Source organism: Zalophus californianus, chromosome 5 (genome assembly GCF_009762305.2).
Source record: "Zalophus californianus isolate mZalCal1 chromosome 5, mZalCal1.pri.v2, whole genome shotgun sequence".
In the NCBI taxonomy this organism is placed as follows: Eukaryota; Metazoa; Chordata; class Mammalia; order Carnivora; family Otariidae; genus Zalophus; species Zalophus californianus.
Genome location: NC_045599.1, coordinates 31,420,913 through 31,705,367, shown reverse-complemented (window position 1 = coordinate 31,705,367; position 284,455 = coordinate 31,420,913). Strand labels below are relative to the sequence as shown.

The 284,455-nt window shown below is 44.3% G+C and overlaps 12 protein-coding genes, 2 long non-coding RNA genes, 1 other non-coding gene and 1 pseudogene across 28 annotated transcripts in view; 8 read left to right on the top strand and 8 right to left on the bottom strand.

Moving 5' to 3' along the window:
- The window catches only part of CTNNA1 (catenin alpha 1), a 315,689-nt gene extending 300,071 nt beyond the window's left edge, over nt 1–15,618 (bottom strand). Inside the window, exon 1 of the mRNA XM_027606834.1 lies at nt 15,599–15,618. The gene's annotated coding sequence lies outside the window, so the exon portion shown is untranslated. The remainder of the gene's footprint in view (nt 1–15,598) is intronic.
- Nucleotides 12,944–13,388, top strand: LOC113929731 (40S ribosomal protein S26-like). The gene has a single exon (XM_027606841.1). It carries the CDS (start codon nt 12,958–12,960, stop codon nt 13,303–13,305), a length of 348 nt encoding a protein of 115 aa, XP_027462642.1. The 5' UTR covers nt 12,944–12,957; the 3' UTR covers nt 13,306–13,388.
- A 421-nt stretch (nt 15,619–16,039) lies between the features above and the next one.
- Nucleotides 16,040–32,854, top strand: HSPA9 (heat shock protein family A (Hsp70) member 9). The gene is made up of 17 exons (XM_027606837.2): nt 16,040–16,226; nt 17,529–17,587; nt 17,818–17,905; nt 19,316–19,497; nt 20,673–20,797; nt 21,366–21,439; nt 21,522–21,628; nt 22,288–22,450; nt 22,936–23,028; nt 25,774–25,983; nt 27,684–27,911; nt 28,784–28,888; nt 29,500–29,617; nt 30,055–30,149; nt 30,469–30,561; nt 31,043–31,183; nt 31,487–32,854. Exons 1-17 carry the CDS (start codon nt 16,146–16,148, stop codon nt 31,562–31,564), a joined length of 2,040 nt encoding a protein of 679 aa, XP_027462638.1. The 5' UTR covers nt 16,040–16,145; the 3' UTR covers nt 31,565–32,854.
- LOC113930066 lies at nt 26,371–26,445 on the top strand. The gene has a single exon (XR_003522437.1). It is a non-coding gene; the product is annotated as a small nucleolar RNA SNORD63 (small nucleolar RNA).
- On the bottom strand, nt 32,137–44,178 carry LOC113929734. 3 transcript variants are annotated; one of them, XR_003522306.2, is made up of 4 exons: nt 43,910–44,178; nt 38,176–38,301; nt 37,686–37,810; nt 32,137–34,297 (listed from the first exon to the last, which is right to left on the bottom strand). It is a non-coding gene; the product is annotated as an uncharacterized LOC113929734 (long non-coding RNA). The 3 variants fall into 3 exon arrangements; XR_003522304.2 differs by having other exon boundaries at nt 37,729–37,810; XR_003522305.2 differs by having other exon boundaries at nt 37,729–37,810; nt 38,176–38,298.
- Nucleotides 38,398–41,245, top strand: LOC113929730 (annotated as a pseudogene).
- A 216-nt stretch (nt 44,179–44,394) lies between the features above and the next one.
- ETF1 (eukaryotic translation termination factor 1) lies at nt 44,395–73,428 on the top strand. Its single transcript, XM_027606839.1, has 11 exons — nt 44,395–44,530; nt 44,691–44,794; nt 62,609–62,784; nt 63,309–63,448; nt 66,208–66,346; nt 67,152–67,342; nt 68,388–68,517; nt 69,075–69,230; nt 69,601–69,665; nt 70,477–70,624; nt 71,115–73,428. The coding sequence occupies exons 2-11, from the start codon at nt 44,709–44,711 to the stop codon at nt 71,195–71,197; spliced, it is 1,314 nt and encodes a 437-aa protein (XP_027462640.1). The 5' UTR covers nt 44,395–44,530; nt 44,691–44,708; the 3' UTR covers nt 71,198–73,428.
- Nucleotides 51,108–84,709, bottom strand: LOC113929736. The gene is made up of 3 exons (XR_003522307.1): nt 84,564–84,709; nt 83,494–83,714; nt 51,108–51,909 (listed from the first exon to the last, which is right to left on the bottom strand). It is a non-coding gene; the product is annotated as an uncharacterized LOC113929736 (long non-coding RNA).
- A 16,415-nt stretch (nt 84,710–101,124) lies between these two features.
- On the bottom strand, nt 101,125–104,970 carry EGR1 (early growth response 1). The gene is made up of 2 exons (XM_027606558.1): nt 104,393–104,970; nt 101,125–103,687 (listed from the first exon to the last, which is right to left on the bottom strand). The coding sequence occupies exons 1-2, from the start codon at nt 104,691–104,693 to the stop codon at nt 102,360–102,362; spliced, it is 1,629 nt and encodes a 542-aa protein (XP_027462359.1). The 5' UTR covers nt 104,694–104,970; the 3' UTR covers nt 101,125–102,359.
- On the top strand, nt 104,703–105,257 carry LOC113929575. The gene has a single exon (XM_027606559.2). It carries the CDS (start codon nt 104,792–104,794, stop codon nt 105,119–105,121), a length of 330 nt encoding a protein of 109 aa, XP_027462360.1. The 5' UTR covers nt 104,703–104,791; the 3' UTR covers nt 105,122–105,257.
- A 13,687-nt stretch (nt 105,258–118,944) lies between these two features.
- On the bottom strand, nt 118,945–125,115 carry REEP2 (receptor accessory protein 2). Of its 5 annotated transcripts, none has more exons than XM_027605636.2 (8): nt 124,913–125,115; nt 122,966–123,117; nt 122,608–122,684; nt 121,333–121,453; nt 120,983–121,096; nt 120,497–120,644; nt 120,250–120,383; nt 118,945–120,163 (listed from the first exon to the last, which is right to left on the bottom strand). In XM_027605636.2, exons 3-8 carry the CDS (start codon nt 122,673–122,675, stop codon nt 120,095–120,097), a joined length of 654 nt encoding a protein of 217 aa, XP_027461437.1. In that variant the 5' UTR covers nt 122,676–122,684; nt 122,966–123,117; nt 124,913–125,115; the 3' UTR covers nt 118,945–120,094. The 5 variants fall into 5 exon arrangements, with proteins under 5 accessions (XP_027461437.1, XP_027461432.1, XP_027461433.1 ...); XM_027605631.2 differs by having other exon boundaries at nt 122,966–123,038; XM_027605632.2 differs by having other exon boundaries at nt 120,250–120,380; nt 122,966–123,038.
- Nucleotides 125,116–126,899: 1,784 nt separating this feature from the next.
- On the bottom strand, nt 126,900–192,829 carry KDM3B (lysine demethylase 3B). Of its 2 annotated transcripts, XM_027605207.2 has the most exons (24): nt 192,517–192,829; nt 178,167–178,334; nt 172,854–172,967; nt 170,740–170,845; nt 168,930–169,054; nt 167,171–167,245; nt 164,202–164,801; nt 158,171–159,407; nt 157,052–157,253; nt 153,150–153,364; nt 152,318–152,470; nt 143,813–143,920; nt 142,046–142,173; nt 140,647–140,923; nt 139,666–139,922; nt 137,037–137,303; nt 136,050–136,221; nt 135,561–135,651; nt 135,292–135,422; nt 133,282–133,401; nt 132,121–132,260; nt 131,447–131,623; nt 130,189–130,323; nt 126,900–128,328 (listed from the first exon to the last, which is right to left on the bottom strand). In XM_027605207.2, exons 1-24 carry the CDS (start codon nt 192,709–192,711, stop codon nt 128,248–128,250), a joined length of 5,274 nt encoding a protein of 1,757 aa, XP_027461008.1. In that variant the 5' UTR covers nt 192,712–192,829; the 3' UTR covers nt 126,900–128,247. The 2 variants fall into 2 exon arrangements, with proteins under 2 accessions (XP_027461008.1, XP_027461009.1); XM_027605208.2 differs by lacking the exon at nt 164,202–164,801.
- A 2,998-nt stretch (nt 192,830–195,827) lies between these two features.
- FAM53C (family with sequence similarity 53 member C) lies at nt 195,828–206,282 on the bottom strand. 2 transcript variants are annotated; one of them, XM_027606085.2, is made up of 5 exons: nt 206,145–206,282; nt 202,562–202,791; nt 202,111–202,168; nt 200,160–200,944; nt 195,828–198,876 (listed from the first exon to the last, which is right to left on the bottom strand). In XM_027606085.2, the coding sequence occupies exons 2-5, from the start codon at nt 202,637–202,639 to the stop codon at nt 198,619–198,621; spliced, it is 1,179 nt and encodes a 392-aa protein (XP_027461886.1). In that variant the 5' UTR covers nt 202,640–202,791; nt 206,145–206,282; the 3' UTR covers nt 195,828–198,618. The 2 variants fall into 2 exon arrangements, with proteins under 2 accessions (XP_027461886.1, XP_027461885.1); XM_027606084.2 differs by lacking the exon at nt 206,145–206,282 and adding an exon at nt 205,690–205,820.
- Nucleotides 205,914–241,377, top strand: CDC25C (cell division cycle 25C). 6 transcript variants are annotated; one of them, XM_027606082.2, is made up of 17 exons: nt 206,581–206,603; nt 207,336–207,413; nt 209,605–209,718; nt 211,737–211,942; nt 212,863–212,960; nt 213,624–213,669; nt 215,248–215,281; nt 215,397–215,486; nt 216,847–216,945; nt 219,913–220,068; nt 235,326–235,478; nt 236,387–236,488; nt 237,691–237,753; nt 239,244–239,342; nt 239,881–240,014; nt 240,387–240,498; nt 240,694–241,377. In XM_027606082.2, the coding sequence occupies exons 4-17, from the start codon at nt 211,749–211,751 to the stop codon at nt 240,841–240,843; spliced, it is 1,530 nt and encodes a 509-aa protein (XP_027461883.1). In that variant the 5' UTR covers nt 206,581–206,603; nt 207,336–207,413; nt 209,605–209,718; nt 211,737–211,748; the 3' UTR covers nt 240,844–241,377. The 6 variants fall into 6 exon arrangements, with proteins under 6 accessions (XP_027461884.1, XP_027461881.1, XP_027461882.1 ...); XM_027606080.2 differs by lacking the exons at nt 206,581–206,603; nt 207,336–207,413 and adding an exon at nt 206,255–206,466; XM_027606077.2 differs by lacking the exons at nt 206,581–206,603; nt 209,605–209,718 and adding an exon at nt 206,398–206,466.
- Nucleotides 206,982–210,702, bottom strand: LOC113929306 (oocyte-specific histone RNA stem-loop-binding protein 2-like). The gene is given in 6 exon segments (XM_027606086.1): nt 206,982–207,113; nt 208,132–208,246; nt 208,385–208,537; nt 209,153–209,257; nt 209,369–209,464; nt 210,427–210,702. Coding segments are annotated over 6 exon segments (645 nt in total). The 5' UTR covers nt 210,471–210,702.
- A 6,595-nt stretch (nt 241,378–247,972) lies between the features above and the next one.
- GFRA3 (GDNF family receptor alpha 3) lies at nt 247,973–265,563 on the top strand. The gene is made up of 8 exons (XM_027606292.1): nt 247,973–248,162; nt 254,137–254,421; nt 259,115–259,207; nt 260,635–260,947; nt 263,826–263,929; nt 264,085–264,219; nt 264,602–264,690; nt 264,885–265,563. Exons 1-8 carry the CDS (start codon nt 248,078–248,080, stop codon nt 264,972–264,974), a joined length of 1,194 nt encoding a protein of 397 aa, XP_027462093.1. The 5' UTR covers nt 247,973–248,077; the 3' UTR covers nt 264,975–265,563.
- Nucleotides 265,564–284,455: the final 18,892 nt, after the last annotated feature.

The window sequence follows — 284,455 nt, the reverse complement described above, 5'->3', positions numbered from 1 at the left end:
TATTCTGTAGGTGACAGCAGAGGCATCTGTGTGCCATCCTATCCAGCTTAGACTTTGAAGCTTCCAAGCAGAGTCATTAACATTCTCTTCAGTCACAGATAGTTGTCTTCAGCCCTTGTTAGTCTCATTTTCTTCCCTTCTGACTTTCTCATCAAGAGCATCAGCTTCCTTGTTCCTAGAACCTTTTCCTCCCTTCAAAGAACTCTGGGCTCCAGGGAGGCCTGTGGCTGAGAAACTTGCCAGACACCTCTGGATTCCCAATGAAGAACAGACTGCCACCTACTCCACGGCTAAGAACCCAAGTACCTCCGACTGCCCTCACTTCAGGATTGCATAAAGAACGAGCTAGGAAGCTGCTTTCCCTCCGGGCAGTCTGCAGCGATTAGGCCTTGGGTTATGGAGGCTATCCTGTTTAGTTCCCCAATCCATTCCTACTTCTGGATTTGGATTACTTAAATAGAGGAAGTCATCAGGGAGCATCCCAGGCCTTGCCCTGGAGAGCAGGAATCCATCCACTGCCCATCTCCCATTTTGGAGCCCCTTTCCGTTCATATGGGAGGACTCTCCATTTCACAGAAGGAGTCCCAGAGGGCAGAAAAGAGTTCTCAACGAGAGCGTGCCATTCATGCCTCCATTATTTATTAAGAGCTGCCATACATACAGCTGTATGGTGGGTTCTTAGAAAATAGGAAAAACTAATCTCAGGGAAGCTCAGATTCTACTACTGGCTCCAAAGTAAATTCCTTTAGCAATCTGCAGATTCTAGTAAGATGGACACCAGTGCTTGAGGTTCAGACAGAAGAGTTTGGCAGACGGTAATTCAGTTTCATTGTTTAAACTCTCCTTTGAAGGTTGCCCTTTCCTACCAAGAACCACTGGTTGTATTCCTGGGTCCTCCCCAAGGTGTTCCAGGATGAGAGGACTGTGCCATATTCCCCTACTGCCAGGGACTTCATTCTGACATCTCTACATCTTCCCTTCTCTTATGCCCTACAGTTGTCTCAGGCACACAAGCACTCACTCCTTACAACTGCTTCTGCAGTAATTCCAGAGAGGCACATGAAAGCAACTTTCCCAGGATCATATATTACCAAACTCCTCTGCAGACAAACAGTTATGGCAATGGGGTGCCATTATTTGTGTTCATTTCCCTGTCCCTCCTGGCCACAGAGCTGGGTCCAGCCTCACTGGGCATACCAGCCCAGGGGGGCGCAGAGGCGCACAGAAAAGGACCGCAACTCCATCTGCTGGCTTGACAGCAGCTCTGGATTGCAGCCTTTGAATTCCCTGCAAGGCAGGCTCTGGCTCTGAACCAGGAGACCAAGATGTCTTTTCATCATGATGGAGTAAAGATATTCAGCCATTTTGTCAAAAGTGATGACATCTATCCTTCCAAACTTAAACCCACAGACAGAGACACAAATGCAGCTGGAAAACACAGAGCCAAGGATTACTGATCTAACAGGAGCTGGCTCTGCTTGGAGCAAGCATTGCTTTGGGGCTGTAACAGGGACCTGCATATAACAAGGAGACAGCTCCAAACCAAGGCAGGGGTGGGAGGGGTTAGGATGGAGTTTAGAAAAACACTGATGAAATTGGGCATTTTCTTTTCTTCTTTCCATCAAGCCCTTCATCTCTACTTGCCTTGTGTATGAAAAATGCTGCTTCTGCAGATTATTTGACTATCCCCCATGGCCTGTGGTCCATCCAGAATCATCTCTGTCCTCACAATTTCTAATTTATCTATCCTTACTGTGAGGCAGGGGAAAGATGGGGGTCCATTTTATAGATGAGGGGCAACTAAACTTCCTCAATAGAAGAGAGAAAGAGAAAATGATATTACCTACCATTACTCAGAAATTAATTACTTGGTTCTTGAAATGCCTACACGGTGTTATGTATTTGGAAGTTTCAACAGAGACTTGTAGTATCCACATCATAGGAAAGTGAGGCGCCAGCAAAATGTTCACAGAAAACAGTTGAAAAAGTTATGAAACTCTAAAACCTTCACCCCCATCTTGAGTAAAAAAGAAGTTGTTGGATATCAAGATAAAGTCTTTGAAAAGGATTTATTTGGTGTGAAGTCTTGGTGTGCTGTGGGTACCCCCTCCAAAGAAAGAGGGTACTTGCATTTCACCACAAGCTGAATGAGAAGGGCTTTAAGGGGACCCCTCAGAAAACGTGATAGGTGCCTTCTACAGTTAAAAGGGCAGAATGGACTAATTTTTGACTCCAGCCCAAGAAATACAGGGACCACTGTATATGCTAGCAGCTGCTCGGCAGTGTTGGGATCTACCCAAAGTCTCAGGGCTTGTGTGAGCAAAGAACCTATTTCTCATGGAGAAACCGAAAATGGACTGTTGAATTATTAGGCTCTAGAGGAAGAAAGCAGCTGACAGGGGAGAATGCACTTGCCCAGGTCAAGTGTGGGTGCATGTGTATGGAGGGGAGTTCAGATCTTTGAAGAACCGACAAGAGTGCCCCAGAAAAAAAGCCAGATTTAAACATCGGCTCCTCCCAGCTTTAAAAAAAAGTCCACTTCCACAACATTAGCTAAGTACAATATTTTCTGCCACCTCTTACTTCCTTGCTCTAGTCCTGGTGGGTCAGACATTTCAGGAAAGAAACAAGGACTACACCCCCTCTCTTCACTTGCTGCAAGCCCCAGATTGGGAAGGACAAATAGATTAATCTTCAAGAAATATGGAAACACAGATAATACCTGAGCTGAACATGTTAAGTACCTAACTGAGATATGTTTTACTACATAAAGTCACTGTAGGGCTTCCTGATTAACCTGCAAGAAAAGCATTTGTCCGGGAGCAGAGTTTGGACCATCACTATTGAGCAGATTTTAAAGTAACAGTGGGAGCCAAAAACAAAGTTTCTTTTATGATTACACCTCATGAGTCCTGCTTGTCATTGTTCCAGTCACAATTGTAAAAGTTGTTTTTCAACCTCTATTTTTAAAAGTAATGAAAACACCACCAAGGGGGTCATAACAAGAGGAGCTCTTGTCAGGACTAATAGTTCTTGGCTTAACAGCACTCTAATGTCCTTGTGGAAAATGAGACCTATGGATTCAAGTTCTGCTCACTTCTCCATTTCTTCTTAATTTCCCAAAGCATTCCCTATTCCCTTCTGCCACCCTGCAGTATGTACCACAGTTCTGAGGGAAGCTACTTTCCTTTGTTTTGTTTTTAACAAGGTCTTGAACTCACAGCCCTGAGATCAAGAGTCACATGCTCTCCTGAGTGAGCCAGCCAGGCAACCCCTGAGGGAAACTACTTTTAACAGTGTCCTAAAATTTCCTGTGCTGTCCCGCAGTCCTGCCCCACACCCTGTCCATCCTCAGGGATAACACAGGGGGTCAGAAGTCATCTGGACCGTTTCACAGTCTCTTCCATGGTAACATTTATCTTCTCAATTTTCCCCCAGAGTCCCAGGTGGATGAGATACATACACCCACATACAAAGAAAATTATATATACATGGATTCTCTGCCCTCCGGGAAAGTACAACTTAAAACAGCTAACATTAAACAGACAAGCATAAATATGTAAATAACAGAAACGAGTACATGAATGAACAGCAGGGGAGATACGTGATTGAGATGGGAAGCAGAACTGGCTGGTCAATGAGTGTTTACTGAACAGTTACTAGATGTCAGGCACTGGGCTAGCTTCTGGTAATAAAATTTTGAACAAAAAAGACACATTGCTTGTGCACACACGGAGCTTTCAAAATGCTGGAGAAAATAAACACTAGACAAGTCCTTATTAAAATGTAGGTTGATGATAATAATACACAGGACAGGTCTGGGCATTAGGAACCTCATCTAGTGGGGGTTTGAGAAACTTGCCTACACCAGTAACATTTCAAGTGGACTCTAAAAACTAAGTAGGGTTAGAGAGATGGCTGGTGGGGAGAAGAAAAACCTAGTGAGAAGAAAGGGCAAATGGGAAGGCAGAAGCAATACATCCAAGGAACTGAAAGAAGGCCCGTGTGGCTAGAGTGACTATCTATGAAGCAGGAAAGAGGCCAAGGTGAGGAGATTGAAGAGATGAGCAGGAACCTGGAGATTTTAGATGTTGATTCAGAACAAAACAAGTGAGAATTATAGAATCAAAGATTTGGAGGATTGGAGGAAATTTAAAGATTATCTAGTCCAACCAACCAGATGATGCTAGAATCCTGTCTGCCCATTCCCTACCCCTGGATCAATATGAATGAATGGAGGCCAGAAAGGGCTTGGCATGGGGTTGCCAGAGACTGATATAAGGGAGCGAGTGAAATACCCATGGAGCCCCAAGGGTTAAGGCAGGAGGCTTCTTGGCTCCATTTCTCTGTCCCCAAACAATGAAGTGGAGCTGCCAGGTCCATCAGCCTTCCTATTTGTGTGAAGACACCCTCACAGCATCAGCCAAAGTGAACCGGATGGCAACCATTCATGTTTATTAACCACAGCTTGGTGGGTGGAGAATTACTTTGTGCAGGTGTCAGGGAGGTTGGTTTGTTCAAGAGAGTCTGGCTAGTTTGCATTCACGACAGAGAAACCTATTGTGGAGGGCCAGGCAAGGCAGCCTGGAGAGAAGCCAAAGGACAGCAAAGCCAGAGTGTCCACCACCCGGAGGAGCTCTGGCGCATTCACTCTAATACTGGAATTTGTTCATCACTGTTAGGGTGAATGATTCTTCTTGTGCCAGACGCAGGACATGGAGGCTACTCCTAGGTGGTACAAAGCAATGAAACCTTCATGCTTCTATGGCAGGAGTGAAACTTGGCCTCCCTTTTCCCTTCATTTTCTTGCTTCTCACTATATGGCAGGGCTAAGTGTGCTCAGGAAGGGTCCCGTGCCTTGCCATCATCATCACTAATCAGCATTTAGTAAGCTCTCCACACTATGAAGAGCCCCGTGGTGGCTCAGGATATAGGAAAGTGGAGGTTTCTGTACTTGAGAGGCTCATAAATCTAGATGAGGAAGGTAAAAACATGCCCCAGAAGATAAACCATAACCTCAGGTACCAAATGGATAGACAGAAAAAAAAAAACCTAGGCATTACGGAAAAATAGATCACTGCAGAATCACTGTGGAACTCCATCACAAGCTTACCCCCAAGCCCTCTGAAGGAGCTGACACTAGGGGCGCCTGGGTGGCTCAGTCGTTAAGTGTCTGCCTTCGGCTCAGGTCACGATCCCAGGGTCCTGGGATCAAGTCCCGCATCGGGCTCCCTGCTCCGCGGGAAGCCTGCTTCTCCCTCTCCCACGACCCCTGCTTGTGTTCCCTCTCTCACTGTGTCTCTGTCAAATAAATGAATAAAATCTTTAAAAAAAAAAAAAAAAGGAGCTGACACTCGATCTGGGTGTCACATCAAAGTCAGGTGTGGTGAGAAGGTGGGAAAGCATGTGTGGTGTGTTGAGAGAGGGATGGGAGGCATGGTGTTAGAAGGACAGGGTTAGGTCAGGGACTTCTGACAAAGGAGTAATGGGAAGTCAGATTGGAAAGGTGAAGAAAATCATGAAAAGCCCTAATGGTAGAATAAAGAGCTTGAAGCTTTGATTTTATTCTGCAGATAGTGGGAAGCCACTGAGAGTTTTTGGGCAAGAGCTTTAGAATAACTCTTGTGATTGGAATATGCAAAATAATCTGAATGGAGAAAAGGAAAAAGAAGGCAAGGAACTCAGTTTCAGATCAGCATATGGCAGGACTTGATAACTTTTAGTTTTTCTTCTCTCCATTTTTTTTTCCCTAAAAGAACTGGATTACAGACATTTCCCTTAACCTCTCATTGAAATTTAAAGAAAAAGAGATAAAAGTTTGGTTGCAGCGATAGGGGCTTGGGATTTATAAGACCATTAAGATTACTGTATATCAGTAAGATAGAAGCAAGAGCTTCAAGAGACTGGCCGGAGAGCAGCCTGATGCAGGGAAGTGCTCCGGACAGAATAGAAAGAGATTCCCCTGGGTTGCAGATGAAGATGGGTTTGTAGGACCTGCAACAAGAGGACCTAAGCCTTCCTCCCTGGAAGCACCTGAGAAGGGAACATGACCCCAGAAGACTGGCCACAGGACGCAACTAGGAGACGGGACCCGAGGCTGCAGGATTCAGAGCCTCACAAGAATCCTGTGAGTCAAGCATGAAGAACAGACACTCAGTCCCTGGACCTGAAGGGACACTCCAAATGACAGAACAGTGGGTATCTAGCGATAACCAGCAACTCAAAGCCCTCTCTAATCTCATGGCAAAATATAAGATCCTGGAACCACAATTCAAATGTGAAGATGAGAAATAGGTGATATTAAATTTCCCACCAGTCAGATGGGATTGGAGCATATAATTGGAGTGTATCCTTATTTAAGATTATAAATAAATGTGATACTTCCCCCGCACATGAATTTGTAAGCTGAGAGTCATACCTGCTCTAAGCATTGCAGTTCAAATGTGAAGGGATGACACCTAGAATAGAATGATTGCAATGAAAAGACAAAGACATAAAAGTCCTAGAGATAATTATGCAAGAATAAAGAACAGGACTTGATCTGCCTAGAATCTACAGAAAATCCCAGGGCACATTGAGAATGCAGGAAGTTTCTCCTTGCCTCTGTCACTCTCTACCCTTAGGCATTCCTATAGGGGACTCAAGTAAATGCTTTATGAGTTAGTCTTAGCATCCATAAATTATGATGAATGCAACTTAAAAAAGCTTTGTGCTCTCCCAAGGCTGTATGTTAGCGCTCTGGTAATAAAAAAAAATAAGAGATTTAATCACTGAGTTTCTACTTTGTGTCAGATATGGTGGGCGCCAGCAACACCTAGATTAATATAACTGTTCTTGTCTTTGAGATGCTCACAATCTAGCGTAAGAGATGGACATGCTGCCCGTTGTGCATGTCATAGCAGAACTGGATAAATGTTCTAGAAGGCTTAAGTGACAAGCTCTGCTTCAGGAAGCCAGAGAAGGCTTTACAGAGAGGTGAGATTTAAGTGGGTTTTACAGGATGAGTAGGAGCTCAACATTTTGATAAGGAAAAGAAGAGCACTCCAGGTAGTAGAAAGGTATATACAAGGTGTGGAGGCATAAAGAAATAGAGAGCTTGCAGTGGGGGCCAGTGAGAAGGGGATGAAAAGGAACTCGGAAGAATGAGCCCCCCAGTATTTTCACAAGATTAATCCAATTACAAAGATCACATACGTGATTTTGCAAATTCGTTGGTAGGTTAGAACCCATTTCTAAGCCTCAGAATTGAGACTCACAGGGTAAGTGGGATTATCACATCAAAAGAAGAAAATTCAATTGCATTAAGCGAAAATGATGTTCTGCCTGGAACTGGACCCTACCATCTTACACCAACGGCAGATGACCCATATGATGGACAGGAGGGGTACTATTAACATTCATTCCCAAAAGACTTGTGAGATACACAAGAGAGTCATATCATCTGGTTTACAGTCCTGGGCTGGATACGACATAAAGGGATATGGACACTTAACTACCTGTAGAGAACCTAATAACCTAAGACCAAACTTCATTTTTCTCTTTGAAGATACCTTTTTTTTTTAAGTTTCCATTTATTTATTTGACAGAGAGAAAGAGAAAGAGCACAACCAGGGGAAGCAGCAGAGGGAGAGGGAGAAGCAGACTCCCCCCTGAGCAAGGAGTTTGACACAGGGCTCGATCCCAGGACCCTGGGATCATGACCTGAGCTGAAGGGAGACGCTTAACTGGCTGAGCCACCCAAGTGCCCCTCTCTCTTTAGGCCCTACTCCTTCCCCATCTTTGGCCCTGAAGACAAAGCCAGTGTGAAAGAGGGCTATGCTTGCCTACCATCCACGGTAACTTCACGTGAAACACGGCACAAGAAGAAAACACCCCACAGAACTTGAGAGAGTTTGTTCCTAATAATGTGTCTGAAGATTTATTGAAACATTTGAATCTCATTTTCAGCACATTAAAGATCTGGATTGCAAACCAACAGGTAATGTTTTTGCAATGTTTTTCTGATAGAATTCAGGAATCAGGGAAGAAAAGATATTATTATTGACAGATTTTTTGAGAGTGAAGGGAGGATCTTAGAAAACTGACTTCAACTAAAAAAAGAAAGGTAGTCTGGTTTTACCCTTCCAATAAAAAGTGCATTTGATTTTGAAAAACAGTCATCGAGCTTCACATTTTTGTGTTTAACAACCACCTTGAAATTGGTCTCCCTCAGAGGACAGCATGATTCTGGGCTACCTTAGCATGAATGATTTATGACATTCATGAACTTGGCAACTACATCAGTTTTTCTAAACCTGGCACCCAACACCACCTGAATGTTAACTGAAGATTTATGATTTATAAAACTTACCTCATTATGCAGAGGTACATGAATTGTCTTATGTGTGCAGTCTATAACTCCCAAGACAGATAAGGAGGCAGCTACGTCACAGAATTTATGGCTCCTTCCTACTAAAGCTGAAGTTTTGAAGAGAAACTAAAAAAAAATAACCAGCCCTTTGGAGAAAAATAGCTTTAGCTAACCATCACACCCCCAAATGATGAACTGGCCATAGCTCACCACTATATCTTACAGGAACAAAGAGGCTAACGGTGAAAGTCACTTTAATCACAGCACTGAACTGTCTACATTTTGAACACTGCAGTAACAGACAGAACCTAAATGACTCTTTGGAAATATCAAGCAGTCTGTCAGCCTAATTTTTCCCCAGTTTGGTGTCTGAGCTCTCTTGCTGAGATTTGGTGAGAAGTCTCAATAGCCCAGCCAGACATACAGCCATGGACTTCAGAGAAGAGAATTCAACACCTTGGTGTGCCCAGTGGCTATCTGCCTGCACTCTCAAAGTGAAGAAAAGCAAATGTTGGTGCAGGTTCTGAAATGCAGCTTGTTTTCAGAGATATTTTAGGAGTGTAGCAAATCTCCCCCCACACCCTGCAAAAAAGGTGGGAGCACAAAGGATTCAGTGGAATAAACTTATGAATCTCAAGAAAGAATAAGATTATATAGATACCCATTAAAAATGACAAGTATATGGGACCAGGTTGACAAGCAGGTATCTTTAGACAAGATAAGCATAAAGAGCAGAAAATACAAAAATGGTAAGCATACATGCTGACAGGAAAAAGGCAAAGTGAAGGGGAAAATGGTGTTTCCAGCTTGAGGATTTTCTATAGTATAAAGTGAGTGAAAAACAATGAAATTCTAAACAAAGATCCCCATCAGCAGGAAATAGAGACATATACATGGCTGCTAACTGCCCTGAATGCAAGAAGTACCCCCTCCCTCTCTCCTCTGCAGAGATCTCTCGACAGTGTTCCACCCTTCCTGGCCTCTGAGAGTAGAGAACACCAGCACTCAAATATCTGAGGCAACAGAAGCAAGCTGAAAATGTGAAGAGTCTCCAAAAAGGGGTAAGAAAATTACTTGGAAAAAAGGAATGTGGGGAACCCACTTCCAACTTTAATAGTTTTTTTTTTAAGATTTTATTTATTTATTTGACAGAGAGAGACACAGCGAGAAAGGGAACACAAGCAGGGGGAGTGGGAGAGGGAGAAGCAGGCTTCCCGCGGAGCAGGGAGCCCAATGCAGGGCTCGATTGCAGGACCCTGAGATCATGACCTGAGCCAAAGGCAGATGCTTAACGACTGAGCCACCCAGGCACCCCCAACTTTAATAGTTATTAAGCCACTTCATTTTTGAAATGTGTCTGGGATTTGTCCACTTCTAACTTTGGATTTGTCCAGGTCTAATACCACCGTATGTCTGTTTGTCCTAATACAGTTGTTCTAACTCATGGAAATGATGCTCTTCACACAAAATGGTAAGAGACCAGTATCAAAGAACCACAAATGTATCAATTAGAGTAAAGCCTCTTTGGCCACTGGGAGTGTATCCAAGAGCAGAGGAGATGAACAACTACATTTGAGTTCAGAGACTTAGTTAACACTCTTCATTAAGCTACCTGTAGATACTTGACCACTCAGAAACAGGTGCCATTCTCCAAGAGCTTGAGGCACTGGTGTTCTGTTGGCTGCCTGTAATCCTGAAAGCCACCTCCCAAGCTCAAGCCAGGGAGTCATGCTATAAATGGAACAAGAGGGAAGTGGGCAAGCACCATACACACAAACACACAGCCCAGGGCAGAGCCAACTTCCTTCCAGGAAGCCACACAAAGATGCAGAGAGCGCATGCACACAGCAGGAGCATCCACAGCCTCTGAGAGTTAGCTTTGCACTTTGCCAGGCTCAGAAACAGTTCATTACTCTATGATGGAAGACAGGTATTCATGTGACCCATAGCAGCTACCATGTTCACAAATTCCCCTTTCCCCTAAAGAAAGGGTCACAGGGCTCCTCCCAGGTAAACCAGCTTGTTTCACATCATGTCACACACACATCCACCACCCCCACCCCACCTCAACTGCTGATTAAATAAAAGAAGGAATTGGCACCTAAATCAAAGGTCTGTGAAAAGACCCAGTGACCCTTGAGACAATTGGGCACTTTTCTGTGCCTTTGCACAACAAAGGTACTCTCTATGAATGGTGTAGTTCAAGCCACGTGGAAAGGTAGCCGGGGTGGTGCAAGCAGCCCCAGGAATTCACTGGGGTACAGGAAGAAAAAATTCACATGTATTTATATTTTTTTTCTTTTCCACTTTTATTTTCTATTTGACATATGTTTAACATAATAGTATTATAGATGTGTATGTTTACAAAGACATAAATATATACATAATGGAGGTGTGTGCTCAAATATATTTTTTAAAGATTTTATTTCTTTATCTGACAGAGAGAGCATAAGCAGGGGGAGCAGCAGGGAGAGGAAGAGGGAGAAGCAGGCTCCCCACTGAGCAGAACCCTGGGATCATGACCTGAGCCGAAGAGCAGACGCTTAGTTGACTGAGCCACCCAGGCGCCCCTCAAATATTTTTCTAATAGGAATGTGTGATACAAAAGTTTGGAGACCAGAAGACACCATGGTGCCTGGGGTGTGGTCCTTAAACCCTACCCTACCACCATCAGAATCTCCTGTGGAACCTAAACACGCAGATTCCAGGAGCCACCTCAGAACTACAGGACCTGAATTCAGGAGTGGAATGCTTAGAGCTTCCCAGTCTGATGCCTTCTGAAGTTTGGGAACTAGCACAATGGAAAAAGCAGGCATAAAGAAGCTGAGCTACGGAAAGGGCAGAATCAGTGCAGATGGGAACATCAGAAGCCCGTTTCTGAAATGAAGACCAATAAATGTCTGCTATAGGTTAGGTCCTGCTGGGGCCTGACCAAGGGAAAACAGACACCCTCCTTGTTCTTCCAGAAGTCTGGCTCTATGGATATTGATTCCTATACTCCCTCCAACTAGCCTTCAGTGAAACCTTCATCACCTAAGGAAACCTGAGCACCTCGTCTCCTGATGGCTGGGGAGCAGGGGTAGGGAACCAACAGCCCCTCACATAGAGAGCCTGTAATCCAGGCAAAAGGAAAAAATAGTGGACATAATTTCACTAATTATGTACTTCAAGGAACTGCAGATGAGATATGAGAATATATGAGCCAGAGTTGTCTGCGAGCATTTGAAAAAGGGCCTGTACTGATTGAACATTTAATTTGAAATCATAGGGGTGATTGGGGGGAGAGGGGCAGAGAGATAGAATCTTAAGCAGGTTCCATGCCCAGCACAGAGTCAGATCTCACAACCATGAGATCATGATCTGAGCTGAAACCAAAAGCTGGATGTTTAACCGACTGAGCCACCCAGGAGCCCCTCATGTGGATGATTTCTAAAAAGCATACCAAGTAAAAAGGGAGGCTATAGAGCCGAAGCTAACATTGTCCCTGTGACTTCAGGCAACTCACTTATTATTTCTGTTCTTTGTCTATTAAATGAAAGGTTAGACTTTAAATGCTATCTTAAGGTCCTTTCTGTATTTCTAGAACCCATGTTCAGATTCAACTTCTAGCTCAGGGTTCCTTCCACTATACCATGATAATTAAGAATAAATTAAAATTCTGGCCCTTTAAACTAGAAAATTCAGAAAAGGCTCCTATTTCCTTAAAAATTAACTATTAAATTGATCTTCATGAAGAGCAAATTTCTGCTTCTGTTGGCTCTCCCCCCCACCCCCACCCCAGATAGGGACTTCATACATTGGTCCTTCATCTATCCAAAAGCCAACTGTTTTCCAAAGCTGAATGAAAATCCAGAGTGAGGTTGACTGATTTTTACCCTGTGCAATGAGACTTCAGTATCAATGGAATGTAAATGTCCTATCTAATGAAAGTACATCTAATTTTGATTTACTGCTGCCTAACTTTTCTTTCAGGGTCATCCTCTATTTCTCTCTTCTCTTTTTGGAAGGAGGGCAGGTTGGTAGGTTACCCAGGCATTCGAAATAAAACAAAACCTACGAATTGTCACCACCCGTGGGGACAGAGACATTACCTGACATAATACTTTCTACACTTCACTGGGGCAGGATCTGTTGAATCAAACTTGAGTGGAGTGACAACATGTAATATACTCCAATATAGTGTAGCTAATGTCAACATGGAAAAGTGGGAACTCGTGCCTGAAATGTGCAGGTACAATGAAAAATTCCAAGGAGAACAAAAGTGAACAAAAGTGACAAGGAGAACAAAAGTGACAAAAGTGACAAGGAGAACAAAAGTGACAAAAGTATGCCACATTTTTATTTCATGAAGATGGAAGGTGTCACAGCAGGATATTCATCTTTGGGAAAAGTGAATAAAACATCATCTGAGTCACCAGTTTAAAGACACTTTGCTTTAAAATATAAACTTGATTCTATGAGTTCTAGTACAGATTGAACTTTATCGTTCAGTCAATAAACTGCAAACTAAACATAAAAATTTCTTTAAGTATTCCTCTTTTATTCCACTGGCTAAAATAACTGCTGTTAATAATGAATTAGGCCATCTCTCGGGTCTCGCTACCAAGATGACCAAGAAAAGAAGGAATAATGGTCGTGCCAAAAAGGGCCGCGGCCACGTGCAGCCTATTCGCTGCACCAACTGCGCCCGTTGTGTGCCCAAGGATAAGGCCATTAAGAAGTTCGTTATACGGAACATAGTAGAGGCTGCCGCCATCAGGGACATTTCCGAAGCAAGCGTCTTCGACGCCTATGTGCTTCCCAAGCTGTATGTGAAACTACATTATTGTGTGAGTTGTGCCATTCACAGCAAGGTAGTCAGGAATCGTTCTCGTGAAGCACGGAAGGACCGAACACCCCCACCCCGATTTAGACCTGCAGGTGCTGCCCCACGACCTCCACCAAAGCCCATGTAAGGAGCTAAGTCCTTAAGGACTGAAGAAAAGCTGTTCTCCAGAAAAAAAATAAATGGCGATTACACTTCAAAAAAAAAAAAAAATAATGAATTAGGCCAGTATTATAAAACTCAACTTCTCTATATACGTGGAGGTAAAAGATGAGACCCATTTTGGCAGCTGGGCCTACTGATTCACAGCAAAGCTCCGAATTCTGGCTTTACTATTCAATTGTTATGTGGGCCATATAACACATCAACCACTCTAAACCTCAGTCTCCCCATCTGTAAAATGGGAATATTGACAGTATTTTACTTGAAACCACTGTGGGAAGGGTGCATTACACAATGTATATAAAGCATTTAGGATAGTATGCAGCATTTAAGTAAACATTTAACAAGCATTAGTGATTACTATCTAATAACAATTCCTATTAATTGCTGGGAGTTAAATATTTAAAAATTGAAACTAGTCACAGACCTGTACCCCTGAAATAAATAATACATCATGTGTTAATTGAATTTAAATTTAAAAATACAAAAATAAATAAAAATTGAAACTAGTTTCCAGTCTTCAAATATGCTAACATACCAATTAGAATATAATTTAAGATATAGTATGCACAGATATTGGATAGCTGCCTATTCTGTCTGGTAAACATTTACCCACATGTAAATTATGTACCGGCTCCTTTTCCTTTCCAGTGTGATCCTGAGATGACAACAGAGAAATGAAATACGGTACTGTGCCGTATAGTGAAGAATCATACCACCTGGCTGTGGATCTAACTGTCCATTCTTATTCATTTGCACCCTATTTCTTTTTAGACTCAGGCTCATTTCTTCAAGCCTTCAGGCTGTAGGCCACGTTAATTTGCAAAGCAGCCAGAAACCTGTCCTTCACACTGGCAAATACAATACAGCCCCATTCTCAGGTTCCAGCTTTGAATTATCTGGAGCTCACCACATCCCCCTTGTGGTCATGGCGAGTATTTGCCAGGCTCTTGGGGAAAACAACCCGGAACCTCTATCATCCACAGAATAATGGTCTCAGACACCCTGTAACTAACACCATTTGATTCCAGGATTCTTTCGACTAATATTTTGTGGATTTCAGGTATATACAACAAGAAAAAAAAAATTCTCAAGAGAACCAGTTGAGAAAAGAAGGAATTGAGGAGACTATATGTACGCCAATTATTCCACTCGAACTTCTCCCTCCCGGTCATATACAACACAAGGATGTTAAAATTATCCATTTCTATTTTGCTTCAATGTTTAATACTATTTGTCGTTCCTCTCTATGTTCTTTTCCATCAGTATATTCTTTTAAAATATAAATCTCTACAAATAGGGGTCATTAGCCTATAACTTTGATGGCTTCATGAAAGCCTACCTCTGAGGGAATTAAACAAGAGAAACGAAAGAGTATTAAGCAGACTAGTAAGAATAACATAAGAAATAAGACTTACTTAGGTAAGAGTGTGCGGTGACCTATTTTTTAGACTGTTTTACCTACAACCAATGTTATGTTTAACATTCCTGTTTTTTTTCTTACTCCCACTTTCATCCCCCTCACAATGTAAACTCTTTAGTTACCTTCTTTCCCTCCCAAACTTCCCCCGACATTTCCTTCAGAATTCCTCACACAGTCGTGATCACCAAGGAGGGGAGCATCTCTTTCAGAATAGCACTTTAAGGACAAGTTGCTTCACCTTCAAAATCAAGCACAATCTCACTGTCATCTCATCAGTGAATTCACGCCTTGCTTTCGCTATACTCCCAACACTTAAAATCGTGTCTGACACATGGTAGGCACTCCAGGACATATTTGTTTCATCAGCAAATTCTCTTTGAAAAACCGAAAGTGGTCACACAGCCTCCGCCTCTGGAAAGCGACACAAGGTTTGAGATGGGCCGGAGGAGCTTCAGTGAGGCCCAAGCACAGCGGCGGCGGGGGTGGCTAAAAGCCTCAACTCAAGTATCTCTTTCTCTTGAGGGTCTGCACGATAATTAGCCTAACTCAACCCAACAAAGGCTGCTTTAGTAGTTAGAATCCAAAGATCCCTGTGGTAAACAGCATGAATTCGTCTAAGGTCTGCACATCCAGGTGCAGTTCAAATTACCACAACAGGCAACCAAACGACGAACAACAGACAAAGCAGAGCAACAAACATTCTGAGCCAGGAATTTTCATTGAACGAACGCCCAGAGTAAGATGGCGCCCTTCTCCAGAAATTGGAGTGAGGAAAACGTCAACGCGTATGGTGCACGCGCCGGGGCGCGCCCCGGGATACAACGCAGGCCAAACTCACGTGAGCTGGGGCATCCAATGAGTGCTGTAGTTAGATTCCACCCCCGGTTTCCGCCGCTCCCTGCGCACATGCGCCTTAGGCGCGCAACAGGATGTCAGCTGCGCAGGCGCAGCAGGCCCCTCCTCTCACGCACCTGACGCAAGAACACTGTAATCGGTTCGTGATTTATCTGTGTGACCTTGAGTCTTTCCTGCCTCCGAGGACCGGGGCTGTCCTAAGTGATGCCTTTATACCTCTCTTAGCCCCCTCTCCACTCACTGAGCCCAGTCTTGTTGCAGCCGGAACGAAAGGACACGCTTTTTCTGGCCATCATGCTGCGATGCCTATTAGCTATATGTCCTAACTCCGGGAGTGGCTGTCAGGTAGTCTCTGGTCAGGCAGCGCGGGCGGCGCCTCAGCGGAAGAGTGGTCCTCCAGGCCGCAGCAACTAACCCCCGCCCCCCATCCCACGTGGTTGGAGGTTTCCAGAAGCGCTCCTGCCGCCGCGCTGCGCAGCTCCTGGCCGCCGAGCGCGTTTGTCGCTTCGTAGTTCCACTCTCTAACCGCCATGATAAGTGCCAGCCGAGCCGCGGCAGCTCGTCTTGTCGGCGCCGCAACCTCCCGGGGCCCCACAACCGCCCGCCACAAGGTAAGGAACGGCTGGGCCTTCTCCGAGGGGCTCACGGCCTTGACCTCATGCGGCAGGCCTCGCCCTTCAGATACAGATTTCGCCGGCACAGATCAGTATGGGAAGAGGATAACCAGCCTTCGTTAATCAGAGCTGCCGTTGCAAGGCCTAACTCAGGGTTTTGCTTCCATGTCTCGGACTCTGCTGAGTCACACCTCTTAAGAGCGTATAGTTTTATTCTAGGAAGTAGCGGATAGTGGTCCTGACAGTCTGTTCAGTGGCTGATGGCACGGTTTTGGCCTTGGGGGCGAGGAACGCAGTTTTAGTTGGGAGGGAACCGCTGTTGCAGGTTTCACTTAAATCTACAAGTCGAGGGGCGACTGTTCTCTAAAATAGTGTGTGTGCGAAGACCCCGTTATTATGGTGAAAAGAGAGAAAGAAAGTATCTTAGTAAAGTGAAAGCCAAGACATTTGGCTGTAGTTCTCCAGGAATCCTTGGCGTAAGATTGTCCTTTCTTGTTATTTCAGAAAAAATAAGATTAGAAAATGGCCGTGGAGTAGTTGCTCATTATCGTGTAAGACCGAACATATCTTTGGAGAACAGGATTTGGTGTCCCTTTGCACTCAACATGGGGTTAAAAAGAAGGCTTGGAAGTGTCCTGAGATTAGGTATAATCCTGGTTTGAGGCCACTCCCGAAATTTTTTTTCTAAACTGACAGCCCAAGATCGCCATTCCTGGTCCCCTTAAGGTGTTAGCTTGACTAGGTTGGGAATTGTCTCTGAACGATTTAGATTTGCAGCTGCGAGCACAGCCTAGTAAGATTTAGATACTGTACACTGCTGCTGAGTATGAAATTGAGAAGTGTCTAAGTAGTATTTTGTAAGGCAGTGATTCTCAACTGGGAACAGTTTTGCCTCCTGAGGGGATATCTAGTAATGTCTGGAGATAATTTGTTAGAATTTCGGGGGCCTACTGGCTTCTGGCACTGGAGGCCGACGATGCTGTTAAACATCCTACAATGCTCAGAACAGCCTCCCACAACAAAGATTTGGTTCAAAAATAAGTAGCGCTAAGGTTGAGAAACTCTGTTATAACGTAATCGAAGACAATTTTATATTTTTTTTCCATCTTGTTTCGAAAATTTGTACTCAATTAAATTTGTCTTCTATTTAAGTACCACAATACGTCTCATATATAAGATTTCATCTTTTCACTATACGGTTACCAGAATGAAAGTTCAGACTTTGTGTTCTTCAGAGGAATGCTGGGAACGAGCTCAAGTTTTCATGTTTGTTGATGCATTTTTATTTTTTTATTTTAGGATGGGTGGAATGGCCTTAGTCATGAGGCTTTTAGAATTGTTTCAAGACGGGACTATGCGTAAGTGTAACTTCGTTTCCTTTGAGAGAGAATAAATATTAAACCCTAGAGTAGTGGTCTCTAAACTTGTGATTAAGTCTTCCCTGAAGGAAAAAGTGACACATCTCTTTTAATTTATAGGTTATTTAATGCACAACTGTTTACGCATAAGTATTATGTATTCCTGCAACTGTTCTGGAAACCACTATTAAGGTAACGTTAACTATAGCATTATTTTAAATGTCTTTCAGCTCAGAAGCAATCAAGGGAGCAGTTGTTGGTATTGATTTGGGTACTACCAACTCCTGTGTAGCAGTTATGGAAGGTAAACAAGCAAAGGTGAGCATGTTTGGAAGCTCTGGATCATATAGTAGTAGTTAGTACCCAACCTGGAATTCTGTGCCCTTTGGCTTAGATAAGGGACTTTTTTTTTTTTTTTTTTTTTTTTTAGATTTTATTTGTCAGAGTGGGGGAGAGAGCACAAGCAGGGGGTGCAGCAGAGGGAGAAGCAGGCTCCCGCTGAGCAAGGAGCCTGATGCGGGACTCAATCCCAGGACCTTGGGATCATGACCTGAGCAGAAGGCAGACACCTAACCAACTGAGCCACCCAGGCATCCCGATAAGGGACATTTTTAAAGCTGTTTTTAAGTTCTTAAGATTCTTTTGAGGTGAAGTTTTACACTTAATTGCAAGGTGCTATAAATTGAATGGATTTGACTTCCCAGGATTTAAGTGTGTCCTACCATAAGAGGTAGCACTGTTAAGTTACCATTAGGACCAGTTGGGATGACTTGCTCTGTGGATTATTTCTATCATCCAAATCATACATTTCTGTAAGTCTGTTGAACCATGGAGGTGCAGGTAGAGTTTTAGAAGCAAGTGAAGCTCCACATAACATGTGAGCTACATTTTAGGAACTCCTGCTATGATACAGGCTGTTCCTCCTGAGGGACCTCCTTGGTTTGCTCATAAAACCTTTATTCCCACTGGGTTCTTCTCAAGACGCAGAGCACTTGGGATTCCTGAATTGTTATTTTGGCAATTTTTTTTTTAAATGCTGAAACTTGTAGGCAGCAGAAGTAGATTTTTTTTTAAATTTTTTTTAAGGTTTTATTTATTTGACAGTTTAAGCAGGGGGAGAAGCTGATTCCCCACTGAGCAGGGAGCCAGACATGGGGCTCTGTTCCAGGACCCTGAAATCATGACCTGACTGGAAGGCGGCCAGCTGCTTAACCGACTGAGCCACCCAGGCACCCCTAGAAGTAGATTTAATTTCCCATTCCGGTGGAAAGAGTACCTTGTTCCAGTATCTTAGTATGAAAGATCTGATTTATATTTATTTTTCCATTTTTTTGTTTTGTTTTTAGTTATAACTTGTTTCAAAGTAAAGGACTAAAAATACTTTAGGGGTGCCTGGGTGACTCAGCTGGTTAAGTGTCCAACTCTTGATTTCAGCTCAGGTCATGGTGTCAGGGTTGTGAAATTGAGCCCCACATTGGTTCTGCCGTCAGCTGAGTGTGTGTGTATCCCTCTCTCGAATAAATAAAACCTTTTTAAAAAAGTAATAAAAATACTTGAAACGTGTACCTCAAATAGTAGTTACTATGTCAGCATTCACAGAGCAGAAAAGCATGCCCATTAGTACTGTTGTTGAGCATTTGTTTTGTGATTTGGCGGCTGTATTGTGTCTTAAAATGACTGGTGGTGGTGACTGGAACCTCATTCTCTGTCTTACTTTGGGAGTTTTAGGTTCTAGAGAATGCTGAAGGTGCCAGAACCACCCCTTCAGTTGTGGCCTTTACAGCAGATGGTGAGCGACTTGTTGGCATGCCAGCCAAGCGACAGGCTGTCACCAACCCAAACAACACATTCTATGCCACCAAGCGTCTCATTGGCCGGCGATATGATGACCCTGAAGTACAGAAAGATATGTGAGTAATAGGAAAAGCAAAGTTACTTCCAGAGGCCATGCAAAAGAATCTTTTCAGCAAGATTTTTAGAGCATCTTACCTTAGTAATTTTATACGTTGTCCACGGGGGCATGTCCTGTCCCTACCAAAAGGGTATTTCCTTCAAAAAAAATTCTTCTGCCTTCACATAATCGGTCTTTGCTATGTACTGACATGACGGGGAGATTTAGCTGGTCTTTTATGGACCATGTAAATTGGTGTTAAACTTATAAGGTAGATAGTGGCATAGGCCCCATCATGGTGCTCATCAGCTAGATTTTCAAAGTTTGTCCGTGTTAAAACATTATCAGTACTTCATTCCTCTTTATGGCCAGATAATATTCATTGTATGGATATACTGTTGACCCTTAAACAACATGGGATTGTGGTGCCGAGCCTTCATTCATTTGAACATCTGTGTATAAATTGACTACCCGGAAAGTTAGCTACTAATAGCCTACTGTTGACCAGAAACCTTACTGATGACACACACAATTAACACCCATTTTGTATGTACAAAGTATGTTAAAGTAAAAAGAGTTAAGTCATAAGGAAGAGGAAATACCTTTGTAGCATTTTATTTACCCAAAAATATCTGTGTATAAATGAGCCAGTGCATTTAGAACCCATGTTTTAGGGTCAAGCGTATACTACATTTTGTTTATTCATTTGTCAGTTAATGGGCATCTGGGGGCTATTAGGAGGACTGCCATAGGGTGCCTGGCTAGCTCAGTCAAAACAACATACGACTCTTGATCTTTCAGGGTCTTGGGTTCATACTCCGTGTTGGGTGTAAAGATTACTAAAAATAAACTTGAAAGAATAGTGCCATAAACATTTGTGTACAGGCTTATAAGGATCTATGTTTTCATTTCTCTCTGGTAGATAACCTAGTAATGGACTTGCTGGGTCATTGGTAACTTGCTCACCATTGCCAAAGCAGGGGCATAAATCTTTTGTTCAGGAAGTAAAGAATGTTCAGGTTTCACCAGGATGTTTTTACATGTTAATGATTGCTTTCTAAAGCTTTTCATTAAATGGATTCCTGAAGTTTTCATTTGTTGGCCATGGATCTCTTGGGATGGAGGATGGAAATTCGTGGTGTATGGTAGGTTGCACGGGCACATTTTTTCAAACATAATCTTTGTGTCTTTCAGTAAAAACGTGCCCTTCAAAATTGTCCGTGCCTCTAATGGAGATGCCTGGGTTGAAGCGCATGGAAAACTCTATTCTCCAAGTCAGATTGGAGCATTCGTGTTGATGAAGATGAAAGAGACTGCAGGTGAGAAGGTTTTAGTTCCTATCTGGGAAAGTTTGAAGAACTGGATGGTTTCTCACTCACATACCCCGGTGTCCCTTGGATGAGTCTGTGATGAGTCTTCTATAGAAAACCTAGAAATAGCAAAACTGTTACTCCTCACACATTCCCTACATAATGATTTATCTTCATACTTTTCTTAATGGTGGTTTATCTTTTCCAATACAGAGGGGTGGTATTCTATATTGAAGCCAAAAAACTACATACTAATCTTTGGGCTCTGTTAAGTAAAACTTAAAACTTCCCATTTGGAGAAACTAGTGGCTCTTTTAAGTTTAAGAATAGGTCATTATAGCTGGTGAATCTTCACTATAATGTTAAAAGTGAGATCTTGGGTTTTCAACCACTATCTTTAATTGGAGTGTTTTCTACAAGGTCTCTCTGTGGGTTAGGTCACATGCAAAGAAACTGATGAGTGTTGTCTGTGGCTCTAAGAGGATGACACATGTTTTTAGCCTACGTGAGTAATTCTATTAATTATTTCATCTGACAGAGTGGCATGATTATTGTTCATTCTTTAATTCTTTTCCAGAAAATTACTTGGGGCATACAGCAAAAAATGCTGTGATCACTGTTCCAGCTTATTTCAATGACTCTCAGAGACAGGTGAGTTCAGTTGGTGTTCTCATTAAGGAAATTAATGGTACTTGGGGCACAGGGTGGAAAATGCTTTTTTCTTTTCCTTTAGGCCACTAAGGATGCTGGCCAGATATCTGGACTAAATGTGCTTCGGGTAATCAATGAACCCACAGCTGCTGCTCTGGCCTATGGTCTAGACAAATCAGAAGACAAAATGTAAGTTTGTGCAGTAAACTCCACCCAGATTTGTGAGACTCAGTTCATGGAACCATGAAAGTACTGGGCTGTGGCCTTTTTTTTTTTTTTTAACCTTGGTATGCATATTGGCAAGTATTTATTCAAAAGAGTGGTTGGCATCTGGCTGGTCCAGTCAGTAGACCATGCAACTCTTGGTCTCAGGATTGTGAGTTCAAGCCCAAGTTGGTCGTGGAGAGTGCTTAAAAAAAAAAGTGATTGAGTCCTGTCAATTTTGCTTTTAAAAAAGTATTTCCAGGGGCGCCTGGGTGGCTCGGTTGAGCGACTGCCTTCGGCTCAGGTCATGATACTGGAGTCCCTGGATCGAGTCCCGCGTCGGGCTCCCTGCTCAGCGGGGAGTCTGCTTCTCCCTCTGACCCTCCCCCCTCTCGTGTGCTCCCTCTCTCTCTCAAATAAATAAAATCTTTAAAAAAAATAAAAATAAAAAAAATAAAAAAGTATTTCCACTCTGTATTTACAAGTAAGTACTAGGGCTACGTATTAACACACTTGCCACTTAGGCAGTTACCCAATTTCATTATTTATACTTCAGGGGAATCATCAAGTTTATGTTGGTTTGGTTATTAAAATTTATACCCTTGTGGCAGGTGTTATTCTTTAATGTTTTCTTTTCTTTCTAGCATTGCTGTATATGATTTAGGTGGTGGAACTTTTGACATTTCTATCCTGGAGATTCAGAAAGGTGTATTTGAGGTGAAGTCAACCAATGGAGATACGTTCTTAGGTGGTGAGGACTTTGACCAGGCCTTGCTACGACACATTGTGAAGGAGTTCAAGAGAGAGGTTGGTTACCAGGGTAGTTCGTATGTAGACATGGGGGTGTTGAGAATTTCTTTGTTCAGATGGCTGTTTGCTTTATGATTTTTTTGTCCTTAATAGAACATTGACTAGAACACTGAAATAATTGCATTTCAGTTCCACGGGTGGAGTGAAGAATTCTGATTATCGTAGCTTCAGCTTGGGAATAAACAGATTAAAAAGGATATGATACTCTGTATAATATTGGCAAAGGAATTCTGGGAACTCCTGTTTTGAGCCAGAACCCAATAATTGGAAAGAACTGATAGGGTTCAGCTCTCTGACTCCAGGCACAGATAGCCTTTACAGAATAAGGTTTCTTTTCCTTATAGATTTTTAAGGGCAGTAAATGATTCATGCTTGTTTATAAAGGTGTGGATCTGTTTTTTGTTGGTTCAGCGTCATCACTGTATCTTGAAATAGTAATCATCACCTCGCTAATGTGAGTATTGTGTGTTTTCATTTTGTAGACGGGGGTTGATTTAACCAAAGACAACATGGCACTTCAGAGAGTTCGGGAAGCTGCTGAGAAGGCTAAGTGTGAACTCTCCTCATCTGTGCAGGTAGGATGTGGACAAATCCCAACACCCTTGATGTTTTCAGCCTTAGTTTCTTTGAATAGCGTGCTCTAATTGGTGTGATATCCATCTAATCTTTTTATACTTTGCTGGTTGGGGTAAAAGCCTTTCCATGAACAAAGGAGCATTACTTTTTAAAGGATGAGCTGTAATTTGTTAACCACCCAAGTAAGAGGTTCTACATACCAGATCCAAAAAAATAAGATCTGAAAGACACTGAATACATTTTTTTGCCTTAAGTTAAAGGTACTGATTTTAAGATCTAGACTAGTTAGTAGCGTACAAAATTAGAATCACTAACCTAGAAATAATCTCTAAGAACTGCCTCTGTCTTCACCTCAGACAGCCCTTCAGGTGAGTCTCATATTGTCTCATTTAATTATTTGGATCAGCAATCCAGAAAGTGAGCATGAAACCTGCCTGAAGGCTGGGGTATATACACTTGTGTACATTTCTGTTAGCATCAGAGTTGCTTGGCACCTGTTGAAGTGCTCAGCCTGTGGTGTTCCAGTCCTTCTCGAGAGGTGAAGCTTCACTTTGCCTTAACCACAAAGAATAGAACTATATAAAGCGTGTTAGGTCTGGATCAGAGAGGCAACAAGATGGAAGGCAGGAGATACGTTTCTGGGGTCTCAGGTGGCAGCAGGAAAGCCAGAGCCTGTGACTACTTTAGTTGTTAATTTGATTGTACACACTGGGTCATCCAGTGTGGGAATACCTGGATTTTAAAGTTTTTAAAGTAGCTATGAGGAGTGACAAAGTTATATAGTCATCCATGATGATGGTGTTGCTTTGTCCCTACTGTCATACAGAGTGGCAGAACTTTGCAACATATGATGGTTAGGATTAGAGTTGGAATACGTGACACTGCTTTGGAGGGCGAGGTTGGTTGTTTTTAGCGTGGTTCTTATTGATAGGCATTTGGATTGCTTTCTAGCGTTTTGCTGGTAAAGCAAGGTGTGTTGAGCATTCTTGCACATTAATGTTTGTGCATGTACAATTATAAATCTGTAGAATAAATTCCTTGAAACATCACCTTCATGGGGTTTACAGTGTGGTTTAGAGTTTTTTGTTTAAGATTTATTTTAGAGAGCACGTGGGGGAGGGGCAGAGGGAGAGAGAGAATCCCACCCAAGCAGATTACCCGCTGAGTGCGAAGCCCAGTGCAGGGCTCCATTCCACAATGGAGATCATGAGCCAAAATCGAGTCGGATGCTCAACCAACTGAGCCACCCAGGCACCCCGGAAAGATAGATATTAATTAGGACATCATATTAATAACTGTCAAGCCAGAAGTAACGTAAGAGGTCAAGAGTGGTCCTGTAGACAGAATGCTGGGATTCAAGTCCTTCTTCATCACTTGATAGCCATGTGGCCTTAATTATTTAAAGTTTCTGTTCTTTTTTCTAAAATGAGGATAATAGTGCTTTCTCCCTTAGAGTTGTGAAGATTCCTAAATTGATACATGGTTAGGACAGGTCTTAAATAGTACTCTAAAATTATTGGGGTGCGTGGGTGGCTCGGTTGTCTGCCTTTGCCTTAGGTCATGATAACCAGGGTCCTGGGATCGAGCCCCGCATCTGGCTCCCTGCTCAGTGGGGAGTCTGCTTCTCCCTTTCCCCCTGCTTGTGTGTGCAAGTAAAATCTTTAAAAAAAAACAAAGTTGCTAATGTGGTAAAAGAGCAAAGTTAGATTTATAATTGTAAGAGAAACCTGATAGAGGTGTTTGACCTAACAAGGACAGCTTCTGAAAGAGGAGTTGATCAGAGAAAGATAAAGGGCCAAGTAAATACAAGGCTCTGGGGTGAAGACTTGAGAAAGGGCTGGTGTGTTTGAGGGCAGACATGCAGGGAAAGTGGAATATGAGAGTAGAAGCTTTAAATATTTGGGATTTGGGTCTGCCCTGAAAAGCGTGAGTATAAACCAGTGAAAACTTTGAGTAATGTCTACACCCAACATGGGGCTCAAACTCATGACCCTGAGATCAAGAGACACATGCTGCCTCCTGAGCCAGCCAGGCACCCTGGTTAAAACTTAATTTAGGTGCAGTAATATGGTCAGATGGGGCTTATGAAAAGTGCTCTGTCAGAAGTGGAATAGAGATTTGTTATGGGTTAGGAGGGGTCCTGTGGCAGAGGCAGCTTCAGTGGAAGTGGGAGAACCTTGGGAAGCTATTGTGGACTTGGACTAGAGTGTGAGGTGCTGTGTTGAATTTGAGAGAGAAGGGACAAAACTTGGTCACAAACTGGTTTCAGAGGGTTGAGAATCCTAGAGTTGTCCAAATTGTCATTAACTGCATATAGCATAGAGAATTACATTAATACAGTGTCCATGTGAGGATTTTTATTTTATTTATTTGACAGAGAAAATGAGAGAGCACAAGCAGGGGGAGCAGCAGAGGGAGAGGGAGAAGCAGGCTCTCCGCTGAGCAGGGAGCCTGATGCGGGGCTGTATCCTAGAACCCTGGGATCATGACCTGAGCCAAAGGCAGACACTTAACTGAGCCACCTAGGCGTCTCTACATTTTTCATTGTTAATAAAAAAACAGATTCTAAATTTTTTGCCTCTGGAAAGAGAACAGCTTGAATGGTCTTTGGTGGCTGTTCATTTAAAGTGGGTCTCATTCTTCCTGTAACTTTGGAAGTTTTCCTAATGGTGGGAGTATGGTCTTATTTTAATTGAAATAATGAAGAAATTTCACCACTGTTGCTCTCCCTGCTTCCTTTGCAGACCGACATTAATTTGCCATATCTTACGATGGATGCTTCTGGACCCAAGCATTTGAATATGAAGCTGACCCGGGCTCAGTTTGAAGGGATTGTCACTGATCTAATCAGGAGAACCATCGCCCCATGCCAAAAAGCTATGCAAGATGCAGAGGTCAGCAAGAGTGACATCGGAGAAGTGATTCTTGTTGGTGGCATGACTAGGATGCCCAAGGTATGGACCCATCGAATGCTTGGCATGGGAAAGTAGAGAGGGCAAGCACGTAATGTTTTCTTGGACAAATGGTTTGTGTAGGGACATGAATATGTGGCGTTCCTGCCACAGTGACCTGAAAGGGGGATGAGTTTGTGCCCTCACTAGAGTTCTTTTTTAGCCTCTTTTTTAAATTAAGAGGTATCAGGAAAAGGACTGGGAAGGGCAGAATGTCTTTGGGATGGTAGCATGAAGGATCCTGTACTTCATTTTGGGGAGTATTTGTAGGAATGAAACCGTTTGAGATCAGAGATGGCTTAAAACCTTGGTATTGTCTAGCTCTAGAGGCAATTTTGGACAGGAATATGGTGTTCAGGGTTTCTAACTGCATCTCTTCAACAAAGATTTGTGCAGTGATGCATTTTATTTATCAACACATCATTCTGATAAGACAGGTGTGTGGAAAACTAATGACTGAGCACAGAACCTGTTGAAGATGCAATTCTTATTGTATAGTTTGAATAGAATTTTCTTCGGCTTTTTTTTTTTAAAGATTTTATTTATTTGAGAGAGAGAGAATGAGAGAGAGAAAGCACGAGAGGGTCAGAGGGAGAAGCAGACTCCCTGCTGAGCAGGGAGCCTGATGCGGGACTCAATCCCGGGACTCCAGGATCATGACCTGAGCCGAAGGCAATTGCTGAACCAACTGAGCCACCCAGGCGCCCTTTCTTTGGCTTTAATAGTAATTTTTCCTTTGGGGTTTCTGGGCTTACGAGAATATGCACAGAATAAATGTGGAGAAAAAAGCAGCTTTGGACAAGGAAGAGATCTTTGGGCTAACAAATTATCTCAGATGCTATTTAAGTAGCACTTTTTTGTAGCATTATTAGTAAAATAAGCAGGAAGAACATGCCTCACATTAGCACCAGTGTCGAATTATTGAATTAACCACTGCTGCTTTTAAGTTGGTTGTTAGTCGATCTGGAGGAGTTGGACTATATCTAAATCCTGGTGTCTTACATCCTCTGTTTATTTTGGGGGGGGGGGCGGGGGTGGTGGTGGTGGTTTTTTAAGTAGACTCCTCAGTGTGGAGCCCAACACGGGGCTTGAACTCATGATCCTGAGCTCAAGACCTGTGCTGAGATCAAGAGTTAGGCGCTTAACCAGCTGAGCCACCCGAACACCCCATGCACCCTCTACTGCTTTTTTTTTAATAATTTTTTGTTTGTTTGTTTATTTGAGAGTGAGAATGTGAGCTGGGGGAGAAACAGAGGGAGAGGGACAAAAGCAGACACTGCACCAAGTGTAGAGCCCAATGCAGCCGATCCCAGAACCCTAAGGTCGTGACCTGAGCCGAAGCCAAGAGTCTGAGGAAATCAGGAGTTTGGCACTCAACCATCTGTGCCATCCAAGCACCTCTTTATCCTCTGTTTCCAATTTAATGTGTTGTATGGGTAACCCAGTAACAAAACTTAGATTCTTCTCATATTTTAGAGAGCTATGAATGATAGTCAAGTAAAGTGAGTATTACCCACTTGACACATTTAGGTCATTAAGGAAAACTCAGATATGAAATAGTAACTTGAGTGAATATTCCTGGATCTGAAGCAGCTTGTCCTGAGATTTGCTATGATTTGGGAACACACTCTTCCCTTCTTGGGTAGTTGCCCTTAGTAGATAGTGACAGGTTCTTTTTTTTTTTTTTTTTTTTGACGGTTCAGGTTCAGCAGACTGTACAGGATCTCTTTGGCCGAGCCCCAAGCAAAGCTGTAAATCCTGATGAGGCTGTGGCCATCGGAGCTGCCATTCAGGGAGGTGTGTTAGCTGGTGATGTCACAGATGTGCTGCTCCTGGATGTCACTCCCCTGTCTCTCGGTATTGAGACTCTGGGAGGTGTTTTTACCAAACTTATCAACAGAAACACCACTATTCCAACCAAGAAAAGCCAGGTAAGAATCACCTACTTCTCCGTTGTCACAGAGATACGAGATCTGTGAGGGGACATGATCGCACCCCTTTTTGTGAGCTTTTCCTAGAAAACTTCACTTTTTGTCTTGGGAGTCTATACTAGTTGAATGTGTGTGCTAAGAATCTTGTGTTTTGTTCTCTCTCGTTATTGTTCCTGAAAAAGTTCTCTTTACCTGTCACCCAGCAGTGATGATTGGAGGTAGGGTATCAGTAGTCTCTTTCACGGGATTAAAGTAACTTCGCAAAAGAACCCTCATCATTTGGGACTAAATTCCCTGTACTCTTCTGAAAGACAGTAAAAAGAACCTGGCCCAGATTAGGAGAGTGTACTTGTTTTGTGGGTGAATGATGGGGTTCCTTAGATACCAAGCAGGGCTACTTGGACAGTGGCTCGCTCAGTCTTAGATTAAGAATTATTCCCTGCCTTTCCCAATTTTGATGTTTTTCTGAACAGCTGTTAATACCAAATGGATATTGCTATTTGTTCAGTGATGTATTGCCAACACATCATCTGAAGAGAACTATGGTGACTTCCCGTGACATGTCTCTGACCTGTTGCTTCAGATGAACGTGTTTCAAGATCTCATTTTTTTAGCCCCTTCTTTTGACACTGTATTTGCTAATGCTGCATCTTTGTGTAGTGCATTTGCTTAGCTGAAACAATAGCTATTGTATACCCTTTGACTGCTAATCCTACTCTTGTCCCCTGCAAGGACATAAGCCTTTGTTCTGAACACCATGTGCATTGGCATTCTGAAGTGTTGAGATGGGAATTTCTTTCTTTGACTTGCACTTTGTATAAAGGGAAGTAGCCTAATCAGACTGCCAACCCAGGGAATGTCTTTCTCCCTAGGTGTTTTCTACAGCTGCTGATGGTCAGACTCAAGTGGAGATTAAAGTGTGTCAGGGTGAGAGAGAGATGGCTGGAGACAACAAACTTCTTGGACAGTTTACTTTGGTAGGTATCAGGAATTCTGGGTATTGTACTTGTCATTCCTTTTAATATGCAGTTAGACTATATTGTAATACTTAATGATATTACCAAAAACTGCTAAAACACAGGGACCGAGTCTGTTACCTAGTTCAGTGTACAAATTCTGCAGCTGGATACTCATGGCTTCAATTTTTACCTGAAAGTCTTGTTCCTGGTGCCTTAGGAATTGTATTTAATACAAGAGCCAGGAAAATATAACAATGTTAATTAAGAAAAATTCCCGATTACTATTTAAGACCTTTTTGATACTGGCTTCTCTTCAGCATCGTTTATTGGTTCTTGGTGAGACGAACAGTGACAGAGACTTTTCCTCTCATTCACTGGGTCCTCAGGTACATAAAGCCATTATGGTTCCTTGCTGTAGTGAACCTTTACTGGCATGAGCCCTTTTTATTTCAGGTAGCAATGAAATTACTACCCTTACTATAAATTTGTGGTTTGTGTTTTTATACATTTTAGTTGTTTTTTGTTTCTCCCAGGAAAAAGTTACTTGTTCACCCAGAAGACTATAGAGGTTTGGAAATAGAACACTGGACCTCTTATGAGAGGAGCTTAACTCTGTGTATTTATTTTAGATTGGAATTCCCCCAGCCCCTCGTGGAGTCCCTCAGATTGAAGTTACATTTGACATTGATGCCAATGGGATTGTACATGTTTCAGCCAAAGATAAGGGGACAGGACGTGAGCAGCAGAGTAAGTGCTCTTATTTATCAGACTGTAAGAGTGAGGCGAGGGACCTCATTGAAGATCCTCTGTTTGAGAAGTAGACCTAGGTTGTGCAGAGCTTTACCCCCAGCCTTAGTGGAGGATGAGTTCTCTTTGTCCCTTTCCTCCTTGGTTGGCAGATTCACATTAACAGGTGTGGTGTTTATTACCCCAAATGGGCAAGCACTGGGCTTCTGGATCATTGAAGTTTTGGTAGACAGGCAGGTCAGTTGGTCTGTGTATTTCAGACCCTTGGTTTCCTTCTTTTTACGATAGGACAACAGGGTATTCTTCTGTATATTACGTGCCAAAATTAGTTACTCTGAACAGGTGTATTTTTTTTCTTAATACCGTAGAATAAGAAGCAGGTAATTTTATAACAATAACAAGTAACAGTAACAAGATGCTTTTTTTTCTCACTGTAGTTGTGATCCAGTCTTCTGGTGGGTTAAGCAAAGATGATATTGAAAATATGGTTAAAAATGCAGAAAAGTATGCTGAAGAAGACCGGCGAAAGAAGGTAACTACTTTCTGCCTCTTGCATCTGGGAGGTGAAAGTGGGAGTTTGGACATGGATCATTGACATATGAATCCGTCCTTTGCTCATAACTTTTGTGTGGAATGCCTTTCTTATTTTCAGTCTTTCCATATCAGAATTCTTAAATGCTGCAATTCAGCTGAAATCCCTTATAGACATGCTAGACTATTTCAGACCACAGTAATTTCTGTTTTAACTCTGAAACTATATGCATCACTTAGCATGTTGTCTAGCTCGATGGGGACATTCAGCCAACTGGTTGATTGGGAAGTTTTCGTACTAAATTTCTAATTTCTTTTAGGAACGAGTTGAAGCTGTTAATATGGCTGAAGGAATCATTCATGACACAGAAACAAAAATGGAAGAATTTAAGGACCAATTGCCTGCTGATGAAGTGAGTGCTCTTTTAAAATAGTTAATGAAGGTCAGGCATTGTCACCAATGTGAAGTGGCTTTTTTTTTCTTTTTAAGATTTTATTTATTTGAGAGCACAAGCAGCGGGGAAGAACAGAGGGAGAGGGAGAAGCTCCCCGCTAAGCAGGGAGCCCAGTGCGTAGCTGAATCACAGACGCTGGGACCATAACCTGAGCCAAAGGCAGATGCTTAACCGACTGGGCCAGCAGTGCCACTTAAGTGCCCCTTAAGTTTTTCTTTGTGGGTCTTGATATCAGTATTTTTTGTTTCTAAATGCTTTTTATTTCCATTTTTCACACAAACTTTCATTTGGGGCCATTTTATAAATAAGGAAATAGAGATAAAATTCTAAAGATGAGTTTTGTCAGTGATAGGAATTTTGTTTCTTAATGTTTGAGTATTACTGCTACACAAAATGAGAGATAAGAAACCCAGAAAAAGAGTTTGGTTTTGTTTTTAAGTGCAACAAGCTAAAAGAAGAGATTTCCAAAATGAGGGAACTTCTGGCTCGAAAAGACAGTGAAACAGGAGAAAACATAAGGCAGGCAGCATCTTCCCTTCAACAAGCATCACTGAAGCTCTTCGAAATGGCATACAAAAAGGTACAAGGGCTGAAGGGCATGTTGCTCAATGAATTTGCCCCTAACTTGATCTTAATAGAACTGTTGATTACTGCGTCACTGGTGGCACTCTACATGGCCATTTATAGAACTGGTGGTATCGGAGTTGGAAATACTCTTTGTGCGTTGGGAGGGAGGGTGATAGCAGTCAAAGGGAGGTATGCACAGAAACCACGAATAGTGTACAAGGAGGGAGGGAGAGTGGAATAGGCTGGATATGCCTCCTCAGTAGTTTATCAAACTGTCGTCAGCCTTATGTCTTACTTTCAAATATTTTCTTAACAGATGGCATCTGAGCGAGAAGGCTCTGGAAGTTCTGGCACTGGGGAACAAAAGGAAGATCAAAAGGAGGAAAAACAGTAATAACAATAAACTTTGGAATCGAAATATGATGCTTGGGAGTGAAGGGACTTCCTGAGCAGAAATGGGCAAACTTCAGTCTTTTACTGTGTTTTTGCAGTATTCTATATATAATTTCCTTAATATGTAAATTTAGGGACAATTAGCTAATGGTCATTTAATGAGAATTTCAACCATACAAAGTTCATAGTACTCTGTCAGTCATTTTTCAGCTGCATGTAAAGGGCCGGGGCGGGGGGAGAAGATTTCTTGATCATTATTAAAACAATGTTTTGTGCTTTAGTAGCCATATTTTTAAGAGGTGAAACCATCTCTAAACATAATAATGAAGGTAGTCAGCCATAGACCTGGAATGAGATCATATGGGGATGGGATCCTATTCTAGTTAATTGAGAACTACTATACCAGCCTGTATGTATAAGGGATTCTTCAACTGAGGCCTTGCTGTGCCATGTTGGGAGATAGGGCAGGAGTAGCTAGATCAATGGAAAAATAGCTGTTAGGTACAACTTTAAAGTAAGGTAATAGGGCTCCCTAACTTTTCTAAGGCATATTTTTCTAGCTATCTTCTGTCCTGTGTCAGGGCACTTGTGTCCTTGGTTTTTTTTTTTTTTTTTTTTTGAGCCATTCTGGGTTTTTTTCTTTTTTAAATAAATACGAAGAGTATCTTGATCTCTAGTTTTGAGGAGTGAGGCTCTGAGATTTAGCTTCAGGAATAGGATATGAATCATACTTCCATTCCCTGACCTAAAGTCGTTCAGGTGGAATACATGATTTTCTAACACTGGCTCAAATACAAATTCAGGATTTGGAAGGGCTGGTATGATGAAGCAGCATTATTACCAAGGACAGTCCATCAGGAATTGATTCTACATTTCTCCTGTTCAATCCTGAGTGAGTTGCCTTGTCCTGTATCCTCTGATGTAGTTCTAATTAAATGCTGAAACCCTCAGAAGCAGAAGGGTGAATATTTTTCCTATATTAAGTGTGAAGAATTGTTTCCCAGAAGTTTTCCAACAGACTCCCCTCCCCCGCCCCTTTTCGTGGATTACTGTCATATACCATGCCCAAAGGAATCTGTCAGGAACATGGGCTCAGACCCCCATCAATGTAATGCCTCCTTTTATTTTGTGAGATCTAGAAACTAAATTGATGTATAATTAAGTCAATATAGTGTTCTAATGTGAAGGAGATTGTTTACACAATAATTACATTCCTGGGAAATTAAGTGTTCCTTAACACCCATGTAAACACTTCTAGAGATTCATATGAAAAATAAATTCTAGGCTCAAGTTTTCCGCTACATGAATACTTGGGAACCTTGTGGGATGTGCAGTAATTCTTGTGAAAGATTTTGTGGCATGTTGGAAGATACTTAGCATCTCTGGTCAGCCCTTGCCCACTGAATGCCTCGAGAGTCTCCTAATCATTGTGATAAGCCCCTCTAGCACTTCTAAAGCACCCCAGTTAAGAACTAGTAGCTTTTTATCAAAGTTGGCATCAGGTTAAAGAGCTGCTTGGAAAGGTACTGAGAGATACTGTCTCAGGCTCTACCCCATGTGTAGTGAACACAGCAGCACTTCAGGTACCTACCAGTAAAAATGATAAATGGTACAAAGAACCTTGAAAAAGTTCTTTATTCTTCACATACAGTCTTCCTTTTGTGGACAACTGCTTGATAGGGCCCAAAAGGAACTTGTGGTTTCCCTTCCTAAGTAGTCTTTCCAGTTAAGAGTAAATAGGCTTAACAGTTGCCTAAACAAAAAAAGTCAACAAATCTTAGCCACTGTCAAAGTACATCCAGAACCACCTTCTCCACTCCTACCACCAAGTATAATTTACTCATTGGGTTTTTCCAAGTAGGTTTCCCCACTTAAAATCACACCCTTGCCATTCTGGTGATGTAGTCCGCAATCAAAAATCATATGTGGCATTTCAGGGTATCTGGGTGGCTTGGTTAAGAATCCTGACTCTTGGTTTTAGGCTCAGGTCATGCTTTCAGGGTTGTGGGATCAAGGCCCAAGTCTGGCAGGCTCTGCACTAAGTGGGGAGTCTGAGATCTCTCCCTCTGCCCACTCACCCCCTACTCTTGGGCACGCACACCCCCTCTCAAATCTTTAAAAAAAAAAGTTGCATTTGTGTCCTTTTAGGTAATAGTTGTTTTTTTAAATCTTGTCTAGAAAGCAAGCACAAGCAGAAGCAGCAGGCAGAGGGAGAAAGAGGCTCCCTGCTGAGCAAGGAGCCTGATGTGGGACTCAATCCCAAGACACTGGGATCATGACCTGAGTGAGTGACTCAGGCATAGAACACTGACTTTTCTTGAAGAGTACAGGCCATTTCATTTACAGAATGGCCCTTTGGATTCATCTGATGATTTCCTTGAGTTCAGAGTCAGGTACATATTACTGGTAGAAATAAAACATAGGTGTTCTATCAATGTATCAATTACCAGGGAGAATAAGATGCTCTGCTCCATACTTCATTTTGAAGATACTTTTCATAAGTACTCTATTATGGTGGCTTAATTTTAAGTGTAACGTTTACATTAGAGATTTTATAGCAAGAAGAAACTGTAAAGTAAAAGCAAATTCTTATAGAAAGTACATGAGATTAGAAGTTAAGAGACAAACCTGACCTTGAAAATGCACTGCTTCAAGCAAAGGCCCTTCACTGTTTTCAGATACCACAGTGATTCCATTCTCCAGTCCTAAGGCTGCTGAGAGCTATGTCTCCTTCCTGTAGTATTGGAACAATGAGATGGGTAAAAGCTTTAGATGGAGAAACTATGGGTGACCTAGATTACTCAGTCTGTACAGCATGGAAGTAATTCAGCAATTACAGAACCATTGAAACAGCCATTTCTGTAGGTTAAAAAGGTCACCAATTTGATACAGTTAGACCTAATACAATGCACCATCATCAAACCCATTTCTGCTGCAGCAGGTCACGAAGTAGAAATTTGGGGGGAGGGGCAGAGGGAGAGAATCTTAAGCAGGCTCCACATGCAGCACAGAGCCCAACGCTGGGCTCGATCTCACAAACTTCAGATCATGACCTGAGCCAAAATCAGTTACACTTTTAACATACTGGGCCACCCAGGTGCCCCAGAGTAAGCAGAAATCTTGACCCTAAAGAGAACACCAGCGGAATCGGCCTTTAACCATGAGCTTCAAGTCTGCAATCAGGAAACAGGAAAGTAATGTGTTATACCTAGGTGTGCCGGGCTGGCTCAGTGGTAAAACATGCAACTCAATCTGGGGGTCATGAGTTTGTGCCCCACACTGGGTGTAGGGCCTGCTTAAAAGTGAAAAAAAAAAGTTTGACCTAAATTACAGGCACTTAAACAGGTTCTTGTAGCCCCTGACCTAACAGGTGGAGATTTGGAGTAACAGGAACAGCGAGTCCACGTTGAGTGACTTCAGGGGGTCCATAAAACACTAACTATATATAATGTATTGGGAAAACTGGACAGGCACATGCAAAAGAATGAAACTGTGCCACTATCTTACACCATACGCAAAAATCAACACCAAATGGATTAAAAACTTGTATGTAACACCTGAAACTGTAAAATTCCCAAAAGAAAATAAGGCCATCAGCTCCTTGACTTCTGTCTTGGTGATGATCTTTGGATTTGACACCAAAAACAAAGTCAACAAAAGGAAAAAAAAAAGTGGAACTACATTAAACTGAAAAGCTTATGCACAGCAAAGGAAATACAATGAAAAGGCAACCTATTGAATGATATAAAATATAGTATCTCTGAAAAGGGTTTAATATTCAAAATATATTAATTCAAAAAAACCCCACCAAAATATAATTCATACAACTAAATAGCAAAAAACCCAATCCAATCCAAAACTGGGCAGAGGATCTGAATAGACATATTTCCAATGACAAAGAGATGGCCAACAGGTACACAAAAAGGTGTTCAATATCACTCATCAGGGAAATGCAAATCAAAAACAATGGGCTATTAATCTCATACCTGTCAAAATGGCTAATATCAAAAGAACAAGAGGGATGCCTGGGTGGTTCAGTCAGTTAAGCAACTGACTCTTGATTTCCACTCAGGTTATGATCTCAGGGTTGTGAGATGGAGCCCTGTTATCAGGCTCCACAACAGGCGAGAAGCCTTCTTGATTCTCTCTCCCTCCCTGTGCCCCTCCCCCCAGCCCCCATGCAGCGTATGCACTCTTAAAAAAAAAAAGGTACGTGCATCCCCATATTCACTGCAGCATTATTTACAATAGCCAAGATACGGAAACAACCTAGGTGTCCATTGATGGATGAACAGATAAAAAAGATACGTGATACATAAGCATGTACAGACACACATATATAAAATAGAATACTCGAGGAGCACTTGGGTGGCTCAGTAGGTTCAAGCGTCTGCCCTTGGCTCAGGTTGTGTTCCCAGAGTCCTGGGATTGAGTCCCTCCTGCTTCTCTCTCCCTCTGCCTGCCACTCTGCCTGCTTGTTCTACCAAATAAATACAATCTTTTTCTTAAAGATTGTATTTATTTGACATAGAGACAGCGAGAGCAGGAACACAAGCAGGGGGAGTGGGAGAGGGAGAAGCAGGCTACCCGCGGAGCAGGGAGCCCGACGCAGGGCTCGATCCCAGGACCCTGGGATCATGACCTGAGCCGAAGGCAGACGCTTAACCACTGAGCCACGCAGGTGCCGCAATAAATAAATACTCAAAGGTCATAGAAAAGAATGAAATCTTGCCATTTGTGGTAACATGGATAGACCCTGAAGGCATTATGCTAAGTGAAATAAGTCAGAGAAAGGCAAATACTGTATGATCTCACTTATATATGAAATCTTTAAAAAAACAACAGGGGCGCCTGAGTGGCTCAGCTGGTTAAATGTCTGCCTTCAGCTCAGGTCATGATCCCAGGGTCCTGGGATCAAGTCCCACATCCTTCTCCCTGTCTGCCGCTCCCCCTGCTTGTGCTCTCTGACAAAATCTTTTAAAAAACAATAAAACCCCCCCCAAAAATCCCAAGCTCATACATTCAGAGGACAAAGTGCTGGTTGCCAGAGGCAGGGTAGGAAATGGGATGGGGAGGATGAAATAGGTGATGGAGGTCAAAAGTTATAAGCTTCCAATTATAAAATCACCACTAGGGATGAAATGTACAGCATGGTGACTATAATTAATAATTATTGCAAATTTGAGGGGCGCCTGGGTGGCTCAGTAGTTAAGCGTCTGCCTTTGGCTCAGGTCATGATCCCAGGGTCCTGGGATCCAGCCCCGCATCGGGCTCCCTGCTCAGCGGGAAGCCTGCTTCTCCCTCTCCCACTCCCCCTGCTTGTGCTCCCTCTCTGGCTGTGTCTCTGTCAAATAAATAAAATCTTTAAAAAAAATTATTGCATATTTGAAAGTTGCTAAGAGTAAATCTTAAAGTTCTCACCACAAGAAAAAAAACTGGAAACTACATACATTGACAGATGTTAACTAGACTTACTATGGTGATCATTTCACAATATATACTCAATCATTATGTTATACATCTGAAAATAAAATAATGTTATGTCAATTATACCTCAATAAAGAAAAGTCTATTAGGATGTTACAAGTACTTATACAAGAAAAAAAAGACCCCAGTAGTTTTTGTTAATTTCCTTTCTTACTCATATAAAAAGGTGTTCCAGATTCATCTTGTTCGTATCTGCCTCAGCCCTATAAACAGCTACTTCTCTTTTTATATGGTTATGTATTTAACATTCCTTTGTTTTCCCCTTAAAAACTGCAAATTTGGGGCACCTGGGTGGCTCAGTCGTTAAGCATCTGCCTTGGGCTCTCAGGTCATGATCCCAGAGTCCTGGGATCAAGCCCTGTGTCGGGCTCCCTGCTCATCAGGAAACCTGCTTCTCCCTCTCCCACTCCCCCTACTTGTGTTCCCTCTCTGTCAAATAAATAAAATCTTAAAAAAAAAAAAAGACTAAATTTAAGAACTGCACTATATCTAAAGTGTTTCAGCACATATCCCGGTATTAGAAAACTAATCTCCAATAAGTATTTATGAAATTGGACTAAAAGATTATCATCTGTCTATTCTACAACTGTCTATTGAGTCAAAAAAAGGCACCACTGGGAACATTAAGCACTTACTTATCTTCTCCCCAAATGATCCAAGGGCATGGCTCAATCTCACCTTGCTAATTATTCTTTCATGTTACGGGAAGATGTACATCAGCTGGTGAGTGCTCCTTGTAACGGATTCTAAAAAAAAGATTCTAGAACAGAAAGAATGAGTGTTCTCTATGTGCATTTTTTTTATAGTTGGAAATCATTATAGGGTCAAGTATGTAATGGTCAATATTTGCTTAATTTAACAAGATTACAAATTCCTGTACAGATGTTTGGTCATTTAGAGAAGAAACTGCTATAATTCCTTAGCTGTAGTCCCCCCTCCCATTAAAGGGTTATATTATACTCCCTGTGTCCACAGGGGAGTAAATGGTACTTTACTCTGACCATTTCAAGTCACTTTCACACACTGTACTCCAGTTAAGCAGCGCTGTCATGTCAATTTACACAACTCTTTGAGTTTTACACTACACCACTATAGCTTAGGCCTTCTTCATTGGCTTTTACTTACTGTTAAGATTTCTTCATGTATTTAAGAATGAAATCTACGGAACTTCATTCTTCAAATTCATTATGCTTAAGTACATCCAGGAACTTGAGGGCAGATCAGACACATTCCTTTATTGATCTTCACCTACTTCATGAAATGATTGGCACTTCAGTTTTTTTTTTAAACATTTATTTATTTGAGGGGAGAGTGAGCACGCACGCAAATGGCAGAGGGAGGAGCAAAGGGAGACTCCGTGCTAAGCGTGGAGCCCAATGTGGGGCTCAATCTCACAACCCTGAGATCATGACCTGAGCTGAAATCAAGAGTCAGATGCTTAACCCCGACTGAGCCACCCAGATGCCCCACTGCACAGAGAGTCTAACCCAGAGATTATTTGTAACCATTTTTAGGCACCTTGGTTTTTTTTTTTTTAAATGAAATCTTATGTGGAACTCTTACGGATCAGAGACAGGAAAAACATATAACTATTAAGATACCTAGAAAAAATAATTTATTATACTAATATAGTGTATATAAATATATTTTTTTAAGTCTGGCAAGGATTTATTAGGAAGTTTATTAGGGTAAATAAAAAGCCATGAACACAGAACTGAGATCTCCAAATTCTAGTATTGCGTTTACAACACCAGTTAGAAGTTAATATACATTAAGGATATCCCAAAGGGAATCATACCTAAGTCCCAATCTTACCTGACCAGGATACCCACACACACAGAAATGATGCCTGTACTCTCCCCAGACTGCTTACCTAGACAGTAGCAAAAAAGGCCTTCTTAAGCTATTAAACATCATGGGGCACCTGGGTGGCTCAGTCGCTGGGCATCTGCCTTCAGCTTGGGTCATGATCCCAGGGTCCTGGGATCGAGCCCCACATCGGGCTCCCTGCTCAGTGGAAAGCCTGCTTCTCCCTCTCCCACTCTCCCCTGCTCGTATTCCCTCTCTCGCTGTCTCTGTCAAAACATAAAATCTTAAAAAAAAAAGCTATTAAACATCATCAGGAGATTCCTGCTTTTCTATCTATAACCATGGGACCCTAGTATATAATAGACAACTCCAAGCTGGGCAAATTGACAAGAATGTTGAATGCTAACAGGGAGAAGGAACAAACAAGAACAAGTATATCTGGTTGGAGACCCTTATGATAGCTAATACAAACATAATGCTGAGGCTTCAAAAAGTTTACTGCAGCCCAGGAATAGTTTCCATTTAAAAAAAAATCACAATCTTGCTCTTGCCGCGTGCTGTTGTTGGGAGGACCCTCCCTGCTTCAGATTTACCAACAGCATGAATCAAGAAAAGTTAGCCAAACTTCAGGTCCAGATAGGGGGCAAGGGCACAGCTTGCAGAAAGAAAGTGGTAGTACACAGAACAGCTAGAGCTGATGACAAAAAACTTCAGATTTCTCTAAAAAAACTGGCTGTGAATAATATAGCTGGTATTGAAGACGTGAACATGATTAAAGATGATGGGACAGTTTTCATTTCAACAATCCCAAAGTCCAAGCTTCCCTTTCTGCTAACACCTTTGCAACTACTGGTCATGCAGAAGCCAAACCAATCACAGAAATGCTTCCTGGATATTAAGTCAGCTTGGTGCTGACAGCTTAACAAGTCTTAGGAAGTTAGCTGAACCGTTCCCCCGGCAAGTGTTGGATAGCAAAGCACCAAAACCAGAAGACATTGATGAAGAGGATGATGATGATGTTCCATATCTCCTAGAAAATTTTGATGAGGTATCAAAGAATGAAGCTAACTAAAATTTTTTCCTGGAGTTTGGAAGCTGGCATGGACTAGATTTAACAAATCAGCTATGTAGTTCCAAAGCTTTACAGACATGGAGAACATCAACTGTTACTAGTTCAGTAATATAAATACTCTGTTTATTAATAATGCTGTTTGTTCAGCATTTTTCGGTCATTTGATTTTGCATTTTGCACTTCCTCCCAGGATCTATTCTTTTGGTCAAAATACAAAGTATTAGTGCAGTTTGAGGGCGTTTTGGTGTTTGATTCTCAGTTTTTTGTTTTGTTTTTTTGTTGGGGTATTTTTGGTGTGTGTATGTGTATGTATGCGTGTGGGTATGTGTGTATACAGTGGAGAGCAAACTGGAAAACAGTTCTATTGATCCTCCTTCTACCCCCAGTAGAAAATAAAACAAATCTTTATATTAAAAAAAACAAAACAAAAAAACAATTCACATAAAAACCCTGCCACAAGCAACAAGATACTTGTAATTGATCTCATGGCCACAGTGACAGTAAAAGCAGGCATTATCCAATGACTATTAGATGCTGACCAGCCCAAGGCCCAATTTCTAGGCCTAAACCACAATTGTTCCTTGGCACCCACACAACCCTCCCCACATAAATACCCAATCTCTTAAACTCCAGCTGTGAAAAGTTCCAAATTTCTAACATTAACACACAAGCCACTGAAACAGGGTAAAGATCCCAGAGACCATTTTACTGGCTCCCTTTCCACCAGGAAAAAAAATCCCTAGGAATTGTAATTTGGATCTGCTCCACCTTTAGGCTCTCAACTTCAATTTTCTGCTACAAGTAGTGTAGCAGGTCAACAGATGGGTACCGAAAACAGTGGAAGATGACAGAACAAATTAGAAGAAACTAAAAAGAGAATTAGCATTCACTATTGACATGGGTGCTGTAAATAGTACCAGGCACTTTACACAATTTATTTAATCTGACAATAGTCCCACAAAATAGGCAGTATCCCGATTTTATGATAAAAACACAAATTCTGCAAGATTTAAGTGCCTTTGCCCAACGTTAAGGAGCAAAGTCACGGTTCAACCCTAAGGCTGCCTAGCTCCAGAGATCTTTCCTTTAACAACCCCACTGACTTCCCAAAGAGTCAAAGGGTACAGCCCTTAAGAAATCTTTCCACAACCATTCCTCCCCTGCTTTCTTCACCTTGGCTACTCTTAAAACTGGCCCACACATCAGCAACCAATAATTTCATTCTCTACCTAACAGCACTGTGTTCTGAAGTTGCTATTGGTATTTTCAACACCAAAACAATCCTCCTTCCCTCCCCCACCTCCAACCATTAGTTATCTATACCCCAATATTTAACTTTATTTTTTTTTTGAAGATTTTATTTATTTGACAGAAACACGGCGAGAGAGGGAACACAAGCAGGGGGAGTGGGAGAGGAAGAAGTAGGCTTCTCGCTGAGCAGGGAGCCCGATGCAGGGCTCACAGGGCTCGATCCCAGGACCCTGGAATCATGACCTGAGCCGAAGGCAGACGCTTAAGACTGAGCCACCTAGGCGCCCCCAATATTTAACTTTATTACCTAACATTAGACCTGAAGAAGTAGTTCTGAGGTCAAGTACAAATCCTTCATTTTTCAGAAAAGGACAACCTGTGCCAAGAGACATTATATATTCTACCCTCATCATATGTCATTTTGAAAAAAATCTGTTACCACTTTTATGTCACAGGAGGTTCTTCCTGGAAACTGTCATGGTTGCATTTATAAAGCCTCCTCCTTGCTGAAAGAAATAGCATCTCCCTGTTCTACTCCTTTCAAATCTCTTCTGCTAGAAATCAATGCCAGGATTTGCCTGTAAGACACTGGTTTTCAATTCTAAGAGATGGTGAATTTACAGCAACTAGGCAAGTAAGCTTTGGGAGCTACAGTGTAACTATCTGGGATTAGAATGTTCTAAGAAACAAGTTATATATCTCAGTAATTACCAAGTTTGAATGATTCAAATGCTGACAAACAGCAACTCTGAGATGTCACCATCTTACTTCAGGATGAATCACATATAAAAGCAAGCCTGTGAGGTGGTCCAGAAAGCTTATAAAGCCATGAAACATGGACCTGAAGCAATGCTATAAACATAAAAATGAAGAGATGTAGATCAAGCCAACCAAGTGAAGTAGGAATTGGGGCAAGAGAAATGAAGTAGGGAAAAGCCTGGGACATGGTACACAACCAGTCAGTAACAGTGTTTATGATTATTTACTTTAAGAAGGTCCATTGCTATGCACAGTGAATGGCACAAAGAAGTACAGTAAGTACTGTGTAATGAATGAACATATCCCATGAATTACAAAATGGTAACTAAAGAAGAGATTCCACCCTGGGAATTCATTTGCTGGGGGAGAGACTTACCCTGTAGGAATTGTGTCCTTACTTTATGGCAACAGAGGTAATGGGGTTGCTGCATGATAAAATGCACTGGACATTGAACATGGAGTCTGGAAGCCATAAACTAGTTGTGTGACTCTAAGCAAGTCCCTTTAACCTTTCTTTGCCTCAGTTTCCCTATCTATGAAATGGGGATAATACCCCCATCTCAAAGGTGTGGACAAAGTTGAGATAACATGCAAAAAGGAATCAAAGCGCATGTAAATGCAACTGCCTGACACCACCACTTCCAGGTCTCAAACTTAATAGGCCCAAGAGGAAATTTCCAATCATCCATCAAAACCCGCTCCTCATTTTCCCATCTCGGTAAATGTAACCATTTTCATACTCTGGGAACATTCTTGCTTTCTCCACATCCAATCCATCATCCAGTCCCATTCATTCTAACACCCTGTATATCACTGACTTCTATCTGCACTATCATCACCCTAGTCTAAGCTATAATTATCTCACATGAATGACTGAAGCAGCCAAAATGATCTCTCAGCTTCCACTTTTGCTCTCTCCAATCCAAACAGAACCATCGCCTTAAAAACGTAACTATACAGGGGCGCCTGGGTGGCTCAGTCATTAAGCGTCTGCCTTCGGCTCAGGTCATGGTCCCAGGGTCCTGGGGCCGAGCCCCGCATTGGACTCCCTGCTCGGCGGGGAGCCTGCTTCTCCCTCTCCCACTCCCCCTGCTTGTGTTCCCTCTCTCGCTGTGTCCCTGTCAAATAAATAAATAAAATCTTAAAAAAAAAACGTAACTATACATTCATGTCATTTCCCTACCTCTATAAACCCTTTAAGCTGTCCATTGTTCTCAAGAGAAAGAAGCCAAACCTCCTAAACCTGACTTTCAAGGCCCTAAATGATCTGTCCTCTGACTCCTCCTCAAGCTACTTTAGCCATTCCTGACCTTGTTCCAGCATACTGGCTTTTTAAGCACACACTTTTTCTTTTTTTTAATGTGTTATGCTCTCTTCTGACAAAACCCCTACTCATTCTTTGGGTCTCATTCCAAAATTAGGCCCTTTTATTACACTCTCACAGCATTCCAGGGTACCTACGTATTTATGCAATTATTATACAAAAAGTATACAATCACAAATGGTTATAAACCCAACGAAACTGAGAGCTCCACTAAAGTAGGCACTGTTATACCCAGTTCACCTCAGCATCCTCGGGAAAACCGAATCTAGCACAGTTCGGGCCCAAATTTTTGAACAAATCCAACTGAGGTGCAGAGAGACAGAGTCAACTAAAAATTCTAACTCAAAAAGATAAAGTTCCAACTTACATAGCTGCCCATTTGCTTCAACACTCTCCCCACTTCCACTCTCAAAAGCTCACACTAAACCGTTCGTGGGCTCAAATACCTCAAGGTTCCCAATCTCCCGCAGCCCCTGCTTTCCCCTCCCGTCCCCACAAAATTCCACGTCCAAAATGAACCCATGTGAGCACTGAGGCGAGACGTAACGCGCCTCTTTTGCCCTTGCGGGTGGCGGAGTCCCGGACCACCAGAAGAAAATTTCGGGCTGGGAGCCTGAACACTAGTCCGCGCGACAGTGACGCACGTCGGCCGGAGCACTTTGTCCGGTATGAAGCCACGAAACTTGAGGCGTTTCTTTAAGACTCCTCAGGCGCAATTCAATTGGGTGTCCCGGCCCGATCATCTAGCCGCGCGTCGTAGATTTTCCGACGCCCATTCCATTCACCAAAGAGGGACGGAAAAGAGACGACCCCCGCGCCTCGCCCTTTAAAAAAACACCCCCATCTGAGGCTGGCGGGTTGCTGAATAAATCCTCGCGAGAGCCACCGGCTTCCGCCCGCTTCCTCCACTCCGCTAGCCGGACCGGAACGAAGGCGGTACTTCCCCGCCCCGGGCCCTACCTCACAAGGCAGCGCGGCCCCAGCTGCGGCCAATCAGCGAGCTCATTGTAGGCCGCGGCGCGGACAGCCAATGGCAAGTCGCGGCGCGCGCAGAGCTTCCTGTCTTCCGCACCGGCCCCCTCCCTTCCGCCCGCCGACTTCCACTCAGCCTCTGGCGGAGGAAGTGATGTCACAGGCCCCATGTGAGCGGATTGCAACACATGCAGCTGCCTGGAGAGAGGGAGCCGGTGTCCTACGTCAGAGCCGCCGCCGCGGAGCCGCCGCCGGGGAGGAGCAGCCGCTGCCGCCCAGTACTGGGCCCTTAGGTAAGCCGAGGGAGGAAAAGGCCAGCGACCGCCGCGGCGGGCCGCGCGGGGCGGGAAGAAGAGGGCCTCTTGGGGGTGGCAAGGAAGGGGGCCGCTCTGCCCCAGCGGCGGCGCTAACTCTGTGGTCTTGGTGTCTCCGGGCCCCGCCGGGCCGCTCTAGGGAGGAGGAGGCGAGAAGATGGCGGACGACCCCAGTGCTGCCGACAGGAACGTGGAGATCTGGAAGATCAAGAAGCTCATCAAGAGCTTGGAGGCGGCCCGCGGGTGAGCGCCGCGTCCGGCCCCCCCGTGCCCTCTTGGTTCCCGGACCCCTCAGGATGGCCGCCCCCGCGCCGCATGGCCGGATGAGGAGAACCAGGCAATAGTCAACTCCCGCCTTCTGGATCTCTGGGTAGTTGCCCCCGACTCAGGGGCAAGGGTCTGCGCGGTTGGCCGGAGAAGGGGTCCTTCCCCTGCTTCGGGGTAAGGGGCCCCGCTCCCGGGGCTCGGACCACTTGACCCCCTCGTGGAAGGCCATTGCTACTTTTGAATCTCTCCAGGCCCTTGAATCCAGCACCTCCCTCTTCGAGCTCCAGGTGCTGCCACCCTGCTCGGGTGCTGTTGGGGGAAAGGGCTCGGCCTTCGTTTCCGAACGCCCTTCCCTGATTTCCTCTCTTTGATGTTTCTCAGCCAGGTCTCATTAAAATGGCCTCCCCCTCCCGGTCTTCTGAGACCCGGGTCGGTGAAGTTTGGATGGGACACGAAGGAGAGGTGGTCAGGGACAACCTCTTTCTGACTTTCCGTGATATCTCTGGGTCTTCCACCTCTTCCAAGATGACTTCCCCCAAGTCCTCCAATTACCCCGGAGCTTCCTGGTGTTAGCTGTTGAAGTATCCACCTATGAAATGAAAATGCCAACGTGTGCGGGTGGGGTGGAGAGGAGATTTTGGTGGACGAATCCGCATCTGTATATACAGGAGAAACCGGGTTATGGGGCCGTTGATGTGAACTGTTAACTACGGGGTCCTTTTCGGCCTCTCTCTGGAACTTTCAGGGATGAGGTGCCTGATGTACTAATGCTTGTTGAAATTTAGAACTTAATTAGGTGGGCTTTGCGTCTCCTTTTGTAAATTTTATGGGTGTGCACTATGGGAAGGTTAGATTGAAACTGGCTGTATATGCTTTTTTATTTTTAAGTTAAAAAAAGAATTAGTCATTTGGAGAAGGTGTGTCAGAGGTATTCCCATTTTCTTAGTTTATTTATTTTGTTCCTTTCCCAGTTATAGGAACTTTTTGCTTACAGGAAGTGACCCCCCCTCCTCCCCCAAAAATGCGTTTGGAACATTACATATTTGTATGTCTGAGCATTCTTAGAATAGCAGAGTGCCTTGCTCCAGGCCATGTTGAAAGTTTGTTTTCAACACAGGAATTGGACATTCTGATTTCCAGCACAGGTTTGTCCTTCATTGGTTGATTTGCAGTGATAGAATTAATCAAGCTTTTAATTGTTACTGTATGAAATAAGATGTGCTTAGTTAACATGGAAGGCCTAGAGTTAGTAGATTGGTTTTGCCGTTGTGTTTTGTTCTTATTAAATTAGTGACAGTTCTGCTTGAAATGAAGCTTCTGAAAGTTTGTCTCTCAGTTCAGTGACTTGGGCTTTTGCTAACTCTTTCCCTAGTACAAACTGAAGGTGGCAGCTTATTTTTTATTTCTTAAGTTTGTTTCTTTTAATAAAATATTCAGACCTATTTAATAATCTTACAGAAATTTGAACACAGATGGGTTTTTGCCACATGGTAGATTGAATAATTATTCTCCCAAGTGTGAGCATATTATACAGGAGGGGTAGTACAGGTCATGACCCATTAGTATGATGCACTACCAGGAATTAGATTTGTTTCACTAGGAAATTCTGTTGTGTTACTTTTGGTTGAGTATGGCTTTTATGGATTGTTGTGGCAGTGTTTAAAGTTGGATGTGATCTGTAGATTTGTTCTCTTAACACTTTAGTTTGGGGGCAGTTTCACACATTAGAATCTGCATACATTATATACTCTGAAAAAGTCTAAAATGTGAATTTACAACTATAATTTGCCTATTGTCTAAGCGTAGTAACGTTAAAAATAACTGTAGTAACAGCATTCCCTTCTAGTGCTTGATGAAGGAAGCTTATTCTCAGATTTGTTCCTAGCCATGTTACCTAGCTACTTGAAACTTTTAAGCTCCCCTTTCAAGCTTTTAGAGGCCTTATCCCTTTGATTAGCAAAGTTCAGTAAAGTTTAAAGCACACTAAAAATGAGGTCCTTACACACAACTTTTCTTCTAAGTGATGGGGTTAGTTCCGATGTTTTAGACAAGGATTAAGCTATCTAAAATAGCTGAGAGTAGTCTTCATTTAAACAAATAATAATGGTTGATAATCATGTCCTGCTTTGCTTTTATTCAGGATTTGGTTGCATCTTGATCCCATGAAAACTTTAAATCTTTGCCATCTCTGGGTATCAGTAAGGAGCCAAACTGTATTCAGTTTGGTTCAGAAGTTTCCCAGTTCATACCAATTTCTTTTAGGGAAGAGGAAGATTGCATGTTCATGGCTGACTTGTATTAAAGTCAGACTCAGATTATCATAGTGTATGGTGAGAAATATTTTCTTTGCTTAATGCTAAGATATTTTAAGGAGAAATGTAATGATCTTTAAAGACAAACTGGATGACAAAATGAATCTAAGCGTGCTGGTGTTTGGGGGTGTAGCCTTTGGGTTTAAGGAGAAAACTGATGTGTTCAAGCATGGTTATTAGCACTAAGTGAAACTTAGTAGTGGATTAATAGAATTGTTTTTGAAATAAAGGTGATTTTTTTGCTTTGTTTTTGGTTTGTTTGGGGGTTTTTTGGTTTGTTCGGTTTGTCTTTTGCCCTCCTAGCAGTGTAGAGTTCTGGGCATGAAAATCAGATTGGTTTGTTTTTAACAATAACTATAAGGTATGCTGGGATAAGAGTAATTTTGAAATTGAGAGTCAGTTTATGATTATCTCTTGATGATATCACCCAAATGTAGCTTAAAAAGGGAACCACTGCAAAATGGGCTCAGTAATTAAGTACATCTGAACAGAGTAAAGTTTCTAAGCACAGTAATTATTGGGTGCTTAGTATATTATAGACACTGTGTTAAGCAATACACTATTTGATTTAATTCTCACAAGAAGTATTGCCACCTTTTGATAGCTAAGGCACATGAGACTGAGAGGTTAAATAACTTGGTGTCTGACGTGTAGCACAGCCTAGGACTTGAACCGGTGTGTTACACAGTGCAATGAATATACTTTATGTTTTCCAAAAATACAAGGCTGGAATGACTCAAATTGTAGTCTAAGCGACAACAGACTTATTTTATTTTAAAAATTTTACTTATTTATTTAGAGAGAGAGAGAAGCAAACTCACCACTGAGCATGGAGCCCAACATGAGGCTCGGCTAAGTCTCAAAACCCTGAGATCATGACCTAAACTGAAACCAAGAATCAGATGCTCGACCAACTGAGCCACCCAGGTGCCCCTATAACAGACTGTCTTAATGTTGTCATGTCTGTGGAAGAGCATTTATAAGAGCCAAAATGGCTAAAATAGGGAACTTGGTGGAGTCTTTTTGTAGCCCACATCACAATTTTCTGAGCTGAAAGAAGTGTTACACATATAACTTAAATTTAAGTTTGTGGAACATACCTATTTAGTTTCATATAAATCTGGTTGAATGTTAGTTTCTTTGTGTGTTAATAAAATAACCTGCCACTTCTTTTGGTATACATAAGTCCCATTTAAAGTTAGTGGAAGTTCTTCCTGGCTTATAATTGTTCTGGTACATTCTCCACCATTGGCTTAACGAGGACAAATGTGTACATAAACCAGAACTGGAACTAGAGCCATGTGAATGGGACTGTGGTTGTGGGTATTTTGGATAAGGAACTAAAGCAGGTGAATATATTTTACAAGAAAGATGAGTGGGAAATTTTGGTTGTTTTTTTCCTACTAATGTTTTCTGAACCAGCAAGAAGTAGCCCCAGATAGAAGGCTGGAAGATTTATAGTTTTCAAGTAATAAAATCATTGCCAGAGCCTTTTCTAGCCAAGGACAGTGGTAAATGTGACAGACAAGGTTAATTTGGGCTAAGTTGCATCTGTGGGTGTTAGAATATTTTTTTGATTTATCTTGATCAGGGAACCTTTATATTTCAAAAATAATGAAGGCTTAGTCAGATAACCCATCTTTGAAGATCTGCACAGTTTGTAAGCTTTATTGGGGTTTTCTGTGGTGGTCTTTGGGCATTTTTAAATCTTACTGTTTAGTTAAAAAGAACTTGTAGATAATTGATTTTGAATGAAATAGAAGTAACCTAGCTATACATGACTGCTTTTCCTCCCCTGAAATATATAGCTTCTTTTCTCTTCTACTCTAAGTAGTTCTGATACCAGATTGGGGGGAGGGGACTCCCCACACCAGCAGTTCTCTAATTCTTAGCGGACAACAGCTGGGTGTCCTACAATTTAATTCTGGCACTACATAAAGTTAGCATCTGATCCCATAAAGTGCTCAGTCCCACAAGATTGCTCCCATTTGTGGTAAGTCTGGGCCTCCCCTATTTCTGACCTACAGGCTTAAAATTGGGGACTTAATAATTTGCTAGAATGGCCCACAGAACTTTGGGAAACACTTCACTTACATTGACTGTCTTTTTTATAAAGGATACAAATGAAGAGTATAGGGTGAGATCCAGAAGCATCTGAGTACAGGAGCTTCTGTTCCTGTGGAACTGGGGCATATTTCCTGGGTTTACCAACCCAGAAGTTCATTAAATCTTGTTCAAGACTTTATAGAAATTAATCTGCAGACTGTCCCTCCTTCCACACCACAAACCTTTCCCAGAGGTCTGTGGGTGGAGCTGCAAGTTCCAACTCTCAGTTACCTGGGCTTTTTGGTGACCCCAGTGACCCTACCCTAAGTCACTTTATTATCAAAAACTCACAGAGATTCCTTATGAATAACAAAACCCTTCCATCACCCAGAAAATTCTAGGACTTTAGAAGCTTTATCAAAAGCCATGGACAAAGACCAAATACATTTCTTATACCACATAACCATTTTTTTTAAATCTCCGCAAGATTCCTCACATCATGCTGGATTAAAAGTAATTTTGTGAGGGGCATCTGGATAGCTCAGTTGGTTAAGTGTCCGGCTCTTGATCTCAGGGTCATGAGTTGAAGCCCCGTGTAGGGCTCCACGCCCTAGTGTAGAGCCTACTTTAAAAAGAAAAAAAAAAAGTAATTTTGTGAGATTGTTGAATAAGCTCTTTTTAACCTTCTAGACAAATAATATGGACAGTCTATTAATACGACTTGAATCGATTAAAGTATATTAAATGTGTTTGAATACCTTCCCCAAGTAGAAATTGTTGGTTAATAGAACATTCACTTAAATGATACATGGAATGTTCTCAAAGCCAGGAGTTTTAGGTACTTTAATTTTTACTTAAGTTCTCCATAACCTTAAAGGGCTGCTTATAACTGAAGTGATACCAGAATATTCAGGCTTTTAAAGAGAGTTGGTTTTTGTTGTTGTTGTTGTTGTTTTCATTCTCTTCTTCGCAAAACCCCCCACCCCCAAGAAAAGTCAAGAATTAGAATGTTTTTAATTTCTTGAGAAGAGATGAATGTAGACCATAGTACAACTGCAGACAGAGGTCTTGGTGGCCTGTCACTAAGAGGTCATGATACAGATGCCAACAACAGGTCTGAGCCATGAGACGAGAAAGATGGGGGGGAGAAGGGGAGATAATATATTTTGAAAGGGTGTGGTAGTGTCCTTGAGGCAACTCCCAAGTGTCATAGGTTGCCTTCCTCAACCAGAACTAGTTCTGACAGCTGTTGTATTTAGGAATAGTGTTCTATGCACTGTGAACCTAATGAACAATTACTGTCTTTGAATTTCAACTCTTGACAGACTTCTCATTATAAAAGTAGATATACTTATCCTTCCAGGAAAGGAAGGCTTACTGTGGACACACTCATAGGTAAGCACAAGTACCTAATTAGAATAACATTTAAGGCCAGGGGCGCCTGGGTGGCTCAGTCAGTTAAGCGGCTGCCTTTGGCTCAGGTCATGATCCCAGGGACCTGAGATTGAGTCCCACATCAGGATCCCTGCTCGGCAGGGAGTCTGCTTCCCCCCGCCCCCCCCACTTCCCCTGCTTGTGTTCGTGCTCTCACTATCTCTGTCTCTGTCAAATAAGTAAAAATCTTTAAAAAAAAAAAATTTAAGTCCAAATGCCGTGTGGGTTATAGGTCTGTCCGACCTGCCCTCCCCCCCCCCCCCCCCACAGACCAGTTTGACCCTTTAAGCAGAGGGCCCTTTTTCTTAGAGCTGGGGTTAGGGGTGTGCCTATTGTGGCCCCTTGTGCTGGATGTTCTGTTGTGAGAAACCTTAAAATAAGTTTGGCATCAGGGTTGAATGGTCTTAGATCCTCTTTGAAGATTCGGAGGGAAAAATTTGCATCTTTTCCCTAGACCCACAGCTGGAACTGTCCCAACTGAGAACACGAAGAGCAGAAATTTCTTCAGAGTCCAGTGAATTCTCTAGGGATCTCAGAATAGAACCTTCTCATAGGATACATTCTATAGGTATCTCTTAATTCTTCAGCAGCCTCTTACCTTAATGAGGGGGAGAAGGGATTAGAGGGGTTCAAGTTTCTTCTTTCCAACAGGTTGGAAATTAGGTTTCTTGTGGGCACTTTCCTCAAAGAGCATGAAGGCTCCCTTTGGTTAACAGCTTTATCTTAAGCCACCGGATGGACACACTAAACGCTTGCCTGCTGTCTGTTAAGATGGAAACTTCCCTTTTTTCTTATTTTTGTCGATTTCTGAACAGAAACCTTTTCTTCCTTTGACTCTAAGTGAAGGAAAATTAAGTAATTTTATTTTTTGCTTTTTTCTCACCTCCCCCAAACATAATTGAGTTTAAGAGCCATAATTTCATTATCATTTTCATAGATATAAAGATGAAAACAGATCTGATTCTTACACATTATACATTGATCACATTTTCTGTGTTTTAATCCATCCCTTTCTCTTTCATCTACTTAATTTGTATGTAATGGGTGCCTTATAAGTATTCATGTGTTTGTTCTTTTTTTTTTCACCCTCCAAGTCGTTCTATATCTTTAACAGCAATTTTCAGACGTGAAGTTTTCATCCAGTGTATGCTTTGTCTTTTGTCACCATCCTTCCTATCCATTTCAGAGGACTTGACATTTTCGGATGCCTGACAACTGCCTCTTGTCATGCAGTTAACTTGGGGATATTGGGCCTGTGCTCTTCTGTTTTCACATTTTCATTTGATCCTCTAAGGTCTCCTTTAAAGAAAAATGGTCCTAGTCAAAACAAAAGATTGTCTTTTCCCTACCATATTTGGGGTCTTCAAGTTAGATTTTCCCCCAAACTCACATCTAGGTATATGAAAAACGAAGCCCACAAATGCATTTTTACTACTAACCAGTCAACTTACAAGCTTCATCAAACATCTGCTGTAAGTTGGACACTGGACATTTGGAAGAAATGTGTAATACAATGAAAGCATGGTCTGACACACAACCATGGATTGATGATATGAACCATTTCCAGAACCATGTTAGTAAATACAGAATAACACAGTACATGTTGAAGCAGGACATGGTATAAGCAGATGATTAGGGTCTTGAATGAGGTGTTGGACATTTTCAAAAACCGAAAGAGAGATTGTGTAACTGCTTGGGCAGATTTCCTAGGGGGTATTGTTGTAGAATGGTACCTAGGGCAGTAGTATTATTTGGCTGATACAGTATCTTTGATACAGTGGTGGAGTGGAGCTGTAACTGATCTTCAGCTTTGAAATTGTAATTGAAATTCATTCTTGATTGAAAGCCAGTTAGCCTAAAATTAGATCCAAGAGCTTTGTGTTGGTTGATGGTTGGTGAGCTGTCAGGGTATTGAAATAGCGCAGAGCATTTGTGCATGTGTGCCTTGTTCGTGAAGTTGGCATGAGAGAGCTGAAGACAGTCCTAACAGTTTGCCTTTCAACCTAAATAAACTTTAGTTTGCAAGTAATGAAAATGTGCTGATCCCCAAACAGGAATTCCTTAATACCTCTGGATATTTTTAGCTTTTTACTAAAAAAGAGTGTTTTTCCTTTCTTGGCTACCCCCATTCTCTGGCATCTTCTGGCCTTGATGACTCCACTTAAGCAAGGAGGAGCCTCAGGAAAGACAGTGTTAGAGGTTCATGACTGAGGTGTGCTTTAATGAAGTAATAAAACTAGTTTTCTGAAGGTGAGTTGAATAGCATACATTTTGACTCCTCACGACAGCTCTGTGAGGAAACTACTACAGCCATTTCATGGTTGAAGAAATTGAAATACAGAAAGGTTAGGTAGCTTGCATGATACCACAACCTAGTAAGGGGCGGTGCTAGATTTTCTGTTCCCACTTTTCTGGTTTCAGAGCCTGTGATCCTATTATACAACACTGCCTTGTTCTTTGATTAGTATTTCTTCTGCTAAGTAGAAATATCTCCCATTCCCTTTTGAAAGGAGGACACTTGTCCAAGGAGGTTTGCATTTTACTAGGGGGAGCAGGTGTGCTGGACGCAGGAGCAAAGATAAAACAGGCATGCTTTTTTTTTTTTTTTTTTTTTTTGCAAATCTACCCAAGGAAGAACTTGGGTACCAAACATCTTTACTCTTAATGAGCATCACTGGTGAGGGAAATAACTTGCTTTTAAATCCTTCCCCAGAAGCTCATTCTGTGTATTACAACAGTAACAGGAAGGCAGTGGCTTTTGTTTTATTTGAAAAGTACTTGCATTGTGGTAAAGAAACATTAGATGAACTGTCTCATTTATAGGGTCCCATGTAGAACACTGGTCCCTAAAGCTGGTTGTGATTGATATCTCTTGATGTAAGAATACTAGAGAAAGTTTACAGCTTCTGCTGCTCCCTGGTGGGACATTCCACTAGGTTAACTTTGTGAAGTTGTTATAATTTTTAAATTTTTTTAATTTTTTATTTATTATTTTTTTACAGCAGAGAGAGAGAGAGAATCTTAGGCAGGCTCCACACCCACTGTGGAGCCTGATGCAGGGCTTGATCTCACATCCCTGAGATCATGATTTGAGCTGAAAACAAGAGTCGGGCGCTTAACCAATTGAGCCACCCAGGCACCCCTGTGATTTTTCTTTTTAAGACAAAGTAAATGCCTGTGATTGTAGAAAAAGTAATACACTAGATATATACATTTTTGTTTTGGATGACTAATCCTAGTGCTGTTGAGGATAAAATACTGAAATGAACCTTTGTAAACTTCCGGCTGGAAGTTTTTGCTGGAACAGGTGAGTTACTCTGTTCTCTATGATAGAGGCTGCCTTAATGTCTCAGTATGTTCAGATACTGGGACTTTGGCCCATCTGGTAATGGCATCTGACCCTAAGGTCAATTGCATAAACCAATTTCAAGTAACTCTGTCTAGTCTTTTGAACAGTAACAGAATCCTCCCTCCTAGTTTCCTGTTCTGCAAGGTCTTTATAAAAAGCAGCCCCCTCCACCTCCAACCAGCATCAGAGATGATGGGGGGCAGGGCATCAAGTTGAGGTTAAACAAAATTAAGGGTAGCAAAAGAGGACACTTTGGGAGTATTGGTTTTGTTATATTAAAGACTATGGTTTGGGGGTTTTAGCAAAGGTAAAACTGGGTAGTCAGTCATTTCTAGGCAAGTGTTAGTTCCTCTGCAAAACTAGCAGATTTTTCATTGGTATTTTATATGGTAGTTTAGAATAAACCTCTGGTGTTGACATAGAAGAGACTATATAGAGAAGATCTTATTTCTGATGTTAGGAATTAACCGTTTGTTTATTCATCAAATTCATGTGCTAAAATGATTTGTGCCCTTGAGCTTATATAGACATAATATAAGCAGCGTGTTAGTTCAGTTTTCGATACTTGGTGGAAGAGAAAATGGGGTCAGATCTTTGAGGTGACTGATAACCAGACAGAAGTAGTGACTGACTCTGGGTTATATCAAAATAATGTGAACCCATGCCACACCTGTAGAATGAAGCTGTTTAAGCTTTTATATAATAAAATTTTTTTAAGATTTTATTTATTTATTTGAGAGGGAGAAAGATAGCATGAGAGGGGAGAGGGTCAGAGGGAGAAGCAGACTCCCTGCTGAGCAGGGAGCCTGAGTTGGGACTTGATCCCAGGACTCAAGGATCATGACCTGAGCCAAAGGCAGTTGCTTAACCAACTGAGCCACCGAGGCGCCCCTATAATAAAAGTTTTTAAAAAGTTTCAGAGGGGAATGGATTTCTGGATTTCTCCCTTATAATAAATTACAAAACCATTTCTAGTGTTCTCACCATATTATTTTGAACTGCATTTTGGGTTTGGTTCATTTGTTCTATTGGAAGATTTGGTAAGACCTTTAATCCAAGAAAGGTAGTTACCACCTACCACAGAGTCACCTTTTATCTCTGGACTTAACTCAGATTCTAACAGACTTATCACCATCTAAAGTACTTCCCTATCCCTTCTAGCTGTGCTGTGATAATTCTTTCTGACTATGCTATTAAAGAGCAGAGGGGTAGGGTACAAGGAGCTAGAGTTCCATCTTGTTACCTCTTAGTGACCCCTTAATATTTGATATCCATGCTAGGCACTTGACATATATTACAGAATCTTCATGACCTTGTGAAGAAAGTAGGAACTGAGGCCCAAAGAGATTCATTTATGTAAGTTGCTGTAGGTTATGCAAATAAGACATGACATGAACCCAAATCTGTTGTATAAATCTGTGCTCCTGGGGTGCCTGGATGGCGCAGTCAGAATGGCATGTGACTTGATGTCAGGATCATGGGTTCGAGCCCCACGTTGGGCATAGAGATTACTTAAAAATAAAAAAAAAAAAATCTTATTTAGGGGAGTGCCTGAGTGGCTCAGTCGTTAAACGTCTACCTTCGGTTCAGGTCATGATCCCAGGGTCCTGGGATCAAGTCCCACATCAGGCTCCCTGCTTGGCGGGAAGCCTGCTTCTCCCTCTCCCACTCCTCCTGCTTGTGTTCCCTCTCTCTGTCTCTCTGTCAAAATAAATAAAATCTTAAAAAAACTTATTTTAAAAAAATAATCTGTGCTCCTAACAAACCTCTTACACTGTTCCCATATTAAACCCATATCAAAAAGATTGCTACAGTCTCAAACTTTATTTTTTTTAAAGATTTTATTTATTTGAGAGAGAGAATGAGAGAGAGCACATGAGAGGAGGGAGGGTCAGAGGGAGAAACAGACTCCCGCTGAGCAGGGAGCCCGATGCGGGACTCGATCCCGGAACTCCAGGATCACGACCCAAGCCGAAGGCAGTCGCCCAACCAACTGAGCCACCCAGGCGCCCTTGTCTCAAACTTTAAACTTAGTTTTGCATGTTTGGTAAAAGAAAAATAGAAACACTGTGGTGAATAAAAAATACGGACAGAGGTGCCTGGGTGGCTCAGTCATTTAAGCATCTGACTTCTGCTCAGGTCTGATCTCTGGGCTCTGGGCTCAGCAGCGAGTCTACTTCTCCCTCTTCTCTCCCTCTGCTCCTCCCCCTGCTCATGTGCATGCGCTCTCACTTTTTCCCTCTCCCTCCCTCTCTCTCATATAAATAAAACCTTTAAAAAATATACATGGACAAAGGCAGTAGAAATTGGAGAGGAACTCATTGATTTACAGCTGGTGATCCATATAATCTGGCTAGCTTAGCAATTCCCAGAAATGATTGGGAGATTTAAATTGAGATTCTTGAGCTTGAAAAGGGGATGGTGGGAATCCTTGGCCACCCATATCCTTGGCACAAGCCCAGTTATCAAACATTGGGATGAAAGCTCCTTGAGGAGCATACCCTCTAAATCCCAACAAAGAGTATATAGTAGGCAGTCTACTTCCTGGTCCTAAACTGAAAGTAATTCTGCTAAGTAGGGGTGATGAGATGGGTGACAGGCATTTGGTGCGAAGTGGGTGCCTGGAAAAGTTGGACAATTCATTGTGGTTACATTGCTGCTAGGGTAAATGACAGCAGCTTATCTACAGCAGGTGGGCTCAGTTTGTCTTCTCTAGGTGGGGATGAGGTCATGGAATCTCAGGCTTCAGCTGGCCAAGAGATCATGCTTAGAGTCGCAGAAAGCAAGCCGGACCCAGTGACTCTCAGCCCTAATTACACATCAGAATTGATATAATTGTATTTGTATCAGTCTTTCTGAAAATCTTATAATCACCACTACACTTACTGTCCCTATTCAAGAGCCATTGAATCAGAATAGAGGAAGGGTAGATTTTTTTGTATATGAGCATTTATTTTTTTGTTTCACTCTTTTAGAAAGTTCTCTCAAGGATTCAGGGTTCTCATGCAAATAGTGGTTGTCAGTGGACAACCTTGTGTGAACCACTTTTTTTTTTTCAGCTATCTTTCTAAAGTGTTCCTGAGTATTATCGATGATCCTTGATAAAATCTTTACAAGTCAAAGAGTGCCTAGATTTTCTTTGCCTATCATTCGGCAGAAGGCACATTTCCTTCCAAAGGCTGCAACTATGTGAGACCTAAAGTTAGACACACTGCATAGTCCAGGCTTTGCTCTGATTACCTTGCATTTTCTACCTTACAGGCATTTCAGTCCTGGCACTTCAGGTGACCTTATACATGTTTCCCTGTCCATAATGCTCAGGGTTCATGAAACCTGAGATGAATAACTGGTGGCACTATCATAACCTCCCTTTTTAGGGAGAGAAACTTTTCTTCAAAGTTTGTTTGAAACTGAAGGAAGGAAAAGCTGTCAGCTCTTTATTTAAATTCTCTTCCTTCCTGAGTTTTGTCTAGTTTTATTTGTCCGCATTTAATCTGTTTACAGTTACTTCTTTCTGTCTCCCAGCTATTTTGTTGCTCAAAAGTTAGTCCTCTGGAAGCATTGATGAACCCTTGGTTTGATAAGGGAAAGTACCTCAAATATGGTGAGAACAAGAAGGAATCCAGGAGCAGAAGCCCTGGGAAGCCTTAATGTGCCACATTGATGTATGCTTTGTCTTGCTTTGCCCAGTTTTTACAACCTGCATGTCAATCATTGCTGTACCTCATAATTCACTGACTCTTGAATGAGAGCCTTTTGATTTTGGAAAAGATACAGTGACAAAGCAGAACAGTAGATGAAAAATCTTAAAATTTAAAAAGGATGTAGTTTGCATACGTGTCCAGCAACTCCTGGTGAAAGCTTTACTTCACTTCCTGGTGGGTTGTTTGGGTTACTTTAAAATGAAATATTCAGCTTCCTTGATTTTATTTTGGTGTTTACACAAACTGGTCTAACCTTGATTCGCTTGCCTTGGGGGTAAATGAGCGTTTATTTTGTTTGGAAACTTTTCTGGAAAAACTTTAATCTGCTTCTGTTAAACTCATCGTACCAAAAAAAAAAAATCAGGTATTATAAAGTAGCCTCTAAATTTCTAAGGTAGAGGCCCTCCATCCACTTAATAACGGTGAATTTAATTAATTAATTTTTTTTTTAATAACGGTGAATTTAAAAACTTAAGATGTTTCCACCACCAACATCCCACGTGGAATAGAAAGAGCCATTAAGGGAAACTAGTGAAAGGTACTTTTTTGAGTATTAATCAAAATTCAAAAGGAGTAAGAGGCCAAAACTAACTTTCAAGTAGTGTTTCAGATTTAGCAACTTATCTACCGTTTTTTGTTGTTGTTTTTGTTTTTGGCAAGCCTACATTTCTGAATTACTTAAGTAGAAACGTATGGCAAGATTTTCTTCTCAGGTGTCTTCAGTACTTTGCATTCTCTAGAATGTTACATGGATCTAAGTGTAAGGTTGGTTGTCCAGCTTTGGTGCTATACAGCAAAGTTGCTTAATGAATGCTTATCTGCTTAACCTATCTGCAGTGGAAAGTAAGTAGCTGCTTATTATCTTAAGGTCAGTGCTTTGTCCTCTGCATGATTATCTTGCTTTAAGGATTTCCTTCAGGCATTTTGGGTTCACTGAATTTGTCCCAACATCCTTAGCCTCAAAACTTTCCATCCTTTGGGGTTTGGTGCCTGTTTGCTTCCTGAGCTAAGTGCGCTTCAAACCCTGCTATCCTTGGAGCCCCTTCTCATTCCATTCCCTACTGATTGCCTCTTTGCTAGTTCCATCTCCTAGGAAACTACTCTGTAAATCAGAGCACGTCCACTTTTAAAAACTGAGTCCTTTTGAGAAATAACTCCTTTGGTCCCTAAAGATTCCAAGAACCCGTAGGGTAGAGAAATATATTCTGTGTTCTCTTGAGAATTGTTAATCTGAAAACAAGCACAAGCTAGTAAAGTCGGTATTAAAATATATCTGTCTTCTATTCTTTTGTATTTTCATATCGTGCATGTGCATAAATTGACAGCCCCTGTGTAGAGACAGGTAGGTAGCAGTTAAAATAGAGACCATGTTTGAAGTTAAATTTACTTGCCTAATGTTTCCAGCCCCTCCCAGACCAAACTCCTCCTCCTTGAAGTTTGACATAACTCCAGAAAAAATTATCAGAAAGGTTCTTTGGAAATTCCTTTTTAGAAGCCTAGCAAGATAAATTATTGGAAGAATAGCAGTTTGTTACAGCTGGTTGCTTGAAAATAGGATCCAACGAACTCACTGACTGTAAAGAGCGTTTTTCTTTTTTTGTAATAGAAGATACCAGTTTGTTTCATTTGGGAATTCTTTTTCCATCTAGTTCAGAAACTGGAACATGGTCACAGGTAGTATAGTATGTAGAATTTTTTCTTGATACCTTGTCCTGATTTAGAAAAGTTCCTTTTTGTAGTGATACTGTGAACATTAAAATGAAAAACATTTTAGAGAGTGATACCCCTGACTTAATGTGTGTTTGTGTGTGCACGAGCAAGGGACTGTTTTGAAGGAGCTTTGTTTTGTGGTCATTTTGATTGTTTGTGATGCCAAGTGAAGCTGCTCTTCATAAGTCGGCTTGATTCTCTGGTTTGGCTAGAATACTTGCTCCCCTACCCCAGGGGTGGCAGCAGAGCCCATAGCGTACTTTACCATGTGCTGTCATTGATCAGCCTGTATTGAGGAGAGTATCCCCGAAGTTGTGAACTGGCCTTCTGGGTTTTGAATAGAAACCCAACAGAAACAGTGCCAATTTCAGAGATACAAAATAAGCTGACAACCTGAGAATAACTATTTTGATAGTTGGAAGGGCTAGATAGGCAGCTTGTCTGCTTATAGGTAAAACCTGTCTGACAAGAGAACCTGTAGGATTTACCACTAGGAGAAAACTTTGAATGGGCAGGATCTTGTGTAAATGAGGTCCCTTTTTACCACTGATACTGAGGAAAAAAAATCTGTGAAATTAATTTTACTGTATAAAATATTAGTTATATGTATAATATAAATTGGCTCAACTTATACTGAAGCTGTTAGATTTGGGGCTGTTAATTTCGTATATATGTGTGTTTATAGATTTGATTCTGTTCATATTGCCACTCATTCTGCTTATAAAACTGATAGTCTTTTTAGCATAAAATTAACTTATTGTTAATTTAGTAAACACAAATTAACATTTCTCAGAAAAACCGTTGGCTTTTCTAGTAAGCTGTCAGGTTAAAAGACGAGATTTTTATTTTATTTTATTATTTTTTTTTAAGATGAGATTTTAAAAGGAGTATCCTGTTCTGAGTCTTTACCATAGATTTTATTTAATAACAGCTTTATTGATACACAGTTTTATATACTGTAAAATTATTCCCTTTTTATTTATTTTTTAAGATTTTATTTATTAGAGAGAGCATGAGAGGGGGGAGGGTCAGAGGGAGAAGCAGACTCCCCGCCGAGCAGGGAGCCCAATGTGGGGCTTGATCCCCAGACTCCAGGATCATGGATCATGACCTGAGCCAAATGAAGGCAGAGGCTTAACAACTGAGCCACCCAGGAGCCCTTATTTATCTATTTTTCATAGCTCTTTGCCCAACATGGAGCCCAAACTCACAGCTCTGAGATCAAGAGTCACATGCTCCACCAACTGGGCCAGCCAGACACCCCTAATTACAGCCCCCCTCATTTGGGGGCAGGTTGGGGTTTTGCTGCTGTTGTTGTTTAGAAGAATTTATTTAAGTAATCTCTACACCCAGTGTGGGGCTTGAACCTACAACCTCAGTATTAAGAGGTACATGCTCTTCTGACTGAGCCAGCCAGGCACCCTCTTAATTACCCCCTTTTTTAAAGAACACAGTTTACTGGTTTTTCAAGGGTTCTGCAACAATCACCACTATCTAATTTTAGAACATTTTTATCAACCCAGAAAGACCTCCCCCCCCTTCGCTCCCCCATGCCCGTTGCTAGTCATTCCCCATTCCACCTTGGCAGTCCTGTTCTGCACATTTCGTATAAATGAAACCGTAAAATATGTGGGTTTTTGTGACTGCATCTACTTGGTATAATGTAAAATGTCCACACTCCATTCCTTTTTATTGCTAAATAATATTCCATTATATGATTATACTACATTTTGTTACCTGTTTATTAGTTGGACATAGGGGGTTTTTTTGACTGCTGTTACTAATGCCTCAGTGAACACGAGTTTTTGTGTGTACATATGCACAAGTATCTGTTTGGTTCCCAGCTTTCAGTCTTTGGAGGGTAGACCCAGAAGTGGAATTGCTAGATCACATGGTGATTCTGTTTTATTATGTGAACAATTGCCATGCTGTTGTCCATAATGGCTGTATGATTTAACATTACTACCAGCAAGGCATTGGGTTCTCATATCTCCACATCTTTGCCAACACGTAACTTTGTTTTTTGATAGTAACTATTTTAATGGGTGTGAAGTGGTTTTGTGTTTTGATTTGCATTATTCTAATGATTAGTGATGAGTTGATATGTTTTGATAATGTAGTTTTGTGTGTGCTTCAAGTAGAACTAGAAATACTGAAATGAGATACTGTTAATAAGTATCTTTAGATAATGTAGCTAAAAAAGATGATGTTGGCATCAGTATCAAGGTTAGATAGAGGTTGGTGGCTGCTCAAAAGGGTCTTCCCATATGGCAAGGCCTTGGTAGTAGTGCCCTCCATAGTTCAGAATTTGGTCCTCGTTTTTAGTTCTCGGAGCTGGAATTTGTTTGAGCACCCAGAATTGACCAGGTCCTCAGTGTATGCTGTGTGTGTATATATCTTCTCAGTATTAAAGGTGATCAATATGTAAAGTACATTTAGAGATACACCTAGAGTGTGTGATTTCCTAATTGGGATATTTGTGTGAATTCTACACACCTTTCCCATTATCAGATTACTTAGGGTGCTAAATTGATGATTATAAATTTTCATGGTGAGCCTGGAATTTAAAGGGGGAAGGGACTGACAGGATGATAATCAGTTGTTCTTTCACGTAGACTTTGTAAAGACTTGTGCATCATCCTGTGACGACTTCTTCCACTGAAAGAACCACCAGATTCCAGGCCTCTCCCGTGGCCTCTGTCAAATTTCAGCCTGTCGTCACCCGCCTTACGAAAGCTTCTCAGTTTGCCCTTGAAGAATGAGATGTTTCCTGAGCATCCCTTAAAGTGCTGTCTTTTTTTTTACATAACTAAGATTCATTCAAATAATTGAGTACTGGAGCACCTGGGTGGCTCAGTTGGTTAAGTGTCTGACTTCGGCTCAGGTCATGATCTCAGGGTCCTGGGATGGAGTCCGTCATCAGGTTCCCCACTCCGTGGGGCATCTGCTTATCTTTCTCCCCCTACAGTGTGCTCTCTCTCTCAAATAAATAAATAAAACCCTTAATTTGAGTACAAATACTTGAGTACCTACCATATTTTGAACACGCTTCCCTACCCGGCATACTTTGATTACACTGGTGTAGTTCCTACCTTCCTGGTCACCTAGGGAGTGATCAGTTTCTGTTTTAGGGGAATTTCATTAGCTCCCTTTACTAATGGTAAGCATGAATTTAAACTCTTCACTCTTCACTTACGTGGTACTTGAACCTCTAATGTTATTCTTTCTTCCACAGCAATGGCACAAGCATGATATCATTGATCATTCCTCCCAAAGACCAGATTTCACGAGTGGCAAAAATGTTAGCAGATGAATTTGGAACTGCATCTAACATTAAGTCACGAGTAAACCGCCTTTCAGTCCTGGGAGCCATTACATCTGTACAACAAAGACTCAAACTTTATAACAAAGGTAATCTAGAGCTTGAACATTGTCCTCCTCTACTTTGTCTTGGTTATATTTTTCATTTTGATCCTGCCATGATGCTTTTGGTTACTAATGGTTTTTTTCAAACATCTATCAGCAATGTCCCTTTGGCCTTGGAATTTAACCCTTTTTTTTTTTAAGTTACTTTTCTTTAAAGTAGTGGTTACTTAAAAAACCTAAATCCTCCCATTTAAAACATCTCAAGAATTTTCAAAATTAGGGAGAGAATTCTGCAGGAGAGATTTACAAATATTTCTGCTTTATTTAAATTAATATCTAAAGGAGCCAGGGACATGGGGCACCTGGCTGGTTCAGTCGGTAGAGCATGTGATTCTTAATCTCCAGGTTGTAAGTTCGAGCCCCATGCTGGATATAGAGATTACTGAAAAGTAAAATCTTGAAAAATAATTCAAAATAAAGGAGCAGGGACAGTAGACTGTTGGAATATTTTCTATTAATTGAGGAAAATTAACTGTGGATTTAAGTAGAGAAATTGTGTTTTTTTGCAGTACCTCCAAATGGCCTGGTTGTTTACTGTGGTACAATTGTAACAGAGGAAGGAAAAGAAAAGAAAGTCAATATTGACTTTGAACCTTTCAAACCAATTAATACGTCATTGTATTTGTGTGACAACAAATTCCATACAGAGGTAAGAAGTTCAAGCGCAGAATATTGTCATCATTCCAGAAAGAAACCGCATACCCATTAGCAGTTATTTCCAATCCTCGCCTCATTCCCATCCCCCAAGATCTCTCTGCTCTAGGCTATGACTGATCTTTACTGTCTTTCTAGATTCGCTTAGGTTGATCATCTCATACAGTGGGTGGCTCTTTGCAACTGTTTTCTTTAACTTAGCATCAGTACTTCATCCCTTTTTATTACCAAATGATACTTGGCTGCATTTTATTTTTCTCTTCATCAGTTGATGGCATTTGTAATGTTTCCACTGTTTGGCTGTTAGGAATAATGCTGCTCTGAACACACATGTATGAGTTTTTGGGTGACCATATGTTTTCTTGGGGAGAGGCAGGTATATGCTTAGGAATGGAATTTCTAGGTAATGTGGTAACTATTTAACCTTTTGAAGAATTGCCAGACTGTTTTCTAAGTCATTGTACCACAAGGCTGGCTGTTTTCAAAAAATAAAAGACTTTACATTTATCATGACACAATGACATAATCATTCAGCATGTTTGAGGAAAGTGCTAAACTGAGGGGCGCCTGGGTGGCTCAGTCGTTAGGTGTCTGCCTTCGGCTCAGGTCATGATCCCAGGGGTCCTGGGATTGGGCCCCGCATTGGGCTCCCTGCTCAGCAGGAAGCCTGCTTCTCCCTCTCCCACTCCCCCTGCTTGTGTTCCCTCTCTCACTCGATCTCTGTCAAATAAATAAATAAAATCTTTAAAAAAAAAAAAAAAGTGCTAAACTGAGTTTGGAGAACTGGTTAGAGGTGAAGACATAATTGCCTAACCAGATCTCCATATCTCCCTATATACCCGTGATACTTGGCTGTATTTCTAGCACCCTTAGTAGCTCACAGATTTTAAAATCTTGAGGACTGTAAGAGGTTTTTTTTCCCCCATGAAACTTTTGAGTGACAGAGCTGCCATAAGATAAAATTTAAGGGTGGAAAGGAAGCCTCATTAGAGTGACCTAAATCAGTCAACAGTAGAACAATCAGGAATTCACAGCTGGCTTCTAGTTCAGTCTTTTGCTTTTCATCGACCTAGGGAAAAACCTCTACAGTGGAATTAGAACTGACATTTGTCGACACAGTTTACACAATGGATGATTTCTGCTAACTTGACAGGAAGTCCAATTCCAGTTGGATCTTGGTTTGTTGCATAGATGCTTGAGACTGTTCTCTTTGGCTATCTTGCCAGCCTCCTCTGGCAAAAGCTTCATTGGGAAGGTCTTACCCAGTCCCACTTACCTGTATCTAGTTTCATGAAAGCAGATTTTGAGTCTTGTTAATTTAAATAGTACCTGGTACTCGTGTTATCTAGCTTTAACTTATTAAGCTAGCTTCATTCATATTTCTAAACCTTAACTCTTCCAAAGTACTATTTAATCTTGCTAGCTTTGTTTATTTTGGCTTTTAATTGATATGTTGATAACTAGATATGAATGTGAGATATTGCACCACACAATTTATGTCCTGTTTAATAGGATAATTACCCATTCTTATGAGGGGTAAGTATTCCCGGATGAGAAGAATTGCTGAAAACCTAAAATCAATCAAGCTACTTAACAGATTGTGATGTAATGTGCGTAACATTCATGTCTTAATGCTAATTATCAGACATGGTATGGTTAAAGATTGATTCTTAATGATTAATCTGCTTTCTGGTCAATTTTTAAAGGAAATTTTCTTCCTTAGTTAAAATGGAATGGGTAGGGATGCCTGGGTTGGCTCAGCCATTAAGTGTCTGCCTTCGGCTCAGGTCATGATCTCAGGGTCCTGGGATCGAGCCCCGCATCGGGCTCCCTGATTGGCGGGAAGCCTGCTTCTCCCTCTCCCACTCCGCCTGCTTGTGTTCCCTCTCTCGCTGTCTCTCTCTCTGTTAAATAAATAAATAAAATCTTTTAAAAATAATAATAAAATGGAATGGGTATTTCTTAGCTCCAAAAAGGCCTAGCAATTAGTCATTTACCAGGTGCACAGACTCCCATCATGAAAACTCACCCATCTATGTGGGTTCCCAGGACTGTTTAAATATTTGCTCTTTCAGGAGGCAAAACTGTTGGGATATAATTATATGCTAACCCAGGAGGGGTTTCCTCCACAAAAACCTAAATCATTTAGCTATAATAATACCTTTAAAATAAGATTGAGTTTTATATCCTGGTATCATTAAGGAGGCTCAAGACATAGTTAAATGAAACATTTCAAAACTAGATCTTTTTAAAGACTTTTTTTCTGGGTTTTTTACTCATGTATTCTACTCTAGAGTTGATTTACAAGATACTCTTTGCTATAATGAATACTGCCTGTTGAAGCTGGGGTTGTACAGAAAGCTTTTGGAGGTTAGGTTTTTTGGGGTTTTTTTTCCTTTGAGGTTAGACTTTTAATTTGAATATTATGTTCCATGGATTGTCATCACTAAATCAAATCAAGGACTAGAATGGATCTGAACCCTGTATCTCTGGTGGCTTTGTGTTCATGTGTCAGGTTTATTGAAAGGCTTCACATCAGTATTGTTGGTTTTTTCCTGCATCTGGTTCAAAATTGTACATATGGGTTACATGTTTATAGCTGAAGTCTAAATTATTCCATAAAATGGCTTTTCTCTCTAAGTATTCATACCATCTTGGGTGGGGTGAAAGCGCTTGTATATGTCCTTTTGGATTTTGTCTTGACCCTGGAAAGGCTTTGGGATTTATTGTGTGGTACTTATGTTTGCTTTCCAGGCTCTTACAGCACTACTTTCAGATGACAGCAAGTTTGGCTTCATTGTAATAGATGGTAGTGGTGCACTTTTTGGCACACTCCAAGGAAACACAAGAGAAGTCCTGCACAAATTCACTGTGGATCTCCCAAAGAAACATGGTAACACAGGAAGAGAATATGAGCCCATTTTCTTTTGTGTCTAGCAATAAGAAAATAAATAGTGCAGTTGACCTTTGAATAGCATGGACGTTAGGGGCACCGACTCAGCTGCACATAACTTTTATTGAAAATCTGCATATAACTTTTGACTCCCCAAAAACTTACCTACTAATAACCTGTTGCTGGGAAGCCATTAACATAAACAGTCGATTAACACATTAGTATGTTATATTGTATTTTGTACTGTATTCTTAAAATAAGTTAGAGAAAATGTTATTAAAATCATATGGAGGAGAAAATACATTTATAGAACTATACTGCATTTATCAAAAAAATTCATATATAAATGGACCTACACAATTCAAACCTTTATTATTTAAGGGTCCACTGCAGGGGTGCCCGACTGGCTCATTTGGTGGAGTATGCAACGCTTCATCTCTGGGTTGTGAGTTCAGGCCCCACTTTGGGAGTAGAGATTACTTTAAAAAAATAAAACTTTTTTTTTTCTTCCTTCTTCCTTTAAGAGGGGGGTCAACTGTATAATGGAGGGGAATAAATCCAGAGGATGGGAGAAACATCATAAAATGACTCATGACTCCTTGGTGCCTGTGGCTCTTCTTTTGATAAAATAATTAGTAGTTACTCTCTAAAAATGCATGTCAGTTTACGCCAAACAGTTAAGGAAATAGTAATTTTTCTCTTTGTCTTTTTGTTGGGTAATGGCATGATTATTTAGTTTTTAATTAGCAAGTTATTTTGTACTTTTTAATGATTGCCCTTTCTCCTCCCACTTTTTGTGTCAAAGGTAGAGGAGGTCAGTCAGCCTTGCGTTTTGCTCGTTTAAGAATGGAAAAGCGACATAACTATGTTCGGAAAGTAGCTGAGACTGCTGTACAGCTGTTTATTTCTGGAGACAAAGTGAATGTGGCTGGTCTTGTTTTAGCTGGATCAGCTGACTTTAAAACTGAACTAAGTCAATCTGATATGTTTGATCAGGTAAGTGTGAAGTCGGTGCTCTGTTAAGTTGCTAGGTGGGAATAAGTGGGTGCACAGTACTGGGATGTACACATCTTTTCTGGTTTTCAAGTGATATATTTCCTGTTTAAAAACCTAACTTTAAAAAACAAAAAACAACCTAGCTCTGAACTGGCAGAATTCAGGGTGTTTAAGAAGCATTCCTCAGGGGTGCCTGGGTGGCTGAATTGGTTAAGTGTCTGCCTTCAACTCAGTTCATGATCCCGAAGTTCTTAAAAAAAAAAAAAAAGAAAGAAAGAAACATTCCCCCATACTTTTCTGGGTCTTTTTTCTTTTTCAAAACCAACCATTTTTATTTATTTTTTATTTATTTATTTGAGAGAGACCGAGAGAGAGCAGGAGAGGAACCAACTGAGGTGCCCCAACCATTTTTATACAGCATCGTTCTGGTCCTGTGGCAGCTCCTAGTTTAGTGGATTGCCATAATTGGCCTGCAAATGGAGTGTGATTTCAAAGAAACTAGGGGCTAAAAGTTTTTCTGGTCTTTTTCTGATTTATTCCTGGAGGTAAATAAAGCAGTGAAACTGTCAGCAATATGACAGAGCTGATTAGCCTGAAGCATTTAATCCAGAAAGATCTTTTGGTTTATGACATGGGCTCAGACATAAAACTATTCCCAAGGTGCTCTACTGGAGAGGGAGTAGCATTATGGTAGAAGTTTCAGCCAAAAAAGTGGAGTTGTACACTACAAACTTTTATGGCAGGGACTAACAGTCCCCCGTTTCCTTAACAAGAAACTCAGTCTTATTGATTAATGAGATGGCCTCGTACAGGTCTAATTGAATGTATGATATAATTGGCTGGGGAAGTTTACCCTTGACAGTGTCGCTCACTGAGATCTGCTCATGAATAAATTGGGTTCTTTCCCTGTATTCTTCCCCTTAGACTTCAGTGTTCATAATGCTGAGCTTTGCATACCATTAAGAAGTAGTGGTCTTGGTAAAGGTGTTTTGTTGAGGTTCTAATGATGCTTTTTTCTTTTTTTTTTAATGTGTGTGTACGTCAGAGGTTGCAATCAAAAGTTTTAAAATTAGTTGATATTTCCTATGGTGGTGAAAATGGATTCAACCAAGCTATTGAGTTATCTACTGAAGTTCTCTCCAACGTGAAATTCATTCAAGAGAAGAAATTAATAGGTATCAGTGAAATGCAGTTTGTTTACTTATTCTGTGAAAAGTTTTTGTGTATTTGTGTGTACATGATTATATGTATGTAATGATGCTGAAAAGGTAAAAGAGGAAGATTTAGCATTTGTATTAAAAACTTCCTCAGTGAAATCAGATTTAATCCTTTAGTCATGAGTTCTTTAGTCATGAGGTCTAATAAAGGTGCTTATATTTCTGTTTTTACCCTTTGGCAATAGGAACCAAACTTCAGTCTCATTTTGCATATTATCCTTTGTAATAGAGTGGTGAATAGAGAGCCCAAATTAAAGATTAAGCTGGCCATTATTTGCCTTTGTTTCTGATTTAATGGAGCACACATACATTTCCAAATGACTGTGTATTTGGCCCAGCCCTTAACCTCTTGAGGGAATTCTGGAGCCTCAACTAGAGTTGTATGGTTTTTCACTGATTTTGGGCACTGAACTCATTTTTGAGTTGATTTTTTTCTCTCGGATTTTGAGCAAGAAAGTCTGTATCTACAAAGGAAACTTTAATATATGTACTTACGGACCTGTTCCTAATCACAGGACGATACTTTGATGAAATCAGCCAGGACACGGGCAAGTACTGTTTTGGAGTTGAAGATACACTAAAGGCTTTAGAAATGGGAGCTGTAGAGATTCTAATAGTCTATGAAAATCTGGATATAATGAGATATGTTCTTCATTGCCAAGGCACAGAAGGTATGAGAATTAGAAAATAAAATAAGATTGCTTTTTGTTAGTGACTTCTGTGTTCTGGAAAGCTGAGGTGAAGATTTGGGGGAGGTGGCTTCAGTCTGCATAAATTGTTTTGCTTGAACTGATAAGTGTCTGCTTAAGACTGTTAAATTTCCTGAGGACCAGAACTCTATCTTGAATGTCTTTGGTGTTTACGTATGGTAGGACCAGCGTATCTGGTAGATACTCAGTGCATGAAAACTAATATGTTTATGAAAAGAAGGTTGATAGGAGGAGTTCAGAAGCCCTTTGATCTAACCTGACTTACCTCGTGAGACTTATATCTGTTAGTATATGAGAACCAGGTTAACACATTTTTTCCCCAATACTACAGAGGAGAAAATTCTCTATCTAACTCCAGAACAAGAGAAGGATAAATCTCATTTCACAGATAAAGAGGTATGTGGTTGTTTTCCTAGTTTGCTGATACATGCAAGGAAACATAAATCCATGTTTGAGCACAGGCAGCACAGAGTATCTGCCTCGGGAAACAAATGTCATACTGTTGGCACTTGGGGTGGTGGGGGGCAGCAGGAGGTGATCACCTCTTATCTGCTACATACCAGTCTGACTCCAAGGAAGGAGGCCATGCCATGGTTACGGTGGTTCATTATTTTTAGTAGTCAAGCATTCTCATTCTTGAAATAGTAGAGAAGATTTGACTGACCAGTGCCTCTTCTGCACTGTGAATCTGTGCTTTCTTCACTTACTTGATCAGCTCTTAACACTGACACACCTTCTGCAGGTTTAGTTTAAATGCATCACCACAGCTTAAAGTGTCCCCTGCCCAGCACAGATCCCTTAAGGATAGTAGCTTCCTCAAATTGGGAGTTGAAGGACTTTGTTTTTTTACAAGGCTACTCCTAAAGCAGTTCTGGTGTGTCTCTTCTGGGTTGTTAAATGAGTGCTGCCTGGAGACACTTCACAACAGCCCGACTTTAGAAACAACAACAGGACCAGAAGTTGAAAAACTTCTAAGTGTTTGTTGACATTTCATCACTGAACCAGAGCCTGAGGAGGAATGTTATTTGAAATAGAACTTCTGTGTTGTTAGAATTATGTCACTAGAAACCATAATTCATATAGAGAGTTGTACCCCCACTTAATGAAAGGAAGAATGAGAATGACAACGGATGGGGAGGATAGGGTCGCTAAGTCTTGATATATCCTGATCCCATTTTTTTCTGTATCTTCATGGCCACCCTTGTAGACAGGACAAGAACATGAGCTGATTGAGAGCATGCCCCTGCTGGAATGGTTTGCTAACAACTATAAAAAATTTGGAGCTACGTTGGAAATTGTCACAGATAAGTCACAAGAAGGATCCCAGTTTGTGAAAGGATTTGGTGGAATTGGAGGTGAGTAGCAAGTAAGGAAAATAAACTTAAGGCCAGGGTCTCAAGCCAAAGCTTTTCCTGGCTATCCCAAAGTCAAGTTACTTCAGGCAAAGGTGTGCATATCCTTCACCAAGAAAGGAGGTTGAGGCAACACATGGTTGCAGCTTCATTGGTTGGGACCGTTTTTAAAGATTTGTTTATTTGAGAGAGAGGAGAGCGTGTGCACATGGTGGGGAGGGGCAGAGGGAAATGGAAGGACAAACCCAGGCAGACCCTGTGCTGAGCGTAGAGCCTGACACAGGGCTCAATCCACCACCTGGAGATCACAACCTGACCCGAGCCGAAACCAAGAGTCAGATGCCCATCCGACTGTTCCACCCAGGCACCCCCTGGTTAGGACCATTTTCTATTACCATCTCTTTGTTTTCTGTAATTCTGCAAATTCCTTATTGAAGTGAACCTTCCCCATCCCATAAACACAGGTGATTTACTCTTTGATTTGCTTCCCCAGGTATCTTGCGGTACCGAGTAGATTTCCAGGGAATGGAATACCAAGGAGGAGATGATGAATTTTTTGACCTTGATGACTACTAGGTAGTCGACATGGGTCCGGCAAAACGTGCCTCACCCTCCAGCATCCAACCCAAGGAGCATACCCATGGTGGAATCCAAACAGATCCCTGCCTTACAATTGGAACATTTCCAGAACTTAATCCATGAGCATTGGATATTGAAAAGAAAACCGAAACAAAACCAGACCCAACCCTACACTTTGGTTTGTCATGGTGTCAGCGCAGCAGCCTACAACTAAGTTCCTAAAATGCCACTTTGGACTAATTTAAAAAAGAATCCCAGTTTTTACTTTTACTCGATGGTGAAATTGGTTGCTCTTGTATTTTATGAAAAAAAAATGATTTTTTTAACCTTCATACATAGAATCAAAAATACTTTAACTGCTGTAAACCTTCAAAAGTTAATAGAAATGAGATCATACTGGTTTGTTTCTTATTTTGATTGGAGAAAAATTAAATTGCTGCATTTCGCAGTGACCCATTTACATGGCATTCTCAGCTTAGACTGCATAAGAAGAAATACACGCGGTGAAATGTCGGAACCATTTCTCTCTCGGTCTCTGTTTAATGTTGAAAGGGTGAGCTAATAGGAGGCAATTTCAACTTCACTCCCTCACACTACTCCTCCCCCTCCAGCCTGTCAGTTTCAAGGATGCAAACTGCATTGCAAAGTCAAACTGACATACGAAGCATTTGGGCCAAGTGCACGGTTTCCTTCCATCTGTTTTGCAGGCGCATTTGTGCCCGGGGTTTGGGAACCCTTAGCATCACTTGCATTGACAGGGGTCCCCATAATCTTAGCCTACTAGAAACCAGTTTGGGATGGATATGATGGGGCTTCTGTGCTATTGCTGGGATTGGGAGAAATAAAACATGCAATTTAAGTGGACACAAAGAAACTTAAGTAATATTTTATTTTGCTTGGGTCTGTCCTTGGTAAAAGGGAGGTGGTCGTGTTTTCCTTGTGTTGGATGGCATGAGATTATGTGAATGTTTTGATTTTTTAAAAATGAACTGCAAGGTTTTTCACAGGAACGACTGACATGTATGACTGTGCATGTAATTATAAACCCCTGACCTCCTGGTGGGGTTGGAGCATCTGTTTCAAATATGGGACTTACAAGCACCTCTCATATGAGAAATTATGGGAGGAGGGTAGGGAGGGCAGGGGTGGGAAGGGATGGGACACAGCTTCTGGCACCAAGGACTTAACTATGGTGGATCCAAAAGTGGGCCTGAAAACCTGAAGCTTATGCTTCACAGCTGGGCTCTACGTGGGACTTGACCCCAGCTGACATGCAAGGTCATGGTGTGCCCGAGGTGGTGACAGTGAATAAAGTGTATAGGATGTGCCCAGTGGTAGCAATGAAAAAAAGTATACCAAATGGACTTTGAAGGACCAAAGGTTTTAAAAGTCAATTGGTATCATTCCCACACTGATAGGGTAGTGGGGTGCATTTGGTTTTCAAATTGGGTACTTTTAACACTTTAGTGCCTGACTGCTGTTCTTCACTGACTTGACTCAGTTACTCGTAGCTTTATTGGTCTGAACCAGCTCCTTGTTCCCAGGTTGCAGACCTGCCTATCGTTCCAATAATCCTGTTTCACTTGAATGAAGGGAGTATGTCTTAACTGTAAAGCTTCTGGTTCTCACACTGTACTCTAAGGTCCAACTGACTGTCTTTCAATGTATAACCTGATGTCTCAACCCCCAGTGAGAAGAGTCAATTCTTTGGTATTCAACAACGTGGGAGGCTTCACCGGAACAGGCTTTTGCTTTGGGCTCTGCTGTTTGTTTGCAGAACACCCAAGAGCGAGCAAACATGCTCTCTTCACAGCAGTACCTTAGGGTTTTGCCATTGTAAATGGGTCTAATGTGATATGACAAGACCAGAGCAATTGGATGTAAATTTACATTTTTGAATATGCTTGTTGTTTCACATGATACATTTAGGGTATGCAGCTCCTTTTGTAGTTTTTATTTTTACTATTTAAGTTTGGAAATGATGCCAAATTTTGTATTTCTTTAATCAATGTGTTCTCTTTGGTGATATATATTGCATTATATATTGATGTGTGTATCAATATATACTGATATGTATTACACTTACACATACAAACACGTAAATAAGAGGGGGTGAAAACCGTAGCCTTTGCATTCTCTATAGCCTCTACAGAGAGATCCTAAGCAGCGAAATCTTGGTGTTGTGATGTACAGAAATGGAGAAGAGTATTAAACCATATTTAAGAATACACTTTGTGTGCTTGAGATTCTTTAGGATTGTTCCCTGGCGAGGTCTGAACCACGGAAAGAGTATGAGTGAGCTCTCCAAGGCGTGTGTTAAGTTTAGTTAATTAGCTCATAACTTTTCAAGCCTTAGATTTTAGTTGTCTTTGTTACATTTGCCTATGGAAAGGTATATGCAAAAGATGCCTGAGGTCATGATTCCAAAGTCAACATCAGAAGGAGGTTCACGTTGCTGGGGCGAGACTAATTTGTAGCTTCCCAGATTCCACATGTGCACCAAAGGGAAACCTGCCCCTTCTTTAAAAAGCTGTTTCGAGTATGTTATCCCATGTAACTCAAGATTTCATGGAGGTAGATGGTGTGCCCATTTTACATGAAACAGGCCAGAGGAGATGAAGCAGCAGCTCTGCAGTGGTGAAGTCAGGTTTTACTCCGGCCTAATTCCACAGTTGATCCTTTTTCTACATCTGGTTACCTTTGGGTGGTCCAGATGGAAGAGCAGAAGCTAAGCCTCCTTTGTTCTCCCATACCTGGTATACTGGGTAGGAGAGTAATAACCTCATCCAAGAGCAAGCCTTCCAGGTTGGGTCAAGAGAAGAGAATTTCGTTTGCAAATTTTAATTTGCTTTTCCCAAAGATTGAAGTGCTTAGAGTTCCTATTTGGGTGTTTTCGGGAGCCTAGTTAAAAAACCAAGGTGTGATGCATGACTTCCTTTCTCCCTATTTAAGGAAATGTATCTCACAAAATTGACCAGTAATGCTGCCAGATTTAGATGATAGCCTGCCAGATAGATGATAACCCAGTCATCCTCTGGGAAGGGGCAGACTTGCCTGTGCATGGTGGAGGTATATAATTTTCCTCCTAATGGCATCCCTACGTGCTGTTTGAAGTCAAAAGTTGGAAGGCAGCACACTAGTGCTGGGTATGTGGGCTGTTGTGTTTGCCTGTCTGGGCCTGCAGCGCTTGCCATCTTTTGTTCTCTGGCTTCGGTTCTCATGCCGTGACGCTCCCAGACCGGCACACTGGATTGAGGGCTGAGTGCCAAGGTGGAATTTAAGCCTCATGCCAGCTTCTCCCTTGTTGCCAATTTGAGTGAGCGCCTGCTGGGACTCCCACCTGCCAAGTCCCACCCTGGTAGGACTCTGCCTCCAGGGACATAGGAAATGACCAGCCAAGGGGTTTAGAAGCATTGGATGCCAAAGTTGCTGAGGACATAGCTGAACAACAGGAACTAGAGGTACATGTGAAAACAATTCACCTCCAGGGTTCTTTTATAATCAACTCTAAACCCTGTCTGGGAATGCTGTTCCAGGTATAATCTAAAATTGCTTGGCAGGCTCATTGTGGGGCTTAGTTTAGAGCCCAGTTCAGAGGTGCCTGAGTGGCTGAGTCGGTTAAGCGTCTGCCTTCGGCTCAGGTCATGGTCCCAGAGTCCTGGGATCGAGCCCTGCATCGGGCTCCCTGCTCAATGGGAAACCTGCTTCTCCCTCTCCCACTCCCCCTGCTTGTGTTTCTGCTCTCACTATATCTCTGTCGAATAAAAAAAAAAAAAAAAAAAAAAAAAGCCAGATCAAAGAGTCACCTCTTAGGACAAACACCTTTGGTTCTGGCTCTGCATGAGTTGGCCTTCTGATTTCAGGTAAGTCCCTATTCCTCAGTTGCCCCCCCAGGGTAAGGAAGTCTGTGAATCTAAAGAATCTTTCCAGCCTTAATGCTATCAGGGTAGCATTATGGTGAACAAATCTGTCTTGTGACTGGGATAGAAATCTAGGCTGTCAGTGACACTTTGGCAAATTATTTTAATGTCTCTGAACAGCAATTTCCCTACCTGTAATAATGCCTACTCCATAAGGATTAAGGATTAAATGCAGTAAGCATGTGAAATGCGTAATACAGTGCCTGGCACTTTGCAAGGGTTCAGATGGGAGCTGCTCTGATGGTCCTGCACTACCAGCCTTGGTCCTCCAGAAGTAGCCAGGGTGAGTTTGCGCTGGCAACCACGAGGTGGTGCTAGAGTTAAGGATACTGGCTGTGGAATAAATTAGTTGCTTCTGGTGGGGAGATTTCTGACAAGCATTAAGAGGTGCCTGGGACAGCTTGCTTACCCTTAAAATTTCAAGAAATGGAGAGGGCAAACTACTAACGGATGTAGGGATGACTGAACATCAAGCAGAACCCAGGAGTCTCAATCTGGGCTTTGAGCTACCCATTTGTAATATAACTACAATCACCAACATGGGTTGAATAGTTACCAGACACAAGTGCTGTGTCACAAGCAACATCTCATTTAATCCTTAGAAAAACAGTGAGGTGGATACTGTTTTATATCTGCCCAAGTTCATAAGCTACTAAGTGACAAAATCTGGAACTCAAAGACAAGTCTATTTGGTTACAAAGCCAACTTAAATGCAGGTCATTCCTCGCTCAAGAAGGGAGAGAACAATTGCCTCAAGAAGGGAGAGAACAATTGCCGGTACTGCTAAGAAGATAGGTGGACTCACCTCACCAACCCTTGTGCTTTCAGGGACAACCAACAGCTCAGATTCATCTGGAAGGCACCCATCTAGCAATTCTATCCTTCCCCCAACACATACAAGTTTTGACTGGTCAACCAGCACAACCACAGTGGAGGATGGATAAAAGGAGCTTCCTTGGACTCTGTAGAAGATCCCTATAACTAATTCAACACCTTCAAAGAAGAATGTACACACAAAATGGAATTTCTGAGACTGGGGGATCTGCCCCTGCTCTTAATATATCATCAGCAGGACAATTAAAGGAACTGGGGGGCGCCTGGGTGGCTCAGTCATTAAGCGTCTGCCTTTGGCTCAGGTCATGATCCCAGGGTCCTGGGATCAAGCCCCGCATCGGGCTCTCTGCTCAGTGGGAAGCCTGCTTCTCCCTCTCCCACTCCCCCTGCTTGTGTTCCCTCTCTCGCTGTCTGTCAAATAAATAAATAAAATCTTTAAAAAATATATAGGAATTGGAATGTGGACTCTAGATAAAAGTACTGTATCAATGTTAAATCTCCTGAATTTGATTACTGTGGTTATGTAAGAGAATATCTTTTTTCTTAGAAAATATACATTGAAGTATCAAGGGTTTATAATAAGACCTATTCATTAAGGAAAATTATGAAATTTCAGAAATAGAGAAGTAAAACTGCATTATTTAACTATCTAACAGTTTAGAATCCTCATGAACATCCATTATAGAACAGTGTGATAATGAGTATTTAGGTTTGAACTGGTTCACAAGGTATTTAAAACAAAACTTTGGTTTAAATCTTCAGTCAAGTTTGGTTTTCACTCAGGATTTGGGTTTGACTCAGAGGTCATCATTTAGAAGTTAGCTCTGCCACAGTGTTTACAACTCAGGAGAAAAAATCCTTATCCAGTCAGCCAATGGGGCCGAGGGACTGTGCCTGGGAGTTGGGCCCAGATTGGAAAGAAGAGAGCAGAGGCAGGGCCAAGAGAAGAGCTGCTGTCACATGCCTCAGAGATAAAATCACTGTGGGGTTGGGGGGACCTGACTGGCTCAGTCAGTAGAGCATGCAACTCTTGATCTCTGGGTTGAGTTCAAGCCCCACGTTAGGTGTAATCTCTACAGATTACTCAAAAAAAAATTTTTTTTAAATCACTTTGGGGTTGGTCTGGTGCTGGGTGGATGAGATGAGGCCGTGTTAAGTACAGGGCTTCTTGGGGCGCCCTTGACCCCTAGCTTAGCAACCCCAGGGATGATGGGAAGGAGGCAGAGCACTACCTGGGAGCCTAGAGCCCATTCTCACTCTAGTCTTTTGTCTACAGTCACACCCTTATACAGCTCTTCTGTTGCCCCATACTTTCACTTCTTCAGGAATCAGAATTTTAGTATTTGAAGGGGACCTTGTTACTTCAATCCCCTATTAAAAAGAGAAGAAAGCTGAAGCCCAGAGACAACATAATGACCTGTCATGCTTGTGTGGCAAATTAGCAAAGCCAACATGAACACCTGATGTTACAGCTCCAAATTCTTTGCTCTTAACACATGGATCGTCTTGTTATTCCTCATCAAAACTCCATTCTCCCCCTTGTTAGGGATGAGAAAAGGGAGGATCAGAGAGTGAGTGGTTTGACGCAAAGACAGAGCTGGGAGGGGAAACGTGGCCAACTTCCAGGTGGGGTTATGAAAGCTGTTTTGAAGTCACTTCCCTGTGAGTCAGGGTTGGCTTGAGTGGGTAGATTAACTTGCTTCTCCAGCCCCCAGGGTTCCAAATTAGCCCAATCTAGGTTTCCCTGTCAGACTTCCAGCTCTTCCACTCTGCTGAGATATCCTGGGCTCAGCCCCTTCTGCTCAGTTCTCCATCCCCAAAGGAAACATAGAGGGCAAGCCCATTTCCCAGGGAAGCCTGGAGACCAGGAAAGGAGGGTGGAAACTTCAGAGAGAGGCTCTCAGAGGAATGTCAAGGATCTTCTAAGGTAAAGGCAAAGATTCAGGGATATTCTGCTACATGGAGGAAGGTAGATGGGAGATGGGAGCTGGGTTTAAGAAGGAGAAATAACCAGGGTGTGATGTGGGGACACATGCCCCATGTTACATGGCCGTCCAGAGCCATGTACATTCTCAGCCCAGGCTCCCCAAGGGGTGGGATGGACCAACCACCTCATGACACAACCCCCACTGAAAGGCCTTCAGAAGAGGACTCTATCGGTAATAGGGCAGGATGTCATCTAGTCACCTAGGGAAGAGGAGGTGAAATTCCTTTAAAGTTGCATTTCTGTGCTCAAGCAGAGGCCCTCCCTTTGCACCCCTGTCAAACTCTGATTCTGAAGATAGGTAGAACAGAAGGAAGGGGCTTTGCCCCTCCCTGGGCAGCTCAGCAGAAGCCCTCAGAAACCCAGTCTCCTCAGCTTTCTGTTCCCACAGTCCACTGCCACCCCTATTCCTTAAATTAGATTTGGGTTAACCCCGGTCTTATTCTTTAAGCATTTACAGACATTTCTTGTGTGCTGGGCCTGTGCAAGATGTTGGGATACAGTGGTGAACAACGCAGGTACTATCCCTGCCCTCCAGGAGCAGAGGCAGTTAGCAAGGAATGACAGAGTGACGAGTGTTAGAGGGGAAGCGATGGGCAGGGTGGCTCCTACTTCATCTGGGAGTGCCTGACCTGCCTGGTAAGCAAGGGGGGTAGCCTGGAGAGATGAGAAGTTTGGAGAGGCAGAGGGGTTGGTCCTGTCTTGATTCAAAGACCAGGATGCCACTTAGATTTCAGAACACTGATTTTATTCACCATGCTATCATTTTTATTGTTGTTTACTTACAGCTTTATTGAAGTATAATTTACAAACTATAAAGTTCACTCACTGTAAGTATAGTTTAGTGATTCTTTGGAATAAATTTGTAGTTGTGCAAACACAATCCAGCATCCACTGCCCCAAAAGGCTTTTGTGCCCTTCTGCAATCAACCCGGCTTCCACTCCCAGCCCTAGCCAACCACTGATCTGCTGTCTCCCTAGTTTGCCTTTCCTAGAAACTCTGTATTACTAGACTAGTACAACATGTAGTCTTTTACATGGTCACACTTTCTTTGATTTAGCTCCTTTCATTTTTAGTATATGTGCTGCTGAAGTTTTAAATGAACTTTTTAGATATGTCCGTATTGTTGCATGTTTGCTTCTTTTTATTGTTGAGGAGTCTGATACATTAAGAAATACATATTTGGTCTCTGTCCCCAGCTCCTGGCACACAGCTCCTAAAACCCTTGGAATCTCCACAGTGATAAGAGTGCATTTCATATGCTAATAAGATGACTGGTGTGGCTGGATGCCCCTACATAGCTTCAGAATGGCACCAGGTTGCCAGAAAGGCCTAATCAAGTCTTGGAACGTTCAGCCCCACTTGGAAGAGAGAAGGTCTGGAGGTTAAGTTAATCACCAATGGCCAATGATTTAATCAACAGTGTCTGCATAGTGGTGATTCCATTAAAACCCCTAATTATGGGGTTCAGAGAACTTCCAGGTTGGTGAACACACTGAAGCACTGGGAGGGCTCCCTGTAATTCCATATGAATTTGAGGATCAGCTTTTTCATTTCTGCAAAAAAGACCACTGGAATTTCAATACAGATTGCACTGAATCTATAGATTGTTTTGGGTAGTGTTGCCATATTAACGATATAAGTCGTCCAATCCACAAATATGTATGTCTTTCCGTTTATTTAGGTCTTTAGTTTCCTTCAACTGTGTACAAAACTTTCACTTCCTTGTTTAAGTTTATTCCTAGGTATTTTATTCTTTTGAGTGCTTCTATAAATAGAATTGTTTTCTTAATTTCCTTTTTGGATTGTTCATTGCTGCTGTCATTCTGGTTTTCATTTGCATTTCTCTGATGACTAATAATGTTGAGCATCTTTTCATGTGCTTATTAGCCATTCGTATAGCTCTTTTGAGAATGTAATCTTTCATTCTTTTTTTTTCTCTAGACCTGTTTATTCTAATGTTTCGTTATAACTGAAACAGTTGACACACAACGTTACATTAGCTTCCGATGTGCAACATAGTAATTCGACAACTCTATAATTATACTATGCTCACTACAAGCAAAGCTACCATCCTAATGTTTCATTCTTTTTTCTTTTTTGAGAGAAGGGGAAGGGGTGGAGAGAGAGAGGGAGGGAGGGAAAGAATATATATATTTTTTAAGATTTTATTTTTTATTTATTTATTTGACAGAGAGAGACACAGCGAGAGAGGGAACACAAGCAGGGGGAGTGGGAGAGGGAGAAGCAGGCTTCCCGCGGAGCAGGGAGCCCGATGTGGGGCTCGATCCCAGGACCCTGGGACTATGACCTGAGCCAAAGGCAGACGCTTAACGACTGAGCCACCCAGGGGCCCTGGGAGAGAAAGAATCTTAAGCAGGCTCCATACCCAGCAAGGAGCCTGACGCAGGGCTCCATCTCACGACCCTGAGATTATGACCTGAGCTGAAATCAAGAGCTGAATGCTTGGTATGTGCTATGGTGAGTGCTGTGTATTCTGTAAGACCGATGAATCACAGACCTGTACCCCTGAAACAAATAATACATTATATGTTAATTTAAAAAATTAATTTTAAAATTAAAAAAAAGAGTTGAATGCTTAACCGACTGAGCCACCCAAGCGGCCCTAATCTTTCATTCTTAATCTCCAACTCTGCATCTCCATGAGTGGAGACAGGGGGAGTCCCTTTGTCTCTCAGATACCCTTCTTCTTCATTTCTTCCCATTCGCTTTATTTTCAAAAAGTACCTAACAGGTAGGGAGGCAGCACAGGTCAGGGAGTTAAGACCACAGGGACTGGAACCAGATGACTGTGTCCCACTCTGCCACTCACTAACTACATGACCTTGGACATAATTTAACTCAACCCTAGTTAACTTCTCTTTCACCTCCTTCAAGTTTAACATAGGGTATTTTGTTAAATAAACTGTTTGTTCCATTTATTACATAAAATAAGTGCCTACCCCCAGCCAAGCATTGTCCTAGACCCTACATTAAAGTCAGGAGCAAAAGACACACAACTGCCATCCCAGTGGGCTTCCAGGCTAGTGGATCACTCCAAGGAATGTGAAATTCCTATTACAATTAACACTTGAAAGAGGGCCACATATGACAATCTGTTGCACAGAAGTCTGACCTGACCAGAGAGCCCAGAGAAAGCTTTTCTAAAAACAATCATTCTTGAACTGAGCACAAAGGTGTTAACTAGGCAAAGAAGAGGAGCATCCCAACACTTGGGAGGTGGAGGAGAGTACAGTTGAGGAGGTAGGTGAAGAGCAGTCTGGAAGAAGCTCAGAGAATGAAGGAGGAGTACAACAGAAGATGAAACTACAAGAGAGGCCAGCAAGCACAGAACAGGCTAAGCTTCAAGGCCTTGCTGAGAACTTGAAATTTTATTCTGAAGATTATGAAAAGCCACTCAGGTGTTTCAGGCAGGAGGATGACAATTCAGATTTTTGAAATCTGTTTCATATTTGAGAAGAGAGTGTGGGGCTGAGTCTTGAAGCACTGGAATACTTAACATCCAAGTAGAACACTGTTTATCAAGCCATGAAAAAGAGGGCTTCAAGAAGAGATGATCACATACAAGTCAAATGCGGCTGAAAATTACTGAAGTAAGATGAGGACTAAAAAAATCTACTGGGTTCAGAAATAAGAGGTTCCTGGTAACATCTAGGAGCCCCCAAACACCACCGCTCAGCCTCCAGAACCTGTCTGCCATTTCCAGAGCCCATGGCCGCTGCCTCAGGACCACTGCCTGACCCAGCCAGGACCCTCTGGCAGATCAGAGCAGGTCTTTCTCATTAAGTTTCTTAGGAGGATTCCCTGGCAGCTCTCCTGGCTGGCTGCACTAGCTGTGTCATGGGGTGAGGCCAGTTCAACCATGTCTGCCACCTCATCTAACCATCTCACCCATCTTACTGTTTGGGAGCCAGATGTACCTACTGGCTGCCAGCATAAGGGCAGCCTCTTGCCATGGCTAAGCACTACTCTGAAGTCAGACACCAATTCCTATCACAGCTCTACCACATATCAAGATCTTGGTAAAAGATACTTACATGGCTGGAGCTGTTTTCCAACCTGTAAAACACTGTGATTAAATGTGAGACTAAAGCATGTACCAAGTACTCCACAAACAGCATTGGCTATCATAGGTTCATATTCATTCAATAATTGTTTATGATGCCAGGCAATGGGGGCTGTCGTCATCAACAAGAGAGACACCATCCATGTCAACAAAGAGTGCCCAATCTAGTGAGGAACCCAGTCAAGTAAAACTTCGATGCTTTGATGAGAAAGGCACAGACAGGGCACTGGGAGGATTGGGTGGTGGGGACACTAAAAATCGCACCCAACCCAGTCTTGGTAAGGGAGGGTTTGGTTTTCCCTTTGGCAAGATCACCTGTTACAGCATGAAGAGGGGGCTGGTGCCACTGACAAGAGGTTTAGTTCTTGTGCTTAAAGATAATATAACTTGGTTGAGAAAGCAAGGGGAGGAAAACGAGAACAAAAATGCATAGAAATACCAGGCAACCATCATACTGCAAAAAGTTTCAGCTTATCAATTCCCAGGTTCCAAATATTCCCACCTTAAAGAGGGCCAAAAGCCAGGCCCTAGGGCCACGGTAGTAATCTACCTCTCTCAAAGCAGTGAGCAGCCCAGGATCCCTACTGATTCACAGGGCTTTCTGAGGCTGAAAGCCCTTTCACCCAGAATAGAACACAAGGCCTGCCCAGCAGAGGCCTGGGGTTCCTGCAAATTCTGTAGCTAGAGAGAAGGCTGTTGGAGCTCCCTGGCTTCTCTCAGGCCTTCCCCCTCTGCTAGGTTCAGCTATAAATAGCTTGCTGGTTTCCAGCAGGGGATCTCCCAGCCCTGCAAGAAGCAAGCTCCGCCTTCTCACCCTGTGCTGCCCTCAGCCTGGAGCAGAAGTGGGTGGTGGCTGGCAAGGGGAAGGAGAGGAGGGGAGGGCAGGAACCAGCACCACAGAGAAGCTGGCCTCTGGACTACATTACCCACAATCCTAGACAGTGGTTGGGAAGAGGAGGCTGCTGGGGGCCTGCAGCCTTAGATGGGAAAACAAGGCCAGAGGAATCTAAGGCCCTGGGTATGCAGCCCAGGCCCTGAAACCCAGTTTGTTGTTTTTTGTTTTTTGGGTTTTTTCCCCAAAATCTAAGCCCTAAACCCTCGTCCTGGACCTTAGAGATCCTCTCCTCTCCATGCATCCAGTTCACAGGCACTCAGCCTACCTGGAGTCAGGGAGACCAACAAAGCTCATTATCCTTTAACCTCATTCAGTGTGCGTGTGTGCGCGCGCGCATGCGCGAGCATGAGCAAGCATAAGCGTGTGTGTGTGTGTGTGTGTGAGTGAGCAAGCAAGCACGCACGCACGCATATACACATGTGAACAACCAAGAAACTGGAAGCCTGTGACGGATGAAGCCCAAAGGTTGCTTGGCGCTAGAAGTCCCTTCTGGGGCATATTCCCTGACTGAGTCTCAAGCTCTGAAATTTTCTTTCCCTGCCTCACCTGAGGCAGAACAATCAGGGGCTCACCGGTCGGTCCAGAAGAAAGCCTGTATGGTGATGACATGTTGCACTTCTGGAAGAGCTGGGGGGTGGGAGTTCAGGAGCTGCTGCTGGTTTGGTCTGCTGAGGTCTGGTCCCTCTCTCTGACCTTTGCTCATCACCAGGCAGACAGATCAGGGTAACGTGGCTGGGTCAGGTTTAAGTCCCTGGAGGTGTTGCAGGGAAGGCCTGTAAGGACTTGCCGGTTCCTGCAGTGGATAAACCAGAGTTGTCAGGCTGAACAACGGGGGCCATCCAGGGCGGTGGGGGCACTGCTCCAGACCTCAGCCCCACTGCAGGTGTACACCTGCCCCAGCTCTGGCTCCCCCCACACCATCCCTCCAACCTTCCCTGCAGAGTCAAACTATTTATGTAGAGTTCTGGGGCTCAAGAAACTCCACACCACAGGGAGCACAGCGTGTTGGGAGCCAGACCCACAGTCAGGGACCCTTGTCCATGGTGAAACGGCACTGGGGTCTAAAACGGAGTCCTTTCCCTTTCTCCTCACCCAGATACAACTCTCTCACTGCGCTAGGCACCAGGAATGCAAAGATAAGTGAGATCAAATAGCAGCCTCAATAAATAAATGGTGTACAATACTGTGTTATTACACATAACATGCCTCGGAGTTGGGGGTGGGAAGGATTTCCAGATGGCCAACATGTCTCAACCAAGTAAAGGATGCGTAGCAGTTCTACCAGAATGGTGTGGGAAGGGCATTCCAGGCAGAGCGACCGCTCGAGTAAAGGCAGGAAGACACGCAAGAAATAGCAAGGAGGGAGGAAAGGACAAATACCAAACAGCCTCTTGCAACCACAAGCGGAGCAGCAAGGGAGGAGCCGCAGGCCCTCACACCAGGGTGAAGAGTTTGAGCTTCAGGCCCTGGGCTGGGAGCCGCGGAGGGTTCTCCAGCAAGGTGTGCTGTGTTCACAAATGGGGGAGAACAGAGGAGCAAAAAAATGAAACCGGTGGGGCTGGTGGGAACCTCAGCCCTTCTGGGGACGGAGGAAGGCACGTTGCCTACATGCAGACTCCCAAGTCCGCCTGTCCGCGTTTACCTCAGCCAGGCCCGGCCGCGAGGAGGCCAGGCCGCGCGTTCCCAGCGCCGCCGGCCGCCCCCTCCTTGGCAGCGGGTCCCCTGGCCGCTGGCTCCCGCCCACAGCCGCCCGCGGGCCGTCTGCCAGACGCGCCGGGAAGGAAGCGCCTTGTATGGGCCTCAGACAGGGAGGAAGCGCCTTGTAGGGCCCAGGGAGGAAGCGCCAAACATGGCGAAGAGCGGCCAAGGGGCGGGCCGGGGGCGGGCCGTGCGCCCGGAATGGAGGCCGTTTCCGGCGCCGCGCCGCACCACCCCCACCGCGCGCCGGGCCGCCCGGCCCCTCCCTGGCGGTGGCCCGCGCCCCCCGCGCTCCCCTCCTCCTCCACCCCATCCTCGGGCGCGGGCCAGAGGAATGGGGGAGCCGCAGGGGACTCTCGGGGGCCGGCGCGGCGGGCGATCCAGCCCGGCTTAGACGCCTGGCCGAGCTGAGTTGGATTCCCAGTTCCGCCGTGCACTGGCTCTGTGACCTTGGGTAAAGCGGATTCGTCTCTGATCCTCAGTTTCCTCTACCAAAATGAGAGGATTCCCGTTAAGCACCTCCTCGAGCGAGCACGGCCCTCACTGGCAGTTCTGTCCCCCTAACAATTGAAGGGGTGGGGGAGGGGGGCCGGTTTTTCCAGTCACCTGCTGCCTATGTCCCTTAAGCCTCTCCCCAGCCAACTCCTGGGGACCTGGATGAAGGGCTGTATGGGAGGTGCCGGCATCGGAAGAGAGCTTTCCAGAAGAAAATAGGGCAACTTTAAGGTCTAGTTTTCCCTTGGTGTCTGTGAGGTTCACATAGGGTTCCAATCCCCGTTTCTCCCCTTACCAACTGGTTGATGCTGGCAAGGTACTTACCTTCCCTGAATCTTAATTTCCTCATGGGTAAAGTTGAGATAATCATTCCTGATTTGTGATAATCAAATGCAATGGAGTCTGTGTGTGTGTGTAAAGTGCCTGACATGGAGTAGATGCTTAATTGATGTCACTTTCTCTGTGCACTTTCCCAACAGGGAGGTGGGAGAAGAAAAGAGGAAGAGCCTGGGTACCTGGGTGGCTCAGTTGCTTAAGCGGCTGCCTTTGGCTCAGGTCATGATGCTGGAGTCTCAGGATCGAGTCCCGCATCGGGCTCCCTACTCAGCAAGGAGTCTGCTTCTCCCTCTGACCCTACCCCTTCTCATGCGTGCTCCCTCTCTCATTCTCAAATAAATAAATAAAATCTTTAAAAAAAAAAATAGGAAGGGCTTGAGTAGCTGGCCATTCTTCTGTCCCTCCTTTGGCATCTCTGGGGCCTTTTTTTTTTTTTTTTTAAGATTTTATTTATTTATTTGAGAGAGAGAGAATGAGAGATAGAGAACACAAGAGGGAAGAGGCACCCTCTCTGGGGCCTTTTTGCCAAGATTTGATACCTTTACCAGAGGGATGCGTGTGTGTGTGTATGTGTGTGTGTGTGTGGCCCTAATGCTCCATTTTCTCAGTTCAGCTACCATCCAGATGACCTGTCCTCCCCACTGCTGCTCTGCTCTACCTACCCCAGAACACAGGTGACCTGGACTGTCCGGCAGGGGCAAAAAGAACTTATAGGAAGTTGAAGTTCCCATCACAGCCAGAATCTGGTATCTAGGACACCATCCCCTCCTATGGCTACTGTCGGTACCACACCCACACATTTCAACGAGAGATGGGTATCAATCTCAGAAATATGTTTCCCAATCCTCCCTTATTGCCCCTGCCCTGCCCTCGTCAGTTCTGCCCTTCCTGCAGTCCCACTTAAATCTAACCTGAATCTTCCTGCCTCTCAGTCCAAGCCCCATCCTGCTGAGCTGCAGTTAGCAGCCCCTAAGAGGTTCCAGGCAAGTTCGTGGACACACACAATAGATGTGTGTCACCCACGGCCTTGTTTCCTTTCATCCTTGTTGGGCAAGGAGGCTGTCGTTGGCATGGTAACCTTTCCTATAAAAGTTGCAGCCCTCAAGGATGTTTTCAGTTCCAGCAGGGACATCGCTCCTTCCCTGCACTGTAGATCATTAGGTGACATGCAGCTGTGTCATTCTGGCTTCCCCCAGAATGGGGACATGGTGCTGGTGGCACAAAAGAAGGTCTGGTTCATGGAGGGCAGCAAAGGGCTTAAGGGAGATGCTGATTGGATCTCTGAGGAACAGGTTCCTTCTGCCCTACATGTTGATCCTCCACCACCCAGAGAAACCAGTTCTGAGGCCCAGAATATATAGGAGCCTCTCCAGATCTTGTGGTGAATGATAAACACATATCTTCACGAAAACCAGGCACCCAAAAAATGGCATGATGCCCAGTGCTTAATTCTGTAGAATAAGCTGATAAACCATAAAGCCTCCAGAATCCAGTGATTTCCTTTCTCCTCAGACCCTCTGTGGAACACATGAATATTTATTAACCATATCTTGTGTTGTAATTTCCCATACATTATTTCAACTGATTCTTCCCAAGTCCCTGTGAGACAGGTATTAGGACACTCACTTCACAAATGGGAAGATTAAAATTTGGGCAAAGATCTTATGCAACTTGACCAAAAATCACACGATCATGGAGTGGTAGCATCGGGACTTGAACCCAGAGTCTTCAGATTCCCAATCTCACACTCTTTATACTAGGTCATGTGTTCCTTTTATTTGCTACCTTGCTACTGAGAAAGAAATCCTCCCCCGCCCCCCTGCCCTGGGTCCCAAGCCACTGCCCTTCTAGGAGGTGCTCAGGAACAAAATGGGCATTGGCATCAGTCTCCATGGTCGTGGGGTCCTGTATGGCTCTGTGTGGCAATGCAGCAGCAGTGTCCTCAAACTTGAGGCTTCCCCCTACCAGATGCCTTGTCTCCGTCATGGAGTTTCCCCGGCAGAGGGCAAGCTAAGGGAAAGTGGTTCCCGGCTGCCAGCTTCCTCTAGGCAAAATTGCATTAGAGCCAGCCCCGGCTTCCCTCAGTCCCTCCAGAGTGAGCACATTCAGCTCCCCCGCAAAAAGGAGGGGGAGAGAGAGAGAAAAAAAGGAAACTTCCATTTGTTTCCCTGGCTGGGAAGCACTGGGCTTCAAGCTGTCACTCATCTTGTAGGTGGGGAAGATTAATACTGATCCTCTTGAGATTATAGAAGTCTCTAAAATGAACCCTTGGGCAAGAGCTTTGCCCGAGAGACATTAGTGGGAAAGCCCTGGATTTGACTGTGGTGGGAGGGGAGGAGAGGCAGGTCTCAGGCCGGAGAGAGACTCCTGGATCATTTTTCTTTCTGCATGTCTTCTGTCCAAAAAGATGAGAAGAGTCCTGGTAACTGGAACAGGGTGAGGAAAAAAGCAGTAGGAGAAGGGCACTATCAGGTAGTGACCTCAAGCAAAACAAAGGAAGTATTAATAGTATTAATGGTTAATATTTATGTATAAATATTGTGTCAACCAGGCTTCATTTATTATCTTATTGAATCGCTTCCCTCAGGTGGATCCTACTGTTATCCCTGTTTTAGAGATAAGGAAACTGAATTTGGTGGGCTCCTCCATAACAAGAGCTCCCAATTAATGGGGGTGGGCCAGGCACTCTGTAGACATTATCTCATATAATCCTCACCACCAACCAATGAGATGGAACCATTATGCCCGTTTTCTTTTTTTTTTTTAAGATTTTATTTATTTGAGAGAGCGAGAATGAGAGAGAGAGAGAGAGCACATGAGAGGGGGGAGGGTCAGAGGGAGAAGCAGACTCCCCGCTGAGCAGGGAGCCCGATGTGGGACTCGATCCCGGGACTCCAGGATCATGACCTGAGCCGAAGGCAGTCGCCCAACCAACTGAGCCACCCAGGCGCCCCCATTATGCCCATTTTCTACAGGTGAAAACTGAGGCTCACAAAGTAGGGTACTCGTCTCTGATCACTAAGTAATGGGAGTGGCAGAGTGAAGGATTAGAATTTGACTCTGTGGCTCCAGAGCACCTGGGCTTAACTACTTGGCCTTGCCTCCACCACGGCTTCTCCACGTCCTCAGGGGCTCCTGCTCACATAGGCTGAGACCACGAAAATCTGCCCACACCTACATTTCTGTAGTGCTCACCACACAGGTGAGAACCTGGCCAGGGGTGTTCCCTCGGTTTAGTTCAGACTTGCCACCAGACTATTTCTAGGGTCTCGATAGATGGGCCTGGGTCACATGGGCCCAGTGTCTTGGGGCTCTGGTCGTCTCCAATCCAGATTCCCAAGGCAAGAGGAAACCTTGAGGAGGCTTCTCTACCCGCCCCCCACCACATGCCTTGACATTTCCCTAAGAGACGCAAAAATATATAAACCCAACCACCCTCGGGAGGTCTCCTTAATGCCCAAGGGAGGTGCTTTTTGGAGAAGAGGCTAGAGAACCTAGCAATCAATCAGGGAGACCACAGAGTGGCAGCCTCCCCCGCTGGGCGGGCTCCCAGTGGCCTCTCCCAGAGACTCCTCTGCCTTGTTACACGAACAGACTCCACCGCTCCCACCCCTGCTGCAGGGCTGTGGGGGTGGGAAACACTTGGAACCCTGAGTCAGAGGAAAGGTTCCATTTCACTTTCCCCGGAATAGCAAGTCAAGGATGTAGCAGTCAGCCTATGTAGAGAGAAAGGAGAACTGGAAAGTGAAAGAGGGTACTGCTCCTTTCTTTCGTTCCCTACCATCTCTTTGATGTTTAAAAACATTTTATTTATGTATTTTCTATTCCATTCATGTATTTTTTTATGCATGTTCCTTGCAGAAAGTACATGTGATGATAATAAGATTTATTTGTGTGAATGTTCCTCCATTGTTTCTCTCATTTTACCTATCCATCAAAAGTTTCCCAGCTTAGAATCCAATCCCACTTTCCAGTTTAAAGAGTTTGGTCTTGGGGCGCCTGGGTGGCTCAGTCGTTAAGTGTCTGCCTTCAGCTCGGGTCGTGATCACAGGGTCCTGGGATCGAGTCCCATGTCGGGCTCCCTGCTCAGCGGGGAGCCTGCTTCTCCCTCTGCCCTTTCTGCTGCTCCTGTGCTCGCTCTCTCTCAAGTGAATAAACAAAACCAAAAAAAAAGAGTTTGGTCTTTGCCAGCCCTGTTCCTGGATCTTTTTTTTTTTAAAGATTTTATTTATTTATTTGAGAGAGAGAATGAGATAGAGAGAGAGCATGAGAAGGGAGAGGGTCAGAGGGAGAGGCAGACTCCCTGCCGAGCAGGGAGCCCAATGCGGGACTCGATCCCGGGACTCGATCCCGGGACTCGATCCCGGGGCTCCAGGACCATGACCTGAGCCGAAGGCAGTCGCTTAACCAACTGAGCCCCCCAGGTGCCCTCCTGGATCTTTTTTAATGTAGAATCAGAAATGCTGGGGAAGGGGTGCCTGGGTGGCTCAGTTGGTTAAGCGACTGCCTTCGGCTCAGGTCATGATCCTGGAGTCCTGGGTTCGAGTCCCACATCGGGCTCCCTGCTCTGCGGGAAGCCTGCTTCTCCCTCGGCTTGTGTTCCTCTCTTGCTGTCTCTCTCTCTCTGTCAAATAAATAAATAAAATCTAAAAAAAAAATTAAAAAAAAAAAAAAGAAATGCTGGGGAAGGAGGAGGGGGTGCAGCTGGTTAGAGAGAGAGAATGAGATGTAGAGCCCGAGAGGCTGGGAGAGGGAAAAATTGGAGCAGAGAGGCTAAATTGATCTATATAATAAAGAACAAGGAAGGGAAGGAGAAGGGAAAGAAATGGGCTGGAAAAGGAGAAGTAGGAGGAATTTTGTGAAGTATCACTATGGGGCATTAAATGGATCCCCTATAATTCCTCAAGTAGAAATTGGAATAAAATTTTTATTTTCTGGCTCCAGAATTATAATTCTCTATTTGTAACTCCACCTAGAGTCTTGACCATGTAGGGACCCAGAATTTATTAGGGTTCCATATAGGAAAGTACAAAATATCATTATTTGGGCGCCTGGGTGGCTCAGTTGGTTAAGCGACTGCCTTCGGCTCAGGTCATGATCCTGGAGTCCTGGGATCGAGTCCCGCGTCGGGCTCCCTGCTCGGCAGGGAGTCTGCTTCTCCCTCTGACCCTCTCTCCTCTCATGCTCTCTCTCTCACTCTCTCTCTCTCAAATAAATAAAATATTAAAAAAAACAAAATATCATTATTTGATAAAAGAAACAAAACAGGCAATTATTTATCCTGCCCTTTTTTTTAAACAAGTATGATTTTTTCTTTAATTAAGGAAACTCCACCCCTAACGTGGGGCTCAAACTCATATAACCCCAAGATCAAGAGCCACGTGCTCTACTGACTGAGCCAGCCAGGCACCCCTTAACAAATGTCATTTAGTCTAAATTCTTTATTGTTAGATTCTGGCTAATAAATGAAATGGAATGACAGAATTATAAAATCACCATTTTGTAACCTCTGTGAGATAATGGATTTGGATAAGGATCATCAATCATCAGGGATTCTATTAGGTGAAAGACTAAAGGAACTTCCTAATCCCATTAATACTTGAAAGCACCAATTAATTTTAACATCACAAAAAGAGACCACCCAAGAGAAGTGAAAACATGTCCACATAGAAATCTATACATATGTTCATAGCAGCAGCATTATTTGTAATAGCCAAAGTGGAACAATCCAAATGTGCATCAACTGATGAATGGGTAAACAAAAAGGTGGTATATCCATACAATGGAATATTATTCAGCCTCAAAACAGAATGAAGTCCTGAAGCATACTGGAACATGGATGAGCCTTACAAACATTATGCTAAGTGAATAGAGCCAGATAGAAAAGGCTACAATATTGTATGATTCCATTTATATGAAATGTCCAGAACAGGCAAATCTACAGAAAGAGAAAGTAGATTAGTGTTTACCAGGTTTGTGGGGCACGTGGGTGGCTCAGTCAGGAGAGCATGCACCTCTTGATCTCGGGGTCGTGAGTCCGAGGCCCACACTGGGTGTAGAGATTACTTAAAAAGATAAAATCTCGGGGCGCCTGGGTGGCTCAGTCGGTTAAGCGTCTGCCTTTGGCTGAGGTCATGATCCCAGAGTCCTGGGATTGAGTCCTGCACTGGGCTTCCTGCTCAGCATGGAGTCTGCTTCTCCCTCTCTCTCTTCCTCTCTCCCTAGCTCTCTCTCTTACAAATAAATAAAATCTTTAAAAATAAATAAATAAAACCTTAAAAGATATATATGAGGCTTTGATTACCCATTAAATTGGAGCATAGTTACAAGTTCTAACTGATTTGAAGGAAAATGGGCTGAATCGAATAGTTGGGCTTGAGATGACTCATACTTTATTAAAAGCCGAAATTAAAGAGCATGTGTGGAATCTCAAGTGACCAGCTCAAATTATTGTTATTATTATTGTTATTATTGCAATAACTAAATTGCAAGTGGAACAAGGGCACCAGTACCCTCCCAGCAAGGCAGGAAGTAGTATGGCCTTCGAAACACCCCAGAAACACTGTCATACTAAGTTGTTGTTCTTCCCCCTAAAAACACTTGAGTCCTTGTTGCCTCTAGGAAAAGTACAGGCTTCCAAATCTGGCCCCGACCTGCCTTTCCAGCCATGTTCCCTGCCCCTCCTCTCCTTGCTTCCTGGCCACACTACCATTAATTCATTGGTTTCTGAACACACTGACCTCCTTGCCTTTAAATCCTTGCCTGCAAATCTTTCTGTGAACTCCCAGTCTTTCTTCCACACCTTTTTCCTACATCTTCTCCTTGACAGAATTAGTCATTCCCGGGGCGCCTGGATGGCTCAGTTGGTTAAGCGACTGCCTTCTGCTCAGGTAATGATCCTGGAGTCCCGGAATCGAGTCCCGCATCGGGCTCCCAGCTCACCAGGGAGCTTGCTTCTCCCTCTGACCCTCTCCCCTCTCATGCTGTTTCTCGCTCGCTCTCTAATAAATAAATAGATAAAATCTTCTTAAAAAAAAGAATTAGTCATTCCCTGTTCCATACGCACCCCTAATATTTCACACTGTAAGGTACTTATTTATGTCCAAATCTTTCTCACACCCAATTCTGTGCTGCCCCTGTGACTCTATCTAGTTTATCTCTGCATGCTCAAGGTCTAACAATAAAGCAGGTATTTTAACAAAATGTTTTTTAGAGAGTGCCTGGGTGGCTCAGTTGGTTAAACAACTGCCTTTTGCTCAGGAGATGATCCCAGAGTCCCAGGATCGAGTCCCACGTCAGGCTCCCCTGAGTCGGCTTCTCCCTCGGACCCTCTCCCCTCTCGTGCTCTCTCTCTCAAATAAATAAAATCTTCTTAAAAAATGCTTTTTGGATAAGAGACTGGGGCTGAAGGAACAGCATAGACTTTGGATGGCCCAGTGCTGAGTGTGGCCCCAAGAAAGTTACCCACACTTGTGCTCTTCCTTTTATGTGCCCAATAAGTGGGGACCCCACAAAGCAAGCAGTCAATCCAAGAATTACCAACAAGACCCCCTGGTTAATATCAACTCAGCAATAAGCAGAAGAAAGAAATTTAAGAGAAAGGCTTGGAGCCTAGTGGCATGTTTGAATTGTGTATTGGAAATGGGGATAGAGATAATTCAATGATGGGTCAAGGTCTCAAGAGTTCTCTAAGACATAGTTGAGGAAGCTCAGCAAGTTAACAAAATAACAATCCTTCCTGATTTTTAGAAAGACCTACAGCCCTCAAATTTAGAAGTCAGCAGCAGCTCTCCGGTGCTTCTATCTGCTAGCCCCAGCAGCAAAAATCCTAGAAACCCGAGTCTCTAGAAAACCTTTCTTTATTCTTAAGCACTCTGCTGTAACACCTTACAGCTGAAGGGGCAGATCCCTGCAGGGAGAGGGAATACTCTATCAGGGAACCTTCATGAATACCCTCACATCACGCCAGATTCTAGAAATTATTTGCTTAGTCTTATTTTTTTCTTTTACTTTCATAAATAGAATGGTTTTCTTTTTCTTTACTTTTTTTTTAAAGATTTTATTTTTAAGTGATCTCTACACCCAAAGTAGGCCTCAAAGTCACAACCCTGAGATCAAAAGTCACATGCCTTACTGACTGAACCAGCCAAGCACCCTCTTAATTACCCCCCTTTTTAAAAGACACAGTATATGGGCTCCCTGCTCAGCAGGAGAGGTTAGGAATACTCCCAAGGTACTGCTGATCACTGATTTGAGAAGGTTTACAAGTCAAGTGGACCTGAGAGTAATAAATAGGTGGTTCTGAGAACACAGTTGGAGATGTTGGCGTTGAGATGACTGAAAATGGGTGTGGTAAGGCAGCCAGAGGAGATTCACCGTCTCTGAGAAGCCAGTTTGGGAAAACTCACAGCTGACTCTAAAGAGGTTCAGAGTTGGGGCACCTGCATGGCTCAGTCAGTTAAGCGTGTGACTCTTGATTTCCGCTCAGGTCATGATCTCAGGGTTGTGAGATCGAGCCCTGCGTGGAGCCCCACATAGACTCCACTTGTCCCTCTCCCTCTGCTCCTCCCCTCCCCCACTCACTCTATCTACAATAAATAAATAAATACAGTCTTTAAAAAAAATAGACTCAAAGGTGAGTGGCAGACTGGGATGGATTTTTCTGTCTTTCTCCCAGACCCCCTCCAAATGGCCTGGATCAACTCACCCACAGTAGATGCTCCACTCATTTGTTGAATAAAGGAAGAACAGTTTGGTTCTCAGGAGTCTGGTTATTGGATCTGAAAATGTTCTGGGGTGAGAAGTTGGTTCTGAGGAGAAATGAGTTTGGGAAAGTGCTGAAATAATTTTCTCTGAGGAAGACACCCATTACTGGTTGTGTGGAAACCTGACTTCTGGATTTGTTTGGAAAGTGAGGAGGCACTCTAACCCAGGTAGGCAGACTGATTTACGTGGCTCACAGGGATAGGAGAAGACACTTCAGGATAGACTCATTTCCACCCATTTTCCTCCCCAGATTTTTAAAGTCCCTTCCTTCAAAATGAATCCCTAAGTGAGAGTCAGGAGGACCTCCACCCCTCCTACCTTAGGGCCAGCTTTTCGGCCTCCAGCTTGCAAATCAGCACCACAATCTTAGAGGGCTATGTCCTCTGAGCAGAGGGTCTGGTTAGAGCACAGGCCAGGGCAGCTAGCAGGAGAGAGGACCCAAGAGGTTCACCCTCAAGGATGGAGGACATAGGGGCTCCTGGGTGGCTCAGTTGTTAAGCGTCTGCCTTCGGCTCAGGTCATGATCCCAGGGTCCTGGGATCGAGCCCCGCGTCAGGCTCCCTGCTCGTCGGGAAGCCTGCTTCTCCCTCTCCCACTCCCCCTGCTTGTGTTCCCTCTCTCGCTGTGTCTTTCTCTATCAAATAAATAAATAAAATCTTAAAAAAAAAAAAAAGGATGGAGGACATATCTGTAGGGTAGAATTAACATTGCGTAGCCCACCTAGAGAATGGGCACTCAAAGAGAAAAGAATGTTAAAATCTAGATTTATTGAAGTACAGGAATTTTAAAAAAGCTTTATTGAGGTATAATTATATACCATGAAATTCATCCATTTGTACAACTCAATGACTTTTAGTAAATTTATAGTTGTTCGAACATCACAATCCAGTTTTAGGATACCCCACCATCCTCAAAATAGCAAGCTGATTTGCAGTCAATACTTACCCTTACCCCAGTCTCTACTAATCTGCTGTCTCTATAGATTTGGTTTTTTCTGGACACTTCATAAAAATACAATCATACAGTGTGCACAAAACTTTTTAATCATAATGTTTTTGAGGTTTATCTATGTTGGAGCACACATCTGTATTTTGTTCCTTATTGTGGAATAGTATTTCATTGTTTGAATATACCACGTCTTGTTTATCCATTCACTGGTTGAATAGACATCTGGATTGTTTCCACTTTGGGCTATTATGAATAATGCTGCTATGAACATTTATATTCATATCTTTGTACAAACGTGTTTTCATTTCTCCTGGGTACATACCCAGGAATGGAATTGCTGGGTCATATGGTGAATGTATGTTTAACTCTCTAAGAAACAGCTAAACTATTTCCCAAAGTGGTACATTTTTACATGTCCACCAGCAAGGTAGGAGGGTTCCAATTCTTCCATATTCTCACCAACACTTGTTATTGTCTGTCTGGAAAAGAGTAAAGTCATCTCCCCTCACCCCAACCCCGACCTACACCCAGGCAGGCAACAAGTGCCGGGTTATCACAGTTGAGAACACAGAGCCTTAGCTGCCCTTTCCACTCTCAGGCTGCCCTGCAGTTCCAGGCTCCCTGCACCCAAAGAAGAGAGAGAGAAGTTGTAGTTACAACATTACCTCAGAACTGGGGTGTCTGGGTGGCTCAGTTGGTTAAGCATCTGCCTTTGGCTCAGGTCATGATCCCATTGAGTCCCACATCGGGCTCCCTGCTCAGTGGGGAGCCTGCATCTCTCTCTCCCTCTGCCTCTCCCCTTCCTCGTGCTTTCTCTCTCCCTCTCTCTCAAATAAATAAGTAAAATCTTAAAAAAAAACTACCTCAGAACTGAGAGTTGGGAATTCAGTAGGATAAGGTTTTTGACAACTAGTGAGTGAGTGGGGCCTGTGTTCCAGAAAACCCATCCAGGGAAGAACCCACAGATGATAGTGCTAAGGTGGACAGATAACCTCTCAAGACCTGTATCCCAAGGCAGCCTCCCACACCATTTGAGCTTAGCCCCTTCCTCTGTTTGAGGTCAAAGTGCCTCATCAGTATGTAGCCCACCCACTACCAGGTACCTTAGAAAAGTATCACCAAGGACTCATGTACCTTTGCCAAGCTGAATAAATAACAACAGCATACCTTGCTTAGCCTTAGATGTCTCATTACCAGGAAGGTATAAACAAGTGGGAAGGAGTTTGAAATAGGGCAATAAAAATGATGAAGGGGCTGGCTCTGTTTATGTGAGGAAAAATTAAATGAAGCAGATCTTTTAGGAGGCTGGCCCTTAACTGTATGAGTTTGGGGGAAGATGGGTGATTATTGTTTCTAGCAAGAGGGAGGTGAGTAATTGGGGACATGGTGGGAAAAAGGAGCCAGAATGGGGAGCTTTGGAGTAAATGGGAACACATCCACACAAAGACTTATACTCAGATGTTCACAACAGCTTTATTTATAATAGCCCCAAAGGGAACCAACCCCAATGTCCATACACAGGTAAAAGGGTGAGGAAATTGTGCTATAGTCATAGAGTGAAATACTCCTCAGAAATAAAAAGGAGTGGACTATGTATACAAGCAACAACATCGATGCATCTCAAGATAATGATGCTAAGTTAAAAACCAGACCAAAAGGTGTACATACTGAATTATTAAATTTATATGAAACTCCAGAAAGTGGAAACTGATCTATATAGCGAGAGGAAGCAGATCAGTGGTTGCCCCAGGGACAAGGATGGAAGAAGGAAAGATTTCTAAGGGGCACAAGGAAAGCTTTGGCAGTGACGGATATGTTCATTATCTTAATTGTGGTTACAGTTTCACCTGTGAACACATATATCGAGATTCATCAAATTGTACAGTTTATTCTACATCAGTTGTACCTCACTAAAGCTATAATAATAATAATAATAATAAACAACCTAAGCACTGAGGAGAATGGGCTTGTTGGAGAGAGCTCCCGAAAAGAGAGATGAAATAGATTTTCTTGCAAATGAGGAGCCAAGCTGCCAATTTGACCTAAGATAACTTCTTTTTTTTTTTTAAGATTTTATTTATTTATTTGACAGAGAGAGAGACAGCCAAAGAGAGAACACAAGCAAGGGGAGTGGGAGACTGAGAAGCAGGCTTCCCACCAAGCAGGGATCCTGATGCGGGGCTGGATCCCAGGACCTTGGGATCATGACCCTGGGATCATGACCTGAGCCAAAGGCAGACGCCTAATGACTGAGCCACCCAGGGGCCCCAACCTAAGAGAACTTCTCCAGTAAGCTTTGCCTCAAAAGGCTTTCCTAAGTTCTAGTAATGGGAAAAGGGATCTGGGAAGAAAAATCACTACAGTGGAGGTCTAGATTTGCTATTTGGGCACAAAAATCTTATTAGCACCTGGAGGCTTACGGGTAAAATGTTGAAACCTTATTTGCTCAATGCCTGATTCTTTTAGTCTTGGCCTCATTTCCCTTAGGACCACTGAGATCTCATTCTGCTCAGTCTTCCCCTCTCAAACTACACCAAGTGTGGCTAAACCAGGAAAACAGCAGGGATGGGGAGAGCAGAGGATGTTTCAGGAACTACCTCTGACCCTATAATACCCATTCCTTTTTTTTTTTTTTTTTTAAGATTTTATTTATTTATTTATTTGTTGGAGAGAGAGACAGAGACTGCACAGGCAGGGGGAGCAGCAGGCAGAGAGAGAAGCAGGCTCCTTGCTCAGCAGGGCAAGAAGCCCGATGTGGGACTCAATCCCAGGACCCTGGGATCATGACCTGAGCCGAAGGCAGATGCTTAACCGACTGAGCCACCCAGGCATCCCTATAGTACCCATTCCTGACTCCATTTCTCCCTGGGTTTGGAGGTTCCAAGGGGAGGGAGGTAGAAGGAAGCACACCTAAAACCCAGCCTGACAACCAGGCTAAGCTATGTCTTTCTGAGTGCTTAGAATCTTTCCAAAAAGATGAGGCTCAACATTCTTGAGATTCAAAAGAGTATCTCTCAGGTACTAGGAAGAAGGGTCGAGGGTCCTTAAAACCTGGTTCTTTTTTTTCCTTCAGAATCTAAACCTAGCCTTGGCTGGCCAAGTTTCCCTACCCCCTCTCCTCTTCTACCCCCCTCCTCTCCATCCTCCACATCCCTGAAGCCCTAGACAATGTCCCCAGGAACAGTCAGTTGTTCAACACTCTCTGGGTCCTTTCCTAAATCTCAGCCTTGATAATGATAGAGCTTTTATCAGCACTGCCCTATGCCCTTGGTTTCAGATTTCCCTCACAGGAGCAGGAGTTAAAATGAACACTTTCCTTTTTTTTTTTTTTTTTTTTAATACTATAGGTCTGTAAAATGGGGCAATTTTTGAGTCTTGCTCTATTTCAGCTATGCAGAGATACTTGAGTTTCTAGTGGCAGAATCCAAAGGAACCCTGGTGACAGGACTAATAAAAATTAGCTAGCAATCTTTGCAGAATTTCTCAACAAGACTTCTGCATCAGAATTGCCTGGCATGGTCATTATCAAGACCAGATTCCAGGCCCCTAGCCCAGACCTCAAGAATAAGATGCCCTACGCCTGGGTGGCTCAGTCAGTTAAGCGACTGCCTTCGGCTCAGGTCATGATCCCAGAATCCTGGGATCGAGCCCCGCATCAGGCTCCCTGCTCAGCAGAAAGCCTGCTTCTCCCTCTGCCTGCCCCTCTGCCTACCTGTGCTCTCTGCCTCTCTGTCAAATAAATAAATAAATAAATCTTTAAAAAAAAAAAAGAATAAGATGCCCTAGGAAGGGGGCCTGGGAATCTGATTCTGATGCATTGTAATAATAACATAGGAGAGTTTCTGCTTTAAAGGAACAGAGTCTTTTTACTCCTTCTTTCCTATTTAATTCTTGCCGTGTTCTCCCTCCCCTTGGGCTGCCCCCCCCCCCCGCCCACTGCCTTGGTAGTCTGTGGTGAGAAATTATTAAGAATGTGTAACAGGCATGGACTTGTGTTCTTGGGCCCAGAGTGAGATGGGGAGGGGTAGGTGGGGCTGGGAAAAGGTGTGTCAATACAAATATTGTCTCATCAGGACCTGGCAATTTTGCGAGGAGGCTCACAGGGATGTGCCCTTAGCTAGAAAATGTGGCTTGGTTCCCCGTGCTCCGGGCTGAGGAGTCTGGTATCATGGGAAAGGGCAGAGATCAACAGTGTTGGTCATTGAGGGCTAGAATGGAAAAGAGAGAATTGGACTAATGTCAGGAGATTGCTGGAATTCCACTGGTTCCAGGAGCAGTGTTGATGGGTAACCTGGGAGACCCTCAGAGGGAGAAGGAGTGGAGCAGGTTAGACCTCAACCCCACCCAAGGCCTGATAGCTATACTGGGTATAGAAGATACTTCCCTGTCCTTGACTGGGAGGATCAGAAGTTGAGAGGGAAGCCAAGGCTTGGGAATTCCAGGACATCAAATCTATTGTACCCAAATACCCAATGGGTGGTAGTGTCTGACCAATTCATAAAAGGCTCAAGTCAGGGCTGACGGTAGTGCTTGCATTCAATAGTCTATCCATTCACTCTCCCAGGCAAAGAGTCACCAACACCCTCCCTGGCTCACATACAAAGCAAGTCAATTGAGCTGACTCCTACTTACCCTTCCCAACTCAGTTTTTTCACTTTTCCTAAGCTCCTGGGTGGGTTGAGTATCCTTCCCTGTGCTCTCATAGAGTCCCACGCTTGTCCACATTATATAACATAACACCATGTTACAATTTTTGGCTTACATCTCTGTCTCTTAAACCGACAATCTGCATTGTTGTGACCAGCTCAAGGCCTCTCACAGAGTAGACAGATGCTAATAGGCCCCTAAGAATTGCTCCAGCCATGAGTATGCACCATCAGGGAGCTGGGGTCAGGGAACCTAGCACCTCAGGCCTCCTACACAATGGGACAGACTTGGTCTGGAAGGGAAACTTAAATACCAGGCCAGCCTCCTGCCCACTCTGCCCTGTATTCCTGGAAGCTGCCAAGGATCCCAGCTCCAGCTGGCAAGTAATGAGATTTCTTCCTGGAAGGATTCTTGGCTTGAGAACTGGCCCTCACCTCTTCTAGGCTTCTTCGATGCCCTCAGGTTTCTGGGGACATGGAGGATGGGCAGGAGAAGCTGAGTCAGCTCCAGCCTTGTTACTACTTTCCAAAGCCCTGTGGCCACCCTTTATCTCCCCCAAGTGTATATAGCAGGGATTCCCAAGAACATAGCTTTCCCCAACCCTGGGTAGAGAATGCGGGGCAGGGCCAGCCAAACATTTGGGGCCAAGAGAATAGCACTGCCTCCGGGCACTCATGTTCCGCTTCTACCTGTGGCCTTCTTTAGCTTTAATTAACCAAGATAAGGCTGCAGTCCACCAGATTGAGGCCCAGTATCAAAAAGAGACCCACACACAGTTCTCAAAGAATTCACTCCAGGGACACACAGCAGGCACGACTCTGAGTGGAATTTCCCTGTCTTGGGGGTGCCTGGATGGCTCAATCAGTAGAGCATGTGACTCTTGGATCTCCTGGTTGTGAGTTTGAGCCCCATGTTGGGTGCAGAGATTACTTAAAAATAAAATCTTAAAAAAAAAAAAAAAAGAAGGAATTTCTCTGTCTCTGTAAAAGCCCCTCAAAGCCCTCAATAAAGATGGCAAAAGTGGGGGGGCCTGGGTGGCACAGTTGGTTAAGCATCTGACTCTCAGTTTCAGCTTAGGTCCTGATCTCCCATGGTGAGATGGAGCCCCGACTCAAACCCTGCCTCCAACCCCACGTGGAGCCTCCTGTGGGGCTCTGCGAGGAGTCTGCTGAAGACCCTCTTTCCCTGCCCCTCCCATGCTCGCTCTCTCCCTCTCTCAATAAATAAATCTTAAAAAAAAAAAAAAAGAAAAAAAGAGATGGCAAAAAAAGGGCCCCCACCTCCAGCCCAGGAAACACGCACCCAACCGCAGCTATTTTATTTTCCTTTTAATTTTTCTGAAGGATATACACCACATATCCCATGGGCAATAAAGCGCATTCAATGTGTTTATAAGCCAAACAGTCACTTTGTTTAAGCAAACACAAATACGAAGTAAAATAAAACCACAAAATAATGAACTGCATGTTCATAACATACAAAAATCGCCGCCTACTCAGTAGGTAACTACAACATTCCAACTCCTGAATATATTTATAAATTTACATTTTCAGTTAAAAAAATAGACTTTTGAGAGTTCAGATTTTGTTTTAGATTTTGTTTTCTTACATTCTGGAGAACCGAGGCTTAGCTCAGCCCTCTTTCTTATTTTGCTCCCAAAGCCTCCCCCAAATCATCACTCCCTGCCCCCCTTAAGGCTAGAGGTGAGCACATCCCTCATAATTGCACGTGTCAAGCTGTCAGCAAGGCGCATCACACAAAAGGCACCAAGACGTGAAACTTTTTAAACCAAAAGGACGAAAAAAGAACACTTTCAAAAAAAAAAGAAGAAAAACCAAACCATATTTTGTCACATGTGAGAGTACAGTCGGGCAATATTTACAAAAAGGTTAACGGAACATCACTCTGACACATGCTCTGATTAATACCAAGGACTGCTGTTTCAAAAAAAGCTTCAAACTTAATCGTCACAGCATCATCACAAAATAAAGGATCACCGTTGGTTCGCTTGGCTTTTCTTTTTTTTTTTTTCCCCCAAAGTGAGGACCTAACTCCAAATAATACAATAGAATATGCAAATTATCTTCACATCAAGAGTACCCCAAGAAAAACAAAATCCATGGCACAGACACTGTACAAGGGTACAGGGCTGGGCTCTGAGGGGCCCAAACCCCATTTTTGCCAACTTGATTTTCTAGCATTGAAGGGAGCAGGGGGTCAGGCATACGATGGAGATGATACTGAAATGATATATCCAAAATCCATGCAAATCAAGTTCTTTGGATAGAGGTGAAGAACTTGGACATGGCTGTTTCAGGCAGCTGAAGTCAAAGGGAGTAGGAACTGGGGAGGAAGGGCAAGTGGGCAGAAAGGATTGCAGGCCAACAGACCTTCCACGCCGACGCTGGGGCGGAGTGGAGGGGGAGGATTTGGCTCTGAGAACCTCCGTCTCACCTAAGAGGAACCCCTCCTGTGGCCATCTCCTCCTCCGGTCCCTTAAGTCTCTTGTGTTTCTTTTTCTCCCTTTTCCCTTGTCTCCCCTTTCCCTTTAGCAAATTTCAATTGTCCTGGGAGAAAAGGTTGTTGTCATGTCCGAAAGCCCTGTGGAGGCGCTGAAGGAGTTGGTGACAGCCGAAGAAGGGAAGCTGCTGACTTGGGCCGGGAAAGCAGGGGGAACGGAGGAGTATGTGGTGGCCACCGAGGGTGAGGGGAAGCCACTGTGCACAGGGGATGGGTAGGTTGAGGACCCGGGAGAGGAGTAGGAGGTGGGCACAGGTGATGGATACGAGGTGGTGGCTGGGGATGGGTAAGAGGTAGTAACTGGGGACGTGTAGGAGGTAGCCACCTGGGATGGGTAGGAAGAGAGGGAGGTGGCGGCAGAAGAGGCCACAACACCTTTGTCTGCTTTTTTGTCCTTCTGCCTTAAGTGGATCTTGGTATGCCTCTTGCGCTCATCGCTCCTGGCAAACTTTCTCCCACAGATGTCGCAGGCGAAGGGCTTCTCGCCTGTGTGGGTGCGGATGTGGGTGGTGAGATGGTCACTGCGGCTGAAGTTGCGCATGCAGATGCGACACTGGAAGGGCTTCTGGCCGGTATGGATGCGAATGTGGCGGGTGAGCTCATCTGAGCGGGAGAAGCGGCGGTCACAGGACTCCACCGGGCACGCGTAGGGGCGTTCATGAGGGGGCGTCTTGCTGGGCCGGTTGGGGTACTTGCGCATGCGACTGGGTTTGATGAGCTGGGACTGGTAGGTGGTGTTGAGGGCCTTCAAGTCCTGGGAGCCCGACTGAGTGGCAAAGGCCTTGATGGTGGACAATGGAGTGAGGGAAGGCTGCTGGGTTCGGCTCTCCAGGCCTTGGAAGGGCTTCTGGTCTGGGGTGCCCAGGCCCAGGTCCCCCTGCTGTTGCGGAAACAGATAGTCAGGGATCATGGGGACCTGGAAGCCACCCTTAGCAGCAGGGTAGGCGGGAGGCGGGTACTGGAGGGCGGCGCCCGCGGAGCCTGGAAAGGCCTGGCTTTGTGGCTCGGGGAAGATGTCAGCGTTAGGTGTGGGGAACGTCGGTGCCGCTGAGTAAATGGGGCTGCTGTCGTTGGACTGTACCCCGCAGCTCAGGGGTGGGCTCTGAGAGGCGGAGGAGGAGGAGGAGGCTGCCGGCGATGGTGCTGAAGATGAGGTGGCCGGTGGGTTGGTCATGCTCACGAGGCCGCTGACCAGGCTGAAGAGGGGCTCAGGCCACAAGGTGTTGCCACTGTTGGGTGCAGGCTCCAGAGAGAAGCGGCCAGTGTAGGTGATGGGGGGCAGCCGGGTGGTTTGGCTGGGGTAACTTGTCTCCACCAGAACCTTCTCGTTATTCAGAGCGATATCAGGAAAAGACTCTGGCAGGAGAGAGAGAGAAGGGGGAGGCCTGGTTACTGGAGAGCAATCCCTGGAGAACGAGAAGCACCCGAGCTGCCAGGCAAGAGGTCGGGCTGGCTACCATTGACTCCTGAGCTGGTTAATAATTGATAGCAGCAGATTGCAATGTTCCTGGACCGGCTCCAGCGGCAGAGCCCATTTCAACAACAGCTGACGCAAACACGGAGAATCCCCCTCCACTGCAGCTCACAGCGCTCCGCAGCGGCGGCTGCGCCACGGAGGAATTCCCGCCAGCACCCCTTCCGCCGCGTCTAGTGCGCGCCCCCTGCCCCCTGCTGCCAGGACATCCCTGGGCACGGATCACGGCCCTTCCTTGGGGACAGGCTGTTGGCAACGCAAGCCTGTCTGGAGAAAGGGGGGCGCAGCCCTACTCTTCAAAACAAGCCCCCCCCCTCCACCCTCCCACGCAGCCCGAGCTCTCCATCCAAAACAGAAGCTAGCTCCTCTGTGCACCGCTAGGGACGAGGAGGGTGAGGGTGAGGGTGGATGTCCCCAGGTATCCCTCTAACACATGACCCTGAGGAAGGGAAGGGAAACCCCACTTGCATCCCTGAGGTCCAGGAACACTGCTGCTGCGGTGAAGGGGGCGCTGCAAGGCGGTGGGGAAGGACTGGTCGCCAGGATGGTGGCGAAGGGGCTAATCCTCGGCGTAGGCCACCGCTTACCTGCGGTCAGGTGCTCGTAGGGCTGCTCGCCCGCCTCCCCCTGAGGGTTGAAGGCGCCGCTGCTGCTACCGCTGCTGCCGCCCCCTCCACCTCCACCGCCCCCGCTGCTGCTGCTGCTGTTACCGCCGCTGCCCTCCGAGGCCCCGGCGGCACCGAGGAACTGGGGAGCCCCGTTGCTCAGCAGCATCATCTCCTCCAGCTTAGGATAGTTGTCCATGGTGGGCGAGTGAGGAAAGGAGCCGAACGGGTCGGAGATCTGCAGCGGGGACATCAGCTGCATCTCGGCCTTGGTTGCGGCCATCCCGGACGGGCGGGCTGGAGAGCTGGTGCTGGGACGGGTGGGCGCAGCCCGGAGCCGTGGCTGCGGGGGACACACTCTCGGGGGCCTGGCCGGGTCACATGCGGGACGCGGGGGACACTGTGGCGAGAGCTGGTGGGGCCTCCAGGTTCGCCCTCGCCGCCGGCCGGCGTGGACGCGGCGCTGCTACCGAGGCTGGGGCAGGGGCCGGTCCTGCGGCGGCGGCAGCTGGCGGCGACGGTAGCTGGCGGCGGCGGCGGCGGCTCCCCAAGTTCTGCGCGCTGGGATCTCTCGCGGCTCCCCGGATCCGCCTCTATTTGAAGGGTCTGGAACGCCACGGGCCCGCCTCCGTCGTGACGTACATGGCCATATATGGGAAGCAGGAAGCCCTAATATGGCAAGACCGGCCAGGAGGACCCGGAGTGACGTGAAGCCCCCTATCCGAGAGCGGTGGGCACCGCCGTCCCTCACCTCAGCCCCCGCGCCGACTCCTGCACCCTGGGCGCCCAGGCCTCGAGAAAACTTAGGACCCAGGCCTCAGCTGAGGACTCCTGGACCCAGGCTGCTCCGGAGTTCCCAGCGTTGCCCCCGCCTCTTCCCTCCGCCTTCTTCCCTCCTCCCGGAGCCGGAAGCGGCCGGGCCATATCGGGCCGTTCCAAATAAGGCGCTGCCCAAATAAGGGTTGTTCCGGCGGGGGATCCTTCCTGCTCCTTATATGGCGTTTCCGGGTCGTTGCTTGCTGCTCCCTGGCTCCCTCCCTCCTCCCTGGTTCCAAGCCGGGAGCCCGAACGTGCGCAAGAGCTGGGGACGCCCAGGTGGAGGTCTCGGGGCTCGTAGAGCTAGGTGCACCGCGGCTCAGGCGGCTCCCCAGCGGGGACTGGACTGGGGAAGCCCGGGCCCGGGGCGGGGGCGAGGGAGAGTCGGGCCGGGGTTCTGCCACCGTCATCCAGGGCCCTCCCGCCCACCTCTGGGACCGTGGGAGCGGGGCGGGAGCTAAGGGGAGGAGTGACTGGGCTGGCCGGGGCAGAGGCCGCCCAGGAGAGGCGGAGCGTTTGACCCCCCGGGCCTTGACCAATGGCACGGTGCCTTTCCAGGTGTCATCGGGGAAACTGAGGCTAGGAACTACTCGCCAGATGATCCCCGACGTCCCTTTGCGTTGTGGTGGGCCACCTGCTTCTCAACCAGAAGCTGGCGGTCCTTGTGGTGGGAGACTTTCCGACCTTTATCCAGAACAAATGGAGGTGGGGCGGGCAGTGCGACAATCTGAAAAGGGGGCTTTCCTATGGGCTGTCTGGGGACCCCTAGGCTGGCACAGAGAGGACCTGCTTAGCGGCCCGGTGCTGCCCCCTGGAGGTCCCCTCTCCAGCTCGGTTCCCCGGGCCCCGGGCCGAGTGGGCTCTTCCGCCGCCTTCCTGCCCCCCCTCCCTGCTCCTGTGCTGGGCGCGGAGCCAGGCCGGGGGAGCCTTAGACGCAGTGAGCACGAACTGAGCAGGCGCCGCAGCCTGGGCTCTCCCTGCAGTCCCTGGGGAGCCGTCACCGCCGAGGCGCCCAGACTCCGGGCGGTATAACACTCCCCTCTCCGAGCCGGGCTAAGGGCGGCGGAGAGGGGGCGGGGGGAGTAGGCGGGAACGATTTCTGCAGGTCTCCCGGGAGCCGGACTTGACGGGAAAGCCCTCTCGGTCCCATCATCACTCCCCGCATTCAAGTGCGCACCCCAAAGAAAACAGGGATTCCAAGAGGGGAAGGTTCCTGCTCTAGCTCTGAATCGAGGGGAGGTGCTGTTTTTCTGAATTTAAGAAAAAGAAAGCAGAAAGTAGGTGTGTGAAAGGAAGGTGCTGAGGACCCCGGGACAGAAGGGGGCGGGGCTGGGGTCGCTGAACCCAAACAGGTCGGAGTCGGGGGGTTTAAATTGGGGGAGGGGGCATAACTCTGGGGCTTCATCCGTCTGTATCCCTTACACACACACACACACACACACACACACACACACACAAGCACAGACACACACATTTTCTTATAAAAATCTATTTAAGGAATCCGGCAATGAACCCTTGTCTCTTGTACTCTAAGTCTGAGCTCCCCAACCCAAAAGCCTAGGGCGGGGTGGGGGGCCACTCCCACTGCCTACCCGTGTTTTTCATTAGGGGCATGAGTGATGCACCTCTCTGAGGCCTCCTGCCAGTCAGGGTCAGATGGTCTTGTGTCGGAATGCCCATTTTGCCACTCCCTGGGGGGCTATCTTAGCCAGGCTTTTCCTATCTCTCTTCCTTCAACTGTAAAATAGAGCTAATGTTAATGATAACCCACGTGGAGGGATTGTTGTGACAACACTGAAAGTTACAGGGACTGAGTCTCTGAAGTCCCAAAGCACACTGCCTGCCTTGCAATTGCCATTCAATAAACAGTGACTATTGTTATTTTCAGGGGCTTTTGACCCTCAGGGTCACCCACAATTCACCCACCCATCTTCAGCCTCCAAGCAAACTCCAGTCACCCTTTTCTGAAAAATTGTTCAGAGAGGGAGAAACACAGGGGACATTGTCCAGAAGAGCTAATCTGAATCTTTCTTGCTGCAGTAGAACATCATTTCCCAGAGCAGAATTTTTCAACCTTGCTGGTATAACAGAGTCACCTGTGGAATTCTGGAAAAAAAAAAAGAAAAATATTTTAACCCTAGACCAACTGAGTCACAATTTTTCTGAGCTTGTGAGTGCCAGAACTGAGTGGGTTCCTCATCCCAGGATTCTCCTTCTGTCCCTGGGGAGGTGTCCAGACCCCAAGAGCACATCTCCCAACCCCAGCCAGAGCAAACCAATTCCACTACGATTCTAATGTGCAAAATGACCTAAGGTATCTTCAGGTCCTTGCTGAAAGTGGACACTGGAAATCCTTATTGTCTGTATCTTTGGTTTGCATATGCAATAGCAATTCCCCTTTCTTTTCATAATAGATCCTAGTTAGTAATTTCCTTTGGGGAACCAATCCAGTCCATGTGGTTGGAGGAAGATAACCCCATCCCAGATCTAGGAGTTGGGTATGTCACACACACCTAGCCATCCATCTAGGATGCTCCAGTCTCGAGCATTCCATGTCCCTAGCCACAACGATTGAGTCAGGATGGGCACATGACTCAAACCAGGCCAGTGTGAAGCACTTCTGGGATTTTTTCTGCAACTCTTGAAAAAGTTCTCTCTCTGGTGGTACTAAGCCAATGGAATGTAAGCCTGGAGGCTGTCTTGCCATGAGGACTGGAAAGCCTACCTGAAAATGAAGCCAGTGCAGAGGGAAACGGAAGGTATCCACATGCAGAGACTGAGTCCTCGATACAACCTGGGCTTTTTAGTTATGAAGGCCAAGGCATTGCTTTTTGATTTAATAAAATAGGCTCATTTCAGTTTCTGTTACTCACAACCCAGCAGTTTCTCATCAATACACCCATTATCCACAACAACAAAGAATTTTTCTGAAGACTCTATGGGCAAGGCCTGGGAAGGTCTACGGTAGAGGCCCCTGACTCTAAGAGGCTTACAGTTGGGCAGAAGAAAGACTGGATCCCACGTTGCAAGAGAATTAAGAATAGGAAGCAGCCCCGTTAGCCACCAAATGTCAGTTACGCTGAAGAACACAGAAGATAAAAAGAGGGAGAGATTCCAGGGAGTGGAGCAGGGATGACGAAGAGAGTTTGGAGGAGAGAAAACATGCGAAGGACCAAACTCTGTGGTGAGGAAGCGAGGCAGTTGCAGGTCAGGGCTGAGAGTAGGGGGGCCAGGACAATCCTTGTGTGCTCTTTCTGGAAAAAATGGGCAGGAGCAGAGAGGGTTCCAATTAGGAGATAGTAGGAGGTAAGGTTGAGTAAAACATTCATTTTTTTAAAAAAGGGCTTATTTGCCACTTCTTGTATCAGAGGCAGTGCTAAGTCTTGGGGATTTTGCAATGAAGAAGGCAGATGTAGTTTTGCCCTCCTGTAAATTGCCATTCAGTGAGGATAGACCAAATTGCTACTCGGTGGGAGACTTGTGTCCAAGTAAACAGCTACATAAATTAAAAGGATGATTTCTGATTATGGTAAGTATAACATATTGGAAAGGTGAAGGAAGGCATCTCAGAGGAGGTGACATTTATGCAGAGACATGAAGGATGACAGGAAGCCAACTCCGCATAGAGGAGTGTGGCGGGGAGGGCCTTCTAGGCAAAGGGGACAGCTGGGCAAAGGCCTCAGGAGGGAAAAGGCCGTGATCAGTCTAGGCCCTCCGGCTAAGGTGTGGGCTGTGAGATTGGATAAACTGCTTCCCTCCACCCTCATCTCCCTAGTTCTGCCTTCTACAGCTCCTACAGAGGAGGAGGCAGCCTTCTCAGCCCTGCTCTGCCTTCATGGTTGTATGGCCCTGGAAGACAGCTTCCACAGGAACAGTGAGAGGAGCTGGCTCAAAGCCCCTACACACCACCCAGACCGTAGCCCTCTCTGTGACTGGAAAACCAGCAAGAAGAAGGGCCTGAGAGCCTCCTCCCTGGATAGGATTATGCTCGAGGCCTGCCTTCTCAGCGATAGTGCTGGAGGCAAGTCGGTTATGCCCATTCTCCTCTGGTTTTTCTTTTGGCCAAAGGCACATTCCTGTTTGCTGTGACTGGGGGCACTGAAAGGGGAGGAGACAGAAGGAAAAGACCCCCCCCCCCCCCGTGGAACCAAATCTCAGTTGGGGGTTTGAGTACCTAATTTGTGACCAACAACCCTGATGGGACAACCAGCCTGGAGCCTGAAGGAAACACTTTAAGAAAGGTTGGGAGTAAGGAAGACTCAGAACCACTCCTGCACCCTGACTCCTGACTCCTGACCCTGACCCACTCAGAACCACTCCTGCACCCTGCCCCGGGTATCTACAGGACTTGAAGGAGCATTAGGGATGAGTCTGTGACTCACACTTCGCCCCCTGGGTGACTGGTGCCCGAAGCCCTGGGAAAGATGAGAGGGCTCTCAGAGGTTGTGCCCGTCTCAGCTGCCGTCTACACTCTGACTTTCCTTGCAAATAGGAGAGGAATAGAGGGCAGAGTGGAGAGCAGAACGGAGCTTGTCCAGGGCAGCTGAGGCTCCAGGTGAAAGCCAGCGGGAACCATCATGTCTCAGAAACTCAACCCATGGCTGAGCAGGCTTTCCCTCTCAGAGGAAAACAAGCCCCTTTTTCCATTGCCACTTCCTCCTCCCCAGCCCCGGGCTACGTCAGCACCCACATGTGCTGCTCAGATCGTGGTTTGCCACGGCGGTGGCCCAGCTTGGGGCTCAGGAAGTGACTCTCCCTTCAGTTCTATATGGGGTGCCTGTCACTCTTTCCGATAGCTGATGGCCTCTGCCGGAAATATGGAGGGCCTGGCCTTCAATAGGTCTGGGGGCAGCTCTGCTCCCACCCTGTGACGGGTCATGAGGGGTGAGGAGAAACCTGAAGAGGCCAGGTCTGGTGGGGGTGGGTGGGAGAAGGAGGCAGAAGGTGCACTGACAGAAGGGGAGGCTTGAAAGCCTGAAGAAGGACCAGGGGAGATGAAAGAGAAAATCACCCCACAGTGTTGGGGTGTGAAGCCATCTCATGTGCTCCAATTACAGATGGGGGAAATGGGTGCCAGAGGAGAACCCTGAGTCCTAGGACAGGTGGAGAAGCACAATTCTGAGACGGGCCCATGCAGAGTGAGGCCTGAGGCAGAGGGGGCCCCCTGACTCTGAAGAGGGAACCTGGCATGCTCCGATGGGATCCAGGAGCTGCAGGAAGAGACCATGGAGGATTTGGCCAAGGTTGGGGGATCTGCCCAAGAGAGTTGGGGTCTGGGTTGCTGTCCTTGGAGTCTGCCTAAGGGGTCACACATCAGACACAGTTAGGTTGGGCCTGAAGTGGTGAACCAACCCTGAGGCATAATAACTTGGGTAGGTGGCACAGAGCATCTATAAAGGGCAGAGGGAGTGGGTAAACCCTCAGGTGGGGCTCTCCGGCTCCTTTCTGCCCCAGAGTTAATGAGCAGATGCGAGAAGAAGCTGCTGTCCTTGGACATCAGCCCCTTTGTGCTGTGCTGTGTGGCCCCTGTCCCAGGCCCGGGGCTGTCAGGACCCTAGGCTTAGAGGACAATCTGGCCTGTGGTGGCTTCTTTGCTCCCCCACCCCCAGCTGAGTGTTCAGCAAAGCTGGCTGCAGAAATCTCTGGAAGCTTGTCGGGCAGGCAGAGGGAGGGGAGCATTACATAAGAGCCCACTGATGTGCAGGAAGTCTGGAGCAGCCTTTAGATGAGAGAGGCAGCGTTCCCATCCAGCCTAGAAAAGCAGGAATAGCAACGGCCCGTTATTTCTGGCCCTCACCACCGCCCAGCCCAGCTCCGGGGCTGCTCAGCTTCATGGTGGGTGAGCTTGCACTCCGCAGACCTGGTGGGAGGGGGAGGGAAGGAGGAGACAGGCAGCCCCTGGGGTTACCCCACTGTGGCACTGGCCTTACCCCCCCCACCCCAAAACACCAGGATGCAGCAGTCAGTGGTGGGTGCTTGTTTCTTCTGATTTTCCTTAATCTCTAAATGCATTCTCTACCCCCACCCCAACCCCAAGACACATTTACAATGTGACAGGTTCTGTGCTAAACATTGGACAGGCATTTGTCTTCGCAATGCCTTGTGAGGTAGGTACCATTCTCACCCCCATTTCGTGAATGAGGAAGGGGGCTCAGAAAGGGCGGATGACTTGATTAAGGTCAGAGAGCTGGGCCAGTAGGGGAGCCAGGGGTCCAATCCAGATAGTCTGACTTCAGAACCTCCGGCTGAAACCTAGCTCATGGCAAGAACCACAGGTTCTCTGGGGGCCCAGAATGAACTGGGCAAAGCTTTCACCCTCCAAGGGTTCTGGAGTCAAGTGGAATAGGGCAGAGAGACATATGAACAGGTCATTTCAACATTTATCAAACATCTGCTCCTCTAGGCATTAAAGATACAAAAAGAAGTAAAAAGGTGACTCCCCTCTTTTGCAGTTCATGGTCTGGTGGGGGAGACAGACAAATAAACAGGCAATCACAACAGTGTGAAATGTGCTATCGTGGGGAAAGCACAGTGATTGTGGGAGCCCCTCATAGAGCTCCCACCCGCTGAAGTTCTTCGGGGCAGTCAGAGAGCCAACTGGCCATTTTGCAGGAGGCTGGTGGCGGGGTGCTGATGTAAACCAGCCAGGGAACCATGCAGTCAGTCGTCCAGGAGAGAGAGGGAGGTCTGGATGCCTCAGCATGGGGTGTATATCACACACTCCCTTCAGGGGCCTCCCAGTCAAAGGCAGAGAACAAGAACACCAGACACCCAAATTTACTGACAGGCAGCTCAGCCCAAGGGTGCATCCCTGTCCCTTGGTACAGTGTCAATAGGGCAGTCAGAAAGGCTGGATGGAAGGGTCTTGAATCTGTTTTCCTTATTTAACCAGCCCCGTATCTACTCCACCCATATGGGAATTATGTTTAGGGCAAAGTTAAAATGAGTGACAGAAGAGGAAGCTGGAATACAGAACCAGGAAGAAGAGCTTCCCTCTGGATTATCATACTGATAAGAAGAGATAAGAGGTAGGAAGAATGAGCTCCTATCCTTAGGAACGGGGTCACCTGGGTGGTTTCAGCTCAGGTCGTGATCTCAGGCTAGTGAGATCGAGCCCCCTGTCGAGCTCACTCAGCGGGGAGTCAGCTTGAACATTCTCTCCCTCTGATCTACCCGCCCCCCATCTCTCTCTCTCTCAAATAAATAAATAAATAAATAAATAAATAAATCTTTATTCTTAGGAATGTCCCAGAGGGGTGTTCCTTGTACACCAGGCAGAAGCAGCACTTCTGGTCCTGGTAGCAAAGGAAGGGATCTTTGGAACTTCTAGGACTCGATTTCCCTCTGGTCGAGCCTCAGAGAGAGCCATCGTGGCAGAATGACCGAGTCTTCAAGCTGATATTGGGCTCACAGTCTTTTTTAAAAAAAAAATTGTGATGAAATATACATACCATAATATTTACCATTTTAACCATTTTTTTAACCTTTCTTTTCTTTTTTTTTTTTTTTAAGTACGCTTTATGCCCAACATGGGGCTTGAACTGAGGACCTGGAGAACAAGAGGCACATACTGTACTGACAAGGCAGCCAGGCACCCTACCATTTTAATCATTTTAAGTATACAATTCAGTGGCATTTAAGTATATACACAATGTTGTGCAACCATCACCACCATCCGTTCAGCAGAACTTTTTCATCATCCCAAACAGATTCTTGGTACCCATGAAACAAGGATCCTCCATCCTGCCCCCCTCGCACCCGCCCCTAGTAACCTCTAGTATAGTTTCTGTCTCGATGAATTTGTCTATTCTAGGCACCTCATGTAAGTGGAATCATAATATTTGTCCTTTTTTGACTGCCTTATCACTTAGCGTAATGTTTTCAAGGTTCATCCATGTTGTAGCATGTGTCAGAATTTCATTCCTTCCTGAGGCTGAATAATATTCCATGGTATGGATACACCACATTCTGTTCATCCTTTCATCTGTTGATGGACACCTGGACTGTTTCCACCTTTTGACTACTGTGACTGATGCTGCTATGAATATTAGTGGGCAAGTATCTGCGGACTCTGTTTTGTTTTGTTTTTTTTAAAGACCTCTTTTTTATTTTTATTTTATTTATTTGTCAGAGAGAGAGAGAGAGAGAGAGAGAACAAGCAGGGGGAGTGGCAGGCAGAAGGAGAAGCAGGCTTCCCACTGAGCAAGGAGCCTGACGCAGGACTTGATCCTAGGACCCTGGGATCATGACTTGAGCCGAAGGCAGACGCTTAACTGACTGAGCCACCCAGGCGTCCAAGGACTCTTTTTTTTTTTTTTAAGATTTTATTTATTTGAGAGAGAGAGAATGAGAGATAGAGAGCACGAGAGGGAAGAGGGTCAGAGGGAGAAGCAGACTCCCTGCTGAGCAGGGAGCCCCATGCGGGACTCGATTCCGGGACTCCAGGATCATGACCTGAGCCGAAGGCAGTCGCTTAACCAACTGAGCCACCCAGGCGCCCCAAGGACTCTTTTTATTCATCATCCATCAGCTATTGCAAGAGGGATTAAAGTTAGATTTAAGAAGGACTTCCCGATTCTGTACTACCAGTGACCAAAGCAGCAGCATCTCCCTCTTTTCACGGTTTTAATAACCACAGTCTCCTCCACCTCCCCTAATCCCAGCCCTAGACTGGGTAATGCCCCGAATGGCTGCGCTTGTATGGGAGAGAGGCTTAATAGGGGTCATTCTGGGGTCATAGCTATGGATGGTTTATTTTTAGGAGCTGGGTGGTGAGGGTTTCATTGTCTTCCCTTGGGCTCTGGCTATGTTTGCCACCACCACCCCCACCCCACACCCAGCTTTCTCCTTTCCCTGGCAAATCCAGGCTGTCTCCCTTTTTCTCTCCCAGGCTAAATTGGGAGTGTGAAGCTGTTCTTCTTCCCAATTTAGCTTTTGAATTAAAGTGAGAACTGAATGTGGCTGGAATGCTGACTCCCGTCTGTGTGTGTATGAGAAAGGAAAGCAAGTGAGCATGAGCGCATGCGAGGTGAGGGGATCAGAGCAAGGGCGGCTCCTCAGGGCTGCCGCTGTTCAGGGCAGACACCCATCCTCAGGTGCAGGTGAACAGCTCCGCAGAGAGACACCGAGGCTTGAAGGCTGGTGCTTTCTCAGGAGTGGAAGAATGCTACAGGGACATCCTTCGAACATTCCACAGAAATATGCCAAGGGCTTATTGTGTGCTAGATGCTGGGGAAATAGTGGTGAACCAGGTAGACGCGTCACCTGTGCTCTGGCTTTCAGTCTGGTGGGGAGCTAAGCAATGACCAAATGGGGAAAGGTGTCGGGAGGAAGAGCGGGGTGCCACAGGGACCCGGATGGGATGCGGTGGGGTGGGGACGTGGCATCTAAGCCGAGGCTTGACGTGCATGCAGGAGCTGATCGAGTGGAGCAGAGCAAGAGGGCCTGGGCAGAAGGCACCATGCACAGAGACGAGTGTGCCTGGCTTCTGCCGAGGGGGGCGCTGCCACCGCATGAGTTGGGCTCAAGAGGGCTCAAGAGTTTCCACCTTCTCCTCTTCTCTCCTCCCTGTCTTCCAGGGAGAACAAAACCAGATAGCAGTGACTTGGGCCAGAGAAGCCTGGGAGCATGTGCGTCCCTGCTGCTCATGGCTCTAAACAGTCAACCTGGGAAACAGGGAACGTGCAGGTCTCCTTCTGAGTCGCCACTCAGGTCCAAGATGGACGTGGAACAGAGGAAATGGGATCTCTTTGTCTTGAGGCAAAAGTATCAAGAAGGGTCTCTGTTTGGTTTAGCTTACCAGATTCTTCCCAGGTTGGAGGTTGCTGGCTGAGTCTCTGGGGGACTTGCCCTCTTCCTACTTGATGGGAATGAGTCATGATTCTGGCTGAGATGGGAACAGGTTGAAATCTTGGCAAAGACAGACCCTCTGTTGGCAGAGACGGGAGAGAGCTCTTGGGGGCCATGCATTTCTCTGTCACCTCTCGAGTTCCCCAATGACAGGCACAGCTAAGGGATGCTAGTGTAAAACTTGCCATCAATATTTCAAGCAAACAGCATTATTTATTGATCACTCACCTGGCTGGGACAAAAGGAGAGGGTAATTCATTAGGGAAGCAGGGTTGGTGGGGTCATTTTGGGAAAGAGGTCAGGGAAATGTAGGTCACTAAGGAGCCCCCACCTTGGCTCTTGCAAAAGTACCTTGGGATCGCAGCATTTGGAAATTAGGGTCTTTTTTCTCCTTTTTTAATCCTATAGTGCCCCAGATGAAATTAAGGGAAGGGGCAGGAAACAGGAAAACCTGGGGCAGGCCGGGGACTGCCACTGTGGCCATCAGGGAAATCATATCCAGAGACTTCCTGCGGCCAAGCGAGCTTCCCTCCCTCTGGGCCTAGCCCGCCCCTCCTAGGTTCCCTACCCCTTGCTACCTCTTGGGTCCCTCTCCTCACCTGACCTTGAAATTAGCTCCAGCAGCCCCTCTAGATGTCATTTCGGAAACCTATGTTGGGTTCCTGGGGCTGTAGGGCCCTTCCAGAGTCAGCTTGGCAACTCCCTTGATCCCAGGAGGGTGCCTGATCCTCACCCAAGGGGAGTAGCTCCCCTTTGGGTCTGACCATCCCCTGGGGAGTGTGCAGGGGGTGGGCACACAGGCTGGATTTAGGAAGTGATGGCTTGAGAATCCATACCTGCTTCATGCACCTGCAAGGATTTTTTTAAATATATATATATTTTAAGATTTTATTTATTTATTTGATTTATTTGTCAGAGAGAGAGAGAGAGAGAAAGCACAAGCAGGGGGGGCGGCAGGCAGAGGGAGAAGCAGGCTCCCCGCTGAGCAAGGAGCCGGACGCGGGACTTGATCCCAGGACCCTGGGATCATGACTTAAGCCGAAGGCAGATGCTTAACCGACTGAGCCACCCAGGCATCCCTGCAAGGATGTTTTTTTCATGAACCTCCAACTCCAGGGAGTGGGGGCATGAGGCACCTTAGGCGGACTGACTGCATGAAGATTCTCCCCTGCAGGGATGGGAATCCCACAGAGGGTCGCCTGCGCCACCTAGTGGACTTTTCGCTCCTTGCAGGCATCCTTCCGACCCTTCCGGGCCTCCAGCCTAGATAGGGTACAAGTTCTCAGGCAGAATCCAAATGGCTCTAATACTTGAGGTGCCCTCCTCCACCAAGAAGCCCTGACTCAGCGCAGAGAGGAAAAAACTAGAGAAATCTGGGAGGGAAATGACCACGAACTGGCTGAAATTTAAGGCAGTGAGGAAGCCAGCTGTGGCTCTAGCCTGCCTCTCCCTACTACTGTCTCTCCCTATTCTCATGGAAGCCACTGATATGGGGACCATGATCCAGAGCCCTCAGAAACCCTCCCTCCCGTGCTAGCCCTTTTTCCTCCAGGCTGAGCAAGACTGGCCTCAGCTCTGCTGATCAAGGAAGAGCTGGTACAGGCTGGAGCTGCTGGCTTCCCTCTGACGTCACAGCCTGGAAATCCCATTTTAAGCAGGTTCTCAGGGTGTGGGACACACACAAGAAAGGGAGGGGGAGCCAGCTGCAGTAGCTCCAGCCCTGAGGACATTCTATCCAGGGACCTCAAGTGTCCCCAAGATGGCTTGAGCATGGGGCACAGGGCTAGACCTCAGCTCCCACTCAAAAGCTAATATCCCTTGATGCCCACTGGGGACCCAGGCAGTGATCAAGCATCCTCCACGTTAGCTCTAGCCTCTGTTTGGACATCTCTTCCCCACTGCCCTGGTCTAGAGGTCTACTGAGGCAGATGGGAGACGGCAGGTGGTCCCAAGGAATGAGATAGAGCAAGATGTCACCTAGCCCCAAATGTGTCCCACCAGCCCCTCCCAGGAGGCTTGCCCTCCATCTCGTTGTCACCCTCCACCTCTCCTCTCCTCCCCTGCACCACAGGGGCCAGGCCCTGAGCCGAGTTCTAGGAGACTGACTCAATGTTTCCATGGCAACGGACCAGGGAGCTTGGAAATCTGAGCATGTTCCTGTTGACACAGAGAAACCCAGATGTGCATGGAGAGCCTGGCATGGGGAAACTGGCAGTGACCTCCTTAGCCACCGGTCCCTGCGGGGGGGTGTATCTGCATGCGTGTGCATGCACGCGAGCAGGTGTGTTATGCAGCAAATGGGATTTAGGTTAGAGAGGGCCTAACCTGGTTTCCTGACCATATGGTAGCTGCTAGCATGAGACTGCAACATCTTGCTCTCTGGAGATCTTTCTCGAACGAGGGAGTCTCTCCCCTGAATTCTACCCTGACACATCCTCCCCTTTCGGAGAGAGAAAGGGACCAGTTTGCTCAGAGGCCAGTGGTGAAAGGAATGACCTTCCGAGGTCTGTCGCCCGGGGGATTTCAGGGAAGATGAAAAGGACGTTTCTCGCTTCGCCTCCACCGCGACCACAGCTCAAGTTCTTGGCCAGTTGGGCGCAAGTGTGGTAGGAGGACATACCTCTGTGATGCCAGGGAAGGGACAGGGAAGTCTGCAGACTTTCTGCAGACCTGGGGCCGGCCCGCACACACCCGGTGCCCCAGCCCATGCTCCGCCTCCTCCATTTCTCTTCCACAAGGCTGTGCTGTTTCTCCTCTCCCTTCATCCTTCCTCCTCCTTGCCTCACCTCACCCCCCCCACCTTTGCCTTTGTTTTTCTCTTCCCATTCGGCCTCCGCCCCTCTGCCATCCTTTCCCTTCCCCTGCGCACTGCCTTGCAGGTCTCATTCCTAGCTGCTTGTGCCCCTTGGCCCCCAGTGGCCTTGACTCTACCTCCCAAGGACTCAGACCCCATCCGCAGCAACCTCCCTCCCTCTCTCCTCCAACGCAGCCCAACAGCCCCGGGGCTCAAGCCCTCCCTCCCGGCGCCACAGGGACTGCCTCTGTGGCCCCAGCCTTTGGCCCTTCTGTCCCCAGGGTCAGACATGCACCATGAGGCTGGTTCCCCATCACCACCTCTTCCCTCAGCCTACCCGTCTCCTCCTTTCAGAGTCTCTGGCTCACAGCTCCCCTCCAACATTCTTTGGCCTTTCTAGACACTGTGGCCATCCAATCTCCCTGCCCCGCCCAGCCGCCTCCAAATCCTACCTTCTCTTCCCTGGGAACCTCGTGGGGGTCTTTGTCGTTAGAGCTTACACGGGCACTTTCTATCAGGTATCAGAAGGTCCACTGGGGGAAGAGGTCTCTGGGCAGGGTTCTGAGGGACAAGACCCCCTTGAGGTTGGGGCCCCTAGCCCTTAAGTCCTGGTCTCTCCTCTCCTGGCTGTATCTTTTTTTTTTTTTTAAGATTTATTTATTTATTTGAGAGAGGGAGAGCACGCGTGCAAGCAAAGGGAGTAGGAGCGGCAGAGGAGACAGAGAGAGAATCCTGAAGCCGACTCTCCGCTGAGCATGGCTTGCTCCCAGGGTCCTGAGATTAGGGCCTGAGCCGAAATCAAGAGTTGGCTGCTTCACCGCCGCTTCACCGATGGAGCCCCCCGGGCGCCCCTCCCCCCCCCCCCCCGCTGTATCTTGAACCTCCAAACCATTTTCCCAGACTGAACCAGCTGAAGCCCATCTCGAATCTTGGAGATCAGAACTCCTGGGGCGTGCAGTCCAACCTCTTCCCCTCTCCCTCCCACAGCTGGGCCCTGCTTTTCACTTGAGGTCCTTCTCACATGTGGCCAGGGGGGCCAAGAACAAAGCACAGAGGCTGAAACACATGAGGCGCCAGAATTTGGTTTATTGGCTCATCCGGTGCCAAAGGTCCAACGGGCACCCTCTTTCCACAGAATTGGGAGCCCTTGGGCTCCTAAATTTCTTTTCTTCTTCACACACTCCTCCTGGCCCTGACTGAAGCCATGGCAGAAGCTGGGGTAGAGTGTGGGGCAAAGCCTGGGCTCATAAGAGCCTGCTCACATGGGGCCCAGTTTGCTTGGCACAGGAAGAAGGCTCTGGGGGAAAGGAAGATGAGCCCCCAGGTGAGGAGGAAAGGAGCTGGCTCAGCAGGGGCCTCTGCAGTGGGCCCTGGGGGGTGGAGGAGCCCAGCACAGGGGCAGCGCAGGAATGGGAGGAGGCTGAAGGGTATCAAGGGCAGAGGAGGAGGTAAGAGGTCCTCAGAATCCCATCCTCTCAGGGCCGGCTGGCGTCCTCTGAGGGTCTGAGGGTAGGAAGGAGGGCTGAAAGCAGGGAAGGGCCAGCCGGGGCTTGCGGTGGGGGGGGTGGTCGCTGCTGCCAGGAAAGTCCTTTACCCCAAATCCCCCCCACCCTAGACCCAGAAATACACACGCACACGCGCGCGCGCGCACACACACACACACCCCTAGAGCCCCACTTCTTTTTAGCGGGACATGTAGCACACAGCCCTACCCAATGCCCCCAGCTGCAGCTCTGGCCTGGCCATCCTGGTCCTTTAAACGCACATTAAGGCCCTGCCCTCCATTCACAGGTGTGGCCTGGAGCCCTTGGCCAGGTTCTGTGAAGCCTTCCCCACTCTCTCCCAGGTGCCTTCGGGCCCATCTCTGGTCATTCTGGACTGTGACTGCCCCCACACCGCACCCCAGACAGAGCAGTGGGGGCATGTGAGGATGGCCATGGTCTTCAGCAAGGCACTGGGTGGGTGGGGGCAGGACTGGAGCAGGGAGAATAGCAAATTGGGCTCTAAGGAGCCCCCACCTCCTTGGGTGGCTCAGTCCTCAGCAACTCCTCCAGCCTCTACCCTCCACCCCCACAGCAGGGCCTCCTTCCTCTTTTCCAAGACCTTCCAGAGGAGTGGTCACTGGGCAGGCAGCCATTGGAGGGGTCCTGGGGCCTGAGACACTTGGGCTACTGGCACAGTGTGGACCAGGGGCTCTGCAGCCTGGAGGGGGCGGGGTCAGGACCTCAAGCCAAGTCACCCCCGCCAGAGGTCTTCTTCTTGGGCCGGGTCTTCAGTGTCTTGGAAGCCAGTGGCTGTAGGAAGGAGGGAGGAAGTCAGAGGGCTCAGCCGAGGCTCACATCCCCTCCCCCTGTCCCCAAGCTCTGGCCTGGGCTCTTACCTCAGTTTTGGGCACTTTTTTGACCGGTTTGACCCGCTTAGGGGCCTTGTCTCCCATATCGTCTTCAGAGGTTTCTGTCCGGGGATCTGCCTGGTTCATGCTAGACCTTAAACTCAGGGCAGGATCATCTCCTGCTTTGGGGGAGCAAAGGAGAACAGAGGTCTGGTGGTTCTCCCACCTGGCCTCCATGTCCTCATGGTACGCATCCCCTGACCTCCCTGTGCCCAGCCCAGGGCCCTGCCTGTACCTAAGTCCTCAATGGTGTCCAGGAGGCTGCCGGGGCTGGGGCGGAGCCGGCTGTCAGGCCCCTGCAGGGGCAGTGCATCCTCGTCCCGGATCAGGGTCAGGTCCTGCATGCTGAAGCTCCGCAGCTTCTCTGAGAGCACCCCCTGGCCCTAGGGTCACCACCACGCACCGGGAGAACCGGAGGAAGGGGCGGGGTGGAGATAGAGGTCACCAGGGAGCACGCGCAGCTTTCCCCACATTGTCCTCACCCCATCCCACAGCAGCACTGACAGGCTGGGGCCGCACCTGCCGTTTCCACAGATGAGGACACTGGCCCGGAGAGGGAATCACATAGCCGGGGGCTGGTAGAGCCAGGCCTGCACCCCTGAGTTGCACAAGCCCCAAACCATCACAGCCCCAAGGACAGGGTAGACGCAAAGGGGCTTGGCCAGGGGCATGAAACGAGCAAGGTGGGGTCCTGGGAGCCCGGGTCTGCCCCCCATCTCACCTTGGCAGCAGCTGTGACCGCGGCATTGGCGGCCAGGTTCAGGCCCCTCTTGCCCACCCTCATCATGGTCTCATAGCTCTTGTCTCGGGCCTGTGTGATGTACTCGTCGATCTCCTGAGGGGTTGGAGGGGAAGGAGCAGGAGGTGAGGGGTAGGCCCCACTGGCCAGGCCCTGCCCTGCCCTTGTTCACACCTGGGCAAAGGCACGGCCTGCTCCAGGAGGCCAGGGCCCTGCCAGATCTCTTCAGGTTCTGGGCACCCACAGGGAGAGCCAGGAATGCACACGGCTGCAGGCGCTGGGCTGCCTCGGCCTGGGGCAGGGAAGGAAGTCAGCCGAGAGTGGGGGCAAACCTTCTCCTTGTTGGACAGTGTCGGGTGCACGAACTTGCGGTAGAGCACGCTGGAGCCCTTGGTGTAAGGGGACAGAAGCCATATCACAAAGGCGATCTTGAGCTCAAAGTAGAAGGGGAACCTGTTGGTGGGACAGAGGCGAGTGGCAGAGCCTGGGATAGGGAGTCAGGGGGTGAGCTGACCCCCTGCAAGACCCGAGCTGGCCCCCACCCCTTAGTGCACTGGGGTCCCCACGGGGCTCGGGCGACCGGGCATTTCTCATCTGCAGGCGAATGGGAGGCTCGGTGGGAGCCTTGAGACTGCAAGTGCGACGGGTGAGAAGTGCCCCCAGCAGGAGTCCCCCTCGGCAGTGGCTCTCCGCACACTTCATTCTTGGAGTTCCAGGCCTCTTACTCTGACAGAAGATTCCTACTCCTCTGTCCTGGGTCCACTCCTGGGTCCTCACCCCCTTCTCTTCGCGCCCTCCCCCCATGAGGAAGACTCCCATCCCTTGCTGTCATGACATGCCTCTTGCTTTTAAGCATTGCTCTCCATTCCCCCGCTCCTTCTCCTCAGGCCACAGACTCCTTCACATCTCCTACTTCCTCACAAAGCTTTTTCCTTTGTTTGTGTCGAGAAGCATCTATGCTCGCTGTCCTCAATTTCTAACCCATTATTCTTTCCTAATCTGACCCCACTCAACTTCTACTACAACTGTTTTTCTCAAAGGCCACTGGCCCTTACAATCTACAAAGGCAATCATCTTTTGTCCTCTACTTCTCCATAAAACTGTCCTCTCTTCGTCCTACGATGTTCTATGTTGTGTTACTCCTCTCTTCCAAGAGGCGTGTGCTCACCCGATAAACATTTTTTGAGCTCCTGCTGTAAATATACATATAGCAATTAAGACATTCTCTGTCCTCCAAGTGCTCGTAACATTGTCTAGTAGTGCTTCGAAATACCAGCCTCGAAAGTTTGTAAGATTGAATCCTATTTTACCAACAGGGAAACTGAGACCTACAAAGCTGTAACCTGCCCAAGGTCACACAGCAAGTCTGGCAGAAGCAGGCTGCCTGAATTCTATGGTGGTGCTTTGGCTGCCACCAGAAAGAAAGGTGGGGGCTATGTCTCTCGTTCTACTGATCAAGTCAGGCCTGTGTGGAGAAGGGTGGACATTCAGGACCCCATGGAACTGTGGGGAGACTCCACACCAGCTCTCAATCTTTGGTTTGGCTGGTGGGGTAGAGAGTCTAAACCCTGGGCCCTGGGGTGCAGGGTAAGGATGCTGGACCTCACCAGGAAAGCACGATATCCGTGAGTGTCTCAGCTGTAGTGAAGAAAGCAAAGACGATCCAGTACATCATCCATTTCACCTGAAGGCACAGAGGGCAAGTGTTAGCTGGGGCCTCAGGGGAACACCCAGGAGCCTGTGTCCACTTGCCAGCTATGGTGAGGAAGGGACACTCAGGATCTCAACTTTGTCTGTGGATCCCACCGGGGCTGGGGGAAAGGAACACAAAGGAACCTTCTGGAAGCAGGGTCTCATTAGTGCTGAGGCATCGGTACAAAGTCACTCCTGTCTGTAACGTGACCCACGGTCCTCCCCTATCTCTGCCATGTGGGTTGGGTGGGAGATGAAGTGTCACAAACTCACATATTCCTTCACGTTTTTTGTCTTCACGGCCTTGTAGGAAGAATAGGCTGGGTACAAGGTGCCAAAGATGAGCCTAGGGAGGCAGGCAGGGTTACTGGTCCCCTCGGCCAAGAGCAGTGGCCTCTCCCTCCCAGCTCTGCATCAGTCAGTCCCTGGGTAGGTAAGGGAAGGACAGAACTCCAGAGTGCCACATCAGCTGGACTGATGAACTCAGATCAGTGGTTATGGTCAAAGTAGTTCAGCCTCGGAATACACAAGCACGGAGGCCCCCAGATGGTAAGGGTGATGCCTTTTCCCCTTTATCGTTCCGGTTTTCTCCAGGCCCTTAGGTGAAGAAAGACCCAGAGGCCAGAGGGTCCAATGTGGTCTCTTTAGCCATGATCGTTGGTTATGCATAAACATATCATGGGGAGCGGGAGGGGTCTGGTCACCGCCACAGGTGGTCTTCCTTCTATGGATACAGTGCTCATTCATACCCATCTGCCCCTAACCTCTACTTCCCTGTCTCAGAGCCGGGCTGGGTAGGGCCAGGCCTGTAAGGGAATGTGACACCGTCTAACAGGGCACTCTATGTGGCAGTCAGAGGCACCGCTGTGGCCCTGGGGACCTGGGGACCAGAGGGCACAGGGGCAGGAGGCCCTAGAAGGGCAAAAAGGTTTATTATCTCATGTAAGCAGCCTTGGGACCAAGCTCAGTGGCGGGGGGAGGGCGCTGGGCTTGAGGCCCTGGCTGGAGTCCAACCTGGTAGTGATCCCATTAGAGACCACATACAGGACACAGGTGAGTGAATAAGAGGAATGATGCCCCCAGGGAACTCATCCAGGTAAGAGAGAACAGCCACCCTGAAGGCCACCGGGAGGTATGAGGCCCCAGGATTCCCTGGATGGGATGGGGGAGGAAGAAGGGAGACCCTCGTGGGTCTAGAGGGAGCCAGAACACAAGCACGTAACAGCACTGAAGGGAAGAAGGCAAGAGGGAGGGAATCCTGGTGTGTCAGCCCCCCCACAGTGATGGCTGAGGGGCAGGGTCCCAGCCGGGGCAGGGGTTGGCTGAGGCCCATGCAGAGCCGCTGCCGGGCCCAGCTCCTTGACAGTGTGTGGGTATTGCCTGTGCTCACAGGGACCTGCCTCACAGAGGCAGGATACTTCCCAACTGACCTGTGGAGATGGGGTGGGAGGGTGGAATCCTCAAGGACAAAGTGTGGGGTGTGGGAGCAGGCTTCCCTCCTGGGGCCGGGGTGGGGGGGCATAGCTCCACAATGCGGCTGGCAGCCTGGAATGAAGGCCACCTAACGGTGTCCCCTCTGTGGCTTTTCACAAATCCAGGCTGAACACACACGTCCTCTCCCTGTTACCTCCCACACTTTGTCTTCCAAGCATCTCTGCTTCCCAGTACCCAGATGTCCACCCCGGGGGAGGGGGCCTCCAGAGAATGTGCCCTCAACTCCGGTGTCCTGAGAGTGGAAGAGGAAGGCAGCCAAGGCTGCTAGCTATGGCCCTAAGCTATGGAATGACGAGGCCCTGCCTCGCTCTCCACTCTTCCATTAGCCCTATCCTCGAAGGGAGATGAGGGCCCAGGTCTGAGTTGCCCCTCCACCGGGGATCTGCTGGGTGGGGGAGGGGACATGCCATCTCCCCTCATAAATCAGGCCATGCTGCCCAGCCCTAGGGTGAAGGAGGGCGAAGGAAGGCGAAGGAACAGGAAAATCAAAAATAAAAGGTGTGAGAAGCCGGCCGTGCTATGGCTCTTCTAATATTCCCCCCTCCGGTCCTGGGTCCTACACCCCATGTCTTGTCTCCGGGGACCCCAAATAGGGACGATGTGCCTTTAGTTGACTCTGTTGTACGAGGCCCCGGAGCGGTCCATCCAGGGCTTCAGCACCCCTCACCCCCCATCTATTCCCCATCCCCCTCCCAGCCGGCCGCGCCCCGCCACCGCCGCACTCACACCACCAGGCGAGAGATGATCCAGGACACCATGGCGGGGCCGGGCGGGGCGCGGGGCGGGGAGGACCCGGCCCGCGGCCGAGGATGCAGGTGCCGGAGGTCGAGCGCCCGCGGCGGCAGCAGGAGCTGCAGAAGCAGCAGCAGCCGCAGCAGCAGCCGCAGCAGCAGCCGCCGCGGGGGCCGCGGAGCGCCGAGCAGCCGCGGTTAAAGGGGAGGTTCCTGCCGCAGCGGCGGGCCGTGGGCGGCGGCGGCGGCTCTTAAAGGGGAGGCCCCGGCGGCGGCGGCGGCGGCGGCGGCGGCGACGGCGCGCCCCCCTGCACCTGCTATCACCGGGCATGCGCCTTTGACCCTCAGCGCTCTGCCCTCCTCTAATCGCTTGTTCCTCTTTCTTGGATTCCAAGCCCTGGTTTGAGGTCCTCAGAGGCCTTCAGGTTCCATCCTGACATCCTAGCCCTCCTCCCGCCTTGTCCACACCAGGCTGAGGAATACTAGCTAGGACTTACTGAGTACGTACTGCCAGGCCCTGAGGTTAAGTGCTTTACCCGCATTATTTCCCTGAATCCTCACTACCATTCCATAAGGCAGAGGTTATAATTATCCTCATTTTGAAGATAAGGAAATGGGGCCCTTAGGGCAGTTCAATAATTTGCCAAGGTCACAAAACCACTAAGTCATGCTAAGATGCAACCCATAAAGTCTGCTTTAATCAGGCCACTTCTCCCAACTGCTGGCCAGCAAACTGTCCTCCCCCATTCCAGGCCCTGTAAAGACACCCACCCAACAGCTCCTGAAGTCAAGTATAGCGGCACCTGTCCACCTTACCCCTTCTTGGCCATCACCAATCACCCCAGTTGAAGGAGAACCCATTCCCCCCGATACGCTTTTTTTTAAGGTTGTCATTCGCTCAGCTTTGCAGGAGAATGAGCCCATGCTCTCAAGGGGAATACCCCAGGGGCAGACCCTCTTTAAACAGAAGGGTTGGAGGCCTGACGTCTAGGCTGGAGATGGGTCCAGGGGCTCCAGTTCCACCCCCATCAGCAAACACTGGCAGCAGTGTATGCCCTAATTCTGAAGACATTTATATCCAGAATGTAGGCTAGCCCGCCTCCTGATTTTCACCAAAGCAACAAAGCTCCAACCTCTGCAACCCCCTTTCCTCCCCATTGCTTTCCTTTCCTGTCCCATTTCAAAGCTTCTGCATTCTTTAAGTGGAGGTGTAAGTCTTCTGGTGATCACAGCCTCGACCCGTGCCCACCCAGGCTGAAAGGACACGCTCCGACTCTGTATTTCAGTTATGGTCCTATTCAAACTCAGTATCCTTGAACCACACAATGGTCTATTTCCACCCTGATAATTGTATTTCCAGGCTCAAACACTTTGGAAGATGTTTTCCAACAGGGTCTGGAGAAGCAGCCTCTGATGACCTCTCTTGCTATTCTTTACAACTTCCTCTTCAAAAGGCCTTTTCTAATGGGAATGTAGTCTGTCCTCAATGCTCAAGCCACTTTAATTACTGCTTGATTAAAAAAAAAAATCCCATTTGGGTCTTTCCCCACCAACTCTGAGGTGGATCCAGGGCCACAATGTTTCCTATGTGGGCAGCCAGGCCTTCTGCTTTGAGGAACCCCATCACCGATGGCCCAAAACCTTGCTCATGCCATCCGCCACCCCCCTCATTCCTGACTGCCCCAGGAAGGTCAAGACCTCACCTTTCCCATTCCATGCACACATCATAAACTATGGAAAACCCATATTTTCTCCCACCTTCTAACTCAAGTGACCTTTTCCCTTCACCCCCCCAAGCCCACAAACCACAATGACTGGCACTTTCCTCTCTCAAAAAGGCACCAATTCAGGAAGCAAAGGGTAATTGGAAGCAGCAATGTAATGAAGATCTGAAAATGAACCATCCTCCACCTTCACCCCGCACTCAACCTGCTTTCGCTTTTCAGAACGGCTGGCACAGGAAGAATTTAGTCCACTCCAAACAGATTTGTTAGATTTTTAATAAGAACATGGAAATCCCAATCAGCCCTTCAACAAAATTAAAATACAGAAAGTGAAATTAAAAGTATTCTACAGTAAATGACTTTTATTAAAAAAAAAAAGTAACTGTGAACATATAAACAAGCCTGCAGGGCACTACCGTACAGCTGGAAAGAAGACAGATACATTTTCCAACGTATCTACGGGCCAATGAGTTCCATCACTTTCAAATAAATTCTTAATAAAACTCCACGGAGTTGGAAAGTTTTGCAGAAAATATTTTTGGACAAAAAACCCAAAAAACCAAAAAGCCTCATGTAGGAAATCAAACTTTCCTTTGCATTTGGAAGTGTAAGAGGAGTCCCAAGGGAACGCTGGTAATAGGTGAAAATGGTTCCTGCGTCACTGGTGTGTATATTCATAGGACACACCACAGGTCAGACAGGACAAAGTTCCTTCTCAGTTGGCTGTTCCCTCAACAAAGGACTGAGATGGGAGGGGAAGAAAACTAAAAGAATCCTAAAAAGCCAATCCTTTTAAATTCTGCTTTGGCTGATTTTGTGCTATAATGGGCAGTTGATTTCTAAAAATCATATTTCTTCAAAGATTTTTATCGAAAGGAAGACTAAATGTAATGTGCCTTTCCTCATAATCCAGGAAAACAACTGTGGTATTTCAAAAATTCTAAAAATATCTACTTTCATGAAATAGTAACTATTTCACTACAAACCTATTTTTCACTAAATACACACATTTCCTAATCCTGGAGCCTCCTGGGAAAAGCAGTGGGTTCTCCCTGGGTCCTGTAAGACTCCAGTGTTCACGGGAGAGATTGTGGGGAATGGCTTCACCCCGTCTCCTGGGATGGGCTGTGTCAGAGGTCACGTGCAGAGACACTGTCAGGCTTCCACCAGGCATGTTTAAGCAATTACCCCCTATTTGTACCAGTTATGGGATTCCCCCTACCTCCAAACACATTCCCACTTCACTAGGCACGAGAGAAAAAAGAAAAGAAAGGTGTGCCCACATTCCCGGTTTCCATGGATCTCAAGTCACGAGAATGTGCAGGAAAGCCCAGCAACGTTCCGGCAATTCAGAATTCCAAAAGACCACAGGATGGGGATGTGGAACCCTCGGCTTGGAGTCTGAAACTGTGTGTGTGAACAGTGCAACTTTCCTGTGTCAACCTTCAGTGTTGAGGCAGCGTAGAAAAGAGTGGCTGGAGTTTGTAATACTGACCACACTGGCTCCAAGTGAAGGGCCTCTGCTCCAACAGAGAAGCCCGCCGTTCCCTGTATGTGTTGTGAGTGAAAAACCTGCTTCACAGGGGAGTCTGGAGTTTCTCCACGCCTAAGACCTTGCCAGTTTGGATTCATGAGCCTTGAGGGTGCCAACAGCATCTTTCACTGCATGATAAATGATGTTCTTCACCTGGGGAGAGCAATCAGCAGTCAGTTCATGACAGCCCCATGTTATATTCTCAAACAAAAATGTGTGTTTTTTTTTAAGATATTATTTATTTGACAGAGACAGAGAGAGAGAGTGCACACATGTGCCCGAGCAAGAACATGCAGGGGGAAGAACAGAGGGAGAAGCAGACTCCCCAGTGAGCAAGGAGCCCGATGAGGGGCTCGATCCCAGGACCCCAGGATCATGACCTGAGCTGAAGGCAGACGCTTAACCAACTGAGCCACCCAGGAGCCCCACAAAAATGTATGTTTTACACAGCCTATAAAGCCTAGTGGTTAATGAGGAAACCTCTCAGCCAGGACTGCATACTTCCCAAATCAATCCCAAAGATGATTTACAAATCACAGAGGATATAAGGTATATAATCAAAAAAGAATGATGAACCCATTTGAAAGGCTATATAATCACATTTTCATCTATATGCTTAGTAAGTGCTGGGCATTACCGCTAGGCTTTTTACGTGGACTTTCATTTCATCCTTTCCACAATCTTAGGAGGTCAATCATCATTTTTACACATGAGAAACTGAGGAAACCAAGGTCCGGTAGTTAAGAACCTTGCCTAAGCTCCTGGAGCTAACAGGAATGCACTAAAACAACAGTGGGCAGGTCAGATTATTGGAAATTTTTTCCCTTTGTGCTTGTACGTATTTTCTTATTGTCTAAGAGGAACACATATTATACATCAAGCAGGAAGGAACACTTAGAGTCACTAAAATAACAGGCTAAAAAGAATTTTAAACCCAGATAGTGATAATTTCTGGGGAGGGAAAGTAAGGAGACAGAATGGGGAAGGGTACACGGAAGCTTCAATAATGTAGTTGTTCTGTGTGTCCTGTGTGTTAATGCTGTTTATCTGTATGTATAGGATGCTTTAATTCTTACACTGAGTGATGGGCACACAAGCCCCCTTTTGCTATTCCTTATTAAATTTTTGTACTCATTCAACAAATATTTACTGAGTACCTACAATGTATCAGATATTGTGCCAGGGAAAAGCAGGGAATAAAATAATAAAATCCCTGCCTTCGTGGAGCTTAAATAGCTTACATTCTAGTAGGGACAGAAACAAACAGATAAAATACATAATATGTTAGTGAAAAATACTACAGAAAAAAATAAAGCAGTGACAGAGGACTGAGAATGTTGGAGGTGACATGTCCCAAGTAGAGAGACCTAAAGGTGGTGAGGTCTGAAATGGCGGTAGGCCTGCAGAGTTGCATTTTATCTACAGTATCAATGTTACCTGTTTATCCCCATGATTGGACTTTGTCTAAGAACCTTTATGGTTGAAATGTTCTACATGTTAAAAAAGGAATAGCCAAAAAGATCAGATCAGGGTTGAAGGTGACTGAATCTACTGGCAGGAGGCGGAGAGACTGTGTATTTGGATTGCTGAAGTTCTGCCTGGGGAATCTTGCTTCCTGATTCTTCTTTTCTTTTTTTAAATGCTACTGCAGCACCCAATAATTCTTCGGGACATGGACTGCAGTCCTCTCAGGACTTTAAGGAACTGATTCTGCACAGAAATGTGTTGTGAGAAGCAGCTCTGGGGAAGTGCCCTTCTTGGAAACATGCTTGGAAACACACTGCCACAGAGCTTTCGCCACCTGACTGGGAAAAATCAGTCTGGTCAGTTATCAGCACTAAATACTGTATCTCCCAGGGGCAGAGAAATAAAAGGTGATGGCGGAAATGATTACGTTAAAAGGTGAGTGTTCTCTAAAAGCGAGTGTGACGAGGACCGATGCAGAATGTGTGTTCTTTGTATGTAGCCAAGTAGGAGATGGGGAGACAGGGCAGGAGTGAAGGAGTTATTTACCTGCAGTTTATCCTCATGGTTTGTATGAGTGTTAGAGAGATGCCTGAATTCCTGCGTCAGGCGGAAACAGTGCTTTACGTGTTCTGGAGATACAAAGTCTTCTGCTACTTTTATGCAACTGTATAGATTGTGCACCTGGGAGGGGAAAAGTACAGAGGGAGAAGAGCCATTAGAGAGTCAGCAACACCTGGAAAATGTCTATGATATAGTTTTTTTTTTTTAAAGATTTTATTTATTTATTTGACAGAGAGAGAGAGACAGAGAGAGCACGAGCAGGGGAGGAGCAGCAGGGAGAAGGAGAAGCAGGCTCCCTGCTTAGCAGGGAGCCTGATGCGGGACTTAATCCCAGGATTCTGGATCATGACCTGAACTGAAGGCAGATGCTTAACTGACTGAGCCACCCAGGCACATCTATGATATAGTTAAAAAAAAAAAAATCCTAAAACTAGAGAAATACTTCTAATATTCCATTTTCATAAAAACAAATGCAGAAAAATTACAAGGATAAATTTATATATGAAAATGTTAGTAACTACACAGAAAAAGATCTGGAGAAATACATACCAAACTGTTAACAGTAGGCTACCTCTGGAGAAGGCAGGATGAGGGGACTGAATAGGAGTATGGCCCAGGTAGGGGAGCTGCGACTTTCACTTATTAAAAAATGGTCTCCCTCATTTAAAAATTTTTAAATGTACAGGGGCGCCTGGGTGGCTCAGTCATTAAGCGTCTGCCTTTGGCTCGGGTCATGATCCCAGGGTCCTGGGATTGAGCCCCATGTCGGGCTCCCTGCTCAGTGGGAAGCCTGCTTCTCCCTCTCCCACTCCCCCTGTTTGTGTTCCCTCTCTCGCTGTATCACTCTCTGTCAAATAGATAAATAAAATCTTTAAAAAAAAATTTTTTTTTAATGTACATTTAAAATTACACAGAAGAAAACTAAAAAGCAAAAAATAACTTGCAGTTTAAGAACAGCCAGTCCTTCTGAGGGGAGGGGATGGGGGGGATATGGTAGCCGGGTGATGGGTATTAAGGAGGGCACGTGTTGTGATGAACACTGGGTGTTATATGCAACTAATGAATCGTTGAACACTACATCAAAAACTAATGTACTATATGGTGGCTAACTGAACATAATTAAAAAAAAACAAAAACAAAACCCCCAAAACACCCAGCCAGTCCAGTCCAGCCCCTTATAACTCTTGCCCGAGTAGTAAGAAAATCAGAAATAGGGAAGCCCATGGAACCAAGTGGAACCCACCTGGTGTGGGGCTCCAGCAGGTATGAAGACAGCATCTCCCAGGAACTGAACGATGGCCCAGCCTTGCACACCATACTCTTCATAGAGTCGCTTACGGAGGGTCTGGTCCAGGTACCAACTTTGGTCATGAATTGGGTCATGATCAGGGGGATTCTCTTGGCCTTGCTCTTCTCCAACCTGAAGCCAAACCCAAAGATGGAACAATCAATACATAAATAACAGCATAAATCCAGCTTGCTGAAACAATGTCCCTAGTGGGCCAAATCTTCTGCTTGTTCTATTCAACATCCTCCAGGTGTGGATTCAGGCCTTCAGGGCCTGACTGATTCAAGGCCATTTTGACAAAAAGTACAGGTCTTCATTTTTATTTAAAGATTTTACTTATTTATTTTACAGAGATAGACACAGCAAGAGAGGGAACACAAGCAGGGGGAGTGGGAGAGGGAGAAGCAGGCTTCCCGCGGAGCAGGGAGCCTGATGTGGGGCTCGCTCCCAGGACCCTGGGACCATGACCTGAGCCAAAGGCAGATGCCTAACGACTAAGCCACCCAGGTGCCCCCAAAAGTACAGGTCTTTAAAGCCAAGAGACTCCACTGGAGAAACCCTAAGCAGGCTGTGTCAGCAGCAACCCCAGACGCTTAATCTGGGAGCTGGGAGCCTACCCAGGGGCATACCTTTCGGAGCAATTCCCGGATCTTTTCTGCATCCTTGGCTGCATAGATGTGCCACAAAGCACCAGGCTTCTCCTTTCCGTCGTGAATCCTCTGCTTTGTCACCTCATCAGCATCCCCCTCATCAATTGTCTTGAGTACTTCTGAAAAGAGCACAATTACTTTTCAATGTAACCAGCCATTTCAGTACCTCTGAGTAAAGCGAAATGTCCAATTCAAACAAGTTTAGTCTCTACTATTCTCCATCTCTCTGGAGTAATATAAAGCAGAATCAAAGAATCAAAACTCATATTTGTCTAAGCTTCCTATACACAGGAAGAACAATCCTAAATCTTCCTTACTTAATAGAAACTCAGCATTTTTTGGAGGTAGTGTTTTCTTTTAAAACATATTTCCTGCTCAGACTGTGTAGCCACATCTTATGTTCAAATGGCAGGTCATTTCATTTCCTGCTCTAAGTAGACAGAATCCATACACTTTCTCAAGACCTCTTCAAACTCTAGGGTTCTATAGATTTAAGGCCATGAAACGTAAAGCTTCTCTGGCAAGTTAAGAGGGTAGGCTTCTAATGCTTGTCTATTATAATCCCTTAAAGGACAACATAATGGAAGGATCTGCAGGTATGTAGCATTAAAAGCAAAATTGTGGCAGCAAATATACCATAATAATGATACTGATAATCCCTAAACCGTGAGACTTTGAGTTACTTATTTTTCTTTAAAATTTTCTGTTTTCTAAAATAGAAATTCCATAATTAACACATATTAATTTTACACTGAGATGGCAGGGAGTGCAAATGCAGCAAAATATCACTTTGATGCTTCAATTCTGTGCCAACGAGCTGGCCTCATCATCTGTCACCTGACAGGTGGTCTGGCTGATGGACCAAGTGAGCCAGTTGGCCCTTCCTTCTTCATTCCTCTTTCTAATGCTATACACTCAGTGGAAAAGGGAGCATTCCCATAAGAAGAATGACTCTAGTCAAAGATACACAAGTACCACTCCTCTCTCCTAGAACCTCCTTTCATCTAGCAACATCCACTGGGTGCCTACTATGCATCATGTCTGGGAAAGAGTTAAGAAAAAGCCACTGGCCATAAGTGAGGAGGAAGACACCGAGGCCAAGCCTCACCATCCTGAAGTAGTGGCTTCTAGAAATCATACCTTCATCATGGGCACCCTCCCCGATGGGGATCCCAACATACACCATCACATTAACTGCATCAGACACATCTAAATGAAGGTTCGTTGTGCCAACTCTTCTATCTTCCGCAGTTATCAAGCCTGAGGGAAAAGGAGGATATGCAGGGTGAAAGGGCAATACTGTGAAAAATCCACAAAGACCCTATAAGTGCAAACATACTTGAAGATGTTCTTAAATGGGTAACAGTGAAAGAGCGAAGTCTGTTTAATTAAGAAATCATTCTCCTCATCTCCTTTCTAGTGTTTTAAGATTGATTTCTAGCTTGGCTGACACTATCATTAGATTTGGCCATTGAACTGATTCACACCCCCCCCCCCAACAATCTCTCCTTTAAAAGCAAAATGGATATGGGCATTGCTGACATTCAACAGAAGCTTGGCTTTCATAGTGATTTATGGCCTTACTATGACTCCACAAAGAGCACGATGGGTAGCATGGTACTCAGACTTCTTCACTGTTATTTTATCAACTCTCTTAAAAACTAAGAATCAGGGGCTCCTGGGTGGCTTAGTCGTTAAGCGTCTGCCTTCGGCTCAGGTCATGATCCCAGGGTCCTGGGATCAAGCCCCGCATCGGGCTCCCTGGTCGGCGGGAAGCCTGCTTCTCCCTCTCCCACTCCCCCTGCTTGTGTTCCCTCTCTCGCTGTGTGTCTCTCTGTCAAATAAATAAATCTTAAAAAAAAAACAAAAACTAAGAATCGTGTCCTCTTGCACAGAATATTTGAGAGGAAGCTTTCAAATTATTGGAGATACACAAGTTATAGATGTGACACAAATCAATACGACAAAAGCAAGCACATTCAAAACCATCCTGGGGTGCCTGGCTGGCTCAGCTGGTAGTGCATGCGACTCTTGATCTCAGGGTTTTAAGGTTAGTCCCATGTTGGGTGTAAAGATTACCTAAAAGTAAAAAAAATCTTTAAAAAAACAAACAATAAATAAAATCTGAAAAAAAAAGAAAGAAAGAAAAGAAGAGAAAAGAAAAGAAAAAGGGGTGCCTGGATGTCTCAGTCGGTTAAGTGTCTGCCTTCGGCTCAGGTCATGATCCCAGGGTCCTGGGATTGAGCCCCACACTGGGCTCCCTGCTCAGTGGGGAGCCTGTTTCTCCCTCTCTTCCCCACTTGTGCTCTCTCTTGCTATCTCTGTCTTTCTCTCTCCCAAATAAATAAAATCTTAAAAATAAATAAATAAAGGGGCGCCTGGGTGGAGGCTCAGATGGTTAAGCGCCTGCCTTCAGCTCAGGTCATGAACCCAGGGTCTTGGGACTGAGTCCACGTCGGGTTCCCTGCTCAGCGGGGAGTTTGCTTCTCCCTCTCCCTCTGCCTCCTTCCCCCGCCAATCATGCTCTGTCTCTGTCTCTCTCAAATAAATAAAATCTTAAAACAAATAAACAAACAGAGGCACCTAGGTGGTACAGTCAGTTAAGTGTCCAACTCTTGGTTTCAGCTCAGGTCATAATCTCAGGGTTGTGAGATCCAGCCCGGGTTGGGTTCCGTGCTCAGCACGGAGTCTGCCTGAGATTCTCTCTCCTTCCCTCTCCCTCTACACCTCCCCCTGCTCATACTCTCTCTAAAATCAATCTTCAAAATAAACAAACTAATTAAAACACACACACACACAAAACAAAGGGGCGCCTGGTTGGCTTAGTCAGTTAAGCAACTGACTCTTGATTTCGGCTCAGGTCATGATCTCAGGGTCATGAAATCAAGCCCTGCAAAGGACTCCATGCTGGGCATGGAACTTGCTTAAAATCCTCTCTCCCTCTCCGTGTGCCCCTCCCCCTCTAAAACAAAACAAAACAAAACAAAACAATCAAAACTCCAAACCATCCTGGACACTGTTAACTTCTCTAGCAACTGTCACTTTGCCCTCCATTATCTCTACAAATGACCCTGACTAAATATCTCCCTCTATAGGTGAAGTGGGGAATGGTAGCATCCAAAAAGGGCAATTTGGGCTTCTCCCTCATACCGTAGGCATTATACATCTTGGGGCCCAGATCGGGCCTTACAAAGTAGCTGGGTAGCCTAGAAGCCAGATTGAGCCTGCCATCTCGTTTGGTATATTCTGGCAAGGGAAGGTTCTCCATCAGATCTTCAAACCTATAAAAGATCAGGAAAGATGACTTAGCTTGTTACAGGGGAAAAAAGCAAAGAGGCAAAGTCCCCTTTTCTATAATTACTGTGAGATGCTCCAGCAAGGCAGAAGTGTCTCAAGATGACCCACTGTAGTTCACTAACCTTGTTGGCATCATGTCCCGAAAATCTTCCCCAGGAGGCCAGTCCTTGAGTTTAAGCACCATTGGCTGCCCATCTTCTGATCTTAATCGCTCTGGAAGATAGAAAGCACTCCCATAATCTGCTAGTTTGGCTCCTGCCTGATTTTTCAGTAACCAAAAGTTTAGGAGACTAACTTCTTATTTTCAGACTTGTAACCTGTCATAACAGACTAGGTGTGCTTTGTTTTCCTCACCCACTGCTTTAGTACATGCTATATTTTTCCATCTCACAGGAATTCCAGCCCCATTCCTCAGTGAAAGTGCTCCACATAACCCATGGGAGCATGTGTATTCTGGGAGTCATGTTATTGCCATGAGAGCTACCTGGTTGGCACCAAGACAGAACATGTGTTCCAATCCCTACCCTCCATGTGCCAAGAAGATTTAATTTCAGCCCAGGGGCAGTGCTGGGTGTATAGATGCTCAGTCTGCCAGTATCAAAGACACTTACTGCATATGATCTCGAAGCCATCCCAGAAATCCCGAACTTTCACATCGGAAATTATAGCACAGTTCCTGCAGTTCACCAAGTCCACATCCTGGTCTCCAAATTCCTGGCTAAAGGCTTCTGGCTTCCAGAGTTCAGACTTGAGCTTTTTATGTACCCCTGAAACCAGCACTGGCTGTGGAAACAAAAATATCCTGATCAGAACCATTTAGGAATACTTTTAGCTCAGGGCTAAGGGACAGAAAGGAGGTTTCCTGGGGACAACCTCCTCTTCTTCATGATGATTTACTGTTCTTTCCCAGTTTCAGAATCTAAAGATTTGAACATGGCAGTTGCAGGAAATGGAAACTACTTCTACTCCATCATTATTCTTGATTCTCACCCTGGGAGGCATGCCACAGAAATCACTTCTGTTGCTCTGGCATCTACCACTATTTTGGGGTGAGAGAACAAAAAGCTGACAAATGCACCTTTGAGAATACTTCCTCGCATCTAGAATGAAAAACTATCCAGACAATTCCATAACCTCCCCCTTTCTCAAGCACCTGCTAAAGCATAAAAATTAGCAAGTGTTATCACACTATCATTCAAATTTGTGTGGCCTTGAAATATTTACCTAGAAAAGTACCATTCACTTCCACCCACCTTCGCCTTACCCCCATGTCATACTTAAGGATTTTCCTCTAAAGGTGTCATTAATGGCAGATCACCACTTCACAGACATTTCAATTGCCCTTTAAAGAACACAGAGCTACACGCTATATAGAAATATAAGAATTATATAGAAATAGAAGGAACCACGATATATGTTTAGGAATCTTCTGATTTTTTTTAAACCCAAGAAAAACTGAAGTAGGAAGGCTGTCTAAAATGAACTTACTATGTCTTAATCTCCCTGGCAAAAAGTCTCCCAGACAGAAACGAAACTCTCCTGGCAGCTGTGGTGGATAAGCAACCAGCCAGCCCAGGTAACTGCTTATTTTTACTTACCTGGCCTTGCTTCCAACACTCCCGGAAGATCTTCCAATTGTTTTTGTTGCTGGGGTCATGAAGACACAGAAGTCTGCCATCACAGAGCCAGGAGTGAGAGGTATGGGGGTCCAGCACATTTAACCCCATCACCATCTCCTTCACTTCCTTTTGGGTATCAGTCAAGTTACAGGCCCGCTTTGCAGCATCTGAGGTTTTCTTATTTTCTACCACTGAGGCAATGATGTGGTCAAGGAAGTTGGGTAGGCTGGCCTTGTTCTTCACTCCCTGCCACACACAATTCCATCGGGTAAGTCTGACTGAGGCACCATGAGAAGGGCATTCACAAAACTGCCTCCCAGCTGTCTTCACAAGAAGGAGTTCTGATTTACCTCATTAAGTTTCATTAAAAGTTACTGAAACTGCTTTTGTAACTGAAGGGCGGGGTCTGTTAAGTCAAGATCTTAAATCTTCCTAACCTTCATATTGTGCTTCACGTTTATAAAAGAAAGGTACGGAAAGATCCCCTCTGCCTCAGGAGACTGGAGACCTAAGAAATATCTTTGGCATCGGATTTGCATGGAGACCACAGGGATCACAGAATACTGTGTAGTACTGAGTAGAAACGATCATTGAAGGTTATAAATTTTTTTTTTCCTCACCACCATGCCCAAGGGATACAATACCTCAATTAAGTAATAAAGAGACTTATCAAGGCAGTGCCTTTTCAACCAGGGAGTATACCCCAATAAAGGGGCAAACCAAAGTATCCAACTGGAAATGTATATTCTGAAAGAAGTCTCCTAATCCCAATTCTTCCCCTGCTTCTCACACAAGTGAGAATCTCTCACATGTTTCAGGTGATGGGAAGGCTCAGGCTCAGAAATCAAAATGACATCTGTAATGTCGGAACTGAGAGTGCTTTTGTAAACATGACTATTCCTATGCCTGAAATATCACTAATCATTATTTGTACAAAGTACATGTAATCATGTAACTTCCTGGGAAAAGTAAAAAAGGAAAAGGAGAACTGACAGAGCATGTACAAATAAAACAGAGCCAAAAGTAATTTTTTAAGTCACCAATGCAAAAGAGAAACAAATAATCCACATTGTAGAGGGCTCAACCACCCACAGCTCATCGAATTTCAGCCGTTAATCATAAAAAAGAATTTGACAAGCATGTTCATGTACTCGCTTGAAATGATCTCGAAGATAATACAAACTGAAAGCAGAAAAGCAAGGTGTGGAACACGTGTGTAAAAGGAGGGGGAAGAAACTGTATATGTGTGTGTATATATACACACACACTGTAAGCCCCTGAAACGATGACTGACCTCCAGAAAGGAAAACAGGTAGCTGGGAGAGGACGATGGGAAGGAGACTTCTCACTCTATCATTTAAATTTTGTATCTTGTGAATTCCTTCATTCAGTAAATGCTTAACAAACACCTACTATGTATCAAACTGTGGCACTAGTGATTCACAAATGAATAAAAGTAAAAAAATCCTTTAAGGAGAGGTATAACAGAAAAAATATCAAACATGGTAATGAATGCTAGGGAAAAAATATGAAGTGCCAGGAAGAGAGTTATGGAGGAGAATGAGAATGTGATGGACTTTAAAAAGGGTGATTTAAGAAGAAGGCTTACAGGATGTGACATTTCAGGAGGGAGGAGACGAAACTGATGATGAAGCAAGCCTGTGGTTACATGAGAAAGTTCGTTCCAGGTGGAAGAAAAGGACAAGTGCAAAGGCTCTGAAGAGGGAGGCTGCCTGGCCCGTTCAGAGAACGAGAAGGTGGGGGTGGCCAGAGCAGCACGCACAAGGAGAGTGGTAGCTGAAGCCAGGGAAGAGCGGGGAAGATGCACGGATAGGGCTGGAGCCTTCCGGTCCACTGAAAGGACTCTGTTTACACTATGAGAGAAATAGGAAGCCCTCGAAGGGCTTTAGGCAGAGCTGCCCTAAATCACAGCAATGAGATCACTTATATTTTAAAAGACTCACTAGCTGCTGTGCTGACAACATACAGAGTGGAGAAGGGAAGAAATAAAGGGACCTCTAAGGAGTTTACTACAAACACGCAGGAAAAGGGAGGATGTTGGCTCAGACCAGATGGGAAGTGGTGGAGCTGAGAAATGGGTGGACTCTGAATCCATTTTAAAGATCAAACTGAGGATGTGCTGGCAGATTAGACATGACATGTGAGAGACGACTCCAAGATTTCTGGCCAAGCAATGGGAAAAATGCAGATGTCCATGACCAAGAGAGGAAACTAAAGGAGAAGCAGGCTTATGGGCAGAAGATGAGGCAGGAATGTGGTCTTACATGTGTTAGGTTTGAGGTGTCTATTAGATATCCAAGAGAAGGGGGCATGGATGTACCGCCTGGGTTAAAAAAGAAAATTAATGCCCATTATTGTCAAGAAAATAGTGATTTCTGCTGACTGAAAATTACAATGTCTCAATTTCTACTGACTTCTTAACACAGCACAAAAAGTTCACATTCCCCAAACTCAATGTAAAGAAAGATCTTGTCAGCTGGACAGACAACATAGAGAATACAAGTCACCCATATACACTCTAACCCAGTTACCAGATCTCTGATGGCTCTTCACTGGAAAAGGCTAGAGTTGTAGAAAGGACACTTACTGCTGAGGATGTAGAGAAGACCGGGGGGAAGGGTATGCCTGTGTCCAAGGGGGTCTGAGGAAGCTTTCCGGGCCCGGAGTGAAGGAGGTCTCGAAGGCTGGAGCCTTCGGTTTTGTTGTTGGAGGCAGTGGGACCCAGTAACAGACTGTTAAAAAGCTTTGGAGTCAACGGAGAGACTTTTGCAGTGGAGTTGAACGAGTCCAGCCCAAAGGGTGAATGAGACTCTTTACTGAGCACCGACCTCAGGGACCCTGCTTCTGTAAGGACATAACCGGGAATAGCATTAGGCATGATAAGGAACATCCAGCAGGCAAGTGACTCCTAAATATTAGCCAAGTGGGAAGAAGGAGAGACTTTCCCCTCCCTGCCCCCCAAGCTACATACGGTTTGTCTGGGTCAAGCCTGACCAGGTAGGACTATAGTAGGATCATGGCCAAGAAGAAGCTCTCCTACTTCTTCCTTCCTTTCCCTGATCTGGATTTCAAACTCCCTCTTGTTCCCATCCATCTTTCATCTCCCTCATTTGCTAAGACAGTGTTTCTGCAATGGGGTCTCCAGAACACTTGTACTGGAATCACCTAGAGTGATCACTAGAAATGGAGGATCTTGTTCGTACTCTAAGAGACTGTCATTTAATAGTTCTGGTGGGGCACACGAATCTGCATTTGTAACAATCCCCCAGGTGACTCTCTGTGCCTACTGAAAATCAACCCTGGCTGCATAATAGAACCACTTGGAAGCTTATTAAAAATCTACTGATTCTGATTAAAGAGGTCTGGGGTAGAGCCCAGGCATGTGCCTTTTAAAAAAAGCTCCACTTCTAGAAAGAAAATGAAAGAGATTTCCTCATTTCATGTGATTAGCAAGAGAAAGCAAGCAGCATGTTTCATAAATGTGGATGGTAATGTGTGAGTGTGAAGAATCTCAGAATAACTCGAGTGTTCCACCCACAGACAGGGCAGAGGCTTGTGTTTACCTCACCTTTTGTTTCCTCTTTAGCCTTCTGAGTCGCCAAGTCTGCCAACCAGTGCAGGGCCGAAGAGGGGGGAGCGGTGTCAGGGCAAGGCGGCCTGATGGCTTTTAGCTCACTATTGCTATTTGAAGCTGAACTCTCTGCTTTCAGAGCCTCATCAGATCTGACGTCAGTGCTGTCGGCTCTCGGAACATGGTCGGTCTCTGATGTTACTGCTGCAGGTCCTCCTCCGCCTGAGAAGGTGCTTTCACTTCCAGAAGAGGCACTAGGGTTTATGCTAGGAAGCTAAAGCACAGAAGGCCAACACAGTTAGAGTGCTATCCTTGCATAGGAAAAAAAAACACATAGTAAGGGCTGCTGACACTGAAAAAGTCTAGGAAAACAACATGAAATTGTCCCATAAACTGCTATTTCGTTCGTTCATTCATTCACCATATATTTAAGGAGTCCTACAATGTGACAGAAACTATGCTTGGTTCTGTGGAAAGAATAATGAACGTAACAATAAATAATACAATGTATTTTAAAATGTTATTAAACTATATTTATGTAGCATGCCTGAGGCTTAATTTCTGCAATGGCAAACAGGTGATTAGAATGTGACCTCATAAAGCTGTTCTGAGGATTAAATGAGATAGTATATGCCAAGAGCTCAGTAGAGTGTTTGGCACACATAAATTCTCCATAAATGTCTATTGTTCTATTACTGAATTTTCCAGATGATTTGCTCTAATATGTCGAGTCTACTGAAAATATACCTTGAGATTCATCAGCCTTAATTCCCGTGCCTCCTACTGACCATGTGTTAGTTGTGTTCTTGGAAAGCCCTCCAAATATAAGCAGGTAGGGGTGTGTGCGTGTGCGTGTGCATGTGTGTTTTTAAAACAGCCTCTTGTTCAAAACAGTTACCATCGAACCAGAATGACCTCCACCTCTGACAGAGCAATGAGCAAACCACTGCCTCTCTGGAGGCCTGGCATTTTTTTCAGGGTAGAATGATCCCAGCTCAGCAGGCCAATCTTCATTATTTCTGTCCTCAGTACCTAACATGACAAGGACAGGGACCATGCACACAGATAGGACTGCCTTCCTAGTAACATTTTCCATACTTCTCAGCTATACAAGGACGCTGAAGTATAAATCTTGACAAGATGCAGAGAATTTCTTTGTGCTATTTATCAACCCAGCCTGAACTGGTTTTAAAGATGAATGAAGAGAAACTCATACCAGGCAGAGGGAATTCAAGTCCCTTGAGTAACTTTTTTGGGGCTCCCTCTAGAAACACTCTCCATCCCCTAATTCCTCAGGTATCCTACAGTAACCTAGGACAACACAGGTGAAAATGGGGCATTTCCTGGTACTAAGAAGCAAAATTTCTCTCACTTATACCCACACATACCACTTTACCTGTGACATCCCATTGGTGACAGCAGGTCTCAATACAGATTTGTTCTGCCGACTAATACAAGGGCAGTTTGCTTTTATTCCCCACTTGCCCCGGGCAGCATGTACCATGTCTCCAATATTGTAAAGAGCTGGAAGAAAGACAGCAACAACAAAAGCCTCAGAATGTTTCATGTGCCAGGCATTGTGCTAAGGATCTCATTCACATTATCTTCCTCAACCCTTACCACATTTCAATGAGATAGTAGCTTTTACCCTCAAATTTTTTTGAAAAATATTTTATTATTTTTTAATTAAAAAAAATTTTTTTAATCACTTTATTTATTTGACAGAGAGGGAGAACGCACAAGCAGGGGGAGTGGGAGAAGCAGGCTCCCTGCTGAGCAGAGGCTTGATCCCAGGACCCTGGGATCATGACCTGAGCCAAAGGTAGACACTTAACCGACTGAGCCACCTGGGCACTCCCTAAATTTATTTTTTAAGTAGGCTCCACATCCAGACCTCAAGACCCTGAGATTAAGAGTCACATGTTTTACTGACTGAACCAGCCAGGAACCCCTGAAGATTCTATTTTTTAAGTAATCACTACACCTAATATAGGGCTCAAACTCACAACCCCAAGATCAAGAGTTGCACACTGCACCGACTGAGCCAGCCAGGCGCCCCATACTCTCAGTTTTTGATGATGAAACTGATACTCAGAGAAGTTTACGTCATTTGCTCAAGCACACATAGTTGGTAAATGGGAATACTAATAGTTTAACTGAGGTATACCTAGCCTTGAAGTTCTGTGCACTCTTAACCACTAAGCTACACTCCCTCTTCTAGTAAACATTAACAAGGTGACCTGCAGGAGAAACTCTAGGGGTAGATTCCTCAATGTTCGAGAGCATGTAAACATTTTGAATTGTATACTTGAGATCTATATGCTTTAAGTTATACCTAACAAAAAAGAAAAGAAAACGTGGGGAAAAAAACAGACCAATGTAAATAAACTTAATGTGAACATTTATAATCAGTGCTTAGATCAGTAGGGAGCAGGCATCCTATCAGTGCACTGAGGGAACCCTTTTGCTTGGAAGCACTGGGGTATAAGGATCCAAAGAGTGCTCCTGCCACAGCAGAGGAGAATATAGATAGAAGACTGACCATCTTGAATGTGTATGTGTTATTGGAAGTGTGGAAGCTGGAAACAGACTTTTTGGAGGAACCACTGAACTAAGCTGGGACTGTGACATAAACAGGACCATTCATTGCTACTGTTAAGCTGCCTTCTTCATGGATTCAAGAGGTCTGATTAGCTTCAGCTGGATTTTTACAAACCTAAAATCAAAAGTCTTTCTGGAAACATGTGGGACTTTCTCTATTCTGATCCTGCCAACCACAGGAATGTAAAATGTTATGTAGAAAAGCAACCAACTTCTCTAACCAGAAAGATGAGGCAAAATGTGTGCACTGGCTGCATAAAATCTAACCGATATCTAACAATTCAAACTGTAAGAAAAACCTGGGAGGCGTAACAAAAATCAGGCCAAGATAAACCATTTCACCAGATTTTATGGTGTGTGAATTATAACTCAATTAAATGAAAAACACTTTTTTCCCCACCAAAATTTTTTATTTTTAATATTTTAAAAAATGTTTATTTAAGTAATCTCTACACCCAATGTAGGGCTTAAACTCACAACCCCGAAATCAAGAGCCACCATTCCTCCGACTGAGCCAGCCAGGAGCCCCCTTTCACCAAATTTAAAAAAGAACTCCCTTAACCTGTGCCAGGGATGATCTGTGTGGGCATGAGATTCTCTGGTTCATGAGACTGTCCCTTTGCACACTTCAACCAGGAGAAAACCTCTTCATCACCCATCTCTTCTGTCTCTGAAACAGAAATGAAATGACTTCATTTACTTTATGAGGGTCACAAAATGTATCCTTCTTAGTGAGTCAGAGTTTCAGATCCTAAAGGCCAATTTTCTCATGGGCCAGAGAAGATAACATCTAACTTTTAAAAAATCTGGTTCATTGTTTTATTGTTATTTATTGTATATACATACAAAAAATTTAACAATTTAAAGTGTGCACTTCAATGAATTTTGACAAATGTATACAATTGTATAAACACTACCACCATCATGATATAGAACATTTCCATCTCCCTTCTTGACGTTCCCTCAAGTCCTCTGCTTGTGGTCAAAAGCCTTTTCTTAACCTCTGGCCACCACTGATCAACTTTCTAATACTAACGTTTTGCTTTTTCTAGAATTTCATATAACTGGAAGCATACAGTATATAGTCATTTGTGTTGGGTTTCTTTCAGATAGCATGATTTGAGATTTATACATATTGTTCACGTATCAGTAATTCATTCCTTTTTATGGCTGAGTACTATTCCATGGTATGGATATACTTAAAAAAAAAAACACAACAAAACCCCCTCATTCACCAGCTGGTGAACAGTTGGATTGTTTCCAATTTTGGGCTATTATGAATAAAGTTGCTATAAACATCCAAGGACAATCTTTTGTGTGGACACGCTTTCATTTCTCTCATAAATACCTAGAAGTGGGAGATGCTGGGTCAAAGTGATGGTACCAATTTGCATTCCTATCAGCAATTTTAAGAGTTCTAGTTCCTCCACATCCTTGGCAACACTTGGTACAGTCAGTTTCTAAAATTCTAGCCTTCCAAGTGGATATTAGGGATTTTTCATTATGGTTTTAATTTTCCATTGATCTTCTTTGATAAAGTATCTGTTCAAATCTTTTGCTCACTTAAAAATTGGGTTGTCTTCTTATTGAGTTACAAGAGGTCTTTACAGTGGATTCAAGTCCTTTAACAAATATGGGAGGCTTGCCTTTTTATTTGAGACTGTTTTTGAAGAGCAAAAACTTTCAGATTTGATAGTATTTTTTCTTTTGCTTTTTGTGTCCTATCTAAAAAATACTTATCCAACCCAAGGACACAAAGATCTTCTCTTTTTTCCTTTTAGAGGTTTTTAGAGTTTTAGCTTTTATGTTTAGGCCTATGATTTACTTAAGAGTTAACTTTTAATATATGGCGTGAGTAAAAATTAGGTTTGAGTAAGAATACACAATTATTCCAGTACCATTTGTTGAAAGATCTTTTCCCCACTGAATTATTGTGGCACCTTTGTCAACTAATCAGTTGCTTATATATGTGTGTATTATCTCTGTTCTACTGTATTACCACAGTGCCTTGATTCCTGTAGCTTTATAATAACTCTTAAAATGAAGTAGTTCAAATCTTCCAACTGCCTTCTTTTTCAAAATTGTTTTGATTATTCTAGTCCTTTGAATTTCATATAAATTTTAGAACCAGCTTGTCAATTTCTACAAAAAGGTCTACTGGGATTTTGATTTGAATTACATGTAATAGATTAATTTGGAAGAAGTAACATCTTAGTACACAGTCTTCTTTCCATGAATATGGCACATCTCTGCATTTATTTAGTCTTTTTTCATTTTTCTCAGCAATATGTTGCAGTTCTCAGTGTATGCGTTTTTTGCATTTTGACTAAATTTATCCCCACACAATTCATGTTTTTTTGATGCTACCATAAATGATACTGATTTAAAAATTCAAATTACTCATTGACACCATATAGAAATAGAACTGATTTTGTTGTGTTGAGTTTGTCCTGCAATCTTGCTAAACTCATATTTTAGTTCTTGTAGCTTTTTTGTAGATTTCTTGGGATTTTCTTTTTTTTCTTTGAGGTCCCCCCCACCCAATAATCTCTACATCTGGGGTGCCTGGCTGGCTCAGTCGGTAGAACACGTGACTCTTGAAGTTGACTCAGGTTGTGAGTGTAAGCCCCACAGCGGGTGTAGAGATTACCTAAAAATAAAATATTAAAAAAAAAAAAAAAGACTACAAAGTTAAAAAAAGAACAAATCTCTACACCCAACACGGGGCATGAACCCATGACCCCGAGATCAAGAGTAACACCCTCTTCTGACTCGGCCAGCCAAGGCACTCTACTTGGTATTCTCTATATAGATGATCATGTCACCAGGAAATTAAAAAACATTTTACTTCATTCTAGTCTATGTGCCTTTTGTTGGGGGGAGGGGTATGCTTTTATTTCTTCATGTGGACTAGTAACGCCAGCTCTGTGCTGAATAGAAGTTATGAAAAGTAGATACCTTGCTTCACTCCTGATCTCAGGGAGAAAAATTCAGTCTTTTGCATTCTGTAAGATGTTCCCATCTATATCTATCTAGGTTCAGTGTTTTTCAACCTTTATTTCTTTATCACTCCCTCAAAGACCTTTTTAGACTTTTTTTTTTGTAATTGTGCTACCCACCCCAAGAAAACTGAATACAAGATACACTGTGTATGTTTATCTGTCCCATTTTTTGCTACATTTTCCTCTGTCTTCTGAATTAACTGCTTTTATGATTTGATTTTGTCTCTACTTCTGGCTTATTTAGCTATATATACCTTAGTTATTGTTTGCTCTAGGGTTTGAAGTATCTGTAACTTAGCGGTCTATCTTCAAATATCATACCACTCTTCACACACAGTGTGAGACCCTTATGAAACTATTCCTCCATTTCCCTCCCTTTCTTTTGGCTGTTAACTATGAATTTTAATTTTGCATATATAATCAACCATTACATTGCTACTTTTCCTTTAAATAGCTATCTTTTAAAAAGATTAAAAATAAGAAAGTCTTTTATATGTACTCACATATTTATCACATAGGAAGTTTTTCATTCCTTCGTATAAATCCGAATTCCCTTACTGTATCAATTGTTTTCCCTGAATAAAACTACCTTTGAGTGTGAATCTGCTGGCGATGATCTCTATCAGCTTTTCTTGGACCGAAAAACTATTTCACTCTCATTTTTGAACGATATTTTCAGTAGGTATGAATTTCAGGTTAAAAGGTTTGTTTTTAGCACTTGCAGATGTTCCACTGTCTTCGGGTGAACAGGGTTTCTGACAAGTTGGCTGTCATTCTTATCTTTGTTACTTTGTATATAATGTGTTGTGGGTTTTTTTCCCTCCTGTGATTTTCAGATTTTCTCTTTATCACTGCTTTTCAGTAAGGTGGATTATGATGTGCTTTGGGTGGTTTTCTTAATGCTTCTTCTGTTTGAGGATTGTTGGATTTGTGGTTTTATAGCTCTTTCATCAAATTTGGAAAATTTATGGCTCTATTTGTTAAGATATTTTTTGCATCTGCCCTCCCACTGTTTCTCTTTCTGGAACTCCTAACAATTGTATGTTTGGTAGACTGCCTGATATTTCCTATACTTCAACAAGGCACTCTTCAATTTATAAAAGTTTAAGTCTTTCTTCTGTGCTCAGTGTTGGTTTTCTACTGTTATGCCTAACTTCGTAGCTTCTTCTGCAGTGTCTCATTTGCTATTATCCCACCTAGTACAATTTTTTTTGAGATATTTTTCATCCCTTTATGATTCACTTGGGTCTCTTATGTATTTTGTTTCTCTACTCATCATGTTCATGTCTCCCTTTATGTCTTTCAATATATTTATATCATTTATAATAGCGGCTTGAAGGTCCTTTTACAGTAATTCTATCATCACTGTCATTTCTGCATTTGTTTCTATTGATGGTTTCTTTTCCCCAGATTATTGGTCATACTGTCCTGCTTTTTTACATATCTGATTATGCTTTTATTTAAAAATTTTTTATTACTGGGGCGCCTGGGTGGCTCAGTTGGTTAAGCGACTGCCTTCAGCTCAGGTCATGATCCTGGAGTCCCAGAATCGAGTCCCGCATCGGGCTCCCTGCTCAGCGGGGAGTCTGCTTCTCCCTCTGACCCTCCACCCCTCATGTCTCTCTCTCTCTCATTCTCTCTCTCAAATAAATAAATAAAAATCTTAAAAAAATAAAATAAAAATTTTTTATTACTGAAATATAGTTGACATATAGTTGATATACCAAAGCAGTTTCAGGTTTACATCATAGTGATTTGACGGTTCTATACATTACTTAATGCTCACCATGATAAATGTAGTTGCCATCTGTCACCATGCAGTGTTATTACAACATTAATTACTATATTGCCTGTGCCATACTTTTCATCCCTGTGCCTTATTTATTTTATCACTGGAACTCTGTACCTCTTAACCCCTCTCACCTATTTTGCTCACTTCCCACTGCTTCCCCTCAGGCAATCACTAGTCTGTTCTCTGCATTTATTTATGAGTTTACTTATTTGTTCATATTAGTTATTTTTATTTTTTTGATTATTTTTTAGAGAGAGCAAGAGCGTGCAAGGGGGTGGGGGAGAGGGGCAAAGAGAGAGGGAGAGAGAATCTTTTTTTCTTAAAGATTTTATTTATTTGACAGAGAGAGACATGGTGAGAGAGGGAACACAAGGAGGGGGAGTGGGAGAGGGAAAAGGAGGCTTCCCGCAGAGCAGGGAGCCTGATGCAGGGCTCGACCCCAGAACCGTTGGGATCATGGCCTGAGCCTAAGGCAGATGCTTAATGACTGAGCCACCCAGGCGCCTGAGAGGGAGAGAATCTTAAGCAGGCTCCAAGCCCAGCGTAGAGCCTGACGTGGGGCACAATCTCATGATCCTGATATATGACCTGAGCTGAAATCAAGAGTTGGACGCTTAACTGACTGAACCACCCAGGCACCCTTTTATTATTTTTTAATTAAAAAAATTTTTTTCTTGGGGCGCCTGGGTGGCTCAGTTGTTAGGCCTCTGCCTTCAGCTCAGGTCGTGGTCTCAGGGTCCTGGGGTCGGGCCCTGCATCAGGCTCCCTGCTCAGTGGGAGGCCTGCTTCTCCCTCTCTCACTCCCCCTGCTTGTGTTCCCTCTCTCGCTGTGTCTCTGTCAAATAAATAAATAAAATCTTAAAAAAAAATTTTTTTTTCTTAGTCTCTGTGCCCAATGTGGGGCTTGAACTCAGGTCCCCAAGATCAAGACTCGCATGGTCTACTGATTGAGCCAGCCAGGTGCCCCTGTTTTGTTTTTTAGATTCCACACATAAGTGAAAAATAGGGTATCTGTCTTTCTCTTATTTCACTTAGTGCAATACCCTGTAAGTCCACCCATGTTGTTGCAAGTGGCAAGATGTCCTTCTTTTTTATGACAGAGTAGTATTTCATTGTGGGTATGTAGGTGTATATGTGTATACACCCCCATCCCATCTTCTTTATCCATTCATCTACTGATGGACACTTGGGTTGCTTCCATATCTTGCCTATTGTAAATAGCAATGCAGTAAACATTGGGGTGCATCTTTTTGAGTTAGTGTTTCCATTTTCTTTGGGTAAATACCCAGTAGTGGAATTATTAGATCACATTTACATGTTTAATTTTTTTGAGAGATCTCCATACTGTTTTCCATAGTGACTACACCAATTGACATTCCCACCAAGTGCATGGAGGGTTCCTTTTTCTCCATCCTCCCCAACACTTGTTATTTCTTGTCTTTTTGATACTAGCCATTGTGACATGTAGGATCTCACTGTGGCTTTGGTCTGCGTTTACCTGATGAGAATAATGTGGAACATGTCTTCATGTGTCTGCTGGCCAGCCGTATGCCTTCTTTGAAAAAATGTCTATGCAGGTCCTCTGCCCATTTTTTAACCAGACAGGGTTTTATTTTTGAGTTAAGTTTTCTATACAGTTTGGATATTAACCCTTTATTGGATATATCACTTGCAAATATCTTCTTCCATTCAGAAGGCTGCCTTTTCATTTTGTTGATGGAAGTTTCCTTTGCTGTGGAAAAGCTTTTTATTTTGGTATAGTCCCAACAGTTTATTTTTCTTTTGTTTCCCTTGCCTGATAAGACATATCCAGAAAATTTTGCTAAGGCCAATACCCAAGAGATTACTGCCTGTCTTTTCTTACAGGTGTTTTATGGTTTTGGGTCTCACATTTATTAATACATTTTGGGTTTATTTTTGTGTATGGTGTAAGAGAGTGGTCTGGTTTCACTCCTTTGCAAGTAGCTGTCCAGTTTTCCTGGCACCATTTACCAAAGAGACTCATACCTGATTATTCTTTTTTTTTTTTTTTTTTTTTTTTTTAAGTCAACTCTATCCCCAGTGTGGGGCTCAAACTCACGACCCTGAGATCAAGAGTTGCATGATCTACTGACTGAGCCAGCCAGGTGCCCCCTGATTATTCACGACTGAATGCAGAGTTTTTTTGACTTTAATGCTTCAGAGTACTGGATTTTGTTGTAATCCTTTAAAGAGTGTTTGGTTTTAGTCTGGTGCATAGCTGAGTAGCCTGCAGATCAGTTTGATCCTTCCAAGGCTTGCTTTACACTATGTTATCTCCAGAGCAGCCTTTATTCTGGGACTATATTAGTCCCACTGTCAAAGTATGACTCTTCTGGACTCTGCCCAGTGTCTTTCCACTCTGGCTGGTAGCAATACAAATGGTAAGTTGTGGAAATTATTAAGTCAATTGCTTTCTGAAGGTTCCTTTTTGGGCCTCACAGAGTTTTACCTCGTATATGTGCAGATCACTATACAGCCAAAAACTGAGGTGACCTCTCTGCAGACCTCTGGTGTTCTCTCTGTGAAGCTCTAACGTCTTCAGCACACTGCCTTACTCTTCTTAGACTCTGATCTCTGTCTCAGCTCAGTGAGACTGCCAGACGGTTTGGTTTAGTTGCTCTTCCCTCTATTGCAGCCTGCAAACTGCCTGCAGGCAGTAAACTGGTGAAATTGTAGGATTTGCCTTGGTTCTTCCCTGCTCTTAGAGATCACAGGCTCATGCTGCCTGCTGTCCAATGTCTAAAACCGTGGTTTCATATATTTAGTCTGGTTTTCTTGTTTAAGGCAGGAGGGCAATTCCTGTGGAAGTTAATCTTTCATGGGCAGAAGTGGAAGATCGAAAAGCTACATAACACACGGTACGTAGTGGATGTCAGGCCCTGTGATAACTACTTTAAATACAATATCTCATTTAATCCTCACAACAATACAGTGCGAGAAGTACTCATATTACCTTTATTTTATAGATAAGGAAATTGAGGCTCTGAGGGATTAAGAAATTAGCCCAAGATACCACAGTTGGTGTAATAAGATGTGAAAGTAGGTTTCAAATCCCAGTAGCATAAGCTCTAAACCACTGTGTTCCAATGGTTGCACAGTATCTCTGAAGAGGGAAGAATAAGGAGGTTAAGGGGCAAGAAGGTTTTCAGATAAGTAGTAAGATAAAGCAAGGACAAAAGGAAGCAAAGATTTGACTAGTCATTTTTCCAAAGATAAACCAATTAAGAGAGCCAATAAGCACATGAAAAGATGCTCAACACCATTACTCATCAGGGAAATGCAAATCAAAAATCACATAATGAGATAGGGAGTCCTTCCTAGCCAATATTGATGGCTGTAACCAAAAAGGCAGACAGTACTAAGCATTGGCAAAGGGTAAAAACTGGAACCCTTGTGCGGTACTGGTGGGATTATAAAATGATGTAGCTACTTTGGAATACAATTCGACAGTTCCTGAAAGGGTTAAACATAGAACTGCCATATAGCCCATCAATTCCACTCTAAGCATATACTCAAAAGAATTGAAAACCTATGCTCACACGAAAAACCTGTACACAAATGTTCATAGTGGTACTTTTCATAACAGCTCAAAATGGAAACAACCTACATGTCCATCGATTACTGAATGGATGAACAAAATGTAGTATATCCATACAATGGAATATTATTTGGCAATACAAAAGAATGAGTTAATGATACATGCTATAACGTGGATGAAGCTTTAAAATAGTATGCTGAAGTGCAAGAGGTCAGTCAAAGAAGGCCAGATATTGTATGATTCCATTTACAGGACATGTACAGAACAGGTAAATCTACAGAGAGGAAACAGTAAGTAGATTAATGGTTACCAAGGGCTGAGCAGAGGGAGAAATACAGAGTTACTGCTAATGCGTACATCATCTCTTTTTGGAGCGAGCACAGTGAAATCTGATAGTGAAAATCGTTGCACAACCTTGAGAATATACTAAAACCTTTTGAATTGTACATTTTAAAAGGGTGAATTATATCTCAATAAAAATGTTATTAAAAAAAAAAAGAAAAACACAACAAGGGAAGGTGAAGAATAACCCTTCTTGGCTTCTTTTAGCCTACCCAGTTAGGTGGAATATTGGCAACTGTTAAGGCCTCACGATGCAACAAAAATGAGGGAAGCTAAGCAGTTCAAGAGGGGGCACAAACCCATTCTGGCTTCAAGTCCCATACCTCCAATGACAGGTTACCTTTAGAACTGAACAGGACAATATTTGCTCACCACTGCGCGGCCGGCTTTTTCTGAGCCTGTAACAGTCAAGGCAGACCCCAAATCCACATTTGCGACAAACCCAGTGGATGTTGAAGAGAGTTGTTTCACATACGTCACACATCTCCCGTACACCACGCACTGCTCGCTTCCATGCCACTTTCTCTGGTGGAAAAGAGGAAGAGGAATATTGTTGACACTGATCATCGTGAGTAACAGCAAAAGACCCCAGGTCCACTGACTGCTACGTGTAGTGTTTTGTCCAGCAATAAAACTCAAAGATGTAAGAAGTTAGTGTTTCTATAAATGTTAAGAGAAAGAAAATGGATGGAATTGCTAATATTTCCAAACAAGTGTCAATGAAAATAAATGCCACATGTTGCTACTTAAGATACTGTAAAAATTTCAATTTGGGGGAGTTTGAAGTAAGAGGATTCTTCACTTGAAATGTAGGGAGTAATTTCATAGAATTTTCCTTGGGTACTTTATCCCACAGACACGAAATATCATAAATGTCTGAATAATGGTGGGTTCTAGGTGCGAAACACGGTACCCAGTGGCACTTCATCTATTCACAAACCATATAATATCACTAATATAAACTGGTTCAAAGGAAACTGAAAATATTCAGTGACCCAAACCCAGACAGGGATCGAGGAAGGAATAAAGTCTGCTGGATACAGTTAGGGCCTCAGCTACTTAGTTTGCTATAAAGAAGAGTCTTATCAGTCTAATTCATCCAGAGAAAAGGCCATCTGCCACTCCCACCACTCCTCCTTTAAGCAACAGAAAATGAAAGTTCTCAAGCAGGAGTGCCTGGAAAACAAGTAAGAGGGTGTCTTACGGTGTGGCTCCACCATCATCATGGCCTCCTTCTCGGACATCACGAGCTGGCAGAACTGGTCCCCAACGTTGGCCAGGATGTATTTTGAGGTTTCTAGGTCTATCCCTTCTGCTAGGGAGGAAGAGGGAATCCACAGGTTCATGGCATCAGGGTCACTTTGCTGGGGACTCAGAAACCCCTCTACACGGAGTACCCCCTTCCGAGTGAAGATCAACCTGAGATAGGAAGGTAGACAGTCAAATACACGGTAAAACGCAGCAGCCATGCAAACTAATACACACTGAAAACCCTAGGAGCTAGAAACATTAAAGGGACTTAAAAGCAATCAGTGTGCGTTAAGAATTTTCATCCTGGAGGGCACCTGGCTGGCTCAGTTGGAAGGGCATCCAACTCTTGATCTTGGGGTTATAAATTCAATCCCCAGACTGGGTGCAGACATACTTAAAAACAGAAAAACCCCAAAACATTTCCACCCTATTTGACCAACACAGTATGTATTCTCTGCACTAGCAGAAAGGCTTGTGAACAATTAGTATGTCTGCGTTCTTTAAAAAGCTGTCCTCAGGGGACGCCTTGGTGGCTCAGTCAGTTAAGTGTCTGCCTTTAGCTCAGGTCATGATCCTAGGGTCCTGAGATCGAGCCCCGCATCGGGCTCCTTGCTCAGCAGGGAGCCTGCTTCTCCCTCTGCCTGCCACTCCCCCTGCTTGTGCTCTAACTCTGACAAATAAATAAATAAAATCTATTAAAAAAAAAAAAAGCTGTCCTCAGAAATGCCTTTCAGTTTGTCCATCCTCCTGTTCCACATGTGCACCCACACCACTGAACGTGACCAGAGGAAACCAGCCACGCTCAGTGTCATACTTGAAATTCATATCTACCTGTGTGAGGTGAGCCCTTCATGTTGCCTCCCAGTCACAAGTTTCCTGGTGCACACTCATGCTCCTAGATGCCTGTTTCAGAACTTCATCTCTTTTCTAACCTCTAGTATAATTCTCCCCATGAGGACCTTGCTATGTATTCCACTGAGAAAATATGAAGAGAAAAGATGCCCCACAAGTTCCCTCCACCATACTACCAGGCCTTCCTGCAACTGGCCCCATGTTCCATCTGACCTGCTGCTGCTAGGAATGAACTAGCTCCCAGCCAAGACCTCTCTCTCCACCTATGCTCTACATCCTATCCTCTTGCATAGGCATCACACCACATATTCTCTTTTCTACATCATCTGTTTTCCCCCCTACTGAATCATTCTTGTATTTAAACTTGCTAGCTCAAAAATCCTCTAAAACATTTCTATCTCAAAAATCCTCTCAATCCCACACCCTCCATTTATTTGTTTGTAAGAGCAGCATTTCTTGAGAGTTGTCTATACTGACTGTCACCACTTCCTCTTCCCTTTTATTTTCTCTTCATTCACTCCTACCAGGCTTTCCCTCACCAACATACCAAAACTGTTTTTGACAAGGTCATTCCCCCCATTAAACCCAATGGTCACTTTCAGTCCTCATCTGACCTGACCGAATCCCCAGTATTTGCCGCAGTTCATTATTCCTCCCTGGAAGTACTTTCTTCACTTGCCTTCCAGGACACCTTACTGGCTTTTTTTTCTCAACCTCCTTTACTAGCTCCTTCTCACCTTTCCAGTCTCTCAATGTTGGAGAACACCAGGATTGACTGGTCCTAGGAATGCTTCTCTTCTCTATCTACACCCGGACTCCTTCCATGATCTCAAGTAGACACACAGCTTTTTTTTTTTTTTTTTTTAAGATTTTATTTATTTATTTGAGAGAGAGAGAGAACACAAGCAGGGGGAGTGGGAGAGGGAGAAACAGGCTCCCCACCAAGCAGGGAGCCGGACATGGGGCTCAATCCCAGTATTCTAGGATCATGACCTGAGCTGAAGACAGACACTTAACCGACTGAGCCACCTAGGCGCCCCAACACACAGCTTTAAATACCTGGTGACATTCAAATTTTTAACCTCCTGCCTGGACTTTCCCCCTCAACTCCAGAGCTGAGTTTCCAGCTGCTCTTTCAACATCTCCATCTAGAAATCTAATAGGCATCTCAAATTTAACAAGCCCAAATTAAAAGTTCCCATTTTCGTCCCCAAACCTGCTTTTCCCTGAGAAATCTTATCAGTAATAGGTCAAAGCTGTAGAATCATCTTTGACTCCATTCCTTCTTTCATACTCCTCATTTAACCCATCAGAAAATCATGAGTACTCCCTTCAAAATACATCCCTTTTTTTTTTTTTTTAAAGATTTTTACTTATTTGACAGAGAGAGAGCGCGAGCACAAGCAGGGGGGCGGCAGGCAGAGGGAGAGGAAGAATCAGGCTCCCTGATAAGCAGGGAGCCAAACGTGAGGCTTGGTCTCAGGATCCTGGGATCACGACCTGAGCCGAAGGCAGACACTTAACAGACTGCACCACCCAGGGACCCACTCAAAATATATCCTTAATCCAAACAGACTCATCACTTCCATCACTAGGCCACCATCATTTCTCACCTGGATAATTCCAACAGGCTCCTTATTTCTCCGTGTTCCTACCTTTGCCTCAATATAATCTATTCTCAAGAAGGCAATTACAGCAATCCTTTAAAACATTCCTCAGTGTCCCTCATCAGCTCAAAACCTTCAATGACTTCTCTTTCAGCACAAAAGCCAAGGCCCTTAGTGTATTCCTTTAAAATGCGGACCCTTTGTTAACTCTGTGACCTCAACTCCCCCACCTCCACTCTTTTAGCCACACTAGCTCCACAAACACACCAGGAATATTCCAGCCTCGGGACAGTTGCTCTTTGTGCCCTCTACCTGGAATGCTTGTCTCCAGAAAAATGTGTGGAGCACTCCTTCACCCCCTCAGGTCTTTACTCAAATCTCACTTTCTAAAATCATCCTATTTATTTATTTTTTAAGATTTTATTTATTTATTTGACAGAGAGAGACACAGCGAGAGAGGGAACACAAGCAGGGGGAGTGGGAGAGGGAGAAGCAGGCTTCCCACTGAGCAGGGAGCTCGATGTGGGACTCGATCCCAGGACCCTGGGATCATGACCAGAGCCGAAGGCAGACGCTTAACGACAGCCACCCAGGCACCCATAAAACCATCCTATTTAAACTGTAGCCTCTCTTAACCTCCCCTTACTTCAGTCCTCTTTCCTGTCTTTATTTTTCTCATAGTTATTATCAGCTAACATGCCATGTATTTAATCTTTTTTCCTTATTTATTATCTGCCTCCTCAGCAAACCTCTAAGGGCTGGATCTTTATGGTTTTATACTGCTTAACCCTCAGTGCCCACAACAGTGGCTGGCACACAGTAAGTGCTCAGTAAAATTTGCTGAATGAGTGAATCCACACTACATGGACAAACCATTTGGATTTATTTTAAAAATGAATTCCTGAAAGATCATTTGGAAGAAATTCTTCTAAGTTTATCAAGCAGAAGGAAAATGACTAAATACCTGCTGTTTGGTAAAAGCAGGGGACCTTCCCCGGATTTGTCAGTTACCTCTATTTCAAAGACACTTTCCATTATCTCCTAATCTTCCTTCCCCTTCTCTCAGAGACTCAAGTTACTTTAGCACCGAAAAGTGGTCAGGCAGATCCATACTACAACATGGCATCCTTCTGCTTGTACCACTGGTTTCAAATGGAACCCAAGTTAGGAATAACTCAACGAAGCTCAGGGGCCAGCAGCTGAGACTGTTCACCTTCAATTCCCTAGGGACAAAGCCACAAGTCACTTCACAATCCAAACACCTGAGCGGCTCCTATGGCAGAACCTCAGCAAAGACTCAGAGCAAAGGAGTTAAGGAAAACAAGGAAAAGGTGTGAGATTCAGAGAAAGAGTGAGAAATGGAAACTGGGAAGGAGACGGAGACGGGTTTGGGTACCTCCGGAAGTGAAAGAAGCGGCAGGCCACAGTAGAATCATCTTGCTCCTGTTCTTTGAACTTCCGATACCGCTCCAGGCGGCACTCCCGACACTTGTGCAGGTGAGGGGCGACATTGATGCAGGACCCATCCTGCAGGAAGGGCTCTCCAGACTGCTTCAGCTTCTTCACCTTGCTCACATCTTTCAGCACTGATTGGCCAACTGTGGCAAGGGAAGGGGGAGAAACGGTTGGTCATGACTGGTATTAATGAGACCCTATAACATGATCCACCTGGGGATGCATTCTTGTCCTGACCTGGCTCATTCCTCCTTGCCATGGCTGGGCTTGTGCCTATCAGGTCCATCCTTGACAGAAAGGGAGGGAGCAAAGAGGCTTCAATTGGAAGCTAAAGACCATGGAGAGAATTTGTGGGAAGTGTCCCATTACGAGGAAACAACTCTGGCATGAGTGAGGAAAACCCAAGAAGGCAGAAGGTAGCCACTTGCCTCAGGCCTCCGGGAATACAACTGTTCTACTAATCAACAACTCCTGTGCCCCCATGGGATGCCAGTTCCTAAAGACAACAGTTACTTTTACCATTCAACTTTCTCTTAGATACTTGCCCTTACACAATTCTGGACTATAACCACACAGCATAGGAGTTAATGGCTTTTGGAAGAGGTGTTAAAACTTTATATATGTAACAGAGAGAAGCAAATTTGAGGGTTGATTCTTTTTGCTTAAGTAAGTCTATGAAAGGCTGCTATGTGAGAACAGAGTCCAGTACTCAGTAACTCCTCTAAAGTAAATTAAAGAGGATGGGCCAAAGAGAAGTAGAAAGGGATGAGAAAAACACCAGGAAAGAACTCCTGAGCAAAAGGAGTATCAAGGGTTCTTGTCTATGGAATTATTACACAGGTAGATATCCCTCTTTAGTAACACTGCTGGGTTAGACGCAATCCTGCCCTGAACCAAAAGGTCTGATGAGGGGCCTCTACTGGGCCCTTCTGGGCATGTTATTCTACATGATTATAGAACTTTCCATCAAAGAAAGGGCTTCTGCTGCCCAACAGCACAACAGGCAGGCATTCAAGGCTAGTGCCCGAGCCAAGCCAATGGATAACCCCAGCAAGATCACCTTTCAGGGGGGCGGTCCGTGGCCGGCCCTTTGGGGCCTGCTTCCCTTTGCCTTTGCCCAGCAATAGCTCAGCACTTCGCTCCCCATTGGGGCCCAACTTCCCCATTAGGTGCTCTGGAATCCCCTTCAGGCCAGTCTTGGCCTGCAGCTGCTCCTCAGAATCGCTCAAATCTGACAGGTCACTGTTGGTACTGGAGTCCGAGTCCTGTCTGCAAGCCAAGCTTCGCTCATCCAGTGAGAACCTTTTCACAGCTTCAAAAGGAGCTTTGTTCTCCTGTGAAAAATCTGCTGGGGAGGACAGAAAGCTGCCTGAGTGCCTGCCAAAGACGTTACTAAAGGTTTTGAGGAGGGGATTGTCCTGCTGCCCAGGCCCCACAGTTGGCCTCTCCTCTGTGGGGCTGGAGGAGAGAGTAGGCATCTCAATGGGCTGGGTGAGGCTGCTGGTGGGTGAGCTGGAGCGGCCATTCCCCATGGCAGAGAGGCTCGGACCTCCGGTGGTAAGAGCTGACCCCAGAACACCAGACACCAGTTTAGAGGAGTCAGTTGTGATGAAGAGGGTTTTCTTCTTTGCTAAAGATGCCGAATCTGTAGAGGAATGAGCCTCGGGCCAGCTGGGTGCTGCCTTAGAGGTGACAGTGGTAGCAGAAGAAGAGCTACCTGATGCCTGAGATGCAAAGCTGCTGAAAGGGCTATGTTCAACTTTCTCCACAAATGCAAGGAAAGGGTTAGAGGGCTCTTCTCGGGACAGTTTAGGGGGCTGTAAAAATAGATTTTCATGACTCTCCGGGGTGCGGGCATTTAGGAGGCTCCGTGGGAAGGCTGGTGTGAGGGTGGGCATGGACTCTGTAGGCACCTTCCGATCCACAGAGCTGCCAGCCTTAGAGCCTGATTTAGTGTCTGCTCCAAGAGTGGATCTGCCTTTACACAGGCTCTCAAGGCTTTGTTTGAATGAGTCTCGACTGGAGGAATCATCAGCCAAACTCTCTGAAACGGTAGTGAAGTAGTTACTGGTGGGTAAAGTTTGGGACATGCACTGAAAAAACAAGTTTTTGGAGAGATCAGAGTCTTTCTGAGACTCTGGTGCAGAGCTACAGCCAAAAGAGAAGCCCAAAGGTTTGTTCTCTGTGGCTAGAACCCCATTGGACTGGCTCCTTCCACTTCCAAAAGTCAAAGGTTGTGATGAACTTGGGAGAGATGCTCCAAATCCAGAAGAGGCCAGAACAGTGTTTCTTGAATTCTGAAAAGAAGATAGCCCGAGTTAATGACGCTGCTTTCTCTTGACCACCTCTTTCCTGGACTTAGGCCAATGTTTCTTGTGGGTCAAATCAACTTTTCTCTCCTACAATTCCATGAAAACTGATCTTATAGGGGCGCCTGGGTGGCTCCGTTGTTAAGCATCTGCCTTTGGCTTAGGTCATAATCCCAGGTCCTGGGATCAGCCCCACATTGAGCTCCCTGCTCAGCGGAGAGACTGCTTCTCTCTCTCCCTCTGCCCCTGCTTGTGTTCCTGCTCTCTCTCTGTGCAAATAAATAAATAAAATCTTAAAAAAAAAAAACCAACAAAACAGGGCGCCTGGGTGGCTGTTGGTTAAGCGACTGCCTTCGGCTCAGGTCATGATCGTGGAGTTCCAGGATCAAGTCCCGCATCGGGCTCCCTGCTCAGCGGGGAGTATGCTTCTCCCTCTGACCCTCCCCCCTCTCATGCTCTCTATCTCAAATAAATAAACAAAATCTTTAAAAAACAAACAAATAAACCTGCTCTTATAACTACATCTCACATTAAAGAAGCATTAAGGCATTAAGGAAGAAACCTGCCACAGGCCACACAGAGGGCATCTTTAACAGGGTGAGCTAGAGATAGCAGAATGTCATTCATCCTGCCACTCCCTTGGTTGTTGGCCAACTGGCTGTCACAGCACTAGGAGGCTGTGTAGGCTTCTTAGTTTCTATTTGGAAAAGACTCTACCAGGAATTGGAGAAAAGGGTTCCTGAACAGACAGACGGTAGCTTTTACTGTGAAATGAATTTAGAGGCCCTATAATATTAATCCACTTCAATGACCTCAGCTATTGTCAAAGTGTTGATTTATTTAAAAGTTTTGATTTATTTAAACTAACTGCCCATCTTACAAAAGTAACTTCAGTACCATCACAAGCCCACTGTATATTAAGGAAAAATATTCTCTGTATTAGTCTGAAACTCCCTCAGATGGATGATTTTAGAATTTGGCCATTCATTTATGAGCCCAAATCAACCTAAAAGTTGAATATGTGTTCCAATTAAAGTTAGCCCTAAAGACGTTAAATTATAGAAAGCACACTCATGGGGCGCCTGGGTGGCTTGGTCGGTTAGGTGTCCGGTTCTTGATCTTGGCTCAGATTTTATTTATTTTGACAGAGAGACAGCGAGAGAGGGAACACAAGCAGGGGGAGTGGGAGATGGAGAAGCAGGCTTCCCACTGAGCAGGAAGCCCGATGTGGGGCTCGATCCCAGTACCCTGGGATCATGACCTGAGCCAAAGGCAAACACTTAACGAATGAGCCACCCAGGTGCCCCTTAGCTCAGGTCTTGATCTCAGGGTCATGAGTTCAAGCCCTGCACTGGGCTCCACGCTGGGCATGGAGCCTACATTAAAAAAAAAAAAAGGGGGGGGGAGAAAGAAAGCACACTCATCACTGAACCCTTTTGTTATCATTAGGATCTAACAAGCCTCAAAAGAGGAAAAGTGTAGACACTCATACACCCACCAAACTTAAGTATTCAGTCTAACAAATTGGAGAGTGAAAAAAACACTTTCCGGGGCTCCTGGGTGGCTCAATCGTTAAGCCACCCAGGTGCCCCTTAGCTCAGGTCTTGATCTCAGGGTCATGAGTTCAAGCCCTGCACTGGGCTCCACGCTGGGCATGGAGCCTACATTAAAAAAAAAAAGGGGGGGGGGGAGAAAGAAAGCACACTCATCACTGAACCCTTTTGTTATCATTAGGATCTAACAAGCCTCAAAAGAGGAAAAGTGTAGACACTCATACACCCACCAAACTTAAGTATTCAGTCTAACAAATTGGAGAGTGAAAAAAACACTTTCCGGGGCTCCTGGGTGGCTCAATCGTTAAGCATCTGCCTTTGGCTTAGGTCATAGTCCCAGAGTTCTGGGATCGAGCCCCACATCGGGCTCCCTGCTCGGCGGGAAACCTGCTTCCCCCACCCTCCACCACTCCCCCTGCTTGTGTTCCCTCTCTCGCTGTGTCCCTCTCTGTCAAATAAATGAATACAATCTTAAAAAAAAAAAACTTTCCTTTTTTTCCACCTTGAAAATGTTAACTTCTGCATGTGAATAAAAGGTATGTGTGTAAAGGGCAGAATCCCTGTCATATATATTACACATCCATATACATGCAAAGAGAAACGTCCATAGGCAGGTCTGAACACTTAAAATCAACTTTCAGGTAACAGAGGATGCTATCTCTAAACATTCATTTTTAAAACACTGGTAACAAAAATTATTCCAGGACTGCTTAACAGGTATCAATGGCTTGCTTCTGGGGTGATGAAAATTTTTGTTAACTAGAAAGTGCTGATGGTTGCACAACACTATGGATGTACTAAATACCACAGTATTATAACACTTTAGTTAAAATAGTAAATTGGTTACTTTTCCAGAATTAAAAAAATTAGTCTAAAGGAAATGGCTATTGTCCAAAGGGGGGGGGTTGTTTACTTAAGGTAATTCTTTAAATATGCAAGAGGAGCCTACATTAGGACTTCCTTGGGGTGGCACAAAGGCACGAGAACCAGGCTGGCCACCTATGGCTTGCCTCCAGTTGACATCTGCTACAGAGGCTGCTTCATGGCAGTTTAGAGTTAAAAACCTGAAGTTCGTTTGTTTGTTGATTTATTTAAAGGTAAACTCGACACCCAACGTGGGGCAACCCAATGTGGGGCCACCTAATGTGGGGCTCAGAGATCAAGACTCACTAGCTCTACTGAGCCAGCCAGGCGCCCCATTATTCTTTTTCTTTTCCTTCCCACTTACCAACAACTACTGACTTAAACCCCCTCCCAACAAAAAAGAAGAGAATAGAAAGACACAGCCCTAAGGGTTGGCTGTTGTTTCTTTCTTTTTTTTTTTTTTTTGACTTTATTTATTTACTTCATAGAGAGAAAGTGAGAAAGAGAGAGCGCAAGTGGGGGAAGGGGCAGAGGGAGAGGGAGAAGCAGACTCCAGGCTGAGCATGGAGCCAGACATAGGCCCTGATTCCAGGACCCCAGAATCATTACCTGTGCCAAAGGCAGATGCTTAACCGACTGAGCCACCCAGGCGCCCCTGGCTATTCATTAGCAGAATTTGGCCAGGAGCCTTGACACCTGCATGACTCCAACAATCCAGCATGGGCAGCTCAGGTTTCACTACTAAAGTTACCCTTTAAAAATAAATATACACATGAATGAAAAATAATTTGGATGGCCTTTCATTTTCCTTCAAATGATTAAATTTTAAATCCTTTTTTTATAAGAAACCGAAGACAAACTGGTTTCAACTTAATTTTTAGGGCAAGACGTTTCCTGGAGGCTGTGTCCCTATTTTAAGATTTGACATCATAGTGGAAACATCCATTTCTGTACTTTTAAATCAGATCCCAGGACAATACTTAGGCTGCCACACTACCAAAATCACTGATACAGTCACAGAAACTTATGCAACTTGTTTGGAAAATGCCCTCTGAATCCACATTTCCTCTATTCAGCTTTGCTACCCCAAAAATAACAGCATTCATTGTGTCTCCTCCTGCAGCATATAAAATGTGGTGTACTTTGTAATCCCCCTTTACATCTACACTGCCTTTGACATGAACTGGATTTTAATTAATTTGAGCAATATGATGACTTAAACACAGTGGACATCCACATAAGATCTTCACCTAATTTTCTTGGGAATGCTGGTCAACTAACAGAGGACAAACCCATAAACAGTGCAAAATTTGCACTTATAGGCCTTCTCCTCTTCTGCCTGGACCTTTCACCTCCTTCCCCACTAAGGATTCACAAACTCCATCTCTTAGGAGGGGAAGAACTCAGATGAAATGTATACGCCATGTTTTACCTGGCACTGTTATACCTAAAATGATTCCATCTTAAGCACTGAGCTCCTTCAAATAGGGATTTCAATTCTTTGTTTATAATATACAGTACTTAGCACACAGTAGTTTCCTATATATAATTTAAAAAATCATTTATATTTTGTCTTTGTATTTCATATTCCAGCTTGAGGAAACAGCCAGTCTGAAAAAAAAATGACTAGCATCATAAATCATTCTTTGGTGAACCAAAATAAGAGTCAAAAGACTGTAAGAAATGATTCTGATATTGTTTCAAATTTGACTGGGGAGCCAACGTGGTGTTAACTCATAATTAACAGAAGTTCCATTTCAGCAATGAACATGTGTATTGGATAAAGAACATAGTTAAGTTGGATACTACTGTGATTAATTCCATCAAATTTTCCAGTTAAGCCTTAAAAAGAGTAAGTTAGGAAAAAAAAACTTTTATAGCCATATCAAATCATGGAAAGAAGCCTAGCCTCAAAGGAAAATATCATAGAAGATGATGAACTAAAAACAGGGGATGGTAATAGTCGCTTTCACATAGCCTTAATTATAGCGTTCACTGTTACCAACTGTAATTCATTAACCTTGCCTCTCATAGGCCTGGTAGAGGCTCAACCACTATGTGAACTAAATAGATAATTGAATTAAAAAGATTCCCCACCAGATTTCTTTGAGTATCTCATTAAATTGGGTTTTATAATCAGTTTTTGATTAGTGCAATTGTTCAGGTGACTTTTAAGAGCTAATAAAGTTATTAAAATATACACATTTGCCCAACGAGCAGTAAAGGACTATTCAGAGTATAATTTAAGCACATCTCAGAAATACTCCTTCCCTGTGGCATTTTAGATGCTGTTTAATGTGTTAACATTAGAGTAGGGTAAAAGAATGAGCCCAAATCTTGCAAATCTGCCCCTGAAACAACTCACCTCTCCTGGGGCCTGTAACCGGCTGCCTTTCTGTTTGTCCGGCCCAGTCCCTGCTGCAAGGCCAGTGTCTGAGATCCTCACCGTGGTTGGGGTGGAGCTGGCGGCACTGACCACAGCTGCTGAAGCCACCAGGCCCTGGCCAACTTGTTCCAGTGTTTTTCCTGCCTCTTTGTTTTCGGCTCCACCCACCTCTGGGGCCAAAGGTGTTTGACCTGTGGCTGTAGAATATGGAGTGAAAGGTACAGGTGTGTCCCCACCTACAGGCTCATCCTGCACCACCAGAGTCCTGCCGTTTTCTTTGGTGTAAGTGGCAAAGCGAATGTTGCGGTTAATCTGGGGGACAAATGTAGTCGGTGGCTGCTTGGCTCTCTGATCCAGCCCTGGCTCTCCACTGGCATTCCCTCCTTTCCAGGGCCCTCGGCTCGCCTCACCTCCATCGCTCCCATTACTGTCTACTTCACCCCTGTCTCCTTTTAATTTCTTTGATGCAGGGTCACACCCAGAGTCCGAAGCACTTTTCCTCCTCCGGCCATCTTTCCCCTCTATGCTCTCTCTCTTCTTCTTTCCTTTGGAAGATTTTACTGCTTTTAACGTACCCCCCTACAAAACAAAATTCAAAAAAGATTTATTATAAGGAACCTTCCATCCTGTGAAAACCATAAACCGTTAGCTCTTTCCCATCTCTAGAAGCAGATCATCAAAGCAGGCAGATTGCTACATTCCAATGCCAGCTCTAAGACATCCCCTTAGTCAGAAAGCTCCAATCTTCCTGTGACTCAATTTACACATGTATTCAAGATAATGGTTACGAGAGATTAACTCACTTGGCAAACCTTCCCTTAAATAAAACGCTTCCTCAAATGGACTTTTTTGAGGGTTTGAAAAATCTGTGGAATTTCATTCACAAAAGAAGACTGCTAGTGCTAGGATGGGAGCTCATTTGCCCTTCAATGAAAAAAAAATCTGCTTTATTTCATATTTTTCTCTTTATTTGACTGAAACTGGCATTTCAAGTATTGAAATATAAAATCTCCTCTATTCAGAAGTCACTAAAAAACTGGTGACAACTTAACAATAGGAAGAGTAACATTTATGAGTCTGTGACCAAAGGGAAAGTGAGTCCAACACAGGCAGGTTTGGATTGCTCTTGTGGACACTTTTATAAATAGACAATCTCCAGAACTTATTTCAAAGTATTAGACAAAGGAAAGCAAAAAAGGCAGGCTACCATAGACCAAACAGCCAACTCCCTTAGCTCTTCCAATAATTTCAGCCTATCTCATGAAATCTGACTTGTGCCTTAATTGAGAGGCCAAGCAACCTTAAAAGATCAGAAGACACAATTCCTCTCTCTAAATAAACTCCTCCTTGTGGGGAAGGGGGCTTGGAACTCAGCTACCATTCTCTCAAGAAATCTTTGTGCTGCAAGAACTTTTATCTAGAACATTATTAGAATGGTATCCCACTAGGAAGCAATGCCTTTTATTTTTTTTAAGCTTTATTTAGGTACCTTTCAGATAGTTTTACTCAGATAACGTGTGTCAGGGTGGCAATAAGCTAGTGACACAGTTATGCAGCCATTAATATTTACCAACTTCATTAATCTTACAGCCCTTGAATATTTATAGCTTCTTTGTAGAGATCTGTATTTTGTTGTAACATATAGCTATTATAACTGCAACTTTTTCAAATTTTATATTTCTTCTTGCCAGTTCTAGTTTCTCTACTCTCGCTTTTTTTTTTTTTTTTGCTGCCTTCATTTCCATCTTTTTCCCCTTAATTTCATTCTATAGCTCTTAACAAAGCTCAAGATTTACTTCTGTTTCCTCCATACTTTTGGTAATCTGCTTCTGAAAACCATAGATCTCACCTCTTATGCATCTAGCCAAATTGCTGATCTTGGCTCATTGCAACCTCCCTGAGCAATAACTTAAATGTATGTCCTACTTCCAGTGAGCTACTCACATGTGAGTAGACAGCATAAGACATGGAGACCAGTACTCTCCAGTTATATCTGACCAGTGGAATAGTGCGTGGCATTTAAGAGGTACTTAGTGAATGAATGAAGTAAGGGAGGGAATAAAAAGGGGCCCAACACACCATCAAAGTAAAAGATATTTTCAGTCATGCAAATAGTCAAGAGACTTATCCTACTTGTGGCAATATAATATATAGTAAAGAGCTATTAAATTTAACCCTGATTCTTCTTTTCCTAACTTGATTTTGTTTTATCAAGGCAAGAATGACTGGATAAAGATGAGAAGAACCATATCCTTAGCAGGAGTAGCCAAGACAGCAATATTACAGAGATGCTAAGAGACTATGAGGAACATGTGGCTAAACAGCTGTCTTGTCAATGTCTTAGTGAAAAGAAATTCACATGGCATTCCTTGATTGGTTCAGACACTGGTTTATTATATATCTGTTTTTGGGTTATGATAATTCTGAATGAACCAAGAGCTGGCCTGATTCACAGTAATTATGGAGTAATCCACTGTGTGCTGAGCACTGAACTAGGCACCTGTTTGATTTATTTCTTCTTGGGATACAAAATTTCAGACTTCTTGGAGCTCACTACCACTAAATAGAAAGAAAAAGGATGCAGCTTCTCCATTTCTTATTACTAGGTAGGTTATAAATATTACTACTGCTTATTACAGCTTTAACTGTCTACTATATCTTTCAAATATATCAAATGTACCTGTCCTGAAAGAATGTAAGAAGAAATAGGCCATAGAGTTCTAAAATGGTTGGGTAACACAGCCATGATTAAAAGGGTTTGCTCCAACTATAATTCCTTCTTGAGACTATATTCCCTTAACTAGACAAGACTTGGAGAGAGCAAGAAATGTACAGTGGCCAGAGTGGAAACCTGAAGGGCATCCATGGATAACACAAGCATGAGGAATCTGCTTAGTAAGATAAAGAAAGATCATGAGTCTGCTCAGAGACTCAGTTGACTACTGTACCTCGCTCTGAGTAGTTGAATTATCCATCAGCATCACATGGATCAGTCTGGGATCTACGGACTTGATCTCACCACTCTAGAGTAGAAGAATAGCAGAAAATATGAAAAAGGGGAGAAAAAAGACTTAAGCCTTGTCCAAAGACATAATTACGTATTCTTCTATAATCCATGTAATTATCTCTTTGTTTCTACTCCCAATAGAATGAAAGCTTCACAAAAGCAGGGTTCTCTACTATCTCATTCACTGCCAGAATAACAATATCCAAAAAAGGTCAGAAATATTGTAAGCACTCAATTATTTGTTAAATTGATGAATCAAAGAATTGAGTTCAATGCCCAAGTGTCTCTTTTAGAGAAATTAATTTCAAATTCTGCAACTCTAAAATCTTCCTATTCTGTACATATCAGAAAGTAAAAACCTACAGAACCAAACGTCATTAAAAGAACCACTCTATCAATAAACAAAAACACTGGGGAGCAGCTGATTTGACACCCTGTCAGATTTAATGTGCATATCCTTTGATCTAGCAATTATATACCTAGAAATTTATTCCAATATGTGAAGTAGTGTATAATACTATGTTCAAGGACATTCACCGCAGCATTATTTGTATTACTGAAAATACTGGCAATGACGTAAAGGTCCATCAATTTTAGATTAAATTAGTTATAATATACCCATTCAGTGGAACAGCATGCATCTTTTTTAAAAGGATGAGGCAAATTTCTATGTATATTTATACAGAAAGATGTTGATAATCTACAGCTAAGTAAAAAAGGTAAATTACAGAACTATATGTATCACATAATCCCATTTATTAATAAAGTATGGCTCATATACTTATCACATAAATTTATAACATGCAAATATTACAACACACACACACAAGATAGTTCAAAGAATATGGAATACATACCAAACTATTAATGGTGGTTACCAATGAGGGGAAGATTTACAGAATATTCCTATTCCTACAGAATAGGAAGATTTTAGAGTTGCAGAATTTAAAATTAATGTCTCTAAAATGAGGGGAGTGATTATTTGTGATTATTTGCCTAGGAGAAGGGGTGGCCTCCAATATCTACTTTATTTATATATATTTCTGACATTTTAAAATGAAGATTAGTAATATTTTTAAAAACTCAAAAAGGAATTAAGTAAAATCATTTACGCTTACATTACATGTGACTGCTGAGAGCAAATCTGAAACCAATTCAAAGACAGCACAAATACATTTCTGTTTGTCTCAAAACACTCATCTGTTGTTTTTCCTAGACAATTCTCCAGGTAGCTCTAGATGCAGTGCTTTATTTATATTTACTTCATTAGAAATGACACATTTTTTTTTTTAGCATCTATAGGGGAGTGGGTGTAAGTATTACAGAAGCAAATGCTCACTGACTAGATTTTAAACTACTAACCTTTATGGATATGATAAAATAAGGACAATACCACTTTATATTTTTATGTTAATGTTTTACAGATTTCAAAGCACTTTCCAATATATTATCTCAGTTCCCAAAACAGTGCTGAGGTGGGGCTGGCGGAGTACCGAAATATCTCTTAATTTACAGATGAGAACAATGAGGAAGAACAATTAAGGAAGTTGAACAGCCTTTCTCAAGGTCATACAGTCATTAAGTGAAAGAGCCAGAGCTAGACCCCAAGTCTTCTAATACATAGTCAAGTGCTCCCTTTCTCTACACAACCCTCTGTAAGGGGATGGATGAATCTTAGAGGAAATAAGCCAAAACCTCACCTCAGTTACAGAGACCTCCATAAGACGGGTGATGGAGTCTTGATGGCTTACAACACCATAGAGCCAACTTTCTTCCCCCTCTGGCTGGTATACTTTGACCCTGTGACCTTGGACACTGTAGGGACCTAAAGGAGAGATTAGTCAGTACTGAATATGTTTGGCTGAGCTACAGTTCATGATTGTTTCTAAAAGTATAAGGAAAACTATTTGGTGTAAATATTTAGTCTTTCCAACTTGTAAGGAGTTGAATAAATGAGCAATTTCAGATTTACCATACTCAGCAATTCAAAAACAAAACACAGTTTTTCCTAGTGATCTTTGTAAATTCTGTTTATTTGGAGATTCCTTAGCATTTCCCAGATCTGATTTCATCTTATCTCAATCTTCCAGTTGCACAAGTAATACAGGAAAAAGAACACTTACAAATAAAAACTACAGGTAGTAAAAAAATCTATCAGACATATCTGACCTGACATATACATATAAAAAATGAAGGCCAGGAAGTTGAGTACACTATTATGTTAAGTGACCATAGGAATGATAATCATTTACACTCTGCTGACTTTCAGTAACAGTAGGTGGAGAGTTCAATTTATGAGGTTTCCAGCCTCTGCACTAATAATAGTCTGAACAAATATAGCACCTGTCTTCCTAGGAACACAGAGTTTTAAAGATACTACTTTATCAGCAGGTAATGTTACCCTGCAATTTCAGCTGTCCCTCCAAAAAGAACAGATTCTCTTGAAGGACAGTTTCTCTCTTCTCCATATCTTGTATATTTGAGACTATATAGTTAAATCATTACTGATTTTAAATTATTATCTTTCAGAACAATAATTAAGTTTCCTCAATTTTTCTATACATACACCCATACATCTCCACCTCTCATTCTGTCCACTCAATTTTCTTCTCTCTGCTATCAATTTTACCTCACATCCCTTCTGCCTCCATATTTTTCCTTGATTACTAAACATCACTTTATCCTGATACTCTCCTTCTCCCAATAAACCAGTTTACTTACCTTTACCCATTCAGATACAGCTTGACAAAAGAGAATCAAAGACTCTATTTCACTGAAAATCACGATTTTCAAGAGGTTCAGAATGGAAGAGGAGTAGATGTACAACATGAAGGGAAGGATAGTCTATTCTTTATGTGGAATCTTGGGCAAATCTGTATCTGAACTGGAAAAAGCTAATAATTCTTATCATTCTTAAAAAAACTAACACGTTGTTAATGTGAAGGAGTCTGTGGACACTTTCTTTTATGAACGTACTTGCACTCTAAGATGTTATTTATGTTAATAGTCTTTACTCCTTGAGAACCTCACAGACACTGAGCTCAATAAGGGCAGAGATTTTCTAGCTCTACCACCTTAACACTGTGTCTAGTACAAGGTCCGTCCTTTTTTTCTTTCCAAGTAGGCTCCACGCCTAGCATGGAGCCCAGTGCAGGGCCTGAACTCATGACCCTGAGATCAAGAGTCAGATGCTTAACGGACTGAGCCACCCAGGCGCCCCCAAGGTTCGTCCTTAATAAATATTTAAGAAATGGGAAAAAACCCAACAGAACAAAACTCACAACAAAATTGGATAGTATGAAATGTAATTAAAGAGGAAAACAGGGGTCTGAGTAAGATCGTATTTTTCCAAACTATTCTAGAGATTTAGCCAACTGCACACTCTTGACTCTCCCCACAAAAAGCAGCACAAATGTTTAGAGTTGCATGGTGTCTTCCCCATTCAATCACTTTCAACACTGATCACATACCTGATTCAGGATTCAGGGACAGAAGACTACCTGTTCTTACCTCGGCTGAATATCTCTTGTAGCTTCTGGTCACTGATCAAAGCATTAACTGTATCTCTCAGTGCAGCATGTTCCAAAAGAATCTGGTTTTGGCTATCTGTTCCCATCTGGTAAAGATAAAAGAAGAAAACAACCAAATATTAAAATGAAAGCAATAGTATCTAATCAGATTAGAAAAATCATACCCTTGAGGAGCTCTACACCAGCATGGCCTAAGAATGTTCTGTAAAACTCTAGTCTCATGAGATGTTCTGCAAAAAATAACGATGCTAGGATCAGTTAGATTTAGGAAATATTACCTACTCTATCTTTCTATACACAGTAGTATATTAAAGGCTCTGAGAAAACATGGAAGAAAAAAATTTGTTTTGGTCAGTGTTTCTCATACATATCTGATCACAAAATATCTTATTCCATGTAACTCTTTTGGCATATTTTGGTATTTATCCAACATTTACTGAGTGCCTACTCACAGAAGCACGAGTATGGCAAAGATGAATAAAGCAAGGGTGGTGAGAGGAAGTGAAGCCTAAAGAGGGAGGAAGACATATCAACAAAGAAATCATCATTAATATTTCACACAACATTGTTAAGGAAATACTGCCCTTGGCTGATTCAATAAGACAGCAAAACTCTTAGAAGTCTCCTAATTTTTAACCTTCAGACAGTAAACCTTACAAGTGAGAAATAAATTATTACCATCCATAAATTCTGAAACTCTAACTCGGATGCTAGTTTGTTTAAACTACTAACTTATCCCTTTTCGTTATAAGTAGAAATAAACTTAAGCTCTTCAATATTTTTTTTTTAAAGATTTTATTTATTTACTTGAGAGAGAGAATGAGAAAGAAAGAGCACGAGATGGGGGAGGGTCAGAAGGAGAAGAAGATTCCCCGCTGAGCAGGGAGCTCTATCCGGGACTCCAGGATCAGGACCTGAGCGGAAGGCAGTCGCTTAACCAACTGAGCCACCCAGGCGCCTTAAGCTCTTCAATATTTAATGCTGCTTGGAATCAGCCCAAACTTCCAGCTTCTCTGCCACTGACCTAAGTATATAGGTACCCTTTAGTTATACAAGGAGTCACCTCTGGGAAGCCACCTTCTCAGAAGACCCTTAGAATTGTGATCTTAAGTTTTTTTTTTTAAGATTTTATTTATTTATTTGACAGGGGTGCCTGGGTGGCTCAGTTGTTAGGCGTCTGCCTTAGGCTCAGGTCATGATCCCAGAGTCCTGGGATTGAGCCCCGCATCCGGCTCCCTGCTCTGTGGGAAGCCTGCTTCTCCCTCTCCCACTCCCTCTGCTTGTGTTCCCTCTCTCGCTGTCTCTCTCTGTCAAATAAATAAATAAAATCTTTAAAAAAAATGCCTTTTTATTTATCTGACAGAGGGAGGGCACAAGCAGGGGGAGTAGCAGAGGGAGAGGGGGAACCCAGGCGCCCCTGTGCTCTTAAGTCTTAAGTGGTTTCAGGGTAGGGTGGGGTATGCAGGAGAGGAAACAAGCCTCAGCTAGTGAATAAACTTTCAAGGTAGCAGAGAAACTTTAAAAGGCACAGGGAGGGATGCCTGGGTGGCTCAGTTGGTTAAGCATCTGCCTTTGGCTTAGGTCATGATCTCGGGGTTCTGGGATTGAGCCCCACATCGTGCTCCCTGCTCATCGGGGAGTCTGCTTCTCCCTCTGGCTGATGCTCCCCCTGCTTGTGCTCTCTCACTCTCTGGCAAATATATAAATAAATAACATCTTTTAAAAAAAAATAAAAGGCACAGTAAATTATTGGGAGGAAGTACTTCGTTCAATGCTAAAAGGGGGAACATATTTATATTCAACAAAAGAACTAGCAAGGAGAAAAATAAGTTTAGAACTAGAACAAGTTTTGGGGCGCCTGGGTGGCTCAGGTGTTATGCGTCTGCCTTTGGCTCAGGTCATGATCCCAGGGTCCTGGGATCGAGCCCCGCATCGGGCTCCCTGCTCAGCGGGAAGCCTGCTTCTCCCTCTCCCACTTCCTCTGCTTGTGTTCCCTCTCTCACTGTGTCTGTCAGATGAATAAACAGAATCTTTAAATAAATAAATTAATTAAATTAAATTAAAAAAAAAAGAACTAGAACAAGTGCTAAGTACCTGAAACAGATGTAATCCATTAGCATCTGACAGGAAACGCAGCTCTCGATCCAGAAGATATTCAACTGGAACCACAGAACCCAAACCAAGTTTATCTACTAGGGGAGTGAAAGTCTGTGAAAGAGAAAGGACAAATTGATTAGAACTTGGAAAAGAAAATAGGTAACAATTCAACCACATCTCTAACTTTAGAGAAAATATCCATTATTAATATATTTCACTCCAGTAAATACAGATAAGCTAAAGTGTAAGTTCTTAAAAACATTCCCAACCCAGCATCTACCCCACAAATAATACTAGGAAGCAAACTAGACCAGAAAGTCAGCTCAATAGTCTTATTTACAGCTAAAAAGGACACAAAGAATGAGAAATTCCGCAATCCCTCTAGGGATCTGACTAATCTTGTCAGGCTTCAAGAGGGCTAAATTACAGTAAATTCCCAGAATAAAGACTTAAACCAGACTAGAACTCCTGAAATCTTTGTTAGATTTGTAAAATAATCACTGGTATAAATGTTCATGGGTAAATTCATATTACTGTTTCATAAACAGCCTACAAAAGTCACCCAGGGGCCCATGTCAATTTGAGCTTCTTCTACAAGTTCAATTGGAAATGGCCTTAAAAACAAACAAAAAGAGGGGTGCCTGGGTGGCTCAGTCTTTAAGCGTCTGCCTTCAGCTCAGGTCATGATCCCAGCGTCCTGGGATTGAGCCCCTGAACCCCGCATTGCCTGCGCATCGGGCTCCCTGCTCAGCGCCTGCTTCTCCCTCTCCCTCTCTCCTTCTCCCCATGTACTTGCGTTCCCTCTCTCGTTCTGTCAAATAAATAAATAAAAATTTAAAAAACAAACAAAAAGACAGTCCAGTAAATGATGCTGTGTATAATCAATAGGTAAAAAAATATTTGTTTTGAGTATTATATATTTACTCTGGTTAGCCACAGGAGAATGAGATTTTTTTTTTTTTTAAAGTAGACATTTATGCTTTACTTTGCTAACAGGATATAAACAGTGGATACTCTCAGAATTAAACTTACACCACGATTCTGTCCAACTTCAGAAAACAAAACTTACTAAAAAAAAACTAAGCACAAACAACAAAAGCAAAAACAAACAAACTGGGGTGCCTGGGTGGCTCAGGTGGTTAAGCGTCTGCCTTCAGCTCAGGTCATGATCCCACGGTCCTGGGATCGAGTCCCGCATCGGGCTCCTTGCTCAGCAGAGTCTGCTTCTCCCTCTCCCTCTCCCTCTCCCCCTGCTTGTTCTCTCTCTGTCTCTCTCACAAATGAATAAATAAAATCTTTAAAAAAAAAAAACTAAATAGCTCACAAATAGCAAAAGAAATGACCAACAAAATGAAAAGGCAATATAAGGAATGGGAGAAATCATGTATTAGGTAAAGGGTTAATATCCAAAATATATAAGGAGCTCACACAATTCAAAAGCAAAAACAAATCATCTAATCTAAAAAATGGGCAAATCACCCAAATAGACATTTATCCAAAGAAAATATACAAATGGCCCATAGGTACATAAAAAGGAGCTGAACAGGGGCACCTGGGTGGCTCAGTCAGTTAAGTGTCTGACTCTTGTTTTTTTTTTTTTTAAGATTTTATTTATTTATTCATGAGAGACACAGAGAGAGAGAGAGCGGCAGAGGGAGAAGCAGGCTCCCAAGGAGCAGGGAGCCCGATGCGGGACTCAATCCCAGGACTCTGGGATCATGACCTGAGCCGAAGGCAGACGCTTAACCATCTGAGCCACCCAGGCGCCCAAGAGTTTGACTCTTGATTTTGGCTCAAGTCATGATCTCAGGGTCGTTGAGATCAAGCACTGCATTGGGCTCTGTGCTGAGCCCCAAGTGGTGCGAGCTTGAGATTCTCTCTCCCTCTCCCTCTGTCCCCCTCTGCACTTCCATGCTCACTCTCTCTCTCTCTCTAAAAAAGTGGGGAGGGGGACTGAACATCACTAATCATTAGGGAAATGCAAATAAATACCACAAGGAGACATCACTTCACACCTTGTCAGAAGGGCTATCATCAAAGACAAAAAGGGCTGACAAGGAGGCAGAGAAAAGGGAACCCTTGTGCACAGTTGAGGGTAAACTGGTGCAGTCACTATAGAAAACAACATGGAGGATCCTCAAAAAATTAAAAATAGAACTACCATATGATGCTGCAATACCATTTCTGGGTATGTATCTGAAGAAAATGAAATCACCATCTCAAAAGAAAATCTGCACCCCCACATTCACTACATCATTATTCACAACAGCCAAGATATGGAAACGACCTAAGCATCCAGTGACAGATGAGGAAAATGATGTGGTATGTGCACACGCAGGAATACCATTTAGCCATAAAAAAGGAGGAAAGCCCATCACTTAAACAACATAGATGAAACTTGAGAGCATTTTACTAAGTGAAATAAGTCAGACAGAGAACAAATAAGATATAATCTCAGGGTGCCTGGGTGGCTCAGCTGGTTAAGTGTCTGCCTTCGGCTCAGGTCATGATCCCAGGGTCCTGGGATCCAGCCCCGCATCGGGATCCCTGCTCAGTGGGGAGCCTGTTTCTCCCTCTGCCTCTGCCTGCTGCTACCCCTGCTTGTGCTCCCTTGCTCTCTCTCTCTGACAAAAAAAAAAAAAAAAAAAAGATAGAATCTCATTTACATATGGAAGCTACCAAAAAAAAAAAAAAAAAGAACTCAGAGATACAGTGGAGACTGGTGATTCCCATAGGTCAGAGGGAATGTGAAATGGGTAAAGGTGGTCAAAGGGTACAAACTTCAGTTATAAGTTGTGAGGGGCCTAATGTAAAGCATAGTGACTGAAGTTAACAATAATGTATATTTGAAAGTTGCTAAGAAAGTAAATCTTAGAAGTTCTGATCACACATACACCAAATATTAACTATGTGAACCAGTGGAATATATTAACTAACCTTACTGTGTGGCAATCATTTCACAATATATATGTATATCAAATTATCATGTTGTTCACAAACTTGCACAAGGTTGTATGTCAATTTTATCTAGCTAGCGGAAAATAATGAGTTCTTAGGGAAGGAGAAGACTTTAAGGATTACATTGTTTCATAACCTTACTATGAGAAGACACTAAAGGGGAAAAATTCTTTAGAAACAAAAGTATCAAATATTACCTAACATAAAAAGTTTCAGTACTGGCACAAAATTAGACACAAAGATCAACTGAACTGAATAAAGAGCCCAGAAATAAACCCATGCTTATAGCTTATATGGTCAATGAATCTATGACAAAGGACACAAGAATATACAATGAGGAAAAGATAGTTTCTTCACAAATATTGTTGGGAAAACTGTACAGCTACATGCAAAAGAATAAAACTGGACCATTCTCTTACACCAATATAAAAATAAACTCAAAATGGATTAAACACCTAGGGCGCCTGGGTGGCTCAGTTGGTTGAGCAACTGCCTTCGGCTCAGGTCATGATCCTGGAGTTCCCGGATGAGTCCTGCATTGGGCTCCCTGCTAGGCGGGGAGTCGGCTTCGCCCTCTGACCCTCCCCCCTCTCATGTGCTCTCTCGTTCTCATTCTCTCTCTCTCAAATAAATAAATAAAATCTTTAAAAAAAAATGGATTAGGGGTGCCTGGGTGGCTCAGTTGGTTAAGCGACTGCCTTCGGCTCAGGTCATGATCCTGGAATCCTGGGATCAAGTCCCACATCAGGCTCCCGGCTCAGCGGGGAGTCTGCTTCTCCCTCTGACCCTCTCTCCTCTCATGCTGTTTCTCTCTCTCTCAAATAAATAAATAATATCTTTAAAAAAAATGGATTAAACAACTAAATGTTAAAACCTGAAACCATAAAATAAAACATAGGCAGTAATTTCGTTGACACTGGCCATAGAAACATTTTTCTCGATATGTCTCCTCAGGCAAGGGAAAACAAAAGCAAAAATAAACTATCAGGACTATGCCAAAATAAAAACCCTTTGCACAGGAAAGGAAACTATCAACAAAATGACATGGCAACGTACTCCATGGGAAAAGGTATTTGGAGAATGATATATCCCATAAGGGGTTAATATAAAAAAAAAAATGACACCATAAAAATGCCCAAATAATCCAATTAAAAATGGGTAGAGGACCTGAACAGACCTTCCAAAGGCATACAGATGGCCAACAGACACATGAGAAGATGCTCAACATCACTCCTCATCAGGGAAATGCACAAAACCACATTGAGATACCACCTCACACCCGTCAGTATCAATAAGACTAGAAATAACAAGTGTTGGTGAGGATGTGGAGAAAAAGGAATCCTCCTGCCCTGTTGGTGGGAATGTAAATTGGTGCAGCTACTGTGGGAAATGGAAGGTCCTCAAAAAATTAAAAATACAATTACCAGATGATTCATTAATTCTACTACTAGGTATTTACCCAGAAAACATAAACACTAATTTGAAAAGATACATGCACTCCTGTTTCTTGCAGGGTCATGTACAATAGGCAAGATATAGAAGCAATAAGTGTCCATTCACAGATAAATGGATAAAGAAAACACACACATATGGAGTATTATTCATCCATAAAAAAGAATGAGATCTTGCCATTTTCAACAGCATGAATGGACTCAGTGGGTATAATGCTAAGTGAAATAAGTCAAACAAAGGAAAACAAATACCATATGATTTCACACATATGTGGAATTTAAGAAACAAAATGAACAAAGAAAAAAGACAAAAAAACCCTTTATAAATTTTTTTTAAAGGTTTTATTTATTTGACAGAGACACAGCGAGAGAGGGAACACAGCAGGGGGAATGGGAGAGGGAGAAGCGGGCTTCCCGCGGAGCAGGGAGCCCGATGCGGGGCTCGATCCCAAGACCCTGGGATCATGACCTGAGCCGAAGGCAGACGCTTAACAACTGAGTCACCCAGGCGCCCCCCAAAAACCCTTTAATACAGAGAACAAACTGGTGGTTGCCAGAGGGGAGGTAGGTGGGGGCAGGGGTGAAATAAAGAGGATTGAGAGTATACTTATCACGATGGGCGCTGAGTAATACATAGGATTGTTGAATCATTATATTGTACAGCTAACACTAATATAAACCTGTATGTTAATTATACTTCAATAAAACAAAGTAAGTTTCAGAAGACACAGGAGAAAAGATCTCCCAATTTTTGCTTTAGTAACTTCAGAATAAAGGTATATTAGGGATAAGCGCGGAGTTTTGGGAGTTCTAAAGAGTTTAGCTATTGGGTAAATACCACAGTTACAGTTATAATATAGGAGTAAAGCCCAAATATGTTCCTAGCCAATAAATCACTCACCAGGGCTGGCCACTGTGTGATTGAGACTCGAGAGCCCTGGACAAGGACTGGGTCCTTCCGGGGTGCCCATACCAGAGACCCTTCCAGCAGAAGCACAATAACTTCTTCAGCATGAACTTTAACCCAGGAGTGTTGCTTCCAGTTACAGCCATCAAATTCTACAAAGATCTGCAAAAAGAGATGAAAAGGAGTTTGGAGGTCACATCTGGAAAAATCCACACTGTAATAATTAAAGAAACATAAACCGTGACTAGGAAAAATTCTACTTTTTTTTTTAAGTTCTTCTAATGAATTTCAATAAAAATCAATCTTACTTCAGAGCAAGGAAGCTGTGCTCAGCTTCACTCTGAAAAGGGTAGCAGAGTTAAGGGGGCACATCCACAGTCAACAATTTTTAGCCGTGATCCTATTGAAATTTGTAACTCTTGGTTTCCAATTTACATCTATGCACACCAGCTGGGGACTTACTATGTATAAAGAACTGGACTAGGTTCAGAAATAAGAGAGAGAAACCTAGCACATTTCCTGGTCTCAAAGAGCTCACAGTCTATTAGGCTGGAGAGAAATTTTTTACAGTTCTATTGAAAAGGACTATGAACTTTTTTGATACTTTTTTTTTGAATAGGTGATACACACACATGGCACAAAATTCAAAAGGATAAACACTGAAAAAAGAAGTTGCCCTCCCAGTCCTACGTGTGGATTTTACTTAATTTAAAAATTTATTTAATTAAAAAAAATTACCCCTGCCAGGAGTGATCTCATATCTGTTAGGAGAGGCATGCTATCATCATCAACAAGGCTTTGCTTCCTCCCACAAGAGACACTCTACTTTTTGAGACATGGTTAAGTAGACAGTGTAAGAAGTTTTTGAAAGTGATTCATATTAAATCAAACTACATTTTTCTAATAAATAGTATGCTTAGGTTTGGCTTTTCCATATAAATTCTGACTTCTGAGCATGTTTCACATGCAGCATAAAGAGCAAGACATACGCAAATAGGTATCAGTACTTAAAATAGTTATACCCAGGACCTAAAATATAGCTGGTCATAGAAGGGCTAGAGTGTTCATTCATTTTCACAGAATTTTAGTTTGCTTTTGGGAAACACATGCAATAAAGTGATAAAATATAAATGAAAAAAAAATCAAGACCAAGCAAACTACAAAAGGAAGTCACTATCAAAGTATAAAATGGAAAACTTAAGCTGGCCGCTAAGGGTCTATACAGCTAGTATGACTAACTGATGTTTTTGGCTCTAAGCTTCTTAAAGGCCAATTTGAAAATGGGAAGTCAGCTGCATAGGTCCCACCATCTACATCTTTTTTTTTTTTTTAATTAAACTCTACCCCCAACGTGGGGCTCAAACCCACAACCTGGAGATCAAGAGTCACATGTTCTACCCTCTGAGCCAGCCAGCTGCCCCTCTCACTGTCGGAAAACAAAGCCATTACGCAGGGAAGCAATGCTTTTTCCACCCCTTGGCACTGTAGGAAATTTCTCACAAGAAGCTTCCTAAGGCAACAATGAGTGATGTAGGACAAAGCCAGAATCCCTGAGCAGTGACTCCCAACTAGGAACCATGGAGTTACCAAGATTTTTAAGTACTAGGGGCACCAAGCATTTCCTATAGAGTGAGTACTACATATGTCGTATATATATGTACTATTATTTTAAAAATATATGTTGATGAGGGCACCTGGGTGGCTCAGTTGGTTAAGTGTCTGCCTTCAGCTCAGGTCATGATCTCAGGGTCCTGGGATAAAATCCCACAACAGGCTCTCTGCTCAACAGGGAGTCTGCTTCTCTCACTCTCCCTCTGTGCTCTTCCTATCTATCTCAAATAATGAATAAATAAATAAATAAAATCTTTGAAAAATATATGTTGATGATATAATGAATAAAATTTAAATCCACTAAACTTGTTACTGAATTCGTATCAGCTTTTATTGGTATACATGTTCTCATCCAGTCAACATACAAAATTATAGGTACAATTATATGAAATTTCAGGACACTTATACTTGAAAAGTGTGAAATCACTTCTCAGTAGCCTAGCATTAGGCTTAATCTCTTCACAGACAATATAACCTTGTGGGTGTGGAGTGCATTGCTGGAAAGTTATCCCAGAAATTAAATTCATTATATAAAGCTCCAGTTTTATTATAACAAGTAAGCTTCACTTCTACTTACACACACACAAAGGGGAAACGAGGCTCAGAAAGCAGAAGCATGATTTTTTATAGAGAAAGAGAACACTGAACTGCAATATATTTAATATACGAATGGGCTCACTCATATACATATATGTTCCAAGGGAATAAAACACAACTTCAAATAACTTGCGTACAACTGGGAAGAGATAATCAAGTCTGCACTTATGTGCAGACTCAGGCACCAAGAAAGGTAGTAACAGCATAAATAAACAAAGGTTGGAGTTTATGTTCTAGGAGGCTTGGATTTGAGCATTAGCTCCACTCTATGAACTGCAACACTGGACAAGTCACTCTTCCCTCCTCAAGCATTGGCTTTCTCCCTTGTGATACGACACACCTCTCTTACTTCCCTCATACAGAGGTTGTGAAATTTAAATTAAGTAATGGATTCAAAAGCACTTTGGTCAATTGCAAAGCACTACTTAGGGAATAATATGCCATAAAACAAAGAGAAATAAAGTAAAATAAAGAGGCAGCAGAGATCACCTCAGGGGTCCAGAGGGACTTACATGGGCTGAGGCCAAAAAAAAAAAAAAAAAAAAGTCCCAATCAAGTTCTAGGATGGCGAGGAGCTATATAAGCATACTGTGGAGGAAGGAGTGGGAGATGAGGCTAAAAAAACTAAGAGTCAAGGTGGAAGACCTTGAATACTGGGATGAAAAATTGGGGATTCATCCAGCTGCCAATGGGAGGGGTAAGTGTGCTTGTGTGTGCATGCATGTACACAAGTGCCACTAAAAGGTTTCTAACTGAGGTCAAGCTATGAACAGAGCAGTCAGCTTTAAGGAAATTCGCCTACCTACCAGTGGCTATAGATGGACTGGAGTTGGGGAAGGTAATAGGGAGTGTTCTTCGATGACTTAGAGTGGGAGCAGTGAGACTAGGAAAAAAAAAAATGACTTGTGTTTAGGAGAATCCATGAGTTCTATCACCAAGCTTGATGACTGGCTGGATAAAAGGGCAAAGGAAAACGCAACCATGGCTTGGATTTTGAACCAGAGTGGTACCATTACATAACTGATGTCAGGAGGAGGAGGTGGCTAAAAGAGACACAAGACCTTGCATGGCATGTAAAGAAGCATGAAGCATTAAATGCCCTGGCTGAGTCTGACCCTGAGTGACAGTCCTGTACTGGGCATCACTCAGAAAACCAGAGGTTGAGGTTCCATGGCAAATGACAGCCAGGTGCCATGCTGCAGTTCTAATCTGCCAACCACATTAAAAATCAACCCATGAGTCACAAAATTATAAGTTATAGCAACACACAAATATAACAACGCTAAAAGAAGTAACTGTACTACAGCTGTAACAATTTTTACTCTATGTACAAAAGAACTTCAACATTCCAAAAGTTAATATTCAGGAATCCTATCATCACTTATCTGAAAACATCAGGGAAAAGTTCAATTATTGGAAAGCCAGATCTTGCTTAATTTAAGGGAAATTATCTCGCAACCCACTTGGGCAAAGGACATATATGGAATAAAGTGTTTACTTTGATGACAACAACAGTGATGTATGTTCTGGGATCAAGCTATACCTCAAGGCTAACAATATGAATTTGTTTTAAGAGCAATATGGAGGGGCGCCTGGGTGGCGCAGTCGGTTAAGCGTCCAACTCTTGGTTTCACCTCAGGTCCTGATCTCAGGGTCCTGAGATTGAGTCCCCTGTGGTGAGATAGGGCTCTGTGGTCAGTGTGGTGTCTGTTTGAGATTCCCTCTCCCTCTGCCCCTCCCACCACTCGCTCGCTCACTTGCTCTCTCTCCAAAATAAATAAATCTTTAGAAAAAGGAAAATAAAGAGCAATATGGAATGTGGATATATGTAAACATATTCTCTCAACAGTGAGGCTTATTTCTGGCCCTAGCACTGTGCTTTACTCCCTAGCTAGAGTAATGGAAGAAGGTAGAACATATAAAGAATCATTTCAGACTAAAGTACCTAGAACATGAACTCTTAAAATGGTAGTGGCCAGGTCACAGAACAGGAGGAAGGAATATAAACTAACAAAAATCAATGATTGTGGTTGGACTGAGTCAGAGATGACCAAGGCAGGTTAAGTATCTGAACAGAACAAGACTAAAACAGTTTTGAGTTGATTATTTAAAATCTTTTTTTAAAATTTCTATTATTAGAATAGAAGCAGCAAATAGAACTACACATGCTACAGCTAAAACCCAAGGACTAGATGTAAAATATTTCATTAGTTAAGTTAGTGCCAATACTCTTGCTTTTATTTAAAAATTCCTTTTATAGTATCTAAGTGATTTACATTTATTTTAGTGACATTAAAATCAAAGAAATTCTTTAATAAAATCAATTAATTTCTCTCAAGTTTGATAACATCAGATAGTAGTAATATGAGTAATATAAGCTTTCATGTTTATTGTTTAATCATCAGTTTAGATTCTGGTTCTCCCTAAGGCCATCCTTCCTACAATTAATAAAATTACTCATTTATTCACTCTCAACAAAAACAGAACACCCCTTATGTTAATGTATAGCATTTACTGGGGTCAAGAATATCAAGGTGAATAAAGCTAGCAATTGACAGAGGGACTCACACCCCAGATGAGTCAACAGAGAGGTATAGAAATGATCATAGAGCTATGTAATAAGGGCAGTAACAAAGATGTGAACATGCTATATTAGGCCAGAAAAGGCATCTGCCTTGAGAAACTAGAACAGTTTTACAGAAGAGATAGTAGTACCCATGCTGGGTCTTAAAAGACAAGCATTCTGGCAGGGAAAGGAGAGCCTTTCCAGCAGGTACAAAGGAACAGAAACATAAAAGCAGACTGTGTGTTCCAGGCAGCAGCCAGAGCTACCAGTCAGTAAGTAAGTAAGGGCTCTGTAAGGGCTCTGACTGGCATGTTAATGCGTGATGCCTTGAAATCTGGTGGCAAAGGTGTCTTGTTTGGCCAGCAGAATGTTTTGTTGTTGTTGTTGGTTTGTTTTTAATGTGCATCTTTAGGCAGTGTCTGCACTCTCCAGGTGCCAATCTCCACTCTACCCTCTGGTCTTTCACCTGTTTTCATAAGCCTGGTACCCTGGACCCATGTGGGTTTATGTTCCCTGATATAGGCACTGGGGGAGCCACTGATAGTTTTAAACGGGGAGGGGGAAGACATAGTAAAATGTTTTATAAAGATAGTGCCATCTGGGGAAAAACTTAATGCTCAGTTTAAAATAGAAAATCAAAATAGAAATTACGAAGTATTTTAAATTAGATGAATGTCTAAACACACTTTACTTATACCGTGAAGTAGTATTGAGAAGTCTTTAAAAAATGAGATACATCTAGGGGCACCTGGGTGGCTCAGCTGGTTAAGCGGCTGCCTTCAGCTCAGGTCATAGTTCCGGGGTCCTGGGATGGAGCCCGCCATTGGGCTCCCTGCTTGGCAGGAAGCCTGCATCTTCCCTCTCCCACTCCCCCTGCTTGTGTTCCCTTTCTCACTGTCAATTAAATAAATAAATAAAATCTTAAAAAAAAAAAAAAGATACATCTAAAACACTTAAGGAAAAATCTCCAAGATGTATTATATGCAAAAAAGCTGGCTTCAGGGGCGTCTGGGTGTGTCAGTTGGTTGAGTGTCTGACTTCAGCGTGGGTAGTGGCCTTGGGGTCCTAGGATCGAGCCCTGTGTCAGGCTCCCCGCTCAGCAGGAGTCTGCTTGTCCCTCTACCCCTCCCCCTGACTGTTCTCTCTCTCAAACAAATAATATCTTAAAAAAAAAAAAAAAAAAAGCTGGTTACAGATTTTGGGGGGGCAGTGAGGGAACAGAAGGATGGAGACAAAAGAGGTAATAGTATTTTAGCCTTAATCAGTAAATGTGCCTTCTTCTTTAAAAAAATATGTATTCATAAAAATGCTTAATACTTTTAAAAGGGAAAGTATTAACTTTGGGAACAGGGTGGAAGATTAATTACAGAGAGAAGAAACTGAAGGCAGGGAGACCAATTACAAAGCCATGATAATCCAGGAAAGAGATGAAAAAGGCCTAACCCCACAAGGCTGTATGAAGGGAAAAGTTTGAGAAACCACAGAGATAATAGTAACAGGATATTGTGATGACTGAGAGTAAGGGAAATGGAAGACTAACTCAACTCCCAAGGTCCCTAAATTTTCTTTTCCAATTTTCCTACCTACACTCTGTTCACAAAGGACAACAGGTCCAAAATGGAGTCACTTGTGCTAAGCCCAAGTCATCAAATCACAAATCTCCCAGGAATGGAATCTTAAACCAGTAAATCTGGAACTACCTGGTCACTACTAGTGATGTAATCAGCCTGACAGACTCCCACTGCCCCCCAAGGAAAGTGGCCTTGTCTGAAACAATCAGCTCTTTGCTAGAATAATCTTCTTGTCCCACCTCCTTTTGCCTATAAATGTCTTTCATTTTGCAGGGCTCTCTGGAGTTCCTTTCTATCAGCCACAAGGGTTTGCTGCCTGATTCAGGTGTTGTTGAAAAAAGCCAATTTAAGATCTATAAAATCTACCAGCTGAATTTTAATGATTCTAAACAAAACGTAAAGTCTGTTTCAAATGATTTTACAAAACTGTGGGATATCTCGATAGCCAAGATGCGGAATGATGCATGTCTAGAAGACAGCAGTTTTCAAACAAAAAACAATTTTCTCTGTGTGGTTCCTTTGATCAAGAGATAGCTTTCTAGGGCGCCTGGGTGGCTCAGTTGGTTAGGCGACTGCCTTCGGCTCAGGTCATGATCCTGGAGTCCCCGGATCGAGTCCCGCATCCGGCTCCCTGCTCAGCAGGGAGTCGGCTTCACCCTCTGACCCTCCCCCTCTCATGTGCGCTCTCTCTCATTCTCTCTCTCAAATAAATAAAATCTTTAAAAAAAAAAGAGAGAGATAGCTTTCTAACAATTAACCTTATTCACCACCTCACCCCCCCCTTATAACAACCACAATAAATTAAATGTTAAGTACTTGAGTACCATAGGGATAACCTGAATAAAAACTCAAGCATATACATATATAGCGCTTTTAGGGGCTGTGGAATCACAAAGATCTGGATTTGCATCCCAACTTCCTCATTTCTTAGCAGTGTAGCCCAGGGCAAGTCACTTTAGCCTCTTTGCGCCTCACCTCCTTTGCCTATAAATAGGGACAGTAAGTATCTCAAAGGATTGTCTGAGGATTAAATGAAATAAAAGCATAAAAGGCCTAGCGGACTTTGGTCTCCTGATAAACTTGCATTCCTTAAGAAACTCACACTACTGGTCTGATTATAAATTGGTATGATATTAAAAAAAGAAAAAAAATGTTATCTATCAAGAATCTTAAATATGTGAACACTCTGTGTCTCCATAATAACACTCCTGGCAATAATCCAGGATAGGCTTTATTCACAAAAATGCTCATCACGGCATAACTGATAAAGGCTAAAATGTGAAACAATTTCAATATTCAATGAAAGAGGAACAGTTAAATAAATTATCCAGCCAATAAAAATTGTAAGATTTTTCTTAGAAAGCATTTTATTGTCTTCCTTTCAGTTGAGAACAATACATGTTACCTGTGGAAAATAAAGCACCAAGAAAATTAAAATCACCCATACACAAAAGTTTTCAGTAACACAGGAAAATTGCGACATTAAGTAAAAAAGCAAAACACAAAATTGAAAATACAGTATGAATTCGACTTTTAACAATTCTAAAAAAGAGGTTAGATGAATATGTATCAAAACATAAACAGCAGTTTCTAATCGGTTGTGACATACAGGGGCTACTTTTAAAAATTATCATCAAAATAATTTCTTCATTCTGTATCACAGGCATGCATTACCTGAGAATCACAAAAATAAAACATCTAATGCTTCTAATCTAATAAGCCAGATATAAGTCACAAAAACCAGTGGACAATGGACTTCGGACTGGAGTCCCAAGTAAGATTCCATTAATCTCAAGACCAAAAAATTAGTACTAAGTCCATATCAACAGAAATATGTAACAAAAAAATTAAAGATCAATTATATTATAAACACCTTATGACAGGAGGCCACAGAGTAGAAATTCTGTAATAAATCAGATGTGAAAGTTAACAATCTAATACCAGCTTCTAAATATTCTTTTTAAGATATGGGAGTCAGAGAAGTCCTCTTAAAATAACAGAAAAATGGATGTTCTGTTCTTGATGGAACTTACAATTTAGTAGGGAAGATAAGCTAGCTATACATCTTGTTATATATCTATAAGAAGAAAAACCGTGATTAATATTCCAAAAGAGGCATATAACAAAGTACTAAAGTAGCAAAGAAAAAAAAAACATGCTGGGGATTCAGAAAGGCTTTACAGAGGTGGTAGAACCTGGAATGCACAGGCTTTCTCTTCTCTTTATAGGATTTCAATGGTTAACATTAAAAGCAAAGGGGTCAAGGGGAAACAAAGCAGAAGCCAGAAAGTATTAAGAAAGTGCAAGATCACTGAATCAGGGATACTTGCTATAAATATCCTTTTGGCAACACCCACGTTCCCTCATTCGATTCTTTGCACACCAAGGGTCCTTCTTATCTGTAATTTGGTCTTGAGTAGACCAGGAGGGGGCTCTGTGCAGATCTCTGGACAGGTATTATCTCCCACTGTAAATTAATAACCTTATATGATGATTTACAAATAAGTCTCCAGAGAGTTTGGTTAGTGAGAATCAGTTCCCTAGAGCCTGATTACTCCTGGACACACACACACAAATGGAGTTTTTGCTCTTGCAAAACAGAGAGGTCATACTATATGAGTCACTACTTAACAATCAGGCAGGTTTTACCCATCTATAGAAGAAGGGTAAAAGACACTCTGGCAGTTAGGGGAGTGGGGTAGGGAGGGCTTAAAAACCACCAACCTGTCAAAGGCAGTGGAAAACTGAGAAGCAGCAACAGGTGTTGTGTCCCCCAGGCCTGTGGAAGCAAAGCCTACAGGAATCAACTCCAGCTGTTGAGAAAATCACTAACAACAGAAAGGCCATGTTACTTACCCACCATTTAGGGGAAGGAAAGTGGGGAACTAAATCAACCATAACACGATGGAAATGAGAACCCGGCAAGTGAGCACTGAAGGAGGGAATGAGCCCTTGGCAGGTGGGGAGTTAGTGAAGGAACTCTTAGAAACAAATGGGTAATTAAGAGGAAAGATCTGATTGTGTAGTAAAGGGAGAGAGGATGCTGGATGGACAAAATGACCAGTGATCACTGGTGGATATACTACACAGCTCTAAAATAAACAGAATGCAAACACAAAGAGGCAACTATTAACAATTATACACATACATACAAGACAAACTTTAAAAAAAAAGAACAATATGAAACACCTGAGTGCCTGAAAAACTCAAGGATGGCTCACTGTCTCAAAAACAGACCTCCTGCTCTAAGAGAATTAAAATGAAAAGTGCAGTTAGAGGGGCTCACACTTAAACATTACATATTCATTTGTACAATCTCACTTTTATTTAAAGTTCTCTAAACCTTACACCAATCCACAAAACCATATTCTATTTAATAAACCGCGTATTGTGTATCATGCAGCTTTTTATTAAACTTCTGGAATTATAAGAAAAGGACACTTAAGGATAATCATTAAAATCTATAAACTCCCATTTCAATTAGGACTGAAGTTCTAGGTCACAGGCTTTGACTGTGGACTGGAAATATGGTACTGTCCTGGACCTGATTCTAATCATTACATTACCTACAAACAAAGTAGGGAGGTATTTTAAAGTCCACCTAACCCGAGACAAGGAGGACGTAAAAAAAAATAAGGCAGATACAGATATGCTTTCAGTCCTCTTGGAAGACTCCCAGACAGAAGAAACATGGTACTAGCCTGGACACTGCTACAATTATTACATTATCTGGAATCAAAGGAAAGGAGTACTTTAGAGCCCACCTTTCCGCCAGATAAAAGATGAAAGATTAAGGGATAAAAAAAATAAGGCAGATATGCTTTCACTCCTCTTCCAAGTTCTGGAGAGCTGTGATAGCTACGCTACACATTCAAAACAAATCAGTGCTACTAAAGGCATCATTTAATTATAAGAAACAGCAAGAAAAGGGCAGTTTACTTAATAAAATTGGTGCTGCCACCATTGGTTACTCAGTAGGAAACAAGTTAGATCCCCCACCTCACATGCCGTTTGCAAAAATATTCCAGGTGGATCAAAGATCTCAAGGTAAAAATAAAGAAAACCTGAACAACATTTATATAGGCTCAAGACAGGGGAGCTGTCCCCAAGCAACCCAGAAGCCATTAGGAAAAGTCCAAGAGATCCGATGATATAAACATTTTTGTTTTTCTGTATGGCAAAACAACTCATCAAGTTAAAAGACAAAGAGAAAATAACTGCAACACACTTGTCAAGTAAAAGAGTTCATATCCTGAAAATGCACAGAACTTGTACAGAGCAATGACAACTCCTTTATTCAAATGGGCAAAAGATAGGCATAAAACTCATTAAAAAAATACAAAGAGCCAATAAACATAGAAAAAAGCCAGTAGTCATGAAAATGCTATATTATTCTTTACCCATTGGATTGCCAAAAATGACAAAGACCGATGACACCATGATGGCAAAGGTAAAAAGGGAAAGCACTGCATGCACGCACTGCTGGTGGGAGTATGAAATGCTTTCACCTCACTGGAAAACAACCTGGCATTACCTAATAAAATAAAAGATGCATATACTCCTGTAGCTCCTAACCCACTCCTGAATGTCTAAACTACAGAAATAAAACCATGATTACACAAGATATATGCTCAAGTTTATTAACCACAGCATTATTTGTAGTACCAAAATTTTTTTTCAATAACTTTAGCAGCATAAGGAGGAATGATTGAACAAATGATGGTACATCCATTCTATGAAATACAATGTAGTTACCTAAAAGGATGAGTAAGATCTATAGGTATTGATGCCCATGGTATAATGTTGAATGGAGAGAGAGGGGCAGCTGGCTGGCTCAGTGGGTAGAGCCTGCAACTCTTGATCTCGGGGTTCTAAGTTTGAGCCCCAGGTTGGGTATAGAGATTACTTAAAAATAGAATCTTAAAAAAAACAGAGTCCTTACTTAAAAGGGGGGGGAAAGAGCCTGCAGATATTGTGCAGCGTGATACATTTGATTAAGAAAAAGGCAACCCTTTGTATATAGATGAATGTTTTTACATTTTTTGTACTAGTATGAAGAAAGATGAGCAAAGCCTTCTTTTGCAAGTGGAGGCCTGTGAAAGATAGATTGTTGGCTTTTCCTGGGTACTTTTGGTTATTTGACATTTCACAAAATGGAAGTCTTGCTTTTTAACAAAAAAAAAAAGGGAAGGAAAACCCATGTTTTTTTTTTGGTCTGTGTGTCTTACCTACCGTCCCTACATATATGAAGGTTCCAAGGTCTCTGCAACTCATATGAACCAATAATGATTTAGAACACAAAGAGGACAGACTTTAGAGTCAGAAAGAAATGCATAAAAATCCATTAAACTAATCTTGCAACAAGACTTTTTTTTTAAACAAGCCTATTTAGAAATACAAATAAAGCTACTATTCCATGGGGGGCGGGGAGGTTTTTTCCCTATTACATCTAAAAATCTCAGTAATTATTTGTTAGCATAGCTTTGATGAAGATGCCCACTATCAAACCCTCAACAACAAAACTCCCAATCAAAAGGATCCTGACTTTTCTTTTTTCATATTTCATTTTAAGGTAGTACATCGCTTTGGTATTGTTTTCCAGAAAAGGGTTCATTAAATGGAGCAGGGCTACATTTTGAAACATTCAGGATTAAAAAGTATTTAGAAAGAGGGTATTAATGGAGCCTAAAACTGAGAAGTGTTTTCAATCACTTCAAAAATTCATTCATCCAACCCTCAATTACTCATCCTTAACAGGGGGCGCCCTGCTATGCATTACTCAAAACCAAGCATGCCTGAAAACATCTTAAACTAACTGAATGAAAATCTGCCCAATCACAGGCCAGCTGCTTGAAAACTCCACCCTTGAGTACAGGAAGAACACTTTTGATTGGAAGACGGTTGTGTTTACTACGGTGTGTGGTGCAAATTGGTAAGGCCCACATGTCTAGGGTCCAAAGGAAATCTCTTTAATGAAAAAGAAAAACAAACGGCCAGTTCTCATCCTAGACTAGTCATTGTCATTAATAGAACCTCAACATAGCAACTGCAATTCTTGAGCAATTTTGCAAACTGGTGAAAAATTCTAAAGGCTCTGAGTTTTGTTGTGGTTGTTTCTCATCTATGTCCCTTGATAAACATACAGGACAAGCTTGTTTATTCTCAAAATCCTAATCTGCCTTTGCTTCTTTATGTATACAGCTCCATGCAAGACCTCAACACAGTTCTAATGTACGCTTGGCTTTAATTTCCAAGAATCACTGCAACTTTTTACTTGGTTTGAGAAACCAATTCAATGAGCCCAGTGGTAAAATTATTCAGTATTTAGCTTAGTAGTGTCCAGCATTTCAGTGAGCTTCAAAAACCTCTGCCCTTAGGGAGCCCAGCAAACAACAAAGTGAATGGGTAGCCATTTCAGGTGCAGAGCTCATTAGCAATTCATCTGATGGAGGAAACAACTAGAATATAAAATTCCAACTGAAAAGCTAGGGCAGGCTAGGCCTTAGGTCAAAGTATGCATGTAATGATGGATCTTCATTATGTTTTGCACTTACGGGGGTAAATTAATGGCTCTGAGAGAGACACCTCTCCCCCACCCCAACCTAGAAAGCAGTCTTTTGAAGAAAGCACAGAGGAATTTAAATCCAAATCCCCTCCTTCATCATCATCCTCGTCCCCTTGTATTCCTGGTATCTTTTTACAAATTCGCCCCACTGAAGCCTCATAAATGCCCAAGCAGCCTTTTCTTATTTAGCATGGAGAAAGATCAAAGAATGTGAACTCAAGTAGCAGAAGCAAAGGCTAAGCCAGCCGCAAGCCAAACAACCCATAAAAGCTTGATAAGGGGGAGGGGGGGAAGCCTACCACCACCGATCAATAGATAGAAAAATGAGTATCAGAAACCTACAATATCAAATCCCCAAAAATCATTCCAATTTATAGCAAATAAAATATCTAGAGGAGCAAGTTCATCACGAAAATTTGCCTTCTGCCTGCTGATGCATTACATTCCAAAAGAATCTCCCTATTTTCATAGTATCTTAACAGAGAAGCTAGGGCCGCTATCAGAATGAGGAACTAAAGAGGCTTGCAAAGCTCAAAGACAATATTTTGCCGCCACATTAACAAAAATAACACAACCTGATCCCAAATACTAGTTAAGTTCTATTTTACCGAACAACTTTAATCACAAAATATACCAAGGCAAGTATTCCAAAAGCGCCCAAGCTCCAACACAAAGTTTCACAACAAAACCTCTCCCAGGGTTGAGGGAGTAGCCGAGCTGGGAGCAAAAAAGCACCACCCAGCAGCAGCCCCATTCGCCCGCTAAGACACATCTCAAACTTATCAAAAACAGCCACAACTGCAGCTCCTGTCACCCAGAAGCTCAAAGAGAAAGGAGCCCGAAGAGAGTCCCGAGAGCTGGCCTTTCTGGAGACCGCCAGGCCGAGCCGGGCTCAGACAAGGAGGAAGTAACTGCCAGATAAAAAAGCCCCGAGCAGCTCCAACTGCAGCCTCTGTGCCTCCCACAATTGCCCACATTCCCGCCCCACTCGGGGCTCCGGGAGGAAGGGAGCAGGGCGCAGGTTTCCAGGGAGGCTGGGAACTACAGGTCCGCGTCTTTCAGGAGGCAGCGACAGCACCAGCCGAACTCTGAGGGGCCCGGGAACCCAGGGTTCGGGAGCCTGTTCCCAAGGCGTGTTGGGGAGAGGGGGGACGCTGAGAAAGGGGTCTCTCAGGAGGCGGGGCCTCCCAGGTGGAAGCGGCAGCTCCTGGCGCCCTGGCCGCCCCCGGGGGGAAACCGGGGCGCGCACCCCGACGCGGAAGCCATGCCGGCCAGAGCTCGGGGTGCTGAGGAGCCGGTGGGGGGCGCTAAGGAGATCTGGGGGCGCGGAACTGGGTCACCCCCACCCCACCGCCCCCTCACAAAGGCCCCCGGGGAGGCCGCCCGCAGGCCCCGCAGCCCCGGCCTCAAGTGCCCGCCTCGGCCGCCACTCACCGCTAGGTCCTGGGGCACCGCCCCGCTCATGGCCCGCACCGTGCCGGCCCGCCAGGCCCGAGTGCGCAGCGCAGGCCCCGGATCTCCGCCCGCCGCCGCCGCCGCCGCGGGGACCGAGGCCGAGGACGAGGCCGCGGTATCCGCGAACAGAAGCAGCAGCCGCTTGCCCACCGGGGAGGCCGCCGCGTCCGCCATCGCCAGGGCCGGCCAGACCCGCGCTCCCGCCCGCCGCCTCCCACCACCTCTGCCGCTGAGCGCCCGATCCGCCCGCAAGGCCTCCCTCCGCACCACCCGCGGCCGCGGCTCCCCCCCACCCCCCCCAACAGCCACCACCAACCACCGGCGCCGCGCAGCGCCCCCCGTGGCCGGGAGCGGAGCCGCAGCCCGGGCCCCGCACAGCGCCCCCCGCGCTCCGGAGCGGGGCGGCAGCTCCGGGCCCCTCGCAGCGCTCCGCCCCAACCTCCCCGGGGCCTGCAGTGCCCCCTGCGGCAGGGAGGGGAATTGCAGTTTCGGCTGGGGTGGGGAAGTGGGCGGGTCCTTCGGTCTTCATGGCACCATCCTGGGCCCAACCTTCTTTCGGGGGGGGGGGTCCCCATATGTGAGAAGGCTTTAGCTTACCCGCCTCAGACACCAAAGACTTTTACTGGGGTGGGCGGGGCTTGAGGGGCAAGGTACCTCGAGTTGGTGTTTTGAGCTAAGCAGTTAGTGCCCTAATATCTATTGATTTCCTGTCCTGAAAATACGCCCTTACCATTCCTGTCACTATCTTTTAGGAAACTCTCCCCATTGGCCCATGGGACACAATATCTTTCTCTCACTGGCCCATGACATAGTACCATCCTATTCTATACTCCCAGTACGTCATAGGTTCCTTTCCAATTGACCAATGTGTTACATCCAGTGGATGTTACAATACCATTCTTTCCACTGGGTGAAGGCCCATGTGCTTCCAATATCCTGGTATTTTGACTTAAACCCATGGAACTTCTTCCTTTTCCAAGTCTGCCAATGTTTTAAGTACAGGTGTTTCTCAGTTAAACTTTGAGGGGAATTGGGATGAGACCAGCAATAAAGAGATTCTCCTCTCTGGTTCAATAGCACCTCCTCTTACCATGGAAGTAGTGGGAGTGGGGGCAAAGAAAACCCCACCACTCCTATCTCAATTCATTTAATATAGCTGTGAGAGATTGATAACTCCTGATAGAAAAGGGACCGTAGAGAAGGGGAGATACTGAAATTTTGACCTAGATGGTCTTGCACACCAGGCACTGGGAAACCTCAATCATTGACATCAACAGTATCAGATTAGCACAGGGTGCATGGTCTTACGGAGGCAGAATGAGTATATACGGAAGTAGATACAAACCACATAGATAAAGGGTCTAGAAATAATCCCTGATTGTTATCCTAAAAGTGACCATTTCTTTCAATGATCTGCCCTACAGACAGAAAGAGCAGTAGCCGGTTCTTTTCTAAGACTTATGTGCCTACTCAGTTAACTCCTGTCCATACCTTTTCTTTACCCTTGACATACTTTTCTTGCAGCAAAGGTCTAAGGCTCCAAGGGGGAGCAGGCAGCAACTACTGACTTTAGAAAAAGTATGAAACCTCTTGGGAAGTCATTCTAGAACTAACCTTGTAGAGCACCAAGGAAACATTTCCTTGAACTTTTTCTCTCTTTATTCCTTGGAACTTCCATCTCACATAAGTCAACCCGAGGCCTGAATCAGAATGCTTTCCTGAGCCAAGAGACATCTCTTAAAGCACACGGCCCACAAACTATCAGTTGTTAAGAGAACAAGGGTGAATTCCTAAAACCTGGCTGGCTGCCTTGCAGGTTTTCTACCAAAATTCACTGTTGGGATTTTCTCCTGAATGGAGTTCTAATTATTGCCCTAGTGTTCCAAAGCTGGCTTCTCAGCACCAGAGACAGAAATGTGCCTAAGTTCAGGGATGGGAAGGCAAAGATGAGAAATTCATTCAACAAATATGGCAGGCCCTTTCCATGTGCCAGTAACTTTTCAACGTGCTGGGGATGCAACACTGAACAAAACCCTTGTCCTCATGGAGTTTACATTCTTTCCTATACTAGCACACTTCAGGAGTGGAAAATGAAATCTCACTTGGCCTCACAGAAAATAAACAGTATAAAAATCTAACAGCAACAACAGAATGAACATAAAGGAAAAAAAGAAAAGTCAATTTGGATGTTCAAACTTTACCCTTGCTCAGTGGGTGAAATGAAACAGCAGCAGTTTTAAAGAAAGAAAAAACTTTTAATACTGAGCCTTCTTTAACCACATGCCAAAGCCCCACCCTCCTCAAAGCCCCTCCTTTGTGGGGCAGGTGACAACCCCCACTCTTTTTGGAGTATATTTTCATCCCCTCAAAGGCTCCTGCTCCAGGTTATCAAGCCAATCCTGTCCTGCACACTTCATTGGTATTCAAAATGAGTGCCACAAATTTGAAGCAGGAAACTGGGACGGAGGCTAAGCAACTTGACTCTTCTTGCGCCTGGCAAGTCAGCACCACAACTGGTAAAGAAAGGCTATGCCTTAGGGACAGAGGCTCCTTCCTGCCTGAATCTCTAAGCAACTAAATTTCACCCACACAAACTGGAAGAATGCTAACATAGGGAAAAGGGTGGAATAGCAATGTCTAAAGAGAGTGAACCACACAGCTTCCCTGAACACACGAACATCCCAAATTGAAGCACTATGGAAAATACCAACTTCTAGGGCAAAAGAGAAGCTCTGCTGTTAGGATAATTTTCCAAAAGCAGTATTTTTAGAATGGAGAAATTGCCTAGGTCTTTGGAATCTGAATTCTGATGACTAAATCTCCATCTCTCCAGGGTATAAAATGTGAAAACTCTTAAAAAAGAAAAAGATTCCCAGTCAAATCTCTCGGCCTGCTTTCTTCCCACTTCCTGAAGCCTACAAACCAATCTAGACAAGTTCCTGACTGGGCCATCAAACATTTCTCAGGGAGCTAGAATGTATAAATACTTGACTTCAACTTGCTGGGAGAGTGACCGTAGGGAAGAGGAGATAGGTACCAGGGCAACAAAGACCAAATCAGACTGCCAGAAATAACCAAGGCCTTAACACAAGCCTGGGCCACAGGATATGTCTGCCATGGCCGTGAAGGGTCTAGGGACCAGATACCACCCTCAAAGGGTGAAGGCCCAGCCATGCCCTAGAGGAAGGGGCTGTTGGAGTTAGGTGGCCTTCTCCCTGCTTCCTCCTTGCCTTTCTTTGTGGAGAAGGGAAGAAGACACTAGAGTACACAAGATTGCTTGGGAAAAGGAATTATTCTAATAAAACTTTATTTTTTCAAACACAGCCACAGAGGCAGGACCTCATGTTTAACACACACAGACTTATGGATTTTTTTAATATAAAACAAAGTTTACGAAAAATTTTTTTCCACTTTTTGTATTTGTAATCCCATTAGCACAGGGACTTTGGCAGCAGGTGGGAGTGAAGGGCAGCTGGAGCTGCCACTGGGCAGTCACCGGGCACAGGAGGAGAGCACCAGCCTGGGAGTGGCTTCACTCACACACGCAGGAATACTCACCTACTGGTCAGCCACACCACACACACAACACAGATGCAGATGTCTACCCAGCGTCAACCACAGCCCTGTAAAGGTGTGCTCCACTCTGGGTAAGCCCAATATGTGAAAATCCGAATAGTCAAAACAGCTAAAGTAGAGGGAGGTTGCTTGCTTTACAAAAGAAGCAATCACACAGGCTGCTTTTAAATGGTCAGCAGTCCAAATGCATCACAAAATAGTATTTGGCTTACACAGAACTGTTGGAACAGATCTACTGTGTAAAGCAAAATGAACCACTTCTTGAAAAGGCTTGTCCCAGGGTCATGGGTGCTTAGATTGGGAAGCAAGATGACCGTTTCAACTAGTTTAACTTTCCAGATCTTAAAGTAATGGAATTCAAATACGGTATCTGTAGACCCTCTCCCCTAAGGATCGCACCCCTAGGGGCTTTGGGGAAGCCACGGCAGAGGCAGGATTACTGCCCTCACTTATTCAGCTTAAGGGCTTGCAGAGACCCCACTGGCCTTGCCAGTGGCCTACTGGAAGCTGGCACAGCCAATATGCAGCAGAGAGCCCAGGGATAAGGATGCCCCAGGAGAAAAAAAGCTGGCACCAGGGAAATTATGGCCTAAAGAAAGATTAGAGCCAAGGGAGGGATAAAACCAAGGATGGGCAACTCCTGGGCTCACAGTTGCCCTGGATTCTCCAGAGAGCCTCTTTCAGACCCCTACAGACCTGGTAGCTCACTGATAATACCTGGTAACTAGCAGGAGAAGGGGAAGAGCCTTGGAAGGGTAGAACCTTTAGAGCCAGAGGCTCAAGAATAAATGGCCACATCCTCAGGAGTGGAGGTGAGGAGACTGCAGCCCTGGTGATGCTCCTATCCAACATGTGGGAAGCCAAGAAAGTAACAGGTTCAATTCCATGAGGAAGAAAACGTGTGGGTTTTGATCTTCTTCCCTAACATGAGGAATTGGATCCCAAGACACCCTGGAAATTGAAGAGAACGACCTTCCTCCAATAAACCAGAATGGCAGGTCCAATTCAGTTGTGCAGGGTCAACCAAAGCTGGGTAAAGCCTCACAAGCTATTTGGCGGCCGCTTCCATATGTATCTCCACTGGTGCCAGGCCTAAGGGTCCGGCAGCCATTAAACCCACCACTGCAGCCACTGGGACCTGCTGCCCTGGCTCAAGTTATGGGTGAGAAACAAAAAAAAAAAAAGCAAATTCAATCCAACAACAACAACAAACTCCCAGCTGCTTCTCATAGCCTTTGCTTTACACATCCTCAGCCAAACCCTCAGTGAGCCCCAACCTCCCTGAGGTCTCTCAGGTACAATTAGAGGCAAATAAACATTTCCTGGCAGGAATGGAAGACAAGCAAACTGGTAAATGCTGACATCCCTTTCCACTTTCTCAAGCAGGTCAGAAAAGAGGTTAGGCCTGGATCTTTTAACAACAGGTTTCCCTATAGTCTGCTTCCAAAGGGCAGCACTGGGATAAGCTTACCCATGCTTACTGGGCACGGAATGCCACTTCTGCAGCAGGTGGGCCTCAGATAATGGGGACCAATACACACGGCCTTCCCTCCATGTTCTTGACCCTTGAAGCTCAGAGAGTCGGGGGGGGGGGGGAGTCCCATCAGTAGAGAGGGAAAGAGGAAGATGGAGCCCCTCCAACTCTGCCTCAGTTGCCCACATGCGCTTACATCTACTTAGAGACAAAGGCAAGTTGTATACAGCCTATGCAATCTGATGAGGAAAAAAGGCCAGCTCAGAATCAATGTAAAGAGCCCTCTCCAGTTCCAATATTAGATCTACCTAGGGGAGGGGATGGGCCTAAGAAAAAGACCATTAGCTGGGGTCACAGCACTTAAAAGACCCTGCCATACCCCAAAGATAATCCTCTGCAGAACCAGAGGTGCTTATGGATTATAAGCCTGGTTCCAGAGCTACTTAGAAAAAAGGAAAACTTGGTGCCCTCCTCTTGACTTTTTGAATAAGCCTGCGATCCCATGAAAATTCAAGATCCTGGGGGATCATGATGCTCTGCTGTTAAGGAGCAACTGCCTTCCTTCCCTAAGGCTACACAAACACACCTTTCCCCAAGTACACTCCCATACACGCACACACTCTCACACAATTTCTCCGAGGAGGCTGAATGAACCCCCCACCCTGGCCAAATTCTAAGACACAAGTGCCCTTTGAAGCAAAGGGGCTAGTGAAATTCCCCGAGCTGGGGTCAGCAGACCCCTTCCTTCCCTGCCCATTGCTTTCTCGGTGGCAGGGATACTCACACTCAGGGCCGCCATGGGAAGGGTCTGCTCTGGGGCTGTCCCTCCCGCCACCAGCTCCGTTTATCTTGTCCCGGCCAGTCTCTTGGCATGGTCGAGCTTCCTGGAGCGAGAAGATTTCCGGCTGCCCTGAGTCGGAGCCCTCCACTCACCCCCATTCCCAGGCTGGGCCCCCGGCCTTGGGGCCTCGACACTTGTTAGTAGCCATAGAGAGTCAGTCTGTGTGGCCCCAGGAAGTAGCCTCTCAGTTTTAGTTCTCCTCAATTAGATTCAAGTCCAGGTCCCCAAAGTCCTGCTGGCACAGTGTCCGCTTGCTCAGTGCCTGCCGCCCCCACCGCACGGCCCCCTCCTCCTCCTCTTCGCTTTCACTCAGCACCTGGGAGGAACCCCCAATGGGGCTGCAGGAAGCAGAGAGGGGTGGGGGGCTACAGGCCATGAACCACGGTGGAGAAATGCTGCTGCCTTCCCGGGCTGCTTCTTGGAGACAGAGACCTCCTGAGTATGGTTTCTGTCAAACAAACAACAAAGTTAAGAGTGCAAAAAAAGATACCAACTTCCACAAAACCCTGAGCCCAAGTATCCCTCTTGGTTACTCTTACAGGCAGGCATCCTAGGCTTTAGGGTAAGGTATGTGAACTCCCTGCTAACATTTGGAAAATTTATAATTTCTCCAAATTCTCTGAGGAAAGAGCCCATAGTTTCTATCAGATTCAAGATTAGGAGCTCATTTATAAGCTTCATGTGGGCAGGAATATTGTCTGTATGTTTCACAATATTGCAAGTGCCTAGTCACAGCCTGGTACAGAGCAGGTATTCAGTTAACATTTGCTGACTCGTTGCAGGAATGACTCTATGAATAAGCACGTAGATTCTCAAAGAGGTTTGTGACCCGGTGGACTAGAAGGAAGAGTATGAAAAAAGTGGGCGAGCGCATACAACAGCTGTACTCACACTGGCAAGTCAAAACACAGTTGCTGAACGTGAATGATGCAGCAACCCGTTTTTGCTTAAGCCCTCACAGACCCAGGGGAAGCAGTGAAGGACAAGTGGCAAAATGAGCCCTGAGGTCAAGAAGGGCAGGGTACTGCTGATGGGACTTTTATGGCTTATGCATCCTCAGAGTGGAGGGAAAGTGCCTTTAGCAGAACAATCGCGAATCTCTGTTGGGAGATTTAACATGGGTCTCACCTGTTTCTCTAGAACCTCCCCCAGGCCTAAGAAGTGACACAGGACATGGACTTTGAGTGCTAAAATGGGTACAGTCCTGGGCAACCAGGATGGTAAATCACCCTAGCGAAAGCTCAGACAGAAAAGAACCTGCCAGGGCGCCTGGGTGGCTCAGTCATTAAGCGTCTGCCTTCGGCTCAGGTCATGATCCCAGGGTCCTGGGATCGAGTCCCACATCGGGCTCCCTGCTCAGCAGGAAGCCTGCTTCTCCCTCTCCCACTCCCCCTGCTTGTGTTCCTGCTCTCGCTGTCTCTCTCTGTCAAATAAATAAATAAAATCTTAAAAAAAAAAAAAAAGAAAAGAACCTGCCAGGGGCACCTGGGTGGCTAAGTCGGTTAAGTGTCCGACTCTTGATCTCGCCTCAGGTCTTGATCTCAGGGTCCTGAGTTCAAGCCCCGTGTTGGGCTCCATGCTGGGTGTGGAGCCTACTTAAAAATTAAAAAAAGATTTTTTTTAAATAAAAAAAGGCACCTGCCAGGAGTGCATAGAACTAGAGGACAGCTCTCAGGGAAAATGGAAGTCTCCCCCCTCCCAACCAAGCTTCCCTAGTCCTGCTGGTTCCACCTGATTCATCTTGTCAAAGTCCAAAGAAGGCCGCAGCCGCCGGGGGTCCTCCTCGTGGCGCCGCTTGACTCCAGCTTTGCGGGCATCCAGATCACAGGGTTGTGAGCGGCTTCGGGGAAGATTGCGGAGGCCTCGAGGTCGCCAGGGCAGCTCTGGGGAGGATGCAGGGGAGCTCCGGGCAGAGGGCAAGAAGCGGCTTGCCTGCGGGCCCAGGCTGGGTGACAGGGAGAAGCGGCGCTGGGGCGGGCAAGGTGACAGGGACTCAGCATCACTCTCCCAGGAGCCACTTTGTGGGGAGGTGGCACAGGGTCGAGAGGAATCTTGGGCCAGGGCCAGGCTGAAGAAAGGGGGACTGTAGGGTCTGTGGGCCGGGGCACATTGAGAAGAGGCACTGGGAGCTTGGAGGAACCTGAGGCTGGAGACCCGCTTTGGGGGGCTCTGGTGAGGCACCTGCGGCCCACCCCCTCCACCACTGCCCCGGTGCTTGATGGGAGTCCACAGCTTGGAGGGGGCGGGCCGCCACACCGGCTGCCAGCGAGACAGGTCCACGGGCACTGAGAGTGAGCGGCAGTGCCTCTTGGATGGAGGGGCAGGGGGCACAGGAAGCTTCTCTGGGTCTGGGGGTTCAGGGCTTAGGACTTGGGAGAGGAGCTGCTCCTGTGGGGAACTTCCCGGGCTGGGTGGTCTGAGGTGCAGGCTCAAGCCTGAGGGGTGGTAGCTGAGGTTGAGGCTGTCCTGGAATTCAGCACAGGAACAGTGGGGCAGGCCCCTCCAGGAAGCACCTTCTGGAAAGCATTCATAATAAAAATAGTATTAATGAGAGTTAATGTATTTTTAAGGGCTCACTATTTGCCACACAATGTAATGAGCACTTTAGCTGAGGTTTTCTCAAAACCTCACTATCCCCATTTCACTCACAGATGACAGATGTCCAGTTACTGGACAGTAACTTGTCCAAAGTCATGTAGGAATGAAAGACCAAAGGAGGAGTCAAACCCAGGTCTGTCTGATGCTAAGGCTAGGTTTCTTAACCACTATACGATACTGCCTCCATTATGAGGAAGCACCAGAAACCGAAAATAGTCCCATATACTGCCTGCCACTCCCTCTCAAAGGTAGACCAATTCAAGAGAAGTAAATGCACGTGTGCCCTGCTCATCCCTCACTCCATCTAACACTACTCTGCTCCCCTACCCACCAGCCCCAAGTTGTGAAAAGCAGGCCCATGCTCTTCTTCCTTAGTTTTTCCCCTTCCTATGTGTCACCAGCACCAAGACAGGAGTTAGGGCTACCAAGGAATAAGAGGTAATCAAGCAGGATCATTTTTATTACTAGAGAGTGCAAACAGGGTAGGGAAGGCCTTTGACGGTGGAACCCGTGCTTGGGAAACCCTAAGACTATTCATGTTCCTTTGTGTCTGGCCATCCACAAAGAAATACTCAAATTAACACACTGATATGGAAAGATCTTCTAGCTATATTATAGTTAAGTTTAAAAAAAAAGTGCAAATAATATATATAGTATGCAACCTTTTGCAAGAATAAAAAACACACACTTATAGATAAACTCTAGATGGACAGACAGAGTAATAACCAGAGCTGCTTTTAGGGAGGTGGTGGGAGATGGATGGAGAAAGGAGACTTTTCTCACTGTAAACTTATTATTTTAAAATTTTTGAACTACATGAACATACTACCTATTAAAAAAAAATCAGACTGGGGGACAAAAAAATAAAAACAAACAAACAAAACCATATTATCAAAGTCCCATCAAGGCTCGAGGGAGAGCCAACTAAACAAATAACTTCCACGCTGGGGCAGTAAAATGGAGACAAGTGTCAATCTCAACAGGTGGCCCTGGCAAGAAAGTTGTGGAGGTCACTGGAAACCAGTGCAAGAAAGGTGTGGACGGAAGCATGGACAGACACACAGACACACACACAATGCCTTACCAGACACAAGCTGGAAAGGGTTCCCACAGTTGGAGATGTCTGCATGATCAGGCAGAGGCTAAAAGAGAGAGAATATCCATCATGATTCAGGTTCAGCACACGGATTTCCAGGAAGCCCTCTTCAGCTCACCCCTGGAATTCATGAGCTATAGAGATGTGAGGGACTCCTAAATGTTCTCTTCTTCTTGTCTTCCCAAAGTTAGTGAGTAAAATAATCCACATCTTCCAACATCTACAAACCCTTCTCCACCCAAGTTTTGATGTCCCTTCTCTATCAGTGGAAAAATACCTGCCCCCTTCCTTTTGGGCTGGGTTTTGAGCCTTTAGTAGGCTCTTCCAGTACAAGTACCATGACTCATACGGCACAGGACATGGGTAAAGTAGTAGCAACAAACAGCCTCAGAAAAAAGGGGGAGGGGGTTGTAGAGAAGCAGGAAGACTGGTCTTTTACCAGACTGATGCTGAAGCGTGTGCATTTCAGCTCATCCAGAGTCTGCTTCTGTAGCTGCTCAGTGATCAGGGTTATCATGATTCTCCCCAGGATCTGACTTGCACACTTTGGAGCAAATGATGGATGTCTTCCCTGTCGTTCTTCCAGACCTCACTCGTGAGCCGTCTTCTGCCACTGCAGCACCATTCTAGCACCATTGGGACTTCCCTCTCCAGTCATGCCTGCTGAGTCTGCCAATTACAGAGGGACCAGCCCCAAGTGGTATTAGAAATGTACCTGGCCCAAAGGTGGAAAATGCATGGCACACATACCACAGCATCCCTATGCCAGGCCTCTGGCAGACATCATTACTTGATCACAGTTTTTCCTGCTAAGCCTAAACACAGCCTCAGAAACATCCTGAACTTGGCACTCCAGTTAACCAGTAAAGTGAACTGGAGTTAGCAAGCATGTTGAAACCTATTTGCCACTCCTAACCTGGTTCATGCTGTGCTTTGTCTACCCAGCATACCAGCACCAGTTAAAAAACAGCTTAAGTGAGAGAGGAATGCCCAAATGGTTACTTCCATCCTGATTACCCCAATATTTTATCTTCCAAACAGAAACAGAGAGGTACCCTTTTCCTAAACTGCAGAAATAGTAACAGGGAACAGGGAGGAGCACTGGTTGTAGGAATGACTTTTTGCTTCAGACCAATCAAAGTAAACAAAGTTTTATGTTCTCCCCTAGCTTGAATGTTTGATATATTATTGTTTTCCAACAGATACTGTATATATTCTCTTATAAGATGGTAAGAAGATAGAGAAATGGTACCAGGATTTTTTCCAATTACATTTTAACTCTATACATGTTAAAAACAACAACTGTATGACTTCATTCAACTAAGTTTTTAGCCTGATCTCACTCAAAGACCATGGATTCAATTAATCAAGAATCCTTCTCATGGTCAATTTCAGCATAAGCAAACTAATTCTGTCAGAGAACAGGCTTCAAGCCCACACAATTGCCTGAGGGGCCTTACTCAATGGAGGAAGGGAGGATAACCTAGTGTTTCCATATGGTTCTGCCTATTCCCAGAAATGACCAGCAGGCAGACTGCTCATCAGAGGGTATACGTAGCATTCTCTAGTAGATACAATAAGCATTCAAGAAATCTAAGTCTTGCTCCAATTTGCTATGACAGTTCTGGGAAATGACTTTTCTTGGCCTTAGTTAATGTACATGTAAAATGGGCAGAATAAATCTCTTATTATTCTGTCACGGGTACAATATAACACGAAATATCAAAATGCAAAAAGCATACCATCCAGCCTGTACAAATCAGGAGTCCACATAAGACTGCTGTTTCTCAAACCCTCCTGTTTGTTGCTCTACACAGCCTAAGAATGCCACAAGTGATAATATCATTAAAATGAATAAGACAATTGGGTGTATCTATTTGGCTGGATGCCAACCTCCCTCACCTGAACACCTAAGGAAGCCCAAAACGGCTCTCCTGTGACCTTGGAGACAGATCACTTTCTACTTTTGCAGAACGAATCATCTCTACCCCATTCCCACCTCGGAGACAGGTAGGTAAGGAAGAGCAAAGAACTACATGTAGATGTATCTGCAGTTTTTTTGGATGCTGTGGGAGAAGTCAATCATCATTACAGTTAACTATCATTTTCATGCATAATTATTATTACCACCCTGAACAAAGTTCCAGGTTCCTGAGAGCTCCCTTCAGCAGCTTCCCCTATGTTCTTGTGGGAAAAGCTAAAGCTTATATCACTTCTGCTCTTGGTTTCTTAACTCTGCCCCCAAAAGATCAACTAGAGACGAAACCTAACTGCAGGCTTTTTACCCCAGAGATCCCAGGCCTCAGGCTGACCAGCCATGAAGAGCAGGGAGTGAAGCAAACTCTTTCAAGCTTTTCATGAGGCATTTGGCCAAACAGCAAACTCCCAGCCCTCTCTGGGATCAAGTGAAGAGAGTGATTTTGTGTTTTTCTGCATTTTAATTGTTGGGATGTGGCCACACACGGCGGTAATTGGAACAATGCAACTACCACCACGCAACTGATACTCTCAGCCTGAGTTTCCTAAAACAGGCCTGGCTGAGAGGGGGAACAGAACGGAAGCCATAAGGAATCAAACCAGGACACAAAAGAAGGCAAACCAGCTCCGCGAGGGGCCTCCTCTTTCTCAGGCAGGCATAGAAAAAAGTGTAAGCAACCCTCTCTTGCCGCCTTCCTTCCCCTTCCATTTTGTATATCTGAGGGGCAGAGACAGCCCTGAACGTTCACTAAACAAGTTAAAACTTCTCAGCTTAACAACTGGCACAGGACTCAGCCCTTCACAGAGCACCAGGCCGTTAGGCCCTCCCCACGGCCCCACCAGGCCCAATTCTCAATCCAGGCTTTCCCTCCACCATCAGCCCCCTAAAATAAAGACTGGACCCCCACCCCATCTCCTATTGGATGGCAGGAGCCCCTGACATTCGGGTTTCAGGGATGCTGAGGTTGTGCTGAAACCTGGAGAACCTAGGATCAAGTCAGACCAAGGGGGAGGAGAGTCACAAATCCCCTGGGGACCTTCCCCCCATGTCCCAGCCCCACACCTCTGGGGGTCACTAAAGAAAAACATGAGGGAGGCAGGGAGGTGCATGAACAGGTAAGTGGGGACCTGACTGCTCTTCCTCCATATGGCTCTGGCGGGGATAGGGGTGACAAGTGGGGAGCACCCCTCCCCCCACCCCGATGAAGAAGCGAAAGGCTAGGCCCCCCTCCAGTCTTCAACCTCTCCCTCGGTTGCCCTGCCTGTCCCTGCGGGGTGGGGCATGGGGCGTCCGCTAGCCCCTAGGGGGGCACCAGGGCTCGCTCAAGGGGACTGTCTTTCGCCTCTTCCCAATCAGCTTCCATCATCTGGCCACGGGAAGCGAACTCAGGACGCAGGGGATGGAGAGGGTCTGGGACTTAGCACTCCGCCAACCCCTCCCCCACCGGGTCCCGTGCTCTCCCCGCGGAGGCGTCCAGAGAGGCCGTGCCGCGCGCGCGGCCAGGCTGGGGGAAGGGAAATAGGGAAGGAGGGAGGGACAGTCGAGGTGCCCGCCCCGAGGCCCCAGCGCCACCTGCCCTCGCCACCTACCGCGGCTCCTCCAGCTCCCAGGGCCGCGGCCGGAGCAGCTCTGAGCGCTCCGTTCGCCCCACGGTGCCCTTAAAAGGCGCCGGCGCGAACCAACGGGCCCCTAAGGAGAGAGGGGGCATCGCTCTGGTTCGCAGAATCGCCCTGAACCGCCCGCGGAGGCTCGAACCCCGCGTCGTTTCTCTCCCAAAGTCTTTTTTGAAAAGTGCTGTCGGGAAGGAGCCAGGCTGTTTGATTTAGGGATGAACGTGGTTTCTTCACTATCGAGTCACCCCCTCCAAAATATTGCAGAAGGTGGACGGGCCCAGTTGGCGGCACATCTCCAAACCCGCGGGGGAGACAGTGTCGGACGAAGGTAAACAAAACCATTCCCTTCGCCCTCGGTTCCAACATTGGCCCAAGTACGGCCCCCCACTCGATTCGGGCCGCGTAACAGAAATAGCCACAGTTCCTCTTACCTGCTCTCCTCTCCCGCCCTCTACGGCCGCCTCTCAGAAGGAATCCCCCTTCCGCCAGCAGAGGACCCGTCCAAGACGTGAAGGCTTCTGGGAAATGTAGTCCAAGAGCCGATTAGGGCCTGCTCTGAGTCTCAGGAGCCCCTCTTCCAGCTGCCGGATCGCCTCGAACCTTATAAACCCAGGACTGGTAACGGTTGCGGGGCCGTTCCCAGTTGGTTCTGTAATTAGCCCTCACTCAAAACACTTTGTAAAGCTGAGGAGGGCCCAGGACTGTTCACGCCTCCTCCTTCCTCTACGCACCCCCACCCCCCAGCAGGATGAGGTAATGGGGTTGTGATTATGACATCATAGGCGGTTCAGTTGCTTGCGGGGGTGGGGGGGAGGGGGGAGTATGGTGGTTACAGCTGGACCACTTTCCTTAAGACTGAAAAGGGAGGGAGGAAGGAAACAGGCAGCTAGGTAAAAGATGTTGTTAGCTATGTACTTCCTCTTCAGGAAGAGGATGCCACCGTTTATTAAATTTCCACCACTACCACCACCTCCCACCTCAGCCAAAGTTTAAGTCTTTTTTGAAAAGACTGAACGTAGACGTTAGTAGGGAAGAGGTTGGGGAACAGCTAAATGGTTACTGGCTCTTACGTAAATTTGAGTCTCAGCTATCAAAGAAGGTTTAGAAAAGCAGGCAAAAATGGGGAAAGAAGTTTTAAACAATGCCTTCGTGTTGTGATCTCTTTTAAGGGCAGTTTTAGATTTTTTTTTTAATCGATTGGGAAGTAGCAGTAATGCAAGTAATCTTCACCGTTACACTTAGCAACACATCCCTTGAAAGACGTCTGTTTAAATATTTTGTGCCCCACTCAAATCTGGGACAGATAAATAACTGTGATCAACTAGGAAGTAGAACCAGTGGTGGGGATCTTCCTCAGAGAGCCAGGGAAGGGAGTAGGCAGGAGCCACCAAGTCTGCAAACTGAAAAAGAAGAGTAGAGGCAAAGTGAGCTATTTATCAAGAAAATGGTAGTGAAGATGCACTGCACATTTTCTTGCACATTTCAAATCCCTTGGCAAAAGAGGCGGCAGGGGCCATGAAGTATAGGAGACATGGTTTCCAATAATTGCTGTTATGGAGCACTTATTATGTGCCAGGCACTGTGCTACATACTTTAAATATGTATTCTCATTTTTTGCTTAGAATCATCAAATGAGACAAATCTCCCTATTTGACAGATGAAATGGTCGGAGAGATTGACTGCCCATGTGGTGGGCCAAGGTAATATTACAAAGCAGTCCTTGAGGCTCTAAAGCCCTTGGTCTTCACCACTTGGTGATACTTATTTTATTATTAACCATAGTTAATAAAGTTCAGTGATTGAGAATAATAAGTTAGCATTGGCTCATTTGCAAAACATTGAAATAAACAGACTTAAAAAACAAAAACCCAAACCCTTCATGTCAGGTTTCGAGGCCTCATTTCCAAGGAAGATTATACCCCTTTCATCAAGTATAAAATAACCTCCAATGGAGCCCAACTTCCCCACCATTACCAACTACAATTAAATCTCCTTATGCCACCTTCAGTTCTCAGATTTTTTTATTCATGTCCTATTTTTTCCTGCTACCCCATTTTTATTCTTTTTCTTTCTTTCTTTCTTTCTTTCTGTCTGTCTGTCTGTCTGTCTTTCTTTCTGTCTTTCTTTCTTTCTTTGAGAGAGAGAGAGAGAGAGAGAGAGAGAGAGCAAGCGCCCAAGAGGGGGTAGGGTCAGAGGGAGAAGCAGACCCCCCGCTGAGCGGGGAGCCCGATGTGGGACTCGATCCCGGGACTCCAGGATCATGACCTGAGCCGAAGGCAGTCGCTTAACCAACTGAGCCACCCAGGCGCCCCTTTATTCTTTTTTTCAACTGCTACCTTGAACCCCATCCTAATTTTTACCTCATGGGTCAGACCCCATCTCTAACCCTGCTCCATGGGTTTTAGAAGAAGATACTACCTGGGCTCCCTTCTGGTCTCCATCCACTGAGGGTTACAGGACCTGGAACCAGTCATCCAGGAGGTCATCCAAACGAGTGGAACCCATTGGCTCTAAGAGACACTCCATTCCCTGCCTAGGAAGGCGGCAGAGTCAGAGGAACATGCATCTCATTCAGACTCTCCCTTTTCAGTAAAAGCTAAATCTCTACAAAGTGAGGAGAGGTGGGGCTCAGTCCACCATTCAAACAAGGAACCAAAAATAATGCACACACCCCTCAGAAACCTGCCCTGCAGGGGCTGGCTGGGGGGGGTCCCAGGAATGTAGGGCTCTTCTCCACTGCCTGATCTGGGCATCCCAGGAGCGACGGCTGTACCTCCTCCTCTTGTTTGGTGTTTGAGGGTGAAGTCCTGGCTGTCGCTTTGCCCTGGCAATGACAAATATGTGTAAGACTCAGGTCAAGATAAATGGGCATAGCTCATTGTTTATCACAGTGAATTCGGAGGCTCAGGGATTTCCTGAGAGTCAGGTAGGACCAATGCCCTCAATTCAATAGGAAAAAATAAATCTTCAGATGGGATTAGCGCTAAACTTCCTAATATTCTTCTGGGAGAGGTAATTTAGGTATTCCAACTCTCTTAGAAGTCAAGATAGATATAAAGACTGTATCTGACATCCCTTTAAGATACATACTACCTTTTTATACATTTAGGTTGCATATATGCATGGAAACATGTAATTAGGCAAGTATGTTCTAATTAGCAAAGTCAGCTGGAGGTATGAGGTAAAAATGGTTAGAAAGAAAAAACTTCATAGCAAACTGAATAGAACTTTAAGAACTCTCATGGGCCAGGTATGATTTGTTCCATTTGAAAAAAAAATCTTGTAAATTTATTTTTGGGGCTACATTGCAGGAGAATTAGTTGTAGTAATGATGCAAATTTGTGAGAGCACTCAGATTCTAGTATCTTTCCATCACCCTACATTGAACCAAAGCCACTTGGATGACACTGTTGTTGTGACCACCCACAACTGCACTCACTTGGGGACCTGCTGCAGAAAACACTGGTAACCAGGTGTGCGCTTGCCATAATCTATCTGTTTTTGCCGCCGCTGCAGAACAATTTCATCTGTCTCTACCTCCCACCTGCAGGGGAAGTATACGGTGGCCCCATGAAGTGTGATTACGGTTATCAAAGCAGAAACCAACTCATCCCACACACATTCCCTTAACCCCCAGTCTGGTTTTCAAACTCACCTGGCATGGTAGGGCTCTGTGCTGACTCCCACACTCACCATCTCAATCCCAGAGTACAAAGATTCTTCACACACTTCCTTTCTGGGGAAGCAGATTCTACAGATGAAAGGGGTTTTAGGATAAAACCTAGCTGACTATACTGTACCACCACGAAGATGTGGACACCAGATAAATGTTGTATTTCTGACTTAACTGTTTCTCAAAGATAAAGGTTGCATTTCTGATTTGTTTCTCAGAGTGGTCTGCAAGACATCAGCATGAGTAGCCCTGGGAGCCTTGATAATTCCTAGGTCCCACTCTCGATTTATTGAATCATCATTTTGGGGGCCTGCATTTTAAAGAGCTTCCAGGTTATTTTGAAAATTTTTTATTATTATGGAAAAATACAGAGAAGAACACAGCATAATGTTTTGCTACTCAAAGTATGGTCCTAGGACCAGCCACATCAGCATCAGTTGCAAGCTTGTTAGAAGTGCAGAATCTTGGGCCCCAACCCAGACCTACTAAATCAGAACCTGCATTTTAACAAGATCTCCAGATGATTAGAATGCATGTTAAACTTTGAGAGTAGTGATATCATGGATCTCCAGTTACCCATCAGCTAATACTCATGGCAAATCTTGTTTCATCTATGCCCACTACTACCCCCACACGATTATTAAAATCTTCAACATTAAAATAAAAGAATAAATTCTTGGGGCTCCTCACTGGCTAAGTCAGAAGACCATGGGACTCTTGATCTTGGGATCCTGAGTTTGAACCCCACGTTGGGTGTAAAGATTACAAAAATAAATAAATAAACTTTAGGGGGGAAAAGGGATAACTTTTTAATATCACTTCATCAGTGTCCAAATTTCCATAAACGACCGAAGATTATAATTCTTTGGACTGTGATAAGGATTATGCCAAGAGATGATTCAATTCCCCCACTTTCCCTCAAAAGAAATTTCCTTGATCCTACATAACCTAGCGTCTAAGAGATGCCGCGCTGTAAAAGAAACATCGAACAAGGAACGCTCTTGGAAGGGGCCAGAGCTGCTCAGCATAAGTACACACACCTGTCTCGTCTCAACATCTGCCATACCAGTGGAGAAGGCTCCATTTCCAACCGAAGTCAAGTAAAACGAAGAGGAAAAGACCCACGTTACGACACCAGAAAGAAGCAAGGAAAGAGAAACGTTTAAAACACCCTGCATCCAAACAAATCTCCCCAGATATCCTAAAGGGTCATAATCGCTCACGAAGTGCAGTTTAAATCTCCCGGGGTTGGAGGGGCTAAGGGAATGGAGAGCTCGGGAAGGCTGTGGCGATTGGTCAGCGGGAGAGCCAATGGTGTGCCAGGCACCCAGGAGGGCGGGGCTTACCTCTGGGCTCGCTGAACGCTGATGGGCCAATGGGCATCCCGCTCTGTCTGAGGGGCGGGGCAAATTGTGTTCCTGCCAAAGCAAGCTCACGTCTGGTGATGTTGAGCCAAACGATTGGCTATGGGGGGGGGGGGGGTCTGGGCGGGCGCGCGCAGATTGGCTGGCGCAGCTTTGAGGTGAATGGGATAGGTTTACTGGGAAGGCGGAAGGTTTGAATAGCCAGGACCTGTGACTGTTGATATTCTTGCACCGAGGCTATAACTTCGACCCTCTCCTGAGAGAAGCGCAAGCCTCGACCCGAATCTATCCTGTCTAGAAGCAGAATTGTAGTCTAGTTAATTGACTCCCGTCCTCAGATTTCTTTTAATTTTGATTAAGTCTTCGCTTGTGACTGATTTTCCACTTCCGTTTTTCCTGAGGTAAGCGCAGAGCCTTCTCCACCGGAATCTGAGACCCCAGCGTCCCCTCAGAGTCCCGTCGGGGTCTCACAAACAGAACTTCAGGGGACCTAAATAGTTATTGTCTTGAGTTAAGAGACCTGAATTACTTCCTTGCCTTGAGTCACGAGCTGTGTAGCCCCCGAACAAGTGAAAGCCTCTTTTCATTACTTTTTTAAAGTCTTGGGTTTGGGACGCCTGGCTGGCTCAGTCGATGGAACGTGGGACTGTTGATTTTGGGGCCGTGAGTTCGAGCCCCACGTTGAGTTGTAGACCCGACTTGGGGGAAAAAAAAGTCTTAGGTTTGCCTCCAGTTAAGTCCAGGCTCCGAGGAAAAGGCCAAGCCGTTTGGGGCACGTGCGATTTCGCCTTCAGGCCGACCTGAGATTCATCGGTTGGGATTGGGAAGCCCCTCCTCCAATATGAGCCCCTGGGCCACTGCTGGGTAGGGTGGAGGAGCTTATGAAAACTGGGCAGCCTGTGAGGTGCTTGTGTAGATGATGTTAACCTATTAGCTAGGTTTTGTTTTATTTATTTATTTATTTATTCCCTTCCTTCCTTCCTTAGGTTTCGGAGGCCATGTCTGCAGAGCTCATTTCCTCCACAGGAGAGGAGGGACGCCTCAGCTCAGGACCCAGTTTTAGATCCCGTCAGAGGAGGATATTAAACTTGCTTCTGGAGAGAGACACTTCCTTTACCACCTGTCCAGATCTCCCTAGAACTCCAGTGAACAAACTCTTTGGTGATTCTGCAAACCTAAGCGTTTTGTCTGGGTAAATTCACTTTTCACACCTTATTTCCTTTGCTTTTATGAATAGTCTTTGGGTTTGTTTTTTTAAGATTTTATTTATTTATTTGACAGAGCACAAGCAGGGGGAGCAGCAGGGAGAGGGAGAAGCAGGGTCCCCGCTGAGTAGGGAGGCCGAGGCAGGGCTCATCCCAGGACCCTGGGATCATGACCTGAGCCGTAGGCAGACGCTTAACCAACTGAACCACATAGGCGCCCCAGCCTTTTTTTTTTTTATTTTTGAAAATTGTCCCGACTCAGAGATCAGGAGTGAAGTTTTAAACCCTGCCCTTCATTAACCATATGACCCTTGAGTCTCAGGTTTCTTTTTTGTGACATAGAAATAACAATCTCTTCCTATCTTACTACGATCTTGTGGGAATCAAATGTTGTGATGTCTGCGAAAAGTCTTCAAAAACTATTGCGTTATATGAGTTGGTTGTTTTATTAGTATTAATATTAGTGTTACTATTATTCTTTAAATTCTGGTCATGCCATGCTCTGATGCCTCAGCTAGCAAACAAAGTTGGAGAGTTATAGACCTCAGAAGTCCTAGAGACTCCAAGGAGAAATCAAATCTATGTGCTCACAGTGCAGGGGAGAAGATGTGGGGTCAAGACCGACTTCAGCCAATAATCTTTGATTCTCAATTTTAAAAAAATTACTTGTCTTACTATGTTGGTGGGGAGGAAATGGCATGCAAATTATTGGAGTAGAGAAAAGTGGGAGATTTTTCTCAGCCTACTCTGAAATATTGCCAAAAAGCAGCTAGATTTATTTGGATACTGTTTAGATTGTGTGAATGACTGTTGAGGGGTGTTTCAGATGAAGAGCATAATGTGATCTTTGCCTTTTAAGGGTATTACAACCTAATAGGAATCTTGATGTACTATTATGTCTCAATAGAGGAACCCCAAAATGTTGCCTTGATCTTTCGAATCTTAGCGGTGGTGGAGAGATGTCTGCCAATCAACTTAGCACTTCTGCAGACATTGATGAAATTGGTAAGGAGAAGGGAGGTAAAGGCCTCAAAGGAAAGAACAGCTTTTAAGGGAGAGGACAGGGTAGTTGGATAGATATGGAAGGTGGTAAAAGTAGGTAGAAATCCTTGAAGTTGGAATTCTGTGAGTACCTAGTGGGTTTTTGAGAATGAGAAGCCAAGAAGAGAAATGTAATATCATTAATAGGGGTTAATTTGCATTTGAAAAGTTTAGACAGGAAGGAATATTTTGTTGACTAACTGATGGTAGGAATGAAAGCCATAGTTAAAATGAGATATTTTATGCCCTACTCTAATCTCAATAAAGGCAAAGAAACAAACATAAATATTTGCTAACTAATTCTTGTGTTTTTGTAGGGTCTGAGTCCAAAAGGAGTAACTAGTCAACCATTTTAGTATTTGTTCTACTTTCGGATTTCCTGAATGATAAACATTATTTTCTACTCATGAAAGAAAAATCTCTGTTGTTTAGGCTAGGGCACTGTTTCCAAGCATTTTTTCTTTGTAAATTCTTAAGTTTTCATGAACTTGTACCTTGTACCATAAACTTAATACCTATCAAGAGCCTTTGTGTTCAAAACATCAGCTTTTGAAATTAAGAAATGAAGAAAACCAGAAGAAAAGACAGGATGCATGAATAAGAATAACTCTTCATATCTGATTACAGGTCATTTGGATTCTAAAGGACCTCAGGAAATATATTTAACTGGGATGTAAGTTCTTTTGCTAAACGAACCCCACGTTAAAGCCTTTTCAGCACTGGCACAGAGATTTTTATCCTATGCAGACTCTGTAGAATATTGAACCTTTTGCTTTGGGTTAAGTGAACTTGAAAGCCTGATCCTTCCTTTGAAAGGTTTTTTAAGTTTCCCAGATCTAAATAGTTCATTTTAACCATTACATACAATCCATATTATATTTTAAAAATGAAAGAAAATGGCATATTACGTTTAGGCATCGGCTGTTACCTGCATGTGAGTAGGGCTATGTTAGAGCATCTAGATTCCATTGGCTTACTGTTTGCCCAGCTGTGACTCTGAAGAGTTTCTTAACTTCACTGGACCTCAGTTTCTTCATTTGTAATAAATAACAATGGAAATAATACTAATAACTTCTCATAACTGCTCTTGTAAGGATGAAATTTAGCACGTGCCAAGCATTTTATAATGTTTAGTATGATTATTCATGGGGATTCTTTGTTGGAGATCTAAAATGTTCAACTGGGGAATCCTCAAGGAATGAAAAGTAATTTTTTTTTTTTTTTTTTTTTTTGTGAGCGAAGCAATAGGAGTTTATTAAGTGAAGATACAGAAAAAGCTCTCAAGACTGAGAGGGGTCCCAACAGGGTTGCCCTGAAAAGTAATTTTAATTCAACTTCTTAACTTCTTCGGCTTATTGTAAGGTTTCCATTTGACTGTTTTAATCTTCTTAGAACTTTGTTCTTTGATATTTAGGTGAATTAGGTGCCACTGCAGTGCTTTAGTGAAAGCATTCCATGACTTTTTAAATTTTTATTTGATTATTTATTTTTTTAATATTTTATATTTATTTTTTATTTTTTTTAAGATTTTATTTATTTATTTGACAGAGAGCGGTAGTGAGAGCAGGAACACAAGCAAGGGGAGTGGGAGAGGGAGAAGCAGGCTTCCCACCGAGCAGGGAGCTGATGCAGGGCTCGATCCCAGGACTCTGGGATCATGACCTGAGCTGAAGGCAGACGCTTAACGACAGCCACCCAGGCACCCCAAGATTTTAAGTAATCTCTACACTCAACGTGGGGCTTGAACTCACAACCTGGAGATCAAGAGTCACATGCTCCAGTGACTGAACCAGCCAGGTGCCCCTCCATGATTGTTTTTAATAATACATGTGAAAATTTCACTTTGGATTGCTTTAGTTTCTGTGACTTGCTTAAAATGTCCTAACCCATGTAGCCTGGATAAAATCCTGGCAGGAAGGATAGTAATGCATAAAAAATAGATATTAGCTTCTAATAGCCAAAGCTGGAAAATTAGTCAATTGTGTCTACATAAGATGTAGGACAAACTCATCATCTTTGATGTATGTCTATATATATGGTTATGCACAAGAAATGAGGGCCTTATCTCCAGGATGTCACTCAACATCTTCATATTTACCAGAGAGCACCCTACATATTACTGAAAGAGACACATCAACTAGGTATAGGGCTCCTTGCATGGAAGAAAGGAAAAGTTGGGATGCCCCAAGCCACTGACAAATAACCAAACAGTATTTGGAGTTTACTGACTGGCAGTTTTTTTGGTCTGCAGGAATCCTCAACAGCACCTTAGAAAATGCAGCCCAGTGAGTAGCATCTCTTTCTTGGGTTTGGATTTGTTTCTCAGGTGGGAGACAGAGGCTTTCCAGCCCACCTGTGGCTCAATGATGCTGGATTTTCTCAGAAAATGTTCTCTTGTAGGCACAGCTGCATTGTAGCACTCCAAATGCTTTGGACCATGGCAACAGGAAGAAAGATGCAATATGTAGCTCATCCACAAATAAAGAAAATGTGAGTGGTAAACAGAAACCTAGATACATTTAGCACTTTTCTTCCTGTGAGGGGAGCAACTCACCAGTATCATTATGAGACCTAGAACCCTTATGTCTCAGTGTGCAGACAAGCAAACTGCATCACTATAGGCAAAAATTCTTTTTTTTAAGATTTTATTTATTTATTTGAGAGAGAGAGAATGAACAAGGGGGGAAGGACAGAGGGGGAGGGAGAAGCAGACTCCCCACTGAGCAGGGAGCCCTATGACCTGAGCTAAAGGCAGAGGCTTAACCAACTGAGCCACGCAGGCGCCCCTAGGCAAAAAATTCTTTATGGTTTTTTTCTTTAAGGTTTGACCCTAGAACAGAAACCTAGCTCCAAGTCTTCCACTGCATGGCGACATTATTACCCATGTTCAGTTGATTCGTTTAAGGACAAAATATCTGTTACTGTAGTTTGGGAATTTAGAACTTTTTTTTTTTTTTAACAGGAAAAGGTAATGTACATAAGTTGTTAACATACTCTTTGCATGGCTTCATGTATGGGTTTACTTTATTTCTTATTTCTCCCTTAGTCCAGCTTCTTAGCCCGAATTCTAAGAAAGCCATGGGCCTTTTTCTCTGAGCCTCAGACCCTCCATCAGTTTTTTGGTTTGGGTTTTTTTTTTTTTTTTTTTTTTTTTAAGTATTTTAGAGAGAAGAGAAAGGGCAGGGGAGGGGCAAAGGGAAAGGGAGAGAATCCCCAAGCCGACTCCCTGCTGAGTGCAGAGCCTGAGGCAGGGCTCGCTCCCACGACCTTGAGATCCTGACCTGAGCTGAAACCAAGAGTCATATGCTTATGGACTGAGCCATCCAGGCGCCCCCCTTCCATCAGTTCTAAGTTGAACTGGGCTCCTTAGAGCCACCTAATCACTAAGATAATTATCTAAATAATCCCTTCAACTAATTCTCTTTTCTAGCCATATTTTTCTGTTTCCTGCCTCCCTTCCTTTCCCCCAGGTCAGTATTTATAAAAGATAGCTCCTGTTCTTTTCTCACATTGACTAAGTTATACCCATGTTTTTGGCTGTTCTAATCAGCTCTTTCTTGATTTGATACTGTCCTCTGATAACTTTTTTAAAAATCTCACCATCCCCTCCCCACTCAGGCTCCCCTCTTCCTTCCTTTACTTGTGATTGTAAAATTAGTATCCTCCAAAGCAAATCTACATATCATACGTCAAATTCAAACCATAAGTTGTATCATCAGGATATAGGATCAACCTTGATTACACTTAATGTGTTTTGTGAGGGTTATTCATGGCTTCATCTGATGAAATGTGTTTGGCAGGGCTTGCTGACGCTTGTCTTCCTCCAGCCAATGTAGTTTTTCTTATGCAGGAGAACAACACTTTGAAGTCCTCGGAGTGGTGGGCACCCAGGAGCGTGAAGTTTCGAAAGAGACCAGGGGGGCCTTACATGTCTCCCCTTTCTCTACTGGTGAGTCACTAAACATCCTCATCAAGGGTCTGCTGAGGCGTTGTGGATTATAGGGTGGCAGATCTGCATTTATAACCCTTTGAATTTTTCTAAGCAGGCTTGGGTGAGAAAAGGGGTTGGAGAAGTAACTCCAGAAAAGGGAGGAGACATGTCCCCTGATCTTTTTATTTGTTTAAATTTAAGGAGGAAAAAAAATTCTTAGGCATTTAAAATTTTTCTGTTTTATTCTTTATTCTTTATGTGTCTCCCCCCAATTTTTAAAAGTACTATGTGCCCATTGTGAAAATGGTTTTAAAATATAGGAATATAAAAAAGGATATAGCTACCTCATAGAGGGAAAACTGCTATTAACATTTTACCTCATTTCTTTACAATCTACTTCCCTATTTTTGTTTTTTTTCTTTTTGTTTTTTGTTTTTAAGATTTTATTTATTTTTATTTGAGAGAGAAAGAATGAGAGATAGCACGAGAGGGAAGAGGGTCAGAGGGAGAAGCTGGCTCCCCGCCTAGCAGGGAGCCCGATGCGGGACTCGATCTCAGGACTCCAGGATCATGACCTGAGCCGAAGGCAGTCGCTTAACCAACTGAGCCACCCAGGCACCCCTATTTTTGGACACTTAGTGGCACCCAAATTTTGCTTTTACAAATAATGCTATTATGTAATTCTTGAGCATCAATCTTTACCTATATTTCAAAATATTTTCTTTAGGATTAGTACCAAGAATTATAATTACGAGGTTAAAGTGTATATTTTTAAGATTTTTGATACATATAGTGAGATTCCTTTCCAAAAAAGTTGTAGGAATTTACATATTCATGATCAATCTATAGGTCTTTGGATAAATGTTACTATTTTTTTAACTGCTAATTAGATTGGTAAATGTTTTATTTTATGTTAAAAACAATTAGTAGTGGGGCGCCTGGGTGGCTCAGATGGTTAGGCGTCTGCCTTCGGCTCGGGTCATGATCCCAGGGTGCTGGGATTGAGTCCCGCGTCGGGCTCCCTGCTCCTTGGGAGCCTGCTTCTCTCTCTCTCTCTCTCTCTCTCTCTCTCCCCCTCTGTCGCTCATGAATAAATAAATAAAATCTTTAAAAAAAAACAATTAGTAGTGATTTCATGTGAATATTAGCCATATACATTTTACCTAGTAAATGACTGTGTCTTTTGTCCATTTAGCTACAGGAGTCTTAAGTTACCCAGGCATTCACTTGCTTTTAATAGACAGTGGATTCAAGATAACTCCAGGGATTTAGGGTCTAATCTCAATCCCAGGGAAAAGTCATTTCTATCTCAATCCTAGGGAAAAGTCATTTTTTTTTTTTTTAAAGATTTATTTATTTATTTGAGAGAGAGAGAATGAGAGCGATAGAGAGCACGAGAGGGAAGAGGGTCAGAGGGAGAGGCAGACTCCCTGCCGAGCAGGGAGCCCGATGTGGGACTCGATCCCGGGACTCCAGGATCATGACCTGAGCCGAAGGCAGTCGCTTAACCAACTGAGCCACCCAGGCGCCCGGGAAAAGTCATTTTAACATAGCCCATAATAAGTAGATTAGGTTGACCATGTTTCAGATTTTTGATTTCTTGGAGAAAGGGAAGACTTGGAGCATGGTAAATTACTGAAGAATTTCCTGTGTGTGTGTGTGTGTGTGTGTGTGTGTGTGTGTGTCTTTTAATGTGGTAAAGTATACATAACATAAAATTTGCCATTTTAACCATTTTTAAGTGTACAATCCAGAGGCATTAAATACATTCACAATGTTATGCAACCATCACCACTGTTCATTTCTGGGTTTTTTTCATCATTTAGAACAGAAGCTCTCTACCCATTAAAAAAATAACTCCCCCATTCCTCCCTCCCTCCAGCTCCTGGTAACCTTTAGTGTATTTTCTGTCTCTATGATTTGACTTTTGGACACTTAGTGGTATAACATTCTGTTTATCCATTAATTTGCTGATGGACATTTGGATTGTTTCCACCTCTTTCCACTGCGAATAATGTTACCATGAATATTGGTATACAAATATCTGTTCGAATCCTTGCTTTCAGTTCTTTGGAGTATATACCCAGAAATGGAATTGGTGGATTATAAGATAATGCTATATTTAATTTGAGGGGGAACCACCATACTGTTATCCATATCAGCTGCACCATTTTTATTTTTTTAAAGATCACTTATTTGTCAGAAACAGAGAGAGAGAGAGAGCCCAAGTAGGGGTGGCATCAGGCAGAGGGAGAAGCAAGCTCCCTGCTGAGCAAAGAGCCCGATGCGGGACTCGATACCAGGACCCTGGGATCATGACCTGAGCCAAAGGCAGACGCTTAACCAACTGAGCCACTCAGGCGTCCCTCAGCTGCACCATTTTTATTATTTATTTATTTATTTATTTATTTAAGATTTTACTTATTTGACAGACACAGCGAGAGAGGGAACACAAGCAGGGGGATTGGGAGAGGGAGAAGCAGGCTCCCCACAGAGCAGGGAGCCCGATGGAGGGCTTGATCCCAGGACCCTGGGATCATGACCTGAGCCGAAGGCAGACACTTAAGGACTGAGCCACCCAGGCGCCCCTCAGCTGCACCATTTTTAAATCTTTGTTATTTTTGGTGTTACACTATATGAGTGTTTTTGTATTCTGGGTATTAATCCTTCATCAGGTATATGACTTGCCAATATTTTCTCCCATTTTGTACATTGTCTTTACTTTCTTGGTGGTATTTTTGATGTACAGGAGTTTTTAATTTTGATAAGTCCAATTTGTCCATTTTTTTTATGTTGCCCATGCTTTTGTGTATTATTAATGAGATCATTGACAAATCCAATATTATGAAGTTTTTCCACTGTTCTCTTCTAAGTTTTATAGGTTTAGCTTTTATGTTTAGGTCTTTGATTCATTTTGAATTAATTTTTGTATATGGAAGGTAAGGGGTCCTGAATAGTTTTTAATATTGTCCATATAATTGACAGGACAATGGAAACTTTTTGGAAAGTGAAATGAAATATCTGGGCAGCCCCATTACTACACTTCCAAAATTGGATAAAAATCCAGAACTAGAAGATCAAGCAGAGGAGATTTCCAATGAATTGATGGACTTTTCTCTGGAAGATCAGGAAGAGCCCAAGGTAAGGTACTGTCTGATATCTTTGCATTTCCCATATTCCTTCATTCTTGAATAAACAATATTGTGCATCTCCTGGGTTTTAGCCACTGTGCTAAGTGGTAGGTCTACAGAGATCAAGAAGACATGGTCTCTATACTCTAAGGGCTACCTGACTGATAGGGTATCTGGTAACCATGGGATTCTTACTACTGCTGGGTGAGAAGGTTCCAGTTGGTAGTTTGAGTACATCACTATCAATGTAATTCAGTATAAGTTATGCCCCCAGAGTAATAGTAATGTATGGAACATACCTAGCATGATTTTTCAGTTATTTTACAATATATCCTTCCTGTGTCCCTGGGAGGCATACCTGAAGCCTGTGGCTTATTAGCCATGTACTGATATGCCAAAGATAGATTCTGAGGTTTTTGGCATTTCCAAATCAACTTCATTTCTTTGAAACAAATATGTGTAGGAGTGTGTTTTTTTAAAATTTATTGATTAAATAGGCAAATGTGATATAGTTGAGTCCTTGGATTCTAGTCTTCATTCCCTTATTTAGTGTTATGAGCATGAGAAAGACACTTAACCAGTATAAAGCTCATTTCTCATTTATAAAACAGCATAATAATGAGAAATACTTCCTCAGTAGGATTGTTGTGAATATGATTAAGTATTAAATGCAGTTTATAGTATTCTGCATACTTTATTGTTGTTAATAAAAACAAATGTAAGCTGTAACAACATTCGGTAAATATTTGTTGAGACTGATATGTGCCAGGTGCTATACCAGAACCGAGGACAGGGTTGTGATTAAGATGGTCAAGATTCCTAACTTTCATGGAGCTCGTATTTATATTTTTTCTAGTCTAGAAGATAGTGTAAGTAAGCAAACCAATACCCAAGATAATGACAGATTGTCAAAAGTGCTATGGATGACAGAGTGGTATGAAAAACGACCTAGAAGTTTAGTAGGGTGCTGCTTTTAACTTTAACTTGAGTAACTGGAGCAGTGCTGACATTACAATGAATTTGAAAAGGAGTAATTCAAAGGGAATAAGTTTTCTTTTGGATATTTGAGTTAGAGGCGTTAACAGGAAATTTAAGTGGAAATCCTGAATGAGGAGTGGAGCCATCAGGACTGGAAATGTACATTTTGGGACCATCTGCATAGAAAAGAAAATGAAGATGGAACACTACATCAAAAACTAATGATGTAATGTATGGTGATTAACGTAACAATAAAAAAATTTAAAGATAAAAAAATTAAGAAAAGAAAATGAAGACTCCAAGTTTAAAGGCAGAGAGTAAGAGCTTATAGAGAAGGAGTGATAACCCGTGAGGAGACTGATAATGAAGTAGATAGACTCGGAATGACATCATTCAGGAATCAGAAAGGAGAGAGCTAGGACATGAACAGAGGGGTCAGTTTTATATATTTATTAATTTTATACATTTCTTTATTGTGATAAAATACAATATACATAAAATTTACCATTTTAACCATTTTTTAAAGTGTATGGTTCAGGGCGCCTGGGTGGCTCAGTTGGTTAAGCGACTGCCTTCAGCTCAGGTCATGACCCTGGAGTCCCTAGATCGAGTCCCGCATCGGGCTCCCTGCTCAGCAGGGAGTCTGCTTCTCCCTCTGACCCTCTTCCCTCTCGTGCTCTCTATCTCTCATTCTCTCCCTCTCAAATAAATAAATAAAATCTAAAATAAATAAATAAATAAATAAAATCTTAAAAAACCTTTTAAAGTGTATGGTTCAGTGGCATCAAATCAAGTTCATGTTGTTATGATTGTGCTTATCCATCTCTAGAACTTTTTCATCACCCCAAACAAACTCTTTGAAGAGTTTTATAGTTTTAGCTCTTAAATTTGGGTTTTGAGTTAACTTTGAGTTAATATTTCTGTGTGGTTTTAGGTAAGGGTCCAGTTTCATTCTTTTGCATGTGAATAGTCATTTATCCCAGCACCATTTGTTCAAAAGACTGTCTTTTCTTCATTGACTGGCCTTGGCATCCTTATCAAAAATCATTCGACCACCTGGGTAGTTCAGTTGGTTAAGTGTTGGACTCTTGATCGCAGCTCAGGTCTTGATCTTAGGGTCATGAGTTCAGGCCCCATGTTGGACTCTGTGCAGGGTGTAGAGCCTACTTAAAAAAAAAAAAATCACTTGACCATATACATGAGAATTTATTTCTGGGCTCTATTCTATTCCATGGGTCTGTATGTCTGTCTTTATATCAGTACTATAGTTTTGATTACTATACCTTTGTAGTAAGTCATTTTATACATTTTTTTTCACAAATCATACTTGAATATATTTTCCTTGAAAAAAAATTAAATCATAACAGCTAAGGCTAACCCTGTCTGATCACCATTCCTAGCCCCTGTTGAAGGGCAACTTTGAGATTATGTGGGATTACATGGAAAAGTCAAGAGCATGGGAGTCCATGGAACATATTGGTCTAGAAAGTAACAGATGGATCCAGACTTCTGTAACTTGGCTCTTTAACGGTATGGGTAAAGTCCTATGATTTCCCTATGCTTCACTTTCTTTCTTTTTTTTTTTTTTTTAAGATTTTATTTATTTATTTGTCAGAAAGAGAGCGAGCACACAAGCAGGGGGAGTGGCAGGCAGAGGGAGAAGCAGGCTCCCTGCTGAGCAAGGAGCCCAGTGCCTTACACAATCCCAGGACCCTGGGATCATGACCTGAGCTGAAGGCAGATACTTAACTGACTGAGCCACCCAGGCGTCCCACGTGCTTCACTTTGTTAATCTACAAAAAAGAAAAGGTTTTGATAACTATTTCATAAGGTTGTTGTGACAATTAAACGAGTTAATTGTACATAAGCATTTAGAACAATACTTGCCAATTACTAATGCTTTATTATTATAATGTAGTGTAGTATAAGTGCTTAATTACTGTAGTATAAGGACCAAAATGTGTGGCGTTACAAAGACTGGTAGAGAAGGGATGCTTGATGGCCTTGATGTCCTTAGCAAAGTGGAAGTTGCAGTAATCTGATGACTCAGAGGAGAGTGTTAGGTGACAGTCTTGAAGAGTTTGGAGAATGTTATAATCAACTTTTGGAAACCACAGAGGAAATTATTAAAAGGCTAATAAAATGACATTTGTAAGGTTTTATGTGATAGACCTGCATGGCATAGTGTGCTGTTGTCTAGAAGCAAGATTAGAAACTTGGAACTCCAGGGATGATTAAGTGAGGTTTGGAGGTTGCCATTGGCAGATGAAAAAGTCGTATGGGGTTGAGTTAGCATAGATGATGGTGAAAGTAGCAGAGAGTGGGACGCCTGGGTGGCTCAGTCGGTTAAGCGGCTGCCTTTGGCTCAGGTCGTGATCCCAGGGTCCTGGAATTGAGTCCAGCATTGGGCTCCTTGTTCAGCAGAGAGCCTGCTTCTCCCTCACCCTCTGCTGCTCCCCCTGCTTGTGCTCTCTCTCTCTGACAAATAAACAAAATCTTAAAAAAAAAAAAGGCAGAAAAGTAGATGATGATGAATCAAAGCCTAGATAAGGAGCCAAATGTCTCACTGGGTAGACTCAGTAAAGTAAGAACAGCAATGTGGTTGAAAGTTGCCGAGGAGGAAGGAGTATCTCAAAAGTTTAGAAACTTTTGAGAGCTGGGGGTAATTTTAGTTTGAGGATGTGCCAAGTTTGAATTCTTGGTGGTAGAGTAATAGAAGATGGTTGCAGATTTTTTCTCTTTCTTTCTTTCTTTCTTTCTTTCTTTCTTTCTCTCTCTCTCTCTCTCTCTCTCTCTCTCTCTCTCTCCCTCCCTCCCTCCCAGAAGCTAATGTGGAGTGCAGGAGCTTAGTGCAAGTATTTGAAAAGTTATGAAGTCCCTCTCTGAAGGGTTTTCAGTTTTCAGAACATAGTATGAGTGTGGCGAAAGAAGTAGTCTGGGTTTTAGTGTTTTGAGTAGTGTCTTGGGAGACAAGAGTGGAAAAGAAAAATGAGAGGCACGTAATAATAGGTTCCGTTTATTGACTACTTGTACTGGGCACCGTGTGCTGAGCTATTTATATCCATCATTGCATTTAATTTTTATGTCAATCCTGAAATAGGAGTATGATGCCGCTTTATTTTCTTTCTTCTCTCCCCTTTTTTTCTATAGTATTATACCCTTTTAGGAGGAGAACATCAGACCATGGGATAAAGGCTCTTACTCAAGGTCACAAAGTTAGCCATTGGCAGAGTCAGGTTTTAAGCTGAGATCTGCCTGACTCCCGAGCTGGTGTTTTTAGCAGTATCATGGCGTCCTTTTTTTTTTTTTTTTTTAAGATTTTATTTTATTTATTTGACAGAGAGACAGCGAGAGAGGAACACAAGTAGGGGGAGTGGTAGAGGGAGAAGCAGGCTTCCCACTGAGCAAGGAGCCCGATGCGGGGCTCGGTCCCAGGACCCTGGGATCATGACCTGAGCTGAAGGCAGCTGCTTAACCAACTGAACCACCCAGGTGCCCCATTATCATGGTGTCTTTTGCTGAATATGCTTAGGAGGTAAAAATTGTCCCAGGAACATGTAATAATGACATTTGCTTTTTTAAATTTTTTTTTAATATTTTATTTATTTATTTGAGAGAGAGAAAAAGGGAGCAAACAGGGGGAGGGGCAGAGGGAGAGGGAGAGAGAATCCCAAGCAGACTCTGCACCGAGCTTGGAGCCTTACAAGGGCTCCATCCCAGAACCCCAGGATCAGGACCTGAGCCAGAATCAAGAGTTGGATACTTAACTGACTGAGCCACCCAGGCGTCCCGACATTTGCTTTTTGTGTAGGTTTGGTAAGGTTGAATACCCAGAATTTGGGATTGAAGTGTTAGGAAGGATGATAACTATGTGATCTAGAACACTGCTATTATGTAAAACTTTGTGAGATGATGGAAATGCTTGATATCTGTCCAATACAGTAACCACTACGTGGCTTTTGAGCACTTAAAATGTGGCTAGTGCCACTGAGAAGCTGAAGTTTTAATTTTTTTGAGTTTTAACTATTGCAGATAATCATGTGTCATTGGTTTTACTGTAATGGGTAGTCAGATCTAGAACCCTCTATAAAGTATGGTCCCTGGAGCTTCACCATCATTATCAGGTAGGAATTTCTCAGCATTGCAAATTTCTGGGCCCCATCCCAGACCTTCTGAATCAGAACTGTGAGGGCGGGGCCCACCAGTCTGTTTTAACAACCCCTCCAAGTGATTTTGATGCACCCTGCTATATAATGCAATATTAAATCCTGTTTTAATGTCATTGGTTTGTGGGGAAAAAAGAGAACCAAGATATAATCTGAAAGAGACAAGATGGGTATTGGGAGAATTGACAGTGACCTTCCTGAAACAAACATTTTTGAGGACTCGCTGATAATGGAGGGTGGATCTGGAAAAACAGCAAGTTTAGGGATAGTTAGCATGGGGAAAGGTTGCTAGGCCTTCTACAGGAAAAAAAAGCAATGTAGAGTGAACATTTAGTGGTGCTCTTAAAATATATGTTAGTCTTCATATTTCTAAAATGTAGCTTATACAGTTAAGTCTCAACTAGTGTTAACTAGTAATTAAATTTAATGTTGATTAAAAAGAAAATCTTTTGTTTTCAATTTTATTGTTGAGAATTTATCTAATGTGTTTAATCTCTTTTATGAAATGATAAGTACAGTACAGAGGACCTGATTGAATCTTTCCTTAGTGAAGGTCTTTCATCATCTTAGAAACATCATTCTGAGTTGTGTAAGATAGACAGTATAGAAGAGTAGGTTTAAAATAGACTGACCTCAGGAAATAATCTGGAAATTTTGTTCGTTTACATAGAAGAATAGCATCTGGCTGTGAGGTGGGTTTTTTTGAGGTATTTTTTTGGTGTTTAAAAAACATTAAGTTCCCTTATGTGCTCATTTTATTTTTTAAAATATTTTATTTATTTATTTGACAGAGAGAGAGACAGCGAGAGAAGGAACACAAGCAGGGGGAGTGGGAGAGGGAGAAGCAGGCTTCCCGCAGAACAGGGAGCCCGATGTGGGGCTCAATCCCAGGACCCTGGGGTCATGACCTGAGCCGAAGGCAGACGCTTAATGACTGAGCCACCCAGGCACCCCCTTCTGTGCTCATTTTAATACATTGTGACTCTTATAGCATTATTTTCAGTTGAGGGCACACTGTATAAGAATATGCAGAGCAGTAGATTTTAGAATAGAAAAGGAGTAGGGATTTTTGTTATTGGGTTTATCTCTTTGATATTAAATGGAAATAGATACCTGATAAAGCAAGGAGATTTGTATAACCTTAGTGATTTCTGATGCATTCATTTAAAAAATATTTATTGAGTACCTGTTAAATGTTAGGCCCTGTGTTAGGCAGTGGTAATACAATGGTGAACAATACAGACTAGGTTTATAAGACCTCTTGGAGTTCATATTCTTGTCAAGGAGACATCAACAACAACAAACTCAGGTTTGTCAGGTTAATAGATGTTCTAGTTAGAGTTCTTGGTTGCAAATAAAAGAAACTGATTTCTGGTTACCTCAGGCAGAAAAGGGATTTTTCTGGAGGGTATTGAGGAATTCAGAATTACCAGGAAGGCTGGAAAACAAGGTAAGGCCTGGTCAAATGCTGCTGTGGGGTCATTGTGCTTTGGATGTCACCACCTACTGGCTGGATACTCAGTGTCACCATTACTGGCCCCCTGCCCCAGAAGGTAATCCATCCTGCTGCTGGACTGTATTGCTCAGGACCATTTGTTCCCACCTACTATATTCTCTACTGTGACGCTGCAACCATAAAAAAGACTCAGCCAGCCCTGTGCTTTTGTGTTATTCTTCGATTTTCAAAGTCCAGTCAGGAATATCTGGTTGATTATAAGAGAATGGAAAAGGGAATATCTGTCCCCCTTTGGCCTCCTTATCAGGAAGCAGGTCTACCTCCCACTGAATTTGAGATTTTACTAAATCTCCAATTTTAGCCAAATTACAAATGACTGCCATAAGAGACAAGATAATTTAATTATTGCAAATTGTCTAAGTGTAATGAAGGAAACAAAAAAGGGACTGAGATAAACACTAATAGAAGGGGACCTTTAAATGGGAATAAATAGGGGCGCCTGGGTGGCTCAGTCAGTTAAGTGTCTGCCTTTGGCCTAGGTCATGATCCCAGGGTCCTGGGATTGAGTAACGCATTGGGCTCCCTGCTCAGTGGGGAGCCTGCTTCTCCCTCTGCCTGCTCTACCTGCCACTCCCCCTGCTTGTGCTCGCTCTTTCTCTCTCTCTGACAAATAAATAAATAAAATCCTTAAAAATAAATAAATAAATGGGAATAAATAGGAAAGGCCTCCTTGAGCAAGAGATATTTAGTTGAGAACAGGTTGATAAACTGTCCCAGTTTGCCTGCCATTGAGGAGGCACCTATGACCTGGGCCTTTCAGTGCTAAAACTGGGAAAGTCCCAGACAAACTTGGATGAGTTGGTCGTACATGACATGACTGGAGACAAGAGCATTCCATGAGGAGGGAATATTGTAGGTGCAAAGGTCCCAAGGTTGAGTAGATCTTGGTGTGTACAAGGAACTGAGAAGCCATTGTGAGGGAGGGGGAGAGTTGCCTGAGGTGGGACAGAAGAGGCAAGCAGGAGACAGATCATGTAGGGCCTTAGGGCTATGGTGAGTGTGTGGATTTTATTCTAAGTGCATTGGGAAGCCGTTAGAAGATATTCAGCAGGGGAATAATAGGACCTGGTTTGTTTTATGAAGACCACGCTTGTTGCTGGATAAAGAAAGGATTAGAGAGGATTAAGAGTTCGAAGGAGGGGGTACGTTGGAAGCAGGTTGGAGTAAGATAGGAAGCTCTTGCGTCGTCTCAGGGAGGGTTGGTCGGAGTCTGGACTAAGGTGGCTACAGAGACAGAAATGGATGGATTCAGAAGGTATTTTGGATACAGAAGAGACAGGTTGTAAAGGAGGGATAGGATCAAGGATGACTTTAGACATGTTGAATTTGAAGTGTTTTTATTTCAAAGGGAAAACAGAAGCAGTCAGAAGAAAACTACCTTCTTCTCTCACCAAATAGAACATCCTATCTGCTCTCATACCCATATAACTGCCATCCCTCTTGTTATACTGCATAAGTGTCCCTCCTCCTATCTGAAGCTCCCACCCCCTCTGCACTTCTCCTGTTCATTCATTCCTTCATTCAGTAATGCTAGAGATACAGTACTGAACACAACACCGCAGTAAAGTCCATTCTCTTGTAGAGCTTACATTCTAGTCAGGAGGAAACAGATAAACAAATACATTTATAATATGACAGTTGGTAAAATACTATGTTAAAAAGGCAGGGTAAAGAGAATAGGGAGTACCTGGATTGGGCTGGTGTAGAGTGGGAATTGATATTTTTGATAGGTTGTATAGATTAGAGAAGACCTCGCAGCTGTTTGAACAGACATCTGAAGCAGTGAGGGAGCCAAACAGTAATCAGAAGGGATGAATTTTTCTAGGCAGAAGAAAGATCAAATGCAGTACTTCTGAAGTGAAGTGTGCATGGCATGTTCATGGAACAGAAAAAAGGCCAGTGTGGCTGGAGCAAAGTGAGCAGGTGCACAGTGGTAGATGAGGCCAGAGAGTAGGTAGCAGGACAGGTCATTTAGGGCCTTGTAGGTCATTGTAAAGATTTTGCAAAACCCCTGAGTCGCATGGAAGCATCCCCTCTTGTCTGCTCCTGGAGTAATCTGCTCTCTTTTTCTCCTTCCCGTATTAGCAGTTTTCCCCTTTCTCCTAGATTAATACTTCTCCAATTCTTTGGTATCAGCACTCCTTTGCAATCTTAAAAATGATTGAGAACACTTTGCCTTGTACCTGATCTTTTGGGAAAAGCATCCAGTTTTTCTCCATTGAGTATGATGTTAATTATGAGTTTCTTTTTTTTTTTTAAAGATTTTATTTATTTATTTGAGAGAGAGAAAGAGAGAAAGTGAAAGAGCGCAAGTAGGGGGAGGAGCAGAGAAGGGAGAGGGAAAGAGTCTCAAGGAGATGGGATGCCTGGGTGGCTCAGTCGGTTAGGTGTCTGCCTTTAGCTCAGGTCATGATCCCGGGAGTCTGGGATTGAGTCCCACATCGGGCTCCTTGCTCAGTAGGAGAGCCTCCTTCTCCCTCTGCCTGCCACTTCCCCTGCTTGTGCTCTCTTTCTCTGACAAATAAATAAATAAAAATCATTAAAAAAAAAAAGAAGAAGAATCTCAAGCAGACTCCATGCTAAGCAGGGAGCCCCACACAATCCTGAGATCATGACCTGAGCCGAAACCAAGAGTCAGATGCTCAACCACCTGAGCCACCCAGGTGCCCCCTCTTTTTTTTTCCTCTCCAAAGTAGGCTCCACACCCAGCATGGAGCCCAATGCAGGGCTCAAACTCATAACCCTGAGATCAAAACCTGAGCTGAGATCGAGTCAGCTGCTTAACCAACTGAGCCACCCAGGCACCTCTAGTGATGGCTTCCTTGAGATGCTCTTTGTCAGGCTGAAGAAGTTCCCTTCTGGTCTCAGTTTGCTAAGAGATTTTAGCAGGAACAGATAATAGATTTTGTCAAATGCTTTTTCTGCATCTGTTGAGATTATCATCTGAGTTTTCTTTTTTTTAATCTATTAATATGTCAATTACATTGATCTTAGAATGGTAAAGCAACCTTGCATTCCTGTGATAACATTAGTTGGTTATGATGTATTTTCCTTTTTATATGTTGTTGGATTTGATTTACTGAAATTTTATTGAGAATTTTTGTATTTCTGTTCATGAGAGATATAATTATTAGTGTTTTGTTTTCCTTGTAATGTCTTTCATCATTTGGAAAGAATTCTCTCATTCTAAATTTTCTGGAAGAATTTGTGTAGAATTGGTGTGGTTTTTTTTTTTGTTTTTTTTCCTTTAATGTTAGGGCAAATTCACCAGTAAAGCCATCAGGACCTGGGCTTTTCTTTTTTTTTTTTTTTTAAGATTTTATTTTTTTATTTTTTATTTTTTTAGATTTTATTTATTTATTTGACAGAGAGAGAGAGAGAGAGAGAGAGAGAGTGAGAGCAGGAACACAAGCAGGGGGAGTGGGAGAGGGAGAAGCAGGCTTCCCGCCAAGCGGGGAGCCCGATGCGGGGCTCGATTCCAGGACCCCGGGATCATGACCTGAGCCGAAGGCAGACGCTTAACGACTGAGCCACCCAAGTGCCCCAGGACCTGGGCTTTTCTTTGTGGGAAGTTTTTAAATTACTAATTCAATCTCTACTTTTTGTAGGTCTGGTCAGATTTTCTGTTCCCTCTTAAGTCAGTTTCAGTGGTTTTTGTCTTTTCAGGAATTTGCCCATTTAATCTGAGTTTTCTTATTCATTGGTATATAGTTGTTCATAGTATCCCCTATGATCCTTTTTATTTCTGAAAAATTGCTAGTAATGTTCCCTCTTTTATTCCTAATTTTAGTAATTTGAGTCTTCTCTCTTTTTTTCTTGGTTAGTCTAGCTAAAAGTTTATCAATTTTGTTGATCTTTTCAAAGAATAAGCTTTTGGTTCTGTTGTTTTCCCTTTTGTTTTTCTGTTCTTTACTTCATTGAGTTTTTGCTGTACTCTTTATTTCCTTGATTCTGCTTGCTTTGGATTTAGTTTCTTTTTTGATGGAACGTTAGGTCATTGTCTTGAGATTGTTCTTTTTTCTGTTATGGCCCTTTACAGCTGTAAATTTTTTGTTCTTTTTTTTTTTCAAGATTTTATTTATTTGACAGAGAGAGACACAGTGAAAGAGGGAACACAAGTAGGGGGAGTGGGAGAGGGAGAAGCTGGCTTCCCGCCAAGCAGGGAGCCCGATGTGGGGCTCCATCCCAGGACCCTGGGACCACGATCTGAGTCAAAGTCAGATGCTTAACGACTGAGCCACCCAGGCGCCCCTACAGCTGTAAATTTTCACTTAAACACTACTTTAGCTTTATCCTTACATGAATTTTGCTGTGCCGTGTCTTCATTTTTATTCATCCAAAAGTATTTTCCAATTTCCCTTAAGATCTTTGTTGACCCAATGGTTATTTTGGATTGTGTTGTTTAATTTCCACCTAACCAAATTTTCCAGATTTTTTTTCTGTTGACTCCATTGTGGTCAGAGAACATACTTTGTATGATTTCAGTCCTTTAAAATTTATTGAGGCTTGTTTTATGACCTAGTGTGTATGATCTATCCTGGAGAATATTTCATGTGTATTTGAGAAGAATGTACATTCTATTGTTGGGTACAGTGTTCTGTTGATGTCTGTTAGGTTTAGCTGGTTTATGCTTCAGTACCATACCAAAGTGGTACCATACCAAATGTGGTTGTTACTGGCCTTGCTATTCTCACCAGGGCCTTTGCATTTGTTGTTCCTTCAGCCTGGAACATTCTTCCCCTAGGCAAAACAGGATTTTTTCCCTCAATTTAGTCTCATTTCTCCACATATGTCATCTTATCAGAAAGGCCTTTCCTGACAAGCTTTCCACCCAAATATGTTTCCTATCTTTTCATTCTCCTTTATTTTTTACCTATAGAACATGTCACTACATAAAAGCTCATAGTACATATATTTGTTTCTCCCACTCCCTTATTCACTGCTCTCTCACCTATTAGGTACTCAGAAATTGTCAATCAAGTATGTGGATATGGAAATCTGGAAATAAGGGCGCCTGGGTGGCTCAGTTGGTTAAGCGAATGCCTTCGGCTCAGGTCATGATCCTGGAGTCCCGGGATCGAGTCCCACATCGGGCTCCCTGCTTGGCGGGGAGTCTGCTTCTCCCTCTGACCCTCTTCCCTCTCGTGCTTTCTCTCTCTCATTCTCTCTCTCTCTGAAATAAATAAATAAAATTAAAAAAAAAAAGGAAATCTGGAAATAAAAGCAGAAGTTTTGATTGGAAATAAATATTTGAGAGTCATCTGTATAGAGGGAAAATCTGAATTCACAGGTAGAAAAAATCATGTAAGGCAAAAGTGAGGGGATAAAAAAGGGCCAGGACCTAACCCTGATGAATCCAACATCTATTAGAGGTTTGGTAGATGAGGAGGCCCAACAAAGAAGACTGAGAAGGAGCAACAGAGAGGTAGAATCATCATGGTTCTTTTAGTTAAGGGGTTGCCTGTACTAGCACTAAACTAAACTAGGAGGTGCCACTGAAGCCAAGGAAGAAGGCAGTAGCCAACTCAGTGGACGCCACTATGAAGTTCAGAAAAATAGATGTCTAAAGAAGTGACTGTCAGATATGGTGACATGAAATGAAGATCATTGAGAACCTTGACAAGAGCGGTAGAGTGGTACAAACAGAAGCAAGTCTATGTGTGTTGAAGAGTGTGTAGGCCATGAGGCAATGGTGATGTCTCCTCAGTTTACAAAACAATGATTATTTATTTAAACCTTTTTATAAAATCTGCAGGTAGAACTGAGCTTCGCAAGTTTCCTTTTCTTCTTCCTGGCCTTTTCAATGCTTAAAACTCCCAGATATTGAAAGCGTTGATTGAGTCCTTAAAGAAGGAAAGTCTCTAATGGGTAGATGTTGAATGCAATCTAAGCCAGCTGGTCCTGGGTTCCCCCCCCAACCCCAGCTTCTGAGAACTGGGAAACTTGTGACTAGACAAAGCTACAGTATCTTCACTATCATCATCCCTTCCTGACCAAACACGTATGCTCTTTGCAGTAAGTTGCCATTTGTTTTTATATAAATGTTTTGGAAAGAATCTGTCAGAACAGTAGTGGCTGTTTCTGTTTGTTAAAGTAGTTTTCTCCTATCATTTATTTCTGGATTCCTGCCTTTAGACCATATGAAACCCATAAAGATGTTTATCGGCTTCATTATCACCATGATAATAGCTACCAGAAACCTAAAGCGTTGATGCAAGAGAACAGAGATTTGAGAAATAGACTCATGCGTATATGGTCAGTTGATAATTAGACCAAGATACAAAGCAATTAAATGGAGAAAAGTCTTTTTCAACAAATTGTGCTGGAGCAATTGAAAATCTATATGAAAAACAAAAACCTCAATCCATACCTTATACCTTATACAGAAATTAGTACAAAATGGATATAATAGACCTGAATATGAATTTTAAAACTATAAAACATCTGAAGAACAAAACATAAGAGAAAATTTCTGTGACTATGGGTTAGATAAAGATCTCTCAGATATAATACTAAAAAATGGAAATGTTTTCCTTAGTAGCTAATTCATTCCAGACTCTTTACAATGAGCCCTTAGAGGTGCCTGGATGGCTCAGTTGGTTGAGTGTCTGACTCTTGATTTTGGCTCAGGTTGTGATCTCAGGGTCATGAGGTCCAGCCGGGGATTGAGCCCTGTAGCCGGCTCCTCACTCAGCGGGGAGTCTGCTTGTGATTCTCTCTCTCCCTTTCCCTCTGACCCTCCCCCCAGCTAAAATAATAAATAAATCTTTTAAAAAATAATAAAATAAAATACAATGAGCCCTTAGCTTAGTAATTTGGTGTGTTCTAGAGCAGCTCTTTTGGTTAAGAAAAACAAAGTTTGCACTAAGGCCATCAAATTTGAAATTCTGATCTGGCTTCTTCCTGCCTTCTTCTCAGGGCAAAATTGAAGTTATATGAAGGGAAGTCTGTCAAGAAGTCCGGCTAGCCTGTTCCTCAATCTTTCACTGCATCTCTTCTGCCACTGTAACTTTGGTTCATCCATGCATTCATCATTGGCATCATGGCTTTGACTCTATCTTTTAGCTTTTCCTTTTAAGTTTTGGCTTCTGTTGCTGCCTAATTATTTTGCCATTTTCTAAGTTAGATTCCCAGGAGAGAGAACTTAGTTAGCCCAGATTATTTTTACATGTTCTAGGCTACTAAATGGATATGTCGAAACAGCACTCTGGGCCAGTCAGTGGCTCTGGGTAGGGTTGTGGGGACATAGGGAGTTGACTGGCAGGGATCTAAGGGGACAGGTAGGTGTAAAATATTGGTATGTAAAAGGTGAACTATACCTTCAGCTGGTACCAGGAACAATGGAGTTTCCTTTAGATGGGACCACAGATGTGACAAACACTGTAATAGATACAGTTATTATAAAGTAAAATATTGGTGTTTTTATTGTATTCTCCCAGAAACCATTGACCATCTACTTGTTTTCTAGTTGTGGCTCTGTTATTATCTAGCCCCCCTTCTAAATCAATCCATAGTAGTTAGCGAGGTGAGTGTATAAAGTAGGAACTTCTGCCTTTCGTGTAGGGCAGAGGTAGAAGGTATCTGGGAATAGAGAATAAGAATCTTGGATTAGTTGAAGGGTCTCTGACTGGCTCAGTCAATAGAGCATGGGACTCTTGATCTCGGGGTCATGAGTTCAAGCCCCACGTTGGATATAGAGATAACTAAAATTAAAATTAAAAAAAAGAATCTTAGGTTAGTTGGAAGTTGTTATCAGAGGTCATTTACTATATCTCCCTGCCTCTGTTTATAACACTCAAATCATGGCTTTCAGGGAGACAGTAGTCCCTCTTTTTGCACTTTAGTCTGAGTAACTTCCAAGGCCAGTTCTTTATGGTATTTAATCCATTTTTTCCTGATGGGCTTCATAATATCAATCCCAAAATGTTCATCCTGATACTGGATTCTGGTGTTCCCTTTTCCCTTGCATGATGCTTATTTTGCTGTTTTTCTTTCCCATTAACAACCTGCTTTATAAGAAAGCTGAGTTACTTTTTTTCCTTTCTCCTTCAAAGAAACTACTACCCCAAAAAAGTGACACATACTCTTGCTGCTTAGTATTTTTTTTACAAAGTAGGCTGACCTTTTTGGTTTGTCATCTTCAATTTTGTTGGGGTCCTTAAATCTTGATTGTTAGAGTCTTAGGATCCCATAGAGAAACTGTGGGATTAGGTTTGTTTGTTTGGTTTTCACTTGACTGGAGGAACTGAGCTTACATTTGCTTTCTCCTACAAGAATTGGTACATATAAGATGGTTAGGTGGTGAATTTGGTTTGGCTAGATTTAATACATCTTGTGGAGATGGAATAGGATGCACTCTGAGGAGAAAGATGTTAATGAGGAGGGGAAGAGTGGTTGCTTACCTAGGGTTTTGCCTATCAAACTTGATTGTTGCTAGAAATCACTGGTGCAGCTTGCTAAAATGCAGATGTTAAATCAGTAGGTCTGGGGTGAGGCTCAACATCTAGGATTCTTCATTTCCAACAAGTTTGCAGGAGATGTTCATGCTGCTGGCATGCAGACACACTTAGAGGAATAAGAACATATGGGGTTGATATTCCCATACAGGCATCTCTGAATAGAAGCTCCTTGTATCGCTCCCCTTCATTGCCAGAGAATTTGAACAGGCCAAGACTGAAGCGGGTGGTAAAATTCAAGGACAACCCAGTACCAGATAAAGAAAAAAAGGAGTATTGTTCTAGCCACAAAGAGCTCAGGAAGGTAAGAACTTTTTAAGATGAGAATCTATTTAATCTTCTATCTCATTGTGTTCTCTGCTTTTTTGTTATGAGGGTTGCTTTAGGATATCTTGTCTTCTTTCTCATTACTTTTACTTTTATCTCCTTGTTCTTTATGTCTTTCTTGTCTTTTTTACATCTGTACCCATATATAAAATATTTAACAATAAATATCTGTTATATTACACTTTTGGAAATGGTGTTGGCATACTGTCTTCCCAACCTTCTTTTATAAGATTTGAGAGGACACAAGGAAACCGGGAATGGTAAGGATATTTACAGCTGTTTTACCTGCATTCTGACAGAAACAGCATCAGGGAGCATACTGGTTTGGTGGGAGGCAACTTTTGAAAAATTTAGCTGTCATTCCCTACCCCTCCTTTAAAAAAAAAAATCTGAATACTATTTTATAAAATCAGCATATGATAGTATAGAATTTATACATAAACAAAAGAAGCTATTGTGAAATGCCCATAATCCCATAGGCCAGAGATAATTATCGTCAACACTTGGTGTATGTTTTTCTAAACTCTTTGGTGCAGACTTTTTTCTTTTATTAAAGTGATATTACAAAGTATGAGTTTTCTCACTTTCTTAAGGATATCATGAACTTATTTTCATGTCAATGAAATTAATCTACAACATAACTTTTTATTGCATAATAGTAATCTATAATGTGAAATATGATCTGTTTAACCAAGACTGTTATTTATTAGTAATCTTTCTCTATTATAAACTTGCTGGGATATTCATTTTTACAGCCAAATCTTTGTGCATTTTTTTTTTTTCCAAAGGGTGTGTGTATTTTTAATAAGTCTCCACTCCTTCCTCTCCTGGGTTTTAAACCTTTAACATGAGAATTGGCGGTGGGGGGCATCTTGTCATCCTCAGGGCTTAGGTCTAAAGAAGACAGTCTCTCTCTGTGACATTAATATCACTCAGATGCTGGAGGAAGATTCTAACCAGGGCTCTCTGATTGGTGATTTCTCCAAGGTGAGTTTGGTTATATTCATCTTATATTCCATTGAGTCATTTTGGATCTGAGTCTTTTTTTCTTTGCTTGAAGAAGACACTAGGTATAATTATGCATCCTCACCAAGGACTATTTGATAAACTGAAGATGCTATGGTGGTAGATTTAGACCCTAAGCCTTTCCAGTGAGAAAGTATTTCTTATTCATTCTGGGAAAATGCAGAGCACTGGGGAAGGTATGAGGCTTTTTACTTTTTTCTTTTTTTTTAATTAAAATTATGTAAATAATACTTGGTCATTACAGAAAAAGTAGAAAATGAAATATACCTCAAGTCTTTTAAAAATATTATTGCTTTTAACATCTTGGTACATATTCCTCCAGACTTTTTTCTATGTATTTTCACAAACACACATGCACATAACCAAATACATTTTTTTGTTCTTTCACAAAAAATGATTTATACTGTTTTGTGATCCACTGTTTTTTTTCCCCCATCATTTAATGTATCAGGAACATCTTTCATGTCAATAAACAGTTCTGCTTCACCATTTCATAATTTTTAATAGTACAGTATTTCATTTTTTTGGCTGCCCATAATTTTTAAAAAAATTTTTTTACATTTTTTATTTTTAAATAATCTCCACACCCATTCTGGGGCTTGAACTCACAACCCCACAATCAGGAGTTGAGCATGCTGTACCAGCTGAGCCAGCCAGGCAACCCTGCTCATAATTTCTTGTAGGATATTTACGTTTACAATTTTTCTTTATGAACAATACCAAGATGGGCATATTTGCAGCTAAATCTAAAACTTTGTGTGAGTCCTTAATTCATTACTTAGAATCACTTCTTAGAAATGGAATTGCTGCATATGCTCATTATAGAGACCATTGATTCTTTTGAAGGCATCTGGGGTTTTATTTTTTATTTTTAATTTATTATTTTTTTGAGCGAGAGAGAGAGAGCAGGGGCCAGGGTGGTGGAAGAGGGAGAGAAAGAATCTTAAGCAGGCTCCATGCCCAGTGCAGAGCCCATCACGGGGCTCAATATCACAACCCTGAGATCGTGACCTGAGCTGAAATGAAGAGTCAAAAACTCAACCCAGGCCCACCCCACATGGAGTTTTAAAAGGTCATTTGGAAAGAAGGGCAATATATAGGTCTTTGATCTCAAACTGGGGTGTAGAAAACTTGCTGTTATTTCAGTTCTTGGGTATTTCTAGGTATGTGTGCTGCCAACCGTGTCAGGGAGACACCAGGATCTGAAGTACGTCAACCCAGAAACAGTAAGCAGATTTCTGGAGATGGTACCTGGTTACATAAGGTACCATCTGTTCTGTTCCGTCCCTAAAATCCCCGCTTCCATTGTACTTCACTGTGTCCACTCACATAGGCTCCTCATTCAGCTGAAGCTGTGTTAAAGAACTCCCATTTATCCCATTCTTTTGCCTTTGTTTTTAATTAAACAAATGATAGATAATTGTTATGGAAGAAAGCAAGCAAGGAAAGAAGGGAGGGAAGGAAAATAGTCAAAATCACTCAGTTTGGGCGATCTCACATCCTGATTTAGTATTACAATCCCATTGACACTTTTCAGCGCATGGTAATTATTAATAGTATTCTCTTTCACTCTCAAAAGTGTCCTAGTTTGTGCAATAATTATTTGGTCCCCTACCCATAATCTCACCACCAGAGATAACCACTGGTAATATTTTCCTTATGGCCTTCCAGATTTTATTCTGGAATATATTTGATAAAAATAGGATTATAATGACCATGTAGTGTTGAAGTTAGCAAGACATTGTAAACATCTTTCTACCTCAGTGAAACAAATCTATATTATCCTTCTAATGACTATATAATATTCTATTATATTGGCGTGTATAATTTAACCAAACCCCTATTTTTGATTTTTTTTTTTTAAGATTTTATTTATTTGACAGAGAGAGAGATAGCGAGAGCAGGAACACAAGCAGGGGGAGTGGGAGAGGGAGAAATAGGCTTCCTGCCGAGCAGGGAGCCCGATGTGGGACTCGATCCCAGGACCCTGGGATCATGACCTGAGCTGAAGGCAGATGCTTAATGACTGAGCCACCCAGGTGCCCCTTTATTTTTGAATATTTAAGTTATTTGTAACTTTAAATTATTGGATAACTTAAGCTAACTAATATTTAAGTTATTTGATAACCTAAAATAATGGCTAAGGTGAATATTATTGTGCCACATCTTTGCGTACTTTTCTGTTCACTAAAGATGTTGGGAAAGAAATTGCTGAGTCAAAGTGTAATTACATTTACATTACAAAGTTCGCCCCAGAAAGGTTAAATCAATGTATACTCCTACAAGTAGCTTAAGGATATCAACCCTTTCCTTCCATATCCTTTTCTGAAAGACTTGTTTTCTTCCTTTATGATGGAACCATTTCCCATTTCTTCTTGCAAAGTTGGAATCGCTTGCTGCTACCTGTACTACTACAGAAGTCCTTGGGTGTCTTTTGAGAGGCTGATTGTAGCCATGCCTGCCTCCAGATGAGTGCCTTGAATATGCTTTTACCTGGTGTCTTCGCAATACCAGCTATTTTGGTGCTCCAAAAAGACCATTTCATATTTTATCCTCTTGAATGAGTGGTAGGGATGAATCATTGCCCCATTTCAAATATAGGGGACCTTTGGAGACTGGGCATACAGTGGAATCCTGGGTGACCAAAGGGAGTACAAATCAGGAATTGTGTGATTGACTCTTATCTCCCAGAGTGATAGGGAATGTTTCTGTGTAGGTGGCTGCCTTACTGTCAGGGAAGTTCCAGAGTCTGATTGAGAAGTTTTATATCATCGATTGCCGCTATCCATATGAATACCTGGGAGGACACATCCAGGTGAGGTTACATTGGGGACATTAGAGGGGAGGGGCTGGAGGTAGCTCTTTAATGAGAAGAGTCTGTGGACAAAAGTCCTATGAACTCCAGAACCAAGGCAGAGGTTCTACTTTTGGAGCACATCAAGGCTGCCAGTCCTCATTCCTGTTCTAATTCTGTATACCTTGGGCAATTTACTTTCCCTTTCCCTCCTAGACCAATCTCCCTTTATTCCGTTGGAGCCAAGGGCTCCTACTTGGAAATAAAATATTAATCCAAAGACTGAGAAGCACTTTGCAGACACTCATAGACATTCTTACAATGATTCCTACAGATTTAAGGGGGGGGTCAGATCTACAAACATTTATTGAGTACCTACTACATGCCAAGCTCATGGTAGACCTTGGGGATAGACACAGAGATATAATTAGATCTTATGCCCTGAAAGTGCTTACAGTCTAGACTTCCTGGCCCAAATATCCCAAGATGGTATCCCAGTTATTTCTAAGTGTTGGAACTATCCACAGCCCCTTAAGAAAATACTGAAATTTTTCTACAGGGAGCCTTAAACTTGTACAGTCAGGAAGAACTGTATGACTTCTTTCTGAAGAAGCCCATTGTCCCTTTGGACACCCGGAAAAGAATAATCATCATATTCCACTGTGAATTCTCCTCAGAGAGGGGTCCCCGAATGTGAGTGTCTACATGGGTTTGGGTGGGTGTTAGAAATGGCCCTTGAATTGGGACTTAAAACCAGAGAACCTTCCCAGACCAGTTCAGACAGAGGCTGGAATGAATGAATGCATTCTTTCCATTGTAGTTTAAAGGTTAGGGAGGTAGAAAGAAAGGTTTCCACAATTTAAAAGTTTAGAGCAGTGAAGGAAAAAGGATTGGGAATGAGGAGGAGAAAGAGTGACTGCTTGAGTCTTGTTTTGCAAAGACAGATCTAGAGGTCCTTTTGGGTTACCCATAGTCTTTTTTTCTTCTTTCCCCTCCCCAGTGAATGGCACATGGAATCCTGACCTTGCTTCTTTCCACCCACCCACCTCTGGGTTTTTTTTAAAGGTGCCGCTCTCTGAGAGAAGAGGACAGGGCTCTGAACCAGTATCCTGCATTGTACTACCCAGAACTATATATCCTCAAAGGGGGCTACAAAGACTTCTTTCCAGAATATACGGTAAAGGATGGGGCACATGGGGCAACAGGAGAGCTCAGGTTTGGGGGGAGCCATCATGAGCACGCAACTTCAACGGCCTGCAAAGCCCTCTGAGAGGAAACTCCTCCTTCTTAGCTACCACCAGCAGCATCTCTATTATACCTCGTAGGAAGTTCTGGAACTAGAGTATCCCTTACTTTGTCCCCTACCTTTCAGGAGCTGTGTGAACCACAGAGCTACTGCCCTATGCATCATCAAGACCATAAGGCTGAGCTGCTGAGGTGTCAAAGCCAGAGCAAAGCATGGGAAGGAGAGCGGCAGCTGCAGGAGCAGATTGCCTTACTGGTGAAGGATGTGAGCCCATGATAGTGGGTCAGTAGTTGGCTGTCTAGGAGTCACCAAAAGACACTGTAGAAATGCTGACCAGAAAGAGGCCATGTTGTATGTGGCTAAACCCAAGATTGTTAAAAGATGTCTGCAAACCAACAAGCTGCCAAGCTAATGAAATTCCAGGCCTGGGTGTTGGTTTTAGCAGAGCTGCTGGCTGGTGACTGAGTCCTGGAGCCAGCTCTAGAAGGCTGTAGCCTTGAGTTATATGGCAATTTGTTGCTTCAGGAAGTGTTTGCATTCTCTTCCCATTTAGACTTGTCTTCCCACAAGCCAGCCAGCGCTTTCCCTGGTCTTCTGCCTGTGCCCATCTTCTTTCTCTGTACTTGCCTTCTTTGTTTCCTTCTCTCTTTTTCTTAAATGGGAAAATAAACACTGCAGAATGAGAGATTTGATTGTGAGCCCAGTCTACTCCTAGAAGATCTTTGTAAGAAAGAGATCACCGGGCGCCTGGGTGGCCCAGATGGTTAAGCGTCTGCCTTCGGCTCAGGTCATGATGCCGGAGTCCTGGGATGGAGCCCCACATCGGGCTCCTGGCTCAGCGTGGAGCCCGCCTCTGCCTCTCCCCCTGCTCATGCTCTCTCTCTCTCTCTCTGTATCTCTGTGTCTGAAATGAATAAATAAAATCTTAAAAAAAAAAAAAATCACCAAATTAGTCTCCTTCAGACAAAGGTGTAACAATCTTGATTTATAGCTGAGGCCGAGGTGCTTCTCTCTAGACCAGTGGTTCTCAGATTTGGGCCCTGGACCATAGGGATCATCTGAACTTGTTTGAAATGTAAATTTTCAGGCCTCACAGCAGACCCACTAAATCAAAACCTCTGAGGGCTCCGAATTTGGGGTTTTAAATTTTTTCCCTTTCAGGTGATTCTGATGCATGCTGAGGCTTGAAAACCACTGCTCTGGAATTAAGGAAAAGCTTTTTTTCTTCTTTTTTCTTTTTTTTTTTTTTAAGCGAGGGGTGGGGTAGGGGGGAGAGGGAGAGAGAGAAAGAATCTCCCTGCCCAGCTCAGAGCCTGAGGCAGGGCTCACTTAACCAACTGAGCCACCCAGGCGCCCCTTAAGGAAAACCTTTCAAGTTGTATTCTTTAGCAATATCTCAGCTTTCCTTTCCTGGACCATTCCAAGTATGCGTTACCTTAAAAGTGTGCCCCACACTCAGCACTCTGTGATAACTAGGCACAGAAAACCAAGGTGATTGGCATCTCTAAATCAGGTTATAGGTGAGTTGGGCTTTAAAAGATTGCTTATCTACAACCTCAATGGAATTTTGACTTTTCCCATTTCCCAGCTCTTTCCTTGACTTCATTTTACATCTCACAGAGATGACTTGGGATAGTTGGAAGCAGAGATATGTTCTGTCTGAAGATAGGAATAAAAGGATAGAAAAGTAGCAAACAAGAGCTGTTAGACTTAAGGAAGACCTTTAATTTACTTGTTTTTTTTAGGAAGACCTTTTAAAGTACATTCTTCAGCACTATCCCATGCTTTCCGTTCTTAGAGCTCTTAAGGCAAGTAGGTTTTCGTCTTCGTAGTGAGATACAGCCCTATGGCCTGCGGTGGCAGTGGAATTGACTAAACGTTGTCACTCTCCCACACTAACCTAGTGGGAGTGCTAGCCCAGGACTAGAAAAGGACAAAGATCTCTGAAGCCTGGATGAGACAGAATAGAGACAAAAGTGACCTCTTCCCGAGTTCTGGAGCAGGGAGACCTTTTTTCAGTGAGTGGGAGGGAAGAAGGGCTGTTAGTGGACTGATGTTTGGAAGGTTGGCCAGGGCTCTTCTCCGGGAGTGCCATGCATGTGCCTCCCAGCAGAGGGCACTGCTGCATTCTTTAACACAGCTTCTGGGGCCCGCAGCCTCCACCGCCTGCTCTTGCCTCTGTCCAGAGGGAAGCTACCTGGCCTTCTCCCTGAGCCCTTGAACTCAGAGCGAAAGGAGCAAAAAGCTGTTTCCACAGTAGGTGCAGATGGCTGAGGGGGAGATGCTGCTCCTCTGTACCACCCCCACATACTTAACCTGCCAAGCATGTACTCCTGGTGGCCTGAGGAGGAAAATGTTTGAAGCACCTCCACCTCCAGGTATGAGGAGGGGGTCCCTGGATTCACTGCCTAACCTAGTGGGTCATTTCCTGATCATTCTCCCCAGAAAAGTAGAACCAACCCCCACCCCCAAAGAAGAGACTGGTACACATGTTCACATTTCAGTAATCTTAAGTGGAAATTCTGAGTTGCAAAACAAAAACTAGGGCTTAATTAGTTTATCTATTTTGTGAAAAAAATTGTATTTGCCTAAAAGGCACCATTTGCCTATATAATTTCTTATAATATCCTCCCATTGCATAGGTGCCATGCAATTTGATTCATGTTATTTTTAGGAATAATAATAGTAGCTAATGGGCGCCTGCGTGGCTCAGTTGGTTAAGCAACTGCCTTTGGCTCAGGTCATGATCCCGGAGTCCTGGGATCGAGTCCCACATCAGGTTCCCGGCTCGGCGGAGACCCTGCTTCTCTCTCTGACCCTCTCCCCTCTCATGCTGTTTCTCTCTCTCTCTCTCTCTCTCTCAAATAAATAAATAAATAAAATCTTTAAAAAAAATAATAGTAGCTAACATTTTTCAGGGCTTACTATATGCAAGACTTTTTATGAACTCATTTTATATATACAAACTAATTTTCACAACAATTCTGTGAGGCAGGTACTTATTATTTTGCACATTTTACAGATACAGGTATTGAGACACAGAGGGATTAAGTAGCTTGTGTAAGATCACACAGCTAATGAACGGTGGAGTTGGGGTTCGAACCTAGACAGTATGGCTCCAGTGTCCATACCCTGAATGGATTTGCTGTTACCAAATCCTCATCAAAGAACAGTGTGCCTTTCTAGAGTTGACACCATATTAGACTTTAAATATGTAAGATCCTCAATTATAGATTCTTAAGAAGTCAGGGCTGTAAAGGTTGCTTGGGCTTGGCAGATGAGGCTAAGGGTTAAGACCCCAGGCCGGAGGGGCGCCTGGGTTGCTCAGTCGTTAAGCGTCTGCCTTCGGCTCAGGTCATGATCCCGGGGTCCTGGGATCGAGCTCCACATCGGGCTCCCTGCTCAGCGGGGAGCCTGCTCCTCCCTCTCCCACTCCCCCTGCTGTGTTCCCTCTCTCAAAGTGTCTCTCTCTGTCAAAGCAATAAAATCTTAAAAAAAAAAAAGACCCCAGGCCAGAGACCTTGGCATGAGGCATATAGCGGGTTAGCTCTACACTAACACTGACTGTATTTGTTCATCATAAAGTCAAGAAATGAAGATTGGAAACCGTTCTTTCTAAAAACATGGTTTTCAGTCTTAGTCCAGGACCTGGCTGACCTCTGCCATAGAGAAGGGAGGAGCATTTTCCTTTCCTCATTAGGAGTATAAAGTGGGAGGAGGTATGGAAGATTCCCTTTCCCCATTCAGTTCAGGCAAATGTTGAGGAAACATCAATTCCTTTAAACATATATCTGGGGTTCTCAATTCTAAGTACCACAGGTATTCAATTATGAAACTGTCCCTTCCCTCAAAAGACTGGCAAGGTAGAGAATGATTCCCTTTTTTCCCATCCCTATATGCAGTCTGGCCCACTAAGCAAAAGAAAGAAGTACTGTAGCCTCCAGCTCCAAAGCAGCAAGTCTGGTGGTGGTGGCAGGCCAAGTTCACAGAAAAATTAACTCCTGCACGCTACCTGGAATGATAGCATTTATTCAGTGCGTGCTCTGTGCCAGGCACTATGCTAAACTCTTTACTCAATATACTTATATAATCCTCACAACTGTCATATGAAGTAGATACTGTTATTAATTTTACTCATGGGGCGCCTGGGTGGCTCAGTCGTTAAGCGTCTGCCTTCGGCTCAGGTCATGATCCCAGGGTCCTGGGATCGAGTCCCACATTGGGCTCCCTGCTCAGCGGGAAGCCTGCTTCTCCCTCTCCCACTCTCCCTGCTTGTGTTCCTGCTCGCACTCTCTCTGTCAAATAAATAAATAAAATCTTTTAAAAAAATTTTTACTCATGAAGAAACTGAAGCACAGAAAAATTAAGTGCTGTGCCCAAGGTCATCCAGCCTTTGTTGGAAATGGCAGTTGAATCCAGACAGTCTATAAAGCTTGTGTTCTTTTTTTTTTTAAGATTTTATTTATTTATTTGACAGAGAGACGGTGAGAGAGGAAACACAAGCAGGGGGAGTAGGAGAGGGAGAAGCAAGCCTCCTGCGGAGCAGGGAGCCCAGTGTGGGGCTCGATCCCACGACCCTGGGATCATGACCTGAGCCGAAGGCAGACGCTTAATGGCTGAGCCACCCAGGCGCCCCAAAGCTTGTGTTCTTAACTATTCAGCACACTGCTAACATCCTAGGTGAGGGTATCAGCAGGAATTAAAGCTTCCAGTGAGAGAGGGCTTGATAGAAGGCAGAAAACCATGATTACAAATGAAGTGGAGTAGGATACAAGGTTTTTAGACTGTCGAGCCCAATCAGTGGATTGCAAAGTCTCCCAGGGCAGGGTTTGTCTCTTAATCATTTTTGCACCTGGTTCAAAGTTGAATCCATAATCAGTCTCAAAAGACCTTATTGAATTGAATGACGGCCGAATAGCATCATCTTTGTAGAAGGGACAGGCTCATTTGTCATTATCCACAAGGTTCCCAAAGACAAGGCTGCTTATCTAGCAGGTGTTGGCAGTCACAGGGGACATGGTTGGTGGGGAGAGGGTGTGCTGGAAGAGCTGTCAATATAAGTGTTGGAGTCATAGTTATTTACAGAGGCTTCCTCATCCCTCCCCTACCTTTGGTTTCTAGTCATCATCCAAGGTTCAGTGATGTCAGGCTTTCTACTCCAGTGCCCAGATAGAAAGACGCTCCAGCATCTCATTCTCACAAAAAGGCTGGCCTGTTACAGGTGGAATTGAGCATTCCTCTCAGCCTAGCAGTTTGACTTTGTTCCTGCCTTCCTGGTCCATTCCATGGGGATGTCACTGAACAGACACTTAGAGCATACATCCTGAACACATGCCTTTTCCCAGCCTATCCTCCCACCCAAACTTGATTGGGCTTGGCTGCTGAAAGAGGGGGAGAGCAAAGGTGGTACCTCTTAACTACCCCCACCTCAACCTCTGTTGATTCATAGGTCTCTCAGCTGTTTCCTAGCATCCCAACCATCTGAAATGGTTACCATTTTGGGTGCCTGGATGACACAGGTGGTTAGGCGTCTGACTCTTAGTTTTGGCTCGGGGCTGATCTCAGTGCTGTGAGATCAAGTCCCGAGTCGGGCTCCATGCTCACTGAGTCTGCTTGAGTTTCTCCCCCTGCCACCCTGCCATGCGTTCTCTCTCTCTCTCTCTCAAATAAATAAATAAAATTTTGAAATTGTTTCCCTTTGCTTTTTTTTTTTTTTAAAGATTTTATTCATTTATGTGTGTGAGAGAGAGCAGAAGCAGGGGGAGCAGCAGAGGGAGAGGGAGAAGCAGACTCCACGCTGAGCAGAGAACCCAACATGGGGCTCAATTCCAGGACTTCGGGATTGTGACCTGAGCTGAAGGCAGATGCTTAACCGACTGAGCCACCCAGGCTCCCCAAGTTACCCTTTGCTTTTAAATCCCATTTTGAAATCGTTGCCAGAGTGGAATGGACAGTGGGGGCTTTCTGTGCCCAGCTACAGCTTTCTGACCTTACTAGAGGAGAAGGCATAGGGAGGTAGTGGGGGAAACAGGCCCTGTACAAAAGCTGAGGAGCCAGATGTTCACTTTCACAGCTCTCCTGGAAGACTGGCAGGGCAGATAGAGATTAAAACGAAGAACAAACTCCATTTAAAGTGCATTACAGCTCAGGAACTAGCTCCCCCTGGGCAGGAGAAGGGAGGAAAGGGCACAAGAGGCCACATCTCTCCTTCCTTATCTAGGGCCACATGTCTCTCTCCCAGCTTTGTGAAGGGTGATTTACACCCCTGGCTGGAATGACTCTCTTTCTGGGCTGATTACATCGGCAAATGCCCCCCAGAGGCCACAGCAGGATGGCCATATTCAGAAGCAGCAGCCAATAAATCTCAGAGGTTTATACTGCACTTCTCAATACCCTCCTCCTGGCCCTCTGCCAGGCCCCTGTACAAGTGAGGAGAGGGCTTGGGCTGCAGGGATAGGGGGTGAAACCCTCCACTTTCATCCTCCTGTCTCTTTCTAAGCACTTAGTTGTTCTTCCAAGTCATTGTGTCTCTGTTTTTACCCTGGGCGCACGTGGGAATCAACCCTCTGCCCAACAAATACCCTTACCTTGTGGGTAGAAATCCTGGGCTCTGGGCACAGCTGTGTTTCTACCTCGCTGTTTAATCTTAGTAGAGTAGGTTGTTTTCTGAAACATCACCTTAAAAAGATGAGGAGACTCCTAAGTGGCCTTTCTAGCCATCTTCCTCATTAATCCTGTGTTCCTCCAGGTAATTCCTTAATCCGAGGAGAGTTTAATCCTTCCACGCTCCCTCGTGACACTGAATTTTGGAGGAAACTAGTCTGGCCTAAGTCCTGGGATCTGGCCCCAGGACTGCTCAGCACAGACACTTCACTTGTCCGCGACCTATCTTTGCAGAATCATGGAGTTAATGATAACAGCCCTAGCTTACCCTTGAAGTTACTTCAAGGGGAAATGAAGGCATGGATGTGCAAATTCTAAGAGGAAAAATAAATACCAAAAGTGAAACTGCCCTCGTGCTGGTCTATTCAACTTTTGCTACAAGATTTCACTTGTGGTTCCTGGAGGGGGTGGGGGTCCAGCAAGTGAGAAATGGTGTTTTTGATAATTCCTTGGACCCCCGAGATGGCGACTCTCCAGTGGCAGCTGCCACAATTATCTTGGGCAGAATTCTCCCTAAGGGAAGTGGGCAGCGGACCGCAGGTGGGCAGGCGCGGGTAGAGCACCCTCTTGCACGCAGAAGCCGTGGCGTATGACCTCGCTCGCCCCCACCCGCGCCTCCTTCTCCAGACAGTAGAAGCAGCGGTGTGGTGCGTCCGTGCGCTTCAGAGTTGGAGGGCGGTGCCCAGGACCCTAGTGGGAGAGTGTCGGCGCCGCGCGAGGAAGGGTGGGGGGCGGCGGCGCTCCACAGCCCGGCGCGCGGAGCCTCGGCGCGAGAAGCTAGGGGGAGCGCGGCGCCCGGCACTGGCACAGCGTCTCGGAGGGGGCCGGCCGGCGTGCGGACCGAGCCATGGCTAGTCCTCCGAACCCGAACCCGAGAACACTGCCGCCCGTGCTCCTGCTCCTGCTACTGGTACCGCTGCCGCTCGGAGCCGGTAAGTGTCGTCTGTGCGTAAGCGGGCCGGTTTGGCCAGGGCGTTCGGGGGAGGGGAGAGGAGCGTAGGCGGGGCGCCGGTCACAGGTGTCCATCTGTCCGAGGAAGGAAGCCCAGGGTGCCGGGAAGGGGATGCCTTCCATGCCTAATACAGTTTTTGAACTATTATAGATGGAATGCTAGCCATGGCCAGGACACCCAAGCATCTCCTCTCCCCCCCCCCACCCCGGTCCAGACGCACCTCTTGAGGGGCATCTGCACCGACAGAACAGTTGCAGCCAGGCCACTTCCACGAGAGCATCTCTAGAAGGCGGGAAGAATCAGAAGCACGACTGCCGTTTGCTCCACCGGGGCTTTCAAGTCTCGCACTCGCTGTAAGGGCCGGGGAAGTGGACTCTAGGTACAGATGAAGAAAGCAAAGTGTTTGTTGAAACTGACTTGTCACGAATTAGGGTTGTAAACTGCTGCTAGAACTTGCTAACATCATTGTTTGAGAATATTTCTCGTCACCAACCTACTCCCACTCCCTACCCTTTCAGGACTTATTTTTATTGTTTTAATTGGAGCAGAAGACTCACTATAGGGGAAGATGGCTCAGCACAGTGCCTTGCCCTATTATGGATACACAGTAGGTATTTTGTGGAATATATAGTTCGAGGTCTGTCATTGCCATTCCCCGGGGATGGGTAGCCTGGGATCCAGGATCCCAGGGAATATGGTCATGACCTTTGGGCGTGGGATGGGTATATGGAATCTTATTGAGGGACTCCTGCACAGAGCCCGAGTGGAGGAAATCCTGAGGCAGAGATAACACACGGACCCATCACCTCCCTCCACGAAGTAGTACTGCAGAAATACAATCCTGACTGCAAAACAGATACGGAAGGAAAAGCGCTGGTCTGTCCAGATTGACTCCATCAGTAAATCAGGGCAGCAAGGTATCACCAGTCTGATTTGACTGCCCAGAAAATTCCATTAACCCTAACAGTATAGCTGCACATCAAGATCAGGGGTAAACATTAAACACCTTCCTCATTAACCAGTTAAGTGTAGCAAGTTCCCCCCTGTTATGATGAAATTTAACATTGCCCCTACTTTCTTTTGTTGAGCTGCAATTGCTCCTAAATCCACCACTGTTCAGATTCAGTGAACTATCAGCTATGAAATAAGAGAGGTTTACTTTTGAAAATTGTTGGGACTCAATATTTAGTCCAGTTTAAGCAATGAGACTTAGACTTGTTACATTTCTTTCATTAGGCACTTACTGGGTACCTACCAGAAGTAACCTCTTAAACATTTAGTATTTGTCAAACTGCTGAAATCCCTGTTTCCCTTTTGGTAAAGATAAATATCTCTATGCCTTCCCTGAATCTGTTTTTGAAATTTAAAAGCTTTTTTCATCTTCCACATATATAATGATCAAATGTGTTTTTTTGAACCACCCATTACCTTTGGAAATTCTGATATACCCCTGAAAGGAGCCTAACCTGTCTCTTCCCCAGCCCTCCTTTGAGAAACACTGGTTTAATCCAATCCCTCACCTTACATTTGGGCAACTAAGGTCCAGAAAGTGAAGGCAGGACTGGGACTAAGGTGAATGAGTGAAGGGGGTGCAAAGAAACAGTAGTCAAGATAATATTTTTTTTTGATGTAGTGTTCCATGATTTATTGTTTGTGCATAACACCCAGTGCTCCATGCAGAACGTGCCCTCTTTAATACCCATCACCAGGCTAACCCATCCCCCCACCCTCCTCCCCTCTAGAACCCTCAGTTTGTTTTTCAGAGTCCATCGTCTCTCATGGTTCGTGTCCCCCTCCGATTCCCCCCCTTCATTCTTCCCCTCCTGCTATGTTCTTTCTTTTAAGATAAAGAATATTTTAATGCAGTATTTTTTTTAAAGATTTTTTAGTTGTTTTTTTTTTTAAGTAATCTCTGCGTCCAACATGGGGCTCCACCAACTGAGCCAGCCAGGTGGCCCTCAATGCAGTATTTTTAAAAAATCAAAATCAGTGCTCGCTTCAGCAGCACATATACTAAAAATCAAAATCAGTGCTCCCCCCAAAATCCATGGTGAGCAAAATATCAAAATTTAAATAAAAAGAGTGCCAATGCCATGCTGAAGCTTATTGGAGCCTGAAGCAAAAGGTGTAATCAATACTACTGATCCTGCCTTTGTTTGTGCATTGGATGTGACCGGTTCTCAGGGTGCATCATATTTTCCAGGGAACTTGCTAAAACTCAGATTCCCAGGCATTATCACCAGAGACTCTGATTCAGTAGTTCTGGGATGGGGTCAGAAATCTGCATTTTAATAAGCAATCTACTTGATTATCATTTGATTGAAAGAGAAGGTTGGACTGACTAAACTCAGGCTCCTCCTAATTTTGGCACTTTGATTTTTTTTTTTTAGGATTTTATTTATTCATTTGAGAGAAAGGGAGAGCACAGGCAGTGGGGAGGGGTACAGGGAAAAGGGAGAAGCAGGCTCCGTCCCCCCCCCCCAGCAGGGAGCCCAGTGTGGGGCTCAATCCCAGGACCCTGGGATCCTGATCTGAGCCAAAAGCAGACACTTAACTGACTGAGCCACCTGCGCAGCCCGGCACTTTGATTTTAAGTAGAGGAAAGGGGCTCAGGGAAGTTACAGAGGTGGCAGAATTTCTCTGTTAATTGGTTATTTCTTAAATTGTAGGAGCTCATAAAAAACAAGCACTGTTCTAGGCACTGGCAATAAAGTAGTGCTAAGATAGATGTGGAAGTCTAGACGGAGAGAGAATCAATAAAAAATCAAGGTAAAAAATCAAGTAATGAAAAGTGCTATGCAGAGTTTTGGAGTAATGATGTGGTAGAGTAGCTAGGGGGTTATTTTCAATTGGTTTGTTGGAGATGGTCTTTCTGCAGTGACATTTTGGCTGAAAAGTGAATTACTAGAAGGGGCCAGCCATGTGAAGATCAGGAGGAAGAGCATTCCAAGCAGAAAGAAAGGCTAGGGCAATAACGCTAAGGTTGACATAGGCTTGTCTGGGTCAGTGGCAACAGAAAAAAGGCTGGTGTGGGTGGAAGGAAGTGGGAGAGGAAGAGAGGGCTAGGAGGTAAGGTTAGATAAGTGAGCAGGGAACAGGGTGCATAAACTAGATCCGAATCTAAGTGCATTGGAAGCTGTTGGAAGAATTTAAGCAGAGAAATGAGATGACCTCATTTACAATATTTAAGAGATGATCCCATATAATGCCAATTGCCATTAGAATTATATTATTTTCACATAATGGAATGATACACAGCAAGAAAAATAGAAATAAGGTAGTTACAACCATAGTTAATAGTGTGGGTGGGGACGCCTGGGTAGCTCAGTTGGTTAAGCGTCTGCCTTCCACTCAGGTCATGATCCCAGGGTCTGGGACTGAGTCCCACATCGGGCTCCCTGCTCAGTGGGGAGCCTGCTTCTCCCTCTGCCTGCCACTCCCCCTGCTTGTGCACACACGTGCTCTCTCTCTCTCTCCCTCAAATAAATAAATAAATAAATAAATAAATAAATAAATAAATAAATAAAATCTTTGAAAAAATAGCGTGGGTGAACTTCATAAACATAATATTCAGCAAAAGAAACCAAGACACCAAAAGCACATATTGTATGACTGAAAAACCAACAAAACTAATCTCTAATGTTAGAAAATCAAGACATTGGTTTCCTTAGGTGTGGTTGGTGACTGGCAGAGGGCATCTGGGGAGCTGGTCATGTTCTGGTCCTTTATCTTTCTTTCTTTTTTTTTTTTTAAGATTTTTATTTATTTATTTATTTGAGAGAGAGAATGAGAGAGCATGAGAGGGGGGAAGGTCAGAGGGAGAAGCAGACTCCCTGCTGAGCAGGGAGCCCGATGCGGGACTCGATCCCGGGACTCCGGGATCATGACCTGAGCCGAAGGCAGTCGCTTAACCGACTGAGCCACCCAGGCACCCTGTTCTGGTCCTTTATCTGAGGTCTAGTTACACAGTCTACTCAATTTGAAATTCATTGTACTGCACATTTTGATTAATGCATGTTTATGTATGTTGTACTTCAATGAAAAATTATTACCAAACATGATATACAAATGATAAACAAGCACATGAAAACATGCTCAACATCATAAGTTATAAGGGAAATGCTAATGGAAACCACAATGATATGCCACCTCACACCTGTAAGGATGGCTGGGTAAAAAAAACACACACACAAAACAGAAAATAACAAGAGTTGGCAAGTTTGTGGAGAAATTGGAACCTTTGTACAATGCTAATGGGAATGACAAATGGTGTAGCCACTGTGGAAAACGATTTGGTGGTTCCTTAAAAAGTTAAACATAGAATTACCATATGACCCAGCAATTCCACACGTAAATATATATCTAAAAGAATTTTATACAGAATTCAAGCAAATACTTGTACATGAATGCTCACAGAAGCCCTATTCACAATAACCAAAACATGGAAACATCCCAAATGTTCAACTGGTGTATAGATAAACAAAACATGGTATATCTGTACAATGAAATATTTCTCATCCATAAAAAAGTGAAGTACTGATATATGCTACCATGTGGATGAACCACAAAAAGCAGTATGTTAGGTGAAAGAAGCCAGATACAAAAGATGATGTATTTTATGATTCCATTTGTATAAAATATCTAGAATGGATAAATCTGTAGAGAGAGAAGGTAGGTTAGTGGTTGCCTGAGACTAGTGGGGAGGGAAATGGAGAGTGACTGTTTAATGGGTATGGGTCTTCCATACGCCACAATGGGTATGGGCTTTCCTTTTGGAGTAATGAGAATATATTGGAGTTAGGTAGATGTGGTGGTTGAACAACATTGTGAATATACCGAATGCCACTTAGTTATGCCCTTTAAGCTGGTTAATTTTATGTTGCATGAATTTCACCTCAATGAAAATGGTTTCCAGCCTAAAAATTTTTCATTAAAAAAGGTGGCTGCAAACAACAAAACGGTAGTTACATGAGGTGAAGGATGTATTAACTAATCTTATTGGGTTAATCACTTCACAATACATACATGAATCAAATCATCACATTGCACACCTAAAACTTACACAATGCTGTATGTCAATTTTATCTCAGTAAAGCTGGAAAACAAAACAAAACAGAAATATGGCTGAATGGTATGGAAGAATGAATTTGGAAGATGGAATCAGGGAGACCAATAAAAAGTCTTGGAAGTAGTTCTAACAGGAGTTGATGATGGTAGTTTGAGCTAAGGAGGCGGTGATAAATGTGGAGAGAAGTGGACAATTTCCTGATATATTGTGGAGTTGATAGGACTTGCTGGATTCAACAGGAAAGAGAAGAATCAAAAATGACCCCTAGAAGTTTTGCCTTGCAAAACTGATGACATGATGGCGTTCTGGTACCCTTTGATAGGGATGCTAAGTTCTAGGTTGTAGGGTCTTCCACAAGGACTGAATTATAACCAGCTGTAGGAGTGACAGAATCAGCAAAAGCTCCCCAACTCCACCACTGACCCTTTCCCCCCAGAAGATATTTTTAAGTAACTTTTAATGGAAGCTTCAGAGTTGTTAAGTGTCATTTAGCCCACTCCCATGCACACTGTCAACTCTCTGGTTATGATTCTAGCCCTGCCCATGCATTGCTCTGCCAAGGGCCCTCTTCTCTGTGCCTGGCAGGGTCATGAGGCTCAGCTTCAAACAACAGTCCCCTTTCTTCTCCCAGGAGGCTGAGAAGCCTCTCTTCAAACCTACCTCTTCTTGGACCTGATCTATTCTGTCCAAATTGTGACAGCTACAGATTCTTTACTCCTGCGGGGCTTTTCTCCCCACTTATTCCTAAAGGCCTTTGTGCTACCCCAAGACTTTCCTGCCCAAGGTTTGGTCTTGAATCCCCCCTACTCTACCTTACAACTTGTTACTCCCAGGCACTACTCTGACCTCATGTGAGCCTCACCTGGTCTCTCTTCCTCCACAACAGACCCCCTCCCCACCGAGGGCCGGCTGGTGAACAGCTGTATCCAGGCCAGGAGGAAGTGCCAGGTCGATCCTATTTGCAATGCTGCCTACCACCACCTGAACTCCTGCACCTCTAGTGTAAGCACCCCATCACCGGCACAGGAGCTTTTGGTCCCTGAGGAGTGCAGGGAGGCAGCACAGCACCTCAGGAATAGCTCTTTGATGAGCTGTACATGCCACCGCCGCATGAAGAACCAAGTTGCCTGCCTGGACATCTATTGGACCGTTCACCTTGCCCGCAGCCTTGGTGAGGCCCCCATCATAGAGTGGACTCAGCTAAGGGAGATGGCTCTTGTGGGTTGTTGTTTAATCCTGCAGAATATAGGCTGGATGGGTAGATTCTGACTAGGATGGTAATGAAGCTCTGCATTTGACATCAGTAGGAAGTAGAGGGAGGACTTGGCAATATCCTTCTGGGCATCCACAACATTGCCCTTTCTGTGCCCTACTTCCCCCTTTCTTACCTGGTCACATGTAGCTGCCTCTTGGCAGAACTCTGAGCCAGGCTGAGGCCCAACCTGGACAGCTCCTGGAACAGAAGGGTATGGACAGGACATGGAGGGAAATGATCTTAACCCATTCACAGATTCCAAATACAATGTAATCCATAAAGCCAGAGAGACTGGGAGGCAGCGTCCAGGTCCTGCCTTTAACAGAAAGGATACTCATTAACCAGACAGAAGGTAGTAAGAGAGAAGACACTGGAATAGCCAAAGAGAGAAGAGCTTCCTCATACTCTTTCCGGAAAGGTGACTACCTTTCTGTATTAACCAGCTTTTACTGGACTATGCTGCAATAACAAAACAGTGACTTGTAAAACAAAGGTTTAGTTCTTGCTCATATTCTGTGTTAGCTGTGTCATGTGTCCTCTTCATTTTTGAATCCAGGCTGAAGGTACAGCCTCCATCTGGGAAGTTCTTTTCTCATGGCAGAGGGGAATAAGCAATGACAGAAGCATGTGATGCCTTTAAAAGCTTCTACTCAGATGTTACATGAAATACTTATGCTCACATTCCATGAAGAAAGCAGATCCCATGACCAAGCCTGACATCCCTGGTGAGGAGGAAGTATACTCCTCCCACAAGAGACCCTGAAAATCACATGGCAATAAGTGAGGATATATAATCTTACAGGGAGGGCAAAAATAGTCGGAGATAATATACAAGCTACCATAGTCCACTATTTGGTTAAAATACTCATTTCTCTCTCTTTCACGAGCAAAATATATCAACCCCCTTCCTTCTTTTCTTTTCTTTCTTTCAGATTTTTTATTTTTAAGTAATCTCTACACCCAACGTGGGGCTCAAACTCACAACCCCAAGATCAAGAGAGTTGCAATGCTCTTCCAACTGAGCCAGTCAGGTGCCTGTCAACCCACTTTCCAAGGAAGATACCCTAAGGGTTCTATCCAAACAGTACATCAGTTTCCCAGTCTAGGATCTTATAATTTCTGTCAGGTCTGGATATGACTCCTCTTGATCTATCTACCTATGGACAAAAAGAGCAGGTCATCTGCCTCCAATATGTATTCTGTATACAACAGTGGAACAGGGACAGGAGAACATAACTCTCAGGAAGGGCAGGAAAGGGAGGCACACAGCAGATGTTGCTTCATAGTTGTTCTGATGTCCTACTACATAAACATTGTAAGGGCCATCTTCCCTTGGTAGTGGGCACGGCTCTTTAAGGTTTTGTTTATTTATTTGTCAGAGAGAGAGAGACAGCAAGCGCACAAGCTGGGGAAGCTGCAGGCAGAGGGAGAAGCAGGCTCCCCACCGAGCAAGGAGCTCGATGCGGGGACTCGATCCCAGGGCCCTGGGATCATGACCTGCGCCGAAGGCAGACGCTTAATGACTGAGCCACCCAGGCGTCCCGGCACTGCTCTTTAATAAGGTTCTGCTTTTGCTCCTTAGGAGAGTTGCTTATCTGTTGTTCTCCAGGGCTCTTGGCCCAGCCCCCCTACCCCTGGCAGGTCCTTCCTTTCCCATTATTTTCTTTGGCCATGTCTGAGAAGGATATTGGAGACTCCCACCTCCTTGAGGAGTGAACGGCTTTCTCAGCTTGTTTGCTACCTGAGGAATGTTGGGAACATTTTCAGACTCCAATAGAGTCTATTTGAATCCAGGCTGGTGGCTCTTAGCAGTACAACTCTCTCAAAACTTAATTGCTTTGGTTCCTGTCACCTCATGTGCCAGTAGCCTTCCCAATAATTCTTTTTTTCTTTTAAGATTTTATTTATTTATTTGAGAGAGAGAATGAGAGATAGAGAGCACGAGAGGGAAGAGGGTCGGAGGGAGAAGCAGACTCCCTGCTGAGCAGGGAGCCCGATGCGGGACTCGATCCCGGGACTCCAGGATCATGACCTGAGCCGAAGGCAGTCGCTTTACCAACTGAGCCACCCAGGCGCCCCCGATAATTCTTTTCAAGATATGTGTCTCTTTCTAGACCTAATTAGAAGTATCTTGCTCTGGGGCACCTGGGTGGCTCAGTCGTTAAGCGTCTGCCTTGGGCTCAGGTCATGATCCCGGGGTCCTGGGATCGGGCCCCACATCGGGCTCTCTGCTCCGTGGGAGGCCTGCTTCTCCCTCTTCCACTCTCCCAGCTTGTGTTCCCTCTCTCGCTGTGTCTCTCTCTGTCCAATAAAGAAATAAAATCTTTAAAAAAAAAAAAAGTATCTTGCTCTTACCAGGCTTCTGTGGGAGAGTCACTACCCTAGTCTTTTTTCTCTAAGCATATTTGTCTAACTGGCAGGATTTATTGATACCATCTTAATCAATGAGAGATCTCCACAAAGGGCATGATAGCCATATCATTGAATTGGTCTTTGCCCTAAGGCTGAGTTGTAATCGACCTTATTACACAAAGCATCTTTCAGGTTTTTTTTTTTAAGATTTTATTTATTTATTTGACAGAGAGAGACACAGCGAGAGAGGGAACACAAGCAGGGGGAGTGGGAGAGGGAGAAGCAGGCTTCCCGCAGAGCAGGGAGCCCGACACGGGGCTCGATCCCAGGACCCTGGGATCATGACCTGAGCCGAAGGCAGACGCTTAATGACTGAGCCACCCAGGCGCCCCCCGCATCTTTCAGTTTTATCTTTTACTATTTGAATATGAAAAACAGTTGCATATCTTAATCCTACAAATCCTCAAATTTCTGGATTGTTTCTTTTCTTTTTCCTCCCTATTTGCAAACTGGCCATTTCTCTGAGCTTTTGTCTTTCTTGTAGTACCTTGCAAAATGCAGCCATTAGCGATCAAGACATACTAGAACCTTCTTCTCAGCTTCTTTCCCTTAAAGCACAATCTCATTCAGTACATCTTTCTTCCAAGTTATTGGAGGCAACAATTTTACCAAATGCGTTGCCACTGCATATTGAGGACTGCTATTTTTCATATCCCAGGAACAGCTTATTCACCATCCACTCACTGCCCAGTCCCAAAGCCAAAACCACACATTTTAGATTCTTTGCTGTTACTGCTGCAATCATTTCTAGATACCAGTTATATTTTTAATAAGAATTTGCTGGGTTATGCTGCAGTAAAACCCAACCAACCCCCAAATATCTGGCCTTCCACAACAAAATTTTCCGTTTTGCTCATTACACATCTGCTGTGGGGTTCCTTGAGTTAGCTTTGTCTTTGCTCTCTGTCTTCTTTCTCAGACCTGGGCTGGGAGAGGGAAAAGAACAGCAGCAGGATAATGTGATGGTTCATAAAGCTTCTGCTCAGATGTGATTTATGTCACTTCAGCTCACAGTCCACAGGCCAGAGCAAGTCACATGGGTGATCCTTACAGTAGGGTGTAGAAGTATACTCCTTTCATAGGGGGCCTGAAAGTCACATGGCGAGGGGGGAGGGCGGGCGGTGGTGTATAGTTCTCCCACAGGGTGGGTAGCTAGCACATAACTGGAAACAGTAATACAATTTACCACACTTTTTGTTCCTTGTTTTCCACTCCTCATCCTAATCAGTTCTCTTTGAGAGCTTCCCCAGAGACTTCTCCCTGGACTTTTCCTTTGAGAAAAGTCTTTCAGGTCTTCCCAAATATCCAGACCATCCTTTCTTATCTGCTTGACATCATCCATATTTCTTCCCTCCTGAGGATGCATTCTCAAAGGCATATTGGGTGACACCTTGCACTCTCTCACCTCTCTCTTCCAACAAGATTTATTACCCAACATTTATTGAGTACCTACCATGTGTATGAGCTATGCAGTGACTTTATAAGACCTATTATGTCTCCTTAAGGAACCCACAGCACCCTGTGGGTGACTGGGAAAAGTATGTTACCTTTGAGATCATTGTCTCTTCCAGAGTTCTCTGCTTTTCTCAGTCTGGTTCAGTTTGGGTCCTGGCCTCACTGCCACCTCCTCAGCATGTGATGCATCTCCATAGCTAGGTGGTCAGGTCTAGAACAGAGTCTACTACTGCCCCTTCCTCAACAGTAAGAGAAAACAAGACAGAGTCCCCTCACCTGCTTATGTACCCACAGGCCATATGTCTAGTGGTTAGGAGTGGAAACTCTGGAATCAGATAGTCCAGGTTTCAAGTCCCAGCTCCACTTTTTAGCCTCTGTGAGCCTGAGCAAGTGACTTAACCTCTCTCAGCCTGTTTCTTCTTACCTACCCAAAGGCTTCTAGGAGGATTGAAATTGAATTTTTTTCTTCTTTTTTACTAATGCCGTGGTGCCCAGCGCACAGTGTACTCAACAAATAGTAGCTTTATTATTCTTATCATTAAATTCAGTGTATTCACTGAGCCCAGCCTATACCTTTATGGCCTTGCTTTTTTTCTCACCTCTAACTGCTTGCAGCTAGTTAGGTAGAGACTGTGCCTTTTCCTTTTTTCCACAGGGCTTTGAGGGCTGACCCAGCAGCCTCAGCCCCTCCTGCTCCCACCCCCCAGCCTGGTCCTCAGGATTCTTGTCACCTTGTCTCTAGGTGACTTTGAACTGGATGTCTCCCCCTATGAAGACACAGTGACCAGAAAACCCTGGAAAATGAATCTCAGCAAACTGAACATGCTCAAACCAGGTGTGGAGGGCAAGCTGAGGCTGGGGCATGAGGGGTGGGCCTGGACCCTGAAGGAAGGGTGGCTGGTGGGGAACACAAACCAGAGGGCATGTTGGGGGAGAGTTCTAGTCTGCCAAGTAACTAAAGCATTGTGTCAGGGTGGGAGTCTGAGCTGTGGGCATGGTGTGGTCTTATGAGTCAACAAAGAGCAATAGGTATTAGGGAGGCATTTGAAGAGAGCCCATTAGGGTTCCAAAAGATGGGTCTCTACAAAGGGTCTGATGGAGTGGCAGCAGTCCCAGAAAAAAATATGCTGAAATGAAGTATTTACCCTTATTCGAGGCAGCCAGGAAAGTAGCTTTTTGTCCCTGAAGACTAAGAAATTGCTTGTTTTCAAACCATTCTAATGGGATGGGCGAGGTATTGGGCCGGGGAAATGGTGAGAGAGAATGTGACTCCTCAGGGGTGACTCAGGGTGGGAGCCATCTGTCTGGCAAGGATTAAAATGCATGTTTTGGCAGCTCTTTCTGTCCATGGGTCCTGTCCCCATGCTTTAATAAAATCACCATTTTGCGCGCACACACACACATGCGCACACACACACATACACACACAAATAAGATGCATGTTTTTCAGGACAGTGGAGCTGTTGTGTTAATTGGGAAGGAGCACACACACACATGCACTTGCTTTTTGAGAAAGATGTGAGCTTTGTTGTAGAATCAGTCCTATATATTGGAAATAGAATTTTCAGAGAAAAGCATAGAGATTTATACATAAACTCTTAGTTACAAGGAATCTGGGAATAACCTGTTCCAGTCACTCCATTGTTCTGACTGCTAGAATTAATAGTAATAGCACCATAATTTCCCAAGACTCAGAGTATGGGGAGCTTTTATGCATACATCAGTCATTGAAGACAGGTGTTATTAAAACTGGGCAGAATAGATGCAAAACAAAACAAATATTCTAAGTAGAATTCGGTTGCATCTGTTTCTGATGGTTCAGAAAGTGCTTCAGAATGTTAGGGGGCCTCTAGCTAATGATTTCCCCCATGAAATTTCACTCACTGCATACAACTGAGGAAGAAGACGTTTCAGTTGAGCTTTCTGGCCGCTTCAATTCTAGGTAAATGAGCGCAATAGATAGATGATAGATAGATAGCTTCTATTTCTTTTATTTATTATTATTTTGTTGTTTTGTTTTAAACTTAGGTAAGCTGAGGAATAGGATGAGGGAAGCTCACAAATAACAGATACAATTTATGGGTAGTGGGAAAGCCACGGATTAGCAGTGGCGGTATTCAGGGTAGTCGTCACTTTCCTCCTAGCCCCACCACCGACCTTGTTAAATCGGAGGGTTGCAGGGGTTCCTAGCAAAACTGGGCTGCACGTTTGCAGAGACGACTGGTGACTTGGTGCCCTTCTCCCTCCACCCCCCCCCCCCAGACTCAGACCTCTGCTTCAAGTTCGCCATGCTGTGCACTCTTAATGACAAGTGTGACCGGCTGCGCAAGGCCTATGGGGAGGCGTGCTCGGGGTCCCGCTGCCAACGCCCCACCTGCCTCGGGCAGCTCCGTGCCTTCTTTGAGAAGGCGTCGGAGCCCCACGCTCAGGGCCTGCTGTTGTGCCCGTGCGCACCCGCCGACCAGGGCTGCGGGCAACGCAGGCGCAACACCATCGCCCCCAGCTGCGCGCTGCCGTCGGAGGCCCCCAACTGCCTGGAGCTGCGGCGCGTCTGCCTCTCTGAGCCGCTGTGCAGGTGCAGGTGCCGGGTGTGGGCGGGCAGGGTGCGCGAGGGCGCCTTGCACACCGCTCCTTCTCCGATGGCCGCCTTCCTGTGCGGGGGGGGGCCGGGTTTGCCGCCCAGGGACCGTGGAATGACTTCACCCCGTAGCTCCCTTCGGTATTTTCTGAAACCCTTTTTTCAAAAAAACTGTGTAAAAACTTCAGAAAATATAAAAACGTATAAAATAGCACTCAGAAGCGCTCACCTGAAGATAATCCACATCCTTTGGGGAGGGTTTCCTTCCAGTCTTTTTTTTTTTTTTTTTAAAGATTTTATTTATTTATTTGACAGAGAGAGACACAGCGAGAGAGGGAACACAAGCAGGGGGAGAGGGAGAGGCAGAAGCAAACCTCCCGCTGAGCGGGGAGCCCGATGCGGGGCTCGATGCGGGGCTCGATCCCAGGACCCTGGGATCATGACCTGAGCCGAAGGCAGACGCTTAACCGCTGAGCCACCCAGGCGCCCCTCCAGTCTTTTTTGTATACAGATAAACTAAACGATATTCTAGAAATATATTCTACCTTGTTTTCCCACTTATGTGCATATCTCATGGGCGTTTCTCTGTGGAGGCAGTATGGGATAGTGGTGACCACCGGCTCCGAAGTCAGACAGATGTGAATTTAAAGTCCGGGGCTGGGGCGCCTGGGTGGCTCAGTCGGTTAAGCCACTGCCTTCAGCTCAGGTCATGATCCTGGAGTCCCGGGATCGAGTCCCGCATCGGGCTCCCTGCTCGGCAGGGAGTCTGCTTCTCCCTCTGACCCTCCCCTCTCTCATGTTCTCTCTCTCTATCTCATTCTCTCTCTCAAATAAATAAATAAATAAATCTTTAAAAAAAAAATAAAGCCTGGGGCTGTGTGACTTTGAGCCCATAACTTTAACCTAAAACTCCATCACTTAACCTAACGTTCCTCCTAGTCCTCTGTAAAAAGTGGGATAATAATACAGATCTCATGGGATTCTGGTGAGAGTTAAATTGCATAATTTATGTAGAGTGCTTAGCTTACTGGTGCAGAGTAAGTGCTCAATAAATGGTGGTGCTTATTTTGTCTTTTACTGTCCTTCTACAACTTGATTTTTAAATGCCTGCATTGTATTTCATTTTATGGATGCCCCATACTTTAATTCTTCCTCTATTATTGGATATTTAGGTTGCTTTCTTTATTGCTATAAATAATGCTACAATAAATATCACTCGTTTTTTTTTTAAGATTTTATTTATTTATTTGTCAGAGAGACAAAGAGAGAGCACAAGCAGGGGTAGCGGCAGGCAGAGGGAGAAGCAGGCTCCCCACCAAGCAAGGTGCCTGATGCGGGACTCAATCCCAGGACTCTGGGATCATGGCCCCAGCCGAAGGCAGACGCTTAACTGGACAGAGCCACCCAGGCATCCCTCACTCTTGTTCATTTTTGCGCACAAATCTAATTATTACTTAGGACGTGTTGCTACAAATGCCAATACCAAATCAAAGTACATGATGATTTGTAAGATCTTTGATACATAGTCTCCAGAAATTCTGATCTGGCTTTCCTCTGCCTCCTCAGAACAAAACACTCACCAAATTGAAGTTATCATCATTCAAGTAGCATTTGCTGACAATGAGAGTCACCCCAACCTTGTTTTGCAGCCTGGTTCTAGCTGTTATTTCTATATAACCTTGAGCAAGTTACCTAACCTCTCTGAGCCCCATTTCCTTCTTCTCTAAAGTATTACACAAAAGCTTTCAATCATCGTTACACCAACACTTACTGAGTACTTACTATGGACTAGGTACTGTTTTAGGTACTTACTATGTATTAACTCATGTAAACCTTACAAGAACCCTGTAAGATAGATCGTATTGTCATTTTTTTATCATCTTCACTTTACAAAGAAGAAACCACAGCAGAGAAAGTTTAAATAGCTTGTTGCGGTTCATCCAGGTAATAAATCAGGTTACTTAATGAGGTTTGGAATGAACTCTGGCCTAACCGCTTGGCTACACTGCCTCTTGTGCTCGTAGCTGCTCCTGTTACATAGCAAGTGCGGGGCTAGATGACTAAGACACTGTCCTTCCCTTCATTTGGGGGAATTTGCATTTGGGGGGGTGACAGAGAAGTAAACCACCCATCTAACAAAAGGCAAAATGTAAGGAAGACTGCAGAAGTATGTACAGAAAAACATAATTGTAATTCTATCACCTGAAGATAACCAACTTTACCTATTATAGGATCAGTATGAATAATAACGATATCTGACATATAATGAACACTTTGTATGTACCAACCACTATGCTAAATGCTGTATATGCAATCTCTTATTTCATCCTCACAAAAACCCACTTGGAACTACTGTCTTCATTTCTTTCTTTCTTTCTTTCTTTTTTTTTTTTTTTAAGGATTTTACTTAGTTATTTGAGACACACAGAGAGAGAAAAAACAGGGGGAGGAGGAGAGGGAGAGGGAAGAGCAGACTCTGCGCTGAGCCCGACGCAGGGCTCGATTCCATGACCCTGAGATCATGACCTGAGCTGAAATCAAGAGTCAGACGCTCAACCGACTGAGCCACCCAGGCTCCCCAGTACTGTTTTCATTTCTGTTCACAGTTGAGAAAACTAAGGTTAAAGAAGCTGCCTGAAATCTCATAGCTAGGTATTATAGAGCCCAAATTCAAAGTGGTCTGCTTTGAGGGATGAGGCGACAGTGCATTTAATCGTGACAGGAACAGGCTTCACTGAGGGGGAAGCCCTGGGCCAGGCCCTGAAACCAGAGGAGGATTTGGCATGAAGATGGGTATGCCCGCTAAAGGGGTATCAAGGGGGAATGCTGCAGGCCAGACCCCCAGTGAGGACTCTTAAAATTTCCCTTCTTCCAGATCTCGCCTGGTTGATTTTCAGACCCACTGCCATCCTCTGGACATCCTAGGGACCTGTGCAACAGAACATTCCAGATGTCTGCGAGCATACATGGGGCTAATTGGTGAGGCTGGGGGCCATGTGAAGGGAGTCCACAGGGTGGGCAGCCCTGGGGGTGAGAATGCTCTGGAGATGGAGCACTCCTGAGACCCGTATCAGAGAGTGGGGACTGAAGTTTGGGTTGGCCGAGGCCCTGACAATCCTCTCTTCACCCCACAGGGACTGCCATGACTCCCAATTTTGTCAGCAATATCAACACCAGTATTGCCTTAAGCTGCACCTGCCGAGGCAGCGGCAACCTGCAGGACGAGTGTGAGCAGCTGGAAGAGTCCTTCTCCCACAACCCCTGCCTCAGTGAGTGTGTTCCACCTGCTCCCAGTCCCCACGGTTCTGTCAGCTGGATCCCAGGAGAGGAAAAGGGTCAGCTCTGTGGTCCACCCTGGTTCCATCCATCTCCTGCCCCCTCCTCAGCATAGGTTACATCCCCCCAAGTCTGGGCCTGTCTTCCTTCTCCTACTCCCTGAGTGACCCCCCCGCCCAGGCTGCCTGTTCTACCTGTCTTGGCCCCAGGGACACTCCCCACCTCAAGAAACAAGCAAGCAGAATGAGACAAAAGCCCTCTCCCACCTGCCCTGCTATATGTCAGGGTCCCTGAGACATTCCCTTACCTTCTGTGGGAGCCTGAGAAATCTCTGCCATCTGCCTGCCTCCATTCTACCTTCTCTCCTCTCCTCAGTGGAGGCCATTGCAGCTAAGATGCGTTTTCACAGCCAACTCTTCTCCCAGGACTGGGCGGACTCTACCTTTTCCGTGATGGAACACCAGGTAGGGCCTCCTCTATTACACACCTCTTAACCTTTACTGGACTAGCTGGGAGAAACCCAGAGAAGGGGACAGAGGGGGTGACCTCAAGAATACTATAGACCTCTAATGGATACCTCAGGGGAGGGAGACAAGGCCTTGACTGAGGCCAAGGTGGTGAAGGGGGTGGAGCTGACTCTATTCCATTTCTTCTACAGAACAAAAACCCTGCTCTGAGGCCACAGCCGTGGGTGCCGTCTCTTTTCTCCTGTACACTTTCCTTGATTCTGCTCCTGAGCCTGTGGTAGCTGGACTTCCCTTGAGCCCGTTTCCCCTCGACCTCACCCAGTTGACCTGTGGCCTACAAGGGCTAAGGAAAGAGCAGCATCCGGAAGGAGGTGCAGTAAACAACATGGCAACCCTGACTGCACCCCACATATCCAGCTGACTCCAGATGGGGCCATAGTAGAAACTGACTAGCTAAGTTCTCATTCCCTCTGCTTCTGACTCAGGCTGCCCTTTCTTAGGACTTGTTGACTGTGGTTTAGCCATATCTTCTGGTGGAGACCACCTCTACTAAGCTCTCTTCTAATCCCTTCCTCCTGCCCACCAGAATCACCCAGGCTCTAACAAATCAGTCATTCTCTATTGCGTTCTCCAGGTAGGCAGGGCTGGAGGTTCTGAGGCAGCCTAGAAAGACATTCCCCATTGTGAGAAAGGCTGGGGAAAGACTCCTATCCCCTTGTCTCCTCCTCTAAATGGGGGAGATAGGAACCTGCTGCCTACCCTACCCAGGGATCCTACAGAGCATCTGAGCATCAGGAGCTGGAGTATTTGGGTCTTGCTTTCTTCCTGCTACTGTCCTGAAGTACCCCCATCCCCTTGCATCATGATTAAACATTTGACTTAAAAACTTTGCTCCTTTCCCATTTTCTCACATTGTGAATTTATACAGAATTAGGAGTGTTACAGACACAAGAGTAGAGGCCAGGTGAGACAGCAACCCTGTCACCAATTGCTGTGTGACTTCCAGCAAGTTTCTCAACCTCTCTGTGTACTTGACATGGAGCTGAAAGAACAAATAGCTTATGGGAGGCTGTGGACCTTGTTTCTGTCCCAGATCCAGCCATTTCTAGGATACTGTCTGGGATCTGCCACAGCAGCTGGGGCGGGGGGGTGTCCTTAGTCAACCAAAGCATTTATTGAGCACCTGCTGGTATTATTGGTTTGCTCCAGACCATAATGGGGGCCAGAGGAAAGGAGAGATTAGTCCTTGATCTCATTTGCAATCCTGTTGGGATAAGGAAACAAAGTAGTTGGGAAAATATATTTATAGAGTTGTGGACATTTATCTATTAATTCACTCACTCACTCTTTCCAAAGCATTTCATGAGTGCTGGCTCTACAAGGCACTGTGCTGGATGTAGAAGATTCTGAAGTAATAATTCAGATCCTGTTTTCAAGTCTTTCACACACCAGAGCAGGGGAGTAGACAAGAAGAATGAGGTAGTGTGATGAGTGCTGTACAATAATTATAATAATAACCCTCATTTATCTAGCCCCTACTACATGCATGAATTCATTTGATCCTCCAACATTTGACTTTGTCAGTTACTAGCTATATGACCTCGGGCTCAACCTTTCTAGACCTCATTATCTACATCTGTAATGTGAAAAAGCATAGAACCCACTTCAGAAGGAATGAGATAATCCATGTAAAAGCATTGGGACTCACACATAGTAAGAACTGAAAAAAGGTAGTAATTATAGTAAGTGGTTTTTGGAGAAGATTTGGGCGATACAGACAGTTATTAAGAAGAAAGTAAAATTTTTAAATTCCCACTCACAAACTGCCAAATGCTCTCTGCATCTCTGTGCACATGAGAATCAGTGGGTATGTATAATTTTATGTAAATGAGGTATCCTTGTGTAAGTCACAGATATCTTTCAGCATGCATGAGTAGAGCTTGACCTACATCATCCTTTTTATCAGCTGCAGAACATGACTTGAACGGATGCTTATTCCTTCATATATAGTTTATTTAACCAGTTCTATGTAGATGGGTATTTGATTGTTTTCCCATTTTTCTCCCAACCAAGTTTTAAGGTAGTGAGTAGGTGACTGGGGGTAGGATGTGCAGAGTTGCTGCCAGAGTGTGGGTGGGATAGGGAAGCCTCTCCTTATACATTCTTGTATCCCCCATAGCCCACCCTGCCCCCAGGAAATGCTCAGCCAGAGTGTCTCCCTGCAAACTTCAGTGGGGCACTGGGTGGGACCTTCCCCTTCCTCCCTTCCCAGGAAGATCTCTGAGCTGGCAAAACCTCTCCATTTGCTTTGGCTCCATTAGCCTGGGGCTGGGGGTGTGAATGGTGCAGTCATTCCTTGCTAAGTGCTTGAATTAGACTAATAGGTCATCTGTGCTTTTCTCTGAAGAAGGTCCAAATTTCTGGTAAACAACCAGACCACTCCCCAAGCCCAGGGCCCAGAGCCAAGACCTTGGGTGGGGGCACAGTGGCTGGACTGCAGCTTTTAATGGTATCCTGACTGAGTGGAATGGTGAATGCCATTAGACTAGCTCCTGGGTAACAAGGAAGGACCACTGGCTGCAGTGGTAAATAGTGAGTGCTGAATTGCAGGCTTCTCCGTGGTCAGGGGTAGAGCAGACTGTCTTTTAAATGACTATCTTCATACTCACCTATTCATTCATTCATTCATTCATTCATTCATTCAACAAATCTTTAGCAAGCACTTGCTCTGAGTATTTTTTCAAGATCTTTCCCTGACCATTCATGAGCTAACATTTTGGTGAAGGGCAGCCCAGGATTCTAAGAGCTGGACCCCAATTGTTTATATCAATTTTAATGGTTTTGGTTGGCAAGTTTTTGGCTTCCTATTTCTAGAAAAGCTTGTAAACATGAGGAAGTTATGCTTGTTTTGCTCTCCATGTATATTTAATTTAGATAATAGTAAAAGCACTTAAAACCAATTAAAAAAACCAATCAGTGTTATTTCAGGACTGTAAATAACACTTGGTACAGCATCTGATACAGGATGAATACTCAATAGATAGTAGCTATTACTGTTATCTCCTCCAGGAGGGGATTTGTGGGTACCAGGTGTTCTGGAGCAGGTGAGTGATGGTGCTGGCTCTCCTTCCAATTGTGGGCTGAATTCTGGATGGTGCTGCCCCTGGGAGACTCACTATTCAAGCTCTGAACTCCAAGATGGAATCCAGAGCTCTGGGTCTGTATCTCTGGTCTGAGGGACCTAGGATAAGAAGACATGGAGTCAAAGAAATTCAGTGTCTTAGTCAAGGATCTTTTGGCTAACAGAAACATTGGAATTACTTAGTAAAAGGGAAATGTCATGTACTCCAAGCCCAGGAAATTCAGCCAGGCCTTGCGGTACTGAGATTGGTGAGTCAGGAACCAGTCTTGACTGCTCTCAGTTGAAGGCCTAGACATCTTGAACCATCTACTTTATTCTCTCTGCAGGCCACCTTCTTGTGCATGACCTTACAGGTCTAGCGACTTCACCTTAAATGATCTCCCATCCTAGTTCCAAATTTACAGGAAATCTGATTGTCCATACACAGGTTCTAGATTGGCTTTTCTGGGTCGAGGCACAATCCCAGGCCTACCAGCTGTGTAAAGGAAAAAGAGCCACATACTACTAAAGTAATTACAGGGTCCCAGGACTATTAGTGGAGGGCATTTCTCAGAGAACACAGTGTGGCTCAGCAGGACCCCAAAAGGCATAGACTCTTGTCAGGGAATTGGGGTTTAATCACTCAAGGCCCAGCTTTCCTTCTTTTGTGGCTTCCTTCCTGGCCTTGGAGTGTCTTCTCTGAGCTTCCTTTTTGGATGCCCTGAAGGGATGGGCATGTAGGAACACAGGCCAGGTGCTGTGGCTCTTTGGGTGTGAGAAGCACCCTTGGAGCTAGATCTGAGTGGAGGTTCTTTATGGCTGCAGAAGGAGGCTTTGCTAGATTTTTGTTTCTGGCAGTTGAAGAGTAAGGCAAAGTGAAGGATCAGAGTATGCCATTCCAAAATATGCCACTTTGGCATGAGCATGATTTTGAGCTGAAGGCAATAGAAAAGCAACAGATACAGGAAGAGTTCTGTGCCCTCTCCTTAACATCCTGAAAGCAGGGCATAATTGAAGATGAGGCATCAACACCAAGATGAGTTTGCATAAACAGACCTTCCTAAAATAGCGCTTCTCTTCCTAAAATAGTTCCCCCATATATTTCCTAGTCACTTCCCCACAATGTATTGCCCTTTGGCCCCAAGCCCTCTTTACTTTGTTAGAAGGGCACATAAGACCCCTAATTTAATCCTGGGTCTTATTTGAGTTTCACTTCTTTTCTGTAAACTCCAATGCAGGTAAATATTAATAAAAATTTTTGCCTTTTCTCCTGTTAATCTGCCTTTTGTTAGTTTAATTCACAGCCTTCCAGATACTGAACATAAGAGGGTAAAGAAAAGATTTTTCCCCCTGACAAAAGCACTGCCATTTCATTGTCTGATAACCCTCCATCTTCACCTCTACATCCCATCTGACCAACAGTCATGGTCTCTCACCCTTTTCCTTTCTTGGGATCTCTGGTTGTCAGAAATTCCAGTCTCTTTTCAGCATCTCTGCTTCTCTCAGGAGGAAGCCTCTTCACATCTGGAACTTGCAAGACTTGGTCCAGTAAAATTCCCCTTTCACATATCGAGCTGGTCAAGGCCTTGACTGGCATACTGCGGGGTGGGCCTAAAGGTAGAGGAGAGCCAGAGACAGTAATAACAACTAACATTTATTAAGAGCTGCATGTGTGCAAAGCATGATGCTGATGGCTTAATGAGCATTATCTCATTTACTTTTCAGAATTGTCCTATTCACCGCCCCCCCCCATTTTACAAAGAGGCTTAAGAAAGCCAAGCAACTTGTCCAAGGTTATAGGACTGACAGTTGACTGATGCAGGAATCAAATCTCAATCTCCCTGACTCTCAGGCATGATCTTTGATCCACGTCACCTTTGTGCAGTGTTGGGGTGAGACCCTGTGTCCTAAATTACAACAGAGGCTATGATGAGGGAGTGTGGGGTAATGGGGAGGAGCTCTTTTAGGATGTAGGTTTCCTGGAAGAGATGTAGGTATTTGGGCTGGACCTTGAAGAATGAGGAGGGTTTAATTAGGCAGAAATGGGGGAAGGGCACCCCCAAAACCAGAATGAGCAAACACAGAGACTGGAAAGGGCAGGAAGTGTTGAGGGAATGACAAGTAGTCTGCTGTGACTGGAGTTCTGTGAGGGGAGGTGCTCCCAGGTCTTACTCTCACTCATCTCCCCACCCAGCTGTCCTGGGGGAGGGGTCTCCTCTGCAAACGCACCCAACTGCAGAGCTGCTCTTGTGAAAGGCAAGAATCCTGGGGAACTGGTGTGAAGAGTTCTGGCCTGGCATGCTTGGCATCCCTGGCCACTGGGAGCTCCATGGCCCCTTGACCCCTCGGTGACATCCCAGGGCACAGAGGTCAGTGTGTGGGGGTGAGAGGATGAAGCGAGCCTGTGTCTGGACTGGGAACAGTGACAGGCAGAAAGAAAGAGCCCATCCCCCGCAGCGGGATACAGCAAAGAGCCCCTCCCTGTGCTGACCCACTACAGTTCCTGTGATCAGCTTAAGTATCAGGCATTGATTCTGGGAGTACGGTCTTCCCAGACTTTGGTTGGCTTTGGGGTTTGCATGGAGGCTTCTTCCTGCTGAGCACCTACTGTGGGCCATGTAGGGCAGGCCGTAGGTTGGCACAGAGTTGAAGACAAGTTTTGTGGTAGAGACAGACAGACAAATTACAAAGACACCATTGTTTGAGTACTTGGTATGTATCAAACACTGCGCTAAGAGCTTTACAGATACATCTTTTTTAAAGCTGAGCTGCCTCATGGGCTTGTCTCCACATGGTATCAATCTGGCATCCACAATATCTGAAACAAATTTAAATAATTGTTGCACAGTCTTTTGGAAAAAATACACAACAAATCTTAAAATCTTCTTTCCCCGTCTGTCTCTGCATTGTTTATACAAAGCAGCCATCTCTACACAATCTTTTCTCTTTCTCCATGTTCCTCGGTAGAGGTTTATGCCATGAATATACATAGTTAATATATTTTTTTAAAGATTTTATTTATTTATTTGAGAGAGAGAGCACATGAGAGGGGGGAGGGTCAGAGGGAGAAGCAGACTCCCTGCCGAGCAGGGAGCCCAATGTGGGACTCGATCCCGGGACTCCAGGATCATGACCTGAGCCGAAGGCAGTTGCTCAACCAACTGAGCCACCCAGGCGCCCCTATATAGTTAATATTTTATCTCATGTGTATAATCCAACTGAAACATCCTCACAGCCCTCCAAAGACAGGCACTATTATCCCCATTTTACAGGTGGGGAAACAGGGGCCTAGAAGTTAATACTTGCCCAGGGTCACACAGCTAATCACTGGCAAGTGCATTTGATCCAGGGCCTGCGAAACTCCTTAGGAAGGGACAGTCCATTCATGGGGGGCTTCATTCAGAGGAGGCAGCATTTGAGTAGAACCTCAAAGGATAAGAGAAACTCAACGGACAGAGATGGACAATAGAAGTGTTTTAGGAAGGGAGGGACACTCAAGAGATGAGAACATCACACACTGGGATGTCCAGAGAGAGGCGATCTTGTTCCTCTCCCTCTCAAGCCTCCCTCTCAACAGTGGTGGGCCTAGCATTTAGGACACTTGCCTCATTTCCCAACTTTTGCCCCAGGCAGATTCTGCCTGTGCCCTTTAACAGCCTCCATCACAAAGCCGCCTTGTGGCTTCTGAAAAAGACCATCTGATTCAGGCTGGCTCCCTACCACCCTCCCCCACCCCCTATGGGGAAGAGAATTCCCTCCTAGGCCAAATCAGATCACTTAATTCTTTAGGAATTACATGTCAAGATTGTGTTAGGCAACGCGGCTCTCTAGTTGTTCAAGGGAAACATGTTATAGTGAAAAGAGTACAATGAAAGTGGATCCAGCCTGATCTGGTTTTGAATCTCAGCAAAACTATTTATCAGCGGGGGGGCGGGGGGGGAGTTCAAGCGAATTGCTTAATCTTGTGAAGTTTCAGTCTTTTGATCTAGAAAATGACAATTGCTAAAAAGTGGTGCCCAATAGGTTTGTCAGAGAGGAAGATGAAATGGCTGGCCGGAAATATATGGATCTAATATTTACTTCGCTTTTGGGTGTCAGGGACTTGTCAAATCCAGGTTTCTCCTGCAGGAAGTGGACAGTAGGAGATGTCAGGCACATGGGAGGAAAGTGACTCTCAGTAAGTGGAAGAAAAGAGAGGAGATGGTGGCTGAAGCATGGACAGAGAGTTCCCAGTCCTGAAGTCTTGTCCTGCTGGAACAATTCCATGAGCCTCTCCCAGCCTCAGCTTCCTTACTTGGAAATGCCAATTCAATTTACTGAATATTGGCCAAATGCTTGAACTGCTATTTCTTCCATTTTATTTTTAAATGTATTTTTTCATATTTTGCCTTGTCCCAGGAGAGGTTTGAGGTGACTTTTAAAAAAATACACAATACAGGGGCGGGTGGTTCAGGTAGTTAAGCCTCTTGCTTAAGACTCTTGTTAAGACTCTTGCTTTCAACTCAGTCATTATCTGCTGGGTTGTGGGATTGAGCCTCCAGCCCTCCATCGGGCTCCAGGCGTGGCAGGGAGTCTGCTTGAAAGTCTTTCCCTCTGCCCCCCTCCAAATAAATAAATAAATATATATATTTTTAAAATACACAACAAAATGAAAATAAAGGCCCAGAAACCAGGTTGCAGAGAGAATCAGAGTAAAACAGTGACAGCCAGATCATTTCAGTAATCTGTGAAACTTGTGAAAAGGTCCTGCCCAGATTAATTCCATTATCACAAACCCCCTAGTATATCATGCTTGCATGTAGTAGACGGTAGAAGATGTATCTTAAACAGAACTAAAGGTAATATTTCTGTTTGGTTCCAGCATATAACGTGCATGTGCGTGTGTGAAGGGGAGGGAGGAAAAATCCTTTGTAAATTATACTGAAGTACGCAGTTTGGCACCCCTGTGTTTGGTAAGAGATCACAGGCAGCTGCCTCTGCTTTCTCTGTGGCCCAAAGGATTATAAACCTGACCATTTGGTTGAAAGGGGCATTCAGAGAGGGGAAGCAAAGGAGAACAAACCCCAATCAGTATTTCAATAAGTTACACTAAAATAAATATTGAGTGCTTATTATCTGCCAGCTAGTCTGCTAAGCACTTAACATTTTGTATATTTCACATTTAAATTTAGTTTAAATTAAATTTCACATTTAAATCCAGTTTAAATTATATGTTGGAGGGTAGGAAGCTTAGGAGTTAAAGGCACAAGCTCGTGTAGGGAGGGGTGGGAGTCCCACCTAACTCAGTAGCTTGCTGAACGTCCTTGATTATTGCTATGTTCCTCCACTTTGTGAGCCCCAATTTCCTCCATCCCCCTCTTGGGTCGTTGTAATGAATCAGCAAGCTAAAGCATGTTAAGTGTTCTGCCCAGTGTTGGCACAAAGTAGACAACAACAACATAAACAACGGCAAACGAGTATTGACTGATCAGGATGGCAGGGGCATCCAAACTCTGACACACTATCCCCCACCTCGGATCCCCCTGGCAGGGCTCTGGGTTTAGTTAGGGCGGTACCGGCAGCGCCCCACTCCCACCCTGGCGAGGGCTCTCGGCGCGAGCGGAACCGCGATGGGTAAGCCGCGGGCAGCTTGCAGGGAGGCGCGCCGCCTAATGCAGTTGTCAGTTAATTAGGGGAGAAGGTTATGTCATTAACGGCGAGATCGATGCAAAGGGAATTAAGAGACTCTGGCAGCGCCGCCGCCGCGCTCTCTGCGCGGGCCCCGGGCCGAATTCAACAAAAATTCGATACGCATTAGCAGAGGATCAGCGGCCGCCCGGGTCGCGGGGCCGCCGAGCGCGGGAGCTGCGCCTTGGTCGTGCGGCCAGGGCCGGGCGCGGTGCGTTGCTGGGAAGGGCTCGTGCCGGGGTGGGCACCCCCGCCCGTGCCACCCCGCCGGGAGTCTCTGCGAGACGCGGGGTGCGAGGCGTGGGAGGCCAGAGGTCAGTGCAAAGCAGCGCCGCAGCCTGACCCCGGGGAGGCAGCGAGCACGATGCCGGGTCAACGTTTAAGCATTGCGGGAAGCTCCTCCTGCAGTTTCCCAACTCACTCTACCCCTGCTCCTCACGGCGGCCCACTGCCACTCATCCTTGAGGCCCAGTGACCTTAGTCACAGGGAAGCCGCCCCGACCTCCCCAGACTAGGCCAGGCCATCCTGTAGCCCACCCTCCCAGCACTTATTTCTCCTTCATAGCCTTTACCACAGTGTCATTATATGTTTGCGATTTGTACAACTTTCTGGTCAAGGTCTTTCTCCTGACCAGATGGCAACCTCCGGGAGAGCGAGGCAGTGTGGGTCTGCTTTGTTTACCTGCACCCACAGAGCCTGGAACACGACAGGTGCTCAGTAAATATTTGCAGGAAGAAGGAATCCCCTCAGCAACGGTGAGTTAATTGGTAGGATGAGGAAATGAAGGCTCAAGGAAATGAGTGACTGCCCAAGATCACAGCCATCTCCCAGCTCCCATGCACTGTCCTTGAACAAATCACCTAATCTGTCTGAATCCTAGTTTTTCCATCAAGGGAAAAATTGGTTACAGTTGCCTCCATACTAGGTGCCAGGAACCCTGCTAACATTTATTTGGATTTGCTCCTTTCATTCTTACAACAACCCTGTGAGATTGAAATCATTTATTGTAGAGACAGCTGGGTGGCTCAGTTGGTGAAGCGGTTAAGCATCTGCCTTTGGCTCAGGTCAAGATCCCAGGGTCCTGGGATCAGTCCTGCATAGGCTTCCCTGCTCAGTGGGGAGCCTACTTCGCTCTCTCCCTCTGACCCTCCCCACTGCTCATTCTCTCTCTCAAACAAACAAACAAAAAATCTTAAAAAAAAGAAATTCTACTTTCCAAGCTAAAATATTGTGTATGCCTATAAATGAGGATATTAACAGCATCTACCTACTAGAGTTGTGAACATTAAATGAGCTAATGGATGATAAACACCTGGCATGTAGTATATGTTATGTGTGACAGTTCCTTCCCCCACTCCTTTAAAACCTGAAAGAATTTTTAGCACCTACAGTTTGTTCATCTTGGTAACCCTAGAGAGTGGAGGACAGCAACTCTGTTCATTCCCTAGCATTGTCCTTCTCATACTGTAGATTCACCTTGCCCATTGGACCAGTGAGTGAGAAGTAGTAATCCGAGGGCTGGCCCAGCAGCAGATGTGTGCGGTGATTGTTGTTAGTACTGAGTGAATGCTCCTAAATCAATTGGACCGCCCCAGAGACTTGGTTGGCAATGAATTAGAGTGTGAGGTGCTTTCCACACACACATTCAGGTTCTGATTTGAGCGAAGACGTCTGCTCAGCAGTCCCGAGGGCAATTTTCTCCTGATTGATTTGCAACTTTGAATCTTAATGGAAAAGAAGCCAAGTTTAAAGGGGTAGTTTTTTCCCTGAACCAGAAATCTTTGTTGTGCTTCTCTTTCTGAACTTGGGGAGGGGGGTGAGACATCTCCTATTACCTGCAAAAGGGCTACAGAGGCCAAAGTTTGCCGGGGAAGGGTATTTAAGGTGGGTTGGTAGATGGGGAGAGGCACTTCTTAACCTGCACAATCTCAGTGACATGGGAGAACCAGGAGACCAGAAACTGCCCCTGATGACAGAGCAACTGCAGTTAGCCATCAGGTCTTCAGCAACCACAGCCTGGAGCCTGTGCGGCTGCGGAGTCCCACCTCTACCCTTGAACTTCACGGGAGCCTGCCCTCACTATTGCACAACTGGCTGGGGACTCATTTGGAGTCACTGATGTAAATGCCATTTGAGGAAGTTTGTAGACCTTGCGAATATATTTGAGGTGGCGATTTTAAGCTACTCAGCAGCTAAAATTTGCTTTTTACGGGGCGCCTGGGTAACTCAGTCACGAAAGCGACCGAGTCTTGATTTCAGCTCAGGTCATGATCCCAGGGTCCTGGGATCCAGCCCCACATTATGCTCCCTCCCCCCTCCCTTTGCTTCTCCCCCTGCTCATGCTCTCTCTCTCTCTCTCTCTCTCTGTATCTCTGTCTCAAATGAATAAAAAATAAATAAATAAATAAAAATAAAACAGGAATGATAATGCCTACCCGGGTGGGTTGCTGTGAAGATTAAATTAGATGCTAGGGTGAGAGCTTAAGAAATGATAGCCATGATTAAATTGTTCACAAATTTATCCACCAAGGAGCGCCTGGGTGGCTCAGTCAGTTAAGCTTTTGCCTTTGGCTCAGGTCGTGATCCTAGGGTCCTGGGATGGAGCCCCACGTTGGGCTCCCTGCTCAGCAGAGAGCGTGCCTCTCCCTCTCCTCCCTGCTCATGCTCTCTCTTGCTATCTCTGTCTCTCTCTGTCAAATAAATAAATAAAATCTTTTTTAAAAGCAATTTTTTTTTAAGATTTTATTTATTTATTTGACAGAGAGACACGGCGAGAGAGGGAACACAAGCAGGGTAGTGGGAGAGAGCAGACGCTTAACCGACTGAGCCACCCAGGCGCCCCTAAATAAATAAAATCTTAAAAAAAAAATTATCCAGGGCGCCTGGGTGGCTCAGTTGGTTAAGCGACTGCCTTCGGCTCAGGTCATGATCCTGGAGTCCCGGGATCGAGTCCCACATCGGGCTCCCTGCTCAGCAGGAAGTCTGCTTCTCCCTCTGACCCTCTTCCCTCTCGTGCTCTCTATCTCTCAGTCTCTCTCAAATAAATAAATAAAATCTTTAAAAAAAAAAAATTATCCACCAGGTAGTATTTTGGAATAAAATAGGTAGTCTGGTCAACTAGGTCATTATAGTCTTCAGAACTCTCCACAAATCAAATGCTTTGATTTGTCAGCCCATGGTTCACTTTAGGAATTGTTCTCACTCATAGTCCCTGCCAAAAAACTAGACCTAGAGTGCCTTTATCTCAGGGTTGTATGTTGAGTGCCATGTTGGGAGCAGAGCGTTCTTTTTTTTTTTTTTTTAATTTTTTATTGTTATGTTAATCACCATACATTACATCATTAGTTCTTGATGTAGTGTTCCATGATTCATTGTTTGTACATAACACCCAGTGCTCCACGCAGAATGTGCCCTCTTTAATACCCATCACCAGGCTAACCCATCCCCCCACCCTCCTCCCCTCTAGAACCCTCAGTTTTTCAGAGTCCATAGTCTCTCATGGTTCGTCTCCCCCTCCGACTTACTCCCCTTCATTCTTCCCCTCCTGCTATCTTCTTCTTTTTCTTTTTCTTTTTTTTAAAGATTTTATTTATTTATTTGAGAGAGAGAGCACATGAGAGGGGGAAGGGTCAGAGGGCGAAGCAGACTCCCTGCTGAGCAGGGAGCCTGACGTGGGACTCGATCCCGGGACTCCAGGATCATGACCTGAGCCTAAGGCAGTCGCTTAACCAACTGAGCCACCCAGGCGCCCTCTTTTTCTTTTTTCTTAACATATGTTGCATTATTTGTTTCAGAAGTACAGATCTATGATTCAACAGTCTTGCACAATTCACAGCGCTCACCATAGCACATACCCTACCCAATGTCTATCACCCAGCCACCCCATCCCCCCCCCTCCCCGGGAGTAAAGCGTTCTTAAAAAGAAGAGAAAGCTAGACCTGGGCAGCATGTTTGTATCCTCTCCCCTTGGCTACTGTTGATTGGACCAAGGGTGAACACTTAACTTAAGGACAAATTAGATTCCTCTCCTGGGAGTTGAAAAAGTCAATTGTGGGGAGTCATGTAGATTCCAGAGCAGATACCACCATTTGTTGTTGTTGTTGTTGTTGTTGTTGTTGTTTTAAGTATGAAATGGCAAGTACCACCGTTTTGAAGTGTGTACAGTTGATGGATAAACTGAGGAAATTGATAAGGAGAGGTATGAAGAGAAATACAAAGAAGAGAAGACGAAAGCTGAGTGGTCAGCTTTAGTCCATGTGAAAAAGAGAAATGGCCCTGGTCCCGGTGATGTTTCAGTTTCACGAGGCTCACCTTTGCTAATTTCCTATCTTTGGAATCTATGCCATCTGTACCTGACCACTAGTGCCTGACTTTTCCTGGGCTAGCCTGAGTACATCTCTTTTCCTTGCAGCTATAGAGACCACATGAGGGTGAGGGCAATGTTGTTCCTTTATGAGGTAAAAATGCTTCTTTAAAAACTCAAGTGGTAGGGCGCCTGGGTGGCTCAGTTGGTTGGGCGACTGCCTTCGGCTCAGGTCATGATCCTGGAGTCCCGGGATCGAGTCCCGCATCGGGCTCCCTGCTCGGCGAGGAGCCTGCTTCTCCCTCTGACCCTCTCCCCTCTCATGTACTCTCTCTCTCATTCTCGCTCTCTCAAATAAATAAATCTTTAAAAAAAAATAAAAAAATAAAATAAAAACTCAAGTGGTCTTCTTAGGAATGAGTTTATATAAAACATACCCTTATGTCACAAAAGTATTAAGCACAAACTGGTCAAACCAGTTATTAACCAGGGTGTCAACAAGAGACTAGCTGAGAAACGTTTTTTCCCATTTTGTCGTTGTACCGGGTCCCAAATTGTTTGATTTGCAACAGTGCCTGGAAGTTCCCCCCAAATTGCGTTACATGATCTTGTAGTTTCTAAAAGGATGTTGAGGACCTAAGCATGAGTGAGGTTCAAGGACTTACACGCTCTAAAATTAAATTAGAATTAAAGTAAATGCTCTCTGGATGCCTGGCTGGCTCAGACGGAAGAGCATATGACTCTTGATCTCAAGGTCGTAAGCTCGAGCCCCACACTGGGTGTAGAGATTACTTAAATAAAATTTTAAAAAATAAATAAAATTATATATTAAAATAAGTAAATGCTCTGGTATCCACTCAGTAGTTTTATGAAGGTAGGGACTGGATCTTGGTTGTTATGTTTTCTCAGAAATTAGAGCCTATTCAATAAGTAATTTTTTGAATAAACGTTGAGACCTTGGTATGGTCATCGAAGGACTGAAAAGGAGTTCGAAAGCTTTAGAAAATAAAATGGTGATTCTTAAGAGGATTCTAATTCTAGGGTAGAAGTATTGAAAAGTAGGTAGATGAGAAGGGTGGAGAGGAGGGGTCCATAGACTTACAACTTCAAAATAGCCACAGGAAGAAACACCAGCAAATTCTGAAAGTTTCAAAAGTTTGAGGTTATGAGCTTCCTTGAGAAGTGCTAACATGTTATGGGTTGAATTGCACTTCTCCAAAATTCATATATTGAAACCCTAACCCTCAGTCTCTCAGAAGTACCTTATTAGGAGATAGGGCCATTGCAGGGGCACCTGGGTGGCTCAGTATGTTAAGCATCCAGTTCTTGATTTCCACTCAAGTCATTATCTCAGGGTCCTGGGATGGAGCCCCGTACTGAGCCCTGCACTGGGCTCCACACACAGTGGGGAATCTGCTTGAAATTCTCTCTTTCCCGGGTGCCTGGGTGGCTCAGTTGGTTAAGCGACTGCCTTCGGCTCAGGTCATGATCCTGGAGTCCCGGGATCGAGTCCCGCATCGGGCTTCCTGCTCAGCGGGGAGTCTGCTTCTCCCTCTGACCCTCTTCCCTCTCGTGCTTTCTATCTGTCATTCTCTCTCTCTCAAATAAATAAAATCTTTAAAAAAAAAAAAGAAATTCTCTCTTTCCCTTTCTCTCTGCCCCTCCCCCTGCTCATTCTCTCTCTCTCTCTCTCTCTCTCTCTCTCTCTCTCTCAAATAAATAAATAAATAAATCTTTAAAAAAGAGAAAGTTTATTTATTAAAAAAAAGGAGATCGGGCCATTACAGATGCAGTTAGTTGAGGTCCTACTGGAGTAGAGTGGGCTTCTAATCCGATACACCTGGTATCCTTATAAAAAGGGGAAAATTAGACAATCACAGAGGGAGGATGTCATGTGAAAATGAAGGCAGAGATCAAAGTGGTGCTTCTACAAGCCAAGGAATACCACAGATTGCCAGCAAACCACCAGCTGGGGGAGAGGCCTCAAACAGATTCTCTTTCACAGCCTCCAGTAGGAACCGAAGCTTCTGACACCTTGGTTTTGGACTTCTAGCCTCCAGAACTGTGAGACAATACATTTCCATTGTTTAAGCCCCCCAGTGTGTGGTACTTTGTTATGGCAACACTAGCAAACTAATATACGAAGCATACAAATCCAAAAATGCCTCCCTTCTGTCTCTCCAGCAGTAATTCCTACCCAAGCCCAGATATTTAGATCTATATGTGCTCTCCTCGAACCATTTCTGTTATTTTTTTTTTAAGATTTTATTTATCTATTTGACAGAGAGAGACACAGCGAGAGAGGGAACACAAACAGGGGGAGTGGGAGAGGGAGAAGCAGGCTTCCAGCCGAGCTGGAGGGGGGAGCCCGATGCGGGGCTCGAGCCCAGGACGCTGGGATCATGACCTGAGCCGAAGGCAGACGCCTAACAACTGAGCGACCCAGGTGCCCCAAACCATTTCTGTTATAACAGCTCCTGTCAGGCCTGCTTCCAAGCAGCGGGCAGAATGATTGCAAAAGCCCCTGATCTGTTAGTCCTAAGAACTGTCATTTTAAGTCCAATCACCTACAACGATGCAATTAAACAAGAACACAAAGAAATTCCTGCTTAGGTCTGAAGAGCTTTAAAAAAGTTTGGGGGCACCTGGGTGGTGCAGTCGGTTAAACATCTGACTCTTGTACTCTTGGTTTCAGCTCAGGTCACCATCTCAGGGTAGTGAGATCAAGCCCTGTGTTGGGCTCAACGCACAGGGAGGAGTCAGCTTGGGATTCTCTCTCTCCATCTCCCACTCTCCCTCCCCCTTCCCCTCCTAAAATAAATAAATAAATCTTTTTTTTTTTCAAAAAGTTTGGGAATTATTTAGCTATTTTACCCTACTGTTATTTGAATAAGTAATGATAATTGCTTTATGCTCATTTGACTATGTGTTGGGGAATTTGCTCAGCACCTTATACATATCATTTCTTTAATCCTCTCAACAATCTTAGGAGATAAGAATTATTATTTACATGTTATAGATGGAGAAACTGAGACTCAGAGAATGAGCTTGTCTGTAAACACACAGCTAAGCAGTAATGGAACTGACCCCTGACCCAAATTGGCCTGAGCCCGGAGTCCAAGTTCTTTGTTACCATGCTCCTCTGCCTCCCAGCCTAGGACATAGCAAGATCTCGTGGAATATTAGTTCTCTTCCCTTGTCTGACTTCGTCTTGTTGTAATTGCAATAAAAGCTACTGCTTGTTTGGCCTGCTTCAAGCTCAGAATGAAAGTAAAGTGACTGGCACATAGTAAGTGCTCAGTAAGTATTAGCTATTATTACTATTAATATTGCATTGTACATGTTCCTGTCTAGCGAGGATGGTGAATACCTAGTCTATTGTTAATAGTGGGTACTTAGAAGTGTTCTTGAATGAACAAGGCCAGTGGGATAGGGACCTGGAAAGTAAAGTTGATCTAGGAGAAAATGAGAGGTGAGGGTGGGGAGGTTGGGGCTGGGGAAGGGAGCGAAGGGCACAGAAAGCAGTTGGCAGAAGGCCAGACTCCACTTTGCCTTTGCTGAGCCTGCCCCTGGGGGTTGGGAGGTGGGGAGTGTGTAGCCCCTCTGCTCCTGATTGGTCAGTTTACCTTGCTTTATCCTTTACTTCCTCCCTTCTGGGGTGATGGGGAGGCAGCAGCTTGTGGTTACATAAAGCTTCCTGGCATTTTCCAGGAAGAGGACAAGCTCATGAGGCGCTAGCAGATTCTGGGGGCATAGGAGTGTGTGAACAAGAGTGATTGTGTCTGGGCGCCTGGGTGGCTCTGATGGTTGGGCGTCTGCCTTCGGCTCAGGTCGAGATCCCAGGGTCCTGGGATCGAGTCCTGCATCGGGCTCCCTGCTCCTTGGGAGCCTGCTTCTCCCTCGGCCTCTCTCTCTCTCTCTCTCTCTCTCTCTCTGGCTCTCATGAATAAATAAATAAAATCTTTAAAAAAAAGAGAGTGATTGTGTCTGGGCAGTCAGTCAGTGCCAGGGTGAGGCAGGAGGGCAGGGAATCAGGCGGATTTCGGTATAATCCCAGCTCTCCCATTGCAGCAACTGTGTGATCTGGGGCAGGTAATTTACCTGCCTGAGTCTGATTTCCTCTTCTGTAATAAGGGTGAAATAGTATCTACTGTACCAGCATTCAAATGCTTAGTACAATGCCTAAGGAAGAATTGCTGTTATTATTATTATTTCAAGTGTTAGGATTTGATGCCCTCTCTGCCTGAATATATGGATTCAGCACCAGTACCCTCCTCTCCCTCCTGTTCCCTCAGTCCTGAAAATGTGAGCCAAGTATTTCCAAGTGCCCCTTGATACCCCTACTTTCCCCTGGGCCTTCCAGTGGGGCCAGGCCTTTGGATACCCTTGGGCAGCCCCAGGATAGTAGAAGGCATGCCTTCATTCCTCTCGGATGGTCCTTTTCCCCACACAGCCCAGGAATGATTGATACAAGCCTTATCTGAGTCACATTCCATTATGGGATTAAATCAGACTTGCTCTGGGGCCTTCTGGCTGCTACCCCAGGCTGGATGCCGGCAGCTCCTGGTTATTGCCTTTGGCCCAATCTGAGGTCATCACACTGCTCTGGACCCAAGGGACCCTCAGAGGCAGGAGGTGAAGAGAGGCTCTGGCAGCCAATTGGGATGAGTTTCAATTAGCAAGCACTGACTAAACATGGAGGCCACAACCAGGCACCCACTAGGCATCACGGGGGAGCAATTCAGAGACTGGGCACTTATCCAGCTAGCTCCAATCTGAGGCAACAGATGACAGGCTCCTTGAGAGCAGTCTACAGAGGTGTGGGAGAGCAGCAACGTGAGTAATGAGGCGAAGCAATAATTCTGTGGTTGCAGGCAAGTTGCTTAATTTCTCTGAGTCTTCAACTTGGCACACTAGCATTTACTACGAAGGTTAACCTAAATGGAAGTGTACTAGTTAAAAGGACAAGATTTTAGAGATAAGTCTGAGTTTGGATCCTAGCTTGGTCACCCAGTGGCCTTGTGCCATTGCTGTTAACTTCTTAGAGTCCCAGTTTCCCCTCTAGACAGAAAGGAGGAAATAACATGCTTCCATCCCATAGTTGTGAGGGTTAGGGAAAACTAGGCATAGCAGTTAGCTTTGACTTGGACAAGTGGGCCTGCACACTTGTCCCTCCCCACCCCACTGCTAGTGCTGCTCAGTCAATAGGCCCTCATGATTTTTCTTCTTAGGGCAGTGTGGAGGGGAGTGGGTTTAGCCTTCTTGTCTACATTCCCAAATTAGAAAGACAGGAGCGAAGTTGCATTTCTCTTGCTAAGGCCTTTTGTGCATGTCTCTGTGTGTGCCCTTGCAAAAGCCTGGACTGAACCAGATGCCACATCTACATGAAGTCACCTGTGTGGAGATGTGTTTACTGAACTTGGATCATCTTAGGACCAGCCTCAGCTTCAGGGGCAGAGCAAGGAGAAAAGGAGAAAGAAGGATTTCATTAGCCTTCAGCAATCAGGTGGGTCTTGGAGTAGGCAGGTGCAAGCGGTGAGCTATCTGGAAGGCCATCCAAAGACAAGCAAAGCCTAAATGCTCAGAGCCAGGCTGCCTTAGCAAAGGCTCAATCCAGAACCTGGGGTGCCAACTCAGGACTCCCAGCTTGTACTTCATTCTCTCTGCCCGGGTCTTTTGCCTTCCTGATTCCCTTTTTCTCCCTTACCTCTTGTTTTTATTTGCCACCACTTCTAAATTTATTGTGGTTGGGGCGCCTGGGTGGCTCGGTTGGTTAAGCAACTGCCTTTGGCTCCGGTCATGATCCTGGAGTCCCAGGATCAAGTCCCACATCGGGCTCCCTGCTCGGCAGGGAGTCTGCTTCTCCCTCTGACCCTCTTCCCTCTCGTGCTCTCTATCTCTCATTCTCTCTCTCTCAAATAAATAAATAAAATCTTTAAAAAAAATAAATTTATTGTGGTTGATTTTTTCCCGTCCTGGACCCACTTGGTAATCTGGCATGTGTGAACGGACACCAGACCCTGTGCCCATTGGAAACGCAACAGTCTTTGTGTACTTACCATACGCCTGGCATAATCTCATCTCATCTCATTCTCAAAACAAACCTACAAGCAAGCTTCTCTTAATATCCTCCTATTCGAGATGAGGAAACTCTCATTCTAAGAGATAAAACAAATTGCTCATGGTCACTTGGCTAGGAAGTGGCTGAAGCAGGACTTGTCCAAAGACCACATGACTCCAAAGCCTGTGACATTTCCACTCCAACTCCAGATAAAGACATTCCCAGTTCTGAGCTGCACCTTCTACCCTCATGGACCCGGGAAGTGTGAGAGCTAGGCTGTTTTCTCAGGGAGGGCTAAAAGCCCACCTGAGTGGCCCCTGTGGCCTTCAGAAACAATGGGATGGTAGAGGGTCCTTTGATGTCTACTTCAGGGGACAGAAAGTGGGCCCTGAGCTTGCAGGAGGAGAGATGCTAAGAGTGGAGATTGTTCCATCCAACTTTTAAAGGGAACGCAGAGGTTCCTGGAGAATATAAGCAAAATAAAACAAAAATGGGAGAGGCAGAGGTTAGTTTGAAGTGGTGCCAGTAGGTGTGTCCTGCTATGACAGTGGTTAGGCCCATGGGCCTTGGAGTCTGCCAGACCTGGGTTCAAGTGCCACACTGGCACCT

Excerpts from the sequence above, each read along its gene's own strand:
- HSPA9 (XM_027606837.2), top strand. The coding sequence starts at position 16,146 with ATGATAAGTGCCAGCCGAGCCGCGGCAGCTCGTCTTGTCGGCGCCGCA. Across the intron at positions 21,629-22,287 it reads GACAAATCAGAAGACAAAAT|CATTGCTGTATATGATTTAG; the intron begins GTAAGTTTGTGC and ends TTTTCTTTCTAG. Across the intron at positions 30,562-31,042 it reads ACCAATTGCCTGCTGATGAA|TGCAACAAGCTAAAAGAAGA; the intron begins GTGAGTGCTCTT and ends TTTGTTTTTAAG.
- ETF1 (XM_027606839.1), top strand. The coding sequence starts at position 44,709 with ATGGCGGACGACCCCAGTGCTGCCGACAGGAACGTGGAGATCTGGAAG. Across the intron at positions 44,795-62,608 it reads AGCTTGGAGGCGGCCCGCGG|CAATGGCACAAGCATGATAT; the intron begins GTGAGCGCCGCG and ends TTTCTTCCACAG. Across the intron at positions 63,449-66,207 it reads ACAACAAATTCCATACAGAG|GCTCTTACAGCACTACTTTC; the intron begins GTAAGAAGTTCA and ends TTTGCTTTCCAG.
- GFRA3 (XM_027606292.1), top strand. The coding sequence starts at position 248,078 with ATGGCTAGTCCTCCGAACCCGAACCCGAGAACACTGCCGCCCGTGCTC. Across the intron at positions 260,948-263,825 it reads CTCTCTGAGCCGCTGTGCAG|ATCTCGCCTGGTTGATTTTC; the intron begins GTGCAGGTGCCG and ends CCCTTCTTCCAG. Across the intron at positions 264,220-264,601 it reads CTCCCACAACCCCTGCCTCA|TGGAGGCCATTGCAGCTAAG; the intron begins GTGAGTGTGTTC and ends TCCTCTCCTCAG.
- CDC25C (XM_027606077.2), top strand. Across the intron at positions 235,479-236,386 it reads GCCACAAAGAGCTCAGGAAG|GGCTTAGGTCTAAAGAAGAC; the intron begins GTAAGAACTTTT and ends TGTCATCCTCAG. Across the intron at positions 239,343-239,880 it reads ACCTGGGAGGACACATCCAG|GGAGCCTTAAACTTGTACAG; the intron begins GTGAGGTTACAT and ends ATTTTTCTACAG.
- LOC113929731 (XM_027606841.1), top strand. The coding sequence starts at position 12,958 with ATGACCAAGAAAAGAAGGAATAATGGTCGTGCCAAAAAGGGCCGCGGC.
- EGR1 (XM_027606558.1), bottom strand. The coding sequence starts at position 104,693 with ATGGCCGCAACCAAGGCCGAGATGCAGCTGATGTCCCCGCTGCAGATC. Across the intron at positions 103,688-104,392 it reads CTACGAGCACCTGACCGCAG|AGTCTTTTCCTGATATCGCT; the intron begins GTAAGCGGTGGC and ends CTCTCCTGCCAG.
- REEP2 (XM_027605631.2), bottom strand. The coding sequence starts at position 124,944 with ATGGTGTCCTGGATCATCTCTCGCCTGGTGGT. Across the intron at positions 121,097-121,332 it reads CACTGTCCAACAAGGAGAAG|GAGATCGACGAGTACATCAC; the intron begins GTTTGCCCCCAC and ends CCAACCCCTCAG. Across the intron at positions 120,164-120,249 it reads AAAAAGTGCCCAAAACTGAG|CCACTGGCTTCCAAGACACT; the intron begins GTAAGAGCCCAG and ends TCCTTCCTACAG.
- FAM53C (XM_027606085.2), bottom strand. The coding sequence starts at position 202,639 with ATGATAACCCTGATCACTGAGCAGCTACAGAAGCAGACTCTGGATGAG. Across the intron at positions 200,945-202,110 it reads CCCTTTCCAGCTTGTGTCTG|AAGGTGCTTCCTGGAGGGGC; the intron begins GTAAGGCATTGT and ends AATGCTTTCCAG. Across the intron at positions 198,877-200,159 it reads ACTTTGACAAGATGAATCAG|AAACCATACTCAGGAGGTCT; the intron begins GTGGAACCAGCA and ends TTTGTTTGACAG.
- LOC113929575 (XM_027606559.2), top strand. The coding sequence starts at position 104,792 with ATGCGGGACGCGGGGGACACTGTGGCGAGAGCTGGTGGGGCCTCCAGG.
- KDM3B (XM_027605207.2), bottom strand. The coding sequence starts at position 192,711 with ATGGCGGACGCGGCGGCCTCCCCGGTGGGCAAGCGGCTGCTGCTTCTG. Across the intron at positions 172,968-178,166 it reads TCACACAGTGGCCAGCCCTG|ACTTTCACTCCCCTAGTAGA; the intron begins GTGAGTGATTTA and ends TCTCTTTCACAG. Across the intron at positions 130,324-131,446 it reads CTGCTGGAGCCCCACACCAG|GTGCACAATCTATACAGTTG; the intron begins GTGGGTTCCACT and ends TTCCCCTCCCAG.